We start from the raw sequence: 256,824 nt of genomic DNA on the forward strand, positions 1-256,824 counted from the left end.
TCTGTGATAATTGCGTCCCCCACAAGCAGATGTGTGCATATGGTAGGCACACTCTTGTACCAGGGAGGTCTTTACATCTCTTCCTGAAAGCAGGGTTCACTGTCTGTACATGTAAGAACTACTAGGTTTCAAGCCCAAATCTGCCCTCTTTTTAAACAGATAATGTTTTTTAAAAAGGAAAATGAAAAGGTGACAGAATTCGTTTATGATTCTGATTTGGCACAAATGAACCTGCTTGGATAAAGAATAAGACTTCCCAGTGAGAAAACCTCTTCATTCTGAAGAACAACAGCCAAGTGCTGGAAACCTGGGTCCTGATTAAGAGTTGTGTCGAGAGTAACACTGGCATGAGTCACTAAGGGCTAACGGCGTGAATCTGACCAGTCACTCAGTGTATTACTTCTCTGTTGTCACGTAAGAAATGACCGGCTTGGAACAATGCCTGTTTATGACCTCACATTCCTGTAGGTCAGAAACCCAGAAGGGCTGACTTCATGGAGGTTTGGGGGAAGAGTGTGCTCCAAGTTCTTTGCCACTATTGACACAATTCTGTTCCTCCTAGAGGCCACTCTCAGGGTCTTGCCCCAGGGACTCTCCATCTCAACAGGAGTGAAATTCCCTCCCATAGAGTCTCCTCATGCTGAGAATCTTACTCATGTGTGATCCGCTGGTCAATGGTCAGTGGATTAGTGATTCTAATATCTGCAAAGTCACCTAATCAAGGCAGGAACACCCACGTGGGCCATTGAGGTCACCTGAAACTCTGCCTACCACACCGAGTAAACACACATTGTTAAAATGACAAACCCATTCCCTGACCTTCATCGCTCCTTGCTCAGACGGCCGACTTTGACACTTAGGGACCATGGCCTGTCCGTAGGGCCCAAGGTGCAGAGTCAGAAAGCAAACTCTGAGTTCACTTCTGCCTCTGGCCAATTCTGAAGATTTCATTTCATTCATCACCCTGGACCTCAAGGTCTACACTTGCAGAAAAAAAAGAAGGAAATAATATACACTTCCTGGGTTTTTCCGAGAGTTGAATGAACTAATAAGGGGAAGAGCATTGACTGCTATGCCTTCTATATATTGGTCACTCAAAAGCAATCCCCAGGCTCTGACTCCCCTTCTCTCAAATTGCTGATGGGCTGTAGGCAGTGTTTCTATTGCCCTCTGTCTCTCAGGGAGCAGCATTTTTCATCAGCACCCTTTTATTGGGAATCCATTGATGTCAACCTTCTGCTTTATGTAACTCAAATTAAAGCAGAGCAAAAAGCCACCAACGATGAATACTGGAAATTAATTCCGGGCATAGCAATATTTATGGAGGTGGGCCACACCAGTTAATATTAATGTCTATTTTGTGGGAGAATTCAATATGGAGAAGAGAAAAAACGATAATGAAAATCTGGTAAATTTGATTTCAAATGTAATGCTGATAAGCCCTGGAAATGTTCTGTTAATTTTTATAACAATCTTTTTTTTAGGAGAAAGTAAACTCGGGTAGTAATCATAGCTTTCTATACTAATTTATAAAGTAAGTTATTAATATCTATACTTGTTATGGTTCAAAATATTCTAGTGATGTAGATAAGTATGCTCACTCCCATCTTGCTGACGAAGTTTGAAAATAATTTAAGTAGTTCCTCCAAGATCACTAAGTACCTCAATGGCATAAATTCATGAGACATGATGCTTCAGTCTCACTCCCAATATCTTCCAAATGCTTCTGCTCTCAAATGCATGGGGACGGCTTGGTGCAATGAGATAAGCAGAAACCAGATTCAAATGGTGTGTTAACCCAGGTCATCATTTGGTCTGTGAAGAGCTGAGAACCGCTTGCCAATGCCAAATGCATATCTCATGAGTTCGGAAACACCAAATTCCCAAGTTTATTTATTCCTATTCTGTACAGCGCACCCTAGAAAAGTCACCCACTTTTCAATCAGTTGTTGGTAATAAGAATGGACTTGGAAAAAGTCACAAATATTTGAAGGAAAACAGATGTTGCTGGGGTTTTTCCACACAAAGGCTAAAAAAAAAAATAACAACAGAAAAACATGCCTCACTTGAGTGTGTATTCACACAAAAACAAAAGTGAAAAAAAAGAGTGTATTTCTCCTATAAATGGATTCAAAAACTACTACCAAAATAATAACACTAGGCCAGACCAGAAAGTTGGCATTTCCATCGACTTGTCTGAAGCTATTCCAGAAATGTGGGCTCCACAGAGCTGGTTCCTGTCACTGGACTTTGGAATGGAAAAGGAAGCTGAAAGGATTTTGGAAGTATGTTACGAAGCAGAACTTCCCAATTAAAAAAAAAAAAGTTATTTTTAAATTCTTGAAAAATTTCTATCTTTTGGAAATGTACATCAATGCAAATATCAGAAATATGAGGTTAAATAAATAAATGGCCAGTTGATAGACTGAAAAGTCACACTTACTAAAATAAAGTATAAAATGAGCTGTCAAGAGGTAAATGCAAATTGTTTTCCTTCTTGAACAATGTGTCTAAATCTCTTTTATTGTCTGTTCATTCCTTGGACTTGGCCAGTGAGTTTCCAGGCTACACAACACTCCTCTGGGCTCAGGGCGGTATCCCAACTGCCAGGCACTCACAGGCATATCCAAAGCGGCTGTCACTAAAGTATTTTGTCAATTAAAACATTACTGTGGACGTTTTCCTGGTTCTTAAAACTAGCTAATATGACAAAGATTTTATTTAAGAAAAACCTGGGATGTAGAAACTACATTGTAAATAAGGCTGTTTTATCAGCTTATTTGAGCCAAAATGAGGACAAGGGCCAGGAAATGATCTCAATGGACTGAGAATGCTCCAGAAAAATGTCAGTTTGGCCGCTTCTTTTGTGCATCCTAATCGAAGGGAAAGTCATGCTGGGGTCACATGAAACATAAGGATGGTAGAGTAAGGAGGCAGGAGAGGGCAAAGGCGGGACTGGATAGGAAGTAACGTGACAGACACACACTGCTTTTACATCGGTGAGCACGGGACAGTTAACAGCTCTTACGGCACATACAGACGGTGTTCACAGTACTCAGGGGAACACGGTACCAGTGAAGGGCCCGGTGGTTGTGCCCGGAGGGGTCTGGAAAAGGACATTACCCTTGACATTCCCAAGGTGTGTCATCCTAGATGCACAGGACACCAGACAGGCTCTGTTAGGGTAAAGATTGACCTTTGTCAGGGAAGATACCAGCCTAGGACATGGCTGCCCGCCATGACTCACCTTTAGTTAGTTTTTAATTTCACACCATCCTGTGGGGACTTGCAGTCTCTAAGAGTGTAAGGCCACCATGCTGGGCTCCACAAGCTTGCCAGGTTTAGGATGTGGCCCCTTTTCTGTCCACAAGGGTCTCCAGAGAAACAGGGAGGTCTTTGATTCAGGAAGAACATAATATCGCCAGATATCATTTATTGCATTATTTTTCTTCTTTATCCTCAGTAAAGCTGGCTTAACTGTCAACTTAGTTCGTGGACATGATCAAATATCTTCCATTGTGATAAGTAGAGAAAAATAACGGAGCATGATGCTATGCAGTCCCCTCACGGCCACCACTGCCGCCACCACCACCATCCATTTTCGCTGTGTTTCAGATTAATCAGCGTGAGTACGGTGACCTTCCTGGAGCACGCCTCCGGTTAAATGACCTGCCTAAGAGGTTACAATCCTGCCTTCCCCTTCCTAAGCAGGATCCTCCCCTTAGCTTTCAAGGCACTCCCCAGAAATCCCACTGGGAGTTTCCCACTACTCCCCTGTTTTTGATCAATCCAGACCGTCCCCTTCTCCCAACACCATGCTTTCCTGGTGCCAGTCTTTTGGGGGGATAGTCTTTCCTGTCCCCACTCATGTTATTGATGTCTCTACTAGCGACGCCGTATCGGCTCAAAAACTGTACTTATAGAAAATCAGGTTATAAAAAGAATATTACTTCATTATAAAACACTCAGAAAACAAATGAAGGTAGGAATAAAAATATATGGTTAACATTTTTTTGTTATACTCTTAGCAGACTTTAATTCTGTTGTGGTATTCAGTTGAAAAAATAGTATCATACTATACATAACACCTCATACGCTATATTCTCTTTAGTGCCTACAACATAGACATGCTAATCAGTATAGATATTTCCACACTTCCTTCCCTGACTGTTTCTCTAAAGCTCTGAGTCATCTTTGAGTGCCTGGCACATCCAACAGCGTGTGGCTGGCAGTCATGTGGAGCGGTGGAGGGGTTGGCTCCCGGTCCTGGCCGCCCTGTGAGTGAGGGGCACCCCCCGCCCCCCATCCTGTCCTCACATTGCTGCTCAGCTCCTATACATTCATGCCTGTGGCTTCTTTTACGGAGCAAACCCAGCTCATGTTTCCTCTCCCCTTCCTCCTGCTGCCTCTATTTTTTCCTAGCATTATTGACTTTTTCAAAGAGCCCTGCCTCTCATGATGGGCCCAAGAACAATGTACAATCAGTTACCGATTTTGATTTTGCAGCTTTTGTCTGCTTACAATGATCAGGATAAAAGCAGATTCACTAATATTGAGTGATTTTCAATTAGATTTTACATGTAGTTTTGTTTCATATTAGAAAAAAACATAAAATTTGTCACATAAACAATGTATTTAACGACATATTTATATTACATAAATAAGTACTCAAATGTTTGTTAAAATAAATTGAATCAGAAAAGATTCTAAAAAATAAGATGGTTCTGGAGAGAGATAAGATTCTCTCAAACAAATCAGGTTCCTCGTTACCCCTGGGTGGGGAGAAGGTCCATCTTCCCCTTAGGTCCCCGCTGCTACCACCGTGGATGGAAGGGGTAGGAATCCCTTCTTTACTGCTGCGCATCTGTCTTGCGTTGATGCTGTGGAGTCGTCCCCTTGCCCTTTGACCGGGGTGAAGATGCCTCACTGACATCAACCCAGCAGGGAACGGAGAGATGCATCAGTTCTCAGATAGGGCCCCTCAGCTGTCCCCACATGCACCGTGTGTGGGGTGAGGAGGGGCGTATGGTCACCATCTGGCAGAGATGAAAGTCCCAGCTCCACACTTGACCTTCCCTGACACCATCCCAGCAGGGGAGCTGGGCTACCTCCTGACAGCCCACCCACTGTCATTTTATCGGCACGAGCGGGAGTGGGGCTGCGCTTCTTTCAGTGATGTTTGACTGCAGTAAGAGGTTACTATCTAGAAGTTTTCTTGCTAGGGTGCCCTTTTCCTGGTCCTTTAACTCGAAAGACGAGGCTTCTGTTGAGGCTTGTTTGGTCTGCACGGTCGGTGGGTCTGGATGGCCGGCTTCTTTGTCCCCAAGTCTGGGACAGATGAGAAATGCCAGGGAATGCCCCCTGTGTTAATCCTTGAGCCTTGAGTCTCTTACCCAGTCTTCCTTCTTCTCTCCATTTCTTAGGGTTTGTTTTGTGTATAATGAGTGTACTTTTACTTGTCCTTAGAGGAAGAAATAGGAGAAACTATGTCTATTCCTTCTTCTCAGAGCACAGTCTATTTTACAATGGTGCAGTTTCAAAGGCATAACTGAAAAAATTCACTAGCGAGCTTAAAACACATTGTTGTCCTCAGTTTAAAACTATTATTGAAGAACCTTTATGAAAAATTACTATTGGAAACCTACACAGAAAATACTATCAAAGAACATTTGTATAATTAAAGGCATGCTAACATATGTAGTCACTCCATATGTGAGTGTTTTTCCAATTACCTAAAATTTATTTGAAGATTGAAACACTGTTGGCAGACTACTCCAAAACGATCATTCTTCCTCGTCTTTTTGATGGGAAAAGAGAAAACCCTGTGATATGAGAGGTGCCTTTGTTTCATTGGCCTGAGCTAAGTGACTTTTCCCACAGCTGGCTCAGTTTCTAATTACCATTATCATCTGGCGATGTCACCCTTGTTATCAAAGTAGATGTTATCTAGAGGACTGCTCTTGGGCCATCAAGATGCTCGAGAGTGCGCTGAGACCCATAGAGACCTACTTGCATTCCAGATGAGGAAGTGATTTTAATCCATGTTATTTTTACTTAAGAGGTTGTCACATCATAAAAACAATAGATGTTGAAAACCCAAAGAGCATGGGTCAGAAGAATAAAAATGTTCTGACTAATGAAAAGAGCCGTTCATTGTATAAGCTTTGGTATTGAGTTTAAGAAATCTGAAAAGGCGTAATCTGTCTAACGGTCACGTTTTACGTTGCCTTTCCTGAGGCCAACCATCTGAAGGAAAAATACCTGTACAGTCAATCTGGTGCTTGTGTCTAAGATCCAGACTTTGACTTCCTATCAGCATGGCCTTGATCAATTCTGGTACACAATACACAGTGCACTGAAGTACACTGGGATGCTAAAGAGGGGAACGGACGTGGGAAGGGATGCTATTAAAAGAACTCAGACGTTTTCCAACCTGTGCCTTAGAATCTAAGTTTTGGTCGCGACTGCATACACTTTGGGACAGAGAGTTTCGGCCACGCATGGGCCCCCCTCAGGGGTTTTCCCCATCTCTTTGCACTCGCATACCTAGTGGTGGGCAAATCTTTGCTCTTATGAGACTTTTTTTGCAGTAGTTGGATATCTCAGGATCACCACGAAAGGGCAATTTAAACAAGATGTAGAGGTTTTCATTCTACTTACAAAGAAGCAGCAGAGATTGTTTTTGGCTAATGTAGACACCCTACAAACCTAACCGTGCACCAGGGGCCTCATTTTACATACTAACTCACTGAGAAGCTGGCCCACCTAATGACTTAATTAGCTTAATTCACAGCATTACCAGGTTTCTTTTAGTAATGCCTCACCATGAATTCTTTTCCCAGATGTCTTGATTGTCTAGAGAATCCTTAACAGCATCAAATGTTACCTCCTGTCTGAAGTGTTTCCTGATACATTCCAAAAGAGTTTACTGCTCTCTCCTCAGTGTTCTATGGTTTCGTATATATATTTAGTTAAGTAGTTCTGAACTGGAGGTGATTTTCCCCCCAAGAAACATTTGGCAAATTGTGGAACTATATTGGCTGCCCCATCTGAGGGTATGTAACTAGAAACTAGCAGGTAGAGACCGGAGATGCTGCTTAACAATCTACAGCTCACAAGAAAACCCAGGAAGCATACAGTCTACAAGACTGAATCATGAACAGATAGAAAATCTGAACAGACCAATAACAGGGAAGGAAATTGAATCAGGAATCAAAAACCTCCCAATAAAGAAAAGTCTGGGACTAGAAGGTTTCACTGGTGAATTGTGCTAAACATTTAAAGAAGAATTATCATCAATCCTTTTCAAATTCTTCCCAAAAAAACGAAGAGTAAGAGACACTCCCTAACTCATTTTATGAGGAGAGCATTACCATGATACTTAGCAAGAAAAGGAACTATAAGAAAAGAAAACTACAATCTAAAATCCCTGATGAATATAGATGCAAAAATCCTCAATAAAACACTGAAACACTGAATTCAAAACACATTAAAAGGCTCATAAACCATGATCAAATGAGTTTATCCCTGGGATGCCAGGATGGTTTCACATACGAAAATCAACAAATGTGATATATCACATCAACGGAATGGAAGATAAAAATCAGATAATCATTCCATCCTTCAAATATCTGAGAGTTATCTATATTGAAGATCATCATTTGAGAGGCATCCTGGCTCCCTAATTAATTTTTAAGTATTAAACATTTCATGGCAATTACCTAGCACATACTCATTGAAAAACCTTATTATGATCAATAGCTTACCGAGTTGAAATGAATAAATGAGACTGTCTTAAATAAACAAGTCCCTAAACCTGATGTAATAAAAGGCTTTCTGACACTTTCCTAGTTAACTTTCTCATCTTCACATTATTGCCACCTTTCTCCTTGTTTACCCACTAGATAGGCATTAAAGGCAAGAAGTAGCCTTCTTCAGCTTTCGACTTATGTAACTGAGCATCTTCCTCAACATCATTATTATTAATATCTGTGGAATTTGATGTAATTGCACCATGGCTTATTGTCATGATAAAATTAAAGTTTGACCATAATGGGCTGAATTTTAGGATTTTTTTTTTTTTTTACTTTATCTGTATTTTCTATATATTCTTGAACATCCTTCAATAATTTGGTAATAGAAATGCAATAAAATAACATTTGGTTTGGAGTAAAAAAGGAGAAAATATGGCATTCACCAAGTGACCACACTTAACATCTACAGTAGCTAACATTTTGGACAGAAAAGGAATAGGTGGAACTTTTTATTCTAGCTTTTCTCTTTTCTTCCTCTTACAGAAAAGCTTAAAAGAGCCCATTGATTTAGGGCTCTTATGAAAACAAGTATTTTGTAAACTCATGTTAATAATTCAAATAATTTTTCCCATTTAGATGGATCCACTGAACCCTCAAGTTAACCAATATTTAATATTTTGGGGAGTTACCTTGACCCCCTCTTCATTATATGATTAAATCCCTGAAATTACGATGTTAGGAAAGTTTAGTGAGCTACCAGGACTGATGATTTGGGGTTCATCTACAAAATGATCAATGAGTTCTTACTGAAAGAAATAACAGGTCAAATGACTGTCAGATTTGAGCTCCTTACGTCAAGCCTGGAAGCAACAGAGTTCCGCGCATCCCCCACGCGTGAGGAATTCTCTTTTGCATAATTATCTAATCATTCTGCACAGGTGGGTACACAGCCTTGGCACCTTTGCTCACTTCTTCCTCGTATGCACTCGAATCCAATCACCAGCATGCACAGCACTGAGGGGAGGTGACCGTCGCTCACACACCTCCACTCTCTCTGCAAGTCGTACTGTAGTTCAGAACACGCGTGTGGTGATTCGGTGGGTATACACTAACCCAATTGTGTAGAATACTAAACAGTGGAACAAGAAGACGTAGCCACGAATTACTGAGGTTCCAAGCTCCCACTGGATGAAGACTGAGCAGTTCCGTGGGGCAGTTCAGCCATTAGCTGAAACCCACTCCACTGTTCTCTCTGCTTCTCGAATACGGGTTCTGTGGCAGAGGGAGCAATATCCCGAGCCTGGCTGAGCAATCAGGAGCTCTGCACTCGCCCATCCGTGTCTTTAAAGCCACTTGAACAGGAATGTCATGTTCTCTGGTGCACGCCTCTTCAAGTACCATGAGGTCATGGGCTTGGTGGGGCTGCAGCCAGTGACCCTCTGCGGAGCCAAGTGCAGCAAGAGGCACACAGGCCCTTGAGCCAAGCCCTGTGCCCTGAGCAGGACGCGGTCCGTGGCCGCATCTACCCGCCGGTGCCTACTGATTTTACGCCCACAGTTTCTCCTGGAATTCACTCCTATTCTGTAGGTCGCTTTAATAATAATTCTAAATATTCCAACCTACCGTTCAAAGGTTCGTGGGTTTACGTTCACTTCGTTGTTTTACAATAGTTTCTAGGGATGATTTCTTAAAAATAAAATTTATCCTGGATACTTATATATAATTACAATGATAAACTTGAGTTTGTTCACAATCTGTGCAAAATATGTCCAATACATTGAAAAAGACATTACGAATAATCCGCATTAAATGAGCGAGTGTGTTTGTCAGCAGCTATTTCTTGAGAGCCCTGAGTTCCATCCGCCCGGCACAATCGCCTAGAAGCAGCCCAGATGCCGAAAAAAGAAAACTTTTTCTTTCCTTAAGCGTGTCTCTTCTGTTTTAAATAAGTATAGGAGAGCAGTCTACTCAGACAAAACGGTTGTTTTCCCCAAGTTTTCTGCTCTCTTACGCAGAGTAAAGGCTGCGGAAGCCATGACAGGAGAGACCAATGCCGATTTTCTGAGTGGCAGTTTTCACTTAAAAACCTCAGATAAGTAGAGGTTTGCTGGGCCAGTGCTTGAGGCTGTGTTTCTAGAGAAGCTCCAGCCCTCTGCTTGCCGACGACACAAAGACTAAAACCTTGTTCAACCAATTCAGGAAAAACTCACCCGCGCCCTCGGATGAGCTGCGGGGTCAACAGCAGCACAGCGAGACGCCCCGAGGAGGTACCCTTGGGGGGCCGGCTCTGGCCGCTGGCTCTGCCCCCAGTCTGTTAGGTGCGATGGGGAGAGGTCAGGCCACCTCGTAACCCACGATGCGCTGCCGTGCTTCTGTGGGTGCTCGTGAAGCTCAAGGGGAATAATGCATTCTGCAGTGAACCCCAACCACGCACAAGTCTTTCATAGGGTTCACGGGCCACGTACAGGCATTTCTGCCAAGACTTCCTCCTCGTCTCCAGGCCTCTCATCTCTGTAAGACACCAACGCGGCGCGCCAAGGAACGCGCGTCAGTTGTTGTTCCGCTCACGGCGTTTGCTCCATCGCCCCGTGGGGTGCTCTGCAAAGCTTTCTCTCCCTTCAGAAACGGATGGAGTCGAACCTGTCAAGAGCGACATGCTGCTATGCTTGGCGTCCCCCCAAGTTGTGATAGGGGGCGTTGGATGTGACTCTGTTATCTTGGGTTAAAATATTTCAGTTCTGCTGGGAAATGGGACGGAGCAGCCAGAGCGGGGAGAGGAGTGTGCAAACCTTCTGGATGGGAAACACAAAGCCTTATCTTCTGCGATGTGTCACTAGCTAAGATTTTTAACGTAAATGTACAAGTTCACGTGCACACCAGGCTTTACTTCTTAAAAGTGTGACTTACTGAGGTTCAGAAAATGCAGCTGGCTTATAAAAACAAAATAGCTTTAAAAAAAAAAATCTCATGGGTTCTGTAGTTAAAAACAACATGTTTCCAAATTCTTCCGCTACATGCATTATTCCCACTTCATTTCCCAGGTCATCAGAAGAGGTCTGTTATAAAACTAAAAGTCAGTTCCCTCATTACGTGATAAAGGCATCTTTTCAATGTTTGTTCAATGTGGTCTATACACAAAACTTGCCCTTCTAAGAAAACGATTCCCTCCCATGGCCGCTGAAAGAGCTCCTTCCACCTTTGGTTCCCAGCAGGTATCTGTCCCTGAGGCGTCCTCAGAGGCCTCTTCATAGTAAGCAGTCACCCCCACCGCATCTCAGTGCCTAACAGGTTGTGACAGATAGAACCTCGGCCAAGAACGTTCTGGAGCTAAGGCACAGGAAACTGAAAATTAACAAAGTTCCATGTGCTTGAGACTCTGTGAGCCCGGTGGCACCTGGTAGCCTAACAGGACCCCCGCAAATGTTAAACAGCAGCAGGAGGAAGGAGGCGTAAAAGCAGCCGAGGGAGAGGGAAGGTCGGGAGGAAGCCGAGCACAAAATGCATTAAACTCAGGGAGTGTAATCAACGACTGCGTTTAGCATCTAAATGCAACTCCTAGAAAAATATTTCAAATGTAAGGGCCATTTTACTTTCAAATTTATTTTAAACTTAGTTTTTCAAGTGGGAAGCCATCAGCGTGCTCTGCAGCAGGTTGAACTCTGATACTAATGAGTGTTCCGATTGAGTGGCTTTCTGTCTCCTTCCGTTTCCTTCCCTGAAACTGATCTGGACGCCGCAGAGCACCTACGGGCGAGATCTGGTTTCTGCCAAGCGGTGCGTGGGCTTCCTGCTTATGCCACAGCACGCCTGGGTTTCAGAACTTGGCAATCACGTGCCGGTGTGCCTGTGTGTGCACACACATTATTCTCTTAAAATATATATTAAAATTCACACCTTTATGTTACCTGCCTTAAAGTATTGAGGTCTCAGGAAACAAATGTGCTCCTTTAAGAAAACAGCATTCATGTTTCATTGCACGCTTCTCTCCCAGGTCAGTGTTTCCCGTGTGGGGCCCCAGCCTGGAAAAAGTCTGGTCCCCTTAGACTCAGCGCTGCTCAGAAGGAGCTTTCCCATTGTGTTTCCTCACATCCCGTAGAAAACAAAGAACAGGCAGAGACATGGATTCGTACATCGATCCACTGCCTTCTGGCAACCTCTCAGTTTGTGGGACAAGCCCAGCCGAGCCACACGGGTCAGGACAAGACACGGGCTCTTAGCCGTGCTCCAAACACCCACGCAAGGCCGCGCACAGGGAGGCGCCGCGCTGCAGACCGGCACCGGCCTCCTAAGCTTCGTCACTATTCAAGGTCAGCAGCGTGCCTGCATGGCATCCCTGTCCTCATCCTTGTCACCTGCTCAAACTAAGGTGCACAGGAGGGTGGGGTCTGGTGCTGCCCTGGTGGGGGAACCTGAAGCTGCTGTCAGAACAAAGGCTGTGACAAGTGCAGGTGCTGAGGAGCCAGCCACCAAACCCCGAAACCCCCAAGATGACAGGTGGTAAGGCAGTGGTTAAGCTGGGATCCTAGGTACACATGCAGACCCATCTTTGAATTCAGTGAAAGCTGACTTTTAATTCGGGAACCGGTGCTTCACTCCCTTCGACCGGTCACGTTCTCCCACCACGTTGCTTTCTAGCCCTTTCTTCCCCTCTGCATAAAACTTCTTAGATACCAAATTACGTAAGTTGCCAAAACAAGCTTTGGCCTCTGTCTGAATGAGCTGGTTGTCTCTGGAACCCGCTGAGGAACTGAGATGTGGATTGAGCTGATGCTCGGTTAGCAGATGGTGAGCTGGTGCATTCACACCTCATCACAGCCCAGCAATGCAGGTGCCTTCGCCTGCCCTCCCTGGTCGCACACCGGAGAGGAAGAACGACCAAGCACCTGGCCCAGAGACATGCAGCCGTGCATTCCCCAAGCAGTGCGGTTCTCAAAGCTCATGTGTAGTTATCTTCCTTTCACTGTGGAAAGTTCAGACAGAGTGCCCACATCAGCCGAATCTCCCCTGAACTCCTGCTGGCCTTTGCAGTGGCCCACGGGCAGCCCGCAAACCTACTGAAGTCACAGAACTGCATGGTGTTCACAAATATCGGAAGAGGTCGCAGATCACTGAAACTCAGGAGATAACACATCAAGGCTGCAATTTCGGGATTCTCTGAACTCTCCTTTACCCGCTCACACGCGATCCATTAAAGCCCCCACTGAAGCTGCACTTAGTTGAGGTGTTGGAAGCCCACCCGCGTGTGAAGATGGAACCAATCTATGTAGAAAGCATGCAGCTGCCGAGAGGAAAAGATGCTCCTGACTGACCAATGCTCCGTTTTCCTGGCCTGTTGCCACTTTTTGATCATTCTTGGGAGAAAGCGTCTGCTGTAAACAGAGAAAGAACAGGCCTGATGAGGGTCGAACTCCGAAGTGGTTTAGGATGGACTTAATCTTCGCTTGATAGATACCATCGAAGGGGCTGGGTCTCGCTCAGCAGCCGATGCTGCCGAGTGTTCTTCAGAGGCTTCGGGGAAGAGCTTTCATTACTTCTCCTGCCTTGGCAGGAAAATCCACCTGAGAGTCTCAAAGGTCTTTTCTCTACAAGATCTACGGGCCAAGAGCTATGCTTCTTACTAGATAAAATGCCCACCCAGCACTTCTGTGCTCAGCAGAAGCTTTAAAATATAATTCTCCGGTTCTAAATATGTCCACATGTTAGAATTATCTGATGATCAAGAAGCTTGTCTCCGTGTCAGAGGGAGGTTCATTTCCCATAAGTAAACTCTTAGTGGGCAGGAGGGTGTCATTTATAAACTCATATTTAAACACACAAAACTGAATAGATATCCTGGGAGTTTTCGTTCAACTGAAAATAAAGATGTTTCCTTTAATCTGATAAGTGTTAGGAGTTTTCTATAAACCGGTGCCTCTGGTCACACCCTCCACCCCTTTTCCCTTGTTTATTTCTGTCCTGGGGTTTTCATGCCCTGATCCTGTGTCTCTCCTCAAGACCCAGCCCATCCCATTTCAAGTCTGGCTTCAATAAGACACTGCCCTTTGGTTCCCCAGCTCCTCTGGCCCCCGGTTCTCACAGGCGGCACGCTGTCGGGTCTCAGGCGGGCCGCGCTGCGACTCTTCGCTCCTCGTGGCATGAATGTGGACACACAGCCGCCATGGGCCTGAGATGCCTGCATCTGAAAAATGGGAGAGCGCTGCCTCAGAGGGGACTCATGAAAACCAGGTGCCATAAGCCGCGGAAGCCACTTCCCGTGGAGGCCGGCACCTGGTGCCCAACACGTGTTCTTCGTAGACTTGTCGAGAAGAGGCTGGCTTCTCTGATTCCAGCTGACGTGTAAGTGAAGCCGACAAACCGCGTTTGTTACTCGTCTTACACCAAAGCCTGCTTACTTCCAGTCTCCTCAATCCGTGCACAGTAACGGGCAAACACAGCTCAGGAAAAAGTACGGCTTTTGAAACGCTGTTTTTAGCCTTGCGGAAAACGTGTCTGCCTTTTCGTCCCAACCCATAACTAATTTTTAAAGTAAGGTCGACACTGGATGTTACCTTGAAGACTCTTTAAGAATCCAAGTTAAAGAAAATGTTTTGTGGACGAACATATTGGATTCAATGGACGTCTCTCACCCCCGATCCCCAATTTAACAATAAAGTTTTGGGTGAAAGAACCTATACTTCAGAAAGTCCGTGGGAAAAAGAAGTTAACCTTGCGTGTCGTTTGTGCTCTGAATGAACAAGTGAACCAGATGAGAAGGAAATTACCTACAAACAACTCTTAGAGAAGCTTCATTTACGGAAGGCGAAAGTAAGGGCGAAGAGGTGATGTAACTTGCCGGAGGCCCTGCAATTAGCAGTCTGTCAGAGCCCTGGTTGAGGCAGGTTTGGAATCCAGTTCTGTCTGGCTCTGAAGTTAATGTTCTTCCCACAAAGCTCATTCTTCAGCAATTTCCCACTAGATTTTCGGGGCCCACTGCTTCAGTAGCGACAAGCTGAAACGTAAAGCAAATGCACAAAACCCAGTTCTTAACTCATCAAAAGCTGTAAATATGTTTGGAAATGGTCATTTTAAAAGAGCCATACTTGCCCTGGCTGGTGTGGCGCAGCGGACTGAGCACCAGCCTGTGAATTGAAAGGTCAACGGTTTGATTCCCAGTCAGGGCATGTACCTGGGTTGTGGGTCAGGTCCCCAGTTGGGGGCATGTGAGAGGCAATCAAGATACATCACTATTTCTCCCTCCCTTCCCCTCTCTCTAAGAATAAAGAAATATAATCTTAGAGTAGCAATAGTTTAGGGCAGAAGTTCTTAAATAAGGGTAGTTTTTCTCCACAGGGGGTAGTTGACAGGGTCTGGAGACCAGTTTTGATTGTCCTAACAGAGTATGGGGCGGTGGGGTGTTGCTACTGGCATCTCACTGGTAGAAGTCACTGGTGTCGTTAAGCACCTTAGCATTCACAGGACAGTGCCCACCAGCAGAGAAATATCCACCCACAATGCCCACGGTGCCAGGCATGAAAAACCCTGATCTGGGGACTGCACCTTCATGGCAAATGAAATGATTTGACTTGTCTTCCTATTGAGGACAACTTTTATAAATTGACAGCATGTAATTTATTTTTTTTATACCATAAAAAGACTAGAAAAGAATATGGGACCAAAATCTGCACAAAGCAAGCTTCCAAAGGGGTAAGCCCAGCCCAGAAAACTGTTTCTGCCCTGAGGCCGTTGACTCTTCAGAAGAAGCAGTCGTGAAGCTGCAATCCAGTTGTGGTAATTTTTCAGGAATAAAGCAACATCCCAGGGACCACTCAGCACAGAGACTCAGTTGGCATCCTCTTCCCATTTAACCTTGGAGCCAAGGGCTACACACCCAGGGATGCTCTGAACTAGAAATGAATCAGCCTTCATGCAGACGCAGCTTGCATTGGTATCTTCTCAAGCTTTCATTTTTATTTACTGCCAGACTAGCAATGCCCGAGGGGCTTGGCAGAAGCCGATACAAATTCTCTCTTCAGTATGGTACAGGGACATTAGGCCTCAAAGGTCCTTAGGAAAGAATTTTCCCACTACAGTGAGCATTGCGCCATCAGAAATGACCTGGCAGATGAGTAAACAAATCCCCATGATAAGATAATCTCAAGGTGACAGAGAACAGAAACTCAACCTGGTGGGATAACTGCACACAGACAATGAAATAACTGTGTCGCCTCTGGGGGGGGGGGGGGGGGGCGTGCATTGCTCCCCGTCACCAGTGTCTGGCTCTGGCCTGCTTCCTGCACACGTGAGAGTCACACTTCCTCGCCTCTGGAAATTAGGAGTAGCCGCCTGCCCTTCTTTCTGTCGCGTCTTGATGGTACGGTTTTGGCTGTAGCTCTCTCCAGAAATTGCAGGCTCAACTCCATTTCATTCCCAAACTACCTGAAATAATTACACTTTTACGTGAACATGGGGCACTGTGGCCAGCTCACAAAGCAGGGCGATGCTATGGCTGGGAGGAGCGCTTGTCCGCAGGTTGCGAGCATGTTTGACCCCAGGATGTCTCTCCGTGACTCAAACCAGCCTGTCTCCAGGACTCTGCTCATGGGCCCCAACTGCTCCCCTAACAAGCCTGGGCGTGTCTGCATTATCAGGGACGGCAGAGTCCAGACGCCAATTTAATGCGCTGCTTAGAGGTATATGTTTGTCTCTTGTTTCCTCAAACAGCCTGTAACTCCCTGATGGAGGAAGCTGCTGCTGGTCCAGACCATTTATTTGTCCTGTAATTCTTGTCCTGGCCACATGTGGCCCATAGAAGCCAATATACATTAGGGTTAGGGGTGGGGAAGAGGGGAGAACCCCCCTCCAAAATCTATCACATCATGTCCCCGACAGTAACAGGGCTTTGCCCTTTGGTTAAACATTTGTAAGGTGCTCCCTTAGGACTGGAACCAAAAACAGAGTTTCAGGACCTCCAATACACACTTCTGCGGGGACCGAGGGAAGCAGACTTTTTACACGACCCCAGAAAATTGGGGCCTTCGTGATTTCGTAGGAAATGTTTGGCAAATTCATTATTTGAAGGGTCATGCTCTCCAACAAGTATCTTTAGCCCAGACTAGCTTGCTACAGAGAGAGAGAGTTCCCTAAACAGCACAGAAAACACCTCTGCTTGGCTTGACCAGGGACCTGTCCTTGCTCTGCGGTGGGCGAGGAGACTACGGGGCCATTTGGGGACAGGAAACAAATCTTGCCCCGGGAAACTTGTAATGGTGGCTGTCCCCTTAGAAACATTAGCTTTTTGGTGGATCTTTCCTTTGGAGATATAAATTATTTTATTATATTATTGCGTATCTGATCTCTTTCACGTGAACGTTCTTTCCCTCCTTTGATCATGATTTATTTTTCCATAATTTAATGTGCTGAATGTAATAATTCTGCCCACCGGTGGCACAACTACCAAATTAGCACTTCAGCTTTCTCCAGTATCTCGGTGGATATTTACTCTTCTCAGTTAATTCTGGTTTCCTAAAAATAAAGACCAAGCTCCTTAAAGTGCATTCCAAGGAGCCTCATCCTATGAGAGGTGCTCACAGTCAGTTGTGTTTGTGCAACATACATGAAAAATGCCTGTATTGAACATGGAGAATACACACAAGCTCAGTAAAAGCTCAGAGGAACACAGGCGAGGCCATTGGAATGTAACCCCGTTTCTCATTCACCTATTTTCTCCACTGCATTGGCTTCCAGAATCTCCCCCCAAATCCTGTTGTTATGAAAATAGCTTTACCTGCCCTGGCTGGTGTAGCTCAGTGGATTGAGCACGAGCCTGAGAACCGAAAGGTCGCGGTTCGATTCCCAGTCAGGGCACAGGCCTGGGTTGCAGGCCAGGTCCTCAGTTAGGGACGTGTGAGAGGCAACTGAATGATGTTTCTCTCCCTCTCTTTCCCCCTCCTTTCCCTCCCTAAAAGGAAAAAAATAAAGTCTTTAAAACAATAGGTTGACCTAAATTAAAAATTAAATTGTTTCATCAGGGTGGAAATTGTCCCACACTTTAAAAACCTGTTATCTCTTTTTTTATCATATATCAGGGAACAAGAATGATATTATTGTTTCACTATAAGAATTAGCAGGCAAAGGGAGATCCCTTCGTTACTGAGAAGGTTGTCTATCAAGCCAATTGTCTCAAACTAAAGTGACTACGAAGCTGAAGGATCCTAGTTCATAATTAGCTGGTATGACATCAGACTTTCCTGTTTCATCAGGAATGCATGCAAAGAATTATACACGGAGCTGAGAGGAATTTAGAGATCACTTAAGTCAGCCACTTAATTTACTAGTGAGGAGCCCGAGGCCCGGAGAAGAGCAACAACTTACCAGCCATCGTTTGTGGACAGGACTGGAGCCGTTGAAAGCAGAGCTGGCGGTTTTCATTTCAGCGTTTTCTCCCAGCCACTGCGTCCTAATGCATTTAAATCAAGGAATAGGGGTCAAGGTTGGAATCAAGTTTAATGCACATTGATGTTAACCTGATCCATATTCCATTTCACGGTGCTTATAAAATGTTGTCATATTTATTATAGTATTTGACAGTCCATCTGCCCTGCAAAGTGCGGCAGCTGTCCTGGCTTCCTTGTTACCAAGATTTACCGCGTAGCCTCAGTGAAAGGCTCTGTCCCCCCCCGGAGACGGCGCGCTGCTGAAGTGTAGCGGGAGTGAGTTGTGCTTCCCAGGGCTGGGTCAAGGATAACGGACATCGGCCAGAAAGGAGGCAGGTACACATCAGTGGGGACTGGTTCTGAGACAACCGTGGGACTTTTCTCAGAGGCCCCGCTGGTCCATTTCCCGCCCTCACACCACACAGGCAGACGTCGCAAGTCGTCATGGCTCAGATCACACATTTTCAGAAATCCAACGTGTTTTGTGTGAATCAAATATAAAGTCAAAGGGAAGCAGGCTGGTGCACAGGGAGCTCTTCGAAAACCACGCTCCCCAGCGCAAACGAAAACCGGGATGGCAGTAAAGCCGCCCTCTACACAGGCCCCGTCCCCTGGGACTGCCAACGATGAGGGCCTCGTGCAAGATCAGAAAACGGTCTGCCGCGAGCAGCACTTGGATCTACGGGCACCAGGGTGCTGCTCCGTAAAGAGAGAAAACCATCGAGTCCGATTGGTGTGAACAGACCAGCAGCAGAAGGCAGCGTCCTTCTAGATGGGGCTCTGATGACTCAGTAGTCACACCTGTAGAATTGCACTGGACTGTCCTCGTTCAAGTGATTTCTCTCTCTGGAGTCGGGCCCATTGGTTGGCAGGGGGGCCCGCAGCAACTTCCAGATACTACTCCATCCCTTTGAGCTCTGCCCAGACCACCTCTGAAACTAACAGCGAATTGCGTGGTAATTTATAACGCAAGCTGAACAGAGCGGGCCAGTGGGGGGGGCGACTGGGAGCTCATGGGCAGACTTTGGGGGTAATGAGGCAGGAAAACTAAGGAAGCAAAACAAATCCTGAACAGGAATTAGCCCCATCCTCTGGGGTCAGGGTGCGTGGGTTACGAAGTGCCCAGCACGGCCTGCTGAAGTGTTTTATTCTCTCCCGCTCCGTGGCAGCGCCCTGCTCACCCACGCTAGCGCTCACCCCTCCCTCTGCCTTCACATTTCCCGCAGGGAGGAGGAAAGCCGTCCTTTAACAGAGAAGGCGTTTACCCCTCAGACCAGAATGGTATTGAAAGAAACACTCCAAATGAATTCACCTTGCTTCCAGGTGTCTTTGAAGATCTTCTTCACGTCCACCCGGGATTAGGTAGTTGTGGAGTCCTTGGTGGCCTCTCCCTCTACCAGGCACGTGGATAGTGAAATAGACAAAACATGGTTCCTGCTCTCGCGGAGTGCACTGAACATGTTCAAACCTATTTAAGATTGTGGAATGTTGACACGTACACGCCCGCTTGGAATTCCTTCACCTGATGATGGCAGGGAGGAGAAAGGCGCGTCAACCCCACTCACCCACCAGTTTGTGACTCGGGGCATATATTTCTGTGGTTCCCAGGAATTGTGCAGCAGACGACTCCTGTGTCCACGTGCTGTGGGCCGACGCACGGTCAGCTGCAGGTGCGGCGACGCGCTCCTGGTGGGCTGCTGCCAGCTCTGCACAGACGTTACCTGGTGCCTCATCTCTAGCTTCCTGCCCAGTGTCTTCTCCAACCATGCCCTTGGGAAACCTGAGCATGCACAACCCAAAAGACAGGAGCGCTGACGTCCCATGGGACAATCCTTGACGAATGGAGGGAGAGAACAAACCAAGTGCTTACGCACCTGATGTCTCTGCCACCTTCTCTGGACCTCTGGGCTTGCTAGTCTGCAAACCTGTGCCGCACACCCTCCTGCCCAGAGGGCTTCCATTCAGGGGCAGCATCTCCCCAAGAAGCTGCAGGTGTCAGTCGTGGGGTCTGGCTTGGGAGCACAAGCAGGTTCCTGGGAATTGAACCAGAGACCTTTCCCTTTGTGAGAAGACACCCGGCCCACAAGCCACATCACTCTGGGCAAAGTGCGTGCTTACGGCTTCCTGACTGGACGCGGGCTGACATGTCACTTTTAGCTCTAATGACATCCAAGTCTGTGTTTGGTGAAGTATTTACCCAAATAGATCATTTTCTCTGTTATGTCCCACTTCAAGCCTTGCTGTAGGCAAAGAGAAACACCTTCCCAGTCCCCCAACACGAGCAGTAATACATGCGGTCCATGTCAGTCGGCACTCCGCAAGTAATCATCGGGACCTCCAACTACAGAAAGTCATTTCGTAAAGTAAACAGCGAGCATGTCAGTAAAAGACAAAGACATCAGACTTCAAGTTCAAGTCTAAGTCCATCCTCCTGGTGCTTGACGTCCAGGATGTGAAGCATTAAAGTGTTTGGAAACATCCAGGTGGCAGACACCAACTTCCCAGGTAGCCTGCCCTTCCGTGCTCACAACTTAGGAAGGGACCCAGGGAGTCTTAAAAGCTTGACCGGTTGAGTGTCAGCAAATGAGAGAAGTGGATCTCCGTGGCAGTCAGCCCAAGATGATGCTTTTAGGGAGGACACTGACAAGTCCTCTGGGGTTCCCAAGACAGGAAGGCAGCAGCCCAAACTGTCAGGATCCTGTGGCACCCCGGCAGACAAATAAAGAACGCTCAGAATACATATATTAACATGCCACAGTTAATATTTCTGCACAGTTTGTTTTCTCAGCAGTATTTTGCTATCTAGGGACCAAAAAAAATGTGATTTTCTTTACAAGTGAGACATGATTGATGCTTTACTGGGAAAGACTTTTCATAACTGAACAGATGTCTCCTGACAAGAAAGTTATTGGTACAAGCAAACTATATTATTGCAATAATGTGAAGGTTCAGACTTAAGCAAAAGATAGCAGGAGAGTGTGGGGGAGGGGGTTGGGAGGGAGGGAGCAAGCTGGACTAAGAGAGGGAGTTACAGTTTGGTCAGACTCCAGTCCTTAACCCGCCGTGTTGACTGGCTCTGGGCAAAGTCCATGCAAACCGGAAAAGGCCAGTCTTGACACGTGTTCCTTCGTCCGTGTCGTAGCAGCACGTGCTTCTGTCTCCGGTCTGCACTTGCGTGTAGCAAATGCTTTCCTGGGCAAATTAAAGGCACTCTTTCTCCCGTCTCATTATGGCAGATACGTAGAAAGAACCGGGTGATGTATGGGATATTGAGTCACTCAGAATTTTAGTCTGGTGTGAACTCTAATGCTTTCTCATTGTTATTGATTTGTATAAGACACGCGTCCTGTAGAATTCAGAGGACAGGTTTTCGAGCTAATAGGCTGTCTGGAGAAAGGTGGGAAAGGAGGCTAGAGTTCTGTGTCTCCATAAGGAATAAAAGCCTTATACTGAAAAGAGTCAAGATCTTCGCATTTAGTACTAGATTCTAGCAACAGATGCTGGTGGAAGTTACTTCAAAAACTTGCTTATACAGTTTCCTTAAAATCAGCTTTGATTCAACTCACCAAATGCAATTATTAAGATCCGTATACTATATAGCAACAAGTCTATTTAAGTAATTACGTCTATACATGCACGGTTGTCGGAGAGAAGATGATGGTGTTATTCACCCCACTCAGAACTGTTGAGGTTGTAGTTTAGGAAAACTTGGAAGCATTTTTCCTCCAAACCGGGCTTACAGTCATCTGAGTTCTTCTCACACTGTAGCGTTTTGGAATGCCCTGCTCTCTGTCACCTTCTGCCGGTGCCCTGTCAGGCCAGGAAGCCTATGACCAGCCTGCCTTTGGTGATGTTTGAATGGTCTTGTCTGCAATGCAATACAAGCTAATAATGGGCTCTGCCCAACTAAATACAGACACTCCCAGAAATGCTGTAATTCAGATTGTGTCCATCAAAACTATGCTGTCACTTAAGAGCTTAGACATGTTCAGTGGTAACAGACCTTCCATTGTCCGGAAACCCAATGCCAGCCTCTCACGCCCCAAAGAATGCATCTGGAATCGGTGATGTGCCTTTCTACTTGCTAGTTTATTAATACAAAACTTCAATAAACTTTGAAGATAAGTTGGGTCTGGCTCCTTTGGTGAAAAACTTGTCTTGTGACTGGTTTCTCTAATTAACAAATTAGTTTCTAAACTTTTATTATCTTTGTGGACATGGAATGTGGATCTATAAAAGATTCTGAAAATCTCCAAAGGAATCTTGACAATAATCGCAGTATATTGAATCCTAAGCGTTGTTCCCCAGAGCAATGTTCACATGGTATACACCGAAGCACAGACAGGGTGAAAAACAGCGGTGTTTCTTGCGGGTGTCCTCCTGAGGGTGCGGATTGGAAGTTGCTTGTGAATATAAAACAAACAAACGAAAACACTGTTACACTTAAAACTTGGAAGCACCAGCAGAGTGTGCCCAATCAACTGGGCCCCACAGCCAAACATTTTTCTTGTCATTCATACAACGTCCGACTTTAGCTGAGGATGTGACGGTAACCTCAGCACAATGAGCAAAACATGGTTTTGAAGTTAAAATACAAATAGGGATTTCCCTGGACCATAGGGAGATATGAAATGGTGTAAAAGAAAAAGAATCTTAGGACGGTTGGATTTACCCTTCCCAAACTGCGCTGCGAGCCAAGAGGAAACTCTTCTCATGAGAAAATGTGGCCGCAAACCTTCCTCTTCGCTGCAGCGAGGGGGCGGTTCGGAGAGCTGGGAACAGAGAGCAGAGGCAGAGACCCTGGATCGCAGCCATTCCCATGATAACACTCCCCGCTTGGCAGCCGGCCCTCTCCAGAGCGCTTTAAATCTGTGTAAAAATTTATTAGTATACATTTACTATCTGAGGCAAACGTCAAGCCATTGCATCCACAGAGAGGGAGAATCTGAAAGCGGTTTTGGGCCTCAGGACGTCAGAAGGTCAGAGGAATGCAGCCAGGAGTCGGGATGGAAGAAGAGGCACCTGGGCTTGGACAAGGTCGTCCTCTGATCTCAGTGACCAAGTGTACACCCAGTTCCTGGGGAAGAAGATGTGAAAACGCCTGTCAGAATTACACGGTATACCCACCTGAGAGGGTGTAGGGAGTCGTTGTTCATATATCTCTTTAGACACCGTTCTGTAGTTCTTTGAGTCGAGAAGAGTTAGGAAAACCCACCCAGATCAATTCTGCATGGCACAGGGTCTCCTCTATGTCTTTGGGAGTATCTTCAGTAACTGGAGAAGATTTTAATTTGATTTTTATAATCAGTATTTGATGTCTTAAAGTCAAATTTAAAAATCTATATTTTCCTAAATTCATAAAGTTAAACTACTAAATTATTTCATTCTATTCAAGGATCTGGTAAATTCTAACAAGCATTGAAAGAGACATTTCAGTAAACGTGTTTAATTGCAGCTGTCAGCTTATTGAATTTGATCTTCTTTTGAAATACTTGAAATGCCTCTAATAAGCAAAACCTTTCAAGTACCCAAGCGTTCTTACAAATCTAATAAGAAATTTGACGTACAAATAACATGAGCACCAAGTTATCCCAAATGTTTAAACTGTTTATGAACAATACAATTTTCTCATACTTTCTAACTTCAAATCGTGAGTCTGAGTCAATTGCTCAATTATATTGTAAATTAGAAAATAAGTCACATCTTTTCCATCCTCTAAAATGCCAAATTCTATTATAAATACTTAAATATCACACCAAGATGATTTTCAAACAACGCAAAACTATTCATGCTTTGAATTTATTGTATTATTTCTATACTTGTATCTGGCTGGAGTCAAACCGTATGTTCGATGTATTAATCAGTGGACACACAGAGCTGACATTCACGTAGAATTCGCTAATACAGGAGAACTTGTCCCTCGCACCTGGCGTCTCTTCTTCTCCATTAGTTTCTGTTCTGAGTTGTTGGTGTCAGGGGCGTGGTACACCCGGTCACCAGAACAAAAAGCCCTGGTGTGTGGCATTTGCCAATTTCTGTGGTGTAAATATCGACCAGTGGGCTATTTCAAACTACCAAAGAGTTAGCAACTGGCTGGTAAAATGTCTGAATACAGTAGTTTACAATTATTGGCCTTCGTGATCCAGTTTAATCAGGCTTCAGTGCAAATGTTGTGGGTCCTTATGCTGCCTTATTTTCTTAATATTTTGAAGATGACTTCTGGGTAGGGGCTCGGCTGCACAACAAAGAGACTTGAGAACACATGTGTATGTAACGTACCTCTAAGACCTGCGTTTGGTTCTTCAAAAGCCAGCTGCTAAGATCACTCAAGTAACGGTGATTATTCTAATGAGGATCTTAGCCCCCAAATGTGCAAAACCAAATAAGAGCATCATCGAGTGAATATGAGCTTTAAGCTTCTGTTGTCCCCTGTAGACAAGAGCTGAGATCATTTTGGTTTTCAGAAAGGACAAAGTAGGTTAATTAACAACAATCAAATGAGACATCACTGTTGAGTGTGCTCGTGCGGTGGCCTCCTGTCTCGTCCTTGGTGCCAATAGGCATGGAAAGGTCACTTAATAAACACCCCTGCTTTCTTCAAGAACGATATTGCTATCTCATCAGCATCTTCAGTTATAATGGGAAGTATTCGTGTTACTGATAGCCTTGATTTTTATATCAGGATTATGCACAGTTACTGAACAGCCATTGGTCTTCTTGGAAAACCATTAATGGCGTGTTTGACCTGGTTCACATTCAAATCTCCTTAGGTCTTTGCAGCAAAATGGAGGAAATAAAAACATCCGTGTCATAGGGTGGTAGTGAGTCTCCAGTAAATATATAAAACGTTAGCACATGGTAAATTCTCAGAAATGTTAGCAATTATGATTTTTAAATGACAATTTGCATATCCTCAGGCAAATGTCTGCCAAATCGTCATCATTTGTCACTCAAGAAAAAGCCCCACCTCCTCCAGAATCTTTCTTCATGTATATAAAGATCCTCCATATAAGTAAAAATCGTTTTTATCATATCTGTACTGAATGTGGCAGTGGCCTCATCTCTGATTCCAGTTCTTGCCCCTGTTCTTGATGCCCATACGATGCGATCATTTTCTCTATTTTGAGCAGGGTTTTCCCCCAGGGACTTTGGTTTGACAAAGGCAGGGTGGGGGTGACAGGGCATCATCCTTCTCTGTCTCTCGTGAGGGGACTGCTGGGCCCCAGTCAGACACCTGAGCTCATGCAGATGACGAGAAGACACGCTGGCCCGGCTGTGTCCAGACCCAAACCCACTTCAGTACAGGTGGTGTGCGGTGAGCAGAGAGCTTCTGTTGTGACAATCTCATAAGTGACAGCACTTTCAGGGAGCCAATTTACCCCTCCGATGGGCTGTTCTCTTGCGGACGTCGACATTGAAAATAGTCATTGCTCTTCACTCATCACACGTGAAAATGTCAACGCGAGTAGACTCATCAGCAAGACACAGTAATCGATTCTCCATGAAAACCTAGAAATCGGCTCCCAAAATATAAGACGAATGGTCTGAATGTGTATGAGTGAGCGGGGATCTATTACCTACCTACCTACTATTTTTCTATCCCTGAATATACATATTTGCACATGTAAAACATGCTCTCAGAGTCAAAAGCATGTAAATGAGTGTATGTATATATTTGATGCCTGATTTGTATAGAGGCAAAATTCCAGAGAGACGTTGAAAATTCTTTTAAAAAAGTAAGGGCTATTTTTTTTTTTTATTCAGAAACTGAAATTCAGGTGTTCCTTTGTCTGAAATTTTTACATGGTGTTTTTACCTTTTCCCATTGATTCTGTGTGGCTAGTACTCCTTTCCTGGAGATCCAAAGAGTGATGATCAAGCTGGTTTCAACTCAAGCAAGCTGAATATTTAATGAAGAACTATAAATTTCTTTAGTCAGTAATGCAATTTGACTCAAATTCCTACACTTGAAACAAATTCAAAAACTCATCTCCTTCAGAATTGCTTTCTCTGCCAATGTCAGACCTATGACTTAGCCACAGAATGGGTCAGATTAGAAGGAAATAGAATCCCGAACACTGACGTGCCTACAGAATTGGAGACGGTGCGGGCACCTGGGCCTCATGCCTTCCTAGAGTTTGGGGGGCTGGTAGTGTTAGGAAGTCAGTCACCACTGCCTGCGAGGCACCAGCCCAAAACAAACTCAAGCAAAGGGGTCATTCCATTCACAGTCTCAGCACAGACCGAAAATTATGAATGAAAGACCAAATGCTGTAATCACACAGACCATGGTTTTCCTATTTTGGAGTTTATAAATATCAGAAGGGAAATGAACAAAATATCTAAAGCAATGACTGTGTATGCTTACAGACCACAAAATAATTGTAGAAATTCTAATCCTGAATAAAATCCACATGGTACCCTGCATTAGTCTTCATAGCTACAAAAAAGAAACTCGGAACTGAGAAAAATTAATACATATGAAGGCAAATCGGGGCAGCGTCTGTGAGCTAGGGATAGCCCTGAACTCGTGGTCAGAGGCCTGGGCTTTGGTGTAACTCTCTGATCACCCATTGTGAGTGTGCCATCTATGACCCGTGTGTAAAGTATGACCCGCAAAAGGCCCTTAGAAATGGGTTGGCTCACACATCAGTTGTTCTTTCTGACGATGTGACCAGGAGTTCACATCTGAAGGGACTGTTTCTGTAGCTGAGATTTGATTTTTACCTTCATTCTCAGGCTAGAGGAGAGCTCACTCTGACAACCAGAAATGTTCAGGTGTTCAAAACAAGCACCTTCATTATTTGAGAACATTTACTAATTGCCTGGAAAGTAAGTAATCGACAGTAATATTAATGACAATTTTCATTTTATATAGCCTAGGTGTCATGGAGATCTTTTCTTATTTTAGAACATCCATCAGGTATTTTTCTTCTAACATACAGAATCACTGACTCACAGAACTAATCAATGGTTGTCCAACCATTGTCTGAGGGACCCGGGATTCCCAACTTAAATTTTAGCTTCAACGTAAAAAATAAAATGCAATTGACTTTTAAGCTTTTAGTGGCTATCTGATTAGGTGGGCATCGAGGTGTCAGAAATTGTCTTAAAATGACAGTATTAAACATGTCGTGTAATAAGATTCAGAAGAAACTCTTTACTGCTCACCAAAATAGTGATGTGTGCTGGCTGAGAAATCCCTTCACTGATTCTATTCCAAGACAGGCAAGAGCTGTGTGAATTTTCCTCAGCTATGAACTAGCAGTAATTTATGGAACTCATGTAACGTGGGCACAGCATCGTGTTCAGGGCCAGCTAAATGTGTTCCGTATACGTCGGTTTTTCTTTTCCTCCGAGTCAACAGTCGCTTATCAGAAAGCTTAATAAAAGGACAGAAATAAACTAACCGAGGGGCAGTGATGTATCCAGAGCTGCCACACTTGGCTTGAGGGAGCCCATGAGGGGAGAGGGTACCAGACACCTGTCGAGAGCCGTGGCCGCATGGGGAGAAGTGAGGCTGTAGCCAGCCCACGGCTGGGGTCGCAGGGAGACGGAAGAATAAATACCTCTATTTTCCTTTCTCTCACTGCACCAGCTGCAATGGCTGCTGTAGCCCCAGAGGTCAATTGCTCAGGGTACAGAGCACTGTAGTGATGGGTGGGGATCACAGGATCTAGGACAATCGCTTTTTTAATGGCAGTTCATTTATTATTCTTTTATTTCTTCATTGTAGACACATTCATAAACACCAATTCCATTCCACTGTAGTATTTTACATAAAGGTTCGTACAGGAAGAAGGAGAACCATTGCCTAAGAAATGCCCATGTTCTCAAGAAAGTCACGGGATAATAAGGAAAGTATACAGATAAGGCCAGGTAGACTATTACAGGGACAAGAGAAGGACAAAGAGGGGCGGTGGGGATTCAAAGAAAGGAAGGAGGATGGAGGCAATTGGGAACCTCTGTGGGCGGCAAAGCACTTGAAACCCTCGGTGGGCACAGCCCACAGGCAGGAAGACATGACGGTGGGCAGGTGGGAGCCGTGTTCAGGGGATTCTGATAGGAATGCGGTGTGCCTTTAAGGAAGTCACGGGAGGTAAAACCGGATGAGGCCAGAATACCTGTCCCGTCTCGGGCACACGTGTGAGTTCACGCCCACCCGCCCACACCTGTTTGTTAAGCCCCAGGCTGCGCTGCTGCAGAGCCTCAGCAAGGCATTTCCGAGTAAAGGGCACGCCGTGAACTCGAAGCACACGGTCTGGTGTTAGCGTGTCCTCTGGTCTAAGACAGACCCCGTGCGCACCCTGGGCTTCGTTTCCTTTATTCGAGCTTTATTCTGACTTGATTCTAGCACAGTTTCTGAGGCATGGCTGCTGTTGGGATAACAGCACCATCTAGTGTGTTCCCGGCTTCCGTGAAGTTCAAGTGCCCCTGGTCTGCTTCTGCCGGTACTGGGAAGAATAATCCCACACTAACAAAATAGCAACAAACTGCCCCATCCATGTTTGGCTTTAGAACTTGCAGTTTAATAGATTTTAATCGGGGGGGGGGGGTGTATGGTATTTCTAAAGAATGTCCCTGAAAGAAGAGCCCCTGTCTCATCAGTAGCTGAGGTGAGGAAAGCGTACAAAATAGTTTCTTGTCATTTTCCGCTTTTCCCAACTTGGCAACTAAAATGAGAAAAACAACATTGATTCATTTTCAATAAATAACAAATGACAATTTTATTTCTAAGTATAATTTTTAACAGGTAAATCAAACACCGCATATAGTTATACATCAAACATCAATGACTGCTTGGTTATATAACATAAAACAACATAAAAGATGTAAGGACTGTTTATTTCAGTAATCAAAACATAAAGATGAACTTGGAGTTGCCCACTGTACACTAACCCTGGAAAATGATCCAATCAGGAGAGAGAAACACACTCCAGAGAGTCTCCGTTTCATCCGGCCACTGTCGCCTGTGTTAGTGGGAGCCCAGGAGAATGATGGGACAGTGGAGTGAAGAAGCCACAGACAGACTGAGGGGCAAGTGAGGACAGGAGAAGAAATCAGTGGGACTCCAGGCAGGAAAGAGTGAAAGTCATACCTAGGATCTCCCATTTGCACCCTTTAGAAGTTTAATTTCAACATTAGACCTGCAACCCTCAATGTTTTTTAAAGAATCCAATCATTTCCTTATGTATCATCATTAAAAATATAACAACAGAGCCCAGAAGAACATGCCTAAGCAAGTCGTATTCAGCAGCGGTGATGCCAGCCCTCCGCCGGGCCCTGTGCCGTGCGCTAGACACCGTGTGAGGACAAAGCCCGGCCCCTCCTCGGGGTGGCAGCAGTTACAAAGCCCCCCTCACCAGCTCACGTGTTGTCTGTGATGCCTCTGAAAAAGGGCCCCCGCTAGCTCGAAGGAAGGCCCACGCAGCCTCTCCTGATGGGGAGAGTTTCCGTGGAGAACAGGTAGATGGAGCGCTAGCCGGCCCCGTGTGCAGCTGCTGTGCTTCCACCGTCTGTAGGTCTAGCCTTCAGAACCGATGTTGGGGGCCGGACCTAGCCCATCCATCGGAGGGAGCTGCTACCCAAGTGCGCCCTGCTCGGGCTTGGTCGTGACCTCACGTGGCCAAGTCCTGAGATCAGCCGCACTAACTGGGAGAAACCTCCACTGCCCCTATGACATCTGTCTGAGGCACTTAAATATGTTTTAAAGTTCACACGACTGATAGTGAACCCACTTTCTCTACAGGGGAGCACTCCTCAAGCCTCCATGGGCATCCCAACTGGGGGGGTGGGGCGCATTAGAAATACAGAGTCTGGGGTCTCATCTTCAGATCCCCTCAATCAGATTCCTCAGACAGAGCCAGGGAGTTGGCATTTTTCCACAAGTACACTGGGTGATTTTTGGTGTGAACTGTTGAAAATATGCTTTAACAAAAAGAATGTGAATCCTTATGGTTTTTATTCTCTCAACCAGTAGAAGATTTTTCTGTTTTTTGTTTTTTAAATGTGACCATTGTTTGCCTTTGACCAAGAAATCACACACACTGATAGATGAATATAACATAATTGTTAGTAACTGTGATTCTTATAATTCCTGATATATTGGCTCTAAACGAAAGGTCAAAGCTTGAGAATCTAGAATCTTCCATTCAAAATATAAAGGCTTTTTTCTTACTAAAAACTAAATAAGGTTTTAACAGAGATATAAACTGTTTTATTCAGGGCCTGCTCTACACCCCTACAAGATGGGCTTTGTCATTTTCCTCCTTCCCAGAAGCCTCCTCTCTGCCAGTCACTGGGGACAGCTAGCCTTCTCCCATCTGAGCGTCTTATTTCACTCCTGGGGTCTGTTCCTGACCCTGCCTCTGGCGGCAGGGGGTTTTCTCCTCACACCCTTCTGCCTAGCAGACTTCAGCACGTCTTTAAAGACCCACATCATGTGTGACCAGTCTTGAGTCCTTCCATGAGGTCTATTGAGTAGAACTGACCACGTCCACCCTACTCCGTCCACTGTGCCCACACACCAGACAGCATGTGTGTCTACTCACCTACACGTCTCTCTCCACCAGCCAAGCCAAAGCCCTGTGACACACGGTGGCTTATTATTTCTTGTGTAATCCAGTAGCCAGCCCAGGTAAACAGGCAATCAATGCTTGTGAACAGTCAACACATATCATTCGCTTCAACACGTGAGCCATTCTGAGCGCTGGTCACCTTGAAATCTGGAGCAAAGTTGACACTGTCTAAACTAATGGTTTGAAGTGTTACAAAAAAATGCCAAATGTTTCAATAGTGAAAACACGGAAGTCCCCATTTAGCCTTCACATCTTTTACTTGAAAACAGTTTCTTGGTTATTAACCTCCTCTTCATTAAAAAGGGGATGTATTCGAGGTCGGTAAAAATGCGTGGCAGAAAACGTAGTGGTGGCCTCTGGAAACCTCTTGGGTGAGAGCACTAATCTGAGGTTCTTTGCACTGCTTTAGGTTGTCTACTTTGGTGTCTAGATAACAAAGGTGGACAGAGCTGCTGCTCTTTGGGGATCAGAACCCTGAAACACTTGTAAGAGTCAAGCCGTTGGCAAGGGGTTAGCACGCAGTGGCGTAGCCTGCAGGATTTTACGCTGCCCACTGCCGGGAGGGCTCTTGGTAGAAAATGTAAATCTGTCACTAGTGAAAACCAAGCAGAGGTTATCGAGTGCTCAGGGATGCCCTGTCTGTTTACATCTGTCGGACACTGCACGTTGCGTTCATTGCAATAACAATAATATCGGCTGAAAGACAGTTTTAAAGAGCAGACATGGTGCTTCACGTTTTAACTTGGGAAGCTCAGGTCAGCAGAAAGGCGGAGAGGGACTCTGCCCTTGTCGTTTGTCAGGGATGAAGCTGCTACCACTGAACTTCAGAAACAGGCTTAGCGCAGCAAGAACCTGTGCACTTCATTACTTATTTACCACCGATACGCCATCACTTCCAATAAAAGCATGCACCCATAATGGAAATATGTTTCCCACATAATTTGGGGGTAGTACAGAAAAATGTTATGATCCCCAGTGGAACCGACAAGCATCTCTGCTGAAAAATCACAGTAGAGCGTACATTTATTGACATCAATCAACTCAAAGCAAGAGCAAATAACGTTTATAATTTCGTGATGAATCAGTTTAGCGTTTGCACATTTTTATTATCACCCTTTTTGTGTCGTTAAAGGAAACTCATGAAGACAACATTAGCATTGAGGATATGGGTCCTATAAAAGTAGTTAGAACAAAAGATTTTAAATCTATTTTAATGCCTCTTGATTGTGAGCCCGTATGTAGATCAGAAAGTGTACTACTTAAGGTTCTACTTACCTGCGTGGTTATACAATATTTATTTATCCAGTCCCCATGGCCTGTCACTCTCTGAGGACCAGGGTGTCCATGTTATCTGCTCTCAAGCTAAGGGTCCAGCTGAGGCCTGGACAAAAGAGTTAAGCACATTTGTCTGCCTGGACCAGGGACTCAGTGAATGTCCCAACCCCACATCATGTGACCTATCTTGGCAATCAACTGATCCCAGTGGGTTTATTATTTTAGTCCCTTCTAATATCCTTAAAAATATAGCCCTGTTTTGGAAGGTTCCACAAGACTTGATAGGGAGTTATTTCCCAAGGGCTCTGGCTTCAGACAGATATTCAGAAATGAGCTGCTTATTGTAGGTTAATTTTTTTTTTTTTTTTTTTTTTTTTTTTTAATATCAAGGAGGGAGAGCAGGGGGAGGAAGTGACAGAGAAAGTGGCAGTAATTCAGACAGGAAAATTAGTGATGTTTTGTTACTGAGCTCCTGAGCTCTCATTTGACGAACAAAGGACCTTAATCAAATCAGGGTTTATTGCTTTACTACTGTTATTTTAGATCCATAGTTATATGTCAATTCCTAATTTGTTTGCAATGTAGTATAGGTTTCACTAAGAGCTACCTGGTAGGTAATTTGTTCTTGATGAAGGATTGTTTATACAAGATAATGTTACAATAATTAATAAAATACTTACAAGCCCTTCTCCCAAGCTCGTTAAACAATTTTTACTGTGAAATAGATAGCCCCTATCACTAAATATCACCCACAAATTAGTTCCATTATTCATTTTTTCCTAAAATACTAATATAAATATCTGTTAGTAAGTATGAAAAGCAGCAAATCAATCAGGTTATATTGAAGCAAAATAGTCCCAAAGAGCTTTATAATCAAAATTGAATGGGACACCATTTTTTTATCTGGTTTAATAAATTATAATGAGTTTCAAGAATGCGTTCCTAAGAGAAAACCGAGGAGCTAAACTTTGAACCAGACATTTAGTACAAGATAGCCCTTAAAATTATCAGTGACTTTGTGACTCCCTGGAGTTAAAGAGAATCTGTATCCCTTAAGGAAATCGGCCTTCCCGTTTACATGATGGTACATGGCTCAGATTCAAAATCTCTCTGCAGCTCCTCGTTGCAACCAGTGTGGCAATTCACAAGGTTGACAGTTTCCAGTTGTGTTATATTATTATGGTGTGTTCCCATGTGAACCTCAATCTCTGTTCTTTGTCTTCATCTCATCTTTTTTTTTTTTTAAAGATCTTATTTATTTATTTTTAGAGAGAGGGGAAGGAAGGAAGAGAGGAAGAGAAGCATCAATGCGTGAGAGAATTATAGGTTGGTTGCCTCTTGCACATCCACCGCTGAGGACCCAGCCTGCAACCCAGTTATGTGACCTGGCTGGGAATCGGACCAGCAACCCTTCAGTTCACAGGCTGGCACTCAATCCACTGAGCCACACCAGCCAGGGCTGATCTCATTTTTAGAAGTTATCTCTGGGCCAAAATTAATGTATCCACTTTTTTGAATATATTCACTCTATTGTATATTTGAAAGATGCTAAGAGAGTAAATCTTAAGTGTCCATACCACACACACACACACACACACACACACACACACACACTGACAACTGTAATTATGAGATGATGGATGTTTAACCTTTTTGTGGTAATCACTTAAAAAATATATGTGTATATGAAATCACCATATTGTATACTTAAACCTTGCATGATGTTATATGTCAGTTAAATCTCAATAAAGCTGGGGGTAGATATTCAAACATGATAAAATATAGCCTTCTACCAATCAATCATAATGTTTAACATATCTCTATGACAGAAAATTATTTTTATCCATATCTTGCCATTTCATAATAGAACTTAGTTAAAATAAAAGATAGATTAAAAGCCAATATGCTTCAGGTGTTGGAAACTAATCCAGGCAAGATGTCACATAGTACTTGACAAGAATAATGATTCGTTAGCTATTAAAAATAATGATCTTTTATTTAGAAATCTAATCCTTTAAGTTAGAGATGAATAAGAACATATTCAAATATAAAAGACAGTCAGTTGACATTTCAAAGTAATTGATTTTCTGAAACCTAACATGAATTAAATTCAACAAAAATTGATTGAGCAATAACTATCAGTTAGCCAACATGCTGGGATTAAGAGTCCACCCACATGAACAAACTAAGGCTTTCCTCAAATTGTCTTCATCTAAAGCATTTTTTTCTGTTATTTGATCTACAACTATTTCAACAAAAACAAAATGTCCACACTTTTCTTTGATATTACCTAAAATATCAAACTAGATCACTTCTTATAAATTCAAACCAAATTTATAACACATAATTTAGTATCTTAGAAAAATTTTAAACTCGAACGAGGCAGAAATTATATACAATAAAATTCACCCAGTATACCTGTACAAATTGGCGACTTTTAACAACCGTATCTACCTCATTCAAGTTATGGGACACTGGTGTCACCCCCGGAAGTTCCTTCCTTCCCCTTCCCATCCAGCTACCCAATCTCCCACCCAAGTCAACCCTGTTCCAATTTGTCTGTGTCGATTAATCTTTCCTGTTCTAGAATATCATGTAAATGGATCACAGGATACGTGCACTTTTTATTCTGGCCCTTTCGCTCGGCATAATCTCTTTTGAGAACCATACTGTTGCATTTCTTCCTTTGTGTTATTGACTGGTATCCCCGCTATACGGATATATTGTGCTTTATTTCCTCCACTTCAGAGAAGGAAAACTCTGACTCCAAAAAACCTCCGCTGCCTTGCGGCATACCTCTTCAGGGGAAAGGCTAAGGGAGTAAACCCCGACAGAAAATCCGGAGCCGGAGTCCCTAAGGCGGTTTGACGCTGTAGTCAACACCGGCAACTCCTGCGGCGCACCTGAAGCCAAGCTGTATCGACTCCGTCTTTCCCTTGGACCCTTCAGCTGCGAAGAGACGGGGGGTCTGCTGCATGGGCAACAGCAGACCCTCCATATCACCCTGCCCAGGCTCTGTAGCTTCAGCTCCACTGGAGAGGACACTCCAGCGTCATCGCAAGATGTCGATTCAACACGGGAGGAGACAGATACCGTGTCACTCCCGAGTCAGACTGCACAGCCATTCTCGGCGGTGCAGATAGACTCTTAAGAAGCTACACCATCGTCTCTCGAGACAGACGGCTGCCAACGATTTCCTCCACTTGTAACTACATCACATGTCCCCTCATCACCCGTTGTTGCTGTTCTAACAGGATGCATCACTTGAATTATGGCCCCATACTTAATACTCATCAGCCTGCTTGGTTAATACGACATTCCACTCTTCACACTTTGAACTTGATGATTCCGCCTTCATTGTCCCTCATAAGACCCAACACAGAGTCTCGCCTCCTGCTTCCGGTTCCTGCTCCCTGCTTCCCAAAGGCCCTTTTCCAGCTCTGTGATTCCATTTGCTTGTCCCATGTTCTTTTTTTCAACTTTATTTATTTTTTCTCTATGCATGTTATAAATAGGATCCCAACGAACATGTGTGGACTTTAGCTTTTGCTTTGTTAGTGTAAATTTATATAAAACCCAGGGTATTCCCTCAGTCCCTGTAACTTAGCAGGATTCAGTCTCCAAACGGTGTTACTGGCAGACGCTCCTAAGGCTTGGTTTTAGGCTTTGTTAAAGTCGGTCTGCAGGGTTACTTAAGGGGTAGGCCCTTCAACCGAAAGTGGAGATCTCTGTTCTCTTCTGTCAACTCCACGGACCCTTAAATCTGGCAGCACCATGGGGTCTTTCCCTGGGCGTGTGCAGCTCACCCTCCAGTTGGAGGTCTCTAGCATCGGTCCACCTACACCATCCTTGGGAGTGGCCTCTCTGCTCATCTGCCGGTCACTCGGGCCCTGCTCCATGATTTCAGCTGCTTCAGTTGCCCCGAACTCTGATCTCTGCCTCATTTCATCTGAGGACCATCCCTTTCCCCATGATCTTGAGGTTTTGGAACATAGCCAGGAAATTTGCTCTCAGACACAGAGTTAGGAAATCATGGGATTTCCCTCTGTCAACATATGTTTCCAATTTTAGAGCTGTTTATAGTAGAAGTATGAGTATGATACCAGTTACCCCATCCGACACATTATTTTTATTCATTCACATTTAGATACTGAATTTGTAGAACCCATTTTTGGTGTGTGCATGCTAAATAACTTTTTATTATTATTATTAAAACAACAGCAAACAGAAAACTCTTAAGTTTCCCATAGCGTTCTTAAAGCAAATTTTCAATCACTAATAGTTACAGAGTTCATAGATGAGAACGTGATAATTTAACAATTTTTAAAAAGTCCCTTTCTTTTACAGTGTGCTCTTATTAGACATTAATTTCTTCCATGGGCATTCTAAAGAGAAATCAGATAAAGATTCTTTTGTAATGGAACTGGTAGGTAGATAAAAACTTACTTAAATACCATGATAAAGTGTAGAAAGGAAGGGAGACACCGAGACACCAGAGAAACTACAAGGAGCCTATGAAGGAAAGAGAGGCAGCTTCATGGGGGGGGAGTAAAACAATTTTTAAGAAGCTGACACTTGGAGAGGCCTTGACCAGCCATGTTTCTTTTTGGCTAAATGAGTAGGGAATGGCGTCTGTCCCTGTGAAGGACAGAAAAATGAACAAAAGCAACAGGACTGGAAAACTAAAAGTGTCTACAAGAAACAATGAGCCCTTCCACGTGTTTGCAGCTTAAGATAAGCTAAGGAGAGACCAAAAATTTAAAATGTGCTAGAGGGAAATCTTGACTAAGGAACACCAAGAAGGGGTTTGTATTTTAGCGTTCAAATGGAAGGAGTCATTGAAGGTTTTTCTAGGTGGCAGTGTTTTTATCTGAATGAAGGTTAACATGTGATGAATAAATGCCTTCCAATGATCAAGAATGTTATCTACTGTACCATGAAAGTTCAGTACCTCCCATGGCTATTTTATCTTAGAAGAGTCTACCGTAACGTGTTTTGCAGCTGTTCATTCTATTTTGTTCTCCGCCAAGAAGCCACGGGCCCTTGTAACAAGGAACGAAGTTGCCCACCACTTTAGTAGCTAGAATTGAACACAAACCAAAACATCCTAGAAAGGTCTCTGTTTAGGGCATCATTGCTTATAATGGCTAAAACCTTAAAACACACTAAAATATTCATCAGGGAATGGCTAATAAACAAAGATATTGATACAAACATTACATTTTCTATACAAACAGTTATATGAACATGGAAAAATGTGTTATAATGTTAAATGATAAAATGAGGATGTGGCTCTACAGGACTCTGTCTAGCAGGTCAGAACTATATAATAGGTGGTAAAACACCCCTTATAGGAAAACATCGCAAATGTCCCAATACAAAGAGTAGATATATTTGGATGGTGAAATAAATTTGTCCACCTTTGTTATTTTCCTATCATGCCTATGGATTTTATATTTAGAGAATAATCAAAATTCACTCAGAATGGAGACCACAGAGAATGTCATGTTTACCAGCAGTTATATTTGGAAGTTGGTTTTGCAATTAAGACGCCAGAATCACAGGAGGAGTTACAGGGTGCGATTAATGTTCAAAAGCAGAGGCTTAAACAGACAAATTGGGCATCAACCAAGTGAACGGAGTTTTCATTTATTTTGAAAATGAAAAAACTGTATTTGGAGACATTCGGGGATTTGGGGTGGTTCGGGCACATGACACTGAAGTGCTTTTCTTCATTTCCTCTGTAAAGAGTGCAGGGCGTATTGGCACCTTGCTTAGGGACCCGAGGTGTGTTGACGGTGAGGGACGCTGTGGTTAGTTTGGGTCGAAGTGGGAAAGGATGCGTTTGTTCACTGACTCCGTGGGGCTTACATTTGGCCTAGAACTCAATAAAGCCAAGAAATAAATGAGACTCCGAAGCAAAGCAGCATGAACACCAAGCAGGCGTCTGTCGATTATGTAGAGCTAAACAGAGTGGAGTTTCTCCTCACTGTACCTATTTCTAAGTTAAGTGTGAGCCCCTGATCCTCCGGGGGTGAGAAACTGAGTAATTTTAGAAAAGACCCTTCCTCTGCATTCTTGCGTTCCTCTCATGCTCTTTTAATTAAAATTTTATATTGATTTGTTTTCTTTCTATAGTTAGCAATTACAGGTCAAATTTAATTTTTTAACGTCCTGATTGTGCTGCTGGGAACATCCGCCTCCCACTGCCCCTCCGTTCTGCAGAGGCGAGAGCCCCCGGCCCGCTGCAGCCCCCACGGCTGGCGCTGCCTTGCGCTGTCCTGTCTCCTGCCGAGGCAGCCAAGAGGCAAATTACTGTCAAACGTAAACACGTTAGTCTGGTGAAGAACCAGAAGTCACAGTTTTACGCTCTTGCTTTAGAACATTTGTTAGTTACAAATTCATTTACAGACACGTACAGGGTGCAGGGATAGGTCTGGGCTTGGGTAAGAGAAAGCTTGGGGCTCTGTAGGGTGGATCCTAAGGGAGGTTCCCTGTAACCAGGAGGCCAGGAGGAGCACTGACCCACGCGAGAAAAGGAAGTGGGGGCAGAGGACGTGAAAACGGGGCCTGCAACCAAGGCCGTCCAGAGTTAGAACGCACACGTTTGCCGGCGTGACGCTGTATGGCCCTAACGGCTCTACCCGGTCGAACACGGGGCCTGATTTCTCTGTGTCTGTTACTGCAGGAAGGACTCCACGCGCTATGACTCGTGGCAGGTTCATAACAGCCCTGAGAGGCGTGTTCTGTTTACCACGGAGGTGAAGGGCTTGCTCCAGATCACAGACTAGGAAATGGGCGCGTGAAACCCCCGATAATAAACACCCTCCTACGTGCCTGGGTGACCACAGGAAGTGAGGGAGAAGTGCAAACAGAAGGTGACGGCGTTGTTTCTGGACTGGGAGACTGGAGGAGCGGGGACCCCACTTACTGAGGAGAGGAGTACATGGCAAAGGGCAGACTAAAGTGTGTGTGCGTGTGTGCACGCATGCATGTCGGACACATTTACCTCGAATACCAAAAAGACTTGGAAGTTTAACTGAGGGCCAACACCACAGAGCGGGGCGTTACTCTCAGGGGGACTGGTGGGCACATGGCAAGGTCAGGGCAGATGCTCGGACCTTCTTCCCCAGGGAAGGTACCAAGGACAATGACACTAAAAAGGAGAAAAGGAAAGAGCTTCCCAGAATCCAGCCAAAGACCCTGGAGAATCCTGGGTTAAGGAAGCCGAGGCAGAAGAGAGTTTTGACAAAGAAATCCCGAAGACTAAAACGTACCATTTCAAAGCGCACCGACCCAAATAGCAAAGCGAGAGCGCGTTGGAGAACCGAGGAAGGTTCGCTGGGTTTGGCTTCCAGAGTCCCCGCTGACACCTGAGAAGGGAGGCTCAGGGGAAGGCAGGCATCTGACACCGGCTCCCAGGGCCACACGGTGGGCACAAAGGGCGCGGAGGAAGAGGAGGCGCTCTCCTGGTGGCTGTGCTCATCTGCACCCCAAATCCCGCAGTGGGAACCCCATTGTGTTACATAGCAGCAGCTGCACTCTTCCAGCAAAACGCAATATACTCCTGGGGCAGGAGACAGCTCGTTCGCCTCTCGTCTGTGGTAAATGCCTAAGAGACGTTCTCTTTCCTTTCGTGAGAAGATGAAGCTTCCTCCTCACTCCTGACGTCCCCCGCCCCCTCTGGAGGACATTCAATTAGCCCCCCTACCCCTAGGTAGTTTCTGCCCATTTCCTAAGGCGAACGCAGCCCACCTGATGTATCTTAGATGGGAGGTAAGTTTGGGAAGGTGACCTGGGTCTGATCAGCTCCTTCGCGTTTATCCAGGGGAGCCAGCCCTGGTGCCGGAAAACGCACAGGGCCAGTGGCTGGCCAGGCAGGGCCGCTGTCGTGATGGGGGCTTGCAGTTTTCAGGGTTCCCAGTGCTCAGCCTTGGGGGTGTCGGCAGGAAGCATCGGAAAATGAGATGCTAGGGGCAATTCGGAGAAGGAAAAGGGGAAGAAGTGCATGGAGAGCCTTCTCACGGGGACTCAGACATACGGTTGGGAGTCCTGACTTCTACAGAAAGTACGTGAGCTTTGTATCGACTCTCAGCTGCTGCGGCTGGGCCGGCACCTGTCAGGTTTAGGGCACAGGGGGTTTAAACCTGGGTCTGCGGAGTCATATTATGCTGTATTTCTCCGTGAGAAGCACCCCTCTACGGAGGTCAGTCTAGAAAGGCCTTGACAAAGGTGCTGAGGCAGTGAAACCTTTAGAAGGCACCAGCAGCTCCGAGCTAAAGTTGTCACTGCTTGACCTTGAACTCCACTTAGGTATGACGGGCAGACAGCAAAAGCCACAAGAGATGTCTGTGGCTACAGAGGTCTTAGCCCTCAAGTGGGACACAGGCAAGAATCCTCAGTGTTCGGAAGCAGGGGTGACGGCCTCGGCCGGCAGCTGGAACGCCAGGTCACGGGAGACCGAGCCAGAACCGAGCCGAGAGCGTGTTCCCGGGTTCCTGCCCCACAGGAGCTGCGAGACCGTGCGACCCTGTACTCTTCCTCTTGCTCCTCAGTTTGCTTTGAACCTGGAAGAGGAAAAAAGGGGGGAGGAGTTATGGCCCCCCCACGAAAGCCAACACCTCCATCAAAATTCAAGTAACAGAAAGCATTTACCTGAAGTGGCCCAAAGTAATGATGCAACATTTCCTTTTAATTATACACTTGTATCAGGATCAACCTAAGATATGCTTCAAGCATCCACTGAATGCCCCCTTGGAAGATATGTAAACCCAAATACCGTGGGAAAGGTAGACCTGGGAGCCATATTTATCCCTTGCTCAAAAGCAGAGTTTGGAGCCAGGCCCATATAACATCTAATCTCGGGTCTGGCGAGTCATGTGCTCCCCAGGAGACCTGTTTCCTTCTCTCCATCTGCGTCTGTAGAGTGAGGCGCAGAAGCTGCTCTCGAAGAATTGAATATAATAACGTACGCTGGTGTATGGTGGGCGTGCACTGGGCACCCAGGTTATGGGAGCCGGCGCTATTAGATCCTGAAGTCTATTTCATTTCACTGTGTATGATTCATGAGGTGCAAAATCTCACACCATTCCCTGCCCCCAGAGATCTCCTCATAATTTCAATTTCCTAAAATTGCAATTTTCCTAAGATATTTTCACTCTTAGCTACATTTTGCTTAAGTTTGCAATTAGTGAGTCTGTTCATTCAGACAAAACTTGGGTTCATCTTTTCTACTCCTGCTTTAAATTCTTAATGTGTCAACTGAAGGTAATTCAAGCATTTTGTCAGCTTTCACCACTTAATTTGTATGAATTTTGGATCTGGGGGCAAAGTGCAGCCAAGGAATAAAGGTCCCTGTGGATATTGCAGTAAAAAATCTTTTAATACTTTTAATATTGCATTGGCTTGTAGGACTTCCATGGTATGATTTAACACATTCTGGGTTTGTTGCCTTAGGAAAGTTACTTGTATCAGTCCTTAAGGAGTTTTGGATAAATTCCTTTCTTGGTTAAATTATCCCATTAGCTGAACCGTCCACTGTTAAGAGACTTGGTTGTGAAAATGAGACTTTAATTGCATGAAGTGCCCGACATCCCTGTCCTTCCCAGCACAGAGGTCCTGCTGCCAGGCTGCAAGGGAAGCCTGACCTCGTGCCCTGTGCCCGCCAGGAATCTTTCAGGGTCAGCTATACCAACTGGCCTGCAGATCTTTTCTAAGATGCGTGACATTTCCCAGCTCTCAGCTCCCTCCGCTTCGTCCCTCAGATGTCCCTTCCCTTTGCTCGGTGCCCCAAACCCTCTACCTTGTACCCAGAGATCCCAGAGCACACTCAGTTTGGAGGAGAGACTGCTTGTAGAGACCACACATGCGGTGATTTCATAAGAGAAGCGTCTATTTCTATCCATGGGATCTCAGTGTAGTGCAGTTATAAATGACAAATAATAGAATTCAACCTAGACTTTGTTTTATTGGAGTAGCATGTTTTGTGTTTGTGATTGTTTTTTCATTTCAGAACTATTCTGACATGGAATATAACAATAGGTAAGTTTATAAGCTTAGAGAATGACTATTTCCCTTTTACAGAAGGAAAATCAAAGAAAGATTTCCTCCTAAGCATGAAAGAGAATATATGAAAGGAAACACACCTGAGTACTGTCGTCTTAACACAACTATTAAACTCTCTCACCCACTATAACACAGAGCAGATGTCGTAATTCCCCAGCAAGAGAAACAAAACCCTTTCAAACACCGAGAACAACTCTTTGACTGAGATAAACTGATTCGTTGGTGGCAGCTGGCTACACGATGATGTCTCCTGTGTAAAGAAAGCTCTTCTGTGTAGATCCTGAGAACACTGGCACTTTTGTTTAGATTTAACTTAGTAACTAGACTAAGATACAACCATGGATATTAACATCGGTGATAGTGCGTGGGAAGTTGGTTAAGGGAAAAGAAAAGTCCTGAGCCCAGTTTTACCTTTCTGATTAACACCCACGTGACCACAGACAAACTACTTCTCAGTTTTCTCCTGACAAAAAGAAATTTAAACATAGTTTCTACCTCACTGGGTCGCTGTGAAAATTAAATGACAAGACGTGTAATGTAATTAGGACGGAGGCTGGACTACAGTAAATGCTCCAGAAAGATTAGCTCTCAGCCTCAGAGAAAGGAACTATATACTCATTTTAAAAGAGTCTTTGATATAGACGCTGAACAAGAGGTCTGGCAAACTCAGCCGTCTATTGGCTGTGTTCAGAATTTCCTTCCCAGTTTAATTTCCTCTGAGCACAGTTGTTCTACAAGCTCAAACATGTACACTGAATTCTTCCTGACATTTCACTTACCATTACATTCCTTGGGCAAACAGCAGGTTTTTAATCTCAGACAGATTTTCATGCCTCAATCACCTTAAAATGTTTGCTGAGACTGGCATTGGAAGAGACTAATGGAGCAACACCAGCATGTTTTAGATGGGGTTTTTATCCCATATGGTATGAGAACAAAAGTTTTGATCAGACCATTTTTAACCTAAGGAAAATTTGGAAGCATAGTGACTTATTTGGACCTCTCTTAACAGCCTCCTTGATAACAAATCCAACCTGTACTCAGCTTTTAAAGTTAATCAGTAACAGGATCATTTCCCCACTAGAACCTACATTAAAAAACTTTTTTTTTTTTTTTTTTACTGTTTTTACTATTCAAAATCTTGGGCCTCCCAGAGGGAGAAGAAATGGTTCTGTTTGAAGACATCTCATTTTAATTGCCATCTTTCTCTCTCATCTTCATACCAGAATCTCTTAACTTCATAAAGGAAGTCCTTTGCGTACGACCCTTTTAATTGTTAAACAATCAGAACCCGCTGCCGTTGTCACAGCTCCCAGAAGATTCGTTCACAAGCCCATCCTCCCGTTTCCGAGTTAAATTTGAGTAGCCCTGTGAGGTGTTGTCATGGGCATTTCAATCTTGGCCACTGTCGGGATGACCTTTACCCCCTAGATCCCACCCTCCCTGTGCCCTCCCATCTCTCTGTTAGCTCTCCAGTGGATTTCCAGTGGGAAATATTTGCCATCCCTTTATCTTTCTGGAGTACTTTATTTAAATCTCTGATTAGGCTCCTGACACGTACGACTTGGTATTACAGTGGTTTGTATTTAAGTTCACCTGCCCATCAGATTACATAGTCCCCTTTGATGTGCGGACATTGTTAGAATCATTTCATTTCTGTTGTGGAGCAAGTGAGAGAACCAAACGGTCGGAGACAATCAAATTAGAATTTAAAGAGCCCTTATTAGCTGGCCAGTGACTGCCCACCCGTCCACAAGCCGGACTTAGGTGGACAGCCCTGACCTTAGGGATTGGGGGGTTTATAAAGCATTTCAGGTGCATTCTTGTTCCTGCAGGTGGGAACTTGGACAGAAATACAGCTTGTATAGACAAAAAATTTCCCACTATTCCCCAGGGCATTGCTCAAAGGAATAGGTCACTGCTCACAGGAATAACAGTTAAGTCAAGTTCCTTGTTCTGCTTCATCAGAGCATGCAATCGCGGGGGTCCTGAGTCTGGGACCCAAGTTCAGCTGATCACCCTACTGGCTGGACATCTAAGAAATACCCTTTAACAATTTCTTATAGCCCCGACTGCGTACCTTGAACATCACAGACAATTTTTAAGTGTTATTGGAATTGAATGCCACCTTTGAAATAAATATTACTGATTCAGTCCCTTGTATTTCTTGTCTGCTTATCAGGTGCCTACCACTCAGCCACGTGACAGTGGCCCTAGGTAGCTGGTGCTCTAACAATGGAGGCAGAGGAGCAAGCAGAACAAGCGTGACTGTAAACTGCCCAGAAGTGCGTGGGCATCTACTCTGTGCCCATCTTTGTCCAAAATACTATTGCCATCTTCAGAACTGCCTTTAAGATAGTTAAGAGAAATTATATAAGGCGCTCTATGGTCCAATTGTGCTTCTGCCTAAAATGCTCTGCTCTATCTCCCAGCCTCCTTTGCAGCCAGGATTGGACAGGTAGCGCAGTTCTGGACAGGAAACAAAAGGTGATAGTTATGAGAGGACTTCTGGGAAAGCTTTTGTTTATTTATTTAATGTTTTTATTAACAGGACAAGCATCAGCGATGTCATTCTTTAGCCCCTAGCAAGCCTTAAACAGAGACCTGATAGCGGGAGCAGTGGCAGCCACTTTGCAGCCTTGCCGTTGCTCAGGTGCTGAATCCTTCCTGCCCACAACTGTTAGGAAACTAGACCCTTCAGTGTTTGCATGGCTGTTTCCTGTGTCTCATCCTCCTTTCACAGAAAGATGTCGTCAGCCTTCCTGCTCATAAAAGGAGAAGGCGTCCAAGGCTGTGCATTTGCCGCGGGCCGCGGTGGCCGTTTGATGATGAAAGCGAACGTCCCCACGCACCTCTGTCCCATTGCTCTCGGCCCGCAGCTCGGCAGGCTGGACACGATGTGCACATCTGTGCTGGCGGGGACATTCTGTAGCCCAATGGCTTCAAGTCATTCATCACCCACCTCACCTTTGAATCGTCTATTTGTGATACTATTATAATTTGTTCCTTAATAACTTTTGAATAATGTGACTAAGCAAGAAGTGTCAGAAACACATTTCTTTCAGCTCATATGTTCCTTGTCTTACTTTAGGGTAAAGGATATTGAAAACTTGACCCACTGATGCAAATCAGGATGCCTGGTCTGGAAACTTCCCTCCAAAATGGCAACCACCTATGTCCTGGCACAGGGGGTTGGCGCAACCCCCATAGATAAGGTCTGCTATACAAAAGGCTGTGTATTCATTTGTCTTCTGCCAAAAAGCTGGTTTTCCCCCTCAAACATGCCACCCCTAAATTCCAGTCATTCTGCAAAACAATTGCCCTGTCAAGCTTAAAGTTTCGTTCATACTTTGGGCTGTATCCTGCCATTGATATTTATTTTAATCTTCCATTGATTTCTGTGGGAATTCTTTTTGCAGAATTAAGACAGGATATAAGCCCAAGAGAATTTCTGCAAAGAAGGTTCCCATTTTCATCCCTTTGTGTTTCATTTTTAATCAGGGGAGGTCATGATGTTGTACATCTAAAAATAGGTCCACAGACCAAATCAGTGATAAAGTCTTCTTTTCTTGAGTTCAGGCTGAAATGTCAGTGGGAATGCTCAAGTCTCACAGGGAAACAAGATTTGCACCATATGTTTTTGGTCTTGTTTCTAAAACAATTGATTTTTTATTATTATTTTATTTATTATTCATTATTTATATTATTTATTTGCCATATCATTTTAAATGTCTTTTTTTTACTTTATATACCCATAAAATTCATTTTTAAAATTCCTATTCAAACTATGTGTAAAACATTTTAGAACACTAGATATACTATTAGACAGTCATTTAAAATTCTAACAACAATCACTATGGAATTATGGATCTCAGAAATTCTTTAGAATGATGATAAGTTTTTAAAAAGGCATATTATAAAACTATATACTAGGAATATTTGCAGTAATATAAAAATATACATAAAGATTGGAAGATAGAAGAAATTAAATGTGTTATAAATTTGTGAATTTGATGTTTTATCAAACTTTCTTACATTTGGTGTTTTATATACCAATATTAAAATCCAAATAATATAACTTACCTTTTAAATTTATCAAATTCACATGAAATTAAGGTCATGACAAAAATGGAGACCAATGAGAATAATATAATTAAGAAAATGCCTGTATTCCCGTTATTAAATTGGTAGTTTTTGAATCACTGTATACACAGGGGTCAGTGTAGGTCACAGATCTATCGTTTATTTTCCTGTCAAAACCAGAGATGGCCGTCTGAACAATCACGTTGGGGAGGAGGTACCTTAGACCACAGGACGCTCATAAACCTCATGAGGCACTCAGCTCCCAGGCTGTGCAATCAGGTGCGGTCCCCCGGTCACGGGAACCCTGCTCTCTTCCGTTTACAGGGTGTCCTCACGGTGGTGGCCAGTGGGATGTCCTGAGCACTGAGGCGGTAATTACTTGTCCCTGCAGGATGATGTGGGCAGCAGAGCGGGGACGCTGATGTAACCCTGCGCCCAGGCTGTGAACATGCCTGGTCGTCGCTGTGGCTTGAAAACAAATGTCTGCTATTTACTGCGTTTGCAGAGAGAGAAAAAGCATTTGTCAGATCAGTGGGCGCTTGGGAAGAGCTATATTGATTCGTCCCAATGGAGAGACCATATGTTGTACAAAATTGCAATATTGAATCCCCACTGGATTAAACGTCTGATAATCTACTGTCATTCTCTGTGGCCAGCTTATCTTTTGAGTAGCCAAACTGGACAGCTAACTGTGGAAGTGATGAGATTCTCCACTCCTACATCTTTCAGTTCTTCAATGATGAAACAATTTCTTCTTCATTTTACCAGATGTATAAAGTATTGCCTTTGATTTATACACACTGTGGATAGGAAAAACTCCAGAAGCTTCCACTTAACCATTTCTAACAATGATAATAGCAAAAATGTATGTGGTTTCACTTACTGTCCAGATACTGTTCGGAGAACTTAACAGAGATTAATTCATCTAAGTTCCTATCAACCCTGAGAAGCACATGCATGGTATGATCATTTAATTAGCAATAAAAATTATAACAGGTCAGAGAGCCAATGTATTTCCTATCTGTTGATGAAAATATCTACCATTAGTTCGTGATAGTCAATATTGGATTAATGAGTACCGAACCATTGTTCCTACGGGAAATTAGATATAAATAGAGGAGAAATCACAAATTATAGCCTTAAATCCTAAAAGCAACTCTTTCTGATAGATGCTATAGTCTTTGTTTTATAAAAGTGAAAATAAATTCCAAAGGCGACAAGTGTCCTGGCTGAAGCCAACCTCCTATAGGCTGCAGAGCCGGGATGCCAACCCCAGCCAGCCAGCCAGCCAGCCTCAGAGCCGGAGCGCGGGCCCTGCCCGTCCCCCTCCCTCCCCTGGCTGTCTCTGTGTGAGGGCTGAAACGGGAGGGCGGAGCGTCGCCTTGATGGCCCTCAGTTGAGACTGTGGGCGACGGATAACTCGACATCTTCGCTGCTCTGCCTGTCCATGGGTGGCTGCAGCAGCTCTGCCAGCTGATTTTGAGTTCCAAATAAATTTTAGTGAGTAGACAAATTCACAAATACGGATCTCTATTTTAATTTTATGTTTGGAAATTGGGGAAATAACCAGGGCCTGGATTGTGTCCTCTGGTCAAGATCCTATTAGCGCCTGAGCTCCTTAGTCCAGCTCTCAGTAGATGGCATTCACTGGCCTCAGAAATTAGTTAAGAGCAATGGCGGGATAATACCACTGTCAAAAAAATAAGGGACCCTGGCTGCTGTGACTCAGTGGATTGAGCGTCGGCCTGCGAGCCAAGTGTCGCTGGTTCGATTCCCAGTCAGGGCACATGACTAGGTTGCACGTCAGGTCCCCAGTTGGGGGCGCGAGTGAGAGGCAACCACACAGTGATAAAAAAAATAAAAATAAAAATAAATAAGGGTGAAGGATCTAATACTGCCCACACGATGGGATCTAATTTAGCTGTAGATAAAACGAAACACAGTGCAATGATGAGGTTCACTGGCTTGTCTTTGGAATAGAATTCCCTCCAGCCAGTGAGATTCTGAGTCTTGAAGCAAAGCAGAAACCAGCTCTTAGAAAGGGCAAAGGGTTACTTCACCTGAAATGAAAAGTGCTTCAGAGTTAGACACCCGGGTTCCTTGGCTCCTCTGAGTGACCCTAGGTAACGCCGTCCCCGTGATGCGAGTCCCCTTAGTCCCAACCATGACCCTCTTGGTCTCCTAAGATTTCTGCTAAGTCTGTCAAGCCCACTGGTGCGGAAGTCCACAACCAGGAAGCTGTTGAGGTATCGCTGAGACTTTGAGTCAAGAATTTAAAAAATGGAGCCCAACCCTCTCTTTTGTTAATCCTTCGTCTTTTCCAGGCTGACAGAGTTCTTGGGCCACCTGTGGTAGCTCATCCTGTTCGCCCTTGACTTTGATGGGTGCCTCGGGCAATGCTGGATTCAGCGGCTCCCCACTGCACGCCCCCGATAGCACTTTCCTGGATACAACCCCACGTAACTAAAAAACCCCTTTCCCTGGGGCCCTCTCCCTGCAAGCATACCCATCATTAAGTTTTAATTTCATTAAAGTGGTACCTGGAAAAAGCAGAAACCCCTACAATTGTAGAGAAACTGCGGAGACTCTCACACGAAGGGGCTTCCTAAGGATTCAGGCTTCAGAATGACTCAGGCCCCCGGAGCAGAACGCCCACCAGGTCTCAGGCCCGTTTCTTCTCTCTGCTGGGCCTGGCGCTGGGTTCCACCAGGGGCTCTGTCACCTCAGGGGTCAGGGTCTGGGAGGAAGAGCGTCTCTCCTGGGCTCTGGGTCCCAGACTAAGAAGACCCGAACAGAAGCCTCTCACAGACTTTCTCGTGTCTTTTTACCATGGGACTGAGTTAACTCGTGCAATGTGTCTTCAGGGGTAGATTCTTCTCACGAGCCACCTTTTGTATCTGAGACAACATTCTAGGAGTCCTCTCTCCTTTCCCCCTACATCTCTCTTTTGTTACCACCACACAGCTTGGTTAGGGTAAGTGCTGGTAAGACAGGCACTTTCTTTTATCATTCTTTCACGAGTGTTCAGTAGGTGCTCAATAAATACACATGGCCTGAGTCCCAGAGACGACTCTGAGAAATCTTCCATGTAGCGCGAATGTCTAGGAAGGGACCATCCCCGCTGACCCGTGCTATGCTCTGGATGTCAGGGTATAAAATAATCTCTTGCCCGTGTGTAATTTTTCCTTAGGCTTATTGTTCTTTGCCTCTGGTCATCGGAATGGCCTATTGGTGACCAAGGTTTGGATGCGGATGAAAAAGAAGGAGAAGATGAACCCTATTTTTAGCCTAGACTCCCTCACTCTGTCTAGTTTATACAAATGAAGTCACCCTGGCTCTTAACACTTCCAGCAAAGGCGAGGTAGGTCTTATTCATGAGTCGCATCAAGACAGGACTCCAATAATATTCAAGTTCCCCGATCCCTGACTTGGCTAACCACTTCCTCCTCAGAAGTCCCTGTACGCACAATTGTGGTAAAATAGAATATACAGTGCTTTCTATAAATATAGTACTTAGCTAGGATTTTCTGCCAAAATAGAGCCCCAGTGAATTAGGTTGAACCATGTGGAAGTATTTTATTTTTCCTGCACTAGTTAGGTTGGAATATTCCTAAATCAAGGAGGCGATGATGCCTGCTCTTTTTCTAGCAAAGCTCAAACTGGAGTCTGGAATGGGGAGGCCTCATTTCCTTCACTTAGGAGTCACTGCCGCCAGCCAAAGCATCTTCAATGAGTGACCTCAATCGGAGCAATTCAAAACCTTGACCTCCCTCCAACGTCGCGTCATGCATTTGGAAACAGAATGATGTCTAAATGCCTTGCAGTCTGTCTTCCTCAAGTCTTTTCTTTTACTTTTTTGTTATTTACATTACAGTTATCCTCACTCCCCGCCCCCACCTCTGCCCACCTCCACCAAGCCCCGCCCAGGCCATCACCACACTGTGGTCTGATGGGTTACACATACACGCTCTTTGGAGCGAGGGGGCCGGGTGAAGGAGGGTGAAGGGACTCCTCCTGTCATTTAGGAAACCTTGTTATGTGTAATTTCGTTAGAGCCCGGACTCTCGATGAGAAGGGGTTGGGAAGGGATTTGGGTTCTGCCAGAACCAGACGCTGAAATTGGGATTCAAGGGCAGGTTGTGGACTTAGGAGGCGATCTCAGGACAGAGCGGCAGGGCTCAGAGAAGGGAGCAGGCAGGAGGAAGAGGAAGATGTTCATGAGCAGAGTACCGCTCAGGACTTTGGGGGACCGTGTAGAAATAGAAATGCACAGAAGTGCTTCTGCCACTGAGGGAAGGACGTTGGGTTATTTCTCCCTCATTTCTAACTAAGAGGCAGCTCTGAGGGCATCAGCTTGCCATCCCCAGACCAGCCAGAGAAGCCCTGGGCAGAGGTTTCCGGGAGACTCTGGTGGGAAAATCCAGCCCGAGGAGGCACCGTGGGTGCTCACACGTGCAGACAGGAATGCCAACAGCTCCCGCTGCCGTGGGTAAAACCCTCTCAGGTGCGCACTCTTCGCTGAAACGGCTCCCTGCGATCACGTGTAAGTCCTTTTTGATGTCTTTGTCAGCCTATGAACTGAAACTTATCTTTTCAAATCATCCATAGAAAGAGTAACAGTTCTCTCTGCACAACTCTTAGGGATTATTATGTCTCTCCTCCTTCTTAATGAAACATATTTATAAAATAGTAATAAAGGCCACCTTTATCACAAACTTGCACTGCATCATTCTGGGTGATACACCATGTTTCTATCCCCGGCATTCTGTCAATGGCACCCATGATGAAGTCACTAACCCTTCACAGTAAACCCGTGAAGGAAGCATGATTGTTGTGCCTGATTTACAGAGGAGGGAAGGAAGGAACTGAGGGGCGAGGTCACCTCTGCAGGTGCCAGGCTGTCAGGAGAACCCACCCAGTGGCTGGCTTCAGAGCCCGCGTGGGACCCTGGTGCCCGGCCTGTCTGCCGGCAGAAGCCGAGCCCGCGGATCCTGCATTCTGGTCTCCATACCAATGTCCCAGTGTGACTCGTGCATTTCCGTGAGTTCCAGTGCCACCAATTCATTAGCTTCTCCACGCAGGAGGGCCACCAGGACCTGCGTCTGTCTGTCTGTCTGTCTGTCACCCACTGCATTTGGGCAGTTTGACACTAGTGAGGAACCCGCCAACTGGCCCTTATCTATGTTCTGTTTTTATTTGCCAAGGTCATCACACCTAATTCCTTTTAGTTGGTTTTGGGGTTTTTGTTTGTTTGTTTGTTTGTTTTTTTAACATCTTCCATATTAGGTCTTTCTGTTCTGTGATAATAAAAAGTAAAGGGAAGGATTAAGGAGCCCTCCCTCCCTGTGTGAAGCGCTCTTGGGGTGGAAGTGCCGCTCTCTTCGTCCATTTCAGGGAGGTGACAGGGGGGCAGAATGTTCACCAGATGGCTCCTCAGTCCTCAGGGGTCAGTGTCCGGGGTTAGAAGGGGCCGAGAGATGCGTGGGAAGCCGAGCACTCTCAGTTCCCACATTCGAAGGGAGATAATTGATCCCAGAAGTAATAACACGATATAAAAAGGTTCTGAGCCATTGCACATAAAGAAAAAGATAAAAACAGCATCACGAAGAGGTACATGAGGAAGCAGATGCTCACTATATTTCATAAAATGTCTTCGTAATTTTTCTTGGTCGTATTACTTCTGCTCTATTGAAAACAGAGCTGGGTGCTGGGTGAGGAAGCAGGTCTGATTCGCAACACATGTGACCTTACCCGCGTCTTGGGAGGTGCCAGAGGCTTTCAAATCCCAAACCTTTGTTCAGGGCCTCTTGCAACATTTTGAAATAACAAATACTATCGGTATGTTTTTGGTTCCAAGTGTTTTTGATTTATGCGTACCGTTAGACCCAAGCAACTGACGAAAACTTGGCAAGGCTTTCGCTTCTGAGTGTTTTCAATGGGATGATAAAAGTGTCCCTGGTCCGGGGAAGGAGCAGAGTGTGGTCCTCGCCTTTGGTGGCCATTCGCGAAGCACACCCAGAATCCGAGTTCGCTCGGCCTAGAGCAGATAAGGTGTCAAAAATCAGCTGTGTGGCTTTGGAAAACGTCAAGGGACGATGCTGACTCTATGGCAGCGGCTGCCTTTCATGATGAACAGTCCAGCGTCTGGTCAGCTTCACTCAGAAGTCTCCCAGGAAAGTTCCCGGCGCAGCACCTCACTCCACTCCGATGGGACGTGGGAAGGGAAGGGAGTTTCTACCCGCAGGCCAGCAGTCCTCTCAGCTGCACCCTCCTGGAGAGCAGGTTATCCACCATGACCGTAGCTGAACTTCTCTCTTCAGCCCTCTTTGTTACCTTTGTAAGACCAGGTCGTCTGCACAGTGACCAGAAATCCTCCAGCTGTCCCCCAGCTCCCTCATCCATGGCGTTCATGACATAGTGACGGTCCTTTGTCCTCTTTCTGACAAGTACAACCCTAATTGTTCTTTTCTGTGTTGCCTCTCACTTGAACAACGGCTGGTATTTAAAGTAACAAAACCACTTGAAAATATTCATGCCGATAGTTATTTCTATAAGGCGAGTGAAGTCTGGAAGAAAAATTTTCAGACCATCGGGAATGACCCTCCAAATCCCAAACACGTGGGGAAGCCAGGGAGCACTCCTCAGTACATGTGGGTGAACAGGAAGAACCGCGAATGAATGGACGGGCCACCGGACCAAGGGGACAAGCCCAAAACTCTGGTCACATAAGAGAGTTTCATGACACTGACGAGGGAGGAACCTGAGGAAGCAGAAAAGGAGGCACACCGGATCAAAGATCCCTCCCTTCTCCTCGCTGATCACAATGTAAATATTTTGCTCTAATTTTCATATTTTGTTTCATTTCTCTCTATACCCAGAGGACAAGAAGGCATTTTGCAATATTAGATCTTGTTCCTGGCAAACATCAAAACCTCGGGAATTGATTTAGAATCTAATGACCTATAGAGAAACTTCCTCCTCATGGTAATTCTTCTCAATAAAATAAATGACTCATCTATCTAACTGTCTGCATTGTTTAGGACTTTATTGCGATCCTACTGTGAAGATTTATTTCCAACCGAACAACAGGTTTTTTTTAGTTAGGTTTAGATTGTCCCGAGGTGGGAGATAGGCTCTTTTGTTTATGTATTTTTTAGATTTATTGTTATGTGAGACATTGCATAGTTCCAAAGTCAAAGTAAAGAATAAAAATGTTCATAGTTCAGTTTCATCCCTGCTTCCGCCTCTCTGTCCCTGTGTCTCCATATAAGTGAGTCTTTTTCTTAGTTTTTGGGTTAACCTTCCATTGTTATTTTTTCCAAAAATACAAGCAAGTGTGCACACCACACACAATGATTGTATTGTAAGCATTCTTCTGAAGCCTCCTTTTCACTTACTCATATACCCTGGGATCCTGCGTGGCAGTGCGTCCCTAGACTCACTTTGTTTTGCATCAGCACCCACGCCGCTGTGTGGCTGGGTTATAATCAGCCACTGACAGCCGTGTCTGATCCTGGCGCTGCGGGGTGAAGGCGGCCATAGAGAATATGTAAGTGGAGGGGAATAGCTGTGTCCCAGTAAAATGTTATTTCTACACAGAAGCAGCGGGCCAGTGTTGGGCCCTGGGCCCTCATCTCCTGACCCTCTGTAAACGCTGACTGGGAATCTGTCACCTCCAACTCTGTTTTTAACTCCTGGAGTCTAGAAACTCTGCCCTAACTTTGTTTGGACTTTCATGTCTCCCGGACATAAAATGGGTGCTTACTCAGGGATTTTAAGAGCATGTATTTATTGTACCCCTACCACGCACCGAGCCCCAGGCAAACGCCTGCCCACATCCCGGGGTCACCTCTGCCTTGCCTTGCTCTGCAGGATGGATTGACACCTAGGGCATTAGGAGGCCTCGCCTGTCCTAATGTAAACAGTCCTGCCCGGCCTCGTTTCCTGCTTCCTTTGCATCTTGCAGATGTCCTTTCCCTGCTCACGGTGCCACCAGGCCATTTCTTAAACCCTCTTTATCTGGCCACCTCCTCCAGACAGGACCTGACACGTTTCCGTGGGCGATCACCGCACTTTGAAGCTAATGGCAGGGTGGGGTCGGCTTCTGGTCCTCTAAGTGTCCGAACCAGGACAATGGGTGTCACTCTGCCACGCTAATGATGAGGAAAGCAATGTGTGCTTGATGACGAGGATATCCTGTCCCCGCCCTGTCCCCATCCCTGCTTCCCAAGCCCATCACGCACTCTGCCCGCCTCGTAAACACGCCCTGATGGGACTCCCATCCTGGGGCTTGTCCCTGACCCCAGATAGTGTACAGATAAGATGAGACAGACGATGTAAACATCATAAAATGGTCATTTTTACTGCAGTTAAGAGAGAAAAAAGGGAGTCATCACAAAGCATCAAATTAACTCCATTGCCGTCCTTACCAATAAAACAATGGTTTTTAAACTTAGGTCAATTTTTTGTGCATATTTTTTGGGGGGAAAAAAACAGATGGCCACCACACAGACACTAAACAGCCTCTTCCAGGGGCTCTAGGTGTGTGTTTGTCTCCGTGCTTGTGCACGAGAGCCTGGGAGAGGCTGTGCTCCAAACACCCTTAAAAGCCGCTCCATCTTGTCCGAGTCAGGGTTGGCACCGCTTACGTGGCTTGGTCATGGGGCCCAGATGACTGCTTAGCCTTGTTTAAAATCAGAGTTTCCTATGTTGGCTGCAGACACAGTTTCTACCGAGAGAAGCAAAAACAATGACCTGGTAGCTGAGACGTTAGGGACGGGTGTGGAGGCAAAGATTTCCTTGTATTATTTTCATAAGGTTTCCTGCTTGCCCATCAATGCTTGATAGACCTGAGTGCCAAAAGGCAGAGATTACTTTTACGGAGGATCTTGTGAATTTGTTTCCTCTAAAACTTGATGACAGGCACCTTAGTGATATAACAGAGCCCGGGCCGGGCTGCAATTAGGAGCAAACGGGCCAGGATGTGCGTAATCACCCAGTGCCCCAGGGAAACGAGCTGGGGGCTCGCTGAGATAAGCTGTCGGCCTGTGGTCATTGTCTTCCAAGTTCACACTTGATGACACCCTCCGCTCTGTTGATATTCCTGTTATCAGTGTTCCTGAAGATAGTCATCTTGTTCCAGCATGTGACTAGGACCTGTTTCTGCTTGATTGTGGTGGCCCTTGGCTTGAAGTTCTATCTGTTCTTTCTGTGCTTTTCTCCCTCAACCGTATCCTCAGACCTAAGCGGATCTGCCTGCTCTCTCCTAGGATTTCTCCGCTCTAGCATTTTTGACGTTTGCAGCTGAGAAGTTCTTTGCAGGGGGCAGTGGTGGTTGCCCTGTGCACTGTAAACTTTTTAGCAGCATCCCTGGCCTCTACCCACTAAATACCAGTAGCTCCTCCCCAACCGCCCCTGAGTTGCGACCCCCAAAACTATCTCTCGATATTGCCAAAGATCCCCTGCGTGGGGTGGAGGTGCAAAACTACCCCTAGTTGAGAACTTAATGCTATATATAAAATTGATTTCTACCAGTGCTGTTCATGACCATATAAATTCCGGCGTTTTGTCATTTATTTTGACCCTGCATTAGCATCTCTTTCAACACATCATTTTAAAGATAAGGAAGTAGAGATCCAACATGGTACATTCAATTAACCAAGATGAAATAGCTCACGGGTGACAGAGCCAGGGCGAGACCTCATTTCATCACAGCGCTGCTCTGACCCATCCCTGCTCCCTCCGGCACCTCCGCGGAAGGTGGCCCGTGAAGACGCGCTGGCTCAGCTCCGTGCAGTTCAAGAAACCCGTCTCTTAGCAGCGAGGTAAAGGGGTGACCCCTTCGTTCCTGCATTCCACAACTACTTGAATGGCTTCTTTGTGGCAGGTTCAGGGGACAGAATAATGAGCCAACCCGACTGTGTCTCCGCCAACCTTGGGGACATAGAATACAGCTCAGGTGGCGGTCAGTGCTGAAGGGAAATTTAAATCTATCAAGTGAGACTGGGAGTCAGCCGGGGAGGTGATGCTGGGCAATCCCTCTGGGTATCCAAGAGCAGAGTATCGCAGCCGCGGGAAATGGCCGACATGTAGACCCGGAGGTGAGGGTGTGTTGGGCGTGTCTGAGAACTGGTAAGGAGACCTTCCCGTGGGAACACAGCGATCCAGGAAGGGAGTGGGACGAGATGGTGCTGGAGAGGGGCCAGAGGCAGAGCAGAGAGACCGCAGGAGACAGGGTGGGGACGGTGATTTGCTGTGATGCAAAGATTGTCAGCGTCACTGCTACCAGTTGTAGAGGCTGGCGGGGGAGGGGTCCATCTCTGTACTTACATTTCCTCATCTACAGGGGGAGACCCACAAACACCGGAATTGGTCTATAAAACATGCCGTATTTATTCTCCCCATTTAATCTTCACCCAAGCTCTCCACTGAGTTCTGTGCTTTAGAAAAGAGGGTGTCACCAACTCTTCCAAGCGAGGAGCCTGGTTTAAGCAGATGCAGATGGAGGAATGACCATTGGACTTAACAATCTCAAGGTCACTGACAAGAGCTGTTTTCATGGCACTGCAGAGTAATAAAATATTAATTATAACGCGTTGGAGAACAAATGCAAAGAGAGAAAAAAGTAGCCAACTTTTAAGGGGTCATCTTTCAGTAACAGAGAACGGCACTTGGAAAGATGGCTGGAGTTGAGGTCGAGATCAAGGGCAAGTTGTGTTGTTTTGTTTTTTTCTGTTTGTTTTTACCACGAGGACTAGCACAGGTCATTAGTGTGCTGACGAAAATGATCCTGAAGAGGGGAAACCTAATTATGTGGAGAAGGCGGGAGAGAAATTCTGGAGCCATGACTTTGACTTTGACCAACGGGGAGGAATGTGGTGTACAGGGAAGGGCTGGCCATGCATGGGCAGAGACAGCTCATCCCTCTGAAGAGCAGTGAAGGCAGGTGGTCGCAGAGGCTGGTAGGCTCGTAGATGTGGGTGGGACCGTGAGGTTCTTTCTTCTGTTTTTTCAGTAAAATAGAGTAAACAAAACAAACCGCCAGGAAGCAGAGCGGCATGCTTTCCTTCAGCAGCCCGAATGCAGCTGCAGGGGAGAGGTAGGTTTCAGCAGGCGTGGAATTATTTCAACGAAGGAGCGTGGAAGAAGTGGCTATATCATTTTATGTCAACCGGGCGAGGAAAGAAGTGAGCGGATGGGCGAGGCGAGGGACAATGAAAAGTGGGTAGAATCGGTGTTTTATAGATGCTGATGAGATCGAAGAGTCCCTAGGGTTCACGTTCTCGAGGGGGTCTCTGGAACCGTAGGAAGGTGTCCTGGGCATGATATGGGCATGAGGCTAAGGGTGTGGTCAAAGGAACCAGGCAGCGGTCAAAACCATTCATCAATGAACCCCTACATTAATCAACTAATAGTCCATTAACAGGTTTCCAAACCATTCTCAAATTCAAACCTGATCTTGCTGTTACTGAAGATCCTTCAAACTGCTCCTCCCAATCTCCAAACTCATTTTCAGGATAAAACTCACCCCCAGGATGCTGGCATGACACTACCTTCATTGTCTGATTTCTTCTGCTTTCTCCCACGTCAGCAATAACACCCTCCCTCACACACCCTGGGTATTCGCTCCTGTCCCAGTACATCTTAGGGGCTACTTTTTCTAAGACACAGTCTTGTAACCACGCCCCACGAAACTGAGCTTAGACACCGCATTTCAGTGTCTTTTCCACTATGAATGGCTCCCCACAGCTCGGAAGTTCTCTGAGGACATGGAGCTGTTAATCCGTAACTCCTTCCACCCCACCACCACTTCTATATATTTGTGTATTCGTTTAACTACTAAGTTAATTCATTCAATAAATGAATTAATAAATATACATCATATTTGTGGCAGAAACCAAGCTAAGGATTCAGCCATATGACATTTCAAAATACGAACAGTTGGTGTTTGTTTAGAATTTATTAAGTAATATGTTAGTAACTGCAGCCCAGTTGGAAATGTATGGGTTAATTCCTAAAAGTGAAATACTGTCCCAGTTAAAGAAGAAACTAGAACATGGGTTCAGGATAGAGCTGTAGACACGCCAGTCACCTCTGAAAGCTTTGCCAATAAAGTGAGCATTCAACACTTCCGTTCATTTTTCCCTAATCTTAAAGTGGCTGTAATATAATCTCAGTTGTTTATATAAAAGAAGTAATTAAGGTTTGGCAAGAAAGTGGAAACAATGAGGCTCAACTATGCCTTTATTTAAATTCTGTTAAGCATCTTTGGTTTCTATGTTCACCTGTTTATTGGTATCCAGGTAGTTATTTAATTAGCTACCTATTAATGAAGCCGTTTATTACTTCCCAGATAGCCACAAGCAGGAGCATAATACAAATAAAGGATGGAAAAGATGACAAGCAGCTCATCAACCCGATATGAGCTCCTGTCCAGTGGGGAGATTTCGGGTCTGGTACAGAGATTAGCCTGATGGACTTCCTGGCTGTGACTCCACACTCCATTATCTTGTTTTGAGATAAAATCTGGTGCGAAATCTTCCTCTCATTTGTTTTGCAGGCATCACCAAGGAAAGGTATATTCATCCACCCGCAAGCGCACCGGGCAAAGCAAGTTACTGCAGCCAGACAGAAGGCAGGGTCGTTTCTACTCATTAAACTTCACGCGACACTGATTGCCTGGGCTGTCCCGGGAGTCCGGCTTTGGGTTCTTTATGCTGTTCAGACAGAAGGTGGTTTCTTTTACATCCTGGCGTCCCCCAACAAGCCGCCGCGTTTGGGAAGACGTTCCCCTGTAAACTGCAGGAGAAAGAGATCTACTGTCTCTTTTTCTCATATCTGTGAAAAGGGAGAAATGCAGCTCCCTAATAGAACCCTAGGAGGCAGAAGCGCATGATGGTATGATAATAAATGAGAAGGCGTGGTGCCTGGGGTCTCCTCTCGTGCCCCCAAATACAGGAACCTTGCTTTCCAACATTAATAACACCTGAAAGCCCAAGCGGCCGTGAGGCGCTTCATTTTCTGGCCCTCTGAGTCTGACAGAGGTTACTGGCTCCATTATGGTGTGATTTATCTATATTTGACGCCATAAATCAGATTTCATCTAGGAAAAAACTAGGATAATTATCTATAATGGCCATCTCTCTCCTGTGACAAATGCTTAATTTATGATAAATGTTTCGTGAGCAATTCCAAAAACACTGGCTGGAAAACAAAGTGGAAAACCAAGAGGGTGTTGCATCCTTTCCACTTTGGCTGACAGTGAAAAACATTCTTCGCTTTCAAAGAAAAAATATTCCAAATATTCCAATAAAGTAATGTGAGAGATAAATCCTTAAAGTCCTTTTAGTTCAGGAACCGAAATATGTATAAATGTCAATGGGGTGTTCTGCAAGAATATTTTATGATACAAACATAACTTTAAAGTGTTTGCTTTAGGATTTTTAATTTTTACTGTTGAACACCAATTACCCTGAAAAACAGTTTTCTTAATACTCCTGATATACTTACTCCAGAAAGTGTGACATTTTAATATGTCAAGTTTTAAAGTAACTGTAACATCAATATTTAGGGAAACATTTACCTTTAGATTTCTTCCTTCAGTGTTATACGACCAACATGAACTGAATAAAATTTTCTGAGACTCTTTGCGGGCAAAAAAAAAGAAAAGAAAAGAAAAAGTCTTACAAGTATATCTACTCTTAAACAGTAAAAATATTAGTGGTATTTGATTTTTTTTTTACTTTATATGAGTTATATTTGTATTAGTTACACCGTAGCGTTGCCATTAAGAAGTCCTGGTGTTTCACATAAAATAAATCAGTTACATTTTTTCATTCCCATACCTACCACTTATTTCTTGTAAGAAAAATTATCTTTAACTAACCAGTGCTATTAAGCAACTGAATTTTATTCCGTGCTTTTTAATGAGTAGAAGTAACAACCGCATGAGCTGCTTTGTAGGTTCCTGCTGGATCATGCCCCACAGCACGTTTCGTTGGGGATCAGGACTGATGTTTGACCCTCCCATTCATGAACAGAGGGCCTGGAAAATGAAAACAGTAGAAAATAAAGGAAAGGAATAAAAACAACAAGGAATCTCTCACGCGTTCCTAAAATGATCCAGTTTTGTGCTTGTTCATTTGAGGCCAAGCAAGTACTTCTGAGCAGGGAAAGCTTATCACCTGCTAGGAAGTGGGGATAACACCGCAGTACCCACTCGTGGGGCTGCTGTGGGAATTGAATAAGAGCAAGCAGGGAGGCACATAGAAGGTACCTGGCACATGCAAACTACTGAACACATGACCATGGTAACAATCATTTTCGTTGCTTTTTGTTACATCTAATGATTCACAGCAGATGCCCTGGGCTGACGAACCGGGAGGAAGGGTAGAGGAGGGTGGCCCGTCTGTTGTAACTTACTGCTGCTCTTAGGCAATAAACGTTTTCTTCGTTAACTAACTCCATCTCCCTGTGGACTTAACAAACACAATGATTTATATACCCAGACCACCAAACTTCATCGCGATATTGATTTGGGGACATCTTCATGATAAATGCTAAACAAGAAAGAACAGTTTAGAAAACTTGAAGGAACAATGAGACAATCAGAATTCTCGTTCAACAAGAGCAACGCTCTATCTTTTCACAGATGCTGTTAGTTTTCCAGGCACGTGTTCACGCATCTCATTGAATCTGGTCCCACGAACACCCTGTGAGGTCAGTGGGCCTGGCTCTCTTACCTCCACTGGGACGGAATGGGTCCTTGTGGCCATCGGGATTCCCCACGTCCCGCAGACGCCCGAGAGGGGATGGACCCCAGCGACAGCGCTCAGTGGCCTCGCTCCTGGACGTTACATCAATAACTCGATGGCAGGTGAAAATTAAATCAGCTCCTGAGCATTTACAGAGAAGACAGAAAGCTATACCGCTTTCAGCAGGATCTGTAATGGGGAAACACAGTTCCGTCAGGCATCAACCCAGCACTCGGCTGCTGTGTGCGACGTGACTGAGCCTGCTCAGGTGAGAGGAAGGGGCAGAGAAGAACGAGAGCAAGGATGCCGGTCGGAATTCCGTCATGCGGAGAGACAGGAATTCAGTCGCGTAGAAAACCCTTCTCTGGAACTGTTTTACGTTGTTTTCCTTCTCTCTTTCCTAGAAGTTCTCAGGCACACTTTTTTATCTTTTTGCCTTTTTTGTCATATTCATGAAACAAGAAAACGAAAAGGAAAAGGGAAAAGGCTTTAAACAGAGAGAGGGAACGAAGTATAATATGTGCATTTAGCGGAGCCCGCTTTCTCTTTCAATCAGGCCTGAGTGGGAGAGGTCGTCTGTTTTCACAATATTCGCAGGATTTGTTGAAAAGGAGCATTTGAATCATGTTCCTCATGTAACACACCAAATGCCGTGATATTTCTAAGCTAAGGAGCCAGTGAGTTCACCTGTATTCCCCACAGATTTCTCTCTAGGGTATCTTATACATAACAAGCTATCACTACTTTAAAGTGTTAAATTATTTCTGTCATATTACTCTTTCTGGGGTTTACTATACCTTTGCTTGTCTACATAACTTCTCTCTTTCTGTTTAAATGTCTATAATAATAAGGTATTATTATAACTATTTATAATAAATAGACTGTCTTCTATTTGACAAGTTTCACTATGGTCACATCAGGCAAAAGTATTTCTGTTTACCTATGAAAATGTCAATAAGTGATGGCTGTCTGTCTGTGGTCCATTGTGAAGAGAAAACCACATTATTTAGAGGAAACTGTTAGGTATTATCATTTTGGCATAAAAGTCACCCAACCGAGAAATTGCTTCTTGTTATCATAGTTTCTTAAACCTTTTAATTCAGATCATTACAAGAAAACGTCCTACTTATAAGGCAGCTAGCATATGACCATATTTTTTCTTTTGAGTCTTGAGAAAGGCAAAAGTAATCAAACCACTTTGAACTTTTTTTAAAAATAGGTAAATCACTTCAGTGAGTTCAGAGAGTAAAAGCGACAGGTCCCAACGGTAACTCCGCGATGAGGCAGGAGGGCACGGGAAGCAACACTTTATATACACCCAGCGGACTTCTGTAAACGCTCTGCGGATGCACCGCTGAGGCTGTTCAAGCCTCGCTGCTCACATTGCTCTTAACATTATATCAAAGGTCTTCAAATAAGACAGTTCTTTATAACATCAAATCGTCCTGCTTTTCCAAGCCAAATTTGCGATTGCAATTTCTCATCCCGCTCTGGGCGTAGAGATGGCGCTGGGAATCTTTCCCAGAGAAATGAGGTTTCCTCAGACTCTGAAGAAGGGGGGCCGCCGGGCACGCGGATGTTTCTGGTTGCAGGTGTGACTTCTGAATCGAAGGACACCCAGATCACTGGAGTGCAAGCCAAGGGCTGCCCCTAAGGAGTCCCTAAATACTAAAATATTACAGGTTCAAAATCTAAGTTTGGTCCTGTTTAGTGACAAGTTGTACGTTAAAGGGGAAATTTCACATTGACTTTGGTTTCTATGGCTCATAACAAAAACCGGCGCAGAACACGCGTCCCAGACTGAACTTGCTCTTCTCAGCTGGGGGACATTGTCATTCAGCTGGTGACGGACACACAACACAGTGTACAGACGACGGGCTGTGGGACTGTGCACCTGAGACCTGTATATTTCGTTAGCCAGCGTCACCCCAATACATTCAATGAAAAAGAAAAGCATTTTAAAAAACGGTGCTGAGTGGGAAAAGTAAATACTTTTGAAAAGTGAAAAGTAAACACAGACTCCTAGCCATTTCTGTAAATTCAAATTTGTACACATGCAGACACCCAGCGCACTATTCCTGGGGCACATCCATTCAGTGGCATCTCGCACACCCATGGCCATGAGGGGGTGGGGACTCTGGCTTCACAATTGGACAAAGAGAGTTGCGGGCCCTCTTTGGGCCACAGAAGATCCCCTCAGCCTCCCCTGTGGGGGCTCTGGCCACACTGCTTCACCCCAGGTGAGGCCGCAGGGCCCAGCTCTGTGAGCCTGGCCAACTGCGCACGGTCACAGCCTTGGGCCACCTCGTGTCCTGCTGTCACGCACACCTTCAGCTTCTGACCGGGAGCTGCCCCATGAACAAAACGTCCCACCCGCCGAGTGCAGCTGCCGTGAGCAGAGGAAAACGAGCCGGCGCATAAGGGCCTTCCATTCTTCTCCACGTGGGACGTCCCGAGAAAACATCCTTTCCAGAGCCTCGTGGAAGACATTCCAAAGGATCTAGGGTCAGACTTCCTTGACACTCCTTATCGGCTTCCTCCTCCCGCCTTACCTCTGTCCCAGACGGCCTACCCCAATGACAACATTTCAGCATAAACGTCTCTTTCTCAGGCCCTGTTTCCTGGAGAACACGGCTCAGACAGGCTGATGCGCAGAGGAGACCTGTGTGTCTCAATGCACTCACCCCAGAAACAATCAATTCAACTTCTGCATCTGAAGCTCAAGGAAAAAGGCAGGGAAGGGGCAAAAGGGAGAAAAGGAAGCAGTAGCAAGTGAGACAAATAGTACAAAGTGTTGGCAAAAGAAAAGGCTTGACCTTCAAAAGGACTAGTAAGATAAATCTTTAGTGAGACAGGTAAGTAAGAAGAAGGGGAAATATAAAATATAATGGACAAATAACAGCATACAACACATTTTTAAATTATAAAAAGTTGTGCATAACAATACATAAAATAAACTTGAAAAGTCCAGATAAAATGAATGTATTTCTAAAAAGATTTATTTTAATGTTGAGAATCAGATGTAATAGAAAGGTTGAAATCAAAGTATTAAGGAAATTGAAATGGAAATTACAAACTTCAGCTATTACACTCACCTCAAAAAGCTCTAGGTCTAGATATTTAATTGTTGAGTTTTAACAAATTTTAAAGATAAGTAATCTTTAATTTTTAAAAACAGAAAACATAAAAGAAAAAAAGAGTTCCTTGTATTAATACATAAAGCTAGTATAACTCTGGTAACCAACTCAGGTACAGACAATATGTACATACACAAAACATATAATATCATTTATCTTTTACATATGGAATCAAAATCCTAAATAAGTTCATAATTATGCAATTTGCACAATATTTTAAATGAAATGCTGTATATCCATTTAGATTTTATTCCTGAAAAAACTAAGATGTAGCTGAAACTTTATCAGTTTGAGTCACCACATAACTGACAAAATGAGAACTATGTTACCATCTAAATTTTTAAGAAAAAACACATAAATTTTAATTCAGCATGCTCTTTGTGATAAAAAGTCTAACGAAAAATAGAAACAGAAGAGGAGAACTTTGCTTACTTAATTCATATCACCATATGTAATGGGAAGTTTTAAAATTATCTTTAAGGTCAATATCAAAATTATTTTTTCTTAAGGTCAAGATCAAGTCAGAAATAAAATGTCCTGTTGTTGCTCAAGACGTTACTGCCTATATTGGAAAATGAAGGAGGGCGTCTAGATGATATATTTTAAGCCAGTAGTCAAGTGGTAACATAATGCAGATTTACATGAAGCTTCCTTAGAGAATATGTTAATTAAAATATTTAAACTGTTTTTCACTTTATTGATCAAATGATGTAAAGCACAAAGGGATGGACCTATGGATGTCATGCTGATTGGGAGAGGAGTCTGAGTTCACCTGAGCTGCGTTCTCTTGGCTTCAGTAAGTGGAAAGGATGGAAAATAAGCTCCGTGACGAAGACAGGCCTGGATTGGCTCATTTCCCTGAGCTGGTGAGTGACGGGGGAGCCACCGAGTGTCAGGGGCCAGAGCAGATGGCACAGAAAGGCATTCGCACGTCAGAGAGGGCGAAAAGTACACGTCTCGGGTGGAATCGGGAGTGCCAGCGTCCCTAGAGTCTGGGAATGGAAGGGAGCAGCACTGCAATGTTCCGTAACTGAGGGGACTCCTGAGTTAAGAGCGCTGCAGACAGACAGTTCTGCCTCCCTACTGACAGCAAAGCAACTGGGAACTGTTTACTGAGGGGCTCTGCTTCGTGTTTACGTGTAACTGCGCCTGGGCCCGTGTCACGTCCGCGGCAGTGACGGCCCCACGTGAGCGTTTTCATTGTCCCACGAAGCCGTTGTAGAGGAAGGGATGGACACAGCTGTGGCAATCAATGAAAGTACTTTACCTGAGGTTTTCACTCATAGCACAAATTTTGACATATTAGGAAGCTCTCAGCATAGACTCAACAGCTAAAAATCCGTTCCCCCTTTTTCAGTGGAAGGGATTTTAGTGCCGAGGATCGCACAGCAGAAATAAATGATTCGTTGACTGAAACCTTAAACTCTTAGGATTGTTCTGCCGATGGTTTTTCTTTTTCCCATTTCATCTTGCTGCAGTTACGCGACCACCTGTGATGTGGCCGGTCACCGGGAGCCAGGAGAGCAGACGCTCGGCCCTGGCCGGCTGGAAGCCTGGACGTGGGGCGTTGTTTGCCTTTTAAGTCTGGAGACTTCTTCGTAGGGGAGCGGAGACAATAAATACTCTGCACGGGGAAACCCGGCGGGATGGGGAATGGGCTTCAGTGAGAATTAGGGCTGGAACCATGGCCTGTTAGTGAGGAAAAGAGCCCAGACCCCGACACGCACCACACACACAGTGACCCCCGCGCACGTTACAGACTTACACGTGGAGGACAAAACTAAATCTTTACAATAAAATACAGGAAAATATTGTCTTGTTTTCAGAAGAAAAAAAAAAAAAGATTTATCTGAGAAGATACAACACCCTAAACAAAAAAGCAAGGCTGATCAATTTTTTTAAATTGCAACATGTGTAACTGATGAAAGGTTGGTAAGTAGGGTTGTGGAATATTCTAGAATTCAATTTTGAAATATCAACACAAAAGAAAAGAAAGCGGCCGGAGGATGTGAACAGGGGAGTCATAGACAAGGAGCGCTCAACAGACTTATAAATAGAGGCTCAGAGGCACTAGCCTTTGAAGAAATGGAAAGTAAAAGCACGCTAATACTTAGTTTTCAGTCATCACACTGGTAAAAAATTAAATTTGGAAATCACTAAAACCTGGCAACGAAAGGGGAGAACCAGCTCACGGGCAGCTGGTGAGTGTGAATTGCTACAACTCCTTTGGGAGGTCAATTTTCAATATTTTTAATTACAATTTTAAAATCACCTCCAGCAAAGTTGAAGACACCCCACCCCCCGGACCATGAAATCCCCCTTCCAGTATCAGCTCCACAGAAACCTAACGTACGTGCCCAAAGAAACGTGTACCTACGCCCGCTGCAGCATTACATCTGTGGGGAAAACTGGACAAAATGAGATGGTCACCCACGGGAGACGGGTAAGCACACGTGTATTTATCTGGTGCTGCTCTGTACAGCTACGCTAACTGGCAAACTGGTCTTCACAGCGATTGAATGTCTCTGCAGCAAAGCACGGGGTAGAAAAACACCAAGTTGCAGAGTAAGTCACACAGTGCGATGCCTTTTGTTGGAATTTTTAACTCTGCAAACAATATTCCTTTCCGATGGCTACACTGATGAACGGCACCGAAATATAAAGTGAAGAATGTCACCTTCAGAACAGTTACCGCTGAGGAGGGAGAGCTGAAATGTCCCTAGGGAGGACAGCAAAGAAAGCGCCATCTGATCAATGGAGAATTTTCCAAAAGGTTTAAAACAAACAAAATCAGAGATGAATAGCTATTAAATCGGAGAGGAAAATATACGTGTGTCTACGATAGACTCAAATTTTCTGGGCATTTCCAAGTCTTCCTACTCAAGAAAGTGATGTTCAGGTTGTAAAGATGCCACTGAGCTTTATTCTGAACAGAAGAAAACAGGCCGTCAGGGTGAGTGCGGGCGACCACGCACCCCAGCCCAGGCCGTCCACAGCCCCGCCCCGTTCTGCTTGGCTCTGCCCCACGGTTGGCCCACGCAGTGTTTAAAACAACGTGGAGGGCTGGCCAACATGTAAATTTGGGAGCTATTACATAAAACTCCGATTTCATACTTTGCCAGACCTGCCAATGCGGGAGCCACAGTCCTTGGGCAGGAGCTGGTGGCTCTGCGCTGCTCCGATGGGAGAGCAGTGGGGACACTTGTCACCTGGTATCACACTTGTCCTGGTGTCTCATACCCAAGAGAAAAACTAACCAACTCACCCAGCCCACTTCACTCGTTTTCATTGCCTGTCCACGCCTCACAGGTCTCTAAGTTCGTAACCCTTAATTTGAAAAAAAAAAAAAAAAGTCATCAAGCCAAGACAAAATAACATTGGAAGAAAAAGAAGTCATCCGGGGAGTGGCCCTCTGGGTGCTAGATGCTGCCCGACTCATGAATTGCTTAGTAAAGCCAATTGGATCTTCAAAATTAAAAAAAGAAAACACATTGCACAAGAATGGGAAAGAAATAAAACAAATATTTTTCACTGCTGTGTCTGGGTTATTGGACAGCCAGTTTTCAAATGTTAAAAGCACTGGGTAGAACTAAGAAAATAACCCAACCGTAGTCCTCTGTCAGCCACAGCACCGCACAAAACCAGCCTCTTCTGCTCTCAGCTCCTGTCACAGTTCCCAAGCACATGGAACCTTTTAAGGGCCACCGTTATTTGCCCAGGACATGCCTATAAATTAATCAGTTAATTAATCAGGGCTCCTTCTCCTAAGTTCAGATATACTTCTTCGGAAATGCTTTTTCTGATTTCCTCTGATAACAGAGTTTTTCTTCGCTCTTTGCTCACACGGCCAGCGATTCTCTCTGTCTCTGGTGGCCCATTGGTATAGAAACTGTCTGTCTGTGGCACTCTATGATGGGAAGACAAATCTTGCCGATGGCTTACTTCCCAGTTTAGACAGGCCTTGTCTAAAACAGAGTAAACACTCAGAAATGTCAAAGGAACTACAATGCACTAATCATCATTATAGAATACACTGTATGTAGAAGATAAAAGCAACTCCGCTTAATCTATACTTCCCTTCCTGTGATAAGTCACGAAAATTGTTCTTCTGGTTAAACTGTAGCACTCGTTTGTTCCTTTCTCATAGGGATGCAGGAAATGTAAACCATAAAACCGTGCCGTGACCAATATGGCTCAGTAGATTGGGCATCATCCCACAAACGGTAGTGTCACCAGTTTGATTCTGGTCAGGGCACAAGCCTGGATTGCAGGTTCGGTCCCTGGTCAGGGACATCCGAGAGGCAACCAGTCGATGTTTCTCTCCCTCTCTTTCTCCCTCCCTTCCCCTCTCTCTAAAAATTAAGAAGTAAAGTCTTTTTAAAATATAAATAAAATCACTGTTAATTGAAGATACAAAAATTCTCGTTCAGTGGTTTGTAGGTAAGTGAAATTTATTTTATTATATTTATTATATTTTCCATATAGTAAGGGTTGTTCTAATTTCTCCAAATTCTCATTAAGAGTTACAAATTTAAAAAGGTTAAGTAGATAAACTGTTGAGTAAGAATTAGGTGACTTTTTATCCACCATATTCAGTGAGTTTTAAGAATATTCCCCCAAGCAAAACATGCAGCTATACATATTCCAGCCTACAGTTTTACCAAATCACTTTGGATTCAACTGCAAGGATTGATTTTTGTACATATTTTTGCCAAAGAGTTGTTTGTCCTGAATGTCCTTCATGAAAATTAAAAAGCACTGTTTTATTCACTCCCTAAACTCAAATAACCTGTCATGAGCTCTTTCTCTCTCCATCCAACATCAGAGCCCGATGTCCCTACGGACTTCTCTTTAAGAGCTGAATTGTTTGAGTTTTCTCAAGGCTTGTTCGACAGACAGTGTATCTGTTTACCAATGAGAAGAAAGAAGGACAGAAGAATGGGTAAAAGCTAGAAAGAACCACAGTTTTATGTTTGACTCCATAGGAATAACGCTCTTTCATTCCTGCCCATATCATCAGAGGCTTCACAGACACATAACCTACCTCTATATTTAAACTATCTAAAACATTTAGAATTTAACAAGTTTAGGGAAACTTCAGAACTGTTGCCTTAAATTTGACAACAAAATAAAAGGAAAAATAAGTAAGAGTCTTACTAATTCTCACTGATTGCCTCACTCCAGGAAGTCATGCTGGTTGTATTTTGCAATGCTCAGGAATTCCTTGTGAAGCAGCCTTCCTGGACCATGACAGATGCTTTGTTCATGTACATGCTTTCTTGAAAGTGGGCTCCCACATGTTATAAATGTAACAGGCAAGAAGAACGCCATGCGTGACCTCAAAAGCAAATGATTATCACTCCGTAGGACAGCGGTGGAAATAATAGGATCTAGGTTTAGAGGGGGAAAACAAGAAAAAAAAAATCTGAATCAAATGGTGCACTAAAATATTTAATAAAATATAACAGAATCATATTTCAACCATGTAAAGTGAACAGCAGTCAACAGCGGTATTAAGAACCATCATCACTGTCATTAACAAGTGAGGAGAGACTTTAAGGTTCAAGTGCTCTTCTAGTTTTCTGGGAACCCCGAGAACTCATCATTGCTAGTGTCAGAATTCATGGGGGCCTTTAATAACAGGCATTGAGGGAGTTAAGAGGTATCACTGGTTGTAACAGTCACTGAGGGTATCACTATCCTAGTTACAGGTCTGGCGGGCTACCGCCTGTTATAGCTAGTGATCCCCCTTCCTCCCCTCAGTGCCTGTGTTACTACCAGAATAGTGACCCCACCATGCCTCCCTTTATAAACACAAACTTCAGCATTTATGGCTGCTCACCCAGTCACTGCTGGCCTCCTCACACAGAAACTTGGGGTGCACTGGGGACATTATGGAGGTAGACGAGACAGCTGTAGCACCTAACGGAGCCAGCAGCCAGCTGAGAACACGTTACTTCAGCTCCACCCACCTGCCTCTCGTGATCAGCAGAGTTTAAGACGCAGTGGTTGGTGATTGGAGGCGGTTCTACTGACACAGGCCCCACCCAGTGTCAAAGGCAATTGGCACCTGGCCCTGTGCCTCATGCCCGTTATTAGCCTCAGCTGGTCTGACAGGTCAGCGGTTGTAGCTGGGAGTATCAGGCGGCTCCCTGCACTCTCCCAGGTCCTGGGTCATGGGCAGAGGCGGACGGCAACTGACCAGACACCTTAAGATTCATCAGAAAGTGGGACATTTAAGCGTCCCCAGAGGTTTTGCATGGGCCCACTGCTTCCTCTTCTAACAGCTGTCGCCCCGCTGACAGGTCAGGTAATACACACCACGGTCTGTGACGCAACAGTCGCTCCATAAGATGCACAGACATTCCCCCCTGCCACTTGGGGCAGGGAATGTCTTATAGAGCCAAAAAGACAGTAACTCAAACCCTGGAGCATCTGGTACTAAAGTCAGAAAGCAACAGGTTTCTCCTAAGTGGCCACAACACTGATAAACGGTTCCCACTCAAGCATCTCATCATCTGTTGCGTCCAGTGGGGTGTCAGTAGCAGTGAGGAGGAAGGAACAGTAACCGGGATCCCCTGTGCACAGCATGGACTTGTAAAGAACATGTCTGGTCCACAGATTATGGTGACTCACAACTTAAAAACTAGCTTTTGCAAGCACAGTCATTCCTAGATGCCTTTTTAAAAATGGGCTGTCATCCATTGATATCACTAGTGCTCATCTTATCTATCTAAAGGACACAGGAAATACCACATAGCCGGGATGCTGTGTATACTGGCAGAGTTCTCTGGTCTTCCATAGAACACACGTGGGCAGAATCGCCAGGTTCGCAAATATATATTCATTCACAAGAGACATAAACCACAACAATTACCTTTAAACCGAGACGATAACGTTCCTAGAGTATACAAAAGAGGGTAATGACTGATGGTCAAGGTCTGGACCAGACTCCCCGGCTTCAGATTCTGGCTCTGACACTTCTTAGCTGTGCTATCTTAAGAGAGTCACGGGTTTTGTTTTTCTCATCTGAAAATACTACTAATCTCATAAGGCTTCTGAGGAAAAAATAAAGCTCCAACAAAAATAACAAATGATGGATTGAATGTCTAGAAAAATAATACACTACAATTGTTAATTTTTTAATTATAAAGTTGATAAAATGTCATTAAATTAAAGAACCATTTGAGACTGAGAGTCTTCTCAATTTTAAGAAGTCCTATGTATATCATGATTTTTAATAAATAACCATGAATTTTCTCAAGAATTTTAACTGGTTATATATTAAATAAAATTTATCCCCAAGTAATTTCGTTAAAAAATTTAAAAACTAATTCCAAAGCAAAATATTGTTTTTAATGTGGGAGTATTAACATGGTTCACACGAGGAGATTATGGTCTTTCACAGTAAGCACTTAATTTTTGAATGTCTTACGTGACTCAGGACAAGGTTTGTTAGAAAACAACACGAGAATCCAGGTGCGAACGATGACGGTCTGGCCAACGGTGACGACAACAGGACACACCTGATTCTCCATCCTTTCCCTTCGCTGCCCACCGCCGGCGTGCACGGACCACAGCCTCTGAACTGGGAGGCCCCGCCCACGTCGGGAACGACTCGATCCACGAGGAGCGGTGCCCACGTGCCGCTGCTTTTCCCCGTTTAGTCTTACAAACCCATCCGTTCCCTAAGTTCCCGGGATCAGCACCTTTTCCCCGCCCATTCAGTAAGGTGGTGTCGTAGGTGTGTAATTACATTTAGATTATTTTGTCCATTCTGCATCTAATCCCCAGCTTCCCAGTTGGTCTGGTAAAATTTGCGCGCATTAAGTTCTCTGCTGTCACGTTCTATGGGTTTTGGCAAATGCACAGTGTCACGGATGCATTCAGCTGTCGTCCAGACTTGTCACCACCTCAAGCAAAAACAAAACAAAATTCAAAAACCACCCCCTGTGCTTCACCTATTCGACCCTCACACGCTTCCCGTGAACCTCTGGCCACCATTGAGCCTTTTCTCGTCTCTCTAGTTTTTCATTTTCAAGAACGCCATGTAATTAGGAGCAAACTGCACGCAGCCTTTTCTGACCAGCTTTTCCCTCAGCAATACACACTGAAGGCTTCTTCCTGTCTGTTCCTGGATGAATAGCTGACTTCCGATGGCTGCATAATATTCCATGGGATGCCTGTTCTGCAGTCACCCTTACGGGATTTTTCGGCTTCCAGCTTTTTCCAGTTCTGAATTAAGCTGCCTTAAACCTCTGCCTGCAGATCTTTATGAGGACAGACGTTTTCAAACACCCACTGGTGTTTGAAATCTTAGGAGAGATAATGATCTTCCTGTAAACAGAGCAGTGTTCTCTCCTTTTTATCTGCTAGAGATGATGGAGAAGAGCTAGCGATTCGATATCGCCACCATAATGTTTTCTGATGAAACTTACCTTAAATCGATGCTCACGTGTGGGCTTCACCTCCTCCTGCTGATACTGTCTACTCGGCCTCGAGAATGGAGCAGGAGCGATGTCCTTTCTTCCCCTGCAGAGCAGGCGCGTGTCATGGTGACCACGGGGGTGGGGGGCGCGGTCACGATGGTCAGTGTTCCCCTCCCCCTGCCAAAGCCGAGAGGGAGACGTGTTTCATCTTTCCCGTGAGAATCTGATGTCATTCTGGAATGAACCTGGGAGAGTTGGGGGGCCTGCTAAGAAGGCACCCCCAGGAGCTCTTCGGTCTCCATCACGCCGTCTGTCCGACACGTTCCTGCGAGCGTAGAAAGGGTCGTCTCCGGGGCTCCCCCGTGTGGGGACTCACCCAGGACGGTGCACCAAATGCTTAAGAGAAAATTTGAAAGACTAATTTAACCAACATTTTCTTAACTGGTGGTCCGTGAGTCACCTAAAAACACTGCGACTGTGTACATGGCTGTGCTTTTAATGGGGGTCTAAAGCTTTTATTTGATGCTCAAAGAGTTGTATGACTTGAAAAAGTAAGAACTACAGGCTAGGAAGTAATTCCTTTTATTTCTGTACGTGAAAATATAACTCCGGTTCCCCAGCTGGAGAAAATACGAAAGCCTTCAATATGTCGCTTGTTGGCTTTCATTAGAATATCCTTGAGTAATGAATAATAAATTCCAAATGAAAGGCAGTAGCTTCCAAATATGTTCAGTTTGTGAAAAGTTCCCTTGTTTTAGAGTTCATTAAATAATGTTGACAATACAATTTGTAATTTGATCTTCCATAAGTTCATTTTAGCACCAGGCAAAATATGCTTTTTTAAGATGTGACTGAAGAGCAGACTTATCTAAATACAAGGTTTATCCAAGGTTCTAATGAGACAGAGAAGACACTCAGTGGTTTTTTTTTTTTTTTTTTTAGCTTAAAAAAAATACAAAGACTCATCTTCATCTGTTCATACAACAGAGTAAATCAACAATTAGATCCGATGTTGGAGGTATCTCTCGTGTGCTGTTCTATGAATACAATTAGCATCAAATAGCAAGATAAAAGATTACGTTTTAATTTTGTCCCGCCGTGTAAATCACTGGACTTACTGTCGAGGCTGAGTAGATGGTATTAGTAAGAGAAGATGAAGACGGAGCCCGCAGGTGAGCATTAAATTAATGTAACTTTTATTAAAAGGACATTATAGTGGCCATATCAAATCCCCCACTGTTCTCGGTCGTCTCTGGCAGATAAAAAGAACATGAAGCCCCACTGTTTACGGGAGCAAGACCCTGTGGTGAGCCACCACTCTCTCGCTTCTGCTCAGTATTTTATATCCCCACCACACTTCCTAGCAGTGGCTTCTGGAAGATGAAAGTGGACCCGCGCTGAGACTTGCACACAAATGGATTAATCTCTGTCGCCATTTTTGGCTTGTCGCCATGGAAACGGCTATCTGAGGGCTGAGAGCAGCTGCCAGTTGATGGACGTCCATTCACAGCGCCGGGCCTTACAAAGCCCATCACATCAGAGAGCGCTCGTTAGTGGACAAAGCCCTCACTTACACTTTGGGGGACGCTTCAAAGACTCAGTGTCACCCCGTGGGAAGTCTGACCTTCAGATCACTGTCACCCAGGAAAGTCAGGATTACACCGTGAAGGAATATATTCAGAAATGTAGAGTTAATGTATGGATTTGACACCTTGCTTTATCTTGCTTTCGTGCAGCTCTAGCTAAATAACAGTGGCCTGGAAACACAAACAGAAACAGGGTTGCGTTGTAGAGCATAAATTGCCATTTTACATTGTCACGTCCCCAAGCGTCCGAAGGTGTAACTCTTTCTCTGTCCTTGAACTTAGCACATGAGACTCCAAAGCTGCTAGGCAGTGAACTACCTGACTTACTCTTACGTATGCAAGGTCATTGTATCCGATCACGGTGAGGAAGCTTCTGTCCTTACGCCTCAAATTCTCTACTCCCTGCGTGTGCTCTGGGTTCCGGTGTAGGCTTGCCCATCGCCCTGTTACGAAAGGAGAGGAGGCCATCCTGGGCTCACCCCTGTCCCCTGCAGGTGGCCCTCTAGCCTGGGCACTGACGCCGTCTTACTGCCTCCTCTGCTGGGATTGACATTGGGACCCAGCACCCAGGGGTTAGGTCCCCGTGTTGCTCGGCCTCTGTGCCAGCCCCTGTCCGTCTGCTCAGCCACTTCTGGGTGCCCTCGGGTGGGTGTTCAGGGTGGCTCGCTGGCTTTCCCGGGCCATGTCCAGGTGCCCGTCTCCGGGAGCCTGACCTCAGCCCTGACAGCACAGATATCCCAGCACCGGGGACACACCAGCTCCAACCCCTCACACGATGTCTCATCAGATAAGCTAACCACAACTACGTGTGTAGCTGCTTTTGACCCTCACGTCTTCTTTAGCTCTGAGTCTCTCTCGTTTCTATCCAAGGGCCAGAAATCACAACGTCTTCAGGACCTTCAGTGCCGCAGATTCCGCTGTTTTCCTTGGAATCAGAATCTAAAGACATCCTTGGCACCGTCTCACACCCAACACAAGCTCATCCATCGTCATGACAGTACAAGTGACAGTGAGGGTTGACAGCCCTCTCTGTTGCTGACAGACTCAGGAAGATATAATCTTTTGTCCTTCCTTTTTCCGTTAAATTGGGCAGAATGACCAAATCAAAATCAACAGGTTGTATCCGCTTACTTAGAAACAGTTCGCATGCATTAAAACATTAGCCCGTAAGTGAGTCAGAGCACTGATCAGCGATGGAATGTGGGAACACCTGCACACGCATCCGTGCAGCGGGGCCCTACGCTGCAGGGGTCTTCCTTACAGCAGTCTGATAAATCTCCCTGAAGCCGTGGAGTTGGGTTAAAATAATGTGAATCACATACGGGAATAGGTCATGCAGGCAAAATGTAAAAGGCGTACATTTGATGTCTTTTTTTCCATGTTGCTATTTATAAGTTTTCCAAGTTCGTTACTCTGTGGTGCAGAAGGACACCAGGGAGGGAGGGGGAAGCAGCTGGGGAGTTGAATCTGTGTAAGCTATTAAAGAAGAAAAGAACCCTTTAGAGAGAAAATCTCATGTGGCAAAATACAAAATATAAGGTATATTTCCAAAAGAGAGCTAGTAGCAGGCAGGACAGAGAAATACAGATATAGAACTTACATTTTAATTATCTGGTTTGTATCTGTGGTAAGTGCTTCCTACCTCCTTGTAGACAATAAGATTGGATCTATATCTTTTCTCTGTAGCTGTGTTTGAAATTCAGTGGCCGTTAGCTTTCAGAGGATGCTTTGATCAGGAGCTGATAGGAAAGCCTTTGTATTCAGTTTTCTGGGAGGCCCCAATCCCAGAGGAAGGTTATAAGTTCCGGGCTTTAAAAATATTGAATAACACTAAATAAAAGAAAGAACGAACAAGCATCAATTTGGAAAAATTTATTTTATGTATGAGAACCATCGTTAAAGGTGGAGAGGGAGTAGACATGGGGCTTTTCCTGGACCTGCTTTTTCAAATATAGGAATTAGGGAACATTGATGAATGGGCAAGTGGCCCTTAAAAGAGACAAGCAGTCTTTTATCTTACTAATTATGTTTTTTAATCTACTAGTCCAGGTGAAAGTTATAAAATTTCTCTTCTCTAAGACCTTGCATGTCACTTATCAAAACAGAACATATAGACCTCTGGCCGTGGTATCAATAGTGACTCCCTTATGCCATTAATGTATTAAGGATGAATACGAGCACATTATTGGTTGAAATTATAATTTTAGAGATAATGAAAATAGAAACATGAGCAGTGGTTGACGGCAACACACTCAGTAGCTGGCAAAGCCTAAAAGTTTGTGTCAAGACTAAAATTTACGCTTAATAAAATACAAATGATGCATCTTGATAGTGACCTATCTTTATGAAAAAAATCTAAGTTAAAAATTAAAAATAGAGACTTTGAAGACTTGTGGGGAACAGAATTTGTTTATTACCTCCGAAATAACAGTGGCGATGTAAAAAAGAGTAACTTAGAAGGCGCGGCTCAGCACTGCCATCGCCTTAGAAGACAGGCGTGGGGACTGGCCACCTGAATCGTTAACTGCGACTGCCGTCAATGAGCCACGTTCCCTTTCACTTTAAAAACTAAGAGCAACGAAACCTCTCAGAAATGCCAAATTCCTATTTCAGAGTACAAGCATATATACACGACCCATCTGAGTGGAAATTTTGACATCGATTATTTAAATGGAATTATCCATAAATAATTTGAAGCCGTATCCTAGAGTTGATGGCCTCTGTGTATTTCTATTCTCTGCCCACTATTTACTCTTAATCAAATACTTGGCTTTGTAACTTTGAACGTCAGGGTATATTTTTGCCTCTGCTAGTCCCATTTACTTTCTATTGGTACATAGGCTTTAAGAAAGAAACAGCAACTACATTTAGTCTAGAGACGTAGTAACTGAACTAACTTTTGAGTAGTTACCACGAGCCATGCCCTGCCACCGGCTTCATATACTTTATCTCATTTCAACCCCATAGCACATCTATCCCTAGGCCCTGGTAGTATTACTTTCCAAACAAGCAAACAAGCTCAGAGAGGTTGAGTCAGTTACCCAAAGTCTCGAAGCTAATAAATGGCAGAGCCAAGACGAATCCAATTTTGATTATACTTACCACCTTCAGACAAAATCCTTCAGTGCTCTTAGAGCCTTACTGTGTTCTCTGTTCTATTAGTATGAGTCTATTACTTCACTGATAAAGAAGTTTTTATAAATTTGATTTAGGCCAAACTAAATATGGAAGTTGTTTAGTCCATTAAGATCAAAAGGCAGCAAGGGAGAGTGTTGGGGTTTTTTTCAGGGCTTTCAAGTATCTGGGAGCTGAAGCGGAGAGAAATGTAGGCGCATCACCCTTGGGCTGAGTGTGAACTAAATCCCCAGGAAGGCACTCACATCCGAGTAACTAGCATCCTTCCCAGTCGGGCGGGTGCAGCTAGATGATTTCATGACCAATAGTCACCTCTTGGTCCAAGTTCACGGTGAGCTCCAGACCACACTCAAGTCCTGCCTTCTCTACTACCTTTTCCAGCAAGTCGACCCATGAAAGAAACACAGGTTTTTCCTCTTTGCTTCCTTGAGCAGTACCGAGCCCATTTTGTGTGACAGAATTTAACTGAACATTTGAAAGGATCAGAGAAGGTTAACCAAGTACAGGTAACATTTTTAAAGTGAGAATTATGGCAGCCTCTGGGCCCAAGAACACGCATTTCCAAGCTCTCTTTCATCCTTAACACTCAGCAGAGCTAGGAGCACCTCGATGCATTCTCTACGCTGAAAACCAGCCAAGGAGGTTCCTCCTCACCTCCAACCTGGAGTTACCTGCCTTACCTGCCACCACTTGTCCTCCAGCCCAGCACAACACCCCGGTGACAATGCCCATGGAGATAACTCTGGGACAAATGGCATTAAGAAAACACATACAAAAGTGTCAATACAATGCCAGCCAACAGAATGTAGTAAGGTAGTTTTCCATCACAACGAGAGAAGAGACTGCGTCCCAGGAGCAATGAGATACTCAATACAGTGATCCAAGCTCCTTTTCAGAAATCAGCAAAACTTAGAACTCTCGGGATGGACTAAGGAGATTAGTGCTCAACAACAAAACTATGTAGAAATGAATGAATTAATGCTAATTTGGAGAAAAAAATGTTTTAAAAACGTAGGAAAGAGTCCCCAATAAAAGTTGCAACAGGAGATGTGAAATGCTTACACAGAGGTTTGTGGGACTGAAATTAAGAAAATTAACTGTATGAAGAGACCAAAAAATGCATCAAGTGAATAAAAAGACAGATCTCGTTTCTGCAAAGAAAGGCCCAGGCATGCGCTGCCCCCCTGCTCCCCACACTCTGGAGTCGTAGGACAACATCAACCAAATAGCAGCCTGAGGGTGTTGGGGGGAGGGGTGCTGGCCTATTTTCTTTTCATTAAAATTAAAATAATCTGATAATTCATATGGATGAAAGAACTGAACTCATATTTATGTGAACCAAGCAAGATACTGAGAATAAAATAATGAACAGAAAGACATAGTCTGAACTCTTGTGGTGTTTCAAGTTATAGTATAAGAGTCACAAAGTTAAAAAGTACGCCAATAAATAAAATTGCAGCATGTGATGCATAATCGGGCCACTATAACAGGTCAGACTGAATGGAACACAAAGGAGCTCCCAGAGAAGGAGCCTTTAAACTAGAACAAAGAACACCTAGAGACAGATGCACACAACTAAAGAGGCCAAAAAGCTATATACCGTAGTGGTGAAAGGTATTATTGAAGTTTTCTTCTTCACTCTCCAGATGTTATTTTAAATTCCTATAATAACACAAATATTTCTAAGAAAAAGACAGTAAATTTGTACTATTTATTTATTTTTTAAAGTATATTTTATTGATTATGTTGTTACAGTAGCCCCAATTTTTCCCCTTTGCTCCCCTCTGCCCAGCACCCCCCTTCCCTCCAGCAATCCCACCCCCCTTAGTTCATGTCCATGGGTCGTGCATGTAAGTTCTTTGGCTTCACCCTTTCCTATATTATTCTTAACTTCCCCCTGTCTATTTTGTACCAACCAGTTATGCTGCTTAGTCTCTGCACCATTTCCCCATTTCTCCCCCTCCCTCCTCCCAGATGATAACCCTGCAAATGATCCCCATACCTGTGATTCTGTTCCTATTCTGGTTTGGTTTGCTTAGTTGGATTTTGTTTTTACTTTCTAGGTTCAGTTGTTGATAGTTATGAGTTTGTTGTCATTTTAGTGTTCATAGTTTTGATTTTCTTTTTCTTAAGTAAGTCCCTTTGACATTTCATATAATAATGGCTTGGTGATGATGAGCTCCTTTAGCTTTACCTTGTCTGGGTAGCACTTCATCTGCCCTTCCATCTAAATGATAGCTTTGCTGGAGGGAGTAGTCATGGTTGCAGGTTGCCTTTCATCACATTGAATACTGCTTGCCAGTCCCTTCCTGCCTGCAAAGTGTCCTCTGAGAATCAGCTGATAGTCCTATAGGCACCCCCCTGTAGGCAAGTCTCCGTCTCTCTCTTGCTGCCCCAGGACTCTCTCTTTATCTTTCGCCTTTGGCATCTCAATCATGATGCGTCCTGGTGTGGTCCCCTCTGGGTCCAGCTCAGCCGGGACCCTTCATGTTTGTTTCCCGGACCTGTATATCCATCTCCTTTGCAAAATTTGGGAACTTTTCCTCATTTTTTTCCAATTCTTGCTTCCTCATTCTGCACTGGTCGACTGTTTTTTCTTCCTTATGTTCCAAATCTTTGATTTGAACCTCGGTTTCCTTCCCTTCACCATTGGTTTTGTGTGGATTTTCCTTTGCTTCATTTAGCATAGCCTTCACTTCTTCTCTTATGCGTTTGCCGTACTCAAGCATATCTGTCAAGCCTGTGAGCATCTTTATCTCCTGTGTTTTGAATTCTGCATCTGTTAGGTTGGCTATCTCCTTGTCCCTTAGTTCTCCCACTGGAACCTTGATCCGTTTCCCCCTTTGGGCCATACTTCTCTGTCTCCTCATTCTGACAGGCTCCTGTGTTTGTTTGCCTCCGCGTCCCAGGTAGAGTTGTTGCACCTGTTACATTGTTAAAGGGCGGAGCCTTAGGGATTCGTCAGTACAGGGTGACCCGTTTCACCACGTTGTGGCGCTGTGTGTGGAAGAAGGGTCTGAGAGGGAACAATGCTGCTTGCTCAGCGCTCGTCCCTTTTCCAGGCACTTCTCCCACTTCCATATGGGACTGGCGCCCCTCTAGCTGCTGCCTTGGCCAATGTTCACAGAGTGGGTGGGTCTGCAGATGTTCTAAGACCATGGGGGCCCTTTAAACAAGCAGACCCTGCTGAGACTGGCAGTTTCTGCTGCCACTCCAACCCCCACTGATCTGCACAGTCAGAAGCAATGAGGCTTGATTTTCCCCGGTGCTGGGACCGTGAGCTGTGGGTCTGGTGAGGAGCTGGTAATGCTCTCCAGGTGTCCCTCCTGAATTTTTAAAAACATATATCTGCGCTTTCTGCTGGCCTACCTCTGCCACCGCTGCTGCTGCCACCACACACCACGTCCTCTCCGCCCTGGCTCTGCCCCTCCTACCTGTCTGGGTGAGTGTTTCTTCTTTATATCTCTGTTTGCTGGACTCCCATGCGGTTTGATTTTCTGGAACTTGTGGTTGTCTCTAGTTTTGAGGTGGTTGTATTCCTTCTCAGTTGTGGAGGGAGACGCAGCGTAGTAAATTCATTTCTAAGTAGCCTGAAAACAAGGACCACAGCTTAAACAATTGTGACTTTTTCTAGGGTGCCCTTTGTGGAAGCCGTTGGTTTAAACATCTCTGTGTCCCTCCAGTGTTGTTCATATTTTTAAATGCATGTAATCAGTGGATGAATATGGAGACCGATTAATGAAACGCATTTTCTCACAGCCTGTGTGCAAACGTACTCAGAACACTCTGAGGACTAAAATAGCTACAATCTTTATTTCAGCAATTTATGTAATCATATTTTATTTATAGATAAATCGATAAAAGTACAGAATATCACTACGTATCTAATATTTTTTAAATATTTTGTATACTTTTATGATGTTATTTTTAAAAATCTCTGATGCAGTTAAACACTAGAAAAAATTATATTGGTCTCTTATTATTTTTTCTATTGATATTTTAAATTTTATACAGATGTATTAAATTCATTTTGTTGAAAGTTTAGGCAGATATGGCCAATAATACAAACCTGTCTTAAATTGGAATAAATTAAAAATTAGTATTTATTTCTAATATATTTGGCCAGTGTAAGATCATTTACTTATTTCTTCTTTCAAAATATGGATACTTAAACATATTACTTGTAAGATATAAAGATAATTTTTAAAAAGGGTTTTGAAACCTATGTAAACTACTCTGCTTTAGAGATTTTACTTAGCAATCTTAAAGTCAATAAAACTATCAAGAATTTTTTTTATAATTTACTTAATCTAATTAAACATTCTAAATCTGGGGGATATATCTTTTATAAATATTGTGTTCCAATGCTTTTTATTTTTATTTTATTTTTTTTATTTGTAAATTTTTTTTTATTTTGGTTTTTCAATTACAGTTGTCCCCTTTTCCCCTAATTTCTCTCCCCCACCCAACCCACCCTCCTCCCTCAATCATATCCCTCCCCGTTGTCCGTGTCCATGAGTCATTCATACACGTTCCTTGACTAGACCCTTCCCTTACTTATCCCCTTTCTCTCCCTCCCCCTCCCCCCTATTGACTGCTATTCTGCTCTTTGTTCTATTTAGTTCCTTTGTTTGTGTTGTTCTTGAGTTTCCTGTATTGGGTGATATCATATGGTATTTTGCTTTCGTTGCCTGGCTTATTTCACTAAGCATAATTCTCTCTAGTTCCATCCATGTTGTCGCAAATGGCAGGAGTTCCTTCTTTCTTTCTGCTACATAGTATTCCATTGTGTAAATGTACCACAGTTTTTTGATCCACTCATCTACAGACGGGCACTTAGGCTGTTTCAGCACTTAGCTATTGTAAACAGGGCTGCAATGAACATAGGGGTGCATAAGTTCTTTTGAATTGGTGTTTCAAGATTCTTCTGGTATAATCCTAGTAGTGGAGTTGCTGGTTCAAAAGGCAGTTCCATTTTTAGTTTTTTGAGGTAATTCCATACTGTTCTCCGTAGTGGCTGCACCAGTCTGCACTCCCACCAACAGTGCAGTAGGGTTCCCGTTTCTCCACATCCTCGCCAGCACTTGTCGTTTGTTGATTTGTTGATGATGGCCATTCTGACAGGTGTAAAGTGGTATCTCATTGTGGTTTTTATTTGCATCTCCCTGATGGCTAATGATGTTGAGCATTTTTTCATGTGTCTATGAACCTTCTGTATGTTCTCTTCGGAGAAGTGTTTGTTCAGGTCCTTTGCCCATTTTTTAATTGGGTTGTTTGTGTTCTTGATGTTGAGTCGTATAATCTCTTTATATATTTTGGAAATCAGTCCCCTGTCTGTGATGTCATTGGCAAATATGTTTTCCCATCCAATGCTTTTTAAAATGACGTAGTTAAGGGATTATTTTAAAAGTTGGTGAATTAGATTTTCACATGTTATACAAATATAATCTCCTATTAAATTGCCCAAGAGGCTTCTAAATAGATTCAGTAGGTAAAATTTTAGATACGATGCATTTCAATTGGATCTCAGCACCAGAAATGCATGAACCCATCCAAGTTCTAGTTCAAGCTATAAGTCAAGGGTCTGTTCCTTACAACAGTAATAGTCAGGTGGCATAAAAACGTCCATTAGCTGTTTCCACGAGCATCTAGAAGCCAAAACGCTGCGGCCTTGACCTAAGGATATTCCAGTGGGCTGTCCATCCTGTCCATCATAAGAAGAGTCACGTGCTTTACATGACACTCGTGCGCTTCATCAAAGCATGTGCTACTCCCCACGCAACAGCTTTGATTTCAACATCTGATGTGTATGAAGGATAAGTCCCCAGTGGCTCTCCCAGGTGACCGCCGGGACAGCAAAAGAAGCCAGAACAAGTAATGTCAGTCTGTTGCCCTACCAATGACCTCTGTCTTGAACTAAAGGGACTTCCCAAGGTAGATACTGGAGACCGTTCATTACTTCAAGCCAAACCAGCTCCCTAGAATGAGGTAAAAATGGAACTTAGGATCCCAAAGAACCAAAGGGGGGTAAAATATGATGTGTGCTACTGCCCGTCACTGCTCACTAGTCCCTTGGACGGGATTTTCATTTTCTCTTCTTGAATGATATAGGCTAAGTAGAGAAAAAGACCATGTGGCACTTCTATATAAATTCAGATATGTCCCGCTCACATTTGCACCTAAATAACTGAACATGGATCATTTGATTCATGGTACAAGATAGAGTTTTTTTTTAATGAGACACTCCCAGCCAGCAGTTGTCTTTTAAGGTCTAGAACAAAATGTGTTTAAAAATCCTTATGCCAGCCCTGGCCAGTGTGGCTCAGTTGGTTGGACTGTCTTCCCGTGCACGAGTTGGTTGCAAGTTCAAGGCCCAGTCAGGGCACATGCCAGGTTATGGGTTGGATCCCCCATTGGGGTGCGTACAGAGGCAACCAATTGATGTTTCTCTCTCTCCCTCCCTCTCTTTTCCTCTCTCTCTCTAAAAGCAATGAAAAAAAGGTATTCAGGTGAAGATATAAATAAACAAACAAACAAACAAACAAACAATCCTTGTGCCAAATAGGATAGGGAACACCAGCTGGCAAAATGATGATGAGCGAAGAGAACCTTGCCTTGGGTATGTTATTAAACCTAGTTCTATCTTAGTTTTAATCTACGATATGGAAGCCAGCATGCTTACTTTAGCTGGTTTCCAAGTCAGTCGATTCTTGCCAGTCCTGACTCATCACTCCTCCCTCACCTGCCTTCAGCTTCCCGGAAAACCAGGAAATTCAATGCCACGCTCTCAAGCACAGAGCTTCGTGGAGGGTGTGAACATGACTGTCACTGTTCTGTTTGCTGATTGACTTGTTCTCCTTTCATCTCAGCATGAGCATTTTAAGTCATATGAGAGCATGTCCTCATGCTTCCACTTTGGAATTCCCAGTGCTTGTCACATAGTAAGTGCTTAGTAAATAATCGGGACTAAATGAATGAACTGACCGGCCACCCTGCCTTTGGCTCTGTGGCATTATCGGTAAGAACGGGCAACCACGAGAACACAGTGAATAGATAACGTGTACCAGGGTACTCTGTTACGACCAGCATTCAAAATTCTTTCTGTGTATTAATACAACTAATCTCCAGAAAAACCTAGCATTACCCCAATTCTGCACGTGAAAGACCACAGCCCTGAGATTTTATTGTGTGGAGCGCGGCGCAGAGAAGGAGACAGGCGGGAAACGGTGGGAAGGCACGTGAAGCCACAGCCTCTGGTCTTGTGACGATTGTCCGGCATATGGTAGAGTTCCCAAAATTCGCTGCCCCCTGTCTTTGACCCTTTCCCCACTGAGGACATTTACATGTGACCCTCAGGGTTTAGTCACATCTTACAGCCACTGCGTCACCGGCAGCATTAGAGGCAACCCCGCTGCTCTGGCAGAGCCCCCTGCGTAACTGTGTTAACACAGCACAGTGACAGCAACACGGTGTGTTTACCCAGGTGTCTCTCTGATCACACAGCTTCTCTGAGGGCGGGGACACTGTGTCTTGCTGGCTTGGGTCATCAGCGCCTGTCACAGCCACCCGTATGGAGCAGATTCTCAGAAAGTGTCCATTGAATTCATTGCTCCCATTGTTCATAAACTGAGAAACTTTAAAAATTGCTTGTCCTCCGAACTTAAGAACCCAAGTTTCCATTAGTTAAATAAGTTTTTCAATTACCTCAAAATGACTAGAGTTTGATAAATATATATATATATATATATATATATATATATATATATATATATATATAATGTATGTACCCCTGGCTGGTTTGGCTCAGTGGATTGAGCGTCGGCCTGCGAGCTAAGTGTCGCTGGTTCGATCTTCCAGTCAGGGCACATCAGAGAAGGAAAACTCTGACCCCAAAAAACCTCCGCTGCCTTGCGGCATACCTCTTCAGGGGAAAGGCTAAGGGAGTAAACCCCGACAGGAAATCCGGAGCCGGAGTCCCTAAGGCGGTTTGACGTTGTAGTCAACACCGGCAACTCCTGCGGCGCACCTGAAGCCAAGCTGTATTGACTCCGTCTTTCCCTTGGACCCTTCAGCTGCGAAGAGAGGGGGGGTCTGCTGCATGGGCAACAGCAGACCCTCCATATCACCCTGCCCAGGCTCTGTAGCTTCAGCGTCATCGCAAGATGTCGATTCAACACGGGAGGAGACAGATACCGTGTCACTCCCGAGTCAGACTGCACAGCCATTCTCGGCGGTGCAGATAGACTCTTAAGAAGCTACACCATCGTCTCTCGAGACGGATGGCTGCCGACGATGTATGTATGTATTGCTTTTTATTATGGAATAACCAGGTCAATTCACTCACATATTTCTTTTTATTTTTTTTAAAGATTTTATTTATGTTTAGAGAGAAGGGAGGGAGGAAGAGGGAGAAAGACATCAGTGTGTGGTTGCCTCTTGTGCGCCCCCAACTGGGGACTTGGCCTACAACCTAGGTATTTGCCCTGGCTGGGAATCGAACCTGCGACCCTTGGTTCACAGACTGGCGCTCAATTCACTGGGCCACACCAGCCAGGGCCACTCACATATTTCATATTTAATCATGTCAGACTCAGGCATCTCCCCAAATATAATGGGCCTTAGGAATGTACCCCGACATGACTCTTCCCTAATGTATTATTAAAAGTATAAGCGTGCTCATTTGGCCACACTTCTGGTCACTCAGTGGGTGACAGTTAGTTCATTCTGGAGAAGGAAACCTCTGGGACTTGGTTAAGCAGATAATCTGACACGGTGGGTGGTTTTCTATGGCTTTTCTGAACAACCCAAATCTGTGGAATATGCTACATTGGGCTAGAAAGAGAAGTGTTTTCATAATATTTTTCAACACAATTTGTGTCTGGCTTCAGCCAAAAATAATGAAAAAGAGATCTGTGGACACATTAAGGTTCTAACTTAAAAAAAAAAAAAAGACTTGGAGAAAAAAACAAAGTGTTTGAAATTTAAAAAGTTCCCTCTGACCCACACTTCAAACAATAAAACCACAACCCAAGCGCGACACTCCCGGGACACTGCCCTGTTTGAACAGCCTCTGGTGTGTGGCCTTTCAGCAGTGAGCAGGGCCCTCCTGGCCTCAGGCAAATTCACCCCGCCTCCAAGGCCTCGGAGCTGATGAAAAGATACCCCTTCTAAGGAGGGCAGCCTATAAAAAGAAACACAATAACAGGAAATAGGCGGGGGGTCACACAAGCCCTAAATGGGCCTTAAGTGTGAACTTGGGAAAAAAGAGTGAAAACAAGCCTTGGCCAACACCAAGAGCCAGCCCGGTTCTCCTGCCGGAGGAGGAAGGCTTTGCCCACGTACTTGCAATATGTTGATTTTTCACAATCAGGCAACTTCAACTGAACCCACGTTCTAAGAGAGACCAAAAAAAACAAAAAAAGCCAGGTACCACCGGGACTTGAACCTAGAATCTAGTTTGCACACCTTCGGAGAATTGAACATTTCCAGAAGCATTTTAGATGTGTTTAGTAATATAGCAGCTCGTTTGCTTTCAGTATTCTGCAAAGCAGAAGCACAGTTTAATCGTCTGAAATTGGCGTAGGACATATTTGTCTGAAGGGGACTGGGCTTGCAGGAAGCTTGTGAGGCCCGGCCCCAGCTGCCTTTTCTGGTCCATAACTCCCTGCAAACTGGGGCATAAATGAAACTACAATCCACAGCGCCCGTGTGAGAAGAGAAAAAATAGGCCAGCCTAGTGTCAGCCTCTTAACAGAGGCATTTTGTAAGGTTACAGTATTAGGTCACAGGTGCTTTTGTTACAGAACCCCTGGGCTGCTCCAATTGAAAACAAGCCCATGGGCTCTTTAGTCAGGGGCCCGATTGCCCGCCGCCAGAATTATAACTCTCAACACCAGAGTTTGGTGAAAAGAAAAAGAATTATTTATTTAACCGTTATATAGATTTAGTTATTTGCGGATTTCTGTTGTTAAGTCCTATGTTCTTTAAAACACCCATAAACACATATCCTTGCCTCCCCCTACCAAACCAGGCTAGTTTTAGAAAAGTCAGAGAAACCCTTTCCCTACTTTCCAAACACAGTTCAGCTTTACCAGTAGCTGCCAATCATTCAATCCCGATTGGGGAGACCTTGTCTGTGTTATCGGGTCCACCAGCTTTTAACCCAGAACCTCGTGGATTCTCAGCCTCCTTGTAAACTGCATAGTTAGTCCTTTTGTAATCCGCACAGTCAGCCTCAGCCTTAGTTAAATCCACACAGTCAGCCTGGCTAAAATGTCAACTCCTTATGTTTAAATCCCTGACTGCGGCCTCTGATGCAGTGGGTGCGGTGACCAGTCCTGACCATTCACAGAACCTCACGCAGGCTCTGTGTGCTTTCTCCACACCATCCCCTGGTCCAAGACCCCTCCCATCCACCTGAGGCTTTGGATGCATTAAAGCCATTTTGCATAAAAAAAGACACCAGCCATCAGCCTCAGGCGTGTGGAGGCATTCTGAAAGCTGCTTCCTTCTCCCCATCCCCCAGCCGCAAACTCTGGGGTTTTTTGGACTCCCCTGTTTCTGTAACACTTTCTTTGGAAAACATCATATGGAGAACTCTCTTCCACGTCCCTTTATTTTTAAACAGAAGTGGTAGCACCCACAGTAATCTCCCATCTGATCCATGGGCCGGTTCTGTGACTAGGACACTCCCCTAAATTACACCCAATCTTCAAAGAAAAAATTTCTGTCACCACAGAAAATATCCGAAAGACTCCAAAAGTGATTTTTTTTTTTTTAAATGGAGCTCAAAATCTCCTGAGTGGAGCAAAATGCATAATAGTCCAAGGCAGGAAGGGAAGGAGTAATAACTCTACAAGGCTGTTAGGGCTGATGTTTTTATTTTAATGTTTTCTTATCTCCCCTAGTCACATAATCGTGTGAAGGTTGTGTTCACCCCCATTTCTAAATAAACCATTCCTTTTTCAGAGCTCCTAAAAATATTTCAGACGAACCCAAATACAGTTACAAAGCTTGCGTGGGCACGGCCGAGTGGCCCGTTTGTGGAATGAGGTGCCCGTCCCCGATGGTGGAAGTGCTGGCTACGTGAAACCCATTGAGAAATGTTAGGAATTATCTCAGAAGGAGTAAGAACCTTATCTGGACAGAAGCTGTCTGAAAAAAAAAATATGTATACATGGAAAGACTCAAAGGTGAGGCTGCCATTTGCTCTGGTCACAGCACAGCTGGGTGGAGGTGGCCCGTCATCTTCCCCCCGAGGGGGCCAGGGACTGTTGACAGAAAAGAGAGCACCAGTGGTCCCCCAGCTGCTGCCCACCTTTCTCCACCAGGAGCAGCAGAGCAGGTGAAACATCTCTTCTGCTCCCAGTACTGCGCACGGGCAGTTGTGAATCCCATGGGATGGCTGATGACGGGCCTCTTGTTTGTATTCTTCCAATCCCTAGGAGAGTTGAGAAGAAGCAGGGAAGACAGGGGACTGTGACATTTTGGCCGTAGGGAGTTTCAGAGGCAGGGAAGACAGGGGACGGTGACGTTGCAGCCGTAGGGAGTTTCAGAGGGAAGGCGCTGCGTGGGGCTCCACTTGAACTGTGAGCAGCAACAGCCAGGGTTTGGGGCTGCCTGAGAGTCCAGGCCACCATCACACCGAACACCGGACACTGGCCATGCTGCTGCAGTGACCCTCGCCTGGGGCACACACAGGATCGGGCCCAGCCAGGCGCGCCGCCAGGCTGTCCAAGCCACGCCGTGATGCGAGCCGTCCCCTGCTTCCTGATTCTAACAATAACTCGGGGATTCCAAAATTAAGAAGTATGCCATTCCACCCTTGTGAGGGAGACACAGGGCGAGGCTGGCGTGGCCGGCATGACTAACCCGTAACAACCTTTGGACTTGCCCTCTGCTAAGGCGCAGCCCCTGGAAGCCACCCCCAGGGGTCACGGCTGGTGTTTGGCACGGCTCACAGCTGCTGCCCCCTCCTCAGACTCTCTGGGTCCACGGAGCTCCCCTGGGGACCCGCCAGGAAACAAAATGCACCCAGGGGACATAACAGGGAAAGTGAAATCAAATAATTCCCAAATACCTGCCTTCCTGACTGCGATGAAGGTCAAGACGGGCAGGACACCACTGGGCAGGCGTGGCTCCCACCGCCTCCCACGAAGCTGCCACTTAGCACCCACGCTGCCACGGCCAGTGCACGGGCGGCCTCCCTGACAGGTCGCCCTCACCCTCCCGGGTCGACTGTAAGCTCCGAGAGAACACTTCCTAGCAGACCCCCTTGTCACGGTCCCTCGGACACGCGTGGTGGTTATTGTCCTCGATGAACTGAATCATGTTCACGGACACAAGTGCAGGGAAGAGGAGGAGGAGGTGATTCCGAGCCAGGGTGTCCAGAGCTGCCGTCAGCACTGAGTGGCTGTTGAGGAAGGAAAATCCTTGAGGGGTGCACGTCTCAAGACCCCCTCAGCGGCCACCCGAGATGCGTGGGAACGGAAAGTGGGAAGAACGGACTTTCAAACCCTCCACCGCCTGTTCCTCAACGGCGGGGCCCGTGGGCGCGGGGCAGAGGGTGCTTCCGAGCCCACGGACAGGCAGGGGTGGCAGGGCCTTCGAGGAGGGCGCGCAAGTGGAATCTTCTGCGCAGCGGAGTGGGGAGAACGACGTCGGGGCGGGGAAGGAACGCTGGGGCGCAGAGAAGGGAGACTCGGCAGCCCCGGCGGCTCCGGGCTGAACACCGGGGGTGAGTGATGCTCTGAAGGGGAATCAGGCAAGCGGAGCGCGCTTACCACGCAGGGGGTTTTCCCGACAGAAATGCCCCGGCGGTAAGAAGGCTGTGCGCGCTCATCGCAGCCGCGGGGGCAGGAACGGACTCAGAGGCCTCCCCTCTGTGCGCCCCTGCCCCGTCCGTCCTCTCCCAGCGCCCCCGCAGCCAGTTCCACGCACCCTGGGCCCGCCCGCTTCTCTCCGCCCAGGCTGACCTCTGCGCGTCCCCTTCACTCAGGATCCACTCTCTGTGGCTTATCTGACGACCAGCTGATGATTGCTCAGAGAGCGGGGACCACCACGCCTCCTGGGAAACCCGATTTCATTGTAATGAGAGCGTGAAGGATCTTATCCCAGGGCCATGGCTACCGGTTGGCGGGGGATGGGAAGGAGGGGGTTGAGGAGGAAGGCCCCCCAACACTCCTCACAGCTCATCCCACTGGACAGCACCCACCTCAACGCTGCAGGGCGCGTCCGGACCACCGCGTTCCCCAGGCGGGGCACTGCCCCGGGCACATGCCAGGCGCAGCGGCAAAGCCCTGATGTTCCGGTCAACCCCAGAGGTGAGAAGATTCTGTTCAAGAGTCTTTGTCACTATTTGAACTTCAGGCAAATCAGCCAGATTTACGAGTATTTTGCATTTTGCTCCTTCATCAAAAACCATGACAACCGCAAGAATTTTCCATAATTCTGGCCACAAAGCTCTCCAGAAACCGTATCTATTAAGCCGGCCTACAGAATGTAATATGAGAAAGAGCAAGTTTTTTTAAAACCTCCAAGACAATAAAGGTGCGGGGCTGGGTACCATCAGGCAGAACTCCAGCTCCCCGTGTAAGGACTGCTCACATTTCCCACTGGGCTCATAACTGCTCAGACCTTCTCTGCACACGTGTTGGCTGAGTTTCTCCCCCACTGTTATTCCTGATTGAAACGGCTTTAGAAGGCAGGTGTGGAAAATAAAATATTATTAAAATGGAAGGTAATGATGATCATTAGATTTCCAACTGAATTTTCTAACCAAGACTTAAATCATTTAAACTTCATATAAATTCAGAGACTCTTTTCATTCTTAAGAGAAAAAGAAAAACACCTGGTACATTGTTGGGTGGATCCAAATCGAAGGAAGCTGAGGAAATTATCTTTGACCGGCAGCAAAGATAAGTAGATGTATATTTTAACTGTCAACTGTCTCTGTTCCTTATAAATTCGGACTGGCAACTGCTCCCTTCCTCCCTCTGATTCTCTCTCTCTGTCTCTCTCTCTCTGTCTCTCTCTCTCTCTCTCATGCCCAGATGAGAATTAGAATATATTTCAGTTCCAGCTTAACTTGTTCAGATTCAGATGTCAAATAAAATGTGTAATGTCTCCTTGACACATTAAGTAAAATTGCTCACTTTATTAAATAGATTTATTTATTACTTGTTAAATAAAATTACCAAAAAAATGGTGGAGAGCTCCTTTAATGGTTGTGCAAAGTGAAGGCAGCTCTGGGCCATCCATGCCCCCGCCAGGAAGGGAAAAGTAAACCCCCACGCCGAGAAGAAAAATTGAGACTGAGGAAGTCCAAGATCCCTCCAGAGTAAAAATGATTCGTTGGCCTCTTTCTTCCTGGATGCCAGATGGAAAGCAAATAAGTGTTTGCTGTAGCGGAGTGGTCTGGGTCCTGACTGTGACAGTCCTGGGAGCATTTGTCATGGCGAGGACAATGGCCAATGCATGGGTCCCCTCTGTCTGTGAAGCCACAGGTTATTGGGGAGATACAGAGACCTCTGGGTTTCTCAAACGGGGCTCTAGGCAAACAAGAACTCCGAGGATGGTGTGGGCCACAGCCGGGCACAGACAGCTCCCCCGCTGTCACCGCTGTGCCATCTCCGCTTTGCTTCCTGTCACGTGTCCTACACCAGCCCTTTGAACAGTGCCCAGCACAAAGTAGGTGCTCCATAAATATTGGCTGAATGACACAACAAATATTTGTTGACATTGAGATTCTCCTTAAGATGACAAACATGAAGGACCACTGCTTTAGGAAAAAAAGGAAGAGGGATAAGAAAAATAAGTTTGAGAAGCCCTGACAGAGCTCAGCACCCTGAGAGGTGACATACATTGCCCCAGGGAGACCAGAAGGGACCGTCCACCCCAGTCCTGGCCCTCTGACCTCCCGTTCTTCATAGCACCCTCAGCTGACCTTCGTCTCCCCACCCCCCCAGGGTCGTAGCTCGTGTAAACAGGGCACTAAGTCACCTCTGTCCTACTGGTGCAGCTCCAGACGCACCTCCATCTAAACTTCCCAAAGCTTGACTCAGGCCCTTCGGAATGAAATTACAGTCAGGGATGCAGGAAGTAAGCAGGCCAAGGAAGTCTCTAAACACAAGATTTCCTACAAGGGCTGGTTGAGGACCATAACCCATAAGTCTTTCCGCTGGCATGGAACAGGAGGTTCTGCACGACCAAAGGCATGGTCTGACCGCCTTTCTCTTCCTTCAGCTTCTTTGACCTCTTGGTTCTCTGAGTTATGGAAACAGAGGGCTGAATCCCCCAAAACGGAGTCTGTGGGGGACATGTCCACTCTGACTCAAACAAGAAATGCCAGAAGACCCACCAGAGAGCTGATTCCCGAGACACCTCTAGCCCAGGTTCCAGGCCCCGCAGATTGAAATGGGTTGGATAATATTCAGAAGAAAATAACACTAAATTGTGGGGGTTTACCCAAATAAATCCCTTTCAAAATAGTCTGTTGCTAATATTTGGATTTCAGTTAAAAACCATTTGCTATAAATCCTGTCTCATTCATCCTTTAAGCATATCCTTGTCTTGGTCAGGAAGCCGTTCTTAGTGAATGATCTGAAAGTGATTACCATTACACCATTAGTCACTAATTTGCCTAAATGGTTAATAGTGTAATTGGTAATCCGTACTGAACGTGGTTTCCCTCCACTGCGCCTCAAGCTGTCACAACGCCAGTGAGCTTATTACCAATCAATTGCCTTGAATGACTCAGAGGATCTGTAAGGATGAACAAAATAAAATAAAACCTTGTCGTGACTTCCTTAAAATTAGGAATTAAACATGTTTTTAGATGCTAGAAGCTTTAAAGGTGCCCATGTTTCCTCACAATCAAATGTAATTTTAAAAAGTTTATTCACGTAAGAAATACGAGTTTTACACGGTGCTTCCCAGGTTTCTGACAGTCCAAGTAACGTGAATAAGCCGCGTCTGCAGTTTACGCTTCATGAAAATAATATGAAATTGAAATAACAGTGAATATAAGTGGGAGCCTAAGGGAAGTAAGCCTCAGTGGTTTCGAACCCGGGGAAGCAGCTACCATCCAGGTACACACTTCACCAGTGTTCCCACCGGTTGCTCTGGTTCATGGATTGTGTATCTTGGCCAGGCGACCTTTGAGAAAAGGAAACTCCACTTACCTCTGGATCCAATTTTCCAGCGAAATGCATGAGTACAAAGCACAGCAACATTGACCTCGCCGAGAGCCAAGAAGTTAAAATTCACTATTAAGGTTCCAGCAGAAACATTTGAAATTGCTTAGCAGAGGAGTCACTTGTTTCTCTCTCTCTCTCTTTTTTTTTTTCTCCTCAGTGGGAATGAGTACCGCCTTTTGCAAACTGTTCCCGGAGTTTTTGTTACATATCAGCGAAAGCGCAGCAGCGTGAGACAGAACTTCCAACACCATCGCGGCCGGGCGGCAGCACAAGGACAAGAGCCAGGAGCTGGACGCTGGTTCCCGTGTCAGACCCTCAGAGGTCCCCACGCACAGCAGCCTGTGTGGGAGTAAAGGATGCCCACCGCCCCAGGAATCCACACCCTTGGCCTCTCCAGCCCCACCACGCACGCACACACCTGGCCTGGTTTTCACAGGATTGTGCATTGAAGGAATTCTAAACCCACGTGTGGGGAGAAATGTCTAACGTTGGTTAACCAAGCATTTCTTAAACAAGCCCCTGCCGAGGGCTGTGGATGTCACCGTGAGCAAGGAGGAGACCAACCCTCAGACGGCCTTCCCTGAGCGGGCGGAGGGAGCCTCAGACAGCGCCGTGTAAACTTGGCAGGAGGGGGGTGATTCCAATAAAGGAAGCAAGTCACTCAGTTCTGGGTCTAGGGAACAGGAGGGCAACTTCCAGTACAGTGTGCGCTTGTGTGTGTGAGTGCGTGCGTCAGTGTGCGCGTGTGTGCGTGTGAGTGTGAGTGAGTGTGCGTGTTGGGAAGGGGAGGGAAAGCAGGAGGAGGGGTGATGACAATGCTGGAGTGGAAATCAAGGAAGCAGAGCCCTGGGTGTTAGGCTGGGAGCGTCTGAACTTGGCCTTCAGGACAATGAGCTCATTGAAAGGCGTTACTTAGGAAAGAAGAGTGGCCACACCTGCGTCTAGAAAGATCACTCCAGAGCCGGGGAAGGCATGATTTGCCTTGGCAGAGAGGCCCGTTAGGAAACAGCTAAGAGAGGGTGACTTAGTGAAAGGAAGGGACTGACAGGGACATGTTGAGAACAGGCCCGTCCAAAATCAAAGAAAGGGGCATGTGGCTGACGGAATTTCAGGTCACCTGGACATCGGCTCGTACAGAAGGAAGATCTGCGGATAATGCTTCCAGGCGTGCCCTGGGGTCCCCTGCAGACAGCAGCACCACTCAGTGGGAGAGCGGACGTCGGAGAAAAGCAGATTTGTGTAGCCAGAAGTTGACCAAGTGATCCAAAAGGCAGTCGCAGTGAGCCTCAGACGGGCACTGGACACCGTGAGAAAATGTGGATAGGGTGGAGACAAACCAAGTCTTCGTTGCTGTTAGATCTGAACATGTCAGTAGGCAATTATCATAATAATTATAGCCAATTCCACAGGAATCCATTGTTTCCAAATACACACTCTTTTCCTTATCCCCACTTCTAGCTTGTTGCGAGCCGTCTCCATGCTAATCACTGGCCCTATTGAACCTTCCATGGTTCCACCAGGCCTTCAGAACCTCGGGTCTCCAGAAGAATCACTGTTCTGATACGCACAAAAACACCATGTGTTTTGGCACCTGAAGTACTTGTAAAGGGTTAAATTTATGCAAATATAAATGGTCTAATCAACATATTTCTTGTCTTATGTCTTAATAGCCAATGGAATGTTCTCGTCTTGTTAGTCAACACTGGACCGCGGGCTACAGAGACGGGTCTGTTGAATGAGGTTTCAGAAGGAAGCCAACGGCTGTGAGCTTCAGTCATTCCTGGCATCAAGGGTAAGCACAGGGCAAGGTTCGGGGGGGAAATGAGGTGTGAGAAGTGATCCCCAAATAGTCAGTCATGTATGTACTTGTATACACATGGATGATGCAAGTTGGAAGCTTTCTGAGTGCCTACACGTTATATATAGCATATGTTATAGAACTAAGTGTCATAAATTATAATGTATTCAACTTATATATAAACACATACAGAAGGTTTGGTGTGCAACAAAGATACAGAATAAGATGAGGAAGACAAGAGACGGGATTCCTGTACTCATTGAAAATTCAGCTCAGCTGATAATAACAGGTACTCAGCTACAGCGTGTGGTCGCATGTCAAACTTCCACAGGTGGGAGAGGGTTATAAACTTCAGTGTCAATCCCGCCTAAAGTCTCAACTCCTCCTTGACTCTTTGATATCCTCCCCCCAATATTACGGTCCCTTGTTGGTAGTATTCATTCTTATGGCTAATTGCGGCTAATGGTTGTATGTTTCTATTTGCTTGATTTTAATCTGACTCCATTGTTAGAATATAAGACCCATAAGAACAGAAACCAAGTCTGTATTGTTCCCCCTCTATCCCTGAAACCTAGCACGGAGTGTAGTACTTAGCGACTATATATACCCAATGAGATAAATTTTTCAACAAATATTGGTTGAAAAATTTACCTCATTGGATATTTACATTAAAACTAAGATTTGACATTCTTTCACATAGAATCATGATTATCCCATATTCATCATTATGCTTTCAACTTCTTATAAATTGGTTTGATATTCTACTCTTATGACAGTCCTATCTTCAACAAAATAACAAATTCATGGTTTCTAAGGATTGTTTTCCCTTCAAGCTCCCTGAAATCTAGGATCTTTGATGGCATGACCTATGTTTTATTTGTCCATGTCTTTTTAAAGCTTGACACCTGTAACAGGTAATGGGTCTAGAATAACTATGTATTAGAAAAAATGAAAGAAGAGAACCAGGAAGTTTTTCAGTTCTACTTTAATTAATAGGAATAGATCAGAGAAAAAATATTTTCATGTCAGTGGTTTCTTGATTATTTAAAACTTAATCATTAGCATTAACATTTAATAATGACCAGATACGCTTTTGCTTATAGTGGGTTTTTAACTATCAACATGTATCTGGAGGGGAAAATTCATGCGCTGGGGACCGTGACAAAAAGTGCTGACATGATCCACCATCAAGTAAAATGGTACAAATGGTGTCCTTATTGCTCTTGTTTTTACTCTGAAAGAAGAGACACTTGTCGGTATCCAAATGCCCTTCCCATTATTTCCAGAACCATTTTTAACTGTTTTACAATGTTTATCCTCAATCTGTTATCAGCCTTTGCCACGAAAGTCTTTAAAATCATGTTAGATGCTGAGAAGTCGTGCGGCTCTCAATGCTAGAGCCTGCAGTGACCCCCGTATCTTGAAGGTGAGACATCAAGTGAGAATATCAGCCTTAAGTACCGTTAGGCCCAGACACTGGTGACTCGTTGTCTGTGTCTTCTGTTAACTCAGGCTGGACTCGCTGAACTTAACAAATATAGTGAGAAAAACTTCTAAGGGAACAGCAATTTCCTCAGCCTAACCCTTCAGAACACCAGAATACAGTAACACTCATAGCACAATTAACGCAGATACGTCTATGGCATAAAAAACTGACAATCACCTCACTTCTATGATGCTTTAAAGTAAGGATTTCAAAGACACTTACGAATCTACAGTAACAGCCGACTTACCGGGCACAGTGTTTATACATGGACAGTTGTCTAGACTCTTCATAGTTCAGTGAAATCATGTGAGCGAAGAGCTTCTTAAATTGTAAATCAAAGTATATGTTAGTACTTTTTAGTGTTCTTCTTTGAATTTTAGAGATCAATTTGTGTATACAGATATACAAATCTATAGCAGAAAATCTGTTCCTAGTATATTATCATCTCAAGTGGTATTTTAGAAGTTAATTAATTGAAGACATAATATAGTCCAACTATAATGGAAAAAAATATGATATGTAAGTGAACAAACACACGTATTACTGATTGGTTATTTTTACCCAAGCATATACTCCAGTGGCAGCTGTGTTCACTTCGATCTAGCTGATGGTAGCTTTAAACGAAACACATCCAATTCACTTAATTGGTGAGTGAGCCTAGGATGCGTTCGTGCCGGGGGAGTGAATGTGTGCGTCATGGGTGAAGAAGGAGACTATCCCCTCCTGAATAGTGATTTGGGCTCAATATCCACAGAAAGGAGTGCGTGACAACGTGCTTACCCGTAAGGGATGTTGCAAAACATTACAACCAATAGCAAACAGAAACCTGGAAATTAAACTATGTCCCCAGAGCCACAGCTAGCCGTCAGAGCTCCCCGCCTGCCATCCTTTTCCCTGAGGGGTAGGGAACCACGAGGGAGAGCAAGGCTGGCGGGAGCTTGCAGGGCTCTCTGCTGGGACAGTGCATAACCACTTGGACCGAACGCACCCCAGCGTCCTGACCCAGCACCGAACTACAAACCCAGGCATGTGCCCTGGCTGGGGATCGAACCGGCAGCCTTTTGTTCTATGGGATGACACTCAACCTACTGAACTACAACAGTCAGGGATGGACAGGTTGTTTTGTTGTTGTTGTTTTTTAAGTTCACACTCAATGGGACTAAACTAAAGAAGACAGCAACCTTTTCAGTTAACCTGTCTGCCTAGCAAAAAATCAGCATCAGATCTTCAAGAAGGGAAAACAAGGCTGCATCTCGGACTCAGACTCAATCCTGTGAAGTTTCTATATTGTCTATTTGGGACACACCTGTACCCTCTTTCCTAAGTGTCTAATATTAGCATTACCTCCAAAAGGTATTTTTCTGTCCTATGATCTGTCAAGATAAAACCTGACTCCAGTATGGAACTGGATGAGATGACAGATACAGTTATAACTGAGCAGATCCTTCCACGGGGCTCTTGGCGAAAAGGGATGAATATCACAAATGTTTAATTCACACATTTTCCTTCTGCTGGCTTTTTCAGAGTCTCACTACTTTTACACTAATATCCTTTAGGCTCCCTCATTCTTTAATTGTGTTCTTAAACTCAATTGTCAAATGCACTTCAAGTTTGTAACTTCTTTGCTTCCTGGAATCTAAGCAGCTATATAGTAAAATACTGAAGTAAATAATTTAATTTTTATTAGTAAAATGTTCATATGTCCTCAAACAAGATAAAAATGTGATGCTAACAGTTATATGGAAATACTTTTATTTAAATAACCATAGCCAAAATAACTTGTATTCAATATAAAAAAATTCCAGATTTGTACCCTGTGCATAAATTTTATTCAAAGTTTACTATTGCTCCATTATCTTATCAAATCTGTATTTTAATAGGATGAATATCACAAATGTTTCTATGTATTAACTTCTTCAATTTATATGAACAATAGTCAAAATTCAGAAGAAGCCAGAAATACTAATAGATATAGCATTTGGCATCTAGAAAACCAGACACATTTGGTAATCACGCCTATGTACCTAAATGTCTGAGCAAACATTAGAAGGTGTTCACTTTTTCAATTGAGTCGTTAGGATCTATTACAAAATATTGTTCAATAATAAGACAAAAAAATAAAGAATAACAAAAGATTTGAATAAACATTTCATCAAACCACATAAACAAGAGGCCATAAGTACATGAAACACGTTCTCAGCAGCACTAGTCTTCAGAGAAATGGCACCTGAAGCGACGGGGGGCACCACGGCTCACCCTCTGATGGACGAGGAGAAGCCTTGGCCAGGGCGTGGGGAAGCTGGAGGCCTCGGCGCTGGCTGGCAGCGGGGTAAAGGTGCAGCCACGCGGGACAAGAGCGTGGCAGTGGCGGAACACGTTACACCTGCGCCACATGACTCGGAAATCCCACTCTTACCCAGGAACAGACGCTAATAGACGGCCACATGGAGAGGGAGCACGTGCGTGGGGATGGAGCGCTATCCGCAACAAACAGAACACCGGAGACGTCCGAGTGTACGATCCACTGGCGGGTGGATGAAGCACACGCGGTGCATGTGTGCACGGAGACCACTCAGCGCCTGGAAGGGGGCCGGCACAAAATGAAGGAACCCCAGAAAACGGGCTGCTCAGTTACAGCAGCGAGACACAGAAGGCCACGTACTGTGTGGGTCCGCTTCTGGGAAGAGCCTGCAGAAGGCAGACTTACAGAGACAGGAAGCTGATCAGTGCTTGCCTGGGGCTGCGTCTGGGGCTGAGGACTTGAAGGTGACGTTTCCAACGAGAGGGTTTCCTGGGCACCCGGGAACTGGGGTGGTGATGGCCTGGGAGCCGGGCGCACCTCTCCATAGCTCAGTGAGTTTCCAGTAACTAAACTTGAGATGGCTAAAGCCAGTTAAGAATTCTTTCAAGTGTGTACAGTATTTCACCTTCAGCACTTCTTCGGCTTTAGGGTGTCTTTCTTTAACACACATGTGCACACACATGCAAGCGTGCACATATGTATGCATTCAGTTATTGTGTGTTTTACCCAGCCTGCCTCTCATTATTCCATTTATTATGTTATGTAGCAGGTTCTTCCCTAACTTTCCTGCAATCTTATGTCTTTGAAGCAAGAGCCTCCTCCTTTATGGTTTCTAAAACCTTCTTCGTGAACTTCTTGGAAAATAAACTATTTTTTAAATCATTTGACATCAGATATCTAAGAACAAAAAATGTTCTGTAATAGTGTCAACAGTAAAAATAACATTAAAAACAGAATTCATGGAAAACAGCAAAAAAGGACCTGTATGACATTAATTTGATAGAATTAAATTTATTGTCTTGTTTTCATACAGTTCAGTCAGGATACGTATGACATTTTTCAATTGAAATGAAAATTATTCCTTAAGTGCACTTTGGCAATATTAAGTGGAAGCATAATTTAAGAGCAGCAGTTAAATTAATGATTAAATGCCATCTCAAGAACATGTCATTCGCTGGCCTGCTTGGACTCAATAATTTTAAAATGATTCACCTTTGTTTTTTGATCTTGGCCAATTTTTTCTAAAGACTTTCCTTTGTGATTTTAATGTAGTACTCGTTGTTCAGGTATGATTTGCCACCGGCTTATTATTTCTACCAAGTTCTTTCTATCCGTATAGTGAGACCTCATAGAGTTCTTGACTGGCTTGGTTTTAGCAAATGTGGGAAAATCGGGGCACAAGGTTTTTAAAGTAAAAAGCACCAATGAAAAATTTTAAAGTATCATTTGATTCATTGTTACGACATGAAAAAATACCGAAAAGGAAATACATGTACAGTTGTGCATCTTCATCAGTTTGTCGATGAGGCAGAGGATCTCTGTACTTTATACCTTTTTGTTTTTTCACTTACACTGCTTTTAAAATATTGCTAAGTTAAGAGGAACGAGTATAAATAACCCACAGACATGTACAACGAGGTGGGGATTGACTGTGGGAGAAGGGGTGGGCTGGGTGGGGGGGACAAATGGGGGGAAAATGGGACAACTGTCATAGAAAGACAATAAATAAACCAAAAAATTTTTAAAGTAAAAACACTTTTTGAAAATTAATTTAAAATGTTAGTGAGCATTTTCAAAAATTAAAACATTAAAAAGCATATTGCTAAATTAAGCCATAGCAAATTACAAACCAAAAACAGTCCTTGAGTCTAGCTGCACTGCTCCTTCCATTTCATTATGAAAATTCCAGTGACAGTAGCTTCTGCTTGGAAAGCTCCCCTTTGCATCACAGGAACTCACGCGCACTGAAGGAAGCCCTTTTGTACACAACTGCCTGCCCCGAACCCCCACACGTGCCAAAAAAGTCAGCTATATCTCAGGAAATGAGCTTAAAACGTTCCGTTATTAAAGTTTGCTACACTATAATATATCAAGTTGAGAGGATCACAGCCTCTATTCCAATGTGTGTAAAATGCATTATTGCTAGATGGTTATCATTTCCAAAGGCCAGCAGAAGAACGCAAAGCATGAAATATGACCGTATGTTCTAAAGTGAAAGCAGTTTACCACTAAAAAGACTGTATTTTCTCTGCAATGAATAAGGCACTGAGTACCGCTAGAATCTTTTCAAACAATCTCAACTTGGGACCCTACCACCCATGAACGCCGGGAGCCTGGGGATGTTGATTTGGGGGTTTTGTGAGTGGGAAGCCACTCCCCTTAATAAGCTGCTGAGTTTCACTGCTGTATGTCCACTGTAGGCCAGGGCATGTGTTCAGATAGATTTATAATGAGAGTAATAAAGATATTCTAAGGATATCCAGATTTCCCTATCACTTGCAGATGGGTACGTTATTTAATTTTGAGACACAAGAGTCTAAACGTCTAAGTCACTAGAATTTCTATTTCCTTTTTTTTTTAATCCGTGCAATGGTGAACGAATAGTTGCGTTACCTTTATTTTACTTGCTTAAATATTTTCTCACTTTTTTGTTGGATTAGCCACCAATGTTTTCTATTTCAAATAAAAAGCGGGTAGTTGTTTTTCAGTGCCAAAAACTTAATAGCAAAATCGCAAAGTACTCCTTTGAAATTCATTTGTCAATGGCAGAGTTGAGGTGGAAGAAAATAGAAAGAGCCAGGATTTCTCCTGTCTGCCTTCTGTAACATCCTGTTGAATCTTCATTGCACCTGCCCAGAACGCTCTGCAGGTGACAACAGAATCAATAAGGCTGCCCCATGGGACATCTTTACATCCTGGTGGGGAAAAATACAGCCACATTTTTATACCACTCAGTGTCCCATGCCCACATTCAGGCACCTTTCATTTTCTACTGTTCGAGTTTGGATTCCTAAAAATCAAGCTGGCAGGCAGGTACAGAGACCGATCTTAGCCCACGGGAACCACACAGAGTGGATGGGAGAAGCGGAGGCTGTAAGAAAAGCAGCCCAAAGAGCAGATGAACAGGGGAACAGAGTATTCTGAGGATCTGCCAGAACTTAGGAGTGGTCAAAATAGACATGCCTAACTTTGGCTGAAAAGAAGTGAATCATAAGAAGAGTTTATGAGAAATGAGCTTCTTGGTCTACAGTCATGTCTGAGAATGTCAAATCAGTAACACAGTTGCGGCAGCATAATTCTTGGGAATCACAGAATCCCATTATGGAGAAAGGAAAGGAAATAGAAACCTCAGGGGACAGTGCCTTCCACAAAACTAGGTGACAAGATACACTCCCCCCCCCGCCACCCCCCCCCCCCCAAAAAAAGAAAAGAAACCTGGAAGTTGAGTAGGTGGGACCAGATCACAAAAAAAAAAAAAAAAATTCTAAAAATGATATAACCAGATAACAGGAAGGTGTTAAGGTATAGTAGAGAGCAATCAGTAAAGGGAAAAAAAATTAGAAATCCAAACTAAAGTAGAAAAACACAAAATCAGATAAAGAGTACAAAGAATATAGTAAGAAATATAGAGGTTAAAAAGGAGAAAAAATATAAATCACAAGTAAGGGGAAAGATACAGAAAAGGGCTTGGGGGGGAGGGCAAGTATTAAAAAGAGGCCATGAAGATGCCACATGTGTACAAATGGAGATTCTGGAGAGTTAAAAAGTACAACGAGACCAGAAAAGGACTGTACTGGGGAGATGAACTTGGGCCAGTCAATGCCAAGACACAGCCAAGTACATCATTTGGAATTTAGAGAAAGAGAAAAACCTCCATGGACATCCAAACAAAAGAGGGCATATAACTTGTAAAGAAAGAAAAAAGAGAAAAGAAAAGAAAACCAGAAGAGCCCAAGGCTGTTTCGCATCAAGGCTTTGAACCAAACGACAATAGAGAACCATTTGTACTTTCTCAAGGTGGGGGGAAGTATGAGCTTAGGGTTTTGTGCATGGCTAACTGACCTTAAAAGGGGAATACTAAATAAAAATAGTTATGAATATATAAGAACTCGAGGGTTATTGTTCTCTATGGTCTCCTGAAGAAATCCGTAGAGAATAAGCCTCCGAAGGTTTTGGCTTGAGCAGCGCAAGGACGGAGCTGCCATTTGTTGAGAGAAGGCAGGACGCAGAAAGAGTGGGTCTGGGTATAGACAGCAGGACTGGCATTCGGAACGTGATCACTCCTAAAGGCCTTCTGGCGCCCAGGTAGAGATGCTAAATAGTCGGTTATATAGATAAAAATAGAAGTGCAAATTTAGGAGTCATTTGTTGCCAGGCAGATGGCACATATTTAAAATCCCAGAGGGAATGGCTAGTGAAATGTTAATTATGCAAATTGATTCAAGAAAAGCATGCAAAGCTTCAATACCAATGTTAATAGTAGCATGATTTGTTCATCCTGATGAACGAAGAAGAGACTGCACTGTGATCCAAGTGCTACCACAGCAAAGGTGCTCCTCGGTCCCGCTGGAAACAACGCAGAGACTTGGAAGTGACCTTCTCCGGACAGCGGCACTAGAGGTGGGCAGGAAAGGGACAGGGCGCTGTCGCTTTTCATTAGCAAACGTAGACTTCCGCACAATTACTTAAACTGTACATGCCCTTTTCTTGATTAAACTTAAGATCTGAAGTGTGAAGGGGGTGCAGAGATAGAACCAGTGAGTGTGGACAAAATCGCTAGGAACGTGGCTGTCAACGGGGAGCAGACAAGGGAACTGTGTTGCCGTGTAGGGGGAGGGCGTGAGACACACAGGGATATGAAATCAAAAAGGCATATATCGATGATGATGCAATGGCCCTGGCTGATGTGGCTCAGTTGGCTGGAGCGTCGTCTCGTAAACCAAAGGGTCACAGGTTTGATTCCCAGTCGGGCACAGACCTAGAGTGCAGGTTAGGCCCAGCGTAACGCGCTGCTGTGTGCTTCTCCCACCTTGGTTAGACATCACCTGCAGCGCTCTGTGTGATCTATGAGAGACTGCAGAGGTATCTTACTCAGCTTCACCAACTTAGACAAGAAAAACCTTAGGGAGGAAAGACGTTTTTTCATTATCAATTCTCCCAAACCTGAACTCTGAGTGATCTTCTTAACCTGGACGATCCTCCCTCCATTGTAGATCCTCCATCTACAATGAAATGGCGCCTATTTCCATACCACGGACAGTCCATTCCACTGCCGCCCCTGACCTGCTCCGGGAGAAGGGGCTGCCCAGCTTCATCAGCACTTGAACATTTAATTCAATACCTAAAGCCCTCAAAGGGTTGTTTCCAGATGTGAAAACTTACAGCCCAGAGTTTGTTTTGACTATTATTTATCTACGGACAAGGAATTTCCAGTAAACTCTCGGGATGCTGAAATCACTACGTATTTCTCAGCCGTGGTCCTGTCTGTGCTGCTGGCATGGCTGACAGGCTCTGCGCTGACCCTGGTGTCCCCGAAACTCTTACCCTGCAGCGAAAGAGTGCAGGACTCCTTCCGCAGACCCAAAATGCCCCAGGAAGGGGCCGTCGGTGGCAGTGTTGATTAAAGCCAGTTGCCCATTTGCCTGTCATTTACCCACAGAGATTATTTTAACTCTCTTAGTTTTTTAGGCTAATAGAAAAGCAGCCAATGAGTACCGATGTGGCCCCAGAGAAAATTCCTTCAGAAGGCCATTGAAGGCAACCGCTAATACCATAACTGAACGACATGACCTTCACCTGCAGGTGAAGACACCGAGCAGGGCACGAGATTGTGAAGAATCAGCTCCTGAATCCCAGAACTAGTTCTTGAAATCAAAAATGGATGAACAGCTAAATTTCACATCTTTATTTTTAAGTTTAAATTTCACTGTAAACCAACCACGTTAAATTATTTGGAAAATCACTTTCGTGAATTAAAATAACAGTTCCAAGAAAAGAAATGTGAGCTCTTGTAAGGTCATTCCTTTAGAGCATGTTTACAGACTCATGCTAAAATACCTTTAACTACATCCTCTTCAGGGTTGCCAATAATCACAGTACTTTTAAACTGCTAGAAAATTCTTATAAACATTTACATATGCCAGAAACGATCTGGTGTTATTTCTACACAAAGAGATTCTATTCAAATACCCAAGCAAGTAAATTATTTGTCATCAAGCCCATAACCCTTCTGTATATTTGGTTTAATATTTTTAAATAAAAACCAAGTAAAATGGTTTTGTATATACAGGCCAGTGTTTACCAAGCTCTTTTCATGACTAAGGCCATAGAGATAGTTTCAAAATGAGGCAGCGTTTAGTTAAACGTGTCTTTAGGTCCTCACACACTACGGTACATCCATCTGATAAACAATACTAGGAAAAATGAGACTTCAGATCTGAAAACCATGCGTTAATCAAAACTAATTGGTTGTCTAATGTTAGGAACAAAATGAACATTAAATCATATAAAATCTTGTAAGAGCCATTTCAGGAAAAACAGACATGCAAATAAACTCTGATCTGGGGAGCTGCTAAAGAAATCTTAGGTAACTTTAATATTTTTCCCACTTTTAGAATTATTTATGGCCTCACTGGTGGCCCTCACCAATGGAATATATTGATGTATTGCACCGTGAATGGGAAATATAGCCAGATAAACAGAGCCTTTGGTCACACTTAATACTTACTTGCACAAACAGCAAACATCCGCTTTGGGTTCAAGAGCTGTCATGGGATTTCAAGAGCTGAAGTCCTTGGCGTGGCCTTAAATGCTGTCCACGGAGGCCCCAGCAGCACTCACCAGACGCTAACACAACTCCCAGGTACGAGAACCGCCTCCGTTGGGGCAGCGCCCGGCAATTATTAATTGCTCAATCTCAAAACTATCAAAGGCTTCAAGGACCAATTGTTTGCCAGCTCTAAAACTACCAATACCTTCAATTCTAATAACAGGCCATCAGAGAGGAAACTGTGTTTTTTGTGCTATGTTCTTCTTTACTCCATTGTTTAAGAAAGTTACGGATGCAGATTGTCACAGACAACACGTTTTCTGGATCACCCGAATGTTATAACCCAGGCCGTGATAGAACATTAGAAGTAATTGATTTATGGCAAATGCTGTCTTCAAAAAAAAAAAAAATGACATGCCATTACCATCCCCACAATATTCGTAATTTCCACAAACTAAATCAGTTGCGTTATTATTTAATATAATTCCATGCAAAAATGCCATTGCATAGGAACCCCATAGAGGAAAGAATTTTTAAAGTAATTTTAGGGTATCGCACTTAATTTCTGAAACATTAGATTGATTCATTTCTAACAATTATAGCAGAAACAGATATTCTCTGGCAATGTCAGCTCGGAGTCTGATGTCTCTCCCTTTCTCTTCCTTTGAAGTTAAAGAATATTTTTGGTGTTTTGTATGTTTGTTGGAATTTTGCTTTGCTTCATCTTTTGTACAGATTGGGCTAGATATAGTACTGTAGCCAAAATTGAGACTCTGGCTCATGTGTGTGTCTGTGTGTGTCTGTGTGTCTGTGTATGTCTGTGTGTCTGTGTGTGTCTGTGTGCATCTGTGTGTATGTGTGAGTCTGTGTGTATGTGTGTGTATGTGTGAGTCTGTGTGTCTGTGTGTGTCTGTGTGTGTATGTGTGTAGGTGTGCATCTGTGTGTGTGAGTCTCTGTATGATGTGTGTGTGTGTGTCTGTGTGTATATGTGAGTCTCTGTTTTTGTCTGTGTGTGTGTGTCTGTATACACAGAAAGCAAGGAAGCAAATGAGCAAGAAAAAAATATAAGTGCCCCTTTAGAGTAATGATATTTGGTTTTAGTTTTCACTCTGACAGAATACTTTTATGTACTTAGAATTTGGTCTGAAACAGATTTAATTACCATTTACTTCAAAAGACTGGGACAAGACTTAAAGATCACACGTCATCCCCTTATTCTGAAGTTATGGATGGGCGGGTTCGATCCCCAGTCAGGGCACACACACGAAGCCACCAATGAAGGCATAAGGCAGTGGAAAAACAAATCAATGTCTCCTCTCTCTCTCTCCCTCCATCTCTCTAAACAACAATAAAGTTATTGATGTGTGGTCAACACATGGCAGCATCCAAGCTGGGTAGACACAGCGCAGGTGAGCAGCCCCCTTCTGCAGAAGGACACGCAGTGACCACTGCAGTGTGTGGATCATGTCCTCTCTCCCCCAAGGGCTCAGCTCACCCACCTTGGCCAAAAGCGGCCGTAGACAGGACGTAACCCCTGAGCACAGCTGCCTCCCAATACACAGCCTATGGACACCGAAAATAATGTGAACTTCACACCAAAATGGTATTTGCTATATTTTTTCCTACAACTTAAGAATGTAGTAACTGTTCTTAGCTAATAGTTTCTACAGAAAAAACAGCCGCAGGCCTGGGGCCATGCAAAGAAGCCAAGCAAACCAGACCACACCTCTAGGCTGGAGCTCTTCCCGATGGCTGCTGAGCGAGGCTCCCTCCCGGGCCTCAGCTTCCTCACCTGTGAAATCAGAGCGCTGAGAAGTCCCTTGAGTTTTAGCACCTAAGGAATCCCATGGGAGCTTCGTTCCATGGCTGACATTTTAATGCCTCTTCCTGATTAGATATGTCATGGTGTTTTGTAGATTGCAAAGCGCATTTGTGTCTTGCCCTATTTTATCCTCAAAATGTCCTGTAGGTGGTACAACTTTACCAACTTTTTAGATAAGGAGATGGTTTAAGAGCTGTTTCTAAGGTCCTGCAGCCAGCAATGACAAACTCTCATCTCGAACCCGGGTTATCGGACCCGATCAAGTCCTCACCACATTTCTGATACTTTAAGAAAAACAAGTCTTCAATAACACTCATGTTTTCAATCTTTTAATCACCTTGGGAGACTAGCGGAAAAGCTTTCAATCAACATTAGTACACTTGTCTTATCGTTCCTGAGATACAGGCTATAATCCCAAGAAGCAGCTAATGATGTCGAAAGAGAAAAAGGGGAAATTAACCAGAATAGGTAATAGAACATCTGTGTCTCTTCTCTGTATCTTATAAAGCTGAGGCAGTAGTAGCTGACACTTACATTTCAAGGTAATAAGCACTACGTTTATTTTTATACCCTCGTCAATGCAATGCCTATTTTCAATTTGCCTGCCAACATAACGAGCTATATTCTTTATGTAATGGTAGTATCATCACTAAACACAAATGTCAAATCTCTAAGAATTTCTGTGCCGGGTTGACTAAAGAAAATCATTATTTTAGGTATTTCTCTGTCCTGGGCCGATTCCTCGACCTTCAAAAAGCTAGAAATACTCTGTTGAACCTTGTTTTAGACACCAGATCTGAAGAGTAGAAGAAATTTATTGAAAGTGCTTGAAATTATTTGGGATAAGAATTTAGAATACATAAAAGAAAATGAGCTAATACTATCTTAATTTTCTGATCCGAAGTGCAGATAACTTAATCTGTTGAACTACGTATGTTAATTCAGAAGTTACTTTGAAGGACTGTTGTGGGTCAAGCATTGCTTTAGGTCTCAGGGACTCAGCAGCAAACAGAACACCACATCTCTCCTTGGGAAGCTTATGCTTTGTTGGGGAGACAGATAACACATGAACACATGAGTATAGGGTTTTCCAGATGCTAATAAGGGCTATGGGGAAAAACAGTGCAGGATCGGGAGGAGAGAACGGACGGACAGAGTGCTGCACAGAGAGGCCAGGCAGAGAGACCAGCCCCTGCAGTGTCTCCAGGGCATCACGTGCTCCAGGCAGAGCTAAGGGGCCCACGTGGCTGGAGTAAAGGGCACGGTGGGACAGCAAGTGAGGTCAGAGGGGATCGCTCAGCTTGAGAGGGAGACCCCTGAAGTCCCCTTTGCAGAGCAGGGTCATGCTGTGACTTAGGCTTGAAAAGCATCTTTCTGGTCACGTGGGAAGTGCACACCCTGAAGGGGCGAGGTCAGAGGCAGGGCTGGCATGAAGCGACTGTGGACGTCCCCGTGAGAACCTCGAGTGCGTTGAGAAAGGGTCATAGCCGTGGAAGTCACATGTGGTGGCGAGCGTGTCCTGGTCCAGGGTCAGAGGAGGAGCTGTCAGAATTTATTGATGTGCTGCGTCTGGGAGCCAAGGGGAGTCAAGACTAACCGAAGTTTGGCCTAAGAGACCAGAGGTGACTGGGCCTTTCAGAGAGAGGGGAGGGCGTGAGTGTACCGGGCTGGGGGGCGGGACGTGGGTAAGCCAAGACTTTGGTCTTGGTGTTGGTCGCGTTAAATCTGGGAAACCTGTCACCTGTCCAGTGGAAACGGCAGTTGGGCAGCTGGGTGGGTGAGACCTGAGTTCAGCAGAGGTCCCTGAAAAATGAGTCCAGCTAGGAAATGGGGGGTCACTAGAGAAAAGATATGAGTCAACTCCTGTGGCACCCACAGATACCGAGAAGGTGAGGAGAAGAGCCGAGACCGAAAGGAGGCAGCCCAGGAGGCAGGAGGCGGGCGAGGGCCGGCGGTGCCCTGGAAGCCGGCAGAGGGAGCGGTTTAACGAGGACAGGAGCCGGCCCGAGCCCGCCGGCGGGCTGAGTAAGGCGGGAGCTAGAGCCCTGACTGCCGCGGGGGCCACGCAGAAGTCCCCGGGAGCCTTAGTGCCGCTGTGTCAATGCGGCAAAGGGACGAGAAGCTGCTCAAAGTGGTCTTGGAGAAACGGAACGGAGACCGCACGTATTCTGTACACTTCTGGGGAGGTTTGCTGCAAAGGGCGCAGAGAATCAGAGCAAGAGGAGGAAGGAACGGTAGTATCAGGGGGGTTCTGTCCAGAGCGGAGCTGTTACAATGTGGCTGTAAGGGGATGTGCTTGATGCAGGAGCACGGGGCGGAGAGGTGACGGCGTGGGGGTGCACAAGAAGGGGGATGTGGCTGATGCAGGAGCACGGGGCGGAGAGGTGACGGCGTGGGGGTGCACAAGAAGGGGGATGTGCTTGATGCAGGAGCACGGGGCGGAGAGGTGACGGCGTGGGGGTGCACAAGAAGGGCCGCCTTCATCACGGGGACCACAGTCCAATCGTGGCGACGAGAAGGAAGACGGCGCCGTGCAGAGGGAGGGAGGGTGGCGGGTGTGATGCTGAAAAGACGGGGAAGACCTCTCCCAACGGCCTGTTTCCTCGGGGCAGTGGGTAGCGAGGTCCTCGCTGAGCATAACTGAGAAGAAGGGAGAAGTTGGGGCCTCAGGGCCTAACACAACGGGGGCGCAAAGCAATCAGGGAAGTATGTTTGCTGACGACACTAGCAAGAGTCCATTTGGGATCGGTGGTCGTTCGCTGCTTTACGCGGTCACGACGCTGCGCTTTCCTCCAGCCTCGCTCGGTTTCCCAGGGACGGGGGCAGAGCATTCAGAGTGGGAACTGGAGAAAGATGGAGGGTTTTCGGGGTGCGCACTGTGGCGGGGGGGGGGGCGGGGTACCTCAGAAACTCAGGGGAAGAATGTCCATGGCAGAGATAAGACATAGTTTTCAGAGGATAAGACACTTGAAGCTAAGATTACAGATGGTGACAGAGATGGCCGTAAATCCCAGAGGATGAACAGGAAAGCGGGTGATGGAGAAAACGTGGGAAATAAATTATTGGAGGTCCGCGTAATGAGAGGCCAGTTCTCTTCCGTCACAGACAGGGCTGCGCTGAGGTGGGCAGGGAGGAGACGGCACCCGGGGCAAGAGAAGGCCTTGGCGTCTATGACTGTCCTCACCGCGTGAGGACCTGCAGCGTGTGTGGCGATGGGGCGCGAGGGCAGCTCTGTGGATTTCCTCTGTCGTCACTGTCGGTGGCACACTCAGACACATGGAGTCCTGCGGCCACCTCCCGGAAGCTACCAGAGTGGGAGGGAGTCTATAGCAAAATCAGAAAAGTGTGCTGTGTCCCAGCTATGGGCCCGCCCTGCACTTCTAAGGTGGTCCGAAGAGCGTCTGCTCTGACCCATGGGATGGTCCTTCTCGGGGAGGAGCCATGGCGTGCGCTGCGGCCATGAAGGACACACAATCCCATCAGGACAGGGTCAACGGTCTCTCCTGTCCCCGTCAGGAGATGCAATGTGGCTGCGTGTGCCCCCCGTCCTGCAGGCTGTCACACTCCCCTGCCCCCCAGGGCCGGGTGAGATGTGGGGAACAATGAGGAACGGGCTGCTGACCAAAAAATGTGCATTAAGGGATCAGCGTGCACAAAGCGTCTCCTGGTTTTCCGAGCTCATATTCTTTTTTAGAAAAGATGTATTGAGTGAGAAGATGAACGATGTCCATAATTATAAACTCATTAGAAAGTGATGAACGTGTGTGAGAAAGAAAATACCAGAGTGCTTTGGGGTAGAAAGAAGGAGGAAAGAGACGATAAAGCTGACACACAATTAATATAGAGCAGGGATGGGACACTCCATGCGTTCCGAGAGCTGGGACGGACTCCTCAGCTCAAGGTAGAACCTGTGTCAAGGTCTGGCTGGGCTGGTGTTTTCACTGACCTGAAGTCAGAAGGAACACAGAGGGGAACTGTCACAGCAGAATTAATTCCAACCAACAGGAGGAGTTACATTTCAATGGCAAAATTATCGTGAGGGAAAAAGCAGGTAAGCCACTTCAGAGGAGTGCAGAAGGCGTCCCCTGTGCAATTCTTGAAGCAGACCTCCAGTACAAAGGGAGGGAGTTCATTCCATGTTCTGGATCTTTCTTAAGACAGATGGATTAAGAGAACCAGAAAGCTCTAAAAATGTCCTGGCCTCAGCATAACTAATCATTCCAAGGAAGGAGAGACGTGACAAGCAGAGGAGGACGGCTTGGGTCCCACAGGCTGTGCTCAGCCAATGAAGGTCGTAACAGATGTGACCAACAGCAGGAAAACTAAGCACCTAGCCAAGGATGAATGTAAGATTCCGGCTTGGACGGACCAAGAAGGTGAGCTCCTCAAGACAGCTGAGGGCTTATACTGGTTTTTTTGTTTTCTTTTTAAATGACTTTCTTAATCTTACCTGTTTCCATGCAAATGGGCGAAATTGCTGTTGACCGGCATGTAAGACTGCATGCCAAGGCAGTCTCCTCCTAGAAGGCGGGACCCAGAACCCACTGACACGTGGCAGTTGCAGAAGGTTCCCAGCAAACAGGTCAGTAAAAGCATGCCAGGGAATGCAGAGAGAAGAACACAGCAGGAATCACAGCGTCGGTCTCACGGAGCCTGCCAGGGGCCGAGGCCTCACTCACACGATGGGCATAAGGACCTGCAGGTGCTCCCTCGGCTGCGGCCCCTGTGTTTGCTCCTGGTCTCTCTCGCCCCCTCTGGGAACGTGGCCATGTCTTCTCCATCCCATCACTGACCTGCCTGTTGGGTGCAGCCCTTCGGAGGCTAGGAGCCAGATGGGCTACACCCAAACCAACAAAGAGTCAAGAAACTGAATCAGTAATAAAAAACACCCCAGCAAAGGAAAGCTCAGAGGGCCAGCTGGCTTCATGGGTAAATTCTACAAAACATTTAAAGAAGAATTAATCTTCCAAAAAAACTGAAGAGGCGGGAATACTACCCAAGTTATTTTACAAACCAAAATTGCCCTGCTATCAAAGCTACATAAGGGCATTACAAGAAAAGAAAAGCTACAGGCCAGTATCCCTGGCGAAGATAAATGCAAAAGTCTTCAACAAAATGCTAGCAAACTAAATTCATTAAATTGAGCACATTAAACCATGATCAAGTGGGATTTATTCCAGGAATGTAAAGATGACTCAAGATATGCAAATCAATAAATATGATACACCACATTAACAAAATGAAGTACGAATATCATAAGATTATCTTGATTGATGCAAAAATCTATTTGGAAAAAATTTAGCATACTTCTATGATTAATAAAAAAACTCTTAACAAATTACGTATAGAAAAAATGTACCTCAACATAATAAAGATCATACACAACAAACCCACAGCTAATACGCTCAACAGTGAAAAGCTGAAAGCTTTTCCTCTACGGTCAGTAACAGACAAGGATACCTAGTCTCACCACTTCTATTCAACATAGTACTAGAAGTCCTCGCCAGAACAATTAAGCAAGGAAAATAAAAGTCATCCAAATAAGAGAGAAAGAAGTAAAAGTGTCCCCGTTTGCAGATGATATGGTCTTGTATAAAGAAAAAAAAAAAAAACTCCACCAAAGCAAAAACAAAAGCAACCGTCAGAACTCTCCCAGGAATTCAGTTCCGGCAGCCTTGCTCCCAGGACAGTTGCCCTTGAACCTCCCACACATGACCTTAGCCTCTTCAATGCTTTCCTGTTCTCTCAAGAGATCAGTTCTAGTCTCCACTCCGTTCTCTATTCAGTCTAGAAGCCATAGCACATTATGTCAAGCGTACACACAAATAATTCTTGAATAAGCCATAGTCTTCTGATGTGATCAAAAAAGATTTCATCATATTATTCACATAAATGCAACATCTTTTTCATTTGTCAAGCACCACTAATCTTTGAAGTTCAAGTAATTTATGAAAAGTATTACACAATTATCAAGATAAGATGTTTTAAAAGTTGGTTCTAACTAAACTTTCACAAGTGAATCTAAGATGTCAAAAGAAGAAGCTAAAATAACTTGTATGTTGACTTTTTCCTTGTCTGCCTAGTTAACTTTTACTGAGAATTTTTAGGGGAAATGTAATATATTTGACTGTAAATATAGTAGAGCATAGCATTTTCCATTCTTTTATATGAAGAAAGAGTTTATTAGAATAATCACAGAACGAAAGTCAGAAAAGTTTTAAAGGCACAAGAAGAAACTTGGCCCCCTGGGTGAGTGAATTAATCTGGGATATTAAAATGAAAGCACCTCTGAGTGGACTCCATTTAATAAAGCACATGTATCAGCTTTTGTCTCTGCTTGTTGGCTACGTCTTTAGGTGAAGTAGAAAATCTTAATCTTGGCATACTTGCAGGTTTTATCTTATGTTATTCATACAAGTTAATGACTTTGTTGGGGTGGTTTTTTGGTTATTTTTTTTTTTTTGCTAGTGACAGAAAATGTGTATGAATATTACAGATCACACTGGAAATTAAAATAAAGGGTTAACATTTTCCCTTTCAGTGGGGATACTGTGAGTTAGATTATTCACACAGACCATTAGGTCATAGGAGCAAACTTGATTTAAAAATTACAGAAAAATAATACAGCTCTGGTTTTGGTAGGTGCACAAAAACACTAAAACAAGTCCTGCTAAAAAGATTTGACAAATTAATTAAAGTTGATTTGAGGATTATAAAACCTCAAGACTGAATTTCATAAACAGCTTAAGACAAAATATAATCTAACCTTTAAAGCTTTAGCAATAACAGTTTTCAGCGTGCTTTTGATGAAAATATCACTTTTTCTTCTTCAATTAAATAATGAAAATGAAGACGTGACTCCCTGTGAGCCACGGGTTGCCTTTTATGTAAGATTAATGTAATCTGAACTTGATCTTTCGGCTTTATATAATGTTTCAGCCTCCAAGGTGAAGATCTAGCTTATTTTTTTACCCTGTGGAAATCATGTGAAATTAGATCTCTGGAGTCATGACTAATCAATTTGCCTTCATAGGGGCTTAGAAACAAGAGAGGTTGTATAGCCTGAGGGCATCTTCCATGTGACTAAGTGGGCATCAGCTAAGGTCATTACCTTCTTTGTGCCTCAGTTCCTCGTATGTAAAATGGTATCTAAATCATAAATCGTAGTGAGGATTTGACACATTGTAAAGTGTTAAGAGCCTGCCTGGCACACAGAAAGTGCTTTCATAAACCCTTTCTAAATGTTAGCTAAAAAAATATGACAGAGGCCCAGGGAATAATATATCAGATCACAAACCTGGGACTTGAGCTTCATGATTAGGAACCATTGCTCTTCAGTAAACCGGTCTTAGGTTCAAATGTTGGTTCTGCCATTTACTGGCTGTATGACTTCATGGCCCTTGAAATGTCCTAAGTTCTTAATAAATAACAGCAGTGATGGTAGTGTCATTATTATCACCAAGCATCATAAAGAAGCCATTGGCGTGGTCAACCACCTTTACCTTCACAGCCACTGGATATTTCTAAGCTCCATGCAGGTTACCTCTTCCTTTGGTCTTATTAAGGTGACATCAGTAGACTTTGTAAACTGTACCTGAAAACAAGACCCTACAGAACTGGTCTCGTGGGAAAAGTAAGGGGATATGACTACTAAGCAGGGACCCCATGTAATGACGAGGTTGGGTCACTGCCATAGCTGTGACAAGCAGACGGGTACTGAGGGTCTGTCTGGCACAAGGAATGCTGGGAAGGTTCTCATTAGAGTACAGGTGTCGGGGGAGGGTTCAGTGAGTGACTAGTGGTTTTTACAGATACAGACGCAATACCGAAACAGATTCTCTTCTTCAGATACCAAAGTCTCAAAAACAGTACTGATTAGAAAGCTGAACATTTCATAGAGAGGCGATGACATTTGGGACAGGATACCTTGCTCATATGTAACATCATCTGTACAGCTAACTCCCTATTCCATTTAGATCCCCAAATTCAAAGTAAGTTTAAGCAGCATCCTCACCTTATGGCCGCTACTATGTTTGTCACTGTGTGTGACAACTATTCCAATACAGTTCCTTCGGCAGAGGTGCTAGTGAGCAGTACTTTGCCCCAGACCCTGTGTTCCCCTGGCTGTGCCCTCAGAAGGATGGAGGAGTTCCTGTGACCAAGGGGACAGCACCTGCCCCTCTGGACTCCTCAAGATGATGCTCAGATGCGCTACTTCCAAAACCCTTGCCCTGGTGGCCCCAAACCTTCTTCGTGACTCCACTCCTAGACCCTGTGGGTGATCAAGGGGCTCTGTCTGTTGGATGCAGAAGGTATTGGTGAAGCTTAGAAATGTTCATGGGTTGACATATACACACCTGTGCATGGCAGGCCCTTCATGGTGAGAGACAGAGCTGAGGATGGGGAGAGAGAGGGCAAGTCACGAGCCAGAGGCCAGCTGCAGCGCCTGCTGCCACTTTCCAGACCAGGGAGATTAGCGTGGTCTGGGAAGTTTACATTCACACCTGCATGTCCACGTCATATAAAAGGTAAGTTTGCTCAGGCAGGAAATTAGAACATATTTGAATTAATGTGCATTAGATTGATTTATGATTTCTAAGTAAGCAAACATTATGCAGACTTTTGACTTTTGACCTAGACACTGCCAGCGTTAGAGGCAAGCCTGTGAACAATAACATGCCTACCGCTGAAGAGGATGGAGTCCTAGCTCCCTCCTTCTCAAAAGACTTAAGGAGCTTAGTAAGAATGAGAGAACATAGCGACCTAGTCCTGGGAAGACGGCTGGGGAGGTCCCTTCCTGCCTGCCGGTGGGTCTAACCCATCATGACAGGCAGCCTCACTCATGCGTCTTTGTAATCACTGAGATTACTCACAGGAGAAAGATAATGTTTTCATACTGTGCTTCTGAGCATGGCAGCCACCACAGTCATTACAAAATCATCATCTCCAATGCTATGCTTTTTGCTGATGAGATCCATATGCAGAAAAGACACCCGTTTGCCAGTGCCCAGGCAGGGAAGTCTTCCCTTGGCCTCCGGGAAGTGCCTGTTCGCACTTCAGGGCGCAGCTTCAGGGACGCGCCCAGAGCCTGGGAAAGGGGGTGCCGCTGCGCATCCACCCCAGTGAGGAAAGGCCACTTGCCAGAGTAAACGCGGGCAGCATTGTTCCCACACAGCCCCGCTTATCAGAGCCGGGCAGGGTAGGGAGCGGGCGGTCCGCAGAGCCCGCCCTCCGCTCCGCAAGGCACGTGGCCTGTCACTGCAGGTCGCCTTCTGAGGACGGACAGCGCAATTTATAATTCATCAGAAGGGTCCTCGGACTCTCTTTTTTAAGAAAAGGAAAAGGAACTGTAGGGCCTGGCAGGAAAGGAAACTGCCCGGGATCCAATCTGCACAGAAGTCAGGTTCACACGGCCATAATTCAAGGAAGCGGGCAGTGCGCAGCGACGCGGACGTTCCTCTGGCTTCTTGCAACGTTGAGCTTTCTTCTGGGCCGCCGTCTTCTGTCTAAAAACAGCTGAGACGTTTTCCCTCTCCTGTCTCCACGTGGGAACCCCGGCAGCCCGGGCTCACACTCCCGTTGTGACTCATGGCCATTGTTCCTCCTGCTTTCTCACCGTCTCTCTGGGCAGCATTTCCCTTTTCTCAGGAATAACACACCGCCAAGGAGAAAAGCCCATGTTGTGAAACACAGACGGAGCCCAGGGTGGGGATATCCTAAGAGAAATTCTCTCACTTTGCCTTGACCTCCTGCGAGCAGGTATTTTTGAAATCTATGCAGAACTCATGTTCAAGGACAGAATTCTATTACGCACATCATAGGATAATCAGTAAATGCCTATATTTTCCCCTCCTGTTAGGACGGGGGGTTATAGTTTTATTTGTTTTTAATTCTGCTTCTACTGAATGTATATCCTTGAGGCCTCTTGTGTATCTGCTAAGAAGGTAGCGTTGTCCTGTGTCTTGGGCAACAATGACAGCATTGGTACAGTCATGTCCGGAACCTGAAGAGACGGGAAGCCCCTCCGAGTTGCTCCTTGGAGCCCATGCATTATGACGGCAAGGACTTTAAGAAGGAGCGGTAACCCGTGATGCTTCGGTTAACCTTTTCAACATGAATACCAATACTTCAGTGGCACCTTTTAAGAGAAGCTCAGGGACAAAGATGGGGCAGTGTGACACGTGTGATGGAAAAGAGGGGAAAATACGTGTCATCTTCTGGTTCCCAGATCAAAATCTCTCCAACAAAAGGACGCCACCCGGAGGGGTGCAGACAGACAGACAGCTTGCACAGCAGAGGGGAGACTGTGGGCTCATTTCTGAAACAAAGGCAGGGCGCAGGCACGAAGAATAAACAGCACAGAACCCGCCCCTGAGAGGGACTTCAGAAACCAGTGAGCTGGTCTTTTCATGGGACAATGGGGAACCCAAGGCCCCAAGGTTCCGACAACCTCACCCAAGGGCGCCTGGGCTCCAGCTGCGGGCTTTGTCCACCCGCGCGGACATGGGGACGCGGGAGACTGTCCCCCGGGCCCCTGCCTCTTCATGTCACTGTCAGCTGTACAACTTGGATGAAAGGTCACGGGGGCTGTCCCTGAATGTCGCGACAGCCTCGTTCTGGACTCACAGCTGGGCCTGCACTGGGGGGACACGCTCCTCAGACAGGTCCTACGTGAAGACCCGCAGCCTGCGCCCGCACGTCCAGGCTCGGCTTCCTCGTCGTGCAGGGTGGGGACACGCAGGAACCGAAAGCCGACAGGCCTGTGGGGTTTGCGGTGGCTCCACCCCACACACAGCCTCAGGGCCCACTGCGCACCTCACTCGGTCAGGGAGCGAGTTTATTTCTACAATGTTGTTTCCATTTCTGTCTCATGGGAACCGAAGTGCCACGAGGCACTCAGAGGTGGGTGATCTTTACACCAAGCACAGCCACCCAAGACAGTTCCTTGCCTGATAGGAACATTTGGGGGAGGGGGGAGCCCTTACTCTTTCAGTGGTCTGAAAATGAAACTGCTCTTTTGCCAGAAATGAAAATATCTGTGATCAAACCTTACAATACACGTGAACACAACCAAAGCGCGACCTTTGATAATAAAAATCTCATTTCTATGAATTATAATAAAAATGGCTGAGAAGACCCTAACTCCTCCTTAAGAATTTAACAGTGTTTTCGCATGTCCAGGGTACCAATTTTGATTTTGATTTCCAACATGAACAACAGTGGGCTGGGTACTGTCTTGCATATTAATGAGGAAGAGGAGAGGCCCACACTGTGCAGTAAACGTCTTCTCTCACCCGTCACCCTCCTGCCTGCGAGCGACAGCAGGTTGAACCTTGGACTCAGCAGCGCCATCGCGTGGAAGGCGGCCGGGAACGCTGGTTCTCTTCGCCCGTTTCTCCCGGGGCCCGGGAGCAGGTGTCTGTCCGCAACAGCAGCAAACTGTCCTCGCGTGGGAATGCCTTCGGCTCCCTCGCCGACTGCCCCGAGCAGTTCCGCTGCGCGTTATAAAGACATAAATCCCTAGGAGCTTGCTTTTCACTCCCGATCTCTCTTCCTCCGAGGCGCTAAAGCCTCCGGAAGGGGTGAAATGTCCTGCCCGCTGTGCAGGCGTGTGTCCGTCCCCTATTATCTCACTTATGAGCCACCGTTCTCAATGCCTCGTGCTTCGCTTTCCGCTATTTCTCCAAAGCGGTCCTGCATCAAGCCCCGCGCCCCGAGGGACCTTCTGCAGACGGACACTAAGCTGAACCCCTGAACTAAACCCGATGCCCCCCCCCATGTTCCCCGTCTCGCGATTCCTGCTGCGCCCTGAGCTCCCCGGCTGCACGCCTGTCCCCGTCGTTCCCTTTGCGGCTGCATTCACACGGGAAGGGCACTCTCTCCACCCAGCTAACCCTGAGCCGCGGTGAAGAGGAAGGCAGTGGAGGAGGGTGACTGGCCTGCTAGACAAGTGCCACCAGGAAACACGAACAGGGACGGGCAGGAGGAGAACACACAGCCCCGTCCAGGAACACAGAGACGCGCTCTTCATTTCTGACGGCCACCCCAGTCCGGCTAAAGGAGCATCCAGGTCTGCAGGGGTTTCAGAGAGCGGCTGCCTCTGCCCGGCTCTGCAGGTGTGGGTTACAGATCACCCTCCCACCCCAAGACGGGCTAAGAGGCTGGTGTGCATGATTCCTTCCTTAGTGAGAAAAAACTTTTTCCAGCAAGGATCCTAGAAGGATGTGCTGTCACCGGGAGCCCCGCAGCCACGGTCAGGGGCTCTGATCCCAAAACTCAGAGCCCTGGCCGCTCTCGTGGACCCGCCTGGATCGAGAGGAAAAAACAAATGTATGAGCAAGCCACGGAAATGCGGAGATTGCATGAGTATCACCCAGCCGGTCGTCATGGGCACCAAGGGGAGTCAAATGTAGAATAAATAAATACACGCGACTGAGCAAACCCAGATTCAGCTCCGTGTGCAGACAGCGGGAGAGGAAGGTGTCCCCCAGCCTCTCTCTGCGGAAACCCCTTTCTGAGGACACGCTTGCACGTGTTGGGATGTGACATGTGACTTTGCTACACATCAACAGCACAGAGGCCCCAGAGTCAGCAGATCCTGCGCCCCTCGGACCTCGGACTCCACGCCCCTTCCACCCTCCTGAAATCTGGGGTCTTCAAGGGGCAGCACCTGCATGGACCTGCATGGTCTGTTTATTTGGTTTGAGAGAGAGAGACAGAGAGGGGGAGAGAGAGAGAGAGACAGAGAGAGAGGGAGAGACAGACAGAGAGGGAGAGAGAGAGCGAGGGAGGGAGAGAGAGAGGGAGAGAGAGAGGGAGAGAGAGAGAGGGAGAGAGAGAGAGGGAGAGAGAGAGAGGGAGAGAGAGGGAGAGAGCGAGGGAAGGAGAGAGAGAGGGAGAGAGAGACAGAGAGGGAGAGAGAGAGCGAGACTTCAGTCTGCCCTTCCACTCACTCACGCGTCCATTGGTTGCTTCTCGCTGTGCCCTGACCGGGGATGGAACCCGCAACTTTGCTGGTATCAGGATGACGTTCCAACCGAGCTACCCAGCCAGCGCTCAGCTCTGTTCTATTGAGAAACCATGTCCCTAAAACACAAGCGGATAGAAAGGGGGGGAATTAAAACGATGGGAAGCTCTGTACCCTGGGGCCGCACCGCCGCCGTCAGCAGGTTGGAGTTCAGATGGCCCAGAGAACACCAGTGTTTCCCATCGTGAGGGGCCCTGCTTTTCATCTGATTTTCAGTGACGTTGTAAAGCTTACCTGTCTTGTTTCCCTGGGAGGGGACTTATTGGCACTGTGCCCGTGGATGTCATAGAACTGTATTTGTGTTAGTCCCATTTTTTAAAGATTGATAATATTTTTTACAACCCTGGTTTTCAAGCCTGGGCTCAGTTTATGAAACGAGACATTGTTTTTTATTAACTCAGTACCTCAAAGCTGTTAGCGGTTTCTATGTGAGGCAAAACTAAACGTCCCAGCGAGTGCAGTCGCGGGGGTCACTTTTCTTCCTGCTTTTCAGCGTTGTGACTTGCACACATTACCGTACACGACACTGTAGAGCAGCGACTGTCAGCCTTTCCTTCTCATGGCACATAAACGAGTTACTGCAATTCTGCAACACAACAAAAAATTATATGTATCTTTTGGCCTATCTGACCCCCCCCCCCCCAAGAAAAGGTATAATTTGGATTCACTCACGCCGGATGGCTATTATTGTGTTGGCTGCTGTCGTTTTCTGTCGGACCACCTAAGGGAAGAGAGGCCGCCGCCCCCGAGGGGTCGCCCGTTGTAAATTACCCCGGCACACCGGTGGGGATGGTGGAACCGCAGCACGGAGCTCCGTGACTTGTTCTCCCACGTTACACCACCGGAGAGCGCCAGCGCACCAGAAACCAGCAGACGGCGCGCCTTGGAGACAGAGACGCCGGCGAGGACCGTGCTTTTCTCCGGTGGCTTTGCCCAAGAACGCGCCTGGCCCGGGCGACGCGCTTCCTCTCCGCGGAGGTAAAACGAAGCACCAGGCCCAGCGTCTTCCGACCTGTGCCCGGCGCCTCCTGCGGTGCGAGGAGCCGGGGAGGCAGAGAGAGGCAAACTGTTCGTGCCTGCTAAGCCAAGTAGAAATAGTTCCCCATCAGGAAGGGCCCCGAGGAGCAGCCAGTAAGCAAACGAGCCGCAGAAAGGAAGAATTAAGTAATGCACTGACCTTAAATGAAACCATTCCGAACTTGGAGGGAAAGATGCTGCGTAGGTCCTTGTAAACCTGAACCTCTGACTGCCGTGGTGGGACCAGGTGTGCGCATGGCCCCGGCCAGTGTGGCTCAGGTGGCCGGGCATCGTCCCTTAAACTGAAAGGTCCCCGGCTGGGTCCCGGTCAGGGCACGTGCCTAGGTCGCGAATTCAGTCCCCCATTGGGGCATGTATGGAATCATCAAGGTCTCTCTCTCTCTCTCTCTCTCTCAAAGCAATTGAAAAGTCCTCAGGCGAGGATTTAAACTTTTTTTTTTTAATGAAAAATAAAAAGTATAAATCATGGGAGCTATAACTGCCTCGGGTTCCCCATCTCTTTGGGGGATTAGCGTCCCCGCGAGGTCTCTGACAGGTTGCGCTGACCACAGCCACATCCCCCCCTGAGCGCCGTGACAGTGACACCCTGGAAGGTCCTGCCTTTCCTGTAGCTCTCCTTATGCCGGCGACAATGCTGGACGTCGCTGGACTTCCTCTGAGCCCGGGGATCCCAGAAAGCAGCGCTGGTTAAGGAACCCTGACCCCTGATGCTCCGGTGACTGCACAGAGCGAGCTCTGGGCTCTGAGCTCCTGGGGCCTCCTTCGCCTGCCTCCGACACCCCAGCCCCTTCAAGGTCGGATCACCTCCGTAACTGTCCGCAGCGTTTCGTCCCCTACACCGGCTTCCAGCCAAAGTCTATTTCTTGTTTTCTTCCCAGGCCTGTCTTATTGCAGGTGGTTAAAATGGGGGGGGGGGGGTTCCATGCTGTTTAGTATCATCAATATATTAATCTACCTCACCGGTTTTTAACCGGGGTGCTGCAAGAATTTTGAAACATGAAATATCTGACTCTTTAGTCAGGGGCACTGACCTCTTTCCCCCTAGACTGGCAGATAAAGAAAATGACACCAGCCAGCACAAAAATAGCTATTCAGTCAGTGTGAGTAAATCAAAATCACAGCTTTTGTTTTTCTTCAGATTAGCAACAACTACAAAACATATTTCGGTATGTCACCAAATTTTGGTTATCAGTTCATGTGCACCATGAGATGGGAAAGGTTGAAGATCACTGATTGATATCACTAAGATAAGGAAGTTTGATTTTCTTCCCACTTGTGCTAGAAAACTATTGGAGCAAGCCTGTCGGGCGTCGGGTAAAACAGCTGCCTGCCTCGTACAATTATCTGTGAAAGAGAAAACCTGGGTCTTCACTAGGAGACTTCACAGCCGGCGGCTGCTCGGCTCTGTGCCCGCAACTGCCCTGCACACAGACGGGTCAGAACCTGGGGCCTGCCGAGAACACGAGAAGGTCCGCCCCACATACGGAGGCTGCTCACAGCGGTTCTCCCCCTTACAACCACCCCGTTTCTGAGGACCCAGGGTTTGAGTCTCGGCCTCACCACGAAGCAGCCCTGAGACCCCGGGCACGTTGCTCAAGGCCTTTAACCCAGTTTTCTTCTCCTTAAAATGGGAACAACTCTCCCTCACGGGGTGGCAGGGAGCTCATTTAAGGAGCTAAATCTATGCAGAACACGCATCGTGCGACGCACATACAACTCAGCACGTTTGAGCAAGTGGCCCCCTGAGCTGAGAGAACAGTTCCCACGAATCCTAATATAAGAAAAACGAATTCCCTTGTTTAGTTTTAGAACTTTGACTCAGAAAAGGGCGCCCTGGGATGGGTGAGAGGCTAAGCCAGCGTGCGATGCATGGAACCAACAAGGGCCCTGGCTTGAGAATCTTCGGGGAGGGACCACAGGTCAGTGAGGACAGACAGCAGCAGAGCAAGACCTGACCAGGCGCGTTCCCCAGGCAACGGAAACAGGGGATCTACACCTGCAGAGGAGCAAACCGTTTAGTGACGGGGAAGTGGAAATGGAGACCAGAGGAAGATGCCCTGGACACCCACCAGCCCGGCAGACACGAAACCTGCACAGCCCAGTGGGGACGTGTGAGCAGAGCGGGGAAGTGGTTTGGGGACGTTGGGCAACATGTCGTGAAGATGGTGACAGGAATCCCCGGGACCTAGAAATGTACAGGCAGAGGGGTGGTGGATGGGGGCTGGGGTGGGGGAGAGCACAGGGCCTTCAGTTGGAAGGAAGAGCTCTGGACCCGGGGGCGCACTGCTCCGGGGCACCAACCTGGGACAAGGTGCCCAGGCCTGAGGTCCCCCTCCATCCCCCTCTCCCCTGGGGTCTTACCGCAGGGCTAAGCCTGGGGACAGACAGGGTTGGACGGTCTCTTTCACAGAAAGCAACAGCAGTTTTGCCCCCACGTCTGATCCCATCTCATTAAGAGTTACAATTATTTGGCAATTATTTACCAAAATGTCTAAGACACATTTGGGTCAATTTTATACTATTGATCATTATAGAAATAACTCACTCTACTGTAACTTTCAAGCACTTAAAACACTGGGGTCACAGAAAACATTTTAAAGATCAGTTCTAATCTATGTACATATTTTTATTGCGAAGAGTAGTTATCAATATAAGACTTTCAAAAATAGAACTATCTGTACTATTAGCCACTGGAATACAATTTTGTAGGGGAAAAGAAATGTAAACATGATTTTAAGGAAAAAAAGGAATGAAATTTTTAACATTGAGAATTTGTTCCTTAGAGAGTGAATGGTTGACTATCAAGTGTTTATATTCCATCTCATACATTAGATACACTTTTAAAGCAATTCAAGTTTGCACTTTAAAATAATAATTTCCATATGCCAAAAATGTCATCCTTGGTACTATTTTAACAGGAGGAAGATTTGGGAAGTTTCATGTTAGAGGTTCTGTTATTCCCAATCTTCTATGTGCAATGAAAGCGAACATGTTTGAAGATAGCTTTCTTACAGAAGCAGAAACATACACCGGGCTACCTGTGTGGCAGTGACGTTCAGTCATGATTCAGTGGATCATTCAGACTAGGACTGCTATGGACCACCACGAAACAACGGTTTACTGCATACCAGTGAAAACGAATCAGCTACAGCTTCCCACGAAAACAGAAGTGAGTCTCTCCAACGTCACGTGGAGGCGAAGCAGGGAAACCCAACAGTTTCCCTTGTAAGGCTCGCGAAACTCGTCAGGGAACGAAACTAAACGACATGGCTTAGGGCCCTGTGACCACTGACACCACTGCGTCCAGGGCTCCCTCCCCTCTGTGCAGGGACACTGAGCCCTGAGACTCTCACTGTGTCACTGTTAATTCACAGGCCCACCCTTGGGACCCCGCTTTGCCAGGTGACATGCGTGAGCCAATGGAAGAGCAGACGTGGGGCCGGCCCATCGGCCAGAGGCTCCAGGAGACCTCAGATTTCTGCTTGGTCGGCCCTGCTGCCCCAGAAGGGCCTGTGCTTTCGACTTGGGTTCTCAGAGGCAGAGACATGGTTAGCGAGTCCCCCGCTGACCACCGGCCCTCATCCATGCGAGAAGCGTGTTCGTTTCCAGACCCTGACATGCTCTTCTTCACAGGACGCAGCCCAGGTGGTAAAACTTTCAAGTAAAGTGAACACAGATGAAGGCAGAGGAGCAGGGCTGTGGGGGACCAGAGCGGGGGAGGGTAGCTGGCCGCAGCAGGGGCTCCAGGTGCCTGCGCTGTAACCCCTCATCCAACTGGACGCGAATATCGCGTGCACTTTCCTATCTGCGTCTGCCCGTGAAAAATGTAAAGGAGGCAAAAGACAGCTTACAAGCCTTTATGACGGTCCTTTTCCTAAACCATCCCAAACGTAAACCACTCTACCTCCCTACCTCTCTTCCATTAGTTAATACTAAGCATTATCACCAAGAGATGTTACAAGACTACTTTACTCTTTTGAGTAAGAAAGAAAAGAAAATCGGTCATTTATCCTGGGAAAATTGCCGTGGAATGTTCTGAAATGCTGTCTTAACCCCAGACCAATAACTGTAAATAAAATAAACGTTTATTTTTCACTTTCTGGTTTTTCATTAAATCCGTAGGTACGTACTACGTGAACTGTATGGAGAGACACAACTAAAATAAACGTCGCTGCCCATCACGAAACTCTGGGAACGCTGCGGAAAGATAAAGTGGCAGGAGAAGGACTTCACGACTCCCCAGGGAGGCCCTCGGCGAGCTAAGGGCTGGGAAGGCAAGGGAAGGGGGAACCGGCCGAGGCCTGGGTGTCGGGAGGAGGCAGAACGTGCTGAGACCGCGGGAAGCCGCCTGGCCAGGCGCAGGGCCAGGGAGGTGGGAGGGCGGCCGCGGTGCGTGTCCCACAAGGTCCGCTCCCAGGGAAACAGTCTGCTGCTTACGCTCCGGATGCGGAGGCTACGGGGTCTCAGCAGCCCTGGGGGCCCTCGGAGGCATAAATTACCAGCCCATAGCAGAGGCCGACCCCGGGAACCGGTCCGCACTCCGAATGGCACAGGGGAGCGTGCGCAGCAGCTCCGGGCCGCGTCCGCCACGAGACAGTTTGCATATCGGAGCTGCACTGAGCGCTATAAATAGCAAGCAGGAAAAAACCAAGATCTAACTGGTGTCCCTTCAGTGAAACGGGAACCATGACCCTGAGCTCTGGAGGGACCACTGGAGGAGAACGATCTTGCCAGGCCTGCGCGCGGGGACGAACCTCAGTCCGAGGGGACACCACGCAGACGTTCCAGCCTCCAGGGGCAACACTGGGCGCCCGCACTGACAGGACGCGAAGGCGCGCTTCCGAGAACGCAGGAAGCACGCCGGCTGGCTTAAGGGACCAACATGAGTGAGTGACTCACTGCATACAAAGAGGCATTTCGTCCCTAAGGGGGGAACGCTGCGAGTCACTGGTGAAACACGCATCCGGGCCTCCCTAAGACACATGGAATGAAGTCCCATCACGCTGGCCGTTCTGTAAACCTGGCTTCTCGCAAACGCCCACATTAACGTTCCCGGGAACCAGACCCACCCGGAACGAGACAGGAGAATGCCTGCTGCTGAGTCACACACAGTGAGAGGCGGCACGCACGCGGGCGCAGCACCGGGCTATTCGGACCCCGCCGGCCCTGGCCACGTGGGACACCGTCCGCTCACTTGTGGTTGTGGTTACGAACCACGGAAACACCGGGAACACCTCAAATACAGATTCTTCACAAACCTCTTGCGTAGTTTGTCTTATTCTTATGATGCTCCGCTCTGGCGGCCTTCTTTCCTTATTTTGATCGTAAAATTAAGTTTAAGTAGTACATTAACCTTTCCCTTCAAATACGACTTTTGATGTTAGTTCTTATACTAAAAAAAAAAAAATTTAAGGTAACAACCAAAAACAAACAAAGATTCAAGGGAGGACATAAATGAGATACGATTCATTAAGTATAAAAATATGCTGTTTAAAATTCAGAATAATTTAATAATTCTTCATTATTTCATATGTATCTGGAAACGGAACAGAGACGTGGCCCGATCCCGTCACGAGAGGTAGAATTCCAGCGTTTGGTACAACATTCCAGGACAGCGTTAAAGTGACGTTGCGGTTTCCCCTGCAGAGAGACAGCGAGCAGACGTCAGCATGTAGCTCAACACTCACTTAGCACCAGCCACCCCCACCTGGAACCCTACCCTACAAACAGGGGCCAGCACACACCCCGTGCCTGCTAACGACCCCCTGTGCTCACTCATCACCTGCGCTGTCAGCCCGAAGCTTCCACAAGGAAACCGCGGAGAATAAACCCAGGTCTGCGCGGGGGATCAGAAGACAGTGCTCCCGACCCCGCCTCTCCCACCGCGCAGGCGGGCAACCTGAACATGCCCTTCAGAGCGGAGAATCTAAAACCGACTCAGAAGACCCCTTCCAGCAGGGCCTTCGTTTTGTGAAGGAGACAGGTTCAGAGAAGTTAACCGAACCAAACCGGAAACCTCGAGACCAGCAGGGCCCGTGCCACTTCCTCGGAAGGGCCTCCTGGGGGCTGCCCTGCACCTGGCATGAGCCCGAGCGGGTCCCGCGCGCAGAGCCGGAGCGGCTGCAGGGGGCCTGGGCAGGTGCAACGCTCAGCCTCCGTCTGCAAGGTGCCCCCACCCCCACGGGTCTCCCAGCACAGGGCTGCAGAAGCGCGAGACGTTCCCTTAAAGACGCAAATGCACCTCCCCCCCTTGCACACATCCCTAAATGTAAAACTAAGGACAGGGAGTCACTCACTTGAGACCATTTCCATCATCAAAGAAAAAATATTTTGTTTTCATGTCCTTCAACAGCAGCTTTGGATTATCACCTCTCAGAACAATCTTGTCCCAAAGGACAACTTGGTTCAGCGCCTACATCAAAATGAAAATAAGTGAGGTTAACTCATCAGAAACAGCATCTCTGTCCCCTCAGGTCGCAAGTGTTGGTAAGCACATACCAACTGGTCAAACGAAGGTTTTCGACCTGTGTGCGCTCCAGGTGAGGCCTGTGGAGAAACGGAAGGAACTAGGCTCCCCTGCAAGGAAACTCCTACATCAGTTTTTTCTGTAAATCTCTGAGACCCTCCAACTCAGTATGGACCCTGCATGGAGCCAGGGACGCAGCTCCATCCTGCTGTCAGCACAGGTCTGGTGCCAGATTACATCATGACGAGGTCTTTATATTACCAGGGCAACACTGAAGCAATGAGGCCTTTTTAATATTTTTTCTTCACATTAAAATAAAATACAGGCACACTGCTGTTTTGTCATGGCAAAATTCTAGAAGGCAGACAGCTCTTTTAAGCTACTGTTTTGACATTTCATGAACAAACTGTCTGGAAAACCAGGGGCATGACATGGAGAGAAAACCCACTCGTGGTCACTCGTGAATCCCAAGGAGTGTGTTCTTACTGAGCGGCCATCCAGGAGCCGCAGGCCAACGGCCCAGTGTGTCTAGAAAGAACGTGGAACGGTTATTTCCACAACAGTTCAAATCAGCCCCGGGAAGCTTCTCCCAGTGCTAACAGAAACATCACAATGGAGGGTCACAGACTCAAGAACCCAGCACAGTGAAACTGCTTTTTTGTGTATTCATTCACCAGAGCAATAACCTCGCCAATGCCTGACAAATTTACTCGGATGTTTCGCTCCGAGACCGGTGGAATATTATGTGCTTCCAGTTGTTACTCTCGTCTTCAGAACAGCTTCTCCTGCTTAATATGTGGCTGATTCTCAAGGGCAAAACTTACACAACCCAATAATCCCAGGGCCTTCCAAAATATCTGGCATAAAAGATATGCTCAAAGTAAATGTCCTGTACAATGAACTGACTGAAGTGCTAAAATTTATATTGAACTAAAAACCAACAGATAAAATTGGCTAATTTGTCATCCTTTGGAAATGAATAGACCTTCAAAAATGAAATACAGAGGCAGACTCATTTCTAACTACAAATTACCTCCAGTCTGTGTTGATAGCAAACATTAAGGGTAACGTGGGTAAAATGAACACAGAAGCTCATTTTAATCCCACGGATTTCACTTTCGTATTTTAATTCACTTATTAGAATCATTCACTTCATACTTTTGAAGACCTGAGATTCCTGTTCCACAGCATTCTATGTAAATATCTCAACCCTTACCAACAGAAGCTCAAAATCAGACTGGACTCATATATTTCTACCGCAAGTAGTGTTTTAATACATTTTAATCTAATAGTCTAATAACTTCTAATTATGAAACTTCTGATAAACTAATTTTTGGTTAAAGACTAAAGTACTTATTGGCAAGTCCCATACAACCCCAACACAAAGGAACATTCTCAGCAGATATTTACTGTGTCGTGTGGTTTCAGAAGACTATCGCAACAGCTCAAACCATGTGTTATATATATGTATATCTACAAAATATATATAAATTTAGATGGATCATAAAATGACCTCAGAGATGATTCCAAAACTACCTTTACAGTCTTTGATTGCATATATACTTACATTATTTTTTGTTGAATATTCTGCTGATAAATAAAGAAACAACTGCTTAACATTCCAATCAAATATATTCTCTAGATGTAAACAAATTAAGGAATATAAAATAGATATTATTCTTAAGTACTCACCGCAATACCTATACTAAAATAGGAAAAGGGAGACCCAGGAACAAACTGAGCCACTCATTTAATAAAACTACATAAAAGATAAAAGAGGGCTTCACATTTCAAGCGCCCAGGACTCTAATCAAGTTCTAAAGTAACCAATCACCACCATTTAGATGCAATGATATGCACACGTAACCCAGGCTCAGTAATTAAACCGACTGTAATAAATTGTGTGTGTTGCTTTTGACACAAGCCAGGGGAGATCGAAAGCTCTCAGTCCATGAAGTGCTCATGCAGCTGGACACTGGTAAGTTTCCTCAGTTTACCAAAGTGAAAAAGAAAAAAACCACCAGAATCAATTACCAGAGTGGCGTCACACTAAGAAATAAACTGAGTTCATGCTGGGATGTTATTTACCATTTCATGTAAATGGTCAAGTCGCCTGCTACGTGTTTACGTACTGAGAGCGCCACATCCATGTGGACCCACTAAGCACCACTATTTCAGAATTAAGAAGCCTAGAGTAGCTCTTCTTTTCTTTCTAGGTGGCTCTTTTTAGAAACAGGTGCCATTGCCAGCTTTAATAGCAGCCTTGAGAAAACCGGACTAAACGGGATGAGGCTGAGCACATGTACAGCAGCTGGGATACGAGGCAAGTTCACTGCCACTGTCCAGACCAGAGGCTCTCGACCGGAGCGCCACACAACTTCTCACACACACGACACCTGGCTGTTCAGTCAGGAACGCTGACCTCTCTCCCCTTAGACTGTCATGTAAAAACCTGACAACAGCCAATACGACAGCCGTCTGGTGCGAATGCCCTGTCCTGAACCATGAACGTGTAGGTCATATACTAGAGCTGCATCTTATTGGTCATGTTGCGTAATAAGGCTGTCTGACTGGTTAATTCTTGGTACCAGCAGTCCTTCTGTTTAAGTGTAGGCACCTGAATTTTCAAAAAGTCATTTTGGGGGTAAAAGGTAGATAATTACAATTTTCTTTAGTAAATTAATCAAAATTATACCTTTTTTTGGTCAGGTCGGCAGAAACTACTCTTCGGTGCGCTGCAGCTCAGCGACCAGCCCCCGTGCGCCCTGAGCCGGAAACTGCTGTCCTGACACCCGGGCACTGCGTTCACTCGGGGTCCAAACCACCTCTTACCAGACTCGGGTTTTACCAACGGCACGAACACTTAAAAGCCGAGTACGGCACACAGAGGGCGTTTCTCACAGTGCCCGCTACTTCCTCAAACAGTGCCCACAGAAGGAATCCCCAGGCTGCTTCCAAACCCAACAATTTCCTTCTAAAAGGTCGAGTTAAAGGTAGTGTCACTGTCAGGGCAGTAAAGCAACACCCTGGCCCCGGGCCCAATCTGCTCCTGAGGGCTGAGCGCTGCTTTACTCGGGGGTGCAGCCTCCGTAAGCGACTGTCATCGGGGGTTTTAGAAAGGCAGTGCCATCAGGCAGGAAGTGGCAGGGGACAAAGCTGCCGACATCAATCTAAGCCCCTAAAAGAAGATTAAACTGGCCAAAACGATAAGACTTGTGAAAGGTAAAAAGAAAATACTTAAGTTGTAACTGTTCTGATCTCTGACTCTTGCTATGAAAATATTTACCCAAAGAACTGTAATGACAAAATGCTAACATGGCTCACCGATCATCATTTTGATAATGATTTTCCAAACCATAACAGATGCAATGCACTTTTCACACATGTTTCTACCATGAACTATGAAGACACCCTCGGGGACAGCACAGGAACTACCCCATCTAGGTAGGAGGAGCACGGGTGACACTCGTCCTTCTTTAATCCAAAAGATCTAACTCTTTCCGAAATACAGATTCAGACTGTGCTGAAGCTTTCCATCCATGTAATGTTTCTGCGAAGAACTTAGAGGCTCCATAAGTGAATGAGGAGGATTAACCCGGTTTTACAATGCAAACACAGGCCTAGAGGTCCCCACGGCCTGGCTGGGAGTCACACTGTGCCCCACGCCACCACACAAGACATGCAGCAGGACAGAACTACAGAAGCAGCAGTGACATCGTTCCGTAAAGGATATCTGCCGTTACATCGAAGTTGATGAATCCCAGGTCACTTCTTTCTCTAGGTCCAGTGAAGTCTTCTACGTTTTTTCTAGAAGTAAAGACAGAAGTTTTAGCATCCTTCACACACATCAGCGTACAAAACCCACACGATTCCTTGGGGGCAGTGACGGGCGGACAGAGCCGTAAGCACAGGGCACACGGCAAGTCCCCACGGAAACAGGTGAAACCCCGAGAAGCCTGCATCTGTGAAATCAAGGTCAGCTTTCAGATTCAGTACAGAAGGCGGTCTTCGGCTACTTCCACGTCCCTGGAAAGGACCCCCAACAATCCAGGGGAGATGAAAGCCGCACGGAAAAGTGTCAATACTTGATGCCCGGCGCCTGGGGGGAAAGGCGGGGAGTCGCCCAGGCCAACGTGCGGACTGCGCGCCCGGGGCCATGGCCACAGTTCTCTCAAAGCGAACCAGCTGGGCAGCGCCGCCACCTGAGCCGGAAGGAAGCCGAGGCCCCGAACAGTAAGAAACTGGCTCGAAAATGACAAAAGCTAACAGCTGTTCGCTTCCTATGCGCTGGGGCAGAGCTCCCTTCCGCCGGGGTCCGATTTTTGAACCTAGATCAGTTCTCTAACAAACGTCATCATAAGAAGAAAAAAGAAAGAAAGAATAGGCGGGGATGCGGTAAGCACGAGATGCCCGGCGTGATGGAGTCTGGCAAGCAACGAAAACTAAGGTTGAAGAAAAAGAAAGAACTTGTTAGAAGGTGGAATAGAGAAGAAACATAGAACCAGGGAAAAAACCTACGTATCCAAGAAAGACGGGCTGGGGAATAAAAATTATCAAGAAGAAGAAGGAAAAGGCAGCGGGGAGATGGCCACGTCACTCCGAGGTCCTATTTCTGGCGCTTTCGCAGCTGGGGGCCGGGGGGGGGGGGGCTCTTTACGAATCGCCACCACGCCGCCCCGGGGCGCGCGGATGCCGGGTCCCCGCCGCGCCCCCGACCCGCCCTCGCCGACTTCGGGGCGGCTCCAGGAGCTCCTGGCGCGGAGCAGCAAGGCCGGGCGCTGCGGGGGCTGCGGGGGGTCCCGGGGGGCGCGGGGCGCGGGGGCCCGGACGCCGCGCGGCGCGCTGCTGTGGGGCTCGCTCATTGGCCGGCGGGGCGGAGGGAAGTGAGGCACAGGAAGGAAGCGCAGGCACCGGCCGAGCAACGCTCGAAATTAAAATTTAAGACAAGCCCGGGAACCGGCGGCGCCGCGGTGGGAGCCGGGCGGGAAGCCCGGGAGGTGCCCACCCCCGCCCCGGACGAGGGCGCCGGGGACGGAGGCCGCCGGGACGGAGACCCGCGGAGGCCCGGCCGCCGCCCCGCCCCGCCCCGGCCCGCGCAGGCGGCAGGGCCGCGGCCGCACTCACAGCATGATCCGCGAGACGTGCAGCCGCACCGGGACGCTCCGGTCTTTGAAGGCGGTGGTGATGAAGCAGCCGAAGGTGAGCGCCGCCATCACGCTCAGCGAGAAGGCGAACAGCGAGTTCGCCCGCGACAGCACCGTGTTCATCGCGCCCGAGGCCGCCGAGCCCTGTTGCACACGCACACCCGGGACCCCGCGCCGCTAGCGGACCGCCTCCCTGCGATCCGCGCCGCCTGCGCTGCGCGCGTTCCGGGGGCGCGCGCCGCCGCGGCCCGCCTCCCTTCCGGTGCGCGAGCGCGAGCGCGCGCGGGCGCACCCGCCGCCCGGGACACGCCCACCGCGCGCGGGCCCGCCCCTTCCCCCGGCCTGCCGCCGCCGCCAATCAGCGACGAGCAGGGGCGGGACGGGGCTCCGCCGGGAAGGCCCGCTCCTCGCCCGCGATCGCGCCCCCCCACCCCACGCGCACACGCGCGCACACGCCTCCCGCCGCAGGGCCGCACACCCTCTGTCACTGTGCGAACGTCAGGGGGCCCGGGCCGCGGGCCGGAGGCTGCCCGGGTCTCACGAACGTGCACTTGAACCCGGCCGCCGGGCAGGCTCGTCTGCGCCGTGGCCTCTCGTGCCGCGTTTGGAAGCGGCCCCAGACCCAGCGCGGGGTCTCCCCTCTGTCGGGTCGGCCCGAGCCGGAGCTGCAGCCCCTGGGAGGGCGAGGGCGGCGCGGGAGAGGCCGCCGCGTCCCGTCTACTGCCCACGCGCGCCCGTGGCCGCTCCCTGTCCCTGCGGCCTTCCCACGGCAGCCGAGGCTGTTGCCGACGGTAACGGCCCACGCCGTCGGTTCCAGTCCGTGCACTTGGCGTGGCAGTTGCGCGCACAGGCCTCGCCGGGCGCCCGGATCCCCGGCGGGAGTGGCGGTTCGCGGGGCATCAGTGCGGAGCGGCCCTCGGGGCTCTCGGGTTCAGGCTGGGTCCGTGCCCGACCGGAAACCGACGGCCGGCTCGCCCCTGCGCCTTTCGCAGCTGCGGAGCTGTGTGATTATAAAGGTGGGAAGGAAGCGTGTTTAATTCTGCGTCCGGAAACCAAAAGAGGCTGAGAACACCCGGCCTAGAGCCTGATCGGTGCAGACTGGGCCGCGATGGTCCGACGCTGATGCTCCTGTCCACGGTCCTCCCCGCGCCCCCCTGTTTCTGGGGGGCCCCGCAAACATTCGCGGGCCAGGCATGTGCTCCTTTCATGTTCCCGCTGCAGCCCCAGACCCCCCGCCCCGCCCCGTAGCTCAGGTGGCACGGAAGCCCCACCCTGCCCGAGTGTCCGTGGGTCTCTGATGCTCCCGTGCGCGCCCCGGGCGTACGCAATGAAATCTGAGGGTCCGCTGTGAACGTGCCTCGTATCCACGCAACCTTTAGACCAGTCAGACCAGAGGAAAGCATTTCCGCCCTCCCCAACCACGCACGACTGTCAGTCCCGGAAGATAAAGTACTGGGTCGCTCTGGAGGTTCACCATTCAGTGGGGCGCTTGGCTGCTCCCCTTCCTAACGCATTCTCGGGTGTGGACGAAGCCGGGCCATTCTCGGCAGCGCGGTTTGGTGTGGATCTCAAAACGAGAAGCACCTGCCAGTGTCTGTCAGCGTTGCCTCAGTAAAATCAAAGTACTTAATGATAGCAGATGCATAAAGGCAACGTTTCGGATAATGTTGTATAAAAATAGCTAAATTGTTTTTATTTATAGTCTACATTCAGCCCACACAGTACTTTGTGCAGTCAATGTGTTATAAGAATTAAATAAGATAATGTGTTTTAAAATTATTTAGAAATAACACTATATCCAAACCATATGTGTGAATATATATATATATATATGTGTGTGTGTCTGTGGGTGTATGTGTATGTAAGTTAATAGAATTATTCTTAAATATAATAGGATATTATTAGGCTGGTCAAAACAAAACACAGTTTTTTGTTAAGCCAATCATGTTAAAGAGTAGGATTCTGTTTACGAGGCCATGAAACTGGCTTGATGTGTCTGTCCGCTGTGGTGTGTGTGTGTGTGTGTGTTTATCTGATCCTCATTGTGCTAGCGGGACCTTGTCTCTAACAGAAGACTCGCTTTAATGAAGATTCTTTCATTACCTATGTAATTGCTACCTGAAACCGTAACATTTGGTAACACAGAAGAGGACCTGTTGGAAAGAAAGTTGAAGGACAGAAGGCAAATGCTCTATTCCTACTGAAATGATTCCAACAGAGCCTCCCGCCACAAACTATGGGGGACAGTCTCCCCAAAGCTGCTTTGGAAGATGCAGTCAGCCTCCTGGAAAGTCACGTGCAGGGAGCTGAATTCCAGAAGCACGGAAGATAGAAACCCCTACCGCCAGCATACTGAACTCGGCTCCGAGGGCGGTGCCCAGACATGAGAAGATTCCTCGCTGCGACTGAGTCATCGAGGAGTAAATTATCTGCAGACCTTGCGGAATGAGAAAAGCAGCTTTTCGTTAGACTCTCTGTTCTGTGTAGAGCTAACACACTAGACACGAATCTCTTAAGCAGAAGCCCTCTCCAATGAGCTCAAATAATCAATCAGAGTTTTACTGAGTGAAAAAAGTATTTTTAATATCTGACTTTGCCAGAAAGCAGGGTCACAGCTAATCCATTCCTGAGGATATTCGGGCAGATTCCCAAGTAAACATTATTCATCAGGAACGTTTCAAATCAAGCATCCACAAGTCTTTGGTTCCTAAGTGAGCTCCTTACGTCAGTGGCTGGTCCCTGTTCCACACTGGTGATGGAATCAGCTGCGCTTAAGTGAAGATTTGGGAACGTGAGTCACAGGGGACATCTGCCATTCCCGGCTACCTAAACCTTTTTTTCTTTTTTATTGAATTCACTGGGGTGACGCTGGCCAACAAAATTATACAGGTTTCAGGCGCACAGTCCCACAGCCCGTCGTCTGTACATTGTATAGGGAGTTCGCCACCCCAAGTCGTTTCCAACACTTTCTCCATATGGTGGTAGTTCTTGTTAGGCGTTGTCTCCCCAGGGCAGCACCTAAAAACTCCATTTCCCAGAACTCCTCGCTGCCAGGCTGCTGGCATGTGACTTAGATCTCACCAATCAGCTATAGCTTAATGAGCCCTTGATTTGATTGGCTGCAGGAGAAACAGGCACCTGACACTCATATTTCCCGGCGTGGGTGTCTCTGAGTTGGGAGGGCGCGTGAGCAGCTTCTAGAATCACAGCAGAGGCCGTGTGGCTCCGCTGGTCGCTGGTGGCAGCAGGACCTCCGGGGTCACTGTGGAAGCCGCTCTGGTCCGCGGTCAGATGAGGCAGCCTCTCCCTCAACAAGGCCCTGCCCTTTAATGTCTGTCTCTTATCCCAGCCATTCACACTTGCTGACCTTGTGTAAAGCCTCTTTAAGGACCACTGTACTAGAACGACGATTTTAAAAAGTAAGTTAAATTAAAAAAAAAAAAATTAATAGGATCTGACTCCTTCCTTTCGTGCACCATCCCTTCATTGACAAATCCTGTTCACTCCGCCCGATGGATCCTGCACTGACCCACTTTTCTCAAGTTTTACTTCCAGGATCCTGGCTCCACTGGCCGCCTGGTTCCAGCCCTGCCTCCTTTAATTCTACACACACCAGCTGAAACGATCCTCGCTCACTTTTATTATCACCTCCCAGTCGCCTTCCATCTGCCTTCGAGTAAAATCCCGTGGGGTGGTTGTCTGCTGCGCTCTGTTCTGGACCCATCGTCCTGGGACAGAGTGAGCGTTGGGGGTGGGGTGGGGGTCAGTAGGGAGCATCACAGACAGTCCCCAGGGTGGCTGACTGACAGTGGGGGGAGCCAGCAGGCAGCGCCCCTGGCTGGGAGGAGAAGTGCTTCCGTCAGGAAGGGGATCTGGGCAGCACTTGTCAGCACCTGCCATCCATGGCCCTGAAACAATGCTGCCCGCCCACTCCTGCAGTTCCGTCATCTCAGGCTTGGCACAGTGCCTGTCGGGGCCTCGGAAAACAAAACCCTTCCCTGCCACCGCCCTGCGTCTTCGGTCCTGCGCCTGAGTCCTGTCCCCGCCGCTCTCCCCGTGGCCGACTCTTCGGGTCTGTGCTTAACGGCCCCTTTCTCCAACAGGTATCGCCCCCCCTGCCCTGAGTGTGGGTCGCTGCCGTTATTCTTTGCACAGCACTGTACTAACTTCCTCCACGGCATTCGTCACAGTCTGTATTTCTCTTTTAAATTATTATTATTAATTGGCTACTGCACAAGAGCATGAGCTCCATGACACACACAGTCTTGAGCACACAAGATTCCATCTCATGGAATCATCGCGTATAGCTTACCCTCCTAATGTCAGTACTAATTTAGGTCCCTGATTAAATAGCATCTCCGACTGATCCCCTTAGTGTGTGTGTGTGTGTGTGTGTGTGTGTGTGTGTGAATCTGGGGGAAGGTCTCATTCCCTCTGCATGAATCACATTTGCTCACTCAGATCCCAAGTGCTTAAAAGTAGAAAATACCAGCAGTACCTTGGAGCGTGTATTTTAGAGTCAGAACTACGTTCAAACAGTACTGTTGCCCATAAAGAACCTGTTAGGTCACTAAAGCTGTCTGAAATCAGCTTTCATCTTTAAAATTAGATAGTAATACTCACCCCTCCGAGACAGGGACAGCAAATGAGAGGGTTTGTGTGAAGCAGGGGGCATCCAGTAGACTCTGCGTAACGATTCCTTGCTTCCTGTGTGTTGAACCTCTCTCACGCCACCCATTCTAGGGACGCAGTTACCGAGCTCAGTTTTGCTTTGATTGATGGGGGGACTGACACCAGCAAGATTAGAACCGTAGTGACGTACTGGCAGCCAGATCCCTCTACCGCATCCTCCCAGCAATGGAAATTATGAAAGCATTATCTCACTAAACTAACCAATCAGTATTTTATTTTTAAAAAATGCTAATGCTGAGAAAATAGGGGCCACAATATGTTTCAGGTGGCATTTGACTTATTAATAAAGTTATTTATATGGTATTATTTGGGAGGGTCTATAATGTGAAAAATACAGCATCTACTTTATATTTGATGAATTTGCTTACTGGAGCTACTTAGTTTTAATTTTTATCGATTAGTAGGATTAGAGATGGTAAAAGTTGCCGAACGGATATATTTAACAACACAGAAAATAGAGGTGGGCATATAGGAACTCACTAAAATACAACCCAGCATCTGGGCATAAACTCATAGCCACTGGAGTATTTTTCTAGTAGTGAAACTGTAGGGACTTAACCATAATGCCCAGTGCTCGCTGCCTCGTCAAAGTAAAAGTGTTCCTCACCCAAAGGATCCAGGCTCCCGGCAGACGGCTGCGGAGCAGACTGTAATCGCACTTACTGGTAAGAGGAAGGGGCGAAACATTAGCCGGGCCGTGGGCGGGACTGTTGGGAACTGCGGAGCGCGGAAGGGGAAGCTGGCCGTGCGGTGACGCAGAGCCTGGTGACAGCCAGCTGTCCCGGCCGGCCATGCCTCTCCGGCCTGTGGTCACCGCCACCACGCCAAGGGAAGCCTAGCTGGCACCATCTCGCCACAGCTGCAAGAGGAACATTTAGTGACTTTATCTTCTGTCCTTTGAAGTCAGTTTCATTGACTCACCGAACAGACGTGAAGTGGCCACTGGGACCACTGAGAGCCTGCCTGTAAAAACAACCCCAATGGCCATTTCTATAAAGAGCTCAGTGATTTCTTTCTAACATATTGACCTAATTTAGCTTTCTGGGTGCTGCTCAGTCACTGAGGGAAGAAGCAGCCTGCATTATCTGACACATTTACTTCACGCCAATGCCTCCTTTGTCCTAGGAACGTTTCATGTACATCAGTCTAATTAGCATGTGCTAAGGCAGAGAAGCTCCCGTCACTTACCAATATGACCAACCATTAATATGCTTCTTTATTCCAAGAAGAGCCACTTCTATTTTCTTATGGGTTTGTTTGTTTGTTTGTTTGTTTGTTATTCTGGGGCTTCTCGGAAGAACTGGGAAACAATACAATTAACAAGCCCCAGACTTGGTTATATAAATGTATAAATGAACTTCCTCTATACTATGTCATTTTACATTTTGTCATGTTATTTTTGGCTTATGTACAAAATATTGCCACTCTGTTGTTCTGAATAATTTACTCTCTTTCTCGTATGGAAATATAGCTTGTCTAAGGATGCTCTTATAGACATTTGCATTTTATTCATAAAATACATAAAATTAGGGTTAACAACAATTATAGGCCTAAAAAGTACATTGTTTTGCTTGGTTTGGGGCAGTCTAGATGAAACACTTTGGTTTACTTGGTAATTCTCTATAGATGCCACCTCCTCCAGGAAGCCTTCTCTGACTCTTCCCTACCAGGATTAGGCCCTTCCTTTTTACATTCCCACCGTATGCTGTCCTCTCCTGGATTTGTCTGCTGTCTTGTCTGTTTCTCCATCTAGACTGAGATCCTCATGACAAGGATATTATATTTTTCTCAGCAAAATGTTTGACACATAGCAGGTGTTTAACAAATGTTCGCTGGGTGAATGAACAGACTAAAGTTAGCGTTCTGTGGCTTTCCAGTCAACCCACATATACAATTGTTTTCTTCTGACAACAGTCAAAGCTACATAACTCGCTAACCTGATGAGCTGTCCTTAACATCGTCAAGGCGTGGGCTGTTTGAGAGTTTCGTTCATGATCGACAAATGGGACCCTTTTAAAGGCTTGAATTGATGGACTTAGTTTTGCCTTGCGATTAGGAATATTATTTACACTAACAGGCACCCCCCCCCCACAGTCTCCAATGTGTTCATGCTAATTACATACAAAAAACAAACACAGAAAATCACCTGTGTGTAAACGCCCACACCCGGCCCTCGGCATTCAGAGCCGCGGGGCGGCGGCCGTTTATTTTGAGAATGGAAAGTCAGGAGGGCGGCGGGCCACGTGGCGCGGTGGCCTCCCGGGCGCACGGTCAGACCCGCGGGCGCCTGCGCAGGGCCCGCCCGGGCCGTATAAATGGTGGGGCCGGAGGCAGCGTGACCAGCTGGTGTCTTCTTTCCGCAGCCCCAGCTGTTCGGGAGCGTCTGCCCGAGCCAGGCTCCCCGGGGACTTGGCCGGCCCGCAGCCGCGCGCATTGCTGTGCAGCCATGTCCGTGGTGGAGGAGAGCCGCCCGTTCGCTCAGCAGCTGTCCAATGTCTACTTCACCATCCTGTCCCTGTTCTGCTTCAAGCTGTTCGTGAAAATCAGCCTGGCGATCCTCAGCCACTTCTACATCGTCAAGGGCAACCGCAAAGAGGCGGCCAGGATAGCCGCGGAGTTCTACGGCGTGACCCAAGGGCAAGGTACGTGACGCTACCGCTTTCTCTTTGCGCTTGAACTTCGCTATCCTTGCATCCTCCGCGGTCCGGCAGGCCGTCTCGTGCGTGCTTTGTGGACTGCTTCAGAGGGAGTGTTTTTATGAGCTTCTCGTTACAGAAAATATTTGTTAACGCCCTTCCTGGCTTCATTAAAAAACTACTCTGCTGTGGAAATGTCTGGGTTCATAAAATGAAAGCATCTTTGCAAAACAGATGAATGGAAACGTGCTTTTAAATATACAGTGTTCTATTAATAAATATTTTTAAACTTTAAACGTTTCCATTTGCCATGCATTTATAGGCTGTAGTGACTGATCACATTTCAATTGTTCTTTACCATGGAGTGAACGTTTTATGATATCTTAATTCAACTCTTTAAGGATATGTAAAATAATTAGTCAAAGGCGAAGGTTTGCAGGTCTTACTTGTTTTTCAGAAAATTTATTTTACCAAGATTAACCACTGGATTATAAAATAATGCACAATGTATCAAATAGTAACATTTACAGCATATGTTTTCCTGGTGGCATTATCGTTGCTTTGCTCATTCGTAAAAAATTGATTATAAGAGGACGAGAACATGAATTAACAGTTTTATATGGGTACAGCCAAATAATCCATTCATGTTTATTAGAAGACATTGAAGTATGAGGCCTAATAAGAAACAGTAATTTGAATCATAGACTTTAAAAGTTGTAAAACCATTGACATGCTATCGGACTGGTACTTGGTATAATAAAAACAATTCTTATGGTGGATTCAAGGTGACATCTTATGTTCTGATGGTCCTTTGATTAGCTTCTGTTTCGAACGCCAGCAAGAAAGCAGCCGCACTGTAGAACCCAAAATACCTCTAACGCAACTTAAGTTTTCAGGATCAAAATATATGATCACATAGTTAGAAAATGTCATGTAAAGAAATAAAAAGCAGGGAGTAGAACGCTTGACCTCCTAAAAATCTGTTTTCTTCCATTTTTCAATTGGTGAAAATGATTCATTTCAAGTGGAGGTTACTCTGCAGGTTCACAGAAAGTTGAGTCAAGATGGAAAATCTCCTTTTGTGTGTACGAGGTGGGTCATGAGCATATTTTTCCTAAGGAAGATTTTTCTTAGGCAAAGTGAGGACTTTATGAAGTCATTAAAGGGGTGAAATCGAAATGCCAGTAAGAAGCTCTCATAAGAAAGGTGGGATCCAGAGGAAAGGGGCATTAGTTAATTCTCCACCCAGCAACTCTGCTTCAGAACAGGTCTGACCATTTAAATGTAGCGTACGTGGGTGGCTAGAAGGAGTGCCTTGCTTAAAAAAACAGCAAGCAGGGAAGACTAGATTTTCAAACAAAACCAGGTTTCCGGATAGAAGACCGAACAGATTCCGTGATTCTAGGCCCTAAAGTTTACTCTCTTGGGCAGCCCATCACCCGTGACCGTGATTCGCAGCAGATCTTGCTGACATATTACGAAAGCTGCTGTACATAAAAACCTCCAATATGGGCTAAAAACAGACTTTTTTTGTGAATTGACAAGGGTTTTAGAGAAAGCTAGAGAAGCTCCTCTTTGTCCATATTTACAAATAAAAAGACACAGCCCTCTTCTTTTTAGCCGGGTCTCTTTAGTGTGATTCAGCTGGGAAATGATGGCATCGGTGAAATGGCCTCCACATCCCTCTCTACATTTTATGAGGCTGTATGAAGATGTATTAGAACTCTAGGGCTATATCCTAAAAAGGAAGGGAGAAATTAATACTCACTAATAGAAAACACCTTTCCTAGGAATATAAAGTTTTTAAAAATTTTTGTGCTGTTTTTAATGTTAGATCTATTTAACAAAATTCTTCTGTCTTCCAGTATCTTGCATGAATCTCTAGGTTAAGTAATAGAATATATTAGGATAATTTTCATTCAGTGTAAGTGTAATTCGCCTCCAATATTTTTTAATATTAGAAAAATAATCAGGTACCTCACAAACTCTTTCTTGATCTCCTACCTCTAAGAAGTCATTTTTTCTTGCCCAGGAAATGATTATTCTGCATTTTAACGTCGCTTGTTCTTTTATTTACTACAAATAAACTATTTTCATTTTGGTTATATTTTTACAATTAACTAATGAGGCTCAATTATCTTTGTTTAATCTGGCAATTTCCTCCTTCCGAGAGAAGATTATCACCTTGACTCCGCTTTGAATTAGGTTTCTCCTTCCTCCTTTCAAGACTCAGCCAGATGGTTCCCCAACATTTCTGATGTGGGGTTGCCAAATTCCATGAAACAGGAGCCGATGTGTGCATTTCCATGTCTTTCATAATCACAGAAGACCCTGTTGACAACATCCTGGATGTCCTCCCCACGAGCAGTCGTGCCCTGGTATGAAATGAAAGAAGCCGTGTCTTCTTAGCTACTACTGCAAAGCAGCTCATTAGATTAGCAAATGCAGGCGGTCTTTTTAAAGCACTTTCCAATGAGCGCTGAGCCCCAGATATGCTCCCACAACAAGGATGCAGAGGAGCTAAGTGGCAGCTAAAGTACACAAGGCGGTGCCCTTCTCGGTCCCTCTGTTATCCCAACACAACTAAAATCTGCCTTCTCATTTCCTGTGCCAAAGCCTTTTAGCAACACCACTATCATACCGAAGGTCCTCTTTGTCACACTTCTGTATAGGACTACCTCCTGGATCGTTCTTTCGGTTTGAGGTCCTGGTGACGATCTCTATAGATCAGAGATCTAGTCCATTTTTAAGCTAGCCCTGCACTTTGGGGGTAGACAGTGAGGCGAACAGGAGCTGAAGACGGATCGGAATGGAATGAGGATGTGGAGGAGCACACTGATCTCCTGAAATCACTCTCTTCAGTTAAGGCAAGTTCAGCAGCTTCACCTACAAGGGGTCAGGGCCAATCCTAAGCTCTTGTTTTTGAGCCTCGTGATATCAAGGAACTAAACAAATGGAATATAACAAAGGCAAAATGTACTGTTCCCTCCTGTATACAGTCTATTCTAATTGAGCAGATAGCATATCAACATATAATTACTTTCCAGATACACTCCGTACCAAATGAATCTTATGAATGGAAAGGCCAGTTTCAAATGTGTACTTTCAGAGATATCTTCATGGGCGAGGCAGATCTTGAGTGGACCCCCGGAATGAGTAGGCGCGTGGATTGAGGGGTATACTAGAACATTAAGAGACAGTAGATGTGATAGGAGTAGAAGGGTTATGAAGTAGAAAAAAATGACAATACATTGGGCACAGATAGGAAAGAATTTGAATGGCAAGTTAAGCAATTTGAGCTTAATTCTGAAGGAGAGTTTCTGGGTATAGGGGCAAAATGAGAAAAGACACACACAACATTCTAATTTAAGGCAGATTCATCTAATGACGATCTTAGGAGTTGGGCAATGGGTCAGGTTTGAAATAGGTGGCTGAGGGGGCCCCTGCCTTAAGGAGACGAGGACCTAGACTTTTGTGGTGGTGCTGGCATGGACAGAAAAGAATGACAAGAAAAAACAAATCAGAAGGTGAAAAGAAGAGTGAATGAGCCGCATGATTCTTTTAAACACTGGCAGAGAGAGCAGACGTCACCTTCGAGAACTGATTGTCTCCCCAAATTAGACTGAATGTCTCTAAAGGAACACGTGTCAGTCACCCCACCGGCAGACCCACAGGTCCCAGCCAATGCCGCCCTGGAGAGGCGGATCCATAGCAGCTTTGTCACGCATCTCTGGTGTGAAACGTCAGGGTAAACCGGCTCGACCCTGCATTCCATTCTCACGTTTGACTTGTTTAGTGAACTCCCGCTGTCCCACCTCTTCACCACGCAGTCCCTCTGGTTGTGATCCGGCTCTCCAGGCAGACTTTCCTGCTTTAGGCCATCGGCACCAAGAGTCCTCGCTGTAAATTCACACATTTGCCTCTTGAGATCAGTTTTGTGCTCTTGGAGGTGTGAGCACACCTCTGACGTGTGAATTGGCTCCGTCTTGCTGATCGATCAGGCTTCCAAGCCTGCCAGGCCAGGGACAAATCCTAGCCTGTGTAAGTCCGTCAGGGCAATGTCTGTCTGGGAGGCTGCTTGGGAAACAAAATCATGACGCCCAACCGTTTCGGGCCCTCTTTTCATGGTTGAGACTGTATATGGACACAGGACAGGTGTGGCATTATCTGGTGCATTTGGGCTTGTGCTTTGATAACTTTGGTCTTGGGTTGCCATTAAACATGCGTTTTGTCCCACGAGTCTACTGTTGACACTTGGACATGGGCTGCAATGTTAGCGTGTTGCCGCAAGTCAAGGGACATGTGGTGGAGCCCACTGTAAGCTGGGTAGGAAAAGCATCTAGAATTTTATGTAATGTAGTGTCACTTTTTTTTCTCGGTCAGCCACGTAAACTTCGGGCATTTCACTCTGTAGTGGACTTCAGCAACGAGCGCCTGGTTTCGCGCGGCCTTTGGGCGCATCTGTGTTGACTGCGGGTGAGGTTGCTTGTGTTAGAAACACCTCTCGGGATCCCAGGAGTGAAAAATGTCAAGAGGAAAATCCGTGGGACGGCTTCTTCCATGGTGTTCGTTACATAAAGGTATAGACACCTTCAAGTTGTGAGTTTGAGACACAGTTTCTATACTTGGGCAGAACTGAATCAGTGCAACTGCTCCTCTAGGACAAAAACATCAGTTATAATCAAAGGTCCTACAACCAATGTTCTTAAAGATATTTTAATTATACCCAAGACCTGCTAATTCCCAGATATGCCGGAGCACTTTTGGGGAAAACCTATTATGATGGCGTGAATGAAAAATGGAATCTGGAGACAAAGGCATCGTAACACACTGTCTTCCTTCCTCCTTCTATTTGGGGAAACACGTGACTTTGTGGAGCTAAGAAACGTGGCCCAGCTGAGGGCAGCTGAGGGAAGCAGCTTTCCTAGGACCGAGCCTCATTCCTTTTGTCCTTCCTTCCTCTTGCCATTCCGCCACTTGCTCCTTCGTTACTTGGAGCGGCCCCTTGAGTGTCTCCTGCATCAAAGGCACCCTGCCGGCCTTAGGAGAAAACAGATACACGCCCCACGGTCCCTGTCCTGAAGGCACGCGCAGCCTGGCAGGAGAGACAGACAGATAACCAAGCAGGGTGAGCTCCATCTGCGAGGCTAAAGAGGGTGCCGCGGGGCCCGGGGGACAGGGCGGAGAGCCAAGAGCGCCCCAGCCCGGGCTATGCCAGCTAAGCACGGGCTGTGCCGATGAGCATGCGCTCTCCCGCCAGGACACGCGCGCCCCAATCCTGACGCCCACGGCCTCCCTGTTCCCACGCTCGCTTCCTGTTCACTCTCCACTTCTCCGCCCAGTACCGTGACTGCCGTTTCTAACGCACACGTCCTGCCTAAACCACCTAAGGCCACAGAGTTTCACTGTTAAAAGAATTTATTTTTAGGAAGGAACAGGTATGCTCATTGCTTATTTTCACTCAGCTTTTTGAAAAACGACAAGTATTTTGGTGAAAAATTTCAAAATGAATTCTGTACCCATTGATAGATGCCACTTTTACAGTCAACTCTTAATATTGTTATAGAAAAGGACAGTTAAGAGTGAAAGCCAGGCCTTGACCTTCTGTGTCCAATTTACTGTCTCTTCGAGAAGATGGCAAATTATTAAAACAAGCTATTTCTCTTACTAGTTGACATAACTGGTAGTTTTAAATTTAATTCAGTTCAATAAATACTTGGATACCCACTCTGTTCCTGGCACAGAGTTATGTGGTATGTGGACATAGTCAGATACACATGTATCTGCATACCTGTCGGTGTGTGTATATATTTACATATTTGCCACATATAGCACATGGCTTGCTTCCTGAGCAAAGGAGGCTTGGGTAGGGGGAGCCAAACCTTGCACGTGTAAAACGCCCTGGCGGCAAGCAAGTAGGACTCCGTAAGGTGCCGCAGGGAAAGCAGTTCAGTTCTGCAGTGACTGCGCTCTGGGGAGGTCTGCTGAGAAGGTCCGGACCGTCATAGAGAAGGTGGCACTCAAGGCGAAACTTCAGTGGCAGGACGTACCTGGTCACGTGCAAGTGGCGATGGAACCAGGCTGCATGTGAGGAAGAAGAGGAACTTCGGAACGTGGGACCAAATGAAGGTGGATGTCTAAGTCTTAGAGCGAGACACAAAGCGGGGTGGTTGGTGCCAAGGTGGAAAACAAACGCCCATCTTCTCACATCGCACCTGCCCGAGGGCATTGTTCTATTAAGGGCTTTCTCATGCCTGTACTGGCCTGAACCTATGAAGACGAGCCCTTAGCTAATGGTGGAGATGATCACCACCGTCAGCATTTTCCAAAATCCTGGGTGGAATCCCATGAACCACGTCTTGGAGAAGACGGAACGCCTACGTGACATTGCCTTCCCAGCTCACACCCTCAGAGTGGCTCCATGGCGGGGCCGTGGGGTCTTGCAACAATTTTAGTACCTTAAGTTCCTTTCCTGGCCTGGGGAGGGGAGAGGAAAGTTTATATCCAGTGGCAGACAAACCGTGGCATTGAAAGCAGGTGGAGTATTGGGGGTGCCTCTTCCTCCCAAACCACCTCCAAAAGTTTGGGGAGAAGGAGGGAGGGAGGAGGAGTTTGCTAAGGGCTACTGGAACAAATATTTTTGGCTTCTCTTCTTCACCAGCTGCACAAAGAACAAATCCTTCACTCCTCCCAGCCTTTTCTCAGCAATGCTGCAAAGCAGACCGTTGGCCTTTTAGACAGAAAATGCCCCCAAAATATCAGGTCCCAGACGGAAAGGCTAAGGAGTCGCATAACCTGTCAGCTCCTTCAGGTGGCCTATGATAAAACAGGTCCGCTCTGTGAAATTCAGGTTGAGGGTTAACCTCTTAGAATGATCTTTTTTTCAATCCTATAATTCTCCATTGGTTAGTGTAGAATGGGTTTTTAAAAATCTGTCCTCTAGGTAGATTTAGGAGTTTTCCTGAAGAGCGTCAGGGTTGGAGAGGCCAGGGTGCGGCCAGGGAGAGGCCAGGGTGCTGGGAGGGGACAAGCTTCCCACGCATCCCTTCCCCTTTTCTAAACAGAACAGCTGGGCTTTGACGATTGTTCAGAAGTTGGGCTTTAAGAGGATTTAAAAGAAAAAAGAGAATAGAATAATGTTTTCAGTGAGACTGCCCCGGTTTATTTGAAGTATAATGTAAATGGCATGCATCTTTCCAGAACATAACCACCCTATAAAATGAGTCATAGCTGAATACCCTCCCTTTCAACATTCTTTCCAAAGAATTAGAACAACACTAACTGCACTGGAGACAGCGGAAAGGCCCGCCCTCCCCTTCAGGGCAGCCACATCTCCCCCTCGCCCTCGCCGACCGAGCAAAATAGAAACGCTCAGAAATGCATACGGTCTTTCCAGGAGGCTTATGGTCTTAAGCTATGGGCAGAGTACAAACAAACTGAAATTTAATACTGCAACGCAGTGCACGTTCTGAAATAGAAACACGGGCTCCTCTCGGTCGTCAAGTGTGCAGCCCGATTTACATGAAAACGGAGAAGCAGACGATTCAAGTTGAGGCCAGACCGTGGAGAATCTGCCCTTAGCCATTAGGACTTGGCCAGGTCCCCTGCTCACGGATTGATTCAGTTCAGCTGCTGCCAGAGAGCGACAGGGAGCTGTTCTTCCTCTAAAGAGTTCTCCCGCCACTGTGGTGGCAGTTAAATAACGGGTGACGCCGAGTGACTGGAACCCTCCGCGACAACCACACGTTTTGATTAGCGGCTGAGATGTAGGAGCTAATTCTGTTTCCCAGCTCTCCCTCGTTCACTAGAAAAAGGATGGTTCCTGTCACCCATCCAGTAGAGCAGAGAGTAATTTTCAGACTGAAACGGGACACCAAATGAATTTCTGAATTTGGGAGCTTTGTGCTGTACTTGCTTCTCGAGTCGTGATCCGGAATGGGGGATTAGGAAGAGGAACTTCCTTTAGAGTTCAAGGGCATAGAATCACAGATCTGTTGAGCCTGAGAAGGAATGAACGTTCCTCCATTCCTGACTCCCCAAGAAATGAGAAAAGAGGAGCGAAATGAAAATGTGAGTGTTGCTCCCTCTCTCCGCTCCCTGTGGTTATGAGGAAATAGCTCCTCTAGTAAAATCCAGTAAAGCCCAGCATAGGAGCTGAGGTTTATGTCTGCTTACCATTTGTTACTCAAAGAAATCAACAGAACAAGAGTGGCTTGGGTTAGAGAGACCACCCCCTCTACCCTGAACATGAAGTCTTAAAACCATACTTGCATGTCTAATTGGCGTGACATTTCACGCCTGTGAAAGACGGGGGGCTCTGTTTCAGTATGCTCAGTATCTAGGGTCCCCTGGAAGAAACGATAGTGTTTTTTAAAAGGATTTTTATTTATGAAAGTTAATTAGATTCAATGACCAAGATTTTTATGATTATTTAGAGCTTAATTAAAACACACACGCACATGCACACACACACACACACACACACACATGCACAAATGACTGCAAACTTGGTTCCACAGGTTTATGACGACTACTTTGATTCTTAACAAAAATAAAATTTGAAAGAGAAAGAATTGAATCAAAAGGGGGAAAAAAAAAGGAGTTTGTAATTAATCTGTGGCTCAGGAGGCAAACGTGGTTCTTGTCAAATATTGTGCTCAGCTACTGAATTGTGACCCAACTGCAGATTATCCAGGATGAGAAAATTACAATTTACCAACCAAAAGCGTCACTGGGCTTTTGAAATAACTGCTAAAGCCGTGTAGGACAAATGATGTCCTGGACAGTGAAGAAACTCAGCAAATATCTGTGGAATGAATAGATGAACTTAAGTCGGGGGTAAATGGAGTTTAAGGTCACATTGCAGATAACACAGTGACTTGGCCACGCGGATTCCTTCCATTATGACTCTTGCACTTTCGAGCTGTATCTGTCCTCTTAGGAAAGTTGTTTAGAGACTGTAGTCCTCAGTTTCTTCATCAATGAAACGGAGGTCGTGATACTATTTCAGAAGGCTACTGTAGATTTTATATGAGAGATAATGTGTGGCCTAAGCCACCGGCCATAGCGTCTGGTGTGTAAGTGACACTCCATCAGTGTTTTATTGTCCTTTAAAGGTTTTCAAACACAGGACAGGAATGCCACAATGAAGTAACGCAGGGAAGCAATGGCTCAGAAAAGATGGTGGAAGTATAATAAACTGGGCTTCTCCACGGTCGCTCTGAGCCCGGGATCGTACGAGGGAGGACTTATGCCCTAAGCAGGTGTTCTGCCCGGCGTCACGGTAGGTGGCTGCTCTCAGAACTTAAGTGGCTGGTTTTCTGTTTACGTTCATTTAAGGGGAACGCGCTGAAGCTCAGAAAGGTAGCGAGGCGTCAGCTTTCTCTGTCAGGAACGGGAGGAAGTGGGGCTTTTGACCTGGGGTTCCTCCTCTCAAGCAGGCGCCCGTTCTGTCGTGCCTCGCACCCGGGCAGCAGGCGGGGGCGGCCGCCGGCCTCAGCCTCCTACCCCTTTGTTAAAAATAAAAGACTATTTTTAATCTTTTCTTTTAAATATTTTATTTATTTTGAGAGAGCGGGGACAGGAGAGAGAAAGAGAGGAGGACAAGTATCAGTGTCGGGGTGTCTCTCATGCACCCACAACTGGGAACCTGACCCACAACCCAGGCCTGTGCCCTGACTGGGAATCAAACCGGCGACCCTTTGGTTTGCAGACCGGTGCTCAACCCAGTGAGCCACACCAGCCACGGCTCCACGCTGAATTTTAACTATTTAAAAAGTATTTAAAATACAAAATCTTCCCCAAACACAAGCAAATATAAACAGTGGTTTTGTGCCTCTCCTCGGATGCCCCCTCCAGCAGGCCTCACGTGCAGCTAGGCAGCGGGGCTGCGTGTTTGTGACGCAGCGTGGGACACAGTGAGGTGCGGCGCTCAGCCGCTGTGGGGGACCCGGCCGAGGGCTCCGGGGCCCGGGCTGGTTCGGATGGGGCAGACGCAGAGTCACTTGCAGAAATCTCTTCCGCGATCTTACTCTGTCCAAGACAATCTTCTTGCCAGACAGTCATTGGGCAGAATGTATTGCTGGGCACCCCTGGTCCGATACCCGGCCGTGGCTGCCCTGTAGGAAGCCTGGGTTTTTCTGGAAGGGCGTCCTGAGAAGCCGGCATTAGCCAGGCTCCAGCTCTCCTTGCAGGGGCGCACAGAGAGGAGCTGGCGCTGCGTAACCCCCAGAGCACCGCACGCTGCCTTCTGCCAGGCCGTTTCCTCGTCCTTCCGTTTTCTTCTCTCGGAATCCCTGGCGGCGGAGAACGAGGGCTTCTGCCACCAATGACAGCAACAATACCCAACGCGGAGCGCTGCGTCAGCTGCCTCGGGGTCGGGCATCTCTTCCTTTATCGTTTCGGCTCCTTTCTGCCAGCGGGTCTCTCCTGGCAGCAAGCAAAACAGTGTTTCACTGCGTGTGTCTTACAAAAGGCTCTTTTTCTTTATGAGGGAGGGTAAAATAAATCTTTTTTTTTTTAATAAGCTGATTGATATTCCGAAACAAGGATGCAGAATTATTTCATGGCATCATCCAATAACCTCAGACTCTGTTGGTGTTTGAAATTGTCTGGGGCCCGGCACTCGGGTTTGCAAAAGCGCCCCGTGAGCGCGCAGACGCACCTGCGCCTCCGTCAGCCGCTCAAGGACCGTCTGAGGGTGGCAAAGCCTCCCTTCGGAGAATGACGAATCACCGGCAATGCCTTTGTCCCCTCTCTGCAGCGCGGGACCAGTGAATACACGTATTACCTCGGGGAACTGAGGGGTGACCCAGGCAGAGGGAGCATTGAGCAGGAGCGTGTAGACTGTCACTTTCAAGGTCCCCCACAGAAGCTGGGCAGGCACGGCCGATGCACCAAGAGCTCCCCCCAAGGGGGGAGGGTCTTAGGGAGACTTTGCCAACTGGGGGTAGCACTTCCGGGCACCTCCGCAGCCGAGGGCTGGCCCGCCGTCCAGAAGGCGGCTCAGTGTAGCCTGGCCTTCGGCAGACCCTCACACGGGGGCGCAGGCACGGTGCTGGCCACTCAGTTTACGAGGCGACGGTAATCCCGTTCCGTGTGGTGATATCAGAACTAATATTCTAGCAGAAAGGCTATTTTTAGAAAGAACTAAAACCTAGGGGCTTTTGAAGCTATTATTGAAAACCCGGTAGAATAGCGATCAAGCATGCATATACCAGAATGTGTGTGCAGTGTGTGCAAGACAGCTTTGAGTGAACTACTGAGTTTTTGTCTTACTATGGACACTTGTGACCTTATAGGGCCCCATGCATTCATTTTGCAAATACAGATTTTTCTTACATTGAAGTGCATCTGGGTGTTGCTTTCCTAGTTAGGTACGTGGTTAACATTGTAGGAGGAGAAAATGAGAAATGGAAAAATCCTCTTTCCCATGAAGCGAGGGCCTTGTTTCTCACATGCCCTGTCATGGACTTCACGGGGCTGATGCGCCAGCGTCCCTTGGCACTTTCTGTCCCCAGCTCCGACTCGAGGTGACCTCCGTCACACTTCCTCACGACAGTAGGCCATGCATTTAGGGTGACTCACGAAGTCTCTCCTTACGTACAATCCCTTCTCACCTCCTCACTGTCCTGTAAAAGTACAAGGTTTTGTGCTGCTTTTGCAGAGGACGAAGCAGAGCCTGAAAAGTGGGGGGGGGGGGGGAGGGACTTGCTGGAGGCGACTGACCCGGTCACAGGAAAGTAGGGGTGAGCCCTGGTCCTCCCGGTGCTTCTGCCTCTTGGCGGATTTGGTCCCTTTGATTATATTACGAAGTGAGCAGTGTCCTTTCTCCAGAGCTTTCTCTCTCTCGCGTAGCAGTCTATCTTTCGGGGTCTTTGTAAGAATCCCAACGGACAGAAGGACGTAAGACTTCTTGTGTGGCTTTCTCGCTGACCGCCACGATGTCCCGAACAAATTCCACATGGCCACACTGCCAAGGCAGGTCATTACCAGCTCATCAGCCGTGTGAAGACAGGGGCTCATTTCGTCCTCAGAGCTTAGAAAAATGCCCAGCACGTGGAGGTGCTCAATAAATATTTGAGGGAGGAAGAAGAAAAAGCAGAAGGGAGACATCGAAGGAATTCAAACTCAGGCTCACGGATTTACGGCCACTTTCCACGCTGGGCGCTGAGCATTCTAATCACGCCTCACCCGCTGGCATGGCCGCACAATAAATGTTTAATAGAGACACGCTGGGAGTTCACGCTCACAGAGCAGATCGGGACAGGAAATCAATGCTGCGCAGAAATTAAATCGATAACAACTGCCCTCCACTCCTTCTTCTTCTTCCCCAGACTTATTGTCCCTTTTCCCAGATTCCTCTTTGTCTCATGAATTGCTAATAACCTTCCTCCCCAAACTAAGAAAAAACAAAAAAAACCTTTTCATCTGTCTTTTTAATGGCTTCCTTTTGAAAGGCTCTTCATGTGCGGCCTCTGGACTTCAGCCGTCACCCTCAGCCCTCTCTGATGTCACCCTGTGCCCCAGATACTTCCGTATGCGTTTAGTGAGCAGAGTGGAAGCAATGATAACAGGAAATAATGTTTTTCAAAGAATCTTGCTGATGCCGGTGCGCACGAGTGGCGTCTTCGTGCACAGGCAGCTGGACACCGGGGGCTGGGCGTGGGGAGGGCAGAGAGACCTGCCTGCTGGTCACCACTCGGTAGTCGAGGTCCCAGAAGGGAGGAGAGTGGCAGCCCCCACAGGGTGGGGCGGCCTCCTGGCTGGGGGCAGGTGGACAAGGACGGGCCGCCGTCCGGCCCCCATGTCTGCGGTGCCGCCTGGGTCTGCACCCTCGGAGCAGAGGCGCGCACGGAGGCGGGGTGGGGGGTGCTGGCTTTCCCTCCCTTCTGCTCGAGGACCGCCTTCCCAGGTGCTCAGCACGCGGGTCAAACTCCCTCTCTGCCCAGCGGCTGCCAACGCCGGAAGCTTCCATGAGCTCATGGGTCGTGGTGCTGAAACTATGTGGGGCCAGACCGACGGCGAGGGGAGGATCATGTGTAAACTGTTCTTGCCTTAGGCGCTGGCCCGCGGGCGGCTCAGGTCCTCCTCCGCAGCTGTCATGCGCCGAGCAGAGGACAGGGGAGGCTGATGCCGTGCCCTGTGTGGATTTGGGGCCTTTTACAGCCTCAAGCCGGCGGGTGGTAGGAATCGAACATTTGTGTGAACGAAATGAGTGACAAAGAACAAAAAGACGAGAAAAGTGTGCTTTTCAGGAGGATGGTGAACACTAACCCAGTTCTCAGTTAGGACCCCGGCTCTGCTCAAACACACACAGAGAGAAGCTCATCCCACCCTTACAGAAAGCGCACGAGGGAGGTGGCCCTGGTCACCACGCCTGTCCTCCGTGTAGGCTCCGGTTCGGATCTGTGGGCCACGCTGCTGAGTACCAGCGTCCCACGCTGGGAAGAGCACGCGTGGGAAGCAGACAGCCCTGCTTTGCTGGCGAGGCTCTGGGCAGCGTGGGGAACGGCAGCTACCCGCTCTCGGCTTCAGTTCCCATCCCTGCATCACTTTGTAAAGCCTTGGCCCCTCTGTGCTGATGACCTGGAAGCTTCATTTGTGGAGCTGATGGCGCGGAGGCCCTGCCGTGTGAAGGCAGAGCCCCCGGCTTGGCTGACCACCACGAGGGACATCTCTTGAGCACAGAGGGGTTTTTGAAGCCACTTGTAAGCCACTTAAGTAGATGATACCAAAGTCCACTTTTAGCTCTGACACACGATGGCTTTTCCGTGTTATTTTCACTATCGATGAATCATTTTGGTAGCAGAGAAGCAATGACAGAGAACCCAAGTTCCTGTTTATGACCTCCCCCTCCTATGGCAGAACACGGAGCCTGTCCTCCGCTGAATTGCTCAGGACAACTGTCGTGAGTCACCGAGGAACGTAGAATGGCCGTTACTTTGGAGCCCGGCAGAGCCTCACTTCTGCACGTCGGGGCTCGCCCAGGGCTGCACCTCGCTCCCCAGGCACGCTGCGCACCTGCCCCTCGCCCTTTCTCCCGCTCTCTGCACTGCGCCCACTTGGCCAGGAAGTCCCCAGGTCGTCCTGGGCGTTTCGTGCAGGTGAACACAACTCCTCAGCACCCACGGGAGAAGAGCTGCAGTCAGAGAGCAGGTATTCTGCAGATTCCAGGGGCAGGCAGGGCAGGCAGGGCGCCCCCAAATCCTGCCATGTAGAAGGAAGGACATCAGGGCAGGAAGCGCAGCGTGCTTCCCGGCTCCCATCACGGGGTCACATCTCCCGTGAACATCCTCCTCGACTTTAGCCTTTTGGGCCGACCTCTTTTTGTTCGTATTTACTCAATAATAAAATAAACTACAAACCACAGCAGCAAAAAGGGAACAGCACTCATGTAGAGGCTTTATTAAAAGACTTTACAGCAGAAACCTGTTTAACCACCGTGAAAACCGAGAAATAGTGAACATTCCTGGAACCCCGGAAGTCTCCCAGGTGCCCCTTTCCAACCATAGCACCCACGCCCTGGGCCCAAAGGGAGCGGGACTGACGTTCATAGTAATCACTTGCTTGCCTTTCTTTAAGATTTCACTCCCATAAATAACATCCCTATTGGATAAGGTTTAGGCTTAGACTATTTTTAAATTGTTTGTAAATTGAATCGGTCTCTAAATATTCTTTCACTGAACAATATAATTAAAATATTCATCTGTATGTATCTTGAGCTCATTCATGTCCGATGCTGTAAGTCCCATTCCCAATTTGGGGCAGTTCTGAATGAGAGTGTTGTCATCAGCAAGTATAGATAAGCTTGTACAGATACACGGTTCTGTCTGTAGTTAAACAAGCCGTGTATGGGAGTTCATGGCGCTTCCCATCAGTGCTGATATTTGGTATTGCTAGTATTCTTCCATTTTGCCCATAGGGTGGGCACCTAAGTGTGTCTTATGGTTTAAATGTCATTTCCCTGAAAATAATGCCATTTTCGTATATTTAGTGGACATTTGTTCTTCCTCTTTTGTGATATACCGGGCAATTATAATTTTGCTATATACTCTTTGGAGGGATTTCCATTGAATTTTACAAGTTATTTATGTATTCAAACAACTGGATAGAAAATGGAAAAACTTAAAAGAATGACTCACAACTCTCTTTTGTGGCTATTTCATTTTTTATGGGTTTTCTTTTTCTCTTGGTGACCAGAAGCTCTTAATTTAAAAAGAGTCAACTTTATAAAAACTTCTCCAGTTTGGTTAATACTTTTTGTGTAAGTTACTTTAAAAATCTTGCTCTGCTTCAAGATAATAGAAGTATTTTTCTGGATTCTCGTCTTCAAGCTCCTTTCAGATCACGCCCTTGGAGCTGATTTTCTGCACGGTGTTAGCCCATTTTCAGTAATGGGTGGCCAGCGCATCCCCACCATTTCCTGGACAGTCAGCCCCGCGCCCCGCTGTCTCGTCCCGGCTGTGCCCGCTGCGTCAGCACCGGCCTGCTCGCGGGGGCCGGCCCGTGGGCTGGTAGAGCAAGCCTCCCGTTTCATTCTGTTGCCCCAGCAGTTTTGCTCCTTTCTCTCCTTGGTAATTTGTAATTCCGTGCATCAATTTTAGAAGCAACTTCTGCGGTTTACAAAACACCTGTCGGGTTTGCGTTGGCATTCATTCAACCTATTACATAATCACTTCTCTGAAGAAGAACTTACATCTCTGAAGTATCTGACCGTCCACTAGCAAACGTGTTACGTTTCCCGTTTATAGTAAAGCTTTCTTTTCCGTCTCTCGTAATGTCTTGTGATTATACTCCAAGGAGGACACACCTATTTTTAAATTTATTCTTATGTACTGAATTGTGCTCTTGTGCATAGTATCTTGTTAATATTTTTTTCATTTTCCACCTATATGTTATAGACATAGAGAAATACAATTAATTTTCATATATTAATTTTATCCCAAGCAATCTCATTAAACTCTCTTATTAATTGTAACTAGAATGTCTGGCTCCTATGGGGTGTTTTTAGGTAGAAACTCCTATTACTTGTGAGTATTTGTTTACTCCTTCCTCATTGCTATACCAATTTTTATTTCTTCTTCCTTTACTTTATGGATTAAAATCTTCAGCACAGTTTTAAATAAAGTGGTGATAACAAGTATCCATTTTTAGTTTTGAATTCAGAGGGAAAGCTTTCAACATGTTGCCATTAAATATAATGTTTTCTGGTTTTTGTAGACAACATTAGCATTTTTAAGGAAGTTCCTTACTATTCCTGTCGTATTAGCTGAGTTTTGTTTCTTTTTCTTTTTTTTTTTTTTAAACAGCTCTGGCATTTTTACCTGTGCACACACCTGGCATTCTAGTCACTGAAGAAGAGCTGGTTCTGCAAATGCATTTTTTAAGCATCCCTCGTATTTTCAGTGATGGGGTTCATGGTCAGCCTTGCTCCCTGGAAGCCGGTCCTCAGTTCCCTCACTCAGCAAACAGGCCCCTGCACCCCTGGTCACGCTGGCTCTGTGATAGAGACCGGGTTAAGCTTGGTGACCTTTCAGAGCCCACTCCCTACCTCTTGGGCACATGTGCTGCACCGTTCTGAAGGATGTTCTAGAAAGTTCTTCTTTGAAAGAGGAGGTTTCTTTTTCCAACGTTTTGAAAGCTTTTCTCAGAAAACTGATTTGACAACGTTCTTGCTTCCTTCCCATTACATCAGTTACCTTCACAGGGTCTGTAAGGGGCTGACCCTTGACTGATTTCATACCAGGAGCAATGTGGGGAGAACTTTCTGTGCCTTATGTTTACACAGTTTACAGAATGTATCTCGTTGCTTCCTGGTAATGACCTGAGGAAGGATTAGGCGATCTGGGAAGTCCTGGGAAGCCAGGGTCAGAGGACAGACTGTTGGGGGGCCGGGAGCCGAGGTGAGGCGTGGGTCACCTGCACTCAGGTGTTCACAGTGGCGCTTCTCACTTGGGGCTGGGGTAAAGCTGAGGTTTATCCAAGAGATGGCCGTGCCCAGAGGAAGGCTCTGCGCTGGATGTGAGGTCCTGTGTCTAAGGAGCGGCTCTGGGTGTCAGTCGCATACGGTACCTCCGAGCGAGAACTGGCGGACGACAAGGAGCAGGCTTGGATCTTGTGCTGAGACGTCGGCCGGTGTGGGTGCAAACATGGTTGGCACGTGGTGAATTCACAGCGTGAACGTGCTTGGTGCGTGGGGCCCGCGTCCCTCCAGATCCCCACCTGGAAAACGTCACTTACGCAGGCAAATGATGGCTTCCGCTTTGTTTAGCTCTTCCCAGTGTTGAATCTGCATAAACATTAGATCAAATGGGCATACAGTCACTCTTTTCATGTCCCGTATCCTTCCGACGAGGTTTACGTTTTTATTTGAGACTTTGTGGGTAATAGTAATATGCTGTCTCCCATCTATGGACTATCTCCTGGTTTTTCTCTGATATAATAGTTCAGAGTCCATTATCTTCTATGCAGTAGAATTTATCTCATTTTCCCGCGTGGTTTACCTAATACTTCTGCCCACTCGTAGGGTCCAATGATCTATGCAGTGCACTCAGCCCCATTCTGTGTCCACACTAAGAAAGGTGCTGGATTCTTCTGTAGGTTTAGAGGCTTCCCGGTGCTTTCTTACTTATGCGACCACAGACACCCAGCACTGAGTTGGTTCTATGCCAGGCACGTTCACTTCCGTGCGTGGTCTTTTAAGAAAACAAGCAGCTGAGCGTACTCAGTTGATTCCATCTTTTGTGCCCTTTTCTTTTGTAAATTAACTGCAACAGCATTTCCCTTCAATGCCATGGAGTCACTTTTAAAAATGACTTGCGTTGGACGCACTAAACATTCTTGAGAGAAGTCGGGAGCTCATCAGTGCACCTGACCGTCCGCAGGCCAGCCCTGCCCACGTCTCCGATAACTAAAGCCGGTGGCTTTCCCGCCGCTGCCCTGGAAATGCCCTGTGCCACCCCATGGGCCACAGAAGGCTCTCTTGAAGCATTCTGGGGACTGCACTGTCCACTCCTTAAACTAACGTTGTGGAATGCCCGCCATTTAAGAGGCGCCGCTGCAGCCCGTGAGCCCCCCGATGCCCAGACTCGGTTCTCGCCCTCAGAGCGCACAGCCCAGAGCAGTAGGCGGAGGGAGGAATGGGTCGCCATTCACCAGGGCTCCCAAGTTGTTTTAAGAACGAAATTGTCTCCGTTTTTACTATAACAAAATAATAGGGCAAAGCCAAAAAGCCAAGAGCTTAAAATGGACATTCCTCTTACAGACGGAAACTGGTATTTGCTTGACCTTTCCCCCCTGCCCCCCCTCTTCCTTCTGCAGGGAATAGAGCGAATCATGTTGTGGTAGGTTTGCATGGTGGCCGATGAACCTCAGAATTAGCAGCCTGATCACATTGTAAGGCGTGGAAATAATCAATCACGTTATTGTACACCTGAAGCTAGTATTGTATACCAACTCTACTTAAATTTGCAAATTTTAATAGAAGATTAGCACTTACTTTTCCTGTGTGGCTTGTAGAGGTGATCACACTCCCTATGGCCACCACGGGAGGGGGAGGCGGTGCTCCAAGAACCAGAGGTGAATGACAACAGGCAGGTATCAATGGGCAGGACTGACATCACCTAACGTCACCTGAGACCATGGCCCCCAGGCCAACAGCCTGGGCAGAACTGGTCCTACTGGGAACGTCTGGCCTCCATTGTGGTAGCCCTCCATGCCTAAAGCATGTCTGCCACGTGGGCCTCCGTGTGTTAGCCGTAGCATCTGAACCAAAGCATGTTAGAGCCAGAGAAGAGGGATCTTCTCCTGGGCTCGTCATTTTACAGAGAAGGAAACTGAGCTATGATTCAGCCACTTGCCCGGGGTCACATAGTTTGTAGGATTAGACTTAATTCAAGATAAGGAAAAAATATTCTTGGTATTCATCAGGGATAACTTGGAGGTAAATATTGGCTCTCTAACGTGGCAGAGAGTGCCTGGGAAACAATTTTACTCATGAACTGTTTTTTTTTCTCCTGCTTGTTCGATGAAGGCAATTCCCCAATAATTACTTTCCATATAAACCAACAGAAGAGAGAGTGTAAAGCATTGTAATTAAAAGAAAATAAGGGTGAGTGACAGAACATGTGACCCTTTTTCATCCAGGCGGGTCTTCCTGCGAATGCCCTGTAACGGGATCAGCGGCTCAGTTAATCCTCCGAGTCCTGTCCTGCTTCACTCAGTCACGGACAGGGTACCTTGCTCAAGTTCATGTGCCAGCAAAACATACCAGGCGCAGGTCTGGTTTTTTCCTCTCGTCCCTCCAGCTGCTCCTTCCTCTGCCTTTTACGGTGGAAAATCTCGGCAGCGCCGAAATGGCCCGCTGACGTCTTTTGGTCTAGAAGTGAGGTCCAGAAAAACCACAATTGTGAGCCATGCCTATATAAAAAAAGTGCCTGTGATTCTGTACGGAAGCCAACTCCAAACTTAGATCCTGACAAGGTGACAGCCTGAGCCAGCTGCCGGCTGACCCTAACGCACAGACGCTGTTTATTGCCGAGGACGCGGCAGAAAGGCTGACCAGCCCCAGGCCGCTGGGAGCTCTCTGGCTGCGAAGGTCCGTCCGGAGTTATTATCAGACGATTGACTTGTAAATAATTAAGGGACGCTCATGTGTTACAGACAGAGCTCTTGTTTCTGCTCTGCTTCCGACTAGGATAAGGCGTTTCACACGTCTTCTCTGGCCATGGCACACACATAGTTAACGACTTCCAGCAGCGGCAGCGTCTCCACTTTAAAAATAGAAAACGCTGCTGCATTTCTGGCCCTTCCCCCCCACACCGCACCCACCACCTATCACCCCGCTCCGAGGGTTTCCGAATCAAGGCCAATGTCGAGGCCATTCTCCACTGAGCCCAGAGGAGCTTCTGTGGAAGTGCAGAGCGAAGGAGGAAGCAGTTAGCGTTCGGCCGCCGGCACTTCTGTGGCCAGAGCACCTGCTCTGGCGGCGCCCGGCCGTGGCAGAGAGCCAAGCACACTATGCCCGCAGACAGCGCGGTGGAAAGGCACCGCGTTAAGCAGACCCTCTCCAAAAGAAGGCTAGCGGGGATAGAGGCGTGCTCTTCCACACGAGACGCTAGCTGGGCCATTCTGACCAGTCAAGGTTAGTAGAGCGGCCATGGCAAGTCTGTGGGCTCCGGAAATAAACTCTATCTTGACCTGTGTTGGCGGATACTAACTTGAACCTGGGGATGCTTCCGAGAAGGCAGATCCTGAAACGGAACGCACAGCATGGCCGAGGGCCGCGCCCTGGCTGTCCACGCTGGTGCGGAACACGCGCCTGCCCGCCCGGTCTGTGACTGTGTAGCCAGCCTGGGCCCCGGCAGCTCACCTTGCCGTTTCAGCAGGTGTTTCTAGGTGACACGGAGGCCAGGGAACATGTTAAGCAGGAGAAACCGTTGGCAAGCAATTCAGCCTGGCCATTTTGAATCATTTAAATTGGACCAGAAAGTGCAAGGGAAGTGAAGTCAAGGAAATGAGTAGAACAACTCTGTAAAAGTGCTTGACGCAAACGAGTACCTTTTATACAGGAGAACACGGAAGGCAGAAAGGACAATGGCGCAGCGCCGAGGGAAACTCCGTGAGGGAGTTAACTTCGGAGAATAGAACCTCAGTATTTATTTTGGTAAATTATCAGCATGGTTGATGATAGACTTAAGGGTTGGAAATGAAGATTCAAGGGTAAAAATAACCCTCCACTGCTCCCCCACCCCAGACTGTAAGAGCCGTATTTACTGTGTAATGGTTGCAGTCAGAAGAATATTATTTATAAATCATTATAGAATTTTAAAACATCCAAAGCATATTTTTAAGTAGGATGAAATACTAGCATTTCTTTAAAGATTGAGGCAGCAACCTGTTTCTTTTTCCTCCAAATTGTTTCCTTTTAATTACTTTTAACAATGCAATTATCAGCAAAGATTAAGAACAAATTAGCACAGATGCGAAGTGGTTAACTACAAAGAAGACCATTTAACAATTCAGCCAGTGTTTATTGAGTACATACTATGTGCTGGACTCTTACTGGGTGCTGGGAAACAATAATGAATAGTCTCAAGGTCCTGAAAGCCAAGGAGGAACACTGGCAACCAATTAGTGTAGAATAAAGAGCTTCCTGTTCCTCCTTAAGTGAAGAGTCAACTACCTAAATATGCACTTGGCCACAGGTACTAGCAATATAAGAGCTGGATGGGGTAATAAAAAATAAAAAATCAGTAAATTAATCCACCTAGATGAGTCTCACATATCTTCCATGAAGATAGATTCCAGAGGAAGTTGAAAATAAGCTATAATATTATATTAAAAATTTAATTTTATGTAAAGAAAATACAGTTTTACACAATCTTCTTTGATATAGCTTAAATATATTAAAATTATTAGAGAAGCAAAATGTCCTGTGCTTTGATTTAAAAAAGAAAATAGAAACTTAGAAAACTTTCATTAGATGTAGCTTGAAATTTTTTCCAGCACTTTTTTTTTTAACTGTGTGGTTGCCTCTCACTCGCGCCCCCAACTGGGGACCTGACGTGCAACCTAGTCATGTGCCCTGACTGGGAATCGAACCAGCGACACTTGGCTCGCAGGCCGACGCTCAATCCACTGAGCCACAGCAGCCAGGGCTTCCAGCACTTTTAATGAGACTATAAATAGGCCCAGTCTTGCTGGAGAAAACTTGATGATGTAAAACAAAATTTTAACAACTTACTCTGAGCAGATAATTAGACATATATCCAAAGATAGGAAATAATGTTGATTCCCTAAAACTGAAAGCTGTCTAAATATCATTTAATAGGGGATTAACAAAATCAATAATGATAAACGTATCTAATGAAATATTGATATATATTATAGTCATTTAAATGTTGTAGAATTATAGTTTGTGACATGGAATGTTGACCCTGTGATATCCATCAGTGGAAACAAATAGAAACAAAGCAACCTGAATAGTGTGGCTGTGTCTCGCTGTAGATAACACAGCATCTTACCTGCGAGTGGCCAGGTGAGAGCTATAGATTGGAGCGTTACCATAATGGATGTGAAAATCGTCCCTAACTTTAGACCATTCATTCCCTATCTATTGGGTTGGCCAAAAAGTCCACTTAGGGTTTGTTTGTTTTTTTCCATAAAATAAAAGGCACAATTTTCATTTTCACCGTAACTTTTTGATTTGGCTATTTTGAATGCGTTGGCTCTCTCCCGCATGGTAGAACGTTGATCGTTCTCAGTTAACGTCTCGATCTGGTTGCTGTCAACTTCAGCTGGCCTCCCCGGCTGTGGAGCCTCACGCAGCATGGAACTCTGCACACAGCCTCGACACTCGGTCAGCTACTGCACCTTCTCCGCACACAGCGTTCCAGTTGCGTTTTTACCTTCCTTGAAATAATAAAGCATAATATGCTAAAGAAGTTGCATATTTTCTTCCATCTTCAACGTTAAAATAGCTACACAAAAATTCACCCATTTTGACAAGTTTTTTTTTTTTTTTTTATTGCACGCTGATATGACAGCTGTCAAAATCATTTTGAATGAAGGTAAAGACAACCAAGTGCTACTAGAGGCATCTTAAGGAAAACAACCAAACGGACTTTTTGATCCACCCCATATTTGTGTCCCTGCAGATACAGAGGCAAGAGGACTGAGATGCACTAAGGCCGCATGACCTTAAATAAGCTAATTAGTCTGTCTTCTGTTTAGAAGACGTAATCCAAACTCAGGTGCATAGGGAAGGGGCTGCTTCCAATGGAGGGCGGGCCACACTGCCCTGTCTCAGATGTCTTTGCTTGGACGCTGAGTAGTCCGCACTCACTACAGCCCTGTGCTCTAGGTAGAAGTTCCTTCTCTTTACAGTGGAGAAGACAGGCTCAAAGGGTTAACCAGCTACCAAGGGCTCCAGAACTCACATCTGTGCTGGGACTGGAACTTGGGTCTATGTGACAATGGCCGGCCAGCAAGCTATGTCCGCAGCACCGAAGATCAGCAACGAGCCGTCTCCCCCCAGAGCAGCACTGTTGTGTGAAAACCATCTTAAAAACGCTTCCTCTTTTGTTTTGGGAGGCCACAATCTGTTGAAAATTTAGTCTTGTTTCTTGAGATAAACCACACAGTTCTTTCACTTACCTGCGTGATATTGTTTTCTGTTTGACGCATGCGCTGTCTTCTTATGAGATAACGGAAGGCTCTAGACCGTGAACGAGAAAGCCGTCTGAGTGACTTGCTTGTTCGTGTAATTCAGTAGATGTCCCTGAGGTAGGTCCCCAAGGTACAGAAAACTTTGTTGGTTTCGGACCGGGACCAGCATTATGCTGAGGGAATTTTCAGGGGGGTGATGCGAATGGAGAGAGGAGGGCAGTCTCAGTCTTTGAAGAGACAGGAGTTGGCCACACAAAACTTCCCTCCCGGTCAGTCACGCCCTCCAGAATTTACCTGGCTCCTTCCACCTGAGTCATCTGGTCACCAGAGGAGTGGACAGTAGAGGCCAGCAAATGCTTGGTGATGTTTAACTGTTTTGTGAACTTGTGAGTAGGCATGAGCCAGAAGTTGAGGCTGAAGCCCATTCCTATTTGGGGATCTCCTTTAAGAAAGGTCACATGAAGTCACACGGAGTCTTAGAAAGTGTCTGTGCAGTTGGGGGGTCTCAACTGACGTTTTATTGGCTTCACGGTAAACTCACCTCCATATGAACAAGTGTTGACTTAATATTCTCTAGCAAAGGGAACTATGAAATGTATTAACGGTTGGCACTCTGCTTCATTTTGAAGATGTCATCGTTCCTAACCTCTCTGGTGAGTCTGCAGCCCAATTCAGTGAAGGGGGCGCAGGTGGGGAGAAGTCAGGAGTTCCTGAAAAAATAAATAAAATGTTTTCGTCATAGCCAGGGGCAGAGATCAAATTGTAATACTTTTATTCCATTGCAAGGCACACACTATAAGGAGAAAAAATAAAATTAGAACCAGCAATTTCTCCGAAAGAGTGGGTATTAAGAAATGGCCACTTTGAAAATAAATCAGATTTTCAAAAGCTGTTTTTCTTTTTGAAGGTGATAGGTCATGTTACAAGAAGCTCAGGGCTCCTTAAAATGGCCGAATAGAACCAGCAAGTGACAGGTCATTTCTTTATGCTGATAAAAAGGACATGAGCCGGGTTTACCTCAGCAGCGGCTGGCTGGAGGTACCCTGGGGAGACGGCGATTTAGGTACGGGGCAGACCCTCACCAAACCGTATGTATCCAGGAACATGACTGTTTGTGCTCTAGCCATGGGGTGTTTACAGATCAGGGCAGGCTCTGTCCCTGTAAATTAAATACCAGATGTCTGGGAGCGAGTGTTGTTTCTAAATATATTCAGAGTCACCTCCTGGGTAGAGACAGGGAGACCTTAGCGGCAGGCATTTGATTAGAGTGGTCAAAGTCGAAGATACTTGGTAGAACTATTTTTACACTGAGTGATTCATCCGCGAGCGTTGACTTGAACGTTTTTAAAAATCTTGGGTACCGAAGGAGAGTCTAACAAGATTGTAAAGTGACTGAATTGTATACAGAGATGTTTGTGGTTTGGTCTTGAGAACGCTTGCCAATCTTTCTAGTGTGAAATATATTTGTATTGAAAGCCGAGATATTTAGCGCTGAGCACGTATGACTAGGACCGCGCGGTTGGCTACATTTCAGGTCCCCACGGGGAAAGCAGGGAGAGCTGAAGACTGAGCCCAGACCAGAGCTGGAACCCGAGAGCGAGCCCCGTAATTCACACCTCTCTCCAGATGCATTACAGAAACCCGTCTGAGGACTCACAGGGAAGCAGATGAGGCGGGGTTGCTGGGAGCCAAGTCAGCAGAATTCACGTTGTACAGAAAGCTTTAACTGAACAGCATGCATGCAGTGTGAATTACGCCCTTAACAAGTCGGCTTATCTCACTTGGGAAAGAAACTGCAGCCGCGTTGTTGGCTGTTGCCCTAAATACACGTGTAAGTCACCCAGTTGCTTTACATAGGCCATTAAAGTTCATAGTCAATAGAGGCTGCTATCTATGAATTCATATTAAAATCTCCCTCGTTTGTCAGTTGACGTTTAGTGGAAGGTTAGGTGTTATTTATTGGGCATGTGTATAACCCTTCCTGAGTCCTGCCCGTGGCCTGCCTGGCTGTCCTTTTCCTTGGGGGATGAGTCCTGGGATCTCGAACCCCTCCCCCACCCCACCCCCACCCCGTTTGCTCAGGTGCCTCCCATCTCAGGCTCCATCTCCCTCCCTGCTCTCCCCTGCCCACAGCTGGAAGCAATAATGACGGCAGGGCTCCCACGCAATGCAAATATTGCTAACTTTGCTGCCCCTTAAGGGGCGTCATGATAGACGAGAAAGACACGCATGCAGAATGAACCCCGAAGGCCGTTTCTGCAGGTCCCCCCAGTCCCAGCCTCTGGCTGATCGCCACGGTAGCTGACGAGGAAGGAAGAGCGCGCTGCGCTAACCACTGGGCCTCTCTGGCTTCAGCTGGCTGCCGTCAGAGCTCAGCTAAGGGTGCCGAACCTCACGAAGCCTTCGTCCAGGCAGGCACACGTGATTACTATAGATATTAAACTCACCGCTTAAGTTCAAACGTATCTAAGCATTGATCACTTAAAACCTTCTTACTTTACGGCGGCTCTGCTGATTAAACTGAACATAATGGTCTCACATCCGCAATCTGTCTGGAGAGGGGGTATTATAATCTTGTTGTTTAAATATTCACAGTGAGAGCTGACCCATGCTGTGCAGTCTGCTGAGTTTCAGTCCTCAGTCAAGTTGTTTGATGACGGGACAGATGGATGTGTGTGATTTGTAAACCATCGGATTTTATCTTGGGAGCTGGAGCTGGAAACATACGACTTCCCCAAAATACAATTGTTTATGTTGGTGACGTTTGCTTTTCATGTGGGGAGAATATAATGTTCCAATTTCTTATAAATTATTACTTTGCCACCAGATTTTGTCCTTTCAACAACTATTTATTGATGTGCAATATTAACTTCAGTTCTGCTTCTAATATATGATAAGCGCGTCGCACACTGTAAAGAGGTAACCCACAAAAGCTAAGAGCGGCAGGTCTCCTGTGAGTGGGAAATGCGAAGAATGGGTGTCTGGCGTACTAACTTTTTCGGACGAGCAGGAAATAGGACTGGATGGACATGCAAAACCAAGACAGTGCGGGGCCATGACCAGCTCCGCTCTGGAGGAAGACACGTGACTCTCTTTAAATGATTTCCTTTCTTCCCGCTCCCGTCTGCTCCGCTTTAAAGTAGAAATCACAACTGTGCGCACCGCTGAGCGGTGAGAAGGGAGACGTTGCGCGCCGGGATGAGCCGGGGGAGTGCGCAGAGCGAGCGCTCGCCCACGTCCGCGGTGATTACCGTAAACCAGCGCCACTAAGTGGAAGGAAGGCTCCCCCGCCCCCTCAGGAACTGGGGTTTTAATAAAGCCCGGGTATCATCGGTGATGGGAAGACGGATGATTGTTGACTTCTGTCCTGTGTGCCAGGCCCACGTGGTCATTTCCGGAACCGTGGGATATACGCCCCACGTTGTATTCAGGGGAATGGGTCGGCCCTCCCTGGTGGCGTGGGGAAGTTCCACAGTAAGACCGTGTCGCAGAAGCAGCGCAGCGGGTGTGGCGCTTCCCTGCCTGCAGGAATGACGATGCTGTTTGTGAAGGTCATGCCCGCCTCTGCTCCCAGCCACCTTCCTGACCTATTTAAAGAGGTCTTACGCATGCTCTTCATCAAATCTGTGTCTGACAGCAGCTCAGTGACTTTATATTACACTAGAACAGACTAGCAGTTCTTAAAAACTGTTTTTATTGGTTGCATCTTATGGATCCAAAGTGCAGGGAAGAGGCAGTAGACAAGGAGGCAGGAGCTAGCGAACACGATCCCATTCCACCGCCGAGACTTTCTCTCTGGGCGGCGTGGCGTGCATTTCTCAGCCATGGATACCCCTTAAATGAATGTTTTTCTGGTTTGCATAGTCTGTATAGTGAATCTCTTTGAAACATGCAACACGATCTCTCAGGTCCACTAAATGGAGCCAACCATACTGGTCCTGTTTCAATGACAAGAAAATCACGGTGTACCAGCCTAGTAACCTACAAGGCCACCTGGGTGGACCACTAGCGGGGGAGGCACAGGAGAGTAGGGGGTACCTTTGGGTGGTGGCGGGGTGCCCGGACGGGCTGGGAAGAGAGGAAAAGGGGTGGGCACTTTCCTAATGGGAGGGCCACAAAAAGCACATCAGTGGGGGACTTGGGGACAGGACAGGTCAGTGCTGCCCCCCCAGGGCACAGGATCGGGGGGCTTCTGTGCCACCGGCTACACCGTCAGCACTGTTTCCGACAAAGATGACAGTGTGCTCCTCCATCTGTGACACCCCTTTTGTAGGGCACGCAAGCTGGTTCCAGGCCTCAAGACTTGTAGGGGTCATCCCCTCACACCTTGGGGCAGAGGAACAGCATGGGGGTGGGGAGCATGTAGCCTTCTTCCCTAAAAGTGCCAAAAATATTAAGAGGGAGGGGGCCTGTCTGGAAAACCATGAGACAGAGGTGGGGGAGGTGTTTGTTTTGGTGGCAGATCTAGTGACCTTAATCCTCCTAGTCTTTGAAGGGTAATTCCAAAGGGTCGGGTGAGCCTGTGGAAAGTTCCAGACACAGATACCCCTGGATGTGGGGACCGCCCATCAGGATTCCTTGGAGAAGAATCCCATTTCCTGATGTATAAGCGCCTTGGTCCTCTCGTCGATGCTAAACTAGAATAGTCTATTTCACAGGAACTGACTGTCTATCAGGGTTTACTTGGGCTCAGAGATGTTCGTTTTCTTCCTTCCCCGGCAGGTTCCTGGGCAGATCGCTCGCCGCTGCACGAAGCAGCAAGCCAAGGTCGCCTCCTGGCTCTGCGGACGCTGCTATCACAGGTAAGGGATCATGCCTGCTTAACGCTGGCCCCTGCTGTCAAGCAGAGGACACGAATCGTCCAGCAGAATCAGCTCAGAAACAATAAAACCGCTTCATAATTTCTTTTCTTCTATTGATTCTAGAGAGGGGAAGGGAGGGAGAGAAAGGGGGCGGGAAGCACCCATTGTTTGCCTCCCCCACGCACCCGGACTGGGGACCCAAGCCACAACCCAGGCCTGTGCCCTGGCTGGGAATCGAACCCAAGCCCTTTCAGTTTGCAGGACGACACCCAACCTGCTGAGCCACACCCAGCAGAGCTGCTTCATAAATTGTATTCGTCTCTTTATTTTAGCTCACAACGCAGTCAAGTCTCTGGTTTCTCATTTCTCTTTGAAACGTCTTTATAAATACTTTGGTGTATAATCTTATGTCTTAGCATTTCAGATTTCTCATACAGTGTATTTGTTAACTGATAGACATATTTAAGCAAGAAATAAATGGAATTATGTATTCCTTATTAAGCATTTTAAATATACTTAGCTGCGTACAATGTGTCCAGCTTATTGCAGACTTAGTTCAGCCTAAAATATCCAAATGTATAATCAGAGCAGATGCCTAGACCAACCTTTATATGTTACGATGATCTGTCATATGTTAGGGGGGTTGCCTGTGAAAGACACAGAACAACCATTTCTACACAAGCGTGTGTGTCACACTCACCAGGACGTGCTCTGGCCGGGCCTGTGCATTTCTGAAACTTCCCAGCGGGATTCCGCTGCACACGCACATCGGGAAGTTACTGCCCTCGGGTTTCTGAGGTCAAAGAGGAGGGTGTTCTCCCCCACGGCCATGAGGGAGGAAAACCTGTGTGGCCCGGGGTGCAGAGCACCGTCCTGGGGCTGGGGTCTCCAGACCAGGCGAGCCCCCTTGTCTCATCTGTGAAGGGAAAGTTTAGAGTGAGATGCCTCCTTAGCGTCTGTCCACTTTTCTGATAACCATGTGACAATTTTGTTTGCTCATCTCGTGATGAAAAAAAAAAAAAAAAAGACTGTGAAAACATCATCAGTGTCTAAAGGGTGACCCCCTGAAAGGGTCCTGCAGGTCTTTGAGTGGCAAGAAGTCTTAGGATATTTCGTAACATGCATCTCATATCTGCAGACAAGCCAGCCAGGAGGAGTCAGGGGCTGCCTCAAAGCCCCATGGGAAAGGGAGTCCCAACCTTCCAGATGCTTCCGTCACCTGGCCACATCAGTGTGAGGCAGGCAGGAATCAGTTCTCCAGGTCTGACTGCTGGCCAGCCCTTTGGAAGCCTTGAAAGAATAATTGAAGGGATCTGTCACTTCCTAGTGACAGAGATTTAGGGTGACTATTGTCTTTCCTTCTATGAAGATTCCACGTATCCATCAGGCACTGCAGATCATGGTAATCTATAATATGTCATGGGATTTGGCCCTGAACATCTTCAATTATTATAGTGTTTAGTGTGATTGTCAACAGGCAATGAATTACCAAAAAGAGCAGAAGACAAAGAATCTCAGATCATAATATTATTTAATTATTTTAGTCTGATATCATTAGTTTAATTGGAATAAAAATCTTAAAAGCGTTTAGCTTTAATTGAATAATAAAATAAACCTTTGCTATGTATGCTGGGCACTGTAACAGGAATCGCTTTTTCATGCATCATCTCATTTAATCCTCAGGATAAAATGTAGAGGTCAGTGTCCTCATCCAATTAAAACAGTCACTGCCTTATGGAGGGGGGCTTCCAACCCGAGTGGGGCCCTGTAGGCAGAGCTCTTAACCCCAGCATGGAACCTCGTCAGACCTACTTTCTGGCAAAAATCCACAAAGCAGATGACTACAGTTTAGTGTTTTTCCTCCTGTGTGGGCTGACTGGGTAATTTTATAGCCTCCATCAAAGCAAGCAACCTGGACAATAAACAATTTTTAGCTCTACAAAACAAAACAATAAAACAGGCGGAAAACAATAGCAGCCAAAACGATTCCTAAAGAGACAGAAAAGGTAAGTAAGCAACATTTAAGTAACACTTTCAGAATCCAAAGAACAAAATACTTACAGCGATGCTGGGTGTGGACAGGGTGGTGTAAGGCAGTTACGGGGCTCGGATTTCTTGCCCGCAGACCGACTCTGGCCTTTGAACTGGCCTTTCCTGGGAAACGTACACCTGAGCGGCCTGGGGTGTCTTGATATTTTATACCACTCTTTAATGCCCGTTGTAGAGATGACTTTATATGACCTTTGGCTCACCTTTCAAAATGTATTCATGTCATATTTAGGGTTATAACGTAAACGCAGTGACCATAGACCATGTCACGCCATTGCATGAAGCCTGCCTGGGCGATCACGTGGCGTGTGCGCGGACTCTTCTGGAAGCTGGAGCTAATGTAAGTCCCTCTTGAGAACACGACCATTTTCAGAGCTACTGAGCGAGTCAAGCCGCGTTCTCTTTTGCCTCCCCCCCCCCCCCCCCCCCCCCCCCCGCCTTCTTAGATCTGCCCACGGGCCCCAGCCCTCTCTTGTTTGCGCTCGAAGGATTTCAGCCATAACACGGGACACTCTTGGGGCTGTTTCCTGCTTTCATGATTCTAAATAGCGAGAGCTGAACGTCTTGGTGCTTGTCATGGTCACGCGTCTTTTGAACAATTTTCTATAGATAAATTCTCAGGAACAGAATTTTCTATTTAGACCGCCCCCAGCGAGGTGGCCTTGTCCCCACGTACATTTCCACCGCGCTGGGTGACTTGTTTCCTAACTGAGACGCACCCGGCGTGGAATTGGTGTTTGTGCGTTTGGCCCTTGAGTACGCGTTGCCCACGATTCCTGCTCACTGTGCGGTTGCGCCCGTGACTTTTCTCCCGCAGCCTGTTTCCCGGCGCCCAGGGAAGGCGTCTCGTAGCCAGTCCCCCTTGTCCGTGTGTCTGCGCTAAATGCCCTTTGTCCCGTGTACTGCTCGCGCGTCCCCACCCTTCCTGGGAGCGGAGCGCCTGACTGTGAAAGACGCCCCGCAGGGGCTGCCGTGCGGTTCTCGGCACCTCACGCTCGGATGTCGCTTGGGTGCAGGTCAACGCGGTGACCATCGACGGCGTGAGCCCGCTGTTCAACGCGTGCGCGCAGGGCCGCGCCGGCTGCACCGCACTGCTGCTGGAGTTCGGCGCCAAGCCGCAGCTGGAGGCCTGCCTGCCGTCGCCCACGCACGAGGCCGCCAGCAAAGGTGACAGCCCAGGGCGGGGGGCCGGGGGCTGCGGGCCGCGGGCCGGCGGGGCGGGCGCGTGCGGGCGCGCAGGGCGGCCGCGGGAACCGCCTCTCCTTGCGCTTGCAGGTCACCACGAATGTCTGGAGATCCTGATCTCGTGGGGCATCGACGTGGACCAGGACATTCCTCACCTAGGGACGCCCCTGTATGCAGCCTGCGTGTCGCAGCAGTTCCACTGCATCCGGAAGCTCCTTTACGCCGGTGACTATCCTCCCGTCCCTCCTGTCGCGCCCGCGCCCGCGAACAGCCCCCCAGCTCCCCACAGCCTGCGCTCCGTTAGCCTCTGTAAAAATTCTGCCTGCACGCTGAGAATGTTCTTATTCGAAGCATCCTCACACACAGATACGTAACCAATAAAAAAAGAGCCTCCTTCTTCATCCCAAAGCTCCAAACCCTAATGACAAAGGTCTCAACACTCAGATCTTTAAGGCTGAATAGAGTGCTCCCAAATCCATATGCATCTGCGAAGCAAACCATCCAAGGAGAGTCTCCACCAACCCCAACTCATGCACATTCTCAGTGGGAACAAACTGGTTCTTCATGGCTCAGCTTTAGCCCCTGAGAAGCTTCTCCAGGCCGCTGAGACCAGAGTGCCCCGCCCCCATCTAGGGCTGGGGGCTTCCGTGGGCTGCAGGCCCGGTCCTCTCCTAGCGCAGCGCCCCTGCTGTGGCGGGCCCTTAAATACACTCAGAATGCGTAAGTGGGTGGCTGTGCCTTTCATCGCTTATGGCGACCGTTTGGCCTCTGGTATATCCTGACATCTGTAGTAACCCTTTTATGTTACTCACGACAGCTTAGCTAAATTATCCATTTCTGGCAACCAGCCTTCACCAGTTTCACTCCCACGCCTTATAAGGCTCTTTAGTGGGAGTTCTGCGCCTTGTTGGCAGATCGCTGTTTTCTAGCTAAGTTCTCCCGTAAATTGATGTGCGACCAGAAGACTTTATTCTTTATCACCTTTCTATACTTTGCTGGGACTATTTCCTTTCTGTCAACTGCTTTATACTGGGTAAAACACCCTGAACAGTGCTGTTAGTAGTAACTCTGTGTGGATTGCTCTTCTCAGGCACCGTTCTCTCATAAAGTTGATACAGCCAACCGAGTTTATGCTTCCTCCACGGAGGTTTTGTGATACAATATAATTTTTCCACTAAACATTTTACATTAGGTTAAAAATATTGAAAGCTATTACATGGATTGAAACCCGAAAGCAGCAGGAGAGCCATAAAGGGACTCTTAGAATGCACTGCTTCTTATAAACATCAGTTTGACAGGAAGTGTCAGAAAATAGAGTTGCAAAGGACTAATGCATTTTTATTGATAGACGTTTCTTGGTGTTGTAACCATTCACACACTGGCAAATGGGACTGTCATTCCTCGCAGTTTCAAGTGTTTATTCATGCACAGCATCCCACAGCCGCCGTGTGCCGGGCTTGCATGAAGGGAAAGGGCCAGGCAAGAGGTCATTTAACATGGGAGGTATTTTTAAATGTAAGCATTTAAATTTTTTTTACTTTGCATGCAGAAATACAATGTGCCTTTCCAATCAAGAAGCTCGGTGTCTTTATGTATTTATCAACTTAAACTACATGAGTGGGAAGGAACAGAAAACCCTGTATGCATTTGATCTCAGAGCTCACATATCATGGGTTTTCCAAGAAACAAAAGAGCTCTATTGCCTTAAAATAAGTGGAAAGCAGAAAAGCAATAAGCTCTTGAAGAATCCTACGAGCTATCAGTCATGGTGAATGTAGGAATCAACCCCATTGCACACTGTTTATCACACATATAATATATTGTTAACATGATTAATTTTGGAACTGTTTAAAATTAATTTTTTTATTAATAATAGTCTTAGGATACAGAAAATATTAGAAAATATGACAAATATGCACATCTCCATCCAGATGTACCAAGTTTTAAGGTAATATATGTGTACAGTAAATATGGACGAAGCCCCCCTACCGAGGGGACTGAGGCCCCCTTCGTGCCCCCCTTCCGCCCAGCCCTGAGGCAGACCCCACAACGATTGTTGTTGGTGTTCACCATCACTCAGGCGCTGACGTGCAGAAAGGCAAATACTGGGATACGCCATTGCACGCGGCCGCTCAGCAGTCCAGTGCGGAAATTGTCAACTTGCTGCTCGAGTTCGGAGCGGATATCAACGCCAAAAACACGGAGCTGCTGCGGCCTGTCGATGTCGCCACCTCCAGCAGTCTGGTGGAAAAGCTGCTGCTGCAGCGGGAAGGTGAGCGGGGCGCGGGGAGCCTTAGAGCCCGGAAATGCACCCCTGTGGCTTCTTGGCCTTTCGTTGGTGTGTGAGATAGCAGTGGCCTTAGGGCTGGAATACAGTTTGTGAAATGGACAAAAGATAATCACAATGATCTCAATTTTCTTTTCCTTTTTCATCTTACCAAAACTGTATATTCCTTGGGTTAAGTTAAATATATTCAGTTTTTGGCAATATGTAGTATGTAATTGTGTTCAGTATCTGTGGATAAATATGTACAGACGTGCCCTGTTTTATAGGGGCCAGCATGTTCCATGGTGTGTTCCAGAAACATAGTCAGGAAACATTTCCACACTTACGCTGTCTGTTCTAAAACAGGATTTCTTAAGTCTGGTCAAAACACAACAATAAAATTAGCTTTGGCTTATATAGTAAATCTGATTTGAGAGAAAAAAATTAAGAATTTCCTTCTGTGGTGCATGCCACTTCTTTGATGTATAGCTCTGTCAAAAAACAGAGTCTGTTTCTGAGGTTTTAAATGCGACGGTCATTTCATAGGCCTGCAGACGAAAATGTTGTCAAGACGTACATGGAAGATAGTTCTCAATTCGAATAAGACTTTATGAAGGCAGAACACAGGCTTATAGGAATTTCCCTAGTACAGTGGTCATACTGCCCTAGCTTGCCACAAAGCCCTGGAGTTGTGTCCTGGTTTTATGTAATGTGTCTTGCAACATACAAAACTCTGTTTTGTTTTCTTTTTTTTCATTGTAATCAATAAGCACTCCCTGTCTCCTGTAGCGACCCCCAGCCCCCTCTGCCAGCTCTGCCGGCTCTGCATCCGAAACTGCCTCGGGAGGCCACGCCTGCACCTCATCCCCCAGCTCCAGCTGCCCACCCTGCTGCAGAGTTTCCTTCAGTACCGATAAAGCTGGAGACCAAGGCCGCGGCCCTGGAACGTCGGAGGTTTCCGTGTCAGCTGCATCGTCTGTATTTCCTATTAAACTCTGCTAACGATAGGGTAGAATGCGTATGCCAGCCCCAGGGACGAAGCAAGAGAGCCATCTGAATTTGCAGTGTGCTAGCGGGTGTTGTTGTTTTAGGCATTGTTACTGTTTTTGGACGTAGTATATTTAAGGTTTCTATCTATCATCCCTGTGTACACTTTTAATGACTTAGAAGGAAAATGAGTTCTCCATTTTATGTTTTTTAGAGTGAAAAGGAAAAAGGTGAACTCTAACCAAAATTATTCACACGTGGATTGTAAAAGGTCTATCTTCTTCAAATAATGCATCCGCCTTTTAATTTGGTCATTGTAATCGGTTCTCTATTTTTGATATTAACACAAAATACGCATATGGTTTAGAAAAGAACAGCTAATATCCTGTTTGAAATAAAGCCCACTCCTCCAGGAAACCCACTGGGTTGCATGTGCACTGTTATTCTAATGTTCAAGCCGTAGAGAAAAGATAGCTCATCCCCTCCTTGCACAGGTCCTACGGGCCCCGTCGCCACCTTAACTGGCCCTGGTCCGGAAGAGGCAGGACTGAAGGTTATCACGCTTGCCCTCGCTCACCCTGAGGTGTGGAGAACAGGGTGCACCTGCTGAGGCTATTTTAAGTCCTCCTCTTTCTCGAGGGGAGCCTCTTCAGCGCTCTCCCCGGGCCTTTTACACGGGCCACTCCAGCCCGCTTCCATTTCAGAAAGTGTCAGCAGCTGGAGACACCGGAACCAGGGCGGATGGGCTTCGTATCTCCTTGATAAAGAGGCCGGGTCACACCCCAGGGAGCAGGGAGGTCCAAGGCTGTAGGACACGGACGACGCAGAATTCCTTCAACGGTGGGGTGTCACTTAGCAAAGTTAGTGATCTTAAAAACGTGCCCTGTGTAGAGACATTAACAGTGGCATTTCTAGTTCTTCTTACAGAAAGTAAGGGGTCAGCTCACGCTGTTTTGGTGAGGGGGTGTTGGATCAAAGAGGATATTACTGAAATAGTGTCCCCTGCCCGGGTAAATACTTTGTTTATTCTCTTCCATTTTAACTGTACTTGAGTGTAATATAAAACATAATAAAAACACTTTATGTCCCCTTTGTAACTTTGGGCCAGATATGAGTCTATTGTGGATTTAGAAATAAGATAATCAAGATATGTACAAGTCTGTATAGAGTAGAAAATATTTTGATGAGTTTTTAAAGTTTATCCATTTTGATAAAATAATGTATGATCACTATTTTAATAACCCAGAAGCCTAGTTTCCTTTCTTTTTAGTTCCTGGCTGACTTCCAGAGGCCCCTGTGAAATAAACCATTATTGTATATAATTCCAAAGTCACTAAGGTTGAATTAAAGAAAATTTTTGTTCAGATTTTTCAAAAATAGAAATAAGGCTGTAGCATGTTTGTTAAAATGTTTCCTGTGTAGCTGGAGCATTTCTAATGTGTCTGCTTTACTGAAATATCTGTAAAATGTCTGTAATGTCCTCATAATTTTTTTTTTATTATAGAGTAACCTTGTTAACTATAATGAGGTATCAAAACTGTTTTTTGGCAGAAAAGATCTCTCCCGCATTTTTCCTGAGTTCAAGGTACCCTCAGAATGTGGGAGCCACACACGTACCCCTCCTCACTGGTCTTGTGCCACCAAGAGAAACCTCAAACATGAACATGAAAATTGGCACGGTGCAGTTTTAGCTGGGGCCTTGTATCTCCGCTTGAGTGGGACTGTCTTATCAAGGAACTGTTCTAATTTAAATAAAGCCTGTGTTTGTTAATGTAGCCAAGTGTGCCTGTCATCCCTGGAATAAAACCCGTTTTTTCTGTTGTAATTAGTATTTGGTTTTGTAGTGGGAGGTCACTTTTTTTAACCACCAGTTTTCAAGTCTGTGAGCTAGCGGCACCGAGAGCGATGCTCAGTGACGTCGGATGATCCCTCCGTAACCTTGGAGTGGGACAGGTGTCCGGGGCAGACCAGGGACAGCTCTACAACATACACGCGCACAAGGCTGGTGGGCTCGGCATTCAGAATCTGGTCAGGTTGGCATCTCCCTGGCCGTGTAGATGCACAGATGTCCTTTTAAGTTCTGTTGTCCAGAAGGAAGGTAAACACACGCAGACACACGCACCCCTGCAGCACCCAAGGACGAATTACTTCTCAGGGACCAGAGTGCCATTCAGACACTTCGGGTGGAAAAGACACAGTGTCCTCCCCTCACAATATTTTACTGTAATGTTTCCACTGCTGTTTATCCCCCTTCTACCCCCTTCCGCCTTCGCACACCCCTGCAGTCCCCGCACTGCTGCCCACGGCCGCGAGTCCTTTTCCCTCTCTGCCGGCCCCGCCCAGAGCTGCCGGCCTGCTCCCTGTCTGTGAGTCCGTCTGTTGTGTTTCCTCACTTGACAATGTTTGAGGCATCTCTCTCAAAAGCAGGTCAGCTCTTCACACTGTTAGGTTTCAAACCATTACGCACATCCATAGCCGCTCTGCACACAGGGGTACTGCTTAAGCAAGACATTACTCCTTGCAGGAAGGACTCAATTTCATCTTCAACCACATGGTCTTGGGCAGGGGAATTGAAGGCAGAAATGTTATACTTTTAGTTACAGGCTCCCGAGGAAAAACACTTAAGGGTATTGAAGAGCATCTCACGGACTTTCTTCTCTGGCTGCGTACGTGGCCGGCCCCAGCCACAATGCTTATTTCAGTAGCCGTGGGCTCCACTCCGGTCCAGGGCCCCACACGGCGAGGGCCCCGTGCCTGGCTAACGGTCAGCGGCCATCATCTGGAAATTCTCAGTTTCAAACAATATGCCCACATTTTTGCTCTGTACCACGCTCTGCAGGTTATGTACCTGTCCCCACTCCGTTGTGACATTGTTAACTCACCAACAAATAACATCCATCTGGGGGCTTTTCTTCTCTCTGGGTAAGTCAGGCAGACCTTTCTTGTCACCTTATTCTGGGACTTAAAAGCTTACAGGAACTGGAGTGAGGAGGTACAGTCACGGGCAAAGGCAGGATTAACTTTCGCCTTGGGAAGGGGTGTAACTTCTCCCTCTATTCTCTTCCATCCTTTGTGGGAATATCACCTGCACCAAACCAAATTCCATAGGATTCAAGGGACACAGAGAAACTAGAGTAGATTGTTTGCAAGATGTCCCCAGTAATTCCACACCCCTTTGCCACATGACCTTCCCTTTCTTCCCATCAAGAGTGGGAGTCTGTTTCCACATCTCTTGAATTTGAACTGGTCCTGTTTCGTGCTGTGACTAAAAAACATGGTGGAAGTAATGTTGGATTACTTTTGAGTTTAGGCCTCTGGGGATCATAGGCCTTCTGCATCCATCTTCTTGGTAGCCCAGGCTAGTCTCCTTGAAGATGACAAACCTGGTGAACAGGCAGTACCAACTGCCAAGTGTGTGAGCAAGGCCCAAGGCCTAAGATCCAAGGGCCTCACGCATTTGCCAGTCACACTGTAGCAATTCAGTTCATTTCTATACAAACTCCCAGTGCAGATAGTTCGAAAGGTTTCATTTTAAGCCTTGGAGTATTTATGGAGGGAGAAAGATACCTGCTCCTCTTGGTGTTTTCATTGTTAAGTGACGATGGCAGACCGTTAGGGTCGTTATCAATTGTAACTGAGTTGACCATGAACTGTAATTACAATTACTGGGATGAACATTACCCAGTTTCATCTGCACAGATGGAGACATGGAGGGGCCTGGTAGATTTCAATACACTGTTGAGCAAAATGCTTCGAATATGTGCCTGGCCTGAATACAACAGAGTGCATCACCAGAGCAGGAGAGACTCCTAAGGCTCTCGGGTCCAAAATGAGCTGAAACTAATTTTAGCATCTGAGCTATTAAAATATTTAACTAAATGATTATATCTTGCAGTCTCTTTTAAGAAGTGGATTCTGACATTGAACTATAAAATAGTTAAACAGTAATTCAGGTAGTAGATGCGTTCTTACTTAAGTGTATAGTTCTACTTGTTTAAATAAAAAAGGCACTTCTGATTCATGTTTAAGTTTTTGCATCTTATGGCTATGGCTTTCAACTTGAAACGATTCTGGGGAGGCAGTATACAGAGGAAAGGTTATTTCTTCATCACCAGCTTCCTAGGAACTGGGCTGCAATCTTTATGTACAAGCACCTTTGGAAATCCACAGGCCACTGACGATGATAAAATAACGTGGAGTTCTCGAGTGAAACTCCAAGAAATTCGGCTTAAGTACCCCTGAAGGCAAAGGTAGTTCATTGCCGCAGCGAGGTGCTAAAACCAACAGATCTCAGTGAATCTGAGATCAAGGTACTGGTGTAGAATCAAACAACTCCTTAACATACGATCACACAGAAGCTTCAAACTTTTGAGAAATTTCATTCATGTACTATTGATTTATCGATCACAAAGAGAGACCAAAAATGTTTGTCAAAATTCAATGAGTAAGTATTTAAAATTTATAAGAATCCTGCATCCTGATAGCTAGGATGAATATTGAAAGAAAATATCAGAATTTGCAATAAGCCTCATCAGACTTACGTATTAAAGGAAAGTTGCAGGCTGTATTCCGCCTTTTCTCAACCCCTTCCTTGTTTATACATCCTTGTCCATCCTTTGAAATAGTAGGATCTTGGAGGGACCCAATAGTTAGCACTTCCCCTTCCTGCCCAACTTCTGACCAAACTGAAAAATGAAATGAGGGCGAGGAGATGGAAGTCATCTGTCCCCCTCAGTATGGACACAGTCTCAGCTGCAGGGCACAGCTCAGAACAGGGCAAATGCCCATCCACACGTAGCTCAAGTTCGAACTGCCCTGATTTCCCCGAAAGCTGACCCTGTGCTTCCTTCACGTTGGTGTGGCCTGACACCTTCCCGGCTACTTGGCTACGAACAACGGAGCTCAGGCAATGTGACAGCAGAAGCTTCCAGTGGCGGGTCACAATATTAAACAATGTCCCCACGCACTGGCCGGTGCGAGCCGTGCCTCGGCTGCTGACAGTCAGCGTCTCGCACTTGCCATTGGAAGGCTCCCCGTGTGAGAACACTTAGTTCCTCACGCAGCAAAATGTCCACACCCAGCAGAGCTGTGCGCGTCCTTTGACAGGTGTGAGGTCAGGAACAGGTGCTGACTTGGATGGCTGGCGGGCTGATGGAGAACTGGATGGACCTTAGAGCATCGACTATAGATTATTGTAAACTCAGTATGGAGGTAACTCCACTTCGAGCTGCTTTTGCATTTGAAATATCTTTATTGGAATCAATCAGCACTGTCCCTGGAGACTGTCCCTCTGCTAACCATCTAGAAAGCATGTTCCCCTGCTGTGTCAATCTGCAAGGACCGCCACACCAGTTTACCTGGACCAGGCAGGACCTGTACTGCATGTTCATGATCTTGCCGTTCGTCAGCTCAGTTTTCTGGCTCTGCCACCAGGTCAGCAGGGGGGCTTAACCTCCCGCACAACACCGCCCGGTCCCCTCTGTCTGGGGCAGACTGGTGACTGCGTCTGATGAGCAGCGAGAAGCAAGTTCCTTAGAGGCCAGAGTAGATGTGTATGCGCTCACGGCAGGGGACACTGATTTGCAGAAACTTCATTTCTTCAGTATGACTTTATCTCCGTGCTTTCCTTTTGATTCAGACTGGCCTCGTCCAGATCCCTGAGTCACCCGCCTCCTCCGCCCTTGCAGGTCCAGTCAGTCATCAAGCCCTCGGGACAATGAGGTGCTGGCCAACATTGCATCATCGTAGGAGCAAAGGCTTGGGTCTGCTGCCCCCAGAGACCGAGTGTCTGTCCAACTAGAGGTAACATCTCGGCCTCCGCTGTGTTTCAGCGCCAGGCCCAGAAAAGCAGCAAAAGCAGAAGTGAGGCCCTGGCTGACGTCAGGCGCAGGTGCAATGACCCGCTACCCTACCCTAGCACTGACCAGTCAGCAGAGAGCGCGCCTATGACCCTGACCAGACCCCAACTCCCTTAGTTGGCCTGATGAATGATTTTTCCTCTATACACCCATCCCTGGAAAGCCACCAGGGAGCCAGGTCTTTAGCATCAGCGACCTGTGCATCCGGGGTGAGCCACTCAGGCGCACAAAGACAATAGACCATTTCAAAGTTGAAGATTAACCTTTGTCAAGGAAGCTACAGGCCCAGGATGGGCCTACCCACCATGCCTTGCTTTGAGTTAGGGATTTGTCTCTGAGTCTGAGCTTGTCATGGTCAGTATGTGGCCCCTTTTTTGCCCACCGTTTCAGCTTGCATAATTACGTGTACCTCCATGACACACGAAGCAGGGGTTTTTTTTGCTGTAAAAGATTTTTTAAAACTCTGTTGTGTAAACATGTCATTTATAATTACCTGTGCCTGCCCTGCAGTCATTTTTTCCCCCTCTGTATTGCTCCGTGACAAATTCCAGGTGTCAGGGCAGCGCCTGGCCCAAAGCAGGGACCGGAGGGGTGAGTGCATCACGCGCACACCAGGGCTTCTCTGGGAGGCGTGAAACTTACAAGTGGTTTCAAGTGGTATGAAATTTTTATGAACACAATATAATTAATTAAGGAACAGGTAGGCTAAATCTTAGACATCATTTATTCATTTTGATTTTGAAGATTTTTTTCCCAGTGGTGTTTAGGAGGAAAAACTCCCGTTTCCAATTTCCAAACAAAACTGTCCTTGTCCTCTGGAGCCTCCTCACACCCTCCTTAAAACGCTTGACTGAAAATAGGCCTTTTATGTGTCAACAGTAATTGGAAAAAAAAATGCTGAAAATAGGCCTTCGGTGGGGCTTAGAAACCCCAATATCTAAAATGTAAACCTGAAGGGCGCTCTGAATTAGCGAAGGCAACTAAAACAGATGAAAGCCCGCCCCAGGATGAGGCTCCACAGGCCACGTTCATGCCCAAATGCGGCCCCAACCCAGAGAGTTCGGTCCCCAGGCTAGGGGACCCCGGAGGGGCAGGACCCGCAGCGCTGAGGCCCCGCCCCGACGAGGCCCGCCACGCCCCCGAGAGGCCCAGGCCCCGCCCCTAAGAGGCCCAGGCCCCTCCCCCGAGCCTCGCCACGCCCCCAAGAGGTCGTCCCCGCCCACTTATCAAGCCACGCCCCCACGGGCCACACCCACGCGGCCCCGCCCCCGCCGCGCTGCTATAGAAACCCAGGAGGCCCCATGGCCCACGCCGGCCGCGGAGAAGCAATTTTGAAAGTCCTCTCCGGGTCAGCGCCACCTCTGCCCCAGCCCTCCGCTCCCGCGCCGGGGAGGCCGAAGAAGGGTCTGGTGTACCCGCACCTGCCGAGGAGCTCCCGCCTGTCTCCGTCCGTGCTGCGCTGGCTCCAGGGCCTGGACCTCACCTTCTTCCCCAGGAACGTCCACAGGTGCCCGGGCCACCGCCCCCCTGCCGCCCGCCCCGCCCCCCACCCCCCACCCACCACCCACACCGACTCAGGCACACCTGTGCTCCTGGGGGGCGGGCCTGGAAACCCGGGGATGCAGCACTGCACTCACTCATCCCATCAAGCATGGCATTGTAGCCTGAAGCTGATAGTGCTTAGGTGACAAAGACAATAGTCCGGGCTCTTCGGGGACCCTGGGCGAGCACCTTGCTGCCAGCACAGAAGAGTAGACTGGTGTTAACTGTAACCCCAAGGCTGTAAGTAACTCTATTTTATTTTATGTCCTTACGCTATGGATCAGGGATTTTTCCAATGGCTTCCTGATTGCGGAAATATTCGCTATACATTACCCCTGGGACCTTAAATTGTCTTCCTTTGAAAATGGAACTTCTTTGAAAGTCAAGTTGGATAACTGGGCACAGTTGGAAAAGGTAAATAAGCAGTCATCGCCCCTTTTAACTGTTAAGTGTGTGTTTTAAAAGGGGTGCGTGCTCCTGAGGTCTCGGGCTTCTGTTCATGTGTGACTGTGTAGGAAATGATGCTACGGAGCCGGCAGCATGTTTCCTTGTATTGGAAAGAAAGTTATTAAAGTTCATGCCAGGAGTCACCTGTGAAACGGAGCATACTCATTTCAAGTTGGAGTGGGATACAATAGCTTTCTTGCTAAATAATATCTTTTAATAATTGGCACATTAAACAGAAAATTTGTTGAGAGGTAAAAGGGGGGCTAAAGTGAATTCATAAAAATTGGGCGTTTTTAAAGAACTTCTTATGATAAAAATGCTTTCCTCCTCCTATTAAAGTTCCTGGCCAAAAAGAACATTAAGTTACCTGAAGAACTAATCTATGGAACAATTCATTGTAAAACCGGAGTACCTGAAATACTGATACAAGAAGTTTACACCTTGTTAACACGTCAGGAGTGAGTTATTTGGAATTTTCTAGACATACAATTTATTATGAAACGTTTGGTCATACTGTAAAAGTCTCATTCCTAAAACGTGGCTTGTTGACAGTATTTCGTTTTGTATCTCCAGAATTAGAAGTATCCAGGAGGACCCTGTGAATTTCACAGACTATAGTTACCAGATGAAATTGCCCCAGGTCCCCAGGTCTACAGCTTCGAAGTCCATCAAAGATAACATCAGGTTATCAGAATTAATAAGTGATCCCGACATCCTCAACAATGAACTTAAAATTGACTTCCTCTTCCTGTTACAAATGTTGCAAAGAAAAGTAAGCAGAAAGTTGAATCCAAGTAAGTTTTCCTTGAAAATGCTCAGCTAAATCCTTGCAGGCTGAACGATGGTCTTCGTGGGCACAGATTTCGAACAGCCTGCCACGGTCTCACTGCTGCTCTCCTCTGTTGTGGGCTGAGTGGGAACACACTTCTGTTACGCTCGCAGTGAAGTGGATGGTTAGCATTGGAGTGGTTTATGTCATAATCCATTCTTTTTGATGAAAAGATACATTAACAGTATAGAGACCTGTTTCTTTTTAGAAAATCTGTTCAGTGAATCATGTAAAATTTTGTGGGCATTCACAAGTTCATATATCAACTCAGGTTACCGAAAAGCAGGGGGGTGTCGGAGAGCTCGTCAGGGTACAAGTACTTTACCCCGGGACGCTCGCTCTGGTGCGGTCAGTGTTACCCCTCCTGTAGTAGCTTCGCTGGTGTTTAGATGGTCGGGCAGAGCAAGGCAACTCATGGGGACACTCCAGAGGCAGCACCGAAGTCAGTCTCCAAGTGTCCAAAGGAGTGGCCATCGGAGTCCCAACATGGCGAAGTGATGAGCTTCCTCCCTCCCGTCCTTCCTTCCTTCCTTTTCTTCTCTAACACTTATTCAGGATGCCTCTCACATCTTGGAACCTAATTGCCCTTATTCCAGACACTCAGAGACCTCATCATGACCAGGGCACCCAAGCCGTTCAGGAGGGAGGCGGGCGTAGGTCATCCGGATTTCTCTCTCTTTGGAACCCGATTTCCTGAAAAGCCATCTTGCCTTTCTCTCTCTGGGCTCTGGAAGGAGAGGCACAGCAACTTGGGCTCCCCCTGCTAATTGTGACATAGAAATGTTGGCTTTTGTTCTCCCTTTACTCTGTCCATTTGTCTATCTCCTATCATTTTTGTTTGTTTCTCTTCTTTGATTTGTCCTACTTATGCATTTGTGAGTAGAGAAAGAACTCAGGTTATTAATCTTGTAAAATTTTATATTCAAATTTTTGGTATGTTTTCAAACATTAAAATATTGCTGTGAAATTTCTGTTGCATGCATGCATATAAAGAATAGGTATAATTAAAAGACCAGTAACAATGAACATACATTTGTGTATCCTGCAGTGTGAGAAGTAGAACATCACCAACACCTTTGCACCCTCCTGTGTGTCCTCCCAGGATGGCACTGTCCACCCTTCCCGCAGAGTAACCATCACCTGGCTGCTGTGCTTTATAATTCCCCTGATTTAAAAAACAGCTCATCTATGTATAACATTTATGTTATTCTTAGTTCAATCCATATATGCTTCTTAACTTTGATTTAGTTGATCAGCTTTGTGGTGGGCAGACTGTGCCCCGTGTTTCCCACGTCCTGACCTCAGGAACGTGTGGCTGTGTTACATTCCACGGTGACAGAGCCTTTGCTCATGTGAATAAAGTTGCGGACCTCGGAACAGGGGGGTTCCTGCTGGGTTTTTCAGGGGGGCCCAGTCACCCGCATCCTCAGCAGCACTTTTTAATCTTTTGTCTCCTATTATAATAATCATTCTAACAGGGTTGTGATGATATCTCACTGTGGCTTTGATTTTAATTTCCCTGATAAGTGATCCTGATTAATGGTATTAAGTACCTTTTTGTACACCTGACGGTCAATTTTATGTCTTCTTTTGAGAACTATCTATTCATGTCCTTTGCCAATCAGGTTGGTTATTTTGTTTGCTATTGAACTGTATGTATTCCTTATGTATTTTGGATATTAGCCCCTTGTACACTGTAAATTATAAAATGTTGATGAAAAAAATAAAAGGAGACACAGATACACATGGAAAGACATCCCATGTTCATGAATTAGAAAATATTATTAAAATGTCCATACTACCCAAAATGATTTACAGATTCAATGCAATCTCTCAAATTGCAATAGCAGTCTTTACAGGAAGAAAAAAAATCTTAAATTCTTATGGAACCACAAAAGACCCTGAATAGCCAGCACTGGAGGCATTATACATCCTGATTTCAAACTATACTCCAAAGCTATAGCAATTAAAACAGTATGGCATTGGCGTAAAAACAGACGTATACATCAATGGGACAGAATAGCGAACCTACAAATAAATTCATACACATACAGTCAACTGCTCTTCAATAAAGGCACAGAACAGCACAGGACGGGGAAAGGATGGTCTCCTCAGTAAACGCTGTTGACAAAGCCAAAGCTATCAAGAAGAATGACAGTGTACCTGTACCTCACACTGTATTCAGAAACCAATCCAAACTGGATTAAAAATGTAAACATAGACCTGACTTTGAAACCGTTAGAAGAGGCCGTAAGAAGAAAGCTTCCTGATATTGGCGTGGGCAAAACAGACCAGTGGGGTTGCGTCCAACTGGGAAGCTCTGCCGAGGGGACCATCCAGGCAGTGGGAAGGGAAGCCGTGGGAAAGGAGAGGCCGTTTGCACAGCATATACATCGGGTAGGAGGCGAGCCTTTCACCTTTGAGGTCTTGTCTGCGACAGAAACGGAGAACCCAGGGTCCCCAGCTCGGGAGTGGAACGGTCTGTTCTTTTCCCACTGCTCTGTCAGCCCCTCCCTTCCCAATGGGTCCGGTTTCCGCCTGCGTTTGCATCCGTGCCTGAGCTCCAGGGAACACCGTCTCTGCGTGCGCCGGGCCCACACAGACCGCCGTAACGACCGTTGCTTTATAATGAGCGCTGGTACTCGGTGTAGCAAGTCCTGAAGTTGTTCTTCGCGGGGCGGCCTGCTGCGTAGACCCGCGCCGTTTCCCGGACTGCGACTTCTGTGGTCATGGACTCAGTAACACTGTGCTTTGCCTTTGTTCTCTTTGTTTCCTGCTCATGTCTCGCCTGCCTTTCCTTCTTCCGGACTGAATTCTTTTTTTTCTAAAGACATTTCCCCCCTCTACTAATTTGGAAAAATTTAAACTTCTACCAGCGCTGTGTTTAGCATTAGATACCTCAAGCCTCAGTGAAGGACAGGCGGCCGAGGGCGCATGACCTTTAGAAGCTGTAGGAACATGCAGAACCTGACGCCCACACGCGGCAGCTTATAGGGTTAGTGAATATAAACTATGGGAAACAGGAATAATTTTAAGTTACTATTTTTATACAGAAATGTTTACAAAAGGAGATCCTATATGATTTTATTTATATAAAATACAAAGCCAGGTAAAACTAACCTATGATGAAAGAAATTGAAACAACGTTTTCTTTTTGGGACACGGGACGGGACAGGGAGAGTTAGTTGTGGGGGATGGTTCCACAGGGATATTCCTTCCACAGATTCATCAGGCTCTGAACACATGGTTTGTTCATTTTTCTGTGTATTGTTATTGAATAAACACGTATCAGAAACCTCATGGGAACACAGGGCCATTTCCTTTGAAGTGACTTCTTAAAGCAATTATTTTGTGCATCACGAGGTAGGGAGAGGGTTATTAACTTCTGCTGCACACCCTTAGGCATATGATAAAACAGATGTCTACGTAATTTGCTTACTTTCTAAACCAGGGTGCTCTATTTTGTCAACGGCCACAGCAAACGGTTAAGAACCAACATTTGTGTTTATTTTACAGGGTGGTTTGACATCAAGCCGACCGTGGGAGAACTGACTCTTGGTCACCACCACGCCCGGGCCTCTGAGCCCAAACCTAAACCAGCGGCTCTCGAGCAAACAGCTGTTCCTGTTTTACGTAAGTGTTACAGAGCCCCTGGGCTGCTCCAATTGAAAACAAGCCCACGGGCTCTTCAGTTAGGGGCCCGATTGCCCGCCGACAGAATTACAACTCTTAATGCTTCACTTGAGTGACAAGAAAATTGTTTATTTAACAGTTACACTTATCCTTGCCTCCCCCCTACCAAACCTGGCCAGTTTTAGGAAGGTCAGAAACACCGTTTCCCTCCTTCCCAAACACAGTTCAGCTTTACCAGCAGCTGCCAATCACTCAGTTCTGATTGGGGAGGTCCTTTCTGTGCTGTGGTGCCCTTCAGCTCTCAATACAAAACCGCCGGGATTCTCAGCCTCCTTGCAAACTGTCTTCTTCCTGTAAACCGCGTGGATCTCCTCTCCTTCTCCAGAGCACCCCTGCGAACACCCGCCAGCGAGGGAGACAGCCCCAGAGCACGCCGTCCCCCCCAAAGTGTTCGCAGCTGCCAATATATCCCTGACTGCGGCCTCTGACGCAGTGGGTGTTGCCAACGGTTCTGACCGTTCACAGAACCCCACGCAGGCTCTGTGTGCTTTCCATACCGTCCCCTGGTTCAAGACCCCTCCCATCCACCTGAGGCCTTGGAAGCATCCAAGCAATTTTGCATAATGAAAGACACCAGCCACCAGCCTCAGGCGTGTGGAGGCATTCTGAAGGCTGCTTCCTTCTCCCCATCCCCCAGCCGCAAACTCCGGGGATTTTTGGACTCCCCTGTTTCTGTAACATAAGTGTCTTCGTTGTCTTAATTTTAGCTTTTCTTTAACCCGTTAACATGTTGGTGTGGGCATTCGGGCTGGCCAGCATGCAGTGCGTACCCGCGATAGGAAGTGGGCCCGCGGTCCCATCGGGGGCCCCCCTGCCTTCTCCTGCAGGAGCCACTGCGTTCTGGTTCTCCTCCCGCAGGCGGGTGTGCAGCAGGGAGGCGCGGCTCCCATTTCTTCAGCCTGAGGCCGCAGCAGGTGCCTGCGCTCCTGGGCCCCCGAGTCAGCAGCTGCATCACAGACGCCACGCGCCTAGATCCCCTTTCCCTGAAAGCCTTTGCTCCACAGCAGGCTGCAGCGCCCCGGCCCAAGCCGGCTTTTTGTAGAATGTTATTTTTTCGTCCATGGTTGAAAAAGTATTTATCAAAGGAAAAATTCTGCGTCCCAACGCCTGCAAACTCCAGGAGACCCAAGTGTCCGTGTTCGTGAATTCGGTTGCACTGGACCACGGCCGCTCTGTGGCCGCCTCTGCCCCCCGCCAGGCCAAGGTCTGGGAAACCGAGGTCCCAGATCCCTCTCTTGAAACTCGTGGCTTCTCAGGGAGCCTCTCATATGCTCAGACGTATTGCAAACAGGGAGGAAAAGTACAGAATGAAGTGTCCCCAACTCCGTTTGATCACACGTCACTGTTAGTTTAGTTTAGTTTTGCTAACGGCCGGGGAAAACATTTCCCCAGGGCAGTTTTTAATATCCAGACAGAAAGGCCAGTCCGCCAAACCCCCTGTGACTCACTCTGTGCTCAGCGTGATGGAGCGCAAAGGAAGTAACTTTCTGCAGGAAGGAAAGGCCCCGTCGGTCCCCACAGATGTGGGCATGCACCCCTTCCTGCCGCGTGCTCCCCCGTTCCCCACCTGGGATGTACCTGCGGTGGAGGGGAAGGTTCCGGGGGCGCGGGGTGGGCTGTGGGGGGGCTGGAGCGGGGGCCCTGGGCCGAGGTTGGAGGCAGGGCTGAGACCGGCCGAGCCCTCTGCGGAGGAGGCTGCGGCGGGTTCCTTCTGCCTCCTTCCCCGGGCCGCTGGGCGGGTCTGGGCCAGAGGGAACGTGCTTTTCCCCTCTCACCTCCCCTGCTGTCCCAGGGCCTGGGTCCTCCCAGTCTGGGCGTAGCGGGAACTAAGAAATGGTGTGGATCTCACCTGGGCAATCACATGGGTGGGAGCCGTTTTGCTAAACTTTAAATTACGTTTCCCCCCCAAGCTGGGTAAAGGGAGTCCATTTCAGTAGTTTCTGATGCAAGAGCAGAGTGATGATGGGCTTGGGCCAGAGAACACGCAGCTGATGGAAGGAGGCGGCAAGGGTGCGAGACCCGCCTCTCGGACTCCAGGCGCGTGGCCTTCTGGTCCCAGTCCAAGCTTGCAGAAGCCATGGGGCACCCCCCTGAAAAAGTCCTCAGTGTTCAACGAGGTGGTGGGACTTCGTTGTAAGACAGGTTGTTACCCTTGTCTCTCTCTCTCTTTTTTTAACATAACTTCCTCTGTCGGTGTCCCTAAATCCAGCGTTAGCAAAAAGGATGGGCCAAGAGAATACAGATTTCGTAGTTGTGATGGGACCCTCACTTGAGAACTGAGTGGCCCCCAGGTTCTGGTAGCCAGACGGGCTGCCTCAGGGCCCTGGAGCCCCCAAAACGGGAGCAGGGACTGCATGTGTGTCACATCGAAGCTCTGTAGCATCACGGCGCGGTGGCCTCAGCTGCTTTCTGAAGCAACATTTAAAAATAGTTGAGTCATATTCAGGATCAGATGCACCAAAATAAGGCCAGGATATTTTTAGGCACTGCTGATGGCTTTTGGAGAGAGTGACATTCAGATTTTTTTATTTATGACTACTATAATGCATGCTTTAAATACTCTGTTTACCTGGCATTGGGATGGACCGGTCTCAGCCTGCTGCTAACCTCTGTGCGTGTGTTTGGTATGTCAGAAACATGGACGGTTGTGTAAATATTTACTAACTACTAATTACTTTTAATTTTGTTTTTTTGAATATTCCAGCAAATATAAATACTGTTGCTGATTCGGTTAGAACAATATACATGAAGCAGCCTACATCTGAGACACATATCAAACCTGAAGAGGGAACCTCAGAAAGCACCTAATGGGCACAAAGACACGATGCCTCCGTCTCCTGCCATATTGAAGGGAGAGCATCGCCTCCTCTGGGATCTATGTCGATAACAAGTACATTAAAGTGTGCTGTCTTATCCATAATTGGCCCGAAGAACATGTTTGTTTTTTTTTTACTTCCAATCAACAACCACTTATTAAAAACTCCTGTGCCCCATAATGGTGAAAATACAAAGTCAAATTAATTAGTATGGAATGAGCAAAATTCATTTTAAAAGTCCAGTTAAACATAATTCACCATGATGAGTAAGAGTTCTTTCTCATAAATTTTGTAGGGAGTGAATTTCCTTTGTAATATTGTCCTCATTGGACATGAAAGGAGTTACAGGTTTGCCTGATACTAGTTATTTACACATTTGTAAATAAAACATTTATTCTAAATGATTATTATTATACTTTGGCCCATAGAAAATCTTGCCCACCTCGATACATAGCCTCAAACGTTTAAAAAAAAAATAGGTGTCCTTCTTGCCGATACTGAGCTGTGGGGAAGGAAAGATGCCTTCCTTAGAAGTCGGCTCTGGTGTTCAGCAATCCACTTAATCCAGCTCAGCTTCCATCCCTCGTGCTTCTGTTGCCGGGAAACAAAAGCAGGGCGATATCCCGAAAGACTGATCGCCTTTTGTATATTGGTGGTAATTTTATGTTCATATTTGGAAAATTCGCTTCAGCTGGGATTATTCCTGTCTTTATACATTCTCACTCACAGTCTCCCTCGACTTCCCAGCTAAATACTGCTGATGGTGAACCCCGCGGTATCTCTGCCCGTGTCCGGCTAAACTGTAGCGCTTTCTCTGCATTTTTGAAGGCTCACACAGTTTTTTTTAGAATCTCTACCTGCAGAGACTTTGTTGTTGAATTTTACATTTTCGGGTAGATCACGTTGAGTAAAAAATTAAAGACAGCCCTGTGCATAGAATCTGGTTTCCCCCAAGGCAAAGGCTTTAGTGCAGACGCACATCTGAGCCAGCTAGCCCTTCTGTACCTGCTGCCTCGCGTTCCAACGGGGCAGATTTAAAGCAGAAGATTGTGGGGATCATTTTAACCCATACAACACAGTTCCTTAGTTAGAGTTTTAGAAAACTGTCTTGTGGAGATCAGTTGGGGAAAAGACCCAGAAAAAAGGACTAGATTTGGAGACACAGTCACATAACCTGTGTCCTGATTGTCTGGACTCTGTGTTCAAAGTCCTGAAAAAACCAGCCCCTCAGGGCCAGCGGTGAGTCCCCACACTCCCGTGGGACCTACGGGCAACTGCGCAAACATGACACACATGGTCTGTATGCTGCGCTCGGAGTGACTGGATGAATGGAGGCTGCAGGGACGGTCCGAGTGGGCAACTCCAGGGACTGCTGGAGGGTGGGTCACGCCATCAGAAGCCACCACCCAGCGAAGCTCAGCATGGCCGTTTCAATCACAAAGGCGTCAGTGAGACCTGCTTCTCTTTCCTGGTAAGCGTCCTCCGACCCATCCGAAGGAGGGATTTTTCACGTTTCTGAACAGGGTACTAACCCCAGGAGACTGCTCAGCCCTTCGCAGCTCTGGCGACGCTGGGCCATAGCATTCTCCCAGGGGTGCCTTAGGGGCCTGATCGAAGGATGCTCAGGGGAGCAGAGGGCTCTGTCGCTTCTGGCTTTAACTGCAGGGTTTATTAAGATTAGGGGGCTGAAGAATGTGCATATATAAAAATCTGGATAACTACATGCACAGCTGCGTGGCCTTTAAATTCAGCATGAAAGTCCTTTTTCAATTACTGAGGTACAGATGTTTCAAAGATATGGGTACCATAAGCACTTACTAAAAGGGGATTATGAAGATAGCTTCTGTATCACCGGTGCACTGAAATGTAATACCAACTTCTACAAACAATTTGTGAGGCTTTTACTATATTCAGAATACCTTTTAAGACCCGAAAAGAGGTTAGTTTTCCTATTATAAAGACAACAAAAAGAAGTCATTGCTCTACAACAACTATGATCCTTAACACATCTGAATAATTTTGTGGAACTAGGGGTATTTTTCATTAATTTTGACATAAAAATCATCAATCACAAGATACAAATCATTTTGATATTGCAACTTTGTTAACCTGCTGGCAATTTTATAGGCAAAATATTTTCCCAATGCTTTTAAAATCATTGTCTAAAGAGACTTCGTTCACACGTTACATGGCCATCTTCAAATAGTAAAATAAGCTCACTGTTTCATGCATATGAAATTAACAATAAAAATACTTTTATAAATTTTAAAAATTGCTTTGTTTTTCATATTAAGGTACAATATATACAGATCAACATAGTCAAATGACATTTATAATTCTGTAAAGAATTAATAGTTAACATTAAATTGTAGAACATTATTGGTGCCAGAGAATAACAGACTTGCACTTGAGGCAATTCAATTTAGATTTCAGACAGAAATTGGGTTATTCTCTATTGCCTTTATGTGCTAAAGAGTGATTTTTTTTCATATTTTATACACAAAAATACTTCTTTCCTGTATTCATTAAGTTAAAATATGGAGTATGATTATTTATATATGTATAATTTAAACTCAATGATTTTCTAAAAGTAATTAAAGCACAAAAGATAGGCTTCATACTCTGTTTAAAACAAAATAAAGAAAAATATAGTAGGGGTGAGAGTGCCATTTTTAAGTAAGGAAATTTCAGTCCCTAGAAAATACTTCTCAGATACACTTCATACCCATTGCATCTCTGAGTTCTCTCCTATAATATTAATTAATTTTTTATAAAGTGAAATGTAATGTCTTTTGAAGAGTTAGAAGTGGACAATGTAATAGGTACACGGTATGTATATATACTGTTATAAGAAGCTTTTTTAAGCAAAATTTTTAATGTAATAAGTTTAAAGATAATAATAATCACAGTTATTCTAGTATAAAAGCTCACTCTTTAGTTGGATAAAAGCATTTGTATTATAAATTCTGTAAAACTTGGATATCAAAGTATTATTCTTCTAGTATGCATTAATTTCATAAATTTCAAAGTCAGAATTCTAGAACAATTGAAATACTCATAGCCATGTCTCAGCATTTTTAAAGAGCATTACTCTTTTAATAAATATTTTTAAAACCTGAATTTACATGATATATCCAAAAGTTCAACTAATATCCTTTTATTTACAGAAATTTACTTCCAACTAATTTTCAGCAAATAAATTCTGTTTTAGAGTTCATATAAATTGATTAGAGAGTGTGTCGATATTAAATGCATTAATCAAAATTAATATCTATACATACCCAATATCTTTTAAAACAGTCAATTTTCATCAAATGTACATTCTTATCCAGATATGACTGCGTATTGTTTTTCACCCCCTGCCCGTTCTCTTCATGCTCCTCCGACGGATAACTTTATAACTGGACATTGAATTTGAGACAGAAACCTTGGTGATGATCCTTAGCCGTACCCCCATTCCGGCGCTTGGAGAGAGCCGTTCAGATGTTCTCTGGGGTCTGGCCATGCATGTGCCAGACCCAGTTCCTGAGTTCTTACATGTTTCCCCAGTAACCCTCTGGGCACCATCTATGCTTTGCGGGCATGTCACGTGCTCCCTTACACTATTCAGGCTTTTATCATTGAAATTGCACCTTCCTCCCAAATACGGCTATTATATCGTAAAAGCAAACGCCTATTTTTTTCTCAAAAGTATATAAATATTTTATTTTCTGACCTTAACGAATAAAAGCAATTGTTCTTCCCCACCTCTCCGCTGACCCTTTGTCTCTTGGGCAACAAAGGTGAATACTAACCAATAAAAGATCTTCAAAAACCCAGTTAAGCCTGGAGAAAAACCTCCTATCAGAATGGGTTGAGCCGAATTCCAGTCCCCAGGGGTGAGAAAGGGTTCACCTTTGCCCACATCAGAGCATCGTTCAGTGAGATCGTGGATTTCCCGTCTTCGAGGCAATAGACAGGGCCCTGCGTATGGCGAGAGGCGAGAAAAGAGATGAGATTGTAGGTTCACAGCATGTTTTCAAACTTACAGAAACAATCGCTCTAATAAAAAAATCCACTGGGGATGTTTAGGCCATGCTGACAGGGCAATTAAAAATATGAGACTTGATTTGGTTGGTGAACACACACAATACAATATATGGATGACATATTATAGAATTTTACACTCGTAACCTACATAATTTTATTAACCAAGTCGCCCCAAAAAAGGCAATAAAAATTTTTAAATGAGAAAAATTAGATTTTTTGAACTGCCACCGACATAGGAACATTTTTAAACATTTTAATGTTTTATAAACCCTAAGGTCTTTCAAAATAGAATTTAGTGTTATAATTTGAATTATACGGTAGTAGTGCTAACAACAAGAACAGGTATTGTTAATTTATTACTGTAAAGTAAACATTTTATAAAGGCATATGTGCCTAGTAATAGCCTTAAACATACTTTTTTAATTTTAATTGTACAGCTGGGGAAATTATTTAAGTCGGAAATTCTGAACCTGCTCTCCAGAAGATGAAAAATAGATGGCTGTGTATGTCGTCGTCGGCAGCCGTCCGTCTCGAGAGATGATGGTGTAGCTTCTTAAGAGTCTATCTGCACCGCCGAGAATGGCTGTGCAGTCCGACTCGGGAGTGACATGGTATCTGTCTCCTCCCGTGTTGAATCGACATCTTGCGATGACGCTGAAGCTACAGAGCCTGGGCAGGTAATATGGAGGGTCTGCTGTTGCCCATGCAGCAGACCCCCCCCTCTCTTCGCAGCTGAAGGGTCCAAGGGAAAGACGGAGTCAATACAGCTTGGCTTCAGGTGCGCCGCAGGAGTTGCCGGTGTTGACTACAACGTCGTATTTATAACTTAGTTATATCAGTTATTTTTGTGTGCCAAGAGTTGTTTTAAAAAACTAAATGCAAAAAAATTCCTTTCAATCTGTATTTCTCAGCTTTTAGAAAAACATGATTTAAAAAACACAAAATACAAACTTATTTTCTTATTTATGTTCCAAAGTCACAGGTTTTTTATTATGATTTCAAATAATAGTTTGTTAATTATTTCCAGATACTGTAGAATCTGTCGTATGAAGTAGACATATTCACAGATATGTGAAATTTCACAGTTGTAGCCAGAGCACATGAGCTTTCTGTTGAGACAGAATTTCCTGGGGAGTCGCGCTCCATCGAGGCTAGTCACGTGCGCCTGGGCATGCGTACAGTAACGCGTGACCCTCCTTAATGTGGCTTGGAGCAGAGAAGGTAGGACAGCACATGCATGAGGTCAGCTGGTTCTCTCAGAAGATGAAAAGGACCCAGAAGAGGGAAAAGGACCATGAGGCCTCCGAGGGCTAGAGATGGCACCAGAGTGCACCCGCGGCCCTGAGGATCTACGGAAAGAGCTGCCTTACGCACTTCCTCCTGATTGGAAGGGACTGTGCTGACGGCTTCGGTTCTTCGTCTCTGAGGGTAGGTCAATGACAAACATACACAACTGTGTGTCCCGCCTGTTTGTCGGACATACACTGGTGTGTTCTGGAGCCTCCGTTAGTTGGCAGTGCCAAGTTTACATGAGTTGGGGTTTATGTTAGTAGCAAGCCATTTAACTTATTTTGAGTGGAAATCTCCAACAACACTGCTCTCCATTGGCCCGGCGTGTTGGTATCAAAACTGTAATTAGCCCTGTTACATCAGAAAGGTAAGAATGGACTCACTGAAATGTGACTGTCACTGGGAGGTGGAGTTAGTTCCTTCTGTCCAGTCTGTGGTCCCCCTGAGCATTCCATGGGGGCCCAGCTTTGCTTCATGGGACACCTACAACTGGCCGTGGCTCTGAGCTGATGAGGGCCTCTCTCTCCTGGAGGTGATGGCCTCCCTGCACGACTGGCTGGCTTGGAATCATTCCCCATCTCTTCTGTGATTGGACATTAGGGACCACTCTTTGGGAATTACCCACCCTCACGGTTGCTTGTAAAATGCAAATGGAGACTATGAAGTTACATTGAATCTGTTATAATAGTTTCTAACTGCTGATTATTGCTAGTCTCCTTTATTTAGTCTCCCGGAGGAAATGATCTATGTGTATTTTATAACACTGGTTACTAAGTATACATATGAGTTATTACTAAGTATGCTTATGACATGAATTGCTTTTATGATAATAGCACAATGACTCTCATATTTACTTTAAGAGAAGAGACCGTTCACATTAACTATGAAAGAAGCATTAGGGGGCAGCTTCTTGCGGGGCAACAGGCCTCTTTATACGCACCTACTTTGAGTCAGATTATACTGACTTTAAACCCACAGTTCAAAGACGAGTGAAACAAATACAATGATGGGCGTGCATGGCTTCTGCCTGCCAGGAGGCTGTACCTGGATCTTCCGTCCCGTAAGGCAAGAGACGTGCGTGCTGGAATGACTGGGCAGCTGGGAGCCAGCCACGCGACTCGGTCCAGCGAGGCCTCTGAGCGGTTCCTCTTTCAGTCTCTTCCATAAAGTGGCATAAACCGTTCTTTGTGACTCAGAAGGCGGTGTGCACACAGAGTCTTCTGAGGACCTACATTTTCAACAGACATTACATTTTCATTTGCATTCACTCACAGAGTGATGAAGGTTTAGATTAGAAGCAGTCCCGGATGACTACTTAGTCCCTCTGTACAGAGGACGCCAGCTCAACTTTAGACTCAATTTACAGTAAAAGGAAACTTAATAAAGGCAGCGTTGCATATTACTGAATAGCTCCTAAACCAACCAAGATTCATTATCTTGCTAAGATGAATAACGACAAGCCCCATCTTGAACGGGTGTGTCTATGACACTCGGGGACGCCTTCTGGACCCCAGGTTCTATGTCACAGTCACTCACTGGTCGGCGGACTGTGCGCACGCTCTCCACGCGTCCAGCTCCTCAGAAAGGCGTTCGATCGTTAAAGGCACGGAGACCTCCCGACGCTTTAACAGCTGGCTGAAGCGCGGGAGAAAGAAATTAACCTCTGACGTCTAGGACGGAGATACCGAAAAAGCAAACGAACTTCCATAACTGCAGGTTTAGACTCTGCAGCTGTTGCTCAAAGACAGCTGTGGACACCCGAACGTGTGTGCGCGCGCGTGTGTGTTTACACACCCGCTCCCTCGTATATTTAGTCTTGAAGTCCTGGCAAGTCACAGACATTCAACAGCTGTGGGTGGGCGACAGTCTGAGTGAGTGAGGATGAGAGAGTGAGCCGCGGGATGGACGGAGAACAGCTGCACGGGCCGCGCCGCTGAACTCCAGCCACCATGGCCCGGCATGGCACGGCACGGGGCCCTGCTGTCCCCCATCTGCCCTCCCTCACAGAGAACAGGCCTTCCTTTCGTCCTCGACGTCATTTCAAGTGGCCATTTTCTCTCTCTTTACTCTTATCACATGCGGCTGAACGTACTGCTCTAAATAATATAATAATTCCACAGGATCCATCCCCTTGTCCTGTATTTTAGAGTTAAAGGCGGCCTTTCAGCCATGGTCTGACGCCTGCGCAGACACAGATGTCTGCTTCTGCACCTGCGGCACCAGTTCCCGCTGCTCCTCCGTTGGCTTCAGAGGGCGACGTGCACCTGCAACTGCCCCTGCGCCTGCGCCTGCCCCTGCCCCTGCACCTGCGCCTGCACCTGCCCCTGCCCCTGCACCTGCCCCTGCCCCTGCCCCTGCGCCTGCGCCAGCACCTGCGCCTGCGCCTGCCCCTGCGTCTGCCCCTGCGCCTGCCCCTGCACTTGCCCCTGCACCTGCGCCTGCCCCTGCCCCTGCACCTGCCCCTGCCCCTGCGCCTGCACCTGCGCCTGCGCCTGCACCTGCACCTGCACCTGCCCCTGCCCCTGCACCTGCGCCTGCGCCTGTACCTGCGCCTGCGCCTGCACCTGCCCCTGCCCCTGCACCTGCCCCTGCGCCTGTACCTGCGCCTGCCCCTGTGCCTGCACCTGCCCCTGCACCTGCGCCTGTACCTGCGCCTGCACCTGCGCCTGTACCTGCGCCTGCACCTGCGCCTGCACCTGCCCCTGCGCCTGTACCTGCGCCTGCACCTGCGCCTGCACCTGCCCCTGCCCCTGCCCCTGCCCCTGCACCTGCCCCTGCACCTGCACCTGCCCCTGCGCCTGCACCTGCCCCTGCGCCTGTACCTGCGCCTGCACCTGCGCCTGCACCTGCGCCTGCGCCTGCGCCTGCCCCTGCCCCTGCACCTGCGCCTGCCCCTGCACCTGCCCCTGCACCTGTGCCAGCACCTGCGCCTGCACCTGCGCCTGCCCCTGCCCCTGCCCCTGCCCCTGCACCTGCGCCAGCACCTGCACCTGCCCCTGCGCCTGCGCCTGCCCCTGCGCCTGCCCCTGCGCCTGCCCCTGCCCCTGCACCTGCGCCTGCCCCTGCCCCTGCCCCTGCCCCTGCACCTGCGCCAGCACCTGCACCTGCCCCTGCGCCTGTACCTGCACCTGCCCCTGCGCCTGCGCCTGCCCCTGCGCCTGCCCCTGCCCCTGCACCTGCGCCAGCACCTGCACCTGCCCCTGCGCCTGCGCCTGCACCTGCGCCTGCCCCTGCGCCTGCGCCTGCACCTGCGCCTGCCCCTGCGCCTGCCCCTGCGCCTGCCCCTGCCCCTGCACCTGCGCCTGCCCCTGCGCCTGCGCCTGCCCCTGCGCCTGCCCCTGCCCCTGCACCTGCGCCAGCACCTGCACCTGCCCCTGCCCCTGCCCCTGCACCTGCACCTGCGCCAGCACCTGCACCTGCCCCTGCCCCTGCCCCTGCGCCTGCACCTGCGCCTGCGCCTGCCCCTGCGCCTGCACCTGCCCCTGCCCCTGCGCCTGCACCTGCCCCTGCGCCTGCCCCTGCGCCTGCACCTGCCCCTGCACCTGCCCCTGCGCCTGCGCCTGCCCCTGCGCCTGCCCCTGCGCCTGCCCCTGCCCCTGCACCTGCGCCAGCACCTGCCCCTGCGCCTGCCCCTGCGCCTGCCCCTGCCCCTGCACCTGCGCCAGCACCCGCACCTGCCCCTGCGCCTGCCCCTGCGCCTGCCCCTGCGCCTGCCCCTGCGCCTGCCCCTGCACCTGCGCCTGCCCCTGCGCCTGCCCCTGCGCCTGCCCCTGCCCCTGCACCTGCGCCAGCACCCGCACCTGCCCCTGCGCCTGCGCCTGCGCCTGCGCCTGCCCCTGCGCCTGCCCCTGCGCCTGCGCCTGCCCCTGCGCCTGCCCCTGCGCCTGCCCCTGCCCCTGCACCTGCGCCAGCACCCGCACCTGCCCCTGCGCCTGCGCCTGCCCCTGCGCCTGCCCCTGCGCCTGCCCCTGCGCCTCGGACCCGGCGGGCGGGAAGCGGCTCACCTTGTGTACTCGTACAGCGCCGGCACGACGCTCCCGTAGCGCCGCCGGATCGCCAGCAGTGCCCCGGTGTAGCCACACAGCACCAGCAGTTCGTTCCGAGCCCTGAAAGGGAACACCCTCACTCCTTAGCGCTATAACGTGAGGCAGAGCCTCACTTTCGGACGTAGTGATCGAACTTGCATCTCTACGCTGGAATGGGCGACATTTATTGCAAAACCTGGAAGATGTTCTGTTCCTCAGGTGACTTATTCACATGTTATGCTATGGAACGGATTATAATTTAAAGTAAAAATCTTAACTATTGGTTCGCTCCTGCCTTCTTGCTTTTCTCTGACCCTTGGCTGTTCCTTCATGCATGGGTCCCCTCCAGAGCTCATGGGGTCCGATTTAGGAATCCCTGGTATAGTGTGGACTCTAGATGCGGTTGTCACACTTCCTGCTGGGAACAGCTGCCCCCGTTTGCAGGCCGCCGCATCGTCTGTTCCCCACGGGCATTAAAGCCACAAGAGCCCAAAGCTTCCATCACAACTTAGACACAGTCTCTAGGGACTTTAATGACAAGGAAAACAATGTCCTTCAATGACCCTTGCCCTCTGGGATGGTGTCCATCTTTTGCCTTCCAGAACTTGCACTTCTGTCCCCAGACTAGTATGCTCTGCACACACTGGATACTGAATGGACGTGACTACCAGTTCCTTGAGAACCTGGCATCCAGAACCACAAAAAAGCTTTAAATTAGCACCATTTGAACCAGCTGTGTGTGTGTGTGTGTGTGTACCCATACATAAACATACAAACACTAGTATTAGTAAATGGGGCCACTAAGATTTCTGATTTTTTCTTAAGATTTTAACAAATAAAAACATATTTTTTCTATACATACATCTACCTGTCCAAGATCATCTTATTTCTTGATTCAAACACCAAACGCCATACGGTGATTCTGAGACATCACCTAGTTCCGCTAGGAACTCCAGAGAAGTACTCACACGGTACATGTGGGCGAGAGTAACTTTTCAGTGCGGATATAACTCAGCAGGTCAAGGACGGGGTAAATGGCGTCCAGCGTCCACTCCGAACTCTTGATGTGCTCTGGCAAAAGGAAACCAAATAAGAATCTTTAGATAATAGTGTTAAGACTTGTTCATCTGCTTTTTAATTAATCTGTGTAATGAATTCTCTTCCGGTCAAACCTGTCTACCTCTGTTTCTGAGATCACAGGTGTTTATTTACCTACTGACCTTCTTTCAGGTACCACACCACACCATCAGCAATCTGTTTTCTTTCTAACGGTAGGGCGGATAGTGCTTCATTTCAATGCTTTTTAGCAATGTGAGTGAAAATATCAAATAAATGAGTAGGTTTTAAATTACACTAGCAACTAAACATTCACCTTTGACGAAATCGATGCCAACAGGAAGGGCTTTTTCAGGTTCTTGACTTAACAGGTAATACTTTACAGTTTCCAGCACATCGCCAGCTGCCCGGGCTGTCTCCGCTAAGAGCACACATTCTTCTACTGTGGGTAGCTTGCACTAGAAAATATTCAGTTTGGTGACCATATTAGCAAAGTGGAAAGGGGTAAAAGCAGCAGTATAAGTGCTAAATATGTCCCATATACCTAGATACTTGTTAAAGTTGCTCAAAATAGATGTGAATGCAATAACTTGTATTAGGAGAATACGTTTATGGAACTATCTTTAAGGTATAATAATAAGTATGATATTACCTACTGAGTCAATGGTTCTGTAGCACACAAAAATACCTAATAAAAGAGGTGGAAAGTAGACTGTCTTGGTTATGATATGGAAATGCCTGCAAATATAATTTAACCAAAAAAGAAAAATGCTGAGATCAGTTACCTAAGCGTGAGCATGCTGGCCAAATCAAAAGCTATATTAAATGTAGAAAACATAAAAGGTTCGCTCTTCTACACCCTGTATGCAATTGATTTTGCTTTGCCTTTGAGACAAAGCAACTTCCTTCCACGTAGAAAGGCAAAAAATGTACATGGTCTAAGTTTTTTCTAGCTTTGATGTTCTGTAACACTACACAGCATTGGTCTGGAGCCCCAGAAATTTCATGACTGTAACGTGAAAAGCAATCCTCCCCATTTTCTCCATTTTTTACCCTGTTAAAGCTGAGTCTACCCCATAACGCGGTAGGAACTGTCTTCGGTATCATGTCCTGACAATGTTCTGACGGTGCTGAAGTCGGTTGGTTTGTCTCGAAGCAGCACCTAGAGCTCAGGACTCCCTCTCTGTCACCCGTCCTTGGCCACCACTGAGGTGTGCTCTTGCGGCGAACAATGCTTTGTGTTGTGACTCCGGAAAATGTGGTTCAGCTGCAGCGAGGTCACCTGTCCCCCCTCCGCTGACACCTGCCACCCTCTTCCCCTCCCTTTGCTATTACATCCCCTTAAATTATTGTTCAGTTTACTTATTTACTAGTGAACTTATCCAACAATTTCCTATTTGCTGTTGTTTAACAATTAGGGAAATAGGACATTTTCGATCACTCAGTCTCTCTCTCAAAATAATTACAACAAATGACTGTAAAGGAGCTCTTTTGTATATGGCATTTCATATTGCTTTCCAATCTCTACTCACTAAATACCAGATATTTATTGAGCAACTACTGTGTGCTTGGTACTGTGCCTGGCTAGATTAAAATAAAAGTTTCTTCATTTTAATGTATGCTCAAAATGCAGAGGAAATTAAACAACGGTTCCCATTAAAATTTCACACTCAAATAAAATACAAGAAGAGTAAGAGAATCATCCCTGTAATTCTTGTGCTCTCTTAAAACTATGAAGTATAGATGAGTTAACGTAACATTTGAATATGTAATTGTTGGTATTGCTTGTGATATTGTCTAGAGTTGTTAACACCTTTACACACGCTAACTAGTCTTTCTAAAGTGCTGCTGGTGATGGATAGATTCGGGGAACACTCTTCTCGCCCGTCATTAAGAGTTGGGTAAACGCGGTCCAGACTTCAGCTCTCGAAGCCCCAGCACCGACACCCGCACCTGCTGCCTCCGAGGCTAGGCCCCCGCTGCGCGTCACAGCGCCACCAGCAGCGCTCCCGCCCCCGCCCACGGGCGCTCTGATGTCCACGGAAAAACGGCCTTCACTTATCAAAGGCAAGCGCGAATCGTTTAAAAAATGACTCACGGAAGATGAAGTGCATAAAGAAGCGAAAGTCCCTCATCTTATGACCCTTTGGTAACTCTGGACATTGATCCTCTCACAGGCATCTTCCCTGATACCACCCCCCCCCACTCACAGCTCTGTCCCTGACACACACACACCCTCACACACACACTCACCCACACACACACTCACAGTTCTGTCCCTGACACACACACACCCTCACACACACACTCACAGCTCTGTCCCTGACACACACCCTCACACACACTCACCCATATACATACAGCTCTCTCCCTGACACACACACACTCACAGCTCTCTCCCTGACACACACACACACTCACAGCTCTCTCCCTGACACACACACACACTCACAGCTCTCTCCCTGACACACACATACACCCTCACACACACACCCATATACACACTCACAACTCTCTCCATCACTCACACATACACACTCACACACACACTTTTGGTCTATCTATATATTAACACAGCACTCAGTATAAGTAAAAATCTATTTTTAGAGTTAAAAATCAGAAAATGTTTAATTTATACCTTATCCTTTTCTTAAAAACACTGTATCTTCTCAAATATGCTGAGCAGTTATTTTCAAAATGAAAATCACAGGGCACATGCAGTTTCATAACCTGCTTTTTAACTGTGTTATAGCCTCCACTGATGTCAATGAGAACAGAACTTGGTGACCTTTTTCATGCATTAAGAGCATTGAAATACAGAAACGCACCGCAATGAATATAAACAACCCCCCTCCCTCCTGTCGACCATCGTGCTTGTTTTACGCATCACCTTGGTACGAAAGGTCCTAGATTCTGCAAAGGAGTTTTTCTAAAGCACTCTGGAAAAATGCATGCAAGTTCATCACATTTCATCGATTCTTCTAAAGATCCTAAGCTGCCTACTGTTAGAAGTTAGCACATGTGCACCTCACGTGTGAAGTGGGGGCGTGGCAGGGGCTGGGGGTCTGGAGCCGGCCATGTGGAAGCTCACGCTCTCCCACCAGTAACTCACTTAGGCCAGCTCCTTGCCTCCTCTGAGCCCCCTTTCCTCATAAACCAGAAAAAACATCCCCTGACTTCCGGGGCTCATGAGAACTGAGTGCAGTACCAATGTACGTGAACATTTAGAACAGTTCCAAGCATGCAGAAGCTCAATAAACCTCCTTCTTATTATTACCCTTCCTGTTCTATTAACGACAGGGTCCTAAGGAGACCACCAGCTGTGCCCCTGCCGGTGTCTGCACCCTGAGCCTGGACTGAGTTAACGACAGCACTGCGTCCCGAACTAGAATACCGAGCGTCGTCAGCTACCTTCTCGTGAAGATGGTTTATCTCCTCCGTGCACCCTGGGTAGAAAGCACAGAGCTTTACTAACTGTAGTTCATTATCAGGAACCATCAGGAGAAGGTCAGCTGCCAAATTCCTGGTCACATAACAAAAGGGGAGACTACCATGAAAAGAAAGCTCTGGACACAACACAGGGAGGGCGTCAGAGGAAGAGGACTCTCAGGGGGCCTTCCCGTTTCCATGGACGCCAACGGCGCTGAGTTCCAACTTCATGATGCGACTCCTCCGAGCAGGAGTTACGGAAACCGATGTGCATGGATGGAAAAGGTGTTATCAAATGCCTACGTGTGTTTAAACCCTAAAACCGAGCCTTCACATAGTCACAATTGGTTTTGTTGTTATAGAAGAATTCTCCAATTAAACTGGGTAGCATCAGATTTATGCTTTGCAGAGCATCATAAGCAAACTTAGGAAGTTACGTTCATCAGCAATGGACAGATGTGTTAGTGCCTTAGAATATGTAGGTATTTTAAGTTTGGAATTTTGAGTATTCTGTTTGTTAAACTTTTGATAATAATGAGAGATAGAAATGCAGTTTCCTGAGTTACTTTTTAAAGATTCAGTCAGACCTGGTTGGTGTGGCTTTAGTGGGTTTAGCCCCTGCCTGTGGGCCAAAGGGTCATCAGTTTGACTCCTGGTCAGGGCACAGGCCTAGGTGGTGGGCTGGGTCCCCGGTTGGGGGCGTGCGAGAAGCAACAGGTAGATGTTTCTCTCCCTCTCTTTCTCCCTCCCCTCCCCCTCTCTAATAAATAAATAAATAAATAAATAAATAAAGTCTTAAAAAACATTCAGTCAATGGACAAATCATTTAAAAATAAGGCATGTAAAAACTGTATAGACAACAGCTTTGCAGCAAAAGTATTTTTTATGAAATTCTTTTTAAAAAAAAACTAGATGAAGAGCTTTTGGTTGCATTCATCATGGCTGAGGAAACACTAATTTTTGAGTTCAAGATGTTATCATTCAAATTTCAAGAAACTGATATATACACACTCAGCAGGACCTTAGAAGAGGCGATGTCTCAAATGTGAACTCATGAAGCATGTGCTGTGGGTTCTGAGAGTGAAATCCTCCTCCGTGGCTGCGTGAAGCATTCAATGGACTATGTATTGGTCATTTCAGAACAAATGAGTTTTAAAGCATCAAGGGAAATGTAAGCAAGTATATACTGAGCATAGAACACTACCAGAAATAAATCGTTGCATGTCAAACTTTCTATTATCATTGGAGAGGTAAATCTTTTAATGTTTTTATAAATTCTAAATTAGAGTAATTCATTTGTTTTGCTAAAATTATGAATGATTTTATGTTTTCTGATACTAACATTTAATAGTTGTCAATAATGTCCATGAGACTATAGAAATTATTACTTATTTTTATGAATAAATTTTATATATAGAATTGCTGTGCTAAAATTCTCCCCAAACTTCTGTCAACTATAAACAAATATCTGATTTTCTTATTGTCAAATCATATCCTGATCTCGTGACTTTTGTTTCCTCTTGGGTTGAAATCACTATTTTTTGAACATTTAGTGTACCTCTTGGGGAAAATGCATATATATGTAATGATATGGACCAACCAAACAATCTAACCTCTCAAATTTCACTATCTGAACAGGCATTTGAATTTGCTTAGTTGAATTAGATACTATTTTATATTATGAAAGCTATGGTTCATTTATTATGAACTTTTAAATACTAACTCATGAGTGCTTTTATACCGAGGTTACTGGGCCTCTTCTCATTATTTTGTCAATGGGTTTTTTATATGTTATAAATTATGTAAATAAGTTGGCATTCTGTAAAACAAAGTGAAAACAGTTAATGATAAATTCTTAATATAGACTTTGTATTCTAATAAAGTGAAATACAAATTTTTAGTTAAGCAATTCTTAGAAAAGTAGATGATACCTGTATCCATCAGATGGAAAGCTAAAAAAGAATAATTCTGAATATGAATACTATAGATACAGAATGAGAACCAAGAAGCAGCAAACTTTAACCAATAATTATAAGAACGTGAAGGATTCTTGTTTTATAAAATTATGAACATTCTCTTGAAATTATTCTTAATTATTTTTTTAATGTGCGGAGCCCTACCACTAGCCATGGGAATCACAGATTCCCCCTGGAAATAACCCCGATTAGCACCGTCCAGTTCAGAACTGGGACTTTGTCCTGGTTGTTGGTACACATACCTATGGACACATAAAGGACGAACTCCTGAAGGGAGTTACGGGAAAACAGAAGTTTGTCTTACATTAGAAGCAACTAAGGCAGATGGTCGGTTGAAAGATTTTTAAACTTCCTTTAAATTTAGCATCGGTTCCTGTTTTGCCTCTTTTACCTTCACAGTGAGAGAAACAAGTGGCATTTTACTTAGGTAGAATGGTGACTTTGGGGGGGAGGGGGTCGCCGTGGTGACTTCACAGTTTGGGTTTGGCCGCACGCTTTGGTTGTGGAACGAGGAACTGACGGCCATAGTTCCTGACCTAGGAAACCCGGGGACTCTCAAAGGCTGGCCGGCATTAGACCCACTGAAGCCCACGGCTGATGGCAGGAGCACAGGCTCTAGTATCACTGCACCACGGGGTCACAGAATAGCTCTGGGAAGCCTCCTTCACAGGAAAGTTCCCAGGTCTGGCTGGAAAGGGGTAACGGGGAGGGTCGCTCTTTTTCCGCACTAGCCCCACGTAAAGAGGGGGGTCTAGTGTGCGAGCTGCCGTAGTCAGAAGGCCTGTGTCCCCAAAGTCATGGGTTGAAACCAAGTCCCCATGTGAAGGTAGATGAAGGTGGGGCCTTTGGAAGGTGTGAGCAAGGTGTGTATAGCAGAGAGAGTTCCAAGCCCTAAGAGAGGTTTATGAAAAACTTCTCAAGGCCCTACGTTATTCAGTAAAGAGAACAAAAAAGTCCGAAGTCATCATTAGTCACATGCATCTGCTGAGTGACAGCATCCTGTCTGTCCTGAGAGCCCCTCCACACTGCCAGGCTGTCAGCCCTAAAAACGGGGTTCTACAGAAGGGAACAAGCATTGGGTTGACCAAGTCACCAGGGAACCCTGGGGACTTCTCACAGTCTGTCTCCTAAACTATTGCCCAAGTTTGGGGAAATGGTTTGTTCCGAGTCTCCTGCTAAACCGTCTTGATGATTCTCGCCATTAGAAAAGGGACTTTATTTTCCAAACCTTAAACCAGGACACAAGATCTGACAAGAAGAGCATAGGAGACGTGCAGAATTTAAAATGCAGGCATGTGTGGTCTTGATAACCCTAAAATGCACACATGTACTGTCTCATGATGCCTTATGTGCTTAGAATATTACAGAGTCACACCAGGCTACTGCAGAACGGGCCACGGTGGCTTTCGTCCCACAGCCACGGTCACTGGCACTGCTCCTTCCTCCCCACGGTGCCATTTCCTCTCCAAGTCTCACCTGGTGGCACAAAAGGAGACCGGTATGCTGCCAACACACGTCCCCACACGCAACCTGCAGTGTTCAAAGAATGCGTTCCATCTCTGTAACAGCCTCCTTTGCACTCAGAAACTCTTACCACATTGGAATCGTCATGCATTTTCTCGCCAGCAACTCCAGGGCGTGGTGGGTTGCGGGTGCCGCCGCCCCGCCGAGCGCTGTGCCCACGCAGACGGCCAGCTCCAGCTCATTCCCACGGATCAGGGAGGCCATCGCCAGCTGCCTCAGGGAGGAAGGGACGCGGTCAGGACCAGGGACACTGGGTGGGGTCAGCACGCCCGCCACGCTCGGAGAGTGGAGGAGGCTGGACGGACCTCTCACCAGCTACTCCGATGAAACACTGGACGCCCCTTTCTACACAGGACGTGAGTGTAACTGCCGTTCCCAAAGGCAACGCTGACAAAGGGGCACACGGGAAGCGTCTCACAAGGTCAGAATGTAAGAATGCAGAAACCTTGCTCATATTTTTGTCATGAATAGCAGTCCCTCTGCAATAGCCTCAACAGGTCTATCAGGAAAACAATGTAAATCCTCAAAAGCGTCTCAAGTAGTGTGAATGAGTGTGAGTTAAGCCCTAAATTAGCCAGCCTATCTAAGGATGCATGAAAACAGAATATGTATCTTTACTTAGCATTTTCCTTACTCCATTAGTGGGTGTAATGGACAACACCCTAAAAATAGAACTTGTGAAGAATATACTAAAAGTATACTAAGCAATAAGTGCTGTACAAAGTCAGGACTTCTGAGTCCAAGTCCAGTGCGTCTCATCGATGAAGAAACCCTGAAGGTGAGGCTGTTACACATACGCATCTTGTGATGAAAACAAAAACAATTAAAAACAAGTCTCCCCGTCTGTAGAGCTGGGTGTTTAATGGGCCCCAAAATCGTGAGACTCCAGCGGTCACACAGGAAGTCACGCTCCCCTCCCCCCCGACACCTGCGGGGAGCTTCCCAGGCCCCTGAGCCCACGGAGACCGCACCTCAATGTCATCCGCTGCCAGGTGGCAACACGCGGCCAGCACTGCCCGGCCGTCCTGAAGGTAACGTTCTGCCAGCTCTTCGCTCACCGTGTGCAGGAGCCTGGACAGAACACACTCTGGGTAAACGCAGGAGTCCACAGTAAGAGCGCACCGATGCTCATTTACGACGGCCGATCAAGGGGGCAAGTCAGATTTAATCGGACACCCCTGATTTAGGCGTAAAGCCTGATTTGGGGGGAAATCGGGAAAGGCGTCTTTTTAAAAAAAAAATGTTTTCTATTGTTAGCTTTTATTATTATTATTATTATTTAGATTTTATTTATTTCTTTTTAGAGTGAGGGGAAGAGAGGGAGAAAGAGAGGGAAACATCACGGTGTGGTTGCCTCTGATGCACCCCCAAATGGGGACCTGACGTGCAACCCAGGCATGTGCCCTGACTGGGAATCGAACCAGCGACACTTGGCTCGCAGGCTGACGCTCAATCCACTGAGCCACAGCAGCCAGGGCAGGAATGGAGTCTCTTTTAGATCAGTTGATAAACCCTCCGATTGTCAGAAGAAAAGCCTAATTTTCAAAATTTACAGTCTTAAACTGAGTCATTTATGACTTAGCTATAGGGGACAGTTCACCTTTGAAAAATTATAGGTCAAACTCAAACTTTGCTACGTTTAGGTGGGGACTGGAATAGGAGTCGTGTATGTGTTAGATCTTTCAAATGCCACGTTTAGAGACAGCCGGGAGCAGCAGGAAAGGACCAGGGAGGAGTACATTAGTCCCAACACATTATTTGCTTCATATTTTATGATCCTTTTTTATTTGGTAAATGTCCTAAAAGTTCAAATATCCCATTTTCTAGGGTAAAATAGGAGCCAAGTGAAGAGGGAGGAGAAGGCAGATCACTAGAGTTGACGAAGGTCAAAAAGCTGAAGGAGTCCAGTTTCCATTTCCTTTAATACCATAACCATTTGGATTTCTTTTTTAAATGAGGCTGACCTGTTATTCTAGACACTAATACTGGGGTCACGGGACCGTGGACAATGTTACTGTCCACACTGTCTTTACCGCAAAATGTCAATAAGCAACACCCGCTCCTTCGCCCCAACAGTTCTGCCCGGTGTGGGGTGTTTAGGTGCTTGACTGGCAACCTTGACCTGAACTGTGTTTTGCTCTCCTGGAAGCCATTTAAAGTGGGTCTAGGCTGCGTCTCCATGGCAGCTGCGTCCCCACGCACCTGGGGCCGGATGCTGTGGCAGAACTGACTGTGGAGAGAAACACGTGAGCTCGTGAGCCAGCCCAGTGCTCTGGATACAGAGGAAGATGAACTATACACATCCCTCGAGTCCTCCTCCAGGGAAACCCCCCGTGAGATTCGTGACCCCGAACAAAGAATCACTTACTCACTCAAGTCTTCCTTGTAGATGTCCCCAGAACAGGAAGGCCCTTCGGGTGCAGAAACAGGGACGGTTGGCATGTTCCCCTCACAAGCAGCCTGGAATTTAACGAAAACTCGGATTCATCTCAGGCTGACGGTTGGTACCCGACCCGTTTCAGACCAGTGTTTTGAACAGAGTGTACCTAAATCTTGTTTGAAGTTTACGCTACAATTCGCAGACACCCTTAGAATGTAGAAAAGAAGGTGAACTCCGCTGTATCAGCAGGACGCTCCGAGGGCGCGGCTGCAGGCAAAGCTGCTAAGCATGTGATAGGCCGTTCGACAGCACGCAAAGCCTCAGAGCTCAGAAATGCCTGTGCATTGCAGAACCTGCAATAAGTTCGCTGTGACCAGAGCAAAGAGGCCGACTGTGATGTCAGTGTGGACACAGAACACTGGAAGGTGGACCGAGGCCGAGCCACCTCTGACTCTGTCCAGCCAGCAGGACAGGACCGCGCCCTTCCGCACCCGCCCACCAGCGAGCGCAGCCCGGAAGCGTGCACCTGTACCTGCGCGGCGAGCAGGGCCTCGGGAAGCTGACCCCGGGAAATGAAGAAGTTGACAAGTTTCTTCACGTCACCTGTGGCTACGCAGTAGGGAATGACATCATCCTTATCTTCCTGGATTAATTGATCGGCTCGCCTAATAAAATAAGATTTTTTTTTTTTTACAATATACTAAGTTCAAGATTTTCAGTAGGACTGAGATTTTCAGAAATATCTAAAATTTGAAGCAGATTTTATAAAGCTCCTTTGCATATCACTTTTTAAAAGGACTGATTTCCTGATCAAATCATATGTGGAAGACAAAAGTTTTATAAAGTAATAACATAGGTACTTGTTTTCCCTTAGAACACTACATATTTTCATATTTTAGGTGTACTGAATACTTCAGGTCTTAAAATTAATGTAGCTTATCTATAAGAGCAACATATTTTTAAAAATAAGTTGTAAACTGAATATGCATGATGGGAGATCTGCTCTCAATTGGATTGATCAATATGTGGGTGTCCACTTTATTAAAGAGAATTTTAAATGTTATAGTGAACACAATGATGAATAGAGACTTCTAAACACAACCAGCCTAAAAACCGTTAAAAAGGATACTGTAAGAACATAAATACTGATAATAAAATGCAGCATCTTGTAAGTGACCCAAGCAAGGTCACTTAAAGGAAACTAATGTTCCAGATATGTGAAGGGGGTAGGGGGTGCTGACCTGGAAGATTAGGAAGGGCATTTGTATGTCTGTCTGTCACTCTGGACCCACCACTGTCTGTCTGTCTGTCTGTCTCTAAGTCTCGGGCACTTTCTCAATGACCAGCCTAGATCCTTCCATCCTTAACGTGGGACCTCAATTTTGGTCAAGGCTCATCTGGCACGTGTCATTGGCACTGGCACTTGCATTGAGCTGCGTTTTGATGGCCGACCTTTGGCCAGGGGCACTGTCACGTTTCACGTTCCTTCCCCAGCTCACCATCCATCACCTCCAACGTACAAGATCATTGGGTTCTTCCCAACAGCTCTATTTGTCCATGTGACCCTGATTTCCTTGTTAGAGTTGATGTGGAACAACATTCTCTCCCCTGGCATTTGAACCTAGGATGGAGAGACTGCCAATCACTGTCAATGGCTGGCCCTACAAAATGTCATTCTGGAGCTGTGGGGCGGCCACTTTCTGGCCACCACGGGGACTGTGGAGCAGAGAAAACCAGGTGTTAGTTTCCAAAGATACAGAGATTTTGCTGAGGTTAGGGCAAAATTGTTTGTGAAATAGATGCCTTCTGTTGACTTGACTTATTAGTCTCAGAGGGAGCCCTGGCATTGACGGGCCTGGGGTCAGAGACCCGCCTGCTGCTCTCCATTCCCAGGCAAAGGTGTTAACCCTTCGGGGTCTCACGTTTCACCCTGATTGGTTTTATTTCTACACGTGAGTTGTAGTTGAGTTTTTAATAAATCATATACCATGAAATAAAAATAAAAAATTTTCACTTTTAATGCTAGATATAAACAAAAACTCATCAAATAGTATCCTGTAGGCCGAGCGCAGTGATTAGCACATGGTAAGCACTAAAGAAATATTTGCTGAACGAATGAATATAGTGTTGTGTTGTGGGTTAAAACATGACCCCCCTAAAGAAGATATGATGAAATTCTAACCCATGGTATCTGTGAATGTTATATTATTTAGAAACAGGGTCTTTGTCGATGTAATTAGTTAAGACGGGGTTTTACTAGCTCAGGGTAGACCTTACACCTGATATGAGTGGTGCCCTGATAAAAAGGGGGGAATCTGGACACAGAGACATGGGGATAATGTCACGTGATGGCTAGGCGGGGGTTGGAGTGATGTGTGTACAAGCCCGTGAGAGCCAGGGACAGCCGGTGACCCCCGCAGCTGGCAGGAGGCATGAACAGGTCACCCCAGGGCCTGCAGGAGGGGCCCTCTGCCAATGACGTGGTATCAGAACACGCCCAGAACTGTGAGAGAGCATGTTTCCATGCTTCCGGGCCACGAGGCGGTGGGACACTGTCATGGCACCCCTAGGAAACTAGTGCATTTGAGGAAAAAACCCTGCTTAGTACATTCTTGCACAAGCACATCCAGGGAAGCCTGCTTGGCCTTGAAGCTCTTCTTTCGTCTCTGTCCCTCCCTCAGGTCCCCAGAGAGGAGATGGCAGGAAGTACTGTCCGCGGAGAATCCCTGAGATCACAGAATAAGTGCCGCACAGACATCTGGCCGCCTTCAGAAAGCCTTGCCACTTACTTTTCAGTATCCGCCCAGTCACCAGAGAGCGGGTTTGTGGACTGTCATGTCCTCCACTGTCATGAGGACACAGGCCTCGCTCTGTCCTTATCGAATGTCAGGTCACAGACGAGACCTCCACCAGGACTTGTAGTCAATTCATTGATTGTCTCAGCAGATATAAAACTCAGTTATTATTTATCGAGGGAGACAGCTCCGACACTGCCCTCATATTGACATGCTGTTTCTATTGAACGTATCCTAACGCGTCTGTCGGACGCAGCCCCCCTGCCTTACCTCTGCGTCAGCTTCTTCCAGTATCCCACGGAGACGCCCGGGGCGACGGCCAGCGCCCTGTCCCACTGCAACGGAAGGAGGAAGAGCAGAAACACAGTGGGCCGCCTGCACTGACTCGGCAGACTTTACGATCCAAGGTTCTACAGCGTTCACAGAGTACGCGCATCTCCGGGATTGTCTTTGTATCCCATCTCATTAATTGCACAGAGTAGAAATACGACCACGTTTTAAAGTAAAACAAGATACGTAAATTCTATTATTTAGCAGGGGAACTCCCCAACCTAGTCAGAGAGAAGAGAGCTAGGGAGAGGGAGAGAGGAAGGAGGTGAGGGTGGGGAGGGAGAGTAACCACAGTATGTAGTTTGAAAACTATACGAGCTCATCTTCCAATGCGACACCCGGGCAATCTGCTCTGCGTGGTATTCTAGGTTCAGAATAATGCACAGTAAAAATGTTATTCCGCTGTTATTTTTAACACATGTGTAATATCTATTTCTATTTTTATGCTTTCTCTACTCATCTTTATATTTATTGTAAATTCTTCCTTTACTATGATAATACCTCTCTTTATATTTTAAAAATTAGACAGCAGATTGTGACTTATTTGAAAATGTAGATTTCACTGAATTCATGCCTAATATTCTGAAGTATCACTACATAACTCTAAACTTCATTTTCATTGGGCTTTCTAAAACAGAGTTCTGCTGTGATTCAGGCTGTAAAAATAGTAATTAGCCTAAAAATAATAGGTTCAAGTTTAAACAGGTCATTTTAAACATTATATATTTATAATGATGTTACCTAAAAAAGGGAAGTTAAAATACATTTTTAGGAGAAATTTATCTCCAATAGAGAGAAATGGAAAAAGAAGTTAAAGTGTATATTAAATTAACTACATCACGCTCTTTCAATAAAAACATGTCTTCTAAGTGTAAAGGTTAAATGATTTTCTGGCCTCATAGTGTTAATCTCACAGAAATAGAAACAATTTGTAAGGAGGTGAGAATGGACAATTATAAGGATGTCTATATTTATAAAGGATTTTAAGGTTTTGGATCATTGAGTCCATCAATACAACTGCACGACAGAATTATTAAGTTCCATAAGCAGATACCTGATTAAAGGATATTTAATTAAATTTGCATTAAATATAGTTTAAAATTATATATACTGAAATACAGAACTCAAAAAGTAAGAATTACATCATTCTACCAAAATTTATTTATTTTCTCCTTGACTTTTGATAGGTATTATTCTCTCTAGTAGTGACCAGTTAAAAAAAGTAACTTTTAAGTCATATCTTTACTTCTTCATAAGTAAAAGTTTTACACTGCTCCTAGATTAAACACTTTTTAGTTTGCAAAGCCTTTCGATAACATTTTTAAATGACACACTTTATTACTTTAGTTCAGGCAGTAATTGTCTCCAGCGTATGGAGAAATAAAGAGGTGCATTAAATTTAATTATGATATGTTTTGCTGTAGCTTTATTTCTAGTTTTACTTTATATTATTTCTAAGTACCCTTAATATCATGCTTTGTAATTACGAAATTAACTAACTCGGAGCTTTTCAAAAATGATCAAGTATGAAACAAGTCTCTGCCACGCTGATCGTTTCGGGGTTATTTTCTTCTGACGGGTGGGAGAGCTTTGTTCAACTGAACACACGCAGGAAAGTGAAAAGCCCGGGAGGTTTTCACCGACGGACCGCCCTCCGTAACCAGGACCCTTGGCTCTACGTCAGTCACCGACCGCCCTCCCAATGCGGGCGCCATGCTGCCTTTCAATGGGATAGGCTCCTGGTAACGTTTTTGGAAAACTCTGTCTTGTTCAGTCCTCCATAAAAATCAGGACGTGCCTCCAGATGCTCCTCAGGGGACACCCTTCTTCTGGCCAGCGTGGGGTTTTATCATGACAAACGGTATTTGCGAGGGGAGTCCACTGTGAGCGAGTGAGCCAACATGGGTGTTCTTTTAGGGATCAAAGATTGCAGCCTGGGGCAGTGATGCTCCGACTTGCACAGATGCGAGAACAGCCTTGGGGGAAGGCCATAAAGGCACCGATCATTGGGCTCCATCCCCCGAGTTTCTGACTCTGTAGGTCTGGGGTGGAACATGTGTCCCCAGCAGGTCCCAGTAGTGCTCCCACGGACGCCCACTGCTCTCATGTCATACTGATATCAGACTGGCAGAACCAGGTCGATCGGAAAGAAGACACGCTTCCTGCTCAGTGTTTCACCAATACTTAGGATGCCTTTTAAACTCACTAATTTTACGTTAATAGCACATTACCTCTCCGAGTTCAACCATCAGCTCACAATATCTCTGAATGTGTCCCAGTCTCAAGTGTATGTCAGCGGCTTCCTTCAGTCTCTCCTCTTTGGTAGGAGCACCAATACCGCCACCAAATTTGGACATCTTGACTCTCGTCAGTTCTTGGGCTTCAGACTGGTGAGAAAGAAAATTAAATTTTTCTACATCTTGTTATACAAGAGCTGGTGCTAACACACAACCATGAAAGCATTATATGGAGAACGTGGACACCTATTTTTGATGTACTGGAAAGGAAATATTTTTGAAAATCAGTGCTTCCTCTCTATAAAATGTGGCACCTGTCATAAAGACAGGATTTCAGTGTGAGTGGGGTGCAGAGACGCAATGAGCCGGGCCCGTGAGTGGGTGGACTAAACCGCCTTGTGCTTCAAACTCAGCGGAGGTGGTTAGACAGAGCCCAGAGGCCAAAAGGTAGTGAGTGACAGACAGATGCCTGGTGACAAAGGTACAGAAAGGCCTCTGATCAGCATTAAAATTACTGGCTTACTCTAATCAGCCCCAACACTGTCAACAGCATAATCGTTACGCATTTAGTTTGTGATTAAAAACAAGGCGTCTTCTTCATGAAAGTAACGGCTCGTGTGGCATCGAGCCCACATCCCTGGGCCAGTCCTCCCTGCGCTCCAACAATTGAGGTCACCACTGAGATGTCACGGCACGAGTGAAAGGCCGGTCTCTCTGGTCCCAGGGCCGGTGTGCTGTTGGCACTGCATGGTGACCCAGGGATGCGGTAACGAGCAGCTTTGCATCCAGACTCACTGAGATCGATGGAACATGATCAGTGTTAATGAAACGTGTTGTAGGACACAGCCTGCCAGGCCCCTGAGACTAGAAGCACAGGACTCCGTGTGCCACCATTTACCTGGTTGCAGGTAATGACAAGCGTGTCAAGCCACTCCAAGTGACCTTGGAAGAACTGCGTGAGCTTCAGCGTATGAACACTACATCTGCCTTTATCTGTCCTCAAATAATTCAGAGCCTCGTGCCTGCCTTTGCCTGGAGATTGATGTCCTCAACATTCGCTTAGCCAGCCTGCCAACTCTAACACAGACGTCTGAAAACAACCTTGACGTTTTATGGTGGAAAGGCAGAGACCGCCCTTGCCTGAGCACGGCGCGCTGGCATTCTGCACTTACCGTCCTAAATTTAAGCAGGTGCTTCAGGTGCATGATCCCTCTGCAGTAGCTCTGAGGTAGGAAGCTGTCGTCTTGCTCCTTGATCACCGCCACCAAGTTCCACAGGTTGTCGCTGCCCCCCGGAGGCTACCAAGTGGATACAGAAGAAGCAAAGCGGTAGCAGTGAAAGCTGTGCATCTTCAAAAGACAGCGCAGGCAGAGCTGAGCTGTAACCCAGCGGAATGATAGCTAGGCCTCAGCCCGTTTACTGTTTCTGGTTTCCGTGTGCTGTCTGACACTGTGCAGTGACGTTCAGGGGCACCAGGCACGCTGGGATGACACATGTAAATATGGGTGGTGACCGGATGACCACAGTGGTCATGGGCCATTCTGGCGAAAGGAAAAGGCCCACGTTTAATGCCTGTAACTACTTACTGACAGACATTCTGAAAACCATCTCAGTTTTTCCACTCGAGGATTCCCGGGGAGCTTCTCTATTTCTTGTTTAATGTCTCTTGACACTTTGCCACACAAGACAGGAGGGGTGCCTTGCAGGATCGCATAGTCTGGAGAACAGACAGAATTCGGTGAGAAGCGGTGCCTATAAAAGTTCATTTAAAAAGAAAAATCTCAGACACGCAGCTTTTCAGTACCGGTGTTCCCGACGATGTCTTTCCAAGGTCTGTCTGCCAGAATGTTCATTTGTAAAGGAGTCACCAGAGGCGCCAGGGACCAGAGCCTCACCGTGGAGTCCCGGGAGCAGGAGGCCACCGTGAGGGGTCGGCTGGGGTGGGTTGTCAAACCTGCGGGAGCAACGGCCCTGCTTTAACCAAAGGACAAGTCGGAAATACTTACCGTCAATCGGCGCCTCACGACACTCACGCAGAATTCAAGTTCTGAAGAAACGCTCCTATCCTGGCTGAAAATACGATCAGAATGCAATACGTTATTTAGCATAAAATATGAATACAAACTGAATGATCATTAAGAAGAAAATGGTCCTGGATGAAAACGTTGAAATTATATTTCAGTTTCTTAATCCCAGTGGAGGGCACAGTCATCTGTGAACTGAGGGGAGTTCCAGCTGCCAGAGGGGGGGCCCTTTCCATTTAAAATGTCCAGAAACGGGGTTCTCTCGCACACGGTCCCACGCTGCTTCAACACAAAGGCCCCCGGGGTGAAGCAGAAGGGCACAGATAGCAAGGTGAGGGTCCCCTTAAGGAACCACGTTTGCATCCTGAATCGCCCTACGTACGCCCCCCAAGGCGTGGCGGCTAAGACGGGGGTGAACTGGTGTGTAAAAGGTGAAAAGTCAGGTTTTCACACCCAACTCAACAACATCACACAACAAAACACGGGTCTCTAAGCATCTAAGGACCGAGGTGGAGGGATGACTAAGGAAGCTGTGTCTGCTTCATTACTGATTTCCTTTTTACAGCTAACCTCTGGAGGGAGAACATCTAAGCCACACATGCAAATACATGCATGGGTACATGTGTGCACGTGTGTAGAAACAAAAACACACCTGCGGGCAGAGAAAGACACCTGATGCTGATAAAAGGTATCTTCTGCGAATTTCTGATCACGTGTTTCATCCCTGTGTTCTGACAGTCCCATAACAGCACGGAGGGTTTCCAGTGGGAATAACGTCTGTCACATGCACCGCCGCAAGCCTTCTCCCCGCAGCGCTGCGCTGCTCAGACGCGGGGACCGTCAGGGACAGGGCAGCGCGCGCAGGGACGCGAACGCGCTTTACCGTAAACGTCGGCGCCGTGGTCCCGCGCCGTGTCCAGGCAGGCCCCGTCGCGGGTGTCCCACACCTTCACGGTGTAGTCCCAGCTGCCCGACAGGAGCAGGTGGGGCAGCTCCGGGTTCCACGCCAGCGCCCTCACGGGGCCCGTGTGTCCGCGGAGCACGCCGATGCACGCGCCCTGGGTGTAGTCCCAGACGCGGACAGAGCTGCGACAGAGGCGACGGGAGGAACGCCACTGGAGGGACAGCTTCTCCAAAGGCATAACCTGCTCTCGTCGGAGCGCAACAGTCACTCCTCAGAGTATTTTAAATGGCATTTTATGTCTCAAGCGATGTTAAGAGTCTCTTCTTAAGAGCAGATGGAAATGAATAATCAGGCTAGGGCTCGCCTAGTCCAACACACAGTATTTTTCCCCTGACTTTTACTGATCAACTTGCTACTGAAACGGAATGTACTCTTTCACGGTTTATATGTTTAAAAATTGCTTTCTTAAAATAAAATACCTAGAACAGATAAACCAAGGAAAAACGTGATTAATAACATGGGTGTGATGATTTAAGGACACGCAACTTGGTGTAAATCAATAAATGTGGTGAGTATGGCAGTGGGTATTATCTGAAAAACTAATTCATATTTATGATCATATCAATGCAGCCCGTCATTCCTGTATGCTTCCGCCAGTATAGTAAGCAGCCTATTCAGTGTGGGATCCCTCTCAGGTCAAGCACAAAAGTTAAATACAACTGGATTCACAATATTACTTTAATCTACTGATTGTACAAAGTCCAGGTGTTACGAAAATAAAATCTGAGCTCAAAATCAACTTAAGACCTCCAAATGCCAACTTTGCTTGGGCAACTCATGCTAAATTTTTACTCACAGATTTCTATCAATCTGACGATACCCAATTATTAATACTTCAGAGGTTATATTATACATTACATTATATATTTTTATTTCTTTATGGGATATCTCTTTCTGCTTTATATAAAAGACTCTATTTTCCTCTTATCCTAGTACAGAACAATGTATACAGGCATATCAAAACCTATTTTGGGGTTCTGATTTCTTATGTATGTTTAAATTATTTTGTTGGTGACATACTTTAATATATAATGCTACATTAAAGGATTTTAGCAGTGACCTGAGTCAGATTGGGCACACATCGGGCTTTGAAGTCTGAATGTATTTTTTTAAATCACACCTAAGAAAAGCCGGCACTTGCCCCACTGCACACAAGGAGGGCCCGGGGCTCCAGGTCGAAGCCCTGCAGCTGTGAATTCCGTAGTCACTGCACTGGCAATTAATGATTTCCCTACAATTCTGACTTTTATTTAAACGTTCTCGATAACATGTTGGTACAACCATCACCTGTATGACCACTGAGAGGACCAGTAACCAGAATTCAGTTAAAGCCTTTCAACTTCCATAACCGTAAATTAGTAACATGCTTACTGCTGTCTTGCTGACAAGTATTCTTGAGACAATAATTTAATTGAAGATTATACTTCATTCATGTAGAACAGAATATAGACTCTAGAATCCACGTGAAGAGACAGAAGTGATAACCCAAAGAAATCCCACAATTATTTTTATTATTAAATTTGGATTTATTTCAAAGTTTCAAGAAGAAAATATGTAGTTTTTAATATTAGACTTAAGGTTAATAACTATGATTTTTACTTGCATAAAATAAGGTTTTTCTTTAAATTTATCTCATGTTCAGTAGTGACCAAAATGTTGAATCATTTTCATTTCTAAAATACCTGCTCTTCATGCTAAAATATATAATCATCTCCTATTATTCCTTTCTTAATGAAAACAGTCCCGTTTTTTCCACAACATGTAAATATTGTTAAAAATAAACTCGTCTCTGTATTTTACAGACTTGTTTCCCATCTTTTTCCCTTTCCCAAAAGATCCTTTAAAAATTTTTGTTTCGATTAACTTTGTTATTAGTAAGACAGAAATAAGCATCCATCGCAAGTAAAATAAGAAGATAGATATCATGTTATGATAATTCAAGCATGGCAAAATTTAACTTATTTCTGGTCAACTGCAATTAGCTACTTGCTAACTGCCAACGTGTTAAGTACACATGTAAAATACCCCCATGTCCGTTAGATCACATAAGTAAGTACATTTACGAAAAATTGTAAGTACACGATGTTAAGGGCTAGAAACGCGGATCCCAAACTACATACCCGTCGTCGGAGCCGCTGCAGAGCACCCCCTCCCGCAGCGGGGACCACTGCACGCGGAACACCTTGGCCGTGTGCCCGCTGAACACCTTCAGCGGCTGCTCCGAGCTGGTGGCCACGTAGTAGACACGGACCGCCTTGTCTCCGCAGCCCGTGGCGAGCATGTCTCTGTCACCGCGGCACGGGGAAGTACGAAAAATTGGATGTCACTCGTCACATGGGATCAAAAGCGGACGCATTCTCATTTCTAACACTAGAATTTTCTGTTCCCTTAATGAAGTTAGAATAAACACCTACCTAAGTAAAAATATAGTTTGCAGACACGGCTCTAAAGCCAAAACTAGTTTCTCCCTCAATTTTTAAAAACACAGTTTGCAGCCACTGCCTTAATACCAAAAAGTTTTCTCTCCATGTTCCTTCCCTTTTAATCAGTTGAATTTATATTGTGTTCACCTTAGATCAGAGATAAGGGTATTTATATTTATATGTGTCCTTTTTTCAAAATGCTCTGATTGGTAACTTCTCGAATCGTTCTCAGCACTTTGCATTTTGCAGCGATCGGTTCTTAAGAAGGGTCCCCGGCGGTGAGTGCGTGAGACGCGCTTCCTTGCTGGGGAGCACGTTACTGAGCAGTGCACACCTGACCCCTGGAGGTGGAAGAGTAAATGGTAACGGAAAAAATACGATAAAAAATGAGGGAAAAAATAAAAAAGCTCAGATTAACTAAGTGACTTTTTAAAAATAGAAATAAAATATTTCTAAAGTGCAAAAGACCAAAACCAAACCAACGCCATTGGTCAGTGGCAGCCGGTGGCGTGCAGGCCAGGAGGACATTCCGAGGGCGGTGTGAGGGTAGCTCACGGCTGACTGGGAGTGGGACTGGGCCGACTGGGAGTGGGACTGGGCGGTGATGGGGCCGGCGCGCTCCCGCGGGGGAAGCCGGCCTGCGCTCACTCTGTGCACAGCCTCTAAGAGCGCAGAGTGAACCCTTCCGTCCCGGCTGGAGGAAATACCTAGATCCACCATTCTGGATAGTGTGTGATTTGACTCAGAACGCATGTAAAGCTTTAATATTTTAACATGTATATTTTCCACTTGTGATATGGAAAAGCATAAGATGCTCCGCGTCGTTTTATCAATATCTAAAGAAAGTTTTAGTTTGAGGTATAATTTATATCTCCTCAAAGGGAGGTGTGAAGCATATGATTCTTGGACGTGCAATGTAGTGGAGGTTCGACGTGGACTAGCTTAAAACTCTGAGCTGATTTTTCCGTAGTAAGTATTAGGCTGTCGGGCAAGGCCGGCCTTACAAAACCATCCACCTCAGCTCCCCACGGGAACCCCATCATGCTGAGGCTGGAAGTCAGGTGGGGAAACAGGAAGTCAGGGCAGAGCGAGACCACCGCACGGGTTCCTAAAAGGAGGACAGAAAGGACCCCGTTTCTGTGGCCGAATCCACACCCACACAGGCTGGCCTGACTTCCACTTTTCATTTGTTAGCCATAAAGCATCCAGAAGTTGCTTTGGAAAAAGGAAATTGATACTTCTAAATCATGTGAAAAGTTCGTGAAATAAAACTGACATCTAGAATAAATAAGCAAGTACAAGGCTAGGCAGGGGGACTACAATCGAAAGAGTGATGAGTGTCATTAATGGGAATGACATTAAACTTGACGGTTATTTACGATCTCAGAAATGCAATTCTTGCACATTTCAGAACAAAAGGGTACTTACTTGTTGTTCAGGCTCCAGTCGCAACCAAACACTGCAGCAGGGTGTTTGTATTTGTGCAGCACCTTACCCTCGACTGTTCGAATAATACTGGAATTAAGCACCATATGTTAATAGAGAAAACACTCTAAATATTTCATTCAAGGGAACAAAAAATGTATAAGTGAAACATAAGCATTTCAGGTCTGCAAAGCATTGGGAACATTTCAAAAGTCCTCTGCCAACGTTATTACCAATTATGAGTATATATAATTACATCACTTATTATTAATCATGGTAATCCATTTATATCAATTTAGAGGAGATAGATTTTGATTTAGAAACTATTTCATATAGGAACGTTTGGTCTAGGAGAAGCATCGCTTATACATCTATTTTAAAATAAGGGATAGAATTAATATATGTATTAGATATTCAGCTTCAAAATTTATATTGAAAACTAGTCATTTATAAGGCTAGTTATACTCCCTAACAACTACCATACCAAGTTCAACATGTGTAAGCTGCAATGCTTTCTTGGCATACTCTCAGTAATATAACTAGAAATTTGAAGGACGCCCCCCCCCTCCTTAAAAGGCTCCTATATACTCGAACTGCAAAAAAAAAAAAAAAAAAAAAAAAAAATCTGCTATCCTACTATGTGATACCACAATGCAAGGACTATTGATTCCTTTAGAAAGGAAAAATGTAAGTGTGTGTAAACTAATTATCAAGGTCTTCCAAAGTTTTGGGGAGAAACCCTCCAGCACATCACTAGGCCGTGAGGACCTCTGAGGTGACCGGGCAGTGTGGCGCTCTGGGCTTGCAAGTGCTCAGTGCTGGCCGTGGTGACGACCAAATCAGGGGAGCCCTGAAGTACAGCCATGGATCACCTGTCAAAGACGACAGCACCTGCACACCTGTACAGGGTAGCATCGTCTGGCTTAAGACGTTTTTAACTCAAAGGCAATTCTTCCCCTACATACAGTTTTTTCGAAACCTACTTTTCCCTCAAACTTAACAGAACGGAGAAAGCACGTGTTTCTGAAACACAGGGTCAGAGAACTTAGCTTCTAAGAAAAGGCATTTCCCGTGTGAATTACCTTATATCTGATGAGAATCACTTAGATTCTTTGTGAAAAGTCCTTCACATTTCTTGGAGGCAATTCACGGTCTATTAGGTATAATGCAAGCAGTTACTGGTTTATTGATTTATTTTTGCGCATCATTTTATTATTTTTATTACTGATGCATCACAGCAATGCAGGGCGTGCCTATGTGGGCTTGTAAGGAATATCGATGGCAGCTGCAGAGCGGTACAGATGGAATCTCATCAGCACGGTAAATAAAGTCTGTGCTCCCAGGGTGCAACTGGGATTGCCTAATGTAGCTTTTATAAATGGTATAACTTCATGCACGGTACTTACCAGAAACAATCCTCACTGCAGGTTGCTATTCTTTTGGAATCCTTATGACTCCAGGCAATGCAGAATATTCCATTTTTTCCATGCTTCAAAAAATGCAAAATACCTATCAATAAGAAATAATTCACCCCTTTTTCCTCTTATTTCTTTACTTCTTCTAAGTATTATTTTCCTACTGGGAACTTGCTTTTGATGCTGCTACCAGAGGCATTATCGCCAACAGCAGAAAGCTGACTATATACTTTAAGAACGTTAGAGTTGTCACACGAACAAAGTCATCGTTTTAAAACATAAATTGGGAGACTTCCGCTTCTTTTTGGGGAACGCTGGTGAAGAGCCAGACTCTGCGTGCTGAGCCTTCTGTGGAATTGCACCCCGCTGAAGGCCTTTTCCTGGAAACCTCAGTCCGGACATGACGAGCGTTACTGATGCGCGTGCTAACCCAGTGCACGCACGACCAGAACGGGGGCAGCATTGCAGGCAGTTGTCATCCTTGCGTGTTCTCCGCAACGTCCCAGAACAGTGTCAGGACGACTCCTACCACAAACAACTCTATCTGTTCACCTGCGTTCCTGGACAGGGGACGGGCCAAAGGGTAGAGTGACGGCTGCCGGGGGGAGAAGTTTTCAAAACACAAGAAGTATATGCGGGAATTTTATTTATCGACTAGGTCATGCGCTTGTAAAGGTCAACCCACTTCCAAATTTAATTTAAACCCTTTCAGCCTCATATAGTCCTTCAACGGCGGCGGCCCTGCTTTTCTCTCTGAATTTCAAGGCTGGCTGACGGAGGTGGTCTCCTCCAGTTGGCTGTTTTATGTCTTTGGGGGTCCAGGTGGGGAGGCTTATAAAGATGGGCATCAGCCGGAGGGAGCCCCTGGACTCCCTCAGGTAGAGGGGAGACCTTCCACCAGCTCTGCTACCCCATGTGGAGTGAACCCCAGGCTCTTCCCTACCCTGCGCTTCCTTGTGGGGGGCCTACGTAACTGTGTTTGTTAAAGCTGGCGTTGTTCATTTTCCTCATATTTCTTCTCCTCGATTAAAGCAATTTTGATATCGGTCTTAACTATAAGAGACATCGGGCACCGGAGATGTCCTGAGGCCAAGACGCTGGGCTGCTGGAACAAGGCTGGGAAGCCGCTAGTGCTGATGGGCAGGCATTTTAGCTCACAGGATGCAATAGGAACAAACCAACAGACCTGACCCTGAAGAATACTTTTTTTTAGAGCTAGGGCTGTCCCTTTCTGTTGTGGGGTGAGTGCTGCTCTGGTTGGGAGGGCAGAGGGCAGGCGGACCTAGAGTGCCATCATGAGAGAAAAGGGAGGGGTTTGAGCAAGCAGCCCCTGTGGGGGTTCCCTCTCGGGGAGCGACGTCGCTTCCTGGGGCTGCCCGTGGCCCCAGCGCTCTGCACCCATCACGTTTCCTCAGCGCCCCCGGAAGAGCAAGGCAACCTGATCCTCACAGAGACAACAGTCTTTTGCATAAATGGTTCCAAAGCCTCAAATACAGACCTGGCTTTCGTATGCGTTACTCCTTTAATAAACTTTAACATTAATGATTAGAAATGCATGAAATTTCAAAACAGAGGCAATCCTAGATTCTGGCACATTTCCCTTGATTCATATCTCACATTCTGAAATGAGATTATGTGCAATTTCCAGATATTAATGGAACTCAGGAAATTATAGATGACAATTTGACCCCAAGCAGAAGTAAAAGTCCCCTCTGTGACACCATAACTAGGAAGAAGAGAGGTTTGAGGGCTTGTCATAAAATAAAATAATGTAAGAACTGAAAGGAAATCCAAGAAATTATAATGAGTTGGCCAAAAAGTCCATAGGGTTTTTTTTCTGTAAAATAAGACACATTTTTCATTTTCACCAGTAACTTTATTGATTTGGATATTTTCAGTACATTGGCTGTCTCCCACATGGGATAACGCTGATTGTTCTCAATTAATGTCTCAGTTTGATTGCAATCAACTTCAGCTGGTCCACCCGACCGTGGAGCGCCAATCAGCGAGAAATCTCCAGCACGAGACTGCACGAACCACTTTTAACACATTTGATTTGATCACTCACAGCACCTTCTCTATACACTGCACAAATCTTTATTTTTATTTTTTGCATTTTTACCTTTCTTGAAATAATAAAGTATAATATGCCAAAAATGTGTATTTTCTTCCATCTTCAATATTAAAATGGCTACACAAAAATTCACCAATTTTGATATTTCTTAAATGCACATTCATAGGACAGCCGTCACAATACGATCTAACAAAATTGTTTCAAGTGAAGTTAAAGGCAACTAAGCACCACTGGAGCCATTGTTTGGAAAAAACCAAAGGACCGTTTTGGCCAACCCAATAGAATCCAACTTCACCATCTTATAGGTGAAGAATCGAGTTCAGGCAATAAAATGATTCTCCCTAAATCAAGAGCTAATTAGTAAGAGAACTGACATTAGGACTATAATTTGGGACTGGTTCTAAGTTTCATCTTCTTCCAACCACTGAATGTTTGCCTATAGCCCCTACTCAAAATTCCGGACTCTCTATGCAACTTCGGGTGGATTTGCCTATCTTAGGCTCATCTGCATTTTTCAGAATTCATTTTGGCATGTAAGCATCCTCTTGCATTTCCTTCTCATTCAGAGAATATAATGCCACCTGGTGGCTAACTATTAAATTAAGAGACTAAAGCGCTGAAAAACTAGGGGGCAGTATATAAGACAGGAGGTCACCCGGCCAGCAATAAATCCCGGCTTACCTCGTTAAAGCGTCGTACTATTTTGCCCTTTTTCACGTCCCAGACGAAAGCACCATTTTGGGAGGTGGCTGCGGCGACACAGTGCACATCACCTTAGGGAACAAGTGTCTGACATTGTGTGAGACGCCTCCTGGGAAGGCACTTTTCAGAAATGCAACTCTTGAAAAAGTAAGGCTTGAGATTTTCAGAGTAGTTCTTTCAACGTTTTAATATGAAAATCATCAAATGAACATATCCGTCTCGCAGCTCCCACAAGGATCAAAACATGGCCAGCCGTGCTTGGTCGGCAGCCCCTTCTAGCTTTCTCTGCTGTCAACCTCTGACATGACGTCATTTCATCAAAAAACGCTTCAGTGCGGACACCGAAAAGACAGGGCCTCTTCTATGAACGCAACCAGACCACCACAAGTCACACTGCCCGCTGCTGCCACCTGGGTCCCCCCACCCCGTCCTTGGTACGCATGCATCCAGGTGGGCGGCTCAGCCCTGCTGAGCTCAGAGCCTTTTCATAAATGTTGGCTGACACATCAGAGAGTAAAACAGAGACGGGGGCGGGGGAGGGGGGGGAGGAAGGGGGGGTGAGACAACCCTGAGGTCTTTCGGTGTTGACTTCTTAATTAGTGAAGTGGCTTTTTTTTTTTTTTTTTCCAATTAGCTTTATTTCCAGGATGGCACAAAGTATGTTCTGTTTAAAGGAACAGCTATTATCTTTACAAAGTGGAAGTAACGCCTTGTCTAGACCTCCTCCTCAGAGGGGGAGAACTACATAAAAAAGCGGAGCGTCCTTAGCCTTTCTGTAGCGCAGGCCCCTCTGGGGGTCTGGTCACTGCAATGTCCCGCAGGCAGACACTCACACGCCTGCGCTGAAACTACTAATAAAGCTCCCAGAGGGCCCCAGAGTCTCTGAAGGTACCTAAAATCCTTGAGAGCACAGAAATTCAAGGTGAAACATCCCCATCCAGGAGATAATGGAGAAAAAGCTATATCTTGATTATGCGGGTTATGTGTAGGTTTTAAATTAATATTTTACTAGTAGGACAAGTAAAGCATTCTACATACTTTGTAAATGAAATTCACTTAGGTACGTGCAATGATTTATTAAAGGGAAGTAATAGTATAATTTTAGAAAATAAATGAGTAATTTTTACATATTTGATTCACATGAAGAGTTTAAGGAAAACTTCCACGCAAGATGTGTCGTACCATTGAAGGCACAGCTATACAGATGCAGCTAAAATCAGACGGGTCGCGAGCATCCTGACTTACGGTGGCTTTTCCATGTGATCACGTCATCAAAAAGGACCCAGAAACCAATGGGCCTGTGCAGGAAGTCTCTTCTGAAACCCCCCAAAGCTGAACCGAAAGTGTATTGTGACTACCTCGCCCCTACAAGCCTTTGGAACAAGATGGCATCGGTGGGAAGAAGATAATGCAAATGAAAACAAATGGCAGGAAAGTCATTTATAGTAAGTGTGCTCCTGGCTTTAATAAAAGAACTGCTCACCTGGAGCCCACGAAAGGGAATAAATGACGCCTTCGTTCCCCGGGGATGTGTGCACGGCCGTCAGCGTGTTTACATCCCACACCTTTATGGAGCCGTCAAACGAAGCCGTGGCCAAGAGATTCGGGTCATCGGGTTTGAACTGGCAATCAAAGATGGTTTCCACGTGTCCCTAGGGAAAGTCACAACTGCTGAGGAACACCCGTGGTATTAACAAGCAAACCGCAATGTATAAGCAAGTTGAACCATGGCTTCCTCATATGAATGCAAAAATATAAAGGCAAGCAAAATCACAAAATCAGAACCATTGCCGTGGCTGAAAGATCTTGGTGCTGTTATCCCTGTGCAAATCGGTGCAGACCTAGATTTACTCCAGCGCAGTTCCTTAGACCAGCAACTGGATACAAAGATGTTCAAAACCTGACTGTCAACTTCAATCCAATACATATATGTTCTCATCGCTTAGCATACACAGAACGCTCGGCTAGCAACTCCCAATGCGGTTAGCTATCAGTAGTCGGTACGCCATTCTGGCAGTAGAACAAAGGACCGGGATCCAGCTGGAATCGGAAGTCCTTTAATGCGAATGCTCCCAGGCCATTCGGAATCCTGGGCGGTGCTTTCTGCACACGACGTCAGAGTGAGGAGCTCCTCCTGCTCACGTTTCTATCCGTTTCCACGCTGGGTCCCTGTGAGGGACGAGAGAGGTCGCAGGGAAAAACTCACTGTCTCTTCTGCCTGGCAGATGCTTTCCAAGTGAGAAGAGCCGCCGAGATAATATGCAGTCGGGGGTGTTTGAGTTTGTAGTGAATTACAAATTTAACATCGTTTTTAAAATGAAACATGCTTTAACAGGAGGACATACGCTCAATAGGAACTCTGCTGAACTTAGATTGCGTAACTCCTTGACTAATGTAAATTTTAATATCCTTTTAAAAATATTTTTCCCTTTCCTTTTACAATTCTTTTTAAAGTAAGTGATAATTTGAAGTATAAAAAAAATGTTTACCACACTGGGAAAGCATCTACAAAAGGAATATTTTAAAATAACTAAGCTACACATTGTTAAAAATATTTTTTGCTAAGGTTCAATATCTTTATTTGAGGACAAAATTAAATTAGTCCTGAAATGATAGTATTATTAAGTATTTCCCTCTTTTTATTTTTTTACAAGGGCAATTATAGCTCTATGGGAAAACATTTAGTATTTAAGTATCTTAAATGTCTAGATTAGTATAATTCAAGCCTGTAGGGAAAACAACGGACATTTTTATAAACTCTAAACCAGGGAAAATTAAGGATGAACCCTGACAAATATTAATTACAACACACTATACATGCACGCATTTATTCACCAAACTCTCGTAGGTAGTGGGGACACAGCAGAGAACCAAACCAAACAAAAACGCGAGTCCTCAGCAATGTTTGATTCCATCGTATGAGAGGCTTAATGATCATATGAACAGAAGCTGGTAGAATCTTAGAATTATTATAATGATTCGGTAATAGAAACAAACCTTAAAAATACTTACTCCAACCATGCTCGCTTAAAGGAGAGAAGAACAATGGGTGGAGTAACAGGCAGAGATGGGCTTGTCCTTCCTCCTAAAAGAGCACCCCCTTCCCGTTTGGCTTCCCAAATATAGCACAGGGATGTAACTTCCCAATACTGTCTGAAGGACTAACGCGGTCCCCACAAAAATGGGAACCCGACCGACCATGCCGAGTCATCGGGATAAGCTAGACGTTGGTATTGCCAGTTCAAAGGATGTTCACGGTGTCGTCACCATTCTAGACGTTATTCTAAAATGCTTTAGCCAACCAAGATCAAGTCCTCTTACGTGATTGTTGACAAAAATATGTTTTAATGCTATTAATATGTAAGTAAAAGTAAACATCACGAGCTCCACAAAATCAGTGTCGTGCATGGAAGAGGGGGCGCGCCCAGACATACCATGTCCCTGAGGAAATCCCACTTCCTGGCGCCCACGTCATACAGACCCACGCCCCCGTCCACGAAACAGCACAGGGCGTGACCCGGAGGGCGGGAGAAGGCCCGGCACCCCGTCAGCGCGGGGGGCGGCACTGCCTCACTGGTGGAGGACGTGTAGTGATTTGGGGTGCGAGGCGGGACCGAACCTGCAAGAGAGAACACCCGGCAGGTAAACGTGCGTGCTCACCTCTTCCACGGGCTGGCAGGGCACCGCAGGGCTTGGGTTTGAAACTAATACATTAATAAACAAACAAAGTAATTTATAAATTAATAAATAAAGAACAGCCCTTTGTTTTCTCTTACCCAGAATCTGTATCAGGAGCCCGCATGTAACAACCACACTTTCTGCCACAGGGGTATTGTCAAAGCTTTGCCAAAATAGAGGGCGGGGCAAAAGTAGGCCGGCAGTTGTTTGTACGGACGACAATACCACAATGAATAAACACTAATACAGGTATCAACTCCGTGTTTCGGTACTCACAGCTGTAAACCTACTTGGGCCTCACCGTGTCTACACACAAAACTGGATCTTATTTTGCACAGAGGTGCGTAAAAGCACGGGGCACCAAAACGGATGGGAACTCGTGTGTGAGGAGTGATGATGTGTTGTGGGTATTTGCTTTTTTCTCTCCTCATAAATTAAAGTGGAGAATGATTATTTTTAAATTAGAATCTTCTTTCAAACTATTGATATGTTATTAGCTTACCTCCCCCTCGACATAGAGAAATAACACATGCGTGTGAATTTTTTCTTTTAAAGCTCATAACTCTCTTCACTGAAGGCCAACCCAATGAAAATAAACAATTCTTAAGTCACATTAATTTAGCCCCCAAACTAAGAATCCTAATTGTCTGGGGCACAGTTGCACCTCAGTTTTTCTTTCTTCTTCCTCTGGTTTACTTTTCCGGCTCATATGCTTCCATTTCTCCAACTTTCAGTGACCTCCGTCCCACGCTTAGTCAGTGTCTGTATATTCTTTATCTCAAACTGTGTCTCCTTCCAAGAAGTTTTTCCTCAGAACATGAATAGTCTCTTGCAAACATAATCCACAATAATGATGCCATTGTAAATCATCAGACCAATCCTTATTAATCACATACTGGAATAAACATAAATACTTCCCAGAGAGTCTTTTTTTTTAGTACACCCCTTCTTTGTTCAAATATAGGGAAGTATTCCTTATTGCCCTCATTTGAATAATACTCACTCCTCAGAACCTGAGAGGGACAGGAAGTACATCCTGGAATGACCTACCTGCTAATAACAAAGGAGGCACTGGATTCAGTGAACTTCTGTTGACAGTTTGGTTAAAATTAACATATTCCATGACTTTTTTTTCTGATATTTTAATTTACTGACATTATGTGTGGTTTTGACATACTTTATCTACCTCTCTATCTGTAAACCATCTCTTTTTTTTTAGAATTTGGAATGGCTGTATTTAAAATATTCATTTTCACATGATTTTTCTTATTCTACATTTTCTGTTACATTTTTTTAAATGGGGTAAAAGACTAGACATGTAGAATCACTCAGAAGTGGCAAGATTGGTATCTGCTTCTGTATTGTTTATGGTTTTTTTTAATGAGCATGGACTACTTTTCTAATATGAACAAATTTGAAAGAAGAGCATCTGTGATATTCCAGCCGTCTGTGGTATGAATGTCCACAGCAACTAACCATGGGAACAAACGATACAAAATCTGCAGGATATGGAGGCAACACGTCAGCCTCCAGAATATTAAAAACATTCCCAGTCCCAATGTCGCTAGGACCTCGGGTTTCCAGGACTTAGGAGGATTATGGCTCCGCAGAAAAGCTGAAATTGTGCGGCTTCATGGATCCTTTAGTCCGTATGTCGTCCACGGCTATTTTTAAATTTTCCTTTCCGTAGCATATGGTATTTGGTATGTACACATGAATGTATCAGTCATTTGATTTGAAAGCAGCAAATACAATATTTTAAAATATTAAACTTTGTCGATACTTCCACTTACATTTTTTTCTCGGAGGAGAACTAAGTACATGTAAGCAGTGAAATCCTGTTTTCTTTAATTTAAAAGTATCGATAGGTGTTGTTCTTGAGACACTCCAGATGCGTAGAACACCCACTTGGGAATCTAGTCAGGAAAAGAAGGATTCTGTTAGCAAATTTTATTTGAAATGTAAAATGCCCGGACATAAGCGGAATGAAAAACTTCAACTTGCAAGACCTTCAGGGCGGCTGACCGGCATTCTTCAAACAATAATCTCCTGGAGCCATAAGAAGACCAGCACCCCACAAAATTAGAAACACATCCGCACAAAAACCTGCACACAGGTGCTCCTAACAGCACCTTCCCTAAGAGCAAAAATGCAGAGACAAGGGAAATGTCCGTCCACTGAAAACAGATCAGATCTGGCCTACCCACACGGTGAAACAAGAGTCCCCCACAAACAGGAAGGAATTCCTCACACACCCAACCGCGGGGACGGACCTTGAAACCCTGATGCGAAGTCACAGAAGCCAACATGGAACGCCAAAGGTTGAGTGATTTCCTTCCTGTGAAACGGCAGAACCCACACACATGAGCAGTGCATGCAATCCGGGTGCCCTCGGGGCTGGGGCGGGGGTGGCACAGAGTGGCTGGCGGTGGGCACAGACAGAATGACCCGGGGGGGGGGGGCAGGAGCGCCCGCGAGGGGAGAGAGGTAAAGGCTGCACCACTCGGGCTACAGGGACCTCTAACCCGCACACTTCAAAGCGGCGAGTTTTATGGTCTGCCTTGTGTCTCACAATAAATAACAGCTACATACGAAGTCCCCTGTCGTTCATTACATCCTGTGAAACTAAGGCCATTGAGATACATAAGAATCTGTCTACTTCCGTTCGTAATCTAAGTACTGAAACTACTAAAAACTTGGTCTGCTTCCTTTTGTTTTTTCAAACCACAGTTTACACTGGACACCGTTCTGCTCTAGTTTCTGACATACGGCAAAGTGGCCGGAAAACCACGCACCCCACGGAGCGGCCACCTGGCCGTGCACCCCGTTATCTCGACGTCACTGGTCATGTTCCCCACCTGCGATCTGCATCTCTGTGGCTGTTCTGCGCACGCCCCCGCCTTTTCCACCCCGCCCCCCCGCTGCCCCTCTGCTAGCTCTCCGTGTATTCTCTGCGTCTGTGAGGCTTTCATTTCGTTTGCTTATTTTGTTCGTTGGATTCCACGTGTAAGTGAACACACAGCGTCTGCCTTGCTCTGACTGGCTCGTGTCCCCAGGCCCGTCCGTGCCGTTGCCAAAGGTGGGGTTTCTTCCTCTCCCGCGGCCGAGCAGCACCCCGCTGTGTAAACGGAGGGCAGCGTTCTCGTCCGCTAACCTGCTAAGGCCATGCGGGCTGCTGCCAAAGCTCGGCTGTCATAATAACGCTGCAAGGAATTGCTTCTAGAACGCTAAGAGGACAAAGACTCTGTCTCTTCTTTTACACTGAGGAAAATACGGGAAGTGTTTATACGGTAGCTGATAGCGTGGTTGCTTGGGACACGTCTTTCTGAACCCAAGTGAAGAATAAAAGTAGAGTTATTTAATTTCTAATCACTATTTTAAATTCCCCCATCTTCCCATCCTACCTAATTTTGTGGCTTTGCTAACAACTCTCTCTTGACTAGGAAACCATGAAGCCTTTCAGCCCGTGGTGATACATTCTGGGTCTGCCAGGCAGGACTGGTCGCCGATATCAAAATTACCAGTGAAGCTGCAGAGGCTTCCTGTCTAGTACACTGGTTTTCTGGCTAGTGCTTTTCCTCTCAGCCTGCCGTGCCTGAAAAAGAACTGACTCTGTCCTCTGTACACGTGCAAACACAGATGCGCACACATGCATGCACCTATGTATTCCAATTTATTACCGGAAACCTGGAGAACACGGCCTTAATTTCATTTTTATTTGCCATTATATTAAAGATACACAGTCTAAATCAAAGTCAAGCAGGCATCTGCTGGAACAGATGATACCATTTGCGTTGTTAGTAAGTCCGACACGAGACTAACCCACAGAACAGTGTAATCTTCCCGACTGGGTTAAAGAAGACGCGCGCTGAACGCCCCGGGGACCGGGCTCACGCACCTCCGCTCACGAACATCCCGGGCGCGCTGGGGACCCAGGCCACGCACCGCACGGAGGCCGCCGCGCCGGGGCAGGTAAACGCCGTGACGCAGCACAGCGACTGCGAGTCGACCAGCCGGATCCCGCGGCGCGCGTGGGCCACCAGGAGGTAATCGGCCGACAGCGGGTCCCACTCCAGCGCTGTGACCGGGTCCTCCTCGTCGGCCTCTTCCAGAGAGTCAGGCTTCAGAACGTGTTTCTGACTCTTGTTACCTAACAACACACGGAGAAAAGGATTGTAGACAACGTTCTCCGGGGAAGGTCGGTCACCGACACGGTCCTGATTTCCCCTTGCAATGAGAAAGGACTCCCACGCGTGGACACAGATGCCCGGCGGCTCACGGCACGTTTCTCACACGTCAGCAGAACATTCTTAGGAGTGGAGAGCTATTCGGGAATTTTTCAATTTTCTCATTATAGCTTTTGTTATTGTTTAAAATGTTAAAACAAACTAATTTCTCAGACCCTTTCATTCAGCCAGATTAATGAGGGAACGGGGTCCGAAGACTGACTTTTCTACGCCCGGATCAAAGGCTTTGCTGGGATCTGTGGCATCCAAATCGTAGTGTTTTATATGCAGGTGGGAAAATACTTTTGAGCGGCAAGACATCATGTCTTTGAGCACTATGTCTTCAGTCACTCAGGCCGCCTTCTAAGTAAGTGTGCGGAAATAAGGAACTGACTTAAAAAAGTAAAAAAACGGGACAAATGACTGATGTGGATTAAATCAAAGTAAAATCTGCACGGCTGAGTTAAATGGATGACTGTGTCTTATCAATAAATTTACTTCAAATGATTATTTGGCATCAATGCAATGCTGGATAATGTTTGCACAGCTATAACTTTTAAATTAAAATTCTGTTACCGTCGGCTTCATGCTGTGTAAATAAGGAGTCATACATGCTAAGAAAGATAAAGCGTAAGAGCGCTGGCTAATTAAATTCTTACCTGGCTGAAAAATCGACAGGCTCCCGTCCATATGACCAAAGACAACTTTCCCCTTTTTCTGGGCGTGCCATCTGAACAGCGAGATGTCGGACAGGAAGCTGTGGGCGTCTCTGTGCGCGGTCACCCCGCTCTCGGGCCCCGAGAGGGCCCAGATGAACAGCGGGCCTCTGTGGGAAGCGAAGGCCAGGGCGTTGTCCGCCTTCCAGCACCAGCTCAGAGAGGCGGGTGTGGCTGGAACCAAGCCAATAGGGGTGCGTGAGAGAGAGCCCTGGCCCCAGGCGGGGCCGTTAAACAACATTTGCACTGCGAATTTCTGAAATAAGAATGTGCTCATTATTAAGAAATATTACCTTCTCACTTGGGAATTGGATTTGAAAAGTCATCTCTAAGACCCCTGGGAACACATGTAGGGTATATGTGACGAAAGGAAATGCCTAGCTAGCTTCAGAACTACTGATTGGCCACACGCTTCGTACGTCCAGAGGAATTTAGAGAGATGTTTTTCTCTGAAAACTGTACACATATTAAAGCAGTGGCTTCTTATTGAGGGTTTGTGTATAAGGCCTGCTCTCGGCATTCTAGATATACAGTTTAGCATGGGGTACAATTCCTGCTTTAAAGGATATTAAATTAAAAAATAGGGAGATAAAGATTAAATGTATAAAAAGTAAAATGCTACTATAAGGATTTAATCACAATAAAGTTAATGCTACAATCCATGTGTTAGCAGGAGTTTAGGTTCAAATCTCAGCTTTCGCTCAGATAAACCCAACAGGCTGTTGGCCTCTCCCAAGCTGTTTCCTCATCCACAGAATAGATCTAGCCGAAATTAAGAGAAGGAAATATACCAGTGTGTGTAAAAGTCCCCGTTAAACCATGAGACAAAATACAAAGGTTATGGTAACTCTCCCCGCTGTTATTTTCATCAAACAGACCCTAATGGTGTGTGAGCCATTGGGCTACTGTCCTGGGAAGTAAGTGGGGTTTGAATTCTACCCTGAAGGAGCAGGAGAGTGTAAATGTATGCGGTGAGCACTATTTCCCAGGAAGAGAAAATGACAGAAACGAAGACACAGAGTCAAAGTCATTTAGTGACAGTTAAATCAATGTGTGTCTATGATGCACTGAGAGGCAGAAACTGGAAACGGAATGCCTACTGCGGGGCCTGACATGTCATGGGAACTCCCTAAGTTTTATTGAACAAATGAATGAATAAATGAACATATATATATAAATAAGGTCAGTAAGAGAGTGGATGTGGTTTCAGGATACATCAACAGACGCAGAAATTGCCCAGCAAGGGGTAAAATTCTCCACATGGATCAAAGCCCCACAGCACGTGCCAAGAAACCATTCGAATGCTGGCTCTCTGCACGCGCACCTCAAGGAAGGCGGCAAGGAAAAGGGAGCAGGATCGAGGTCACGTTGTTCCAACAGAAGACACTGCTATAGTGACGGAGTATTTGCAGGCACTGCCAAGAGCTCTAAATGTTAACCTGCTCAGTCCTCCCACCAAGGCTTTGAGAGAAGTGGGACGTGTAACTATATGTTCCGTCATTAATGGTTCTGTTTTCTGTAAGGCGAGTGTGACATTTTTCATGGTGGTGACATTTTTAAAATTTTTGTGCTATATTTAAACACTAACAAAACCATTTGGTATTTACTATATATTTAATTGATCAGTGTACTAAGTATAATTATTGCATGACATTTTGTTTGAGTTTTGCACACACACACACACACACACACAGTGAGTTATGATGTGAACTGTGTTTCTTATATAGATCAGCATTAGAGCGTTTGACTACTTTAACACCTCAGCGGACTGAAATAAAATATGTTATATTGAAATAAATAGTTCATTCAATGAAACAAACCTCAGTTACAAATGTACCTTTTGTATTGCTGAGCTTAGCAATGACATTTTGTTCCGCGACATCCCAGATGATCACTAAATTGTCAGCACTGCCGCTTGCAATCAGGTCAGGGTTGTGTGGACACCAAGAAATAGCCGTGATTGTTTTCTTATGTTCAGACATAATTGCGTGAAGTTTAAACTCATTATAACGGTGATCCAACTAAAAAGATACATAAATAAAACAATTCAGTGCGTCTTCTTAGATTGCACATTTTCCATTAATCACATTACTTTTCAAAAGCTACCTACATGAAACTTAGCACCCTAATAAAATATGAACACATTGCAAGCCTTGGTCTACTTTCAGGTATATTCAATCAACTGAAAAAAAGAAAAAAAAATTCTGAAAAAGTATGAGAATTGAAATCAAACATATGCAATTTTAAAACCAGGTAGAAGTCAATGATATCCATTTAAACATGCAGAACAGTTGAGCTATTATATTTTCGATAGCCATATCTATATACCTCAGGGGGAGCCGGGGCAGAGGCAAAGGGGCTGTTACAGGACCGGGACGATGGTTCGGGGGAGAAGGGAGCAGGGGAGATAAGAAAAGATGCAAACCACCCCAATCTCTCTTGGTCACCGGGGCACAGAGTGGGAGCAGAAGGGGAACCAAAGGTAACCCTGGGACACGTGGTTCAGGTGAAGGGCTCGCGGGTGACACAGAAACACGCCCCCAGGCGCGAGGAGAAGGCCAGGTTGGGCTGTAAGACAGGCGTGGCTGCGCTGCACGGAGAAATTCGGGGCGCACTGGCTCTGTGGGGGGGGAGCTCACGAGGGACGGGACGGAGCCCCGGTGTGAGGAAAGTAGTGACGAAGGTCTTCATCTCAAGAATATCTCAGAGTATATTATATCTGCGCTATTTTTAATATAATGATCTCTAATGGACTTCCCACCTTCTTCAACTAAGACAATTTTCTCCTATCCAATATGGCTACGGAACAATGTCTGAAATAAATGAATAAACAAATTCCATTTGTTGATACGGAACTGTAGTTCAGAAGAACTAACTACTGCATGCTCATCACTCATCCATGGGACCTTTCAATTCTTGAAGAAAATCTTCCTGATGAACGCCACGTAAAGGACTAGGAAAACAAGATTTTGCTAACGATTTAATACTATGACATAAGCATTTTCTAAAAGCTTGACTTGTAAAACTAATATGGTAATATAAATAGCAATAAAATATGTAATATATACCAAGAAAAGTATAGCACTGAGCATTGCATGTGACGGGGATTTAAAGATACCTATTAACCAAAGACTAACGGTGGCCATAAAGGCACGTTACCTGGTAAATGTAGATTGCCAGCGTGGCGCAGTAGGCAAACCTGTCCCCGCCGGCAGCACACACGTCCCTGTTCCATGGCTGACAGCCGGCAGGCAGCAGCCCCACCTGCCTCAGCTGGGACATGTTTGCCTGGAAAAACAAACGCGGAGGAGCACGGGTCATTGAACTGACGCTGTTAAATAAACGTCCTCTTCGTTGTTATACGTCGGTCACCCTCGCTCCTTATCTTCACGCCCTGAAAAACTCCTTCATTGTTACCATTAACCTCTAGTTGTACTTTCCAGCAATAGGAGTTTAAATCTGCCAGTGTTTATAGACATAAAGGCGGGGGATTTAAGTCAGGGAAGCCAAAGGCTGCAACCCCGGAGATGTCACTGAGAGGGGCCCTTGGTCTGAAGGCCAGTCTGTGTGAAATTACTGGGGCGACACGCGCCACCTCCGGTCAGTGTGAGCACATGCTTCTTTCTCCCCACTTCACTCTCTGGAGGGGAGGGACACTAAACACTTTTCATGTTTTGTTGAATTGATTGGGGTGACATTGGCTATAAAATTACATAGGTTTCCGGGGTACCAGTCTATAATGTATCATCTCTATATGGCAGTGTGTGTCCACCACCCAGTCAAGTCCCCTTCCATCACCACTTATCCCCCCTTTGCCCTCCCCTCCCTCCCCCGCCCCTTTCCCTCCGGTCATCACCACACTGTCATCTGAGGCTTTTGTTTTGCCTGGTTTTGTTTTTCCCTTAACCCCTCCCCCTTTTTCATTGTGTCTATTTCATATGTTTTTGTAGATGACATGTGCTCGAGTCTTGTTTTTGGATTCATTCTGACGAACTCTGTCTCTACTGGGTGCATGTAGGCCGTTGGTCCTCAAGGTCATTACTGATGCAGTTAGATTAATATCTACCATGCTTCCACGACTTCAGTTCCTTGGCCTGTTCTTTGTCCCTGATTCTGTCTTCCCACGTTTTCTTCCTTCTGTGGTTTCAATGGGACACTTTACATGACTCAGTTTTTATTTTTCGTATTTAGATAACATAAACATTTCAGTTTTATCCTATAATTTGGCATGCCCTTGTTCTTAACCAGCTTTTATAAATCTTACAGTTCAACGGCTTAAATCCTTTTTAAATTCAGAATTAAATAATTTGTCCAAACCAGCCATTAAAATAATAGAAAGGACAAATCAACATGGCATTTTATTTTTTAAAAGCTGACATTCTGAATTAAATATTTAAAAATCATCTATTATTAAATCTGAATTATGTATTGAAACAGGTAGTATTTGAAACTTGCAGGTTATTTTTCAGAAGTATTACGCGCTCTACGTACGCACACAGCACTCCGGAGCCTTTATTAAGTGGTGCCGGGGGTGCTGACGAGGCGGAGAGACGCGTCCAGGGCTCTTGTTCTCCCTGGAGTCCGCGTCAATCGTTACACGATTCGGGATTCTGCATTACTGAGAGCAGATGCTCAGACGCGGTCCATTTCAAAATACGTCTTTGCACTTTAAATATGAATCCTATAGCATGTCATGTATATAGCTATGTAGATTTTTAACTGAGATGATTATGTATTTCAGATAAATGTCATATATCCTTTTTTATCTTTACTTTATGTTTCTTTTTTTCTGTGAACAACTTAAGAAACTCCATGCCCCTTCTGAAGATGTGTTGCTTCAGAATATGGGCTCTTTCAGGCCCAGTAACAACGTGCGTACTTTGAAGAGGAAGCGCCGGATGGCGCAGGTCCCTGAATAAAGCGGATGGACGTGGGGTCCGGGGAGAAAGCCCGGGCAGCTCACCCCACGTGCCACCGACAGTGTCAGCAGCCCGGCAGCTGCGGCCCTTGCAGGAGAGCATTTTTGTTTTTCCAGCCTAAGTACAATTTTTAGTTTCAATCACACTCACATTATAATTATAGTAAAGATGCTTTCCATAGGAAGTGTATAAGTTATTAAAAACACAATGAGCATATTTTTATTAGATTTGATAATGTAAGAACTCACTTTTGAAAATGAAGAGTATTATATGAAAGGATCATAATAAAATTTAAAATATATTATAATATTGTCAAAAATAAAATTATAAAACTAAGTTAAAATCAAGTTCATATGTGCCTCTGTGTCTGTAGAAATATATATGTATACCATAAACATTAATTATATCAATGTATAAAGGCCAGTTTAGTGCTCTACAGATCACTCACAACTGTATGTGGTTTTTCAAACACAACATGTCCAACTATCCTTTTTAACTCAAAAACCCATCTTATCTTTCTCCTTCTGTGAACTTTTAACAAAGAATCTACTGAAGAGTTTGCTAGGCTGAAATCTGATGTACAGGGTATATATGCACATACATATGATCGGAAAAATAAGAAGGATTTTTAGAGAAAATTCGAGTCAATATTCATGGGTCAAATTTACTTATTTGGAATATAATCTTTCTTTCTCATTTAAGTCTGTGTAAGAACTGATCAGAACTTGAGCCGGAAGGAACTCAGACTCACGAAGACAACGTGGTGGCCTGAGGGTCCAAGTGTGTCTAGAGCAGCTTTTATAAAACGTCTCAGAACCAGGACTTCCTTCGCCAGGGCAAACGCGTTAGTAAAGGGCAGACTGGAGTTATGGGGGGGGGGGGGGATGGACTCTGAGTCCTCGGACTCTCCATGAGCTGCCTCAAAGGCACTATAAAGGAACACACAACTTTAGTAAAAAAGCATTTTTCTTAGAAGCATTACCCCCTTCCCCTTAAAACAAGACTATCGCATCCCCTCCCATGTCAACATCAGAAATGCCCTTGGTCTGTGTGCAATGGGCATATATGGTACAAGGAGGCTGACGCTGTAGTGTGTGTGTGTGTGTGTGTGCGCGCGCGCGCGCGCGCACGCGTGTCCATCCCGCAGGACCAGAGTGCGACGATTAAACCCATGAGCTGAACTGTTTCATCGTTTATGGATAAGACTGGATTCAGGAAGGAAAGCTCCCCACGGCCTCTCCACCTCTTCCCTGCAGAATGCTTCGGGCTTTTGCCAGCTGGATCCACAGCTGAAGAACAAACAAGCTCAAAAACAGGCTGAAAATTGACAATTTACCGTGACCTGCCTGGGCTGCAGGCCCGGCCCCAGGTGGGGGCGCGTGAGAGGCGGCCGAGGGGCGTGTCTCTCACACACGTCACTGTGTCGCTCCCTCTCTTTCCCCCTCCCTTCCCCTCTCGCTAAAAATAAATAAATAAAATATTTTGTAAGTAGCTTTAACAAAGAGATAATTACAAATAACTAAAATACTGAGAAAATATCTTTGATTAATATGATTGGAATGAACACCTGAAGAAGCAAGGAAAAGAAAAATTCAGTACAGATTCCGGCTCCCTTGTTCCATTCATTAATGAAAAAAATCCACAGATTGCCTTCATTTAGATAATTTATAAACCATCCATTAAAAGGTAGAAATAGTCAAAGAGAGATAACCTAGTACTCTAAACTAAATCCATTCTGATGCGGTGCATTTTTAATTAGCAGTTTTGTACTATTGCAATAGTAGGTCAGAATAGTCATTTTCAAAAGTCTATGCTAAAGTCGCCATAGTAAAAATGCAAATCCTTCTGAAACATAATTAACTGCCTAAGCTTCTTCAGAATAGTTTTAAATGCATAATTATGCACATTCATTAAATGTTTTTCTTTATGCAAAATGACTTCATTGACATTATCGCGACTTTTATACATTAATCTCATTAGAAAAAGTCTAGCTTATAAAGGGTAGGCCAAAAGTAGGTCTACCGTTGTTTATATGGAGAATAAAACAATAATTAAGAAATAAGGATGCAGGAAAAGACTGTTTCATATACTCCCAGCTGTAACCTATAGGCTATACTTAAAGCCTAAAGACTCTCTGAAAACCCTATGAATTCATCTAAAACTAGAATAGAAAAAATGCGTTCTTCAATGTATAATGATGATTATTTGTGTATATTACTTTCACCTCTGCTTTTAAATCTACCAAATAAGGGTCTGATTTGCACTCAGAATTCTGCATTTTGCAATGCAGAAACATCCACAATATAAATATAACACAACCGCATGAGAAGTAACACAGAACATTGTAATTACAACGTAAGGACAGCTTACTCTTTGGAGTCCTTCATACCAATCATCTTGCTCAAACCAACTTGAAATGCAAGTCATCCACGCCATAGAATGTTTCTACTTTAATCAGGGGAATAGTAAACTCCGCCTCCAAACTCCGCACCTAAAGTAACAACAACGCATTTCAACCAAGCAGCCCTACCAGACCTGCCCGAGAAACGTTGTTTAGGACAGGAAGCTAGACTGGCACACACATTTCACCTAAAACAGTTTTAATCATTTACAAATAACAGTATCGGTAAAAATAATGCTACGCCAGAAAATGGAAGCTATGTTCAACTAGGAAAAAAAAGAAATAAAACAACTGTTATGTTATTGTATAGTACCAGAGAATGCTATTATCAAATAGTTTATTCGGTTTTCAGTTTTCCTTCTAAAAAACATCTTAGATTTAACTTTTGCCAGAAGCAGGCAAATTTCTAGAAGTCACCAAGTGAGTCCCAAGGAAACCCGTGGGGAAAAACCAGGAAGCGGAAAATCAGTTTTGTTTTCAACCTTAGGAGTTGGACATGCAAGGAGAAGAAAGCTTCCAGGTTAAAAACTGATCAATGACCGGTTCAATTCCCCATTTTTTTTGGCTTTCAGCTCAGCCGAAGGCAAAGCTCAGTGCCTCCAGCAGTTTGTAGACAGTACATGACTGAATGGGGTGCTAACTCGTTCATCAGGGAATCAAAACCACATTAATTTGATTTCATTTTAGTTTTACTCGCTTCTTGGAGAATGTTCCAGCCATGCTAACGAAGAGGTTTCTCAGTTTGCTGGGAGAACGTCTCAACTTCAGAACGCCCTCTCTAAAGTGCAGCGGTGTCACCCAGCACGTAGCAGGTTCTAAGTGACCTTTTCAAACTCATCCAAGCCTTCCACCTCAGTGAAGGAAATCGTGGAGGCAGGGAAGGAGGGAGGGCGGAGGGGAGAGGAAAGCAAAGGAAGGCCATTTGCGTCATTTGAGTATTCCACTTTCCATACCCCCAAAGCAAGACAGCGTTTGTGCCCACGTGGAAAGATACACCTGTGTGACGTAGAAGGGTCCCTGGAGCGAATGGAGAACAGCTTATGGCTACCCTAAAAAACGCATCGCGTGGAACATGGCCTCTGCTTCCGGCTTCTAATTCCTTTTTCTCGGGGAATATTTCCGATCCTGCGAGCTGGAAGCCTGCCACAGGGAGTTCCAGGATCGGAAGAACCTCTCCGTCTCGGCGACTCGCGAATCTGGACCGCGCTTTCTGTCCTGCCCTTCGAGTTCCCACCCTCGTGCCTCCGCCCCCAGCGTGAGAGGAACACCCCACATCCCACGGCTGCCTCTCTGGTCGGAGGAGGACGCCAGACGCTGGAGCACAGTGGCCACCCACGCGTCACAGGCCACCAGTGGGAGGCGGCATCGCTCTGCTGAGCCAAACCCGTTAGGAAGACCCTGGCGTCACACGTGTGAGCGTAACACCTGCTTCTTGTTATGTTTTGCTGAGTTTGGAGGAATCTGTAACACATATTTTTGTGACAACAGCTAACTGCTCCATGGCCCCTAGTGACATTGAGAACCAGCACCCCTGAGTCAGGAAGACATAGATACTCCATAGTTCATCAAATAAGTAATCTCCTTTCCCCACATCAGGAAATTGGGGTTTAATGGCTGTAGGAATCAGGCAAGATTTATAGGGTTTATGCTGTTATGACAATCTATGTCCTAGAGAAGAGTTATAGAAGACTGGGTATTCTTTAAATTCAATAAATATAGCCAGGGATATTTATTTATAGAAAGAATCTGAGTTACCGCATGTTGTCTTTTTTCCAGTCTCTAACAATTAACCACTGAAAAATATTTAAGATGAGTCTTTTCACGAGAGGAAAATGTATCAGCTCATCTCCTGTGACCCATTCATACAGGCGCAATGTTTCCATTTTGTTATCCTTTACCCTTCTTAGAGGTGCTTTCTCATTCTTTGTTAGGATGGTTAGAACTACCTAGGGATACGGCAATTGTAAGCCAAGAAAGTAGGTCCCTGCTCTCGTTCTGAGAAGCTGGTCATATCTGCCAGTCACCAACATCTACCACAAACGTGGGAACTATTAATAAAATCAAAACACAGTCCCTGGCCTAGAACTGAGCGTACTGAAAGTTCTCTGGTTGTAATTTTGTGTGAACCTCTTTGTACCAGATCCGGAAATGTTCATTTCTGCTCTCTTCTGGCTAAACTCTAGTGCTTTTATGTACTCAGGCCTGTTTGAAACCCCAAACATAGTGAAATGACATTTCGCCTCCTGCGTAAATCTTGGTCTTTGTCATGTCTTCTTGGAGTCTACATTGAGATTTTTTTCTCTCCAGCTTTACCTGTTCTCTCAGAACAAGATATTGTCTTATTCCTCTGAAACTCCGGCATCTGCAGCCTATTGTTTCCCCTCCTAAGCCCACACCCTTCAGGTGTGTCTTCTCACCTATGGGACAACCTGCAGTTACGCTCCTCGTGAGCCCTGTCTCCGCTGTCATATGACTCAGCAATGATACTGACTTAAGCTTCCTGACAAACTAGAAGACTCGCGCAAAATCAGCGCCATCTGTGGCTTGTTCGATCCGAGTGGAATAAAGCACAGATAATATACAGGGCACTGCCCCAAGCCCTTCTCTTCCATACGCCTGCCCCCGACCTGCCTGGAGCCGTAGCTGGATGGGTTAGACGAGAGGACGGGCCGTGACAGGGACTCAGGAAGTGTGAACGTCCCTCGCGTCGCAGGTGTTGCACAGATCGATGCACTTCTGGGCTCACCTGTCCGCCTGCTCTTACTGTGAACAGCTACTGCTCCAAAGGGGATCAAAATCAGGGGGAGCCAGCTGCCAAAAGCATCCTACCACTACAATTTGGGGGGCTCCTCCGCACTGCCTAGATGAAAACCCTACACAAAAATGGCAAAAGGACGTTTCAGTGATGGAGCGGACATGCAGCTTAATAAGTGTGCTTTGCAGAGGCAGGATGGTTCTTTCTTTTTAAAAGGTTGTTATTTATAAGACCCTGGCTTCCAGCAATGGCAGACAGTACAGTCTAGATATTCCAGTTCCCCCACTGGATGAAAACAGGCAACATCTCAGACTAAGAAGGCGCATCCCAAGAGAAGTCCAAGGAGCCTGGCCACGCACGTTTTCTCTGATGGTGGTGGGGGTTGGGGGACGCCACATCTTCCCCAACAGAATTGGCCTAAACCCAGCATGTGGCCGACGTCCTGAGAAGCTCTGGGCAGCTTCTGGAGTCCCACAGGGCTGGAGGGGAAATGCAGTTCAGATGCTGCCAAGTGAAATAACGATCTAATAATGGTGACCTTCCAGCAAGTTCCGTCTGGGTCTGTATCTTAAGACTAAGGCTGAAACAGAAATAGACGGTGGCTCAGAAAGGCTGGGGGTCAACTTTGAGGCAGTGCATTGAATGACGGCATTAAGGTGATATTCCCTACACTCAGGCTCTTTTCTCTTTTTTTGTTATTTAATCTCTATTGTATTTTTTTTTCCATGATCATTTAATCCCCTCATCCCGTCCCATCCACGAGTCCCTTTTCCTTCACTGACGCTTTTCAAAAGCAAAAGTAAATCCTCTCTGGAGGAAGAGAACATTAAATTGTCAGGCTGCAAAGCAATCGAGGGGCCTGCAGAGAGGAAAAAGCCCGTCTCTGAAGAGACAAAACAGGGCCCAGGAGAAGCAGGGACTCCACAAAACAGAGCCAGGAAACCATCAGCCAAGATTGGACTTGATCCCTAAAGGCCACTGTGAGCCAGAGCAGCAGGTCAGGAAAACGGGCCCAGAGGCAAGCCCAGCTGGCACTCCCTTCCAGGGTCTTCTCCACAGGCCGCAGCTGGGCACGGAGGAGAAACACCCGGGGTCAGAGAAAGTCGGCCTCCGTGGCTCAGACATGTGGGAGGCAGGCGGCTACTGAGGCCTGACAGGTGTGCAGCTCTGCAGGCGGGTCTGCATCCCAACCCCCCTCATACAAAGCAACATCCCTGCTGGGGAGGAAACCAGCTTCCACACTCCCAGGGACAACGAGAAGCAGTAAAAGGGAACCTCGTCTGCCTCTGGGGAGGGACAGAAAACTCCCCTTCCTGATCCAAGAACTACCTCGGGCAGAAGGCAAGAGGCAAAAGCTGGAGGGGGGCTGGAGTGGAGCAGGAAGACATCTGGGGCTCCCACCCTGCACCAAAGCATAGCACAGACCTGCCGCGGTTTGAGGAGGTGCAGACTCTCTCCTGCTCAACGCCACACGGGGCCGAAGCGGAGCCGGCTGCCAGGAAGGGCGCTGGAGGGGGGCAGACACAGGACTCTCCCCTCAGGACACATCACCCCATCTGGGAGGTAGAAACCGCAGTACAATCACACATTCAGGGTACCATGCAGTAATTAAAATGAGCTAAACACAGAAAACGGATGAAGCCTATAATGTAATGAACACAAAACGATACATATCACACGATTCCATTTATAGAAGTTTAAAAACAAGCAAAATTAATCTACACTATTAATTTTGAAAAATTAATCCAAATAAACAACTTTAATGTAAAAGTTCATGAATTTAAAAAATATAGTAAGCAAAGAAACCTGAATATCTAAGTTATATGGTTATAAAAATGCAAATGTCAGAAGTACTTATTGAAATAGGAGGCCAATAATATAAAAGTTAGTTATAAGCATCTAAAAATCTCAGATTCTTTTCCAAGGACTGAGGTTTAGAAGAAGAAGAAAACGAAGGTGTGCTGAGCGTCTCATTGTACAAAGGCAACCAATAGACACAATCAGATTCTTGGTATCTGGGTGGGGGGAAGGTGATTTAAATTATTTTTATAATTAAAAGATTGTCACACATTTAAAAATTAAGTTAGAATATACCATAAACAAGGTTGAAAATTTAAAAACTAGACAGAAATATATAAAGACATACAGAGTGATTATAAGCCGGTGACTTGAAAAAGTTTCCGTAGTTGCACTATGTTATGTCCCCGTATTTTCAAGTATGTATGTGTATAGTATGTACACAGAGATACACACACATAGTGTACACACAGACATGTAGTAAACATTAGAAGTGAAGGGAATACACATCATGAGATAAATAGCTGCCTATTTAATAGCTGGAAATATATTTTTTCCTCTGACTTATTTATATTTTCTAAAATTTTACTAAGCACTTACCCATTCATTCATTTAACAGATATTTATTGAGTACCAGCTATGTGCCCGTCAGGCTGTGCAAAACATAAATATCTTGCCCTCCCACAATTTTTCTTCTTGTGGGAAGGAGTCACGCAATGAGCAGAACTAACAGATCAATGATGTACAACAGAACCGGCTGTGTGGTGTGGAGAAAAATATCGCAGGGGAGCCAACAAGGTGCTCCGGAGATAGAGCACCTCACAATTTCTTGACAGACAGAGGGGGGCGGCCTTGTTGAGCTGATTCCGAGCAAAGATTTGAAGGCGCTCAGAGAACAAAGACGAAGATAACAGGCCAGAAAGGGTGCTGAGTGCCGGGGGCGGTCAGGGCAAAGCTTTGGACTGACGCGTCCTGGCAGGTGGGAGAAATACTAAGAAAAATCAATAAAATGATCTAAAATGTGCATTCCAAGGCCAGAGATATATCATGATACAGAGATTCAAGGTAGTCTTGTCCAACCTTTATACTCTTCAGGGTACTGTACATTTCCCTGTAGAAAAACAAAAGCCTAAAAACACCTTGTTGAAAGCCGTGTTTAAAATTTGAATACACTATATACTCAGAGCTACACAAAAAATATTTTTATAATTATATAATCAATTTGTGCGTATTGAATAACTTTGAAAACTGCAAAAAAAAAAAAACTGGAAGGATTTTTTTTTCCCATTAATTAGCTATTCACCCATGAACTTGAGATCTTCCTCTGTCTGGGGTCCATATTCTAAGTGGCCATCGTTACCAAGGACGACGGAAACTTTAAGTCAGTGCATCTCAGAGCATGGCTCTCGGGGCTCCTGTATCCGAATTAACTAAGAGCCCAGTTAAAAATGCAGTTTCCTGGATTATGCCCCAAAGCCAGTGGGTCAGAATCTTGGGGTCTGGAAACCTGCTTTTTAAAATCATCCCCAGATGATTAATGTGTACAGTAAATCTTGAGAACTCCTTAGTTGATTCAATAATGACGAGGATGAGTCGGCAGGAAAACTGCCCCTGGCATCTTGCACTGATGAAGATTGATCTCTTCAATGTCTATCGTTCTTAAGTTATGCCTTCCATGCACTTGGCAGGACGTTCTGTCTAAGCGTTCCCAACACATGTCAGATCACGATGCTCTTAAGGGCTCAGACTAGAAAATAGGTCACAAGCACAGTATTAAGCTACGTTCAAATCCTGGATTAGGGCGCAAGTAGAGAAGAGTAAGGTTATTATGGCAGTTTGAGGCCGGCCTCACAAAAGAGCCCCTTATTCCAGTATGAGCTCCAATTTGATCAGCAAAATGCAGGCGTTAGATGTAAGGCCAAGACATTGATTTAAAAACGTGGCAAAGCTAATACAGTCCGTTCTTCATCTACACAGTTACTTTTATCCTGTCCCTCCCTACATTTTAACCATCAAAATGCAAATTCTGTGGATCTGAACTAAGCAATTGGATTTCTCTAGGTGCTTGGGGGATTACAGACTCTCTTGAGCTGTAATGTAGAAATGATTTTTAACTTGAGAAAAGAACTAAATGAACATTCTGAAAGTCAGCCAAAAGAAAATAGAGGGGTGAAATCTCCTATGTTCAGTCATAAACTAAGAAGTTAGAAGTAAACATTCCATTAAGAGACATTATGATGTAAATATTTGTCATTAAAAGATACAGGATTATTTCTATAATAGCGTATGGCAAGAACGTGTTGGCCTTTTTCTGTGAATAAGATCGTTCCTCCTCGAGGCAGACTTGGAGAAGCCCCACCATGCATCTGCAAACCTGAGCATGCCTGCCCCCTCCTAGTTCATCTGTTTTGTAAATTGGATTCTGTGACACGTCTGGTCTGAGATATTTAAGTAGTCCCAGTCTTATGCTTCTCTGTGCGTGAAAATCAGGATTTCCATTTGGCAGTCACTAAGACTGGCATTTTCATGTTCTGGGCAAAGGGTGTTAAAAATTAGGTTGTCAAGCCAGTTGAGAAAAACCAGCAAAAGAGACCAAAGAAATATAAAGCGTAAGGGCTTTAAAAGGAAAAGAAATAGCCCACATAATGTCACTATATCCAAAAATTTTCTTTAACATATGCATCCATACCTCGATAGATGGTCTAAAATAAATCCTGAAGTTTGGTAAGTAAAAGGTTGGATCAGCTAAGGCATGGCCAGTGCATAGATCAGTTAGGCCATTACTCTAATTTGACAGCCCATCCGTCAAAAAGTATGTCCTTAGCCAACATAAAATTCCCCCTAAGGATGAACTAATATAATCAATAATGAAAGCTACTATTGAGATATAGGTGCTTCTGCAATGGATCTGCTATTATAGTTCCAGAAATGAATTCATTTATATAGTCGCTCATCTACCCCTGAATAAAGGTTCACAAGTGGCATTGGACGTGAACATGACCCGCTCAAGAGCTGATGAGGTCCAACGGCATCGTGAGGCTTCTATCAGGACTTCTCCAGCTCGACCATCATACGAATCACCAGAGGCGAATTAAAACACAGATCCCGGGGTCCTCAGCAGTGATGCCGACTCGGTAGGGGTGTGGCCTGAAAGTGTGCATTTCTAGCAGACCCCCAGGAGCTGCTGATGCTGTCGGTCTGGGGTACACTTGGAGTAACGCCGCTCAAGTGGCATCTGGTACCAAAGTGGCAGGAAGTCTACAAAATAGACACATCCAACTTCTACATGTTCCCCAATGGCGACCACAGTCTCAGCTTCAGGCGTGACTTCTGAGCGCTTCTCACTTCCTGTAACCCTAACAGTCAACTGTAGATGTGATGGCCACATCCACGTATGTACCCATTGGGGTGCGTGAGGATAAAGAGCTTCTCAGGTCATGAGACTCCCAAAAATCACATGGGACTTTGCACCAAAACCTAAATTCTATTAATGAGCAAGTCAAAAAATTGCACAAGTTGTGGGAAAACACTTTTTAAACTAATATTTCAAGTAAACTTTCTGTATGATAAAAACCAAAGACATGCCCATTGTTCATGACTCACCATTGCAAAACTGATCTAAATCTTAATTATGCAAACTTTTGCATTAGTCACTTAAAGAGATACCGCGACAGAGAGGATGTTGGTGATACATCCTGACCTCTTCAGACAGCAGCACAGTGCTGAGGGTCAAAGGCTGGAGTGCCAGACCAGCTTTCACACTAATTTTAAGCAACATAATCTTTACGTGTTTAGTGACCACGACTACAAAAAAGGGAAGGCTCCTTCCAGCTTAAATTCTGAAGCAACTCCCTCAAACCTGTTCCCATGCTTACCTGAAAAAGTAAATGTGGCATAACTCTTTTCATGACAATTCATTCATAATGTTTCACCTTAAAGAACCAAACTTGAAGTTTTCAAAACTTCATGTGCAGCTATTTTAAATTGGAAAACGAAGGTTTTTCTACAGCGTATCAAACATGAGCGCTTTGTGTAATGAGACTTACCTTCTACTTTCCTCTTGGAAAGGAAGCTTTTGTGTGTTTAATATGAAATTGAATTGATTGTACATAATTGTAAGTAAGCCTACACGATTCTGATACATGCTCACAACTTAAAGTGCCAACAATCTGGAAGAAAACAACAAACTTAAGTGTAAAAAAAAGTATTTAATGACCTCTATGGTGAGCTCTCCCTGACTGACCTTTCAAATCTAGCAACCAAGTATTGAATGCTGTAACATCCTCACTGAAGCATGGAAAATTATTTCTTATATCATTTGATAGTTGTCTTAAACACGACAATAATTATCCCAAGAATAGCAAATAACACTGATAAAGTATCTCCTATGTGATCTTAATTGTATAAGATTCATATTACTCTTTCCATTATATTTCCTAAATGAGAAGGTAGAATTCCAGAGTTTTAGGAGATTATTAGGCTACAAAATTATACTTTGCAAGTACATGTAAAGTAACAAAAAGTGAAGACTTTTATCCCTACATTTTAAAAGAGCATCACTCCAGTAGCTGGTGATGCGACGTCTGTACAACAAGTGAACCCGTGACTCCAATTCCAGGCTGTCTATTTCTAGAAAGTCTAGCTTATTGCCAGTGTTTGACGTTCTCTTCAGCTGTATGAGTCTAGTCATTGAAACCTAGACACTGTCTCCCCATGTGACGGCCCCTGTTTTACCGTGAGAACTTCAGAAATCTTTCCAATCAATCATGCTGGGGTTTTTTCCCTCCAGCACAGAAAGGTACAGGACAAAGCTAGTCATTTCATAGTATGTCCCTACTAAATTTTAAAATCAAAGCTACAAGTCCCTCTTGAACGTATTAAGTACCTTCAAGAAAGAAAAACATTTTCCTTCAGCCTTCATTTCTCTGTAGAGTCAATTCCTCAGGGAGTTTCTTCGGGTCTCTACCGGCCTCCTTGTCTAATCCTTGCTCACCAGATCCCCAAGAGTCTTGTCAACAGGGAGAGAACAATGTCCCTGTGAGTGTCCCAGACCTCAGCGTGACCTTGGACATTGAAAAGTGCCAACCAACTCTGGTTTCACGTACGTTTCTGATACAAAAGAAGAGAAGGAGTCGGAGTAAATAAGAAATCCCTCCCAATCTCCTAATATGATTTCTGTGGGTTTCTGTCCTGAGGCCACACTGGAAGCTCCATAACTTCACTTTAATATTTCAGTCTGTTAAATGGAAGAGACACACAAAATATAAAAGATGATTTGGCTATTCCAGAAAACAGTAGTCATGCTTACATATACTTGTACATCATTACCAGAAACAGCTGTGTAAACTGGCTATTCAGTAATCTGTTGAATCATTATCTTCCTTGCCTATATCAGATTCCAATAAATACTGGAACATGGGAAGAAAATGTGAATCCATCAAAATTGTTGAAATTTCATTTTAGCCTTCATTACAGAGTTTAAGCAGATAAAATTAAGTAGTCAGGAGAATCTGTACGTACATTATGGATACTGACAACCTAATCATGTTGGACTTCTGGTATCAATCAAAACAAAACAAAAAAATAAAACTATTTCTGTTCTTCTCTAAGTAATTTAAGAACTGCCCCTGGTTGATCTCGGCCCACACACACAAGGGCTGCAGGACAGAATAGAAAACAGCAACAGAAATGCTCCACCCACTGCAGTCCCTCTACTGGGAGTGGAGGAATTCAAAAACACGTGTTAAGCTAAATTAATGTGTGGCTTTCTAATATATGGAGTTATGATGTGACTAGTGGGTCACAAAAACTTCTAGTCCACCAGTGTTGAATTACTAAAAACAAAAAGAATGAAGAACTTTAAAACTTTTAAACAAAAACTTTTTTTTTACAGAGATACCCACAGTTCTTTAAGTGTTTCTATTAATATCAACACAGGGGAAACCCAGATCTATATAAATAATAAAATTCAACTCCCTGTTTTATATTGAGTGAGTCTGTGGAGCGCTCTTAAGAATTTATGATGTTTCTTTCCACGCGTGCACTTTGCAACGGGCCAATTTAGAAAACTCCCCAGGAACTCAACACCACGCCCTAAAAGCAACATCGTAACATCAACCTCCAAGCAACGCACAAAAGCAGGTTTCCCAAAACCTGGTTGGGGTCACAATTACTGTACTTAATCTTAGATCGCAAAACAGGAAAGATGGTCAGAGTACTGGACTCAGGCCGGTAAGATGTATCTACCCGGCCTGTGAGGCCGACCCTCAACAGCACGCGAGAGCGCTTCCCGTGTGGCTGTGAGCGCCCAGCGCGCCACACCCGCACCCCGCACGGAGCCCCCCTCCAAGGCCATGCTGAGTCCGGGACAGTCACACAGATACTGTCCCCTCTCTGTTGACGAGACTCTTCTTTGGGGACCTGTGAGCAATAAATCACTCAGGGAGGCCGGCAGAGAACTGCAGAAATTCCCCGAGAAATGAACTCTTGTGGAGGAACAAAACGAGAAGGAAACCTTCTTACTTGAAGGTACTTAAAATGTTCAAGAAGGACGTGTGGCTTTGATTACAGAAGCTGGCAGAGAAATGGGCTTCTGTGAATAGTATTTCTGAAATCCTCAGACAGTGACAGATTCAGAAATGCAGTGTTTCTCTTCACATTCCTTGTTAAAGGATCCCATAAATAAAGATCCGGAAGTTACAAAAGCAACTGGGACTTGGTTTTGATACACGATCAAAGTAACCATTCAGTTTCATTCCAATCAATGGCCTTTAACTCATAGAGCGAAGGTGCGAGCTTAAACTTCTGCCCTTACCGTTCCGCACGCGTAAGGCCTGGATGCGGGGCCGGCGGGAACGACTGTGCTTCTGTGATGCCCCCACGCTCCACACCGTCTCTCCCCGGGAATGTTCCCCTTTCCTGGCAGCTCTCTCGCCGCCACCCGCATCTCCACGGGCAGGTGTTCCCCACGGAACAGCCCCGCGGGCGCAGGGGCCTGGCACAGCCTGGACTCCACGTGCACGCGCGATCGATACCCTCAAACCGTGGGGATGAGCACGGTCTGCAAGGGGCAGCTGGTTCTGCAAACGCGCCGGGTACCGAGCAGGTTCATGGGCCCCGGCGTCCTCGTGCGCAAAGCCCAGCACGACCCGCGGAGCCCGGGGCTGCGCTGCGCGCTGGGCGCCCGGCGGCCGCGCCCTCGCACGACGCCACGCGAGCCAGAGATCGTGGGTCCCAGCCCGCCACCTGCTTACCTGCCGGCGGAGGGGATGCTGCGGCGACAGCGGGACGTGCCGAAGTGGCCCTGCGCCCGCGCGACCTGTACCAGCGCGCGCCCCGCTCTGCCCCGCCCTCTCCTCCCTCCTCCGAGGGCGCACGGGGCGAGGAGGCCGGGCCGCGGGTTCCGAGGGGCACGGAGGCGGGCCCCACCCGCCAACCGCGGCTCCCGGAGTCCCTGGCCCGGCCCCGAGGCCCACGTGACGGCCATCGAGGCCGCCGATTGGAAATCCGGGTGCAGAGGCGGCGGGGGCTCCTGCCCCCTGGATACGGAGCGCGCGAGAGGTGGTTACCTGGCAACGGGTAGTCCTCGCAGGAGACCTGGTTCCCAGGCTCGGCGCGATGCTTCAGCAGAGCTCCCAGTGCGGCTGAAATTGGGGGAAAGCAGTGAACCAGCCGCTCACGCCGTCCGCAGACCGAGGCTGAGCTTTCTGGGTAATAGGAATCAGTCAAGTACCCAGTAAATAAATCAGAGTCGTCTCCTTCAGGGGCCTGGGCTGCCCTGGGCTGCCCTAGCCTGGAACCCTCGCCTGAACTTCACAGGGTGGCCTTGGCCTCAGCTAGGTCCTGGGAGACTCCTTGGGATGCTGCTATTTGTCTCCATTATTGGAGCTGCATGTAGCTAATATTCGCCTTCAAAGTGTGCAAAACTGACATTTTCCCGCAGAATCTGCTTGAATGGAAATGCGTGGGACTCTTATATTCTCTTCTTCGTGTCTCTGAACTACCTTCACTACCTATGGCCTTTATCAAAAACACAGGAGAAAATAAGTCTTCATGTACTTGGCATAAAGTGTATTCAATTGCATTTACTGAGCTTTAATTACAGATCAGACTGAATAGTTAATGTATGGTCTACCCCAACCAGGGAAGTTCCCTGGACATAATTCCCACCCTCCTAAGTCATAGAGTTTTCTTCTCAAGTATTCTCTGCAGACTGTTTCCAACCACGGCACTGATTTTATTTTGCAAATTAATATTTACTTAAAAGTTGCCTTTCCACATAGATATCCGTCGGCAGCCATCCGTCTCGAGAGACGATGGTGTAGCTTCTTAAGAGTCTATCTGCACCGCCGAGGATGGCTGTGCAGTCCGACTTGGGAGTGACACGGTATCTGTCTCCTCCCGTGTTGAATCGACATCTTGCGATGACGCTGGAGTGTCCTCTCCAGTGAAGCTGAAGCTACAGAGCCTGGGCAGGGTGATATGGAGGGTCTGCTGTTGCCCATGCAGCAGACCCCCCCTCTCTTTGCAGCTGAAGGGTCCAAGGGAAAGACGGAGTCGATACAGCTTGGCTTCAGGTGCGCCGCAGGAGTTGCCGGTGTTGACTACAACGTCAAACCGCCTTAGGGACTCCGGCTCCGGATTTTCTGTCGGGGTTTACTCCCTTAGCCTTTCCTCTGAAGAGGTATGCCGCAAGGCAGCGGAGGTTTTTTGGAGTCAGAGTTTTCCTTCTCTGATGTGCCCTGACTGGAAGATCGAACCAGCGACACTTAGCTCGCAGGCCGACGCTCAATCCACATAGATAATAAGCGTGTCAAAGGCTGTAGTTAGCTCTTACAACTGTTCCCTACATTAACAAGGTGCTTGATCAATAGCAGACCTTAAGTCAATACTTGATAGATGGCTGGTGGAAGAGTGGATAAAAGTATAAACTAGCCCATAACCTACTAGAGAAAGCATCACGGACAAAAACTAAACATGATTCAGTGTGCCGAGTTCTACACTGGGGTTGCATAGGCGTCTATGAGATGATTTCACATGAAGAAGGAAGGAGAATTTTTCCTTCCCGTGTGTTCAGACAAACTGTCAATACCAGTGATATTTGAACAGGACTTTCCTAAATAAACAGATTTCACCTCCCGGAAAAGGGGACGGGGCACACTGCAGAGGGAACAGCACAGCCAAACGCCAAAAAGGGGAAGATACGTGACTGTTTAATTAGGACTTGTGTGCTTTTTCTGGAGGAGGAGAGGGTGGGTGCCTGCAGGTACGAGGGGGACAGAAGCCGGTCAAGGTTGAAATGGTCCAATAAGAAACTAGATTGAGAAGGACGTTGGAGTTCCTCTTTAGGTTACCCTCTGACCTCTAACACCAGGGCTTTTTCTTGAGGAGAGACAGCAGGGAAATGCTGGAGGTGCATAAGTTTGCAAAGAAGTAAAAAGCATGATCTGCTGAGGGGAGGTGAAGTCGTCCGTGGAAAAGGTGCTGAGGGCCTGAAATCGGACATCGGAGAGAGGGCGGATGAAGAGGGAGGATCACAAGAAACACTTCTTGGAAAACAGACGATCCTTTCCTTTCACGACTGATAATGGTCAGGCGCAGTGCTAAATAGTCTATAACACGCAACACACGCAGAGAAAAAGTGGTCACAAAGTGTCCAGCTTGGCCCACCGGTTGAACTGAAAAGTCTTTTAGGACTAATTGATCCATAATTGCTCCAACTTCCGGTTAAGAATCATAAAAGCAAACGGAACATTAGAAACGACCCGTTTACGCATCTCAATGTCAAGATGAAGGCCTCGGGGCCTGGAGAGTTATAAACCTGTCACCTCGTGTGCGTATGCCAGCAGCTGAGTTGGCGTCCTGACCCCAGTCCGGGGCCCTCCGCCCTTCACTGGGGTGTGGCTCATTCGTCTTGAAAGGGAGGTTCCCACAGTCGCAGATGTAGTTAGCTTTAGAGCCAGAGAAGGAATAGAACCCAGTTTCTGAGGGAAAGACCTCTACTAACT

At 46.1% G+C, this 256,824-nt stretch overlaps 4 protein-coding genes across 11 annotated transcripts; 2 read left to right on the forward strand and 2 right to left on the reverse strand.

The window, feature by feature from the left end:
- Positions 1 to 127,135: 127,135 nt before the first annotated feature.
- SPCS3 (signal peptidase complex subunit 3) lies at positions 127,136 to 133,507 on the reverse strand. The gene is made up of 5 exons (XM_090258560.1): positions 133,237 to 133,507; positions 131,844 to 131,919; positions 129,680 to 129,754; positions 127,943 to 128,058; positions 127,136 to 127,286 (listed from the first exon to the last, which is right to left on the reverse strand). Exons 1-5 carry the CDS (start codon positions 133,377 to 133,379, stop codon positions 127,154 to 127,156), a joined length of 543 nt encoding a protein of 180 aa, XP_090114686.1. The 5' UTR covers positions 133,380 to 133,507; the 3' UTR covers positions 127,136 to 127,153.
- A 3,799-nt stretch (positions 133,508 to 137,306) lies between these two features.
- ASB5 (ankyrin repeat and SOCS box containing 5) lies at positions 137,307 to 175,006 on the forward strand. Of its 4 annotated transcripts, XM_090258431.1 has the most exons (8): positions 137,307 to 137,359; positions 140,312 to 140,590; positions 168,476 to 168,555; positions 170,837 to 170,944; positions 171,621 to 171,771; positions 171,880 to 172,014; positions 173,870 to 174,061; positions 174,845 to 175,006. In XM_090258431.1, exons 2-8 carry the CDS (start codon positions 140,395 to 140,397, stop codon positions 174,970 to 174,972), a joined length of 990 nt encoding a protein of 329 aa, XP_090114557.1. In that variant the 5' UTR covers positions 137,307 to 137,359; positions 140,312 to 140,394; the 3' UTR covers positions 174,973 to 175,006. The 4 variants fall into 4 exon arrangements, with proteins under 4 accessions (XP_090114557.1, XP_090114559.1, XP_090114558.1 ...); XM_090258433.1 differs by lacking the exon at positions 137,307 to 137,359 and having other exon boundaries at positions 140,303 to 140,590; XM_090258432.1 differs by lacking the exons at positions 137,307 to 137,359; positions 140,312 to 140,590 and adding an exon at positions 160,431 to 160,727.
- Positions 175,007 to 182,200: 7,194 nt separating this feature from the next.
- SPATA4 (spermatogenesis associated 4) lies at positions 182,201 to 190,423 on the forward strand. The gene is made up of 6 exons (XM_090258323.1): positions 182,201 to 182,407; positions 182,727 to 182,856; positions 183,229 to 183,347; positions 183,463 to 183,683; positions 187,235 to 187,351; positions 190,116 to 190,423. The coding sequence occupies exons 1-6, from the start codon at positions 182,202 to 182,204 to the stop codon at positions 190,217 to 190,219; spliced, it is 897 nt and encodes a 298-aa protein (XP_090114449.1). The 5' UTR covers position 182,201; the 3' UTR covers positions 190,220 to 190,423.
- A 3,318-nt stretch (positions 190,424 to 193,741) lies between these two features.
- Positions 193,742 to 242,300, reverse strand: WDR17 (WD repeat domain 17). Of its 5 annotated transcripts, none has more exons than XM_090258334.1 (30): positions 242,235 to 242,300; positions 238,105 to 238,233; positions 236,783 to 236,966; positions 234,889 to 235,119; positions 233,902 to 234,153; positions 231,797 to 231,919; positions 229,760 to 229,944; positions 227,809 to 227,977; positions 226,305 to 226,396; positions 223,541 to 223,623; positions 222,138 to 222,224; positions 220,407 to 220,571; positions 218,206 to 218,408; positions 217,103 to 217,252; positions 216,885 to 217,015; positions 216,471 to 216,596; positions 215,293 to 215,448; positions 213,002 to 213,066; positions 210,469 to 210,601; positions 209,925 to 210,016; positions 208,528 to 208,627; positions 207,627 to 207,766; positions 205,988 to 206,008; positions 204,039 to 204,150; positions 200,944 to 201,085; positions 200,540 to 200,642; positions 199,551 to 199,652; positions 197,083 to 197,181; positions 196,591 to 196,774; positions 193,742 to 194,190 (listed from the first exon to the last, which is right to left on the reverse strand). In XM_090258334.1, the coding sequence occupies exons 1-30, from the start codon at positions 242,298 to 242,300 to the stop codon at positions 194,071 to 194,073; spliced, it is 3,945 nt and encodes a 1,314-aa protein (XP_090114460.1). In that variant the 3' UTR covers positions 193,742 to 194,070. The 5 variants fall into 5 exon arrangements, with proteins under 5 accessions (XP_090114460.1, XP_090114459.1, XP_090114461.1 ...); XM_090258333.1 differs by having other exon boundaries at positions 204,039 to 204,174; XM_090258335.1 differs by lacking the exon at positions 205,988 to 206,008.
- Between the last annotated feature and the right edge of the window lie 14,524 nt (positions 242,301 to 256,824).

This window comes from Furipterus horrens, unplaced genomic scaffold (genome assembly GCF_987537825.1).
Source record: "Furipterus horrens unplaced genomic scaffold, mFurHor1.1.pri manual_scaffold_12, whole genome shotgun sequence".
Taxonomy (NCBI): domain Eukaryota; kingdom Metazoa; phylum Chordata; class Mammalia; order Chiroptera; family Furipteridae; genus Furipterus; species Furipterus horrens.

Excerpts from the sequence above, each read along its gene's own strand:
- SPCS3 (XM_090258560.1), bottom strand. The coding sequence starts at position 133,379 with ATGAACACGGTGCTGTCGCGGGCGAACTCGCTGTTCGCCTTCTCGCTG. Across the intron at positions 131,920-133,236 it reads CACGTCTCGCGGATCATGCT|AAAAAACGTAGAAGACTTCA; the intron begins GTGAGTGCGGCC and ends CTTTACTTCTAG. Across the intron at positions 128,059-129,679 it reads AATATTCAACAAAAAATAAT|GCGCTGAACCAAGTTGTCCT; the intron begins GTAAGTATATAT and ends ATTTTGATGTAG.
- ASB5 (XM_090258431.1), top strand. The coding sequence starts at position 140,395 with ATGTCCGTGGTGGAGGAGAGCCGCCCGTTCGCTCAGCAGCTGTCCAAT. Across the intron at positions 168,556-170,836 it reads TGCGGACGCTGCTATCACAG|GGTTATAACGTAAACGCAGT; the intron begins GTAAGGGATCAT and ends TGTCATATTTAG. Across the intron at positions 172,015-173,869 it reads CCGGAAGCTCCTTTACGCCG|GCGCTGACGTGCAGAAAGGC; the intron begins GTGACTATCCTC and ends ACCATCACTCAG.
- SPATA4 (XM_090258323.1), top strand. The coding sequence starts at position 182,202 with ATGGCCCACGCCGGCCGCGGAGAAGCAATTTTGAAAGTCCTCTCCGGG. Across the intron at positions 182,857-183,228 it reads ACTGGGCACAGTTGGAAAAG|TTCCTGGCCAAAAAGAACAT; the intron begins GTAAATAAGCAG and ends CTCCTATTAAAG. Across the intron at positions 183,684-187,234 it reads AAGCAGAAAGTTGAATCCAA|GGTGGTTTGACATCAAGCCG; the intron begins GTAAGTTTTCCT and ends TTTATTTTACAG.
- WDR17 (XM_090258333.1), bottom strand. The coding sequence starts at position 242,300 with ATGGCGTGGATGACTTGCATTTCAAGTTGGTTTGAGCAAGATGATTGG. Across the intron at positions 238,234-242,234 it reads GGTATGAAGGACTCCAAAGA|GCAAACATGTCCCAGCTGAG; the intron begins GTAAGCTGTCCT and ends TTGTTTTTCCAG. Across the intron at positions 207,767-208,527 it reads TGGCAGCGGATGACATTGAG|CTGGCGATGGCCTCCCTGAT; the intron begins GTGCGGTCTCCG and ends TCCCTGAGGCAG.